Below are 288,358 nucleotides of genomic sequence, written 5' to 3'. Positions count from 1 at the left end.
AACAATCTAGCTTTTTTTGTAAGCTTTTTAACATATTTTTTGCATTCCTATGCAGCTAACATTTCGTTTGAACGTCTCAATTTGCTAATCGGACTGTAAAGAATGACCGGCGTGAGGAAACCTCAGCCTCTGTATCAGTTATATGGATATCGACTGGGTACACTGGAAGTCCCAAAACAAAGGTTAGGGGTCTGGAATGAGTGGTGAAAATAACATTTAATCAGTTACTTAACAGTCTGCAGTATATCATTATAAAAAAAAATGCTGTAGTAAAATAACTGCAGAGATAGGCTAATAGTGGACCTGTTGTACAATAATTTGATACAATTTTCAAATTGAATTTTTAAAATCTGCCCGGGGGATATTGTTATTATTTAAGCAGCTAACTATTCAAGTGCTGTTGTGAAAGAACAAGAAAGTAGTGATGCATGTAGGCGCATGTGTATCAACAAAAGAAATAAGAAAAAAAAAAGCTTAAAACTTCCCCGTTTTAGACATCCTTCATGGCCATTCAGATATAGATTTCTGAGTGAGGTGTACTTGAATGCAGCATGAGGTCAGTCAGTCTCTGACAAGGACAGCAAAGGATCGATACGGAGAAAAGTCGCTCACATATCCGTATGTATATTCATTCTGACTATATTTACACCAGTTGTACAAATTGTACTCAGACACATTATGTATCTGAGTACATTATGTACAACAACACTCTGCAAGGGTTAACGTCGCAGTGACAACGACGTCAGTGACAGGGAAATAAGTCACAATGATTTCCAGCTACACTGTGAATTCAACCTCACTAACACTGTATTTATCAATGGAAAGTGTATTCATAACACAAGGTATTGACTTTGACTGGGTCCAGATTGATTTGCCCTAAATGCTAAATCATCATCAGGCGTTGGCCAATGGGTTCTGATATTGATTCTTCAATGACTAATAATAATCCATCTTACTTCAAAAATGAATAATTGCTGAGCTCCTTTGGTTTGAAAGGTATTGCAGATGTAGAGAGTTTGGTTGGATGGCCAGAAAACGGAGCACTTATTTGGGTTTTAGAAAAAATTTCTTTGTTTATTTTGTTGAGGAGGAGCAAATTTGTGTCTGAATGGCTGCGAGCAATTCATTCCATGTCCATTTTGAGGTCAGTTTTAAGACACCTACTGCCTCAACCTGGGTCTCTGATATCTAATCAATAAATAATCTGCAGCTGGATCTGCACTACCAATCCCCCATCCATCACTCACTGATCTCCCTTTGTATCACTCCGTAAATTTATAGGCCACCTCCTGCATGCTAACACAGACAGCAGTGGTGAAATTTCCCCTCAAATCCTCACACTAGATTCCTGGATTCATTATGTGCTGTCATTTCTGTGCTGCCTCACGTTTCTAACCCACAGAAAACACGCACTTGGTGAACTTTTTCCTTCATTGTCTTCCTTCAAAAAAGTCTCATTGTTCTGCATCATCAGCTTGTCTCTTGACCTTATCTCTGTTCTTGCCAAATGGACAAAGCAACAGTACAGTCATGCATGCTGTCACCAAGTGCCGCACATGATTGGATTGTTAGACTCACCGCCTGAAATTGAGCTCAGACATCTGATTCAGTTTGCCGTGCTCTTCCTCTCTCTGTCTCTCTCACTTTGTTATCACCTGTTCTCCCCTTCCTCTTTTTAAACCAATCTACCCTGTCCTCACTCATTGCCCTTACCCATCCGTCTAATCCCTCCCTTCCTCGTCCTCTCCCTGATCCACTCTCTGTATATAGACCTGTGTCGCTAGGCAGTAGGAGGTACAGACAGAGGCAGCATTCAGAGGTCATTTTACAAGTGTAGCTGCTAATTAACACAGAGATGGAATGAATCATTTCAATGGGCGATGGTGTGGACACACAACTCAGCTTTTCATTTCATCTTATGTTTTTTTTTCCCTCTTTGCCCGGTGTTGCATCCCTTTCAAAAGTACTCCAAAAACACTTGATCGCCTCTATTTCCATGGACACAGACACTGCTCCCGGCTTGGATTAGCATGTTTCGATGAGTGAACGCCACTTGGACAAATCCACCCGATTTTCTCATTCTAGTGATGACATTTCATTTCACATGTACAGCTTCTGCAATCGGTTTTCACCATTTATTAAACTTAGTGACCTTAATGTGTAAGGTCTCTGAGAATCAATATAATTCCCACAAGCCGAGTAGCAACTAGAGTAAGTATGGATCCGTATACGATCTCTTGTAGGGTACAAAACATACTGTGGGTCATATTTATAGGAGAATACAAGAATTCTACTTTGGTACAGCACCATTTTGTAAGACTATGATTTCCTCCTCTGAAGGCTTTAATCGTATGTGTTTAACAAGCTCCTAAAACGTCATGTACTGTGCAGGGTCCAAATCATCTGTCCAACCGTTTTCTGTCCTCATTTGTGAAGGCTTGACTACCAACTGGGGGAAAAAAAGAGCAACTGCCCTGAAGCCCCAGACCCTCAGGGCCCCCTGAGGCCCTATATTAATTGTTTGTCAGGTGGTTTGCTGTAACTTGAATAATTGCAGAGCCTTAAAGCAGATCTTTCATTACTTCCTCCCTTGTTTGCCTCTCTTGTCGAGAGATTCTGTGTCACAATTTGCATGATGCATATTCTTGAATAACATTATGTAAAAAAAAAAAAAGAGAGAGAGAGAGAGCTAGAGGAGGTACCCTGGCTCCATTCTCATTTCCTCCAGTCAGCCAATTACAGCATTAAGTGGTGTTAAAAAGGGGTTAAAAAATGACAATAATAAGACATAAAAAGTTATATTTCTAGAAAATATCTTAAAATTCTGATAATAATCAATAAATCACATGCTGACAAAAAAAGGGGGGAAAAATCCAGCAACTGTGGCTGTTTCAGGCCTCTAATAAGCCAATCAAATTGTCTCATTTGACCCATATTGAAAGATTGAACAGGCTACCTGTCGATCTACCCATCTGCCCATGCACTCATTGCATATGACCGGAGTCTTCCACAAGGCTAGATGGATATATTACTAAAACTATTGGCAAGCTAGTCGCACAAAAAATGCAGAGAAAGTGCAGCTAAAATACTAATATACTAGCTTGACAGCGGTGAGTATTTAGCAATAGCCAATGTTCGTTGTTTACGCTCATTATTTTGGAGGAGTGGAGGAAGGCCTGAAGGGATGAGGGTGGTATTTTTTGGGAGGAAACTTTAAAAATGGTTTAATGGTCATGGTTTACTGGAATGTATCCCAGCATGCCCTGGGTGTGAGGCAGGAGGCTAAATTATGAATCCTACTGTGGCAAAGGCTTGAGTTACCCTGCTCTGCCTCTGGTTGGCTGGTACTCGTTGCCTGAGCCCTTGAGTGCAGACAGTAAGTGATTTATTGATCGATTGATTTACAATACTGGGCTGCAAGTATTTGCAGCCAACTTCCGGTAACTATTAAGAGGCCCCACAATCTGCCATTGCTTTAAAAACAGTTGTCGATTGGAGTAACGAAGATGATGTATTTTGGCATGAGATGATAGGGATTGTCTCGGTTTAAGGTAAGAATATCAGGGTAGGCCAATCAGAGGCAGAGTAAGGCCGGTGCCTTAGCCATAGAAGGATTTGTAAACATGGACAAGTGACCAATCTGTCACCCTGCTAACAATACTATTTAGAAAGACAAACACATAGCTATTAGTGTCGATTGCTCACCTAACCCACCCTGTGTTTAGACTGAAGGAGGAAATCGGATCACCATGAAAGAGTATAAACTAGCCAAAGGTGTATGTTATAAATAAATCTCTCACAGCACTAGAATACCTCTGATAGGTTACAGCCATGATCACATTGGATGCAGTTTTGATCCGCTCAATTACAGGACGCAGGTTCGTGAGTTAACATCGATTGTGCGTGCAGAATATAAAATTAGTGGAACACTGTGAGAAAATTGGCAAGAAGGAAAAAGATTTTGCCGATAAAAAAAAACAAAAAACATTTAACTGAACAAGGCGGTGAAATATATTCCTTCTCCAGCTCCTACTATAAATTCACCCATAGAACTTTGCGGCTTATGTCATGAATAGGCTAACATAACCTGCAGCTAAAATGTTCAACTGAACTTCAAATCAATAATTCAAGCATGCACGCACCCATCCTCATCACATGCCTTTCTATTCACTTCTTCTTTGAATGACAGGCAAACTCAAGTATGTGTGTGTGTATGTGTGGCCGTGCATATGAAAATACTAAAAGCAGAGGTGTCTCGTTACAGGTGATGATATTGCAGCCTAGATTGATGCCATAGTTCTGCCTCTGCCAAGGAATCAATGACATGGCTGCCGGTACGAATCAAGCTCACAGCTGCTGGGAGAGTGAAGTGCAGCTCGGCTCAGATTGGAGACGGGTGGATGGATAGTTTTAAACAAAATTAAACAACAATGGGGTGGTAGATTTATTGGAAATGTTTATGTTTGTGTGAGAGGAAGGAGGTAGAGGAAAAGAAAAAAAGAGACGGAGAGTTAAGCTGTTATGAGTTTCTGTGAGGTGATAGAAAGGGATATAAGCAAGGAGTACTTTGGTGAGGGATGAGAAGGGTTGCCACCATAACAAACACAAAAGACATTCAGTCCAACTAAAATTAAATTGCTTTTTTTTTTTTCTCTCTACAGCATTCATTTCTGCTGTGTGAAGCACTTGTCCTGAGTTCTCCTTTGAGAAAAACCTGAAACCCAAAGGGAGAAATTAATATTCTTTATTTTTTGGTTTCATGATGGCACCGCCTAGATTAACATACATTTTTATGAAATGCTCTCCAGTATATATTATTGAGAATCTGGACACAGTGTCGGAGGTGGGGCCCTGCTCATTCCAATGAAAGCTGCTCAGTGGCTTGTGAAGCCAAAAATGTTTTGATGTCTAGGTATGAGATTACCTGGATCTTCTGCATAGCATCAGCATTTTGGGGCCCACAGACCGAGCGCACTAGAGACTTCCACTGGCCAAGTGGCTAACTTCTGGTTGAGCCCTCCACTAACTTCAATCAAGATTAAAGGATTAATGTTTTCCCTCTGTCCTTCAGTTTTTTATATATGTTCTAGTGCATGTAAACAATCTCGAAAGTTAAAAAGGTCAAAGTCTGCACCAACAGAAACTCCTCTCTCCCACAGAAAACACTGCTCCTAGAACACCTCGTCAGTAGTCTCGCCTTGAATTCTGTGACTATGTGAGATCACGCTAGTTAAACTTCTGCATAATTATGCCTAGCGGCTAGATTGGCATGTAATAATTGATCTAGCACAGCTGCTCTGTTGTTGTAAGTAGTGCTGGGTCAGGCATGTAAGAGCTGACCAATCAGAGCAGACTGGGAATTCAGGAGGGGCAACTACACAGCGCAAGAGAACTCAAGAAACACAACCCACTTTAGCTCTATGCTAAAGTCTCCTTCTTACATGATATCACGGCTTGTCCTGCACCTGTTGAACCAGATACCAAAACAAGCATTCACTGGGGAAAAGTGCTCTACTAACGTCAGATTACAGGCTAGATAGCTAATTTTCTGCTCAGCTGCAGCACATTAAACAGCCTGGAAACTTACCTGCAATTTTCACTTCAGTCTGGTTAGATGCTGGTGTGGTACTTCAACACTCTTCAACACCACTAACCACATGCTGTCTGCCCATGACATGCAGGGTGCAGTGCTAGTGAGTTTACTTTGTCTTTCATTCCCTGCGGTGTAAAAGGGGCACTCTCGCAGCCTGCCAGCTGCTGTCAATCAAATCTCAAAGATTTTTTTTCTCCTTATAATAATCCTGAAAAATATTAATAATACACTGACATTATTTTTGACGATAAAACATGTTGATCTCAGTTTTTCTTGCCATTAACCCAGTCTGCTAGTTTTCACTGGATTAATTCATTACATTGAGCTCCCTGCACTTTAATGTACGACCAGAGTGGATTTCATCAGCAACACACTTACACTTTCAGGAGGACTCTCAAGAAAAATATAGGATTTAAATGTGTGAAGAGTCCAAACGTAAGGTAAAAGACGGGAGACTAACCAGAACCTACAGCAGTCTTTTTTTCCTCTATTCACCGGTCACCTCAAATGGGTGGAGGTCATTGTAAATGGCATAAAAACTTTAAATGATGTCCGTTGTTATTCCGAGGAATCTTTCTCTCACTTCGCTGTAGGCCACATTTCATTAGTCCCACCAGCAAGGTAATTCAGAGTAAAATATGAAGGATAAATTACAGCACGTGGGAAGCCTGGTATATAATCACTATGCTGACACATCTAGCCTCGCTTGAGGAGTGCTTAATGAAGAAAATGAGACACTGTCAAATTTTCAAAAGTATGAATTAATATTTTGCAGTCCACTGTGAAATATAGTGAAATTTCAAAGGCATTGTTATCTGAGCAAATACTATAACCAAAAAGGCTTTTACATTAACATTTCAATCAAATGTAACGACGCTTAAAAGTTTGTCTGAGCTGCAGATACAGTAGATGTTCATGGGTGTAAGCTCTCCTGTGACACTTGACTGTCGTTTCTCAGATCAGAAAAGGTATTAGTTATCTTTCAGTGGCATCTACTTCCTCACATCTGAGATCTTAGTGTGGGTTCAAAGAAACAAAGCCACTGTTACGTGCATCCAAAAGCTAAGCACTTGAATTGAAATCACCACCTTACCTCTTGTACAAAACATACCCTTAAGCTTCAGCTTGTACCTCTATCTGAGTGGGTGTACAGCAAATGTCTGTAAGTGCAAAAGTACACGGGAAGCCAAACAGTATATACTGCAGTTGGAGCAACTGTTTTCAAATACACCACTGCAAAGGTTCCAGCCTGCATTTCACTCTGATTCACTGAGATGATGGATAACATGTGTTCCCCTGCATCTCCCAGGGTGAGGCAAATTGAATACACTCAATGGAATAAAGCAGGAGGATTCACTGGTTTGTGACTGTCAAATAATGTGCCAAATGTCTCTGTGTACCTATGTCACAGAGGAGGGGGGCTACAGGAGGCAGATGCTGAGGGAAAGCTGCTAAATCATCAGATATTACAAATGTAAATATAATGAGGAAACTGTGAGGGGCGAGATTGAAAGCAGGTGCAGTCAATTAGAGAGAATACAGCATTTTTTTCTGAGTTTAATTAAAAGGTAGTTAAAGAAAATCCTATATAAAAAAAGATGCTTGTGCCCACCTCTGTTCCTTCCAGTCATCCATTATCCCTTATGGTCTTAGTAGATTATCTCTTGTACTACTATACTGTGGTTAACTTTGTTTGTTGAATGTTATTTAATCCAGTTACTGTATTTTACCCACAATCCAAGCAGTGATTAAAAAATGCAGCTTACTGTGTATCTTACCTCAAGCAAAAGCTGCTGAGACTGCGGTGCATGTCTGTGCCAGCAGAGTTTTAAGTTCAGAGTTCTGCAAACGGTTATCAGGTGAACAATAGGCAAAGCCGCAGAGGGAAGGCAGCCATGGGAGCGAGTCCTGCAAAAGTCATTTTGGCAGGTAGTGAACACTTTATGCTGAGTAAGGCCAAAAAAGTTCTGGATGAGGAAGAGACGAGCAGACATGCATCATAATGTTGTACAATTCTACGGGGAGAAAGACTAATAGTTCATTCAACCTGTGGTCCAGCTCCATCTGAGGTGTGCAGTGTATTATAATGTATGATACGAGAAGTGTGTATTAGTCTAGACACTCTGGCAGAACTGGCAAAATGTGATACTTCCTTTGCATGAATGTGTGTTATTTAGAAAAAAATCATATATTTAGATGGCTGACCAAAATATGAGGCCAATGAAAGAGAAAATTCATTCTGTTAAAGGGGTATAGCCCCAGCGATTTAGTAATTCACATCCATAAAACTGGAGGACTCACAAGAGACAGATTAGAAAAAGAATCGATGCAACAGAAGGACGTCCTGACTTTCTCTATTATTGGTCAAGTTCCTGAAACACTGGATCCTACTTTCTTTACTTTAACAATACATCCTGTGGATGCACTGGGATGCATTATCAGTAATGTAACATGGGGTCATCGAATGTTTCGGGTCTTTCAACATCAGACACTCTCTCCCAGGCGACCCAGCTGGGGTGATCAGTACCCGGCTTGCATCCCAGCACCATGGAGCTTACCTCTTCAGCCAAAGCTTTCTCTGAGCCATCTGTGATCGACTTGCTGGCCCTCTTCTTTGTCAATGCCAGTAGCCCAAGTTTGGTAAAGGCTTTGCAAAGTGACCGGCCTGCAAAGCCCAGACAAAACACCTTGATAGTTTCACTAGAGGTTTTTCCAGCCCTGCCTCCTATGAGCTCTGCTCTGGTGCTTGGCGCGCTTACACTCATGCACTTCATCCATGCACTCCCAGGGTACAGTGAGATCTAACATGCTATTACCTGCTTGGTCTCCTTAGAGAAGACAATCACGTCTGGATGGAGTGTTGTTGGGGTGATGTGCTCTGGAAACCTTAAACCTGCCTGCCCAGATCAGCTTTTAATTGCCAGTGAGCAGCTGAAGCGAGGAGGCCTGTTAAAGATTTTGGCTGAGAGTTGTGTCTCTCCGGCCCTGGACAAAGTTGATGGTCTTCCTTGGGCGGTGGTGTCTGCTGGCCGTGATGGCTGAGGCTACTGTCTCTGCAACTACTTTCAGGACCTGATCGTGCCAGCGATGGTGGCCTTCTGCAAGGGCCTTTGGGCAGCTGCTCAGGATGTTTTTGATTGTTCCTCTTCCAGAGCAAAGGGAACAAGATGGTGCTTCAGTCTTGCCCTAGACATGGAAGTTTGCCAGACGTGGTAGGCCATCGTACACAGCCTGGATCAGGAAACGGACTCTGTAGTAGTCTTTTTGCAGGATATTATCCCAGGTGACCCTTCGCTGCTTGACAGATTATGACTTTGTCCATGCTTACTCTTTCTTCCTCCACTCCTGCTTGAACTTTGTCCCAGACGAGTTGGTGTCTCTTTTTGCCCAGGGCTTTACAGATTTGGGTCCTGGGGAAGTAACCAATACTGTATCAGCCTGTGGCCACATTCCCCACCAGCTCTCTCTGCCTCCTGTATTGCCTCTGCTGCTACATGCCCCATTGTCATAATCATTGCCCTCTAAATGCCCACTTCTTTCAAACCCCACACCTCAGTTTATTGCGTATGTTTCCTGTTAAAGAGTTAATATTGCCTGACGACATTATCAGGTTTATTTTTTTTTTCAGACTACACAACTCCACTAGAATGGCACAATATCATACTGTGCATTTGTTTAGTAATACTCACTGAAGTGAACTATATAACCACATACAAAATAAAAGAAAGAAATTGGAGGAATTCTGTTTAAAAATGAGTCAAGAAGAGGAGATGATATTGGATTAAGAAATCAGGTGCTCTTCAAGGATAGGGCTGGTTTTACTTATGATTGTCCAGCTTACTTATAATTGGAAGTCCATGATATTGGTTGGTAGTCTGACAGGAATTTGAGGCACTCTGAAAATAATTATTAGAAATCCTTTATTAGCTCATGGATAAACCAACAGGTCTTTCATTCGTTGCCCTGGTGAAGACTCTTTGAGTTGAAATACGTTGGGTTTATCCATGATTTAATAAAGGATTTTTAATTACTATTATCAGAGTGCCTCAGATTTTTTACAGATCTTTACAATTCCATGGACTTCCATTATAAGTTTGTCAGTAATATCATACTCAGTACTTAGTACAGGGGGCACTGTCCTTGTCAGATCGAGGTGCTTTAAAGTCTTGTACCCAGATACAGCACATTACTTTCATAAAATAGTGAACATTACAATAATGCTCATAGAACACACCACATGTTATCATGAAAATGTTCCGCTGCAAACAATTACAGCTGGAAATCTTTGGTGTAATTGCCTCCAATCCTCGAATGGTTTCTCAGTTTCCATCGAGGGGGATTTCGACATCAAACAGTATATGTAAAAGAGCAACTACTCGATTATAACCTTTGCATTTAGACAATATTTGTTATTGTTTTAAGGTTCCTCAACTGGAGCAGGTTGTGACAGAATAGTGTTTTCCTCAGTCAAATGCTGATCTTGAGCTCAGAGGGTAGGAAGCAATGCACAAACATGCAATCTGGTAATAGAAACTGAAGCCTTTGATATCGGTCCCCATGGGTGGCATCAGCTTGAATGCTGCTATGGGGTTGTGTGAATCCTAACAGAAGGCTCCTACTGCAGGGTCAGAGCTACATTGGGAGACAACACGTGCTGAATACATTTGAAAAAGACTGTGCTTTGATATTCAGATCAGCCAGCTCTCTGTTGGGAAGAGTGTTAGTATTATCATCCAAGGGAGTAGGTCTATGAAAATGCATGTTGACTTTTTGCACTGACTAAAAGCATACAAGGATGTTGCATACCAACAGCTCCAATTTCACTTAATAACTATGTGTAGCTGTATCGTTCATTCCAAATTGAAATTAAGTTGGTGATATGGAAGCAAAGAGTTGCACAATTTATTCATGTATTTAAAACAAATTCGTCAATTTGTTGCCATATCCAGTGCTGAAACCAGTCAACCGTTGTTGGTGCGGTATCTTTTTGGCATCATTTCCATGATTAAGGAAATAATGAGCCGGTGTCACTTCTGTGTTCCACATCAATCAGAGCTCATGCATAAAAAAAAAACACATCTTTTCATCGACCCTGAAAAGAAAACCTTGCTTAGCAATCAATAGAATAAACTAGATAAAACATTCTGGACTCAACCTTTAATTATATTACTTCCCGTCCCATATCGAGATTTAATCATTGCACAAATTAATTTTCACTCGAGCAAGAATAGCGTAACCCGAAGGTTATATGGCTTCTGTCCTGTTATCTAATCACCAGATAAAACATCAGTGGTTTTAATTATTGATAATTAACCTTATGAAATGTCATTTATGCACCTATAATTCTTTTTCTGTCTTCTCACTATCACATCTCCTTTTAATATTTATATGAAGTAGGCAGCCCTCCTCATTTGTCCTGTGGTTTTAAATGCAGTTGTTATTGTTTTTTTGCTGCCTTTAACAAGAGTAAACCAGCTGACCCGTGTTCTTATCAAGAGCACTTAATCTAATCACCAAATACACACTCTGGACATGATCTCATACAGTCCAACACAGCTGCATATATTGAGCTGAGAGCTATCCTTGTTTGGTGATGCTTATGCTTCTGCATGCTGTCCAGTAATGTCAACTCATATCAGTCATATCATGCTCTGCCTCTCATGTTCCCAGTCTAATTTCCATTGTCTGACCCAACCGCCCTCCACTTGAAAGGCTGATCATGGAGACGTAGCTCCCTTCTTCTTCCTGGGATCTCATTAGAATCCCCTCTTGCCACTCCATCACTACACCATCATCGGTGACGTGTGTGTGTCGTCTGCACACCAGCAAAGAGAAGGATTAGACTGACAGTTCTCTTTTTAACGTTTGTCGACTTATAGGTGTACATATGCATACATAGGGACATAGATAGTAGACACAGTCATTAAACAAACATTAGTGCAATCCCTTGACAACCTACACACACTTTCTTAAACCCACGCGCTCACATTCATGCACACATGTATGTTCTTGCTCTCAGCATCATCTCTCTCCACATGCCTGATATCATACGTGCCGAATTTATAAGCGATCAGGCCCCCAGGGCTCATCAACTGGCTTAGTGCCTCTTCATATACCCTCAGCCGCTGTGGCCGGCACAGGTTGGTGATTGGCTTGACAGCTCCATTAAAAAAGAGAAGGTGATTGCGTTCAGTTCCATTCCCATAGCATGCATGACTAACCAGGCTCAGCAGCAAGTGTGTGTGGGGGGGGACCCACTTGAGCTCCGTTCCATTGGGTTTATGTCAGTTTTAATACAAAGCCCACATGTAAGGATGGCTTTACCTTTCACCACTGTCCTGTGAGCCTGTTGACAAAGGGATTCACTGTGTTTATATGCACAGAGAGGAACCATGTTACTTGAAAGCATTTTCAAAAATCTGTACTCAATGTGGAGGGTCAGTAATGAGAAGTTCCCCTCGTAATTTCTACGCTTTTTCTGTAACCAAGGCAGCTTTTTATCTTTTCTCAGCGTAGCTTATGTGCATGAAGATGTTTTTTTTTTTCTGCGAGAGGACAAGCTTTGTAGTGATGAAACACACTCATAATTGACCATTTGGTAAATCCCTCCCTCGTATAGCGATTGCCCTTAGCAACCATAATTAGGCAGGCCTGTGAAGTGCTTCATTTATCCACATGTTGTAGCAGTGCCCATGCAGCCCTCATGAAAAAGAAAATATATAGGGTATACTGTAGAGTGGAGGGGGAAATACTTTTTATTAAAAATTATTGTAAAACTAAAAACCCAACAGCAAAAATGAAAGGAATGCATTTAAAGAGATAGTCCGTGTCTTTTGATGTGGGGTTGTGTGTGGTACCTATCCCTAGTCAGTGTAATACCTGCAGCTCTCCCCCTGTGTGGAGAAGCAGCGAGTAGCGCCGGCAGGAAGCAGGGCATTGTTAGCCACCTAAAAAAAGTCCCACCTAAAAATGTATTTATCAGTTTAACTGTACACTATGTTTTGAACATTTTTGGTGCTTTACATTGCCGTCAAACTGCCTTTTCCTTTGACACTACATTTCCTCAACCGTACAACGTCCGTATTCCTACGCACTACACTGACTAGTACCTCATACAACCCCACATCAAAAAACCTGAGCTATCCCTTTAAAGGTACACTGTATAGGATTTAAGAGCATCTAGTGATGAGGTTGCAGACTGTAACCAACTAACCACCCCTCGTCTCACCCTCCCCTACAGTGGCTGATAAAAGCACGAAGAAAGTGAAAGACCGTCTCTAGAGCCAGTGTTTGGTTTATCTGCTCTGAACTACTATAGAAACATGGACTCTGTGGAAGAAGACCCGCTCACTCCGTAGTTATAAAAGGCTCATTCTACGGAATCGAAAATGCAACGGTTCTTAGTTTCAGTGGGTTATTCATGGATGAGAACATAAATATGAATATTATATTACATTTATGCCCCTAATTCCCACACACTGGGCCTTTAAACAGTTTGTTTATCTGCTCTAAAGAAAGCTCCAAATGGTAGCATGACCGGCTACCTCGCTCACTGCCAATAGTGGCAACACTGATGTGGTTTTATTTCCCATTCCAAAGAAATAACATTTTTGGGGGGTTACACATTTGGTTAGAGATTAGGTAGTGACTTGGACTGTCACTGTGTGACATGTTGTGTCTTCTCTTTTATTGACCATCAACCATGGTGAGAATGCTGACTTTAGTTTCAGTCTTTCCGCATGATATCATGATGACTTTTGTAGACAGCAATTTTGGCCAACTCATGTAAGCTATCATTAATTAGCTAGCTAGTTACAGCTGGTTAAACGTGCTAGCAACAACACAATGAAGGTATGTCTAGATGCAACTTTTAGGGTTGTGCTGATGGACGAAGCCATCTTCCATTGCTGATGGCTGACAATCATCGACTTTTGAGGACCTCTAATATTGTAACATTGTGATTCAAAAAGCACAAAAAGAGAGAAGGACAAAAAGTAGTGTGTCCCTTCCGAGTTCCTGGACATCAGGAGTTGTTGGCGTTTGTGAAATGTGAGAGAGAACATGCTAAGAGGTTTGTTGCTGCTCAGTGCACTTACATTACGTCTCCATTTCCTGTTTATTATTTTCTTATAAACCTGACCAGTTAGGTGAACCCATGTGTGCCGTTGTCATTTGTACTTTCTTAGCTTAACTTCTTCTGTAAAGCTAGCCAGCTACCTTCATTTTAAGCTTCTGAGGCTGAAAACAGCTACGGGCATGTGGTTTGGCACCGAGATGTGTGTCGGAGCCTCGCCAGGCAGGGATTTGTGAGTCGATCTGATCTGAATGAGCAACGCCTGCCTTGCAGACTCTGAGGGGACATACAACTGCGATGTTTCACTGTGGACATCATCACATGCCAATTAAGTAGACATCGTCCAGCTCTAGTACAGATAAAGTATAACCTCATTTATTATTTTGTTACAAAAAGATAGCATCTTTGCACTTCAACAAGACGCTTACCCATGCAAGCTTTACGTGCCTGCAGGAGTGACAATGCTATACATGTATCCAGCTGTATAATATACTGTAATTCTGTACTATCATCTTACAGCATTTTCCAGTCCTTAAGGAAGCATCTGAATTAGGAGAATGTGTGTTTATGAGTGCGAATGTGTTTGCGAATGAGTGAGAGAGAAAATAAAATGCACTTGCTGTGATAATATCAGGGGTAGGGGAAAGGGAGTTATTATGTAAACAGAAATATTTAACAAATTCCTTTCTCTAATTATAGCTGCCAACAGAGCCAGCAACAACATCCAGTACAACACTGCTGTTCGAATGACAAGAGCTTCTATGTTTGAGCATGGATAGCCTTTGTAACCTCACCTAGAGCTGCTCATTTTAACTACCCCAATTTTTCCACCTGCGTAGGTCGTTTAGTACTAAGAGTTTTTCACAAGTGTTTTTTTTTCCTCAGCTGCTATTATGTTCAGATATAAAATAACCTGCTGTTCACCTTTGGAAATCAACTTTTTCAGACTTTCTTTAGTTTCAGTTTCAGTGCTGCTAGCCTGGCTTTGAATGTGATTTGAATATAAGGAAGAAGCACCATGAAAAACCTCTCTTTTCATTTCACAACACTGCAGTGAAAACGGCTTTGTTTGAAGTCTTTATCATACACATGCACTCTTGTAAAAAAAAAAAGAAAGCAAAGCATTCAAAGCCTGGTTAAGCATATATACATGGCCAACAAGTGTTTCCACCCATTAAAATAGAGCTCATTAACTTGGCTTCGATCCCTTACTCTGATTAAAGAAACTAGGTTTCTTGTTTACATGTTTGAGAAATCAGGTTACTGCAGAAGGATGAAAATGCCTCCCAACAGTAACCATAGTTATTTTATGGAGCAGCAGCCTGTGTGGAAAATGTGAAAATACTTAGCACGTCAAACTGAAGTCAATTAAAAAAAAATATGAAATATGGTACAGAATCTAACATGGGGCAGTAACTCTGGCTAAAATTAACTCCGGATAAAACAAAACTTCTATTAAGTTTGGAGTGTAAATGCCTCCATTGGTGTAGTTGCAGAGAACACTGCACACACGGGGAAACATTAACATACCATTAAAATTGATCCACCCGACCCAGTTCACCACTGCTATATTTGAAGCAAATTTGTTCGGAGGGCTATTTATTCTAATCTGGGCGCTGAACGTATTGTGTCAACATTAGAATTAAACCCAAACAAGACAGATGGAAATCTCTTTAGCATCCCCAAACAAAAAGGGCTCAGAGTATGCACAGCCACTGTATGACATCTACATTTAAATACAATCTCTTTGATCTGACTGTGTCACGTGGCTGTTCATTAACCTTCCACAAATGTCATCAGTGCTATCAGAGTGACGGGTTCCCTTCTAATAACCTGTGAAAAACATACAATACGCTTTTCATCAATAAATGACGCGCTTTTTTGATCTTTTCAAAGAATGTCTTGCTTTATGTGCATGAATGGCAGGTGGGAGTTTTTTTCTGCCCCTTTAATGATTCCTGTTATGTGAGGTATTCCACGTGAATAGATACAGTATCTTTGCACACAATGGCATGGTGAACGTGGTGAGGGCGGCAGTCACGTACCATTATGCAGGATGTCAAAGCAGCTAAGAGTTGTCTTTCCATCACCAAGGTCAAAAACGCTTAGTGTTCACAAAGTGCAGCGAGAACAAAGTGACTGTGTACAGTATGTGTGTGTGTGCGTGCGTGTGTGTGTGCGTGTGTGTGGAGGGGAATATGAACATACTTTACAGAATAAAACAAAACAAAGAATGAAGAAAAACCTTCAAGAATATTTGTACAGGATAATACATCATGGACAGTATGTTTGAAGGCCACTGTAGTCTGCAGATTAGAGCCTTTTGAAAACCGTTCACACAGTCTGTAAAGATCAATCAAAAACTTTTCTCTCCGCTAATAATTCCCTCAGGACCATCTGTGCCTGCCAGTCCTCCCGTGTCTCCATCCAAAAACACCATTGTCATCTCCTTTTTATCAACTCTGGCCAAAGTGCTGCCTGGAGCTTTGCATTTTTAATCACAATACAGGTAGAGGTGAGGCTGTGATGAGCAGCACAATGTCACAAAGATCATTTGTGTTGCAATATCAAGATTAAAGTGGCGACTGTGTCCTTCACAGATCCCAGCAATAGTATAGTGTTGCATGTAAAATGATCACATCTAACTGAACAAAAATACAAAAAACAAACAGCAATTAAAAGATTTAAAAGGATACGTATGGATCAAAGACAAATACATTTGAAATAAGACAAAGACAAATAGAATAAATAAATGGCTCAATAAAAAGGTAAATATGCCATTAAATGCACCAGAAATATAATCAAAAATAAATACATTAATGTATAGAATGCAACATAACTTGATATTTGTGTTTTTGATTTGCTTCTGTATTTAATTGCCTTTGTGTTTACAGAAGTAAAAATGTAAATAAATAAACTTATAAATGACTAAATACAATGAAAAATTAAATGGCAAAGTAAATAAATGTGGGGATTAATACAAAGGTTATCAGTTTATGTTTCTAATATCATGTTTGGTGCATTAAATGGCATATTCATTTATTTATTAAGTCATTTATTTATTTCCTTATTTGTTTTGGATTTGTCAGTTTCAGTCCTCCATACATTGGATCTTCAACATATCAAGAAAAGTGAATTCTATTTGAAAAGACACATTATCTTCTCACGGCAGCATATCTGATGCTTAATCCAAATCATTAACTCTGCATGTCTCTATGACCAAGTTTCTGCTGAGGAAAACCCTCCACTGGATTCCCAAACTGTCTTTAGAGGGGACGAAAGTAAAAAAATGTGATTGACCATGATTGTCACAGCCACTGAGTAATTTCTGTTCTCTCTGGTCGCAACCGTGTCCAAGCAAGGCGTGGTTACAACAAGCGTGTTCAGCTCGTCCAGTGACGCTGTGGGCAGGTCTGTGCTGCTGGGTTCACAAAAATAGAAACCTAGGTCCCACTTCACTTAAATGACATGCAGAGCAGCTTTCAAACCAACAGGTGGCAACACTAAGCTTATAAAAGCAAGTGAATAGTTTATAATATTATGTGCTGAAAATGGCAAAACCTGTGAATAGGCTTTACTTATAATAGTGCTTTTCTAGTCTACTGACTGCTCTTCAACACTGTCATTTAAGGTGCCGCCCAGCTCAACAGGAGTGATACAGTACTTTCTATACGTAGCGCCCCCCGACAACAGCCATTGGATGCAATTTGGGGATCAGTATCTGTCATAGTTTTGGGTTTTAGTTTGATGGTTTTCCGTTTCTTTTGAAGATTTCTCTCTTGTGTGTCTTGTTCCATTTTACACTTCCTGTTTTTGTCTTTTTGCCACCTTTCTCCTGCCTGAGTTCTCCTGTGTTTTACATGTTATTAAGTCCTTGTGTATTAAGTCCATGCGTGTTCCCTCACTTGTTGTCAGTTCATCTGCGTTGGTTCCCTAGTCCCTAGTCGTTTGGATTACTCTTTGTTGGACTTGATGATAACTTGCCCAGGGACTCTAAATCCTGAGCCACAGCCACCCCATAAATATATCGAAATATGTGAAGTTGCCTAAGCTATAAATAAGATCCTCGAATTGCTGATACTCTGTAAGTAGAAACACAAATTAGGTTTTATAATTCGAGAAAATTGGAATTTTTGTTGTATACACAAATATGAAATTAAAAAACTAAACCATTACTCCGGATAATTAAATATAGATATCAGTTTTTGGTGCCTTTTTGACTTGTCCTCACACTGCCCATAGAATAACACCATTTAATAATTCCCACCTTTTGGAGGCAATTACACGGGTGCCCTAATCTCATCAGTCAGGGAGACAGTCAGAGAGACAGCCGTTGGAGTGTTTCATTCTTATCTCTTGTGCTCGCTCCCTTTTCCTCTCCGTCTTTCTCTCCTCCCCTCTCCTCCATCTTCCTCAGGCTGGGTGGCTGGCACGTCCGGTGACAGCAAGTCCTTGGCTCCATCTCGCGCTGGCTCTCCCTTTCATAGCGCAGAGCACGTGCCGACAATTATCAGAGCCGTGTCTGCACCGACTTCTCGTTTTTGACATTATTCTGCCATTCCTCCTGTCCTCCCTCCTTTTCCTTTATACTTACACTAAGAGCACTTGGTCAATTTAAGTCATCTGCTCAGTGACCGCAACAGGACAAGCAGCAAACAAGTGAGCTGGATGTAAATCCGCATCCCCAGTGATCAGACCATCAAAATCAATACCGGCTCATCTCCATATCAAAAGCTCTGGCTGCTGTGGTGAAAGTGTTTGTCCTTTCTCAATTCTCCAGTGGAGTAAACGATGAAACATCTTAACAAAGGAGCTGTAAACATTAGAAAAACACATGTTGACCAAAATATTCATGTGACACCTGCAAATTGCAAATAATTCCCACAAAATCTCACTCTTCAAGTATAAAACAACCACTCCAGTAGAATCCGCTTTCGGCATCACCCCCGTGTACTGAGCAAAATGTATTTCTGGGCCTGTTTTCTCCGTCCGAATGACAGGTCCTTGGCAGTGTACTGTCCAGCCTATGAGAGGCGTGTCAGCCATGTTTATTTTGGATGACAGATGCAATCTGCCCCAGTATCAGCTGACGGTTCAATCTATATCTCATTACTCTTTCCAAACAATATCATCCTGGCTGAGATTCACAAGGCATCATAATAGATTCGGTCCCAGTGATATCATGTGTGGCTACTTTAGTAAAGCACCCCTCGACTGGAATGCAGCGGCAAAAATAGCAAATCTGCTTTTTTTGCCTCTAACGCGACGACTTTAAAAAGACGTTTAATTCTATTTCACACCCTTATATGTTTACTCTTCATTTTCATCTCATCCTCTCCCCCCAAATCTCTCTCCCCTCTCTCCCTTTCTTTGCTATTATTCACTTTTTTCCAGGGCAGCGCTAAAGCAGGCTTTGCTCGTGTGATTTACTTTCTATTAGGGGATTAAAAATCAATTATGCAGGAAGCCATGCGTAGGCGTGATTATAGCTGCGCATGACGGCACCATTCATCACAGGACCACTCATCTCTACAGCCGTTAGTTACACAACACACACCAGGACAGCCATCTTTTACCATGAACTCTGCCCTCATCTTTTACACATTGTAAATAGAGTAGGGCCACTATATAACATAAGATAAATGACTAAGCTGCTCTTTTTTTTAGCACAGCAAAGTGAAATAGGTGGGGGGTATGAATTGTCCAAAATCACTGCACGTAATATCCGCTGTACAAACAATAAAAAAAGAATAATTTATGAACGGAATTCATTAACATCCATCGCAGTTGAATGTAGCCAATTATAACAATTACAGACCATTTACTGAGAATGAAATAACACAGTGACACAAGCTTGACGTGGCCCTGAAAGAGTACTGAAATAGCATCAATGACGATCTTTGCAGCCTTCCCTCCAAAGGTCAGACCCACCTATTGAGAACATGGTCAAGGATATAATTCCTGTGACATGAGGAGAACAAAAGCTGCTCATGAAGAGACAGGTTCAGCTCTGGTAACTCAGGTGTATCATTCAGTTGTCACAGAAATACAATACAGCACACACTCAAAAGATGAATGTGCATTCAGTCATTTCAAGAATCTCAGGCACACATTGAGAGCTATCACCCCGGCTATATACCGTACATATAAAATGAAATGGGCATGGAGATTCATTCTTGACCTTGGGGTATGTGATAAAATGTGCTTAACTTGTGAGCTTTACTCACTCAAATATATTCCGCTTTCTTGAAACATTATGAAATGTGTCAGAGATGGGCAGCATCCATCATTGCCATTTCATAGTCTATTTTACAGATGAGTCAGTAATTCCTTGACAGGTGTAGTAGTCGTATAGTAGTTTCATATGAATAGACACTGTGCAGTGATCATAATGCGTGTTGAAACGTACATTTCTTTGTCTTGATTAGTGTTTTCTCTCCTGTCTGCTAATCACACTTGACCTTAGCAGATAATCCTTAAACCCAATGTTTCATTTTCAGTATTAGTCAGATCAGACTTAACTATAACTCCTGCTAAATCCCAGTGATCCATATTCTGCACAGCCGCAATACAAAGTGCTGGAAGTCTTGGAACATTTTTTCCAGTTATTTCAGCACAGTTCTGGACCGCGCAGATAACATGGAGGCACTGTGAACTGTGCACGCTGTATCTTCTCGAAGAGGCTCAGCTTTTTCAGACTACTCATCTGTGTTGGCTCGCACACTGTTGTGTGCAGTGGTGTGCTGGGGAGAGAACATCAATGCTTGGGATGCAGGCAGGACAAACAAGCTGGTGATAAAGGCTGTCTTTGTTGCAGGGCTGAGTCTGAACACCCTGGAGGCCTCAGTGTAGGAGAGGAGGAGGACTAAACTGAACTCCATCTTAGAGAACCCCTTTCGTCCTGCCCCCTCTATCATGCGCTGACACAGCTTCAGAGCATCTCCTGCTTCGTCCCTCCAAGGTGCAACACAGAAACACAGATTTGTTTTGTGCCATAGCCAACATCAGACTTCTTCCTGTTCAAATGGATCTTGCCTCAGCCACCTAGGAGAGAGCCAAAGCAGGAAGCACACTGCACTGTGCTGGCCTAATAATCCGACATGTCCTGCTCTCTGGGTTCTCTGCGGCACTGCATAAATATAGTTATTTGCTTTACTGTTTTCTCTGGACATATTTCAGCACATGTGAGCAAAAATCACAGCATGTTACCTCTTTTAACTCCGTCTCACTGTCTCGTTCTTCTCTTTATGAAACAAGCGTCTGCTGTGCCGTCTGTAGGCTTAAAGTGAAATCGATGCAAGCGTGGATGATATGTACAAATTCAGCTTAGCTCATATACTTGCCTTATAGTTCTTTAACTACTTTTATGCATTGCTACTGAACAACTTCTTTATAGATGTTCTAAATTATCAAAATTATATGTGCCATATCCATATATGGTGTAGGAGATACACTAATGATAAATGTAATTTAAACACTCGTTAATGGGGCACCACCTCCGTTACTTTGTCTATTTGAATAATCCGGAGGTAATTAATCAAATTCGACTGGACAAGTTTAACTTGTATCAATTCTAATCAATTTCAGATCAATTTATTCATCTCATATATGAAGCAGTGAGATTCTACACATATCCATCGGTTCTCCACATTAAAAACAAACCTGCACAGACAACGACATACGGTTAATATGTTTATTGACTAAATAATTCAGGTTAAATAAATGAAATGGCAATTTAAATGAATAACAACAGGTAACAGAAAATATGGAATAACTAAGTAATGGGTTACTAGTGGAATATGGGCTGATGGTGAGATTATGAGTTAGGTTGAAGCATTTAAAGATTACGAGAGTAATTTTTAATACTAACGAGACCCTAACCGAATTTCTTTTAAGCTAAAAGATATGAACCAGAGCCATATACACCATCTCATGTATCATGTGTGGATCCAGCTGTTGTGAGTGATGGAGAGCCTACTTTCTTAGCAGAGTTGGGGGGGTCCGCGACAGCGGATTTCCTCAGGTGTTTTGCAGCTCTAGCAGTCAGTCAGTCCCGGTCCGATGGCCGGGGTCAGCTCGTCCGGTATCAGTCGGTTGGGCACCTCGGTCCGTTGTCTTAGGAAGAGGGCCGCTGGTCCCGTACCGATCCGGTGCAGATCTTGGCTCAGTGCCCAGCGGGATGGTACCGCTAGCGAGCGCTGGGGGCTTGTCAAAGAGTCTGTCTTTCGTTGGAAACCGTTTGCACGGTCTCGGACACAGCAAGTTGCTGTAGTGTCTTGATGATGATTGTGATAAAGATGTTCTTCTTCGTTTCTTCGAGTGGTTCTCAGGCTCTGACTTAGTAAACTAGATTTAACTTCTTGAATAAAATAACTGAGGATGATACGTTGATCAGGCGTGTTATCCGTTGTTAGTTAATGCAAGGTAATCTAAATTAAGTTCACTTCTTCAAAAGCGGGTTACGATACTTAACGGTATAAAACAAATTAAAACAGAACTTTGTTCTGGTACAAACTTAATAAAAGAAGCTAATCAATACTGCGAAAAATATAAAATGAGAAAAATCAACGCGTGAGCACTTCTGTTGAGATCGCTGTCTTGGAGCGTGTTTCAAAGTAAAGTGAAGAGCTTCAAAATAAGTTACAAAAGAAAAACTTAAACAAAACTTTTAAAAACAAAACAAAAACTAAACTAAACCTAAACCTGTAAACAAAACTAAACAAAACTCTGAACCGAGAGACGTGATCTCTCCGTTTTATTACTTGCAAATCGAGGCGTGTCTAGGCGGGGCTTACCGGCTTTTATCTCCAAGATTTAGTGGAGGTGTGAAGATTCACAGAAACTCACTGAACTAAACCGTGCTTCACCTTCTCAGTTTCTCACCATGGCTCAATAGATGTACTTTGTCTATCATGACAAGGATTATGACGTGATTAAACATTAATTATACATATTCAGCTTAATACTTGTTAAAACAAAGACATATCAGAGTCATTTACTGGTTATAAACATGAACATATTAAACAGAATATTTCTCGTCCAACTGCATCAGGGCTCACCACTGGAGGGCACTGTGGTTCCACCAAACACAAGACACATTTAAACATTAAACTTGATTTCAGTCAATCTTAATCGTAGAGAAACGGGGAAAAGATCAGTTTTATGAGCTTCTCTTACTGTTTCTTAATGTGTTAGAATTAAGATTGTGAGATACTGACTTAATGGTTAATTAGAAATGGTCTGAAATCTGGAAGAATACAGAGACCATTTGGTTTGGAATGCGAGCAGATAGCATCCAGATGTAAGTCGTAAATTAAAAGAAGACAGAGTAACAGCATAGAAAAACACATCAGAAGGTGTCCGATGTCCACTCTGTGAATGTTTGTGGATCAGAAGTCATAGAGACAGAGAGAGAAATAGGTAGAAAGTGATCAGGCGTGTTACTTAATCTGCAAATGTAAAGACATTGTATTAACACATTCTGAAGACATTCGTTCGTCCTTCCTGGTGAACTGACACAGGTAACTTCATGACCTGTGTGAGGAGGTTCTGGTCAAAGGGAAAAGAGAGTTCAGAAATGGGAGTTTAGTTGTAAATTAATTAAAACTGTCCTCATTTGAAGTCTTTATGGTCCAGGAAACACTATCCTCTCTGCCAGGAGATAAGATGGTCAGCCTGGAAGGCGCCTCCTTCCTGTAAATAATCTTCATCCAGATGAGAAGAATTAACAAGAACAACAGGCCTCAATTTAATGCAGAGGCGATGGACAGAGGTTCCTACATATCCCCCACTTCGATCTGAATGACCGTAGTAGCGGGAACTTTGGATCGATGAAGTCATGATGTCCATCGTCGAGGAGCACAGGTGGCACACTTTATGATCAGAGATGGTGTCTGACTTTGGCATGTGCTAAGGTCTAATCATATAGTAAGGAAAAAATAAGGGAAAACAGTACTGATAATACTAACTTGGTTAGTGGAAAGTTCTACTCTTAATCTTATAGAATTAAGGAGCCTGTTATAGAACTGTCAATAGTAACTGTTATCAACTAACTGTGAGAGTCGCTATCAATAACTGATCACTGCACTTGAGTAAGAGTGTTTTGCTCTAACTCAAGTGTGTGTTTGTCGAAAAATTTAGATTTCTTGATTTCATATTGGTTTGTGTCCAAATGATAGAGCTAAATTTTCAATGTATAGGATAACGTTCTCTGGTAATGGTGGATAAATTTACTTCACCAGAAACAGTGGGATAAGATGCAGAAGAATCTTATTTATGGCTGAGCTGTTCACTGAGGATCCAATGTCTCTCAGCGTGTCTGCCATAACGAACTGACAGGTTGTGTGTGAGCATAATCAACCGACATGACTGAAAGGAGAATGATTACTCACGTAAATATTTATTACACTGTTCATATAGATGTACATTCCTGCTTATTTTCTAAGACTGACTGGGAGCAGCTGTAACACAAGCAATATCCCTTCAGGGATCACTAAAGTATTTCTGATTCTAATTCTGATTATAGCAAGGAGAGTTTTATTCAGAGCTTCACTGTGGGTTTCGACCACCAAAATGATGCTCTACAATGATTGGCTTATGTTTGTAGCACCTGCTGTTGTTGGTTGATCTGCGCTCTGATGTCTGGGATTTCAGCTTGAAATTCACATTCATGGCGATTTTACTGTGAATAAACTTACAGCATGAGCTGCAGAGAGTCCAAGATTTAAACAAACAAAATATTCTTACAAGCTTTATAGCTGATAGCTTTATCAAGGATTTCACCAATTAATTGTTTAGGTCTGCAACTAAATTACTCAGTTCTGATTGAGTGACAGTGAGCTTCTGCAACTGCTGCAACCTGTAGGTTGAGTCTGTCAGCCTGATAAACACTTTCTTTGTGTGTAGACGACAGCTGGTGATCAACAGTCTGGATTGTTCCTTTGTGAACAATCTCAGAGTTTGGTTTTATACTACTTTTCAATTTATTATACACTTTGGACCAAAGGGTAAACGTGTTAGATTAACCCCCACTTTGAATCAAAGGACTGTATTTAGTTAAGCAGGTTAAGTTAGCAGGTTAATTTACAAAGCCTATTTCTCAATTCAACTTTGTAAATGACGCGAACAACAGTGACCTTTGTTGACAAAAAAAATTCTACTCGCGATTGGCACTTTTAGGTGCTTTAAAGGTTTTATCCTTATTTATGACCTATCAGAGAAGTTTGCATCCCTGTCAAGTCCCATGGGGTTTTTGTGTGGTTTCATCTGGTTGCGATGGATCCACTTAAGTGTCTGCTCTTTCTGGCCTTTGTTTACTCTGATCTTTTGGGGCAGAAGCTTGCGGTCAAGCCTTCTGGTGTTTTGGTTGGCCTTTCTAGTCAGGGGAGCAGAGGTGTAGTACCAAATCTTGTCCCCCACTTTGACTTTGTCATGGGACACTTTTTGGTCATAGTAGGCTCTGTGGCCCCTTCGTGGGAAGGGAGCCCTGTGAAGCAGGTTTGACAGTTGGGCCTGACAGCAAATTGAGCAGTCTTTGATGTAGTTTGCTACATCTTCCTGCATGTGTGGCCAATAGGCTACTTGTTGGAGTGCCTGGTATGTTGCTTTGGCTTTTCTATGTCCTGCGCGTGGAGAGTTATGGGCCTGCATTAGCATCACCCCCCTGTGGCTCTGAGGCACCACGAATGCAGGTGAAGTGAGAGCGTCGGAGACATGTACAAGGAGGCCCTCGACAATGCGCAAGGCAGTGCGTGTGTCATGCAAGTGTTTCAAGTCAGGACCGGAACGTCTCGGTTCTGAAGAGTCGGCAGGAGCATTGGCTGCTGCCTGAGCTTGAGCGGCAATGCCGATCATTTGGGTGGGAGGGTTGGGAAAAAATTCAGGGTCGAATTGCCTGTGAGTTTCATTAAAGGCACCAGGTTTGGGTTCGAAATGCATTATGTTTCGAGCTATTTTATCTAGGTCCCTGTCGGAGGGGTTTCGCGAATATTGCGCGCTTGGAGGAAAGAGAGGCTGAGAGGAGGGAGACCTTTTATCTCGGTCACGCAGGTCCCTGTCAGTCCGAGACTGGACAACAGGATCTATGGGTGACATAGATCGTGGCGGGGACATGCCTAATTGAGCGTTCCTGTGGAATCTGCTCTCTTTGTTTTCCTCATGAGAGTTTACACCTGCAGGCGCTTTTGGGAATGAACTATACTCAAAGGAGTGCTTTAATTCCCTTTTAACCTCTTTGAGCTCTGCCTCTTGTTCCATCTGTTCAAGATGGGATTCGTTAACTTGGTCCCTGGCTTCTTTTAGTGCCTGTTGCATGTCACGTAGACATTTCCTTTCTCTTTCTCTGGCCCTGTCCCAAACTTTGAGCTTACTTTTTAGCTCCTTATTTTCCTTGGTTGCTTTTCCAAGGTCTTTGTTAGCATCTTCAAGATGTTTAGTTACTTTTTCAAGTTCATATTCTGTTTTATCTAGCTCTGGCCCTTGGGCATGAAGGACTTGTTTGAGCTCTGAGTTTTCTTCCTGCATTTCAGCCTGTTCCTCTTTTTGTGCTTTAACCTGAGACTCAAGTCGGTTAATGCAGTCTTCTGCTTTAGTTAAGGACTCTTTAGTTTTCTCATGTTGCTTTTTAGGGGTTATTTCAGCTAAAGCGTTCTCTAGCAGTTGGTCTCTGCGTTTTTGTTGTGCAGACATCACAATAATTATCTTCCCTAACATTTTCTCTCTGTCTTTTCCTTTCATTTCTTCAGTCAGGGACTGGCATACTAACGCGGACATTATTTCGTGTAGCTCACTAGGGTCGGTCTTCTGGATTTTGTCTGCATAATCTGGTAGCAACTCTGTGGTGAGATCCAATATTACTGAATCTAGATTGTCTAAGGGATTCACTAGGCTCACGGTGTCAGAATCACCGGGCCCTGCCATTGTTTTTTAGAAAAATTCAAAATTCAATTTATTTTGTTTTATTTATTTATTTTATTTGAGCTTTTTAGATTCTAATTGTTTTCAATTAGAGGTGGGGTTTGCTTGGTTAATTAACTCAATTTGTGAAGCTCAAAAACAAGTAAGCGTTTGGATTTTAAAGGGTGTAACAGCTAATGTGTTAACAACAAAGGCTAAAGCATTTGATCTAAATGTGGCTTTCGATTAAAACTACTTGGATGTGTAGTTAACAGCTTAATTCTTTGACTTGCATGCGCGTAGCATATATCAAGATCAAATTCCAAGTAATACAACAAAAATTTCAATTGAATTTGGAATAAAGTTATCAAATCTGGTTAAAGTTGTCAAATTCGTAATTTTACAACTTAATTATTCGATTTACCTGAATAATGAGACACATTAATTCACTATAGTAGGTATTGCAGTATCACAGTTTTCCAATAATACAATTTAGCAAGTACCTGTGTGGGATTTCAGCCTATTAAAGCTGAAAGACAAAATTCAATTAATCAAGTTAGCCAGCAGAATATGCTATTCAAATGTATTTGTTGTTAACTGAATCAGCCACCAGTGGTGTTGTCACAAATTTAATATTCACAGAGTTGGTCATTAGAGGAAGCTATCACAAAATAGAAATCTTTTTACCGAATCGTCCTACAGAGGGCGCTATCGCAACTTCGGAGGTTTTACAGAGTCGGCCACCAGGGGCGCTATCGCAGAATTTAATTTTAACAAGGCTACACGAAGAAGAGTCTAGAGGAGGGACTTTTTAACTCCGCCCACTGATATACCCCCCTTGTTTTTCAAGGTTTGGTTCAGTGACGGTTTGGCCTCTGGAGGGTTAACTTCTCAGCAAACAAAGTTAACAGCAGTTGAGTTCACTGGTCACACGCAGTGAATCCTGCCACTTTAATTTTAGCACCAACAAGTTTTTCAGCACTTCAGAAAACATTCAACCAGCAACTAGCATTGCATTCATTTACTTGTGTTTTCACAATTTCAACTGATAGAGGTTTTCTGTCCTCCTTTACACAGTCAAATATACTGTCTTCTGAACGAGATTGTTGCCATAGCAACCAATCTTGATACTACACGGGGTAGATCAAATAAAACCTCTCACTGTTTGCACAGCTGTTTTCTGTTTAGGTAGCTAATCTAAATCAGAACACACGAGGGTCTGAGCAAGTTACAAATATCTCCGGAACATCGCGCAAATATTGACTTGATCTCAGGATGAATTTCTAAGCTTTGGCACAGCGCAACAGCTTAAGATTCATCAAACCGGTTAATTTAAGAAGTGTGCAGCGACACTTCTGCATGCAAATAAGTCACAGACCTGGTACAACGCAGAATCTGTTCACGAAACATTAACGCACGGCGGCGCTTAAACTCTTTAAATCATAGGTCTGGTACAACGCAGCATCTACACATTAATTTCCAACATGCGGCGATGTTGAACGCTCTTTATCACACACAGATCTGGTTACAACGCAGCATCCATACACATTAATTTCATATTAAGCAGCGAAATCAAATCTCAGCGAAGTTTTATGCTCACACACAATTCAAGGTATATGCAGTAGAGAATATAAGGTTAAAGTATCGCGTTAATCACTCGGTGGACAGCCAAACAACATTAAGACAGCTTTGGGTTTTTTGATTATTAAAACCGATGTTTGTCTGTAGGCTTCAATTTAATGCAGAGAACTGTGGTTTTAGGTGGCCTCGCACGGACGGCACCATAATAATATGTAGGAGATACACTAATGATAAATGTAATTTAAACACTCGTTAATGGGGCACCACCTCCGTTACTTTGTCTATTTGAATAATCCGGAGGTAATTAATCAAATTCGACTGGACAAGTTTAACTTGTATCAATTCTAATCAATTTCAGATCAATTTATTCATCTCATATATGAAGCAGTGAGATTCTACACATATCCATCGGTTCTCCACATTAAAAACAAACCTGCACAGACAACGACATACGGTTAATATGTTTATTGACTAAATAATTCAGGTTAAATAAATGAAATGGCAATTTAAATGAATAACAACAGGTAACAGAAAATATGGAATAACTAAGTAATGGGTTACTAGTGGAATATGGGCTGATGGTGAGATTATGAGTTAGGTTGAAGCATTTAAAGATTACGAGAGTAATTTTTAATACTAACGAGACCCTAACCGAATTTCTTTTAAGCTAAAAGATATGAACCAGAGCCATATACACCATCTCATGTATCATGTGTGGATCCAGCTGTTGTGAGTGATGGAGAGCCTACTTTCTTAGCAGAGTTGGGGGGGTCCGCGACAGCGGATTTCCTCAGGTGTTTTGCAGCTCTAGCAGTCAGTCAGTCCCGGTCCGATGGCCGGGGTCAGCTCGTCCGGTATCAGTCGGTTGGGCACCTCGGTCCGTTGTCTTAGGAAGAGGGCCGCTGGTCCCGTACCGATCCGGTGCAGATCTTGGCTCAGTGCCCAGCGGGATGGTACCGCTAGCGAGCGCTGGGGGCTTGTCAAAGAGTCTGTCTTTCGTTGGAAACCGTTTGCACGGTCTCGGACACAGCAAGTTGCTGTAGTGTCTTGATGATGATTGTGATAAAGATGTTCTTCTTCGTTTCTTCGAGTGGTTCTCAGGCTCTGACTTAGTAAACTAGATTTAACTTCTTGAATAAAATAACTGAGGATGATACGTTGATCAGGCGTGTTATCCGTTGTTAGTTAATGCAAGGTAATCTAAATTAAGTTCACTTCTTCAAAAGCGGGTTACGATACTTAACGGTATAAAACAAATTAAAACAGAACTTTGTTCTGGTACAAACTTAATAAAAGAAGCTAATCAATACTGCGAAAAATATAAAATGAGAAAAATCAACGCGTGAGCACTTCTGTTGAGATCGCTGTCTTGGAGCGTGTTTCAAAGTAAAGTGAAGAGCTTCAAAATAAGTTACAAAAGAAAAACTTAAACAAAACTTTTAAAAACAAAACAAAAACTAAACTAAACCTAAACCTGTAAACAAAACTAAACAAAACTCTGAACCGAGAGACGTGATCTCTCCGTTTTATTACTTGCAAATCGAGGCGTGTCTAGGCGGGGCTTACCGGCTTTTATCTCCAAGATTTAGTGGAGGTGTGAAGATTCACAGAAACTCACTGAACTAAACCGTGCTTCACCTTCTCAGTTTCTCACCATGGCTCAATAGATGTACTTTGTCTATCATGACAAGGATTATGACGTGATTAAACATTAATTATACATATTCAGCTTAATACTTGTTAAAACAAAGACATATCAGAGTCATTTACTGGTTATAAACATGAACATATTAAACAGAATATTTCTCGTCCAACTGCATCAGGGCTCACCACTGGAGGGCACTGTGGTTCCACCAAACACAAGACACATTTAAACATTAAACTTGATTTCAGTCAATCTTAATCGTAGAGAAACGGGGAAAAGATCAGTTTTATGAGCTTCTCTTACTGTTTCTTAATGTGTTAGAATTAAGATTGTGAGATACTGACTTAATGGTTAATTAGAAATGGTCTGAAATCTGGAAGAATACAGAGACCATTTGGTTTGGAATGCGAGCAGATAGCATCCAGATGTAAGTCGTAAATTAAAAGAAGACAGAGTAACAGCATAGAAAAACACATCAGAAGGTGTCCGATGTCCACTCTGTGAATGTTTGTGGATCAGAAGTCATAGAGACAGAGAGAGAAATAGGTAGAAAGTGATCAGGCGTGTTACTTAATCTGCAAATGTAAAGACATTGTATTAACACATTCTGAAGACATTCGTTCGTCCTTCCTGGTGAACTGACACAGGTAACTTCATGACCTGTGTGAGGAGGTTCTGGTCAAAGGGAAAAGAGAGTTCAGAAATGGGAGTTTAGTTGTAAATTAATTAAAACTGTCCTCATTTGAAGTCTTTATGGTCCAGGAAACACTATCCTCTCTGCCAGGAGATAAGATGGTCAGCCTGGAAGGCGCCTCCTTCCTGTAAATAATCTTCATCCAGATGAGAAGAATTAACAAGAACAACAGGCCTCAATTTAATGCAGAGGCGATGGACAGAGGTTCCTACAATGGTGAGTCATATTAGCAAATTATTCAAAAAACTGACATCTTTTTGCTATTTCATTCTATTTTTTTAATGCACTTCTGTTTATATTTTGCATCTTAACACAGATCCAAATAAAGATTGTATAGAAATAAAAATAAAATATTAGTTGAACACATTAAAAAGAACTTTTAACTATATGAGTCTATATGACCTAAAAAAGTAGACCACCAGCGGGAAGATTGGTTATTTCTAGTTATATTCTTAGTTATTTTTAATGCCTGCCACTGTGTCAGATTCAGAAAATTAAAACTGTTTTTTTTATCGGGGGTTGCTGAGGATGAATTAAGGGATCTCACAGCCTGAGGAAAGAAGCTGCTCTGTAGTCTGGTGGTAAGGCAGCGAATGCTTCTGCATTGCCATACGGCAGCAGGACAACTGGCTTATTTTTAACATTTAACATTTATTTTGACCTTACTTATGAGTTATATCTTGCTATTATATTATTATGAAGACATAACACAACATACATACGTTGACAATTTAAACTGTGAGCTGTAGGAGTACATGTAACCTAGGTGTATGAACAGTAACATAACTGAAACAAGGTCTACTTTAGTTCACTATTGTTATATTACAGTTATTAATCTTACAGAGCCTCATTTAGATACATGAAATCATTGCTACGCACCCTGTAAACAGCTGTGATTAAAGAAGAAATATAGCATTAAAAATATGTTGCGTCCGTCTTTCACTCACTTTCAAAACAAGCTAGAATGGCACTCAGTAGAGCGCATAGCTCTGCCAAGGCCCAGCAGTCCCCTTAAATTCAATCAAGTCTAATCCAATATCAAATAAAGCATATTTAAATCAGCTACATCCAGATCTTTATTTGGAGCCGCATCGATTTGTTCTCACTCATACGCAGATACCAGCCGCCTAAATGCTGCGGAACATCCATGCATTGTTCCCTGAGAAATTAGCAAAAATGTCCAAAAACTTGCAATGTTCAAGAAAGTGAGAAAGAATCCTGAAAAAAGTACCTTTTTTAGTCCCAAATGGACCCAGACCTAACCTCCATCCAAGTTTCATGGAAATCCGTTGGATAGTTTTTGTGAAATCCTGATGAAAAACAATGAACCACCAACAAACAAACGGGTCAAAACATTACGTACTAGCCAGATCAATATCTTCACGGCCGGAGCCAGTTGGGGCTCATACCCTTTTTCACCCACAATGTCTTCCAGAGTCATCAAAAGCTGAAAGTTCCTTGTAGCTGCTTTACAACGGCAGTAGCAAAAACTACAGGTTATATGGAGGAGGTCAGGTGATGTGGGGAAACTCTGGCAGCAAACACGTCTGCAAGTGGTTATAGTGAATATCAGGTTATAATTGCTTCACTGCACCCCCACATCGATATGACTGGATCACTGGCCAGTCAGTAACCAAACAGCTGATGAATGAGCCTGTGATTATGAAAAGAGCAGAAGATCAGTCAGCTAATAGAGCCGCCATTTATTCGACAGTTCAGTGAATGGATACAGGCGGGTGCTTTGTTTTACACATATACTAAACCCCAGACTTTACAAACATGATTTGCTAGATTATTCATCTGAAACTGAAGGAGTTTTAGCTGTAAGCCACGACCAGACCTTTAAAATTTCCCTCTTATCCTTTGTGGAGTTGAGCGTTTGCCAGCAGCGGATGGAGGATGCTCAGATTTTTTCCTCAGAAGTGCTGGCCAAACTTTTCCACATTAATAACACACAGTCATATTCCGACAAAGCCACGGTCAATGTTTGTATCGCTACAGTTTCTTACGTGATGCACATGTACACGCACATACACATACCCGCGTTCGCCACCCTTTTCTTGCCGATAAGAGCCCAGCCTTCAGGAGAATGGCACGTCTGTTTACTCTGAAAGGTTCAAAGATAATTTACCTGGATTAGAGGAGCCATCTGTGCCTGCCATCCCAGATTGCTTTGGAGGTGTCTCAATAAATACTGAGCAGGCTGCGTGGCATGCAGTGCGATGGAAAGGCAGTGAGGGGTTTGCTCTGAAGCAGGGCTTAACGCCCCTTTTTACATCAGTTATTACTGGGTGCACACTGGTGACACTCTGTGACCCCTGTTCATCACCTGCCATTGGAAACCAGGTCTTTGTCTCACCCATGGCACAAACCAAACCGTAGAATACATACATCGAGGCCTGCATTGTGTTTGAAGAGATTTGTTGCTCTTCCCAACCCAAACATGCTGTCAAAGTATTACAGCAGTAATATGTTTTTGGTTGTTCTGGTTGCTTCCATCGCATTGAATTTCAAATGAAACAATGACAAGGAGGTGAAACTGCTGATTTTCAGCTGTGGCTGTGGTTGTTCACATCCATATTATACAAACAGCAGGGCGGGCTGTGCGGAAAAAAAAAAAAAGGGATACAATTTCTAGACAGTTTATCGAATTTCAATGTAAACAGCCTGAAATTACAGCTAAAGGTCAGCACTTTAACATTGCAGTTTCAGTTTCATTTCAAACTTGAGCACAGAGCCAAAACAAGAGGAAACGTCTCGATCTCCTAATACAATCTGACTGCACTGATGATGTGTTTATAGAGATTCATCAAGTCTGTGACAAAAATCTTTACCTTTCTGGACAGCTCTGTCACACAGACGGATGTAATGAGGCTGCCACGCAGACAGGAGCCGGAACAGCAAACTGAAATTGGCCCCATTTCGGCATCAAGGTTATTTTGACCTGTTGTTTGTTCAAATTAGCGCTCCTCGTCACCACTGTGGAGTACATAAATTTTCCGCTTCACATTTTGTGCTCATCTGCAGCCGTTTGAGCGAGAGCCGAACTGTTTGTTGATGTTGAAAAACCAACATCGCAACTCCCTTATGTAAACCTTTGTGTGAGGGTTTATTTGATTTAAACTTAGACGGTCTTAGATGGTTGTAGCCACTGGGAGAGTGCCAGTCTTGTAAAAAAGAAAAAAGGCCAAAAACCTGCCTAAGGTGAGGGTATTGATTTTTAAAAAGGCTGCATCTAGTGGTTTCTCGAAAACATGCTGAGATACAGAAATACCCCCCTTCTTATCTCTCGAACTCACAGCCCCTAGCACATTACCCTCTTGCAGCCGCCCCACTAATACACACACATGCACACATTTAATAGAGACACCTAGTTTGTTGCACAGTCATTAGATTCTATGTAGCAATTGGAGGAAGTTTTCACTAAGTAAGTCAGGAAGCTGTATGCGCCTGGGGACACACCTGCAGCTAGTCGATCGAGATCTCACCAAAACATCACCCGCAAGTGGTCAAACTGAGTGGACTGCACTCTTGGCACAGTTCAGCTTTAAATACTCGTTCATATTCAACTTTGTCTTATTCAATCGCCTTTTCCCCGAGGTGAAATATCAGGAGAGCAGAGGTGGCAGCAGAGTAAAGCCTTACATTCAGGAAATAAATTGTTGCTGCCATCCTGGGCTATGATTAGAGTGGGGGAAGTTTTGGACCCGAGCAGCCATATCCGGATTATTTCCCAACTGCTGCGAACAAGGAAATGAAACAGCTGCATTCGTCTTGAGAGATGTGGAAAAAAACTGCAATCTTGGATGTCAGCTGCAGCGTCTCGCAAATGCATACATGCACATTCACGTGTTTGCCCACACGCTCCCTTGCTTGCCTACAAATGTTGTGGCACCGAGTGTGTGTGGTGAGATTGTAAAAGAGTGCGGCTCATGCATCTGTGCCACTGATAAAGCCGCCTTTACAGGGGAGCTAGGGGATCTATATTCTGCTGATGCTGCGCACAGCCAGGGACGCACACATCCTTCTCTTACAAACACAAACACACACGCAGGTATATTCATGTGCGCAGACACAGCACATGAGGCACACACACTGGCAAAAAAAGCAAGGGATGCTCATTCTCTCTGTGCAAAGGCTATTGCTCACATGAGGTACGATTTGTATTGTTGAGGGGCTGAACACCAGAATAAATAGAAGACTTCCTCCCTGGTTTCATCAATGAGAGAAGAACACAATGTTATTTAAAGTGTGTGAGCGCTTAACAGACTAATATGCTGTTGTGAGATTACACTCCACCACTACAGGATATCATTTCCACTCAGCAGTCCTTTGAAGACAGCCATTATTCTGTCTCCATGTTTTGCAAATTGTCGACTTTTGGTATGAATCCAAAAAGTTCGCCGTACCGCTCCCGCTCGAGCGCGATGATGAAATACACTTTATTCTACATCAAAAGCATCGTACCCTTTTAACGGCACAGTTGATCTTAAAGAAGGCTATTTTCAGACCTCGCTGTCAGGTAGGTGCTGAAAGATTTGAATGATTCATGAATCAATTTGCCGTGTGTGAATGTAGCGCTTATAGAAATGGAGCGTTTTACTCCATGGCGATGCTACGGCTGCATGCTGCTATTGTGGTTTTACCTCTCACGCTACACTGCTGCCTTTACCTGAAAACATTTAGAGAGAGGGGGATATGAGGTCATACACAGCCTGGCTTCAGTGGGGTCATCTGAAGCCAGGCTGCTGCAAGGCCTTCACATCAGCTAAGGTTGTGTTTTCTGTCGCAGGGGTCCTCTGTCATGTTTTGGTCATTTCAGCGCTCGTCCTATCTCACACTAGAAACCCAGACGCCTTTAGAGTCGTGTTACTGAAATCACAAACTGAAAACACACATATGGAAGCTTTTTTTCCCCCTCTTTCTTTCTTTCTTTCTGTCTCACAAAACATTTTCCCTGTTTTCTCTCTCACACACACATTCTGACACATGCATATAGTGAGAGGGAAGAGGATAGATGAGACATTTCCTGAGGAGAGGCGGCCAACGTTATTTGTTATAATTCAGCTCTAATTTCAATATTTTCAAACCTTCCCAGAGATTTATAGGTGCTGCCTGAGGGAGCATCCATCTTGACCGAGCTGTGGCCCTGGTCATCTTCCTCAACATGATCGATGTTTTCCCCCGGCCCCCTGAAATCTTCTCGGGGGTCACATGGGCCTCCGTCAAGCTTGGTTAATTTTGCACTCTCAGCTCCACAGCTATTAGCATATGAATATCCTCATAGCCATACATATTCTACAGCCATGCATGGGGATCTCTAAAAGTGGTCCTTTTTAAGGGGGAATCTGAAAAGACCGGAGGGGACGAAGAGGAGGAAGGAGTGGATGGGGGCTTGGCAGGATGTTTTCACAGCTGTCATGGTGATGAATTAGGCTCTTATGATTAATCTGTATTTAAATGTAACATTACCATCTCCAGACAGTTAGGCCCAGCCCATTTTCAGCAGACCGTGGCCGTCCAAGAGCAAAACATGTTGATTATATTGAACACCACCGAAAAGGAGCAAATCAAACACCGACTTCATTATTAGCCCTATTATACTGAAAGTCATTATTTATAGCCTGTATACAGGCACTTTCCAGAGTTTCCAAATTAGTAAAGCTATCAAGATGTGCACGACTCACATTGAACAGTGAAGTCAGGTGAACTTCAGCTTCATAATCCCAGAGTTGTAGTGAAATGGAGAGGCGCTGAATGGGGTGGCTATAAAAGCTTCCTCATCCATTGACTCTGTGAGGACAAACACTCCTCCCATCTCCATTGTGTGTGTCTACATACCAGCTTTTTAGAGCCAAGTTAGCTTTAAAGTGAGAGCCGGGCTCCCACCCCTACCATTTAGTTCCCACACGACCTTGCGGAGACACAAAAAGCGGTCGCCACGAACAGCTGCCCACTGGGGCGACAGATTTATGTGGGCCAAATCAAACCCCTAAAACTCCAACAGCTGACCTGAGCGGCAAAGAGAAATAAAAATCACAATGTGCATATTATTGCTCTTCTGAGGCCCTCGTCCTCTCCAGTTCAAGAGCTTCAGCTGTCATTAGTGTTCATAATAAGAGCTTTCCCATATGCTTCTGTCCACAGATGTTATGATTGGGACGTAACATGTTATGACTGCACATTCCAAAACAGCGTCGCGGGTCAAGCGAGGGACAGCCTTAGTAGGAGCGCTGAAGGGAACGAGTCGCCAGCAAGCAGAATTTGTGGTTACCGACGCTGACAGAAATCAAACATGATCTGATGTTAACTGTGCTTGGCAGGCTGAAGTGACAGAGTGTAAACCGACTCTGCTATTCTAATCTGTTGCAGGTCTGCAGAGAGACTAAAACAAAGCGCTTTGGGGCCGGTCACAGTGGTATGTATCTTTGACATTTTGGAAAATATACGTATTCATTTTCTTGCTGAGAGATGGATGGGAGGATTTATTCCACTTTCGTGTTTGTGCAGTAAATATGAAGCGTCGGCCAGCCAGCTTTGCTTAAACTGATTAAACAGGTAGCTTGGCTCCGTCCAAAGGTAACAACACCGGCCTATCAGCACTTCTTAAGCTAAGTAACGCAGAAACAGAGAACAAAGAAACAGACTTTAACTCGGCCCACCGCTCTCACTTCCCAGAGTCTTGTTGTCACTGTGAGGTTCCCAGCAGAAAGAGACTGCACCTGGTCAAATAGTCAGGTACAAGCAGCACAATGTGTTGTTTGTTTTTTGGATGGATTAAACCAATGTGATAAAATGTGTTCATTAGTGAGCTGTAGAGATACAGCCAATCTAGTCTGACTCACCGGATGTTGACTGTGGGTATCAGCATTCTCTTCCCTTTCGCTATCTGCGTGCTAGCGTTCCCAAACTCCCTGTCTCTACAGTGAACAAGAATAACAAAAACAACCTCCTAGCCTGCAACCTGCACGCGGAAAATGGAAAGTTACCCCAACCCTAACCTAGTTGCTAACAGTGCAACATAAACAAGCTAGTATTTTCTTTTGCAAGGATTTTTTGTTAGCATTTTAATGCCAAGACTCACTTTTCCAAATGCAAATGTTCCACCAAAACAACCTCCCCGTAACACTGTTTTTCAGGGGCACTGTCACATTTACACTGGCCAGCAAACCCACAGCTTTCACATCTCCCAGCTGAAAGTACAGGACCTTTTGCAGTACAAAGTCAAATTATTAGACAGGACGGGTCACTGTTGTTTCTTCACATTCTGATGATAATGGTACATTTTTTGAATGTTATAAAAAAAAAAAAAAGATATGGCCATATGTTACAAATTGCTCCTTTAAGTAATAAAAATGAAGATGAATATCAGAATACAAATGTGTGCAGCCAGACCGTCCTCCAGCACTGGCACAGCGCTACGACGCCTGGTCTGGCTATGCAAGGCCAGAACCAGGTTGTCTTTTCCCCTCCAGTTTCCATTGTTTATTCTAAGCTAACCTTAAAGGCTGCTGTTGGTCGCTTCACATTTACCATATAGACATGAGCAGTATCGTTCTTTTTGCCTGTAACTTGTGGCAAGCAAAACTATGTGTGATGTCGACCTGTTTTTCTCATTACACAATATTGTACCAAATATAATAAAGAGTCATCCAATTCCCTCAAGGCAGTGCTCATAACTGCTAGTGCCATAAACATGTCCCTTCAACACAAACGTATGCAGTCTTTAATCTGATGCCAAATTAAGGCCAATTTTATTGGCATTATTTATTTGAGCCCCGCTGGATCTTCTTCTGACAATTCCTTTTTTGCCAAACACCATGAAAACCATCTGCTTTGAAGCGATCCAGAAGCACTGTTGCATTGTTTATCACCTCGGGGGTATTTTCATGTTGAAGAAGTCTCTGCTGTTTACTGTAGCCCTGAAATGAGATGGTCAGACTCTGAATTTATGTCTGTGAGTTTACTCTAAAGATTTAATTCAAAGAGCCATCTAAAGGTGGCTGATTGAAAGGTCTGTGGAGATGGTCTTAGTTCCTCTTGGCTGAGCTGATAGGAGAAGGGGAGATAAGAATGCCAGACCTGACTATGATTAATGGGTTGGTATTGCTCCCCGTCTCATGCAAACCAGCAGACACTGTGTAAATTATGCTTAAAATATGTCTGAAAGCACTTTGTAGGTTTCAGCTTGAGACCCCTGTGTTTTATTGCGTATTCATGACATCAGAACAGAGGGAGTAGAAATAATTTGACAAGTATTTGGCAGGTGGAGGGGTTTTAAAGGACAGGAGCAGGGGATGGGATGGGACACATTTTGATAGTGAAGCCACAGAGCTCGTATAATGTGTCATGAAAAAACAGCATCTGATTTAAATTTCTTATATACCAACACCATCTCACCACCTTGAATTTCCGTTCACCCAAAGCGAATGCCAACATTTTTTGACCTTGCCTTTTATGCTGCATGCTAATTTATACAAATGTAAGCATTTCTTTCCCCTTCATGCTCTATTGCTGGAGTTTGTTAGCTTTTTCTGGGTGGGCGAGGTCCTGCCTTGAAACACCTAAATCTCTTTCTCTCTCTGTCTATCCCTCGGGGGAAAAAAAGAGTGAAGATAGAAGAGGGAAGAGGGCGGGGGGGCTCATGAGAAACTGAAATTAAAGCTTTGCAGCGGTTCACTGCCTCTTCACTTAAATTAAAGACATTCATGCATTTTGAAAAGGGAAAGAGCATTTTAATGAAAATGTATACAGTGTGGCAAATGTCTTTGTAATGCTCTGGTGATAAAGAATTGGAGATGGAAAAAAAAAAAACATGTTAATGTATTTTGGAGGATAAACAGAAAGGGTAAACATTACAGAGGTAAATAGTTTCGATATGTGGCTCCCTCATCAAAGCTAATGCCCTGCTGTGTAAATTTGCCAAAGTCTTTGTGCGTAATTGATTCGCGTAGAGGATGATAAGCTGTGTTTTGCGATAAGAGGATGGTTCGAGGACAATGTTGTTTGAGGAAAAATTGGAATTCCAATCCAAGTATTTCACACGAGGGACAAAAGTAAAATGAATTATCACAAAGAATGGGGTTGAACATCAAAATAATCAGACTCCATTTTCACCAGTAATGCGGAATCCAATTATTCTATTCATTTTCCCTCCGCACGGTAATAAAGTGCTGCTGAAATCCCCTGTAGAATATGAATTAGCTGCGTTTTTAACATCTTGAGGTTAATGATATGAAGAGCTGCATGTGTACTGTATACTTGATGACTAAGTGCTCTCGCAATCAACCCCTGCAGGCATATGGTGCAATTCCTGGCAAGTCCGATGAGAAACTCCACGCGACTTCCTATACAATAATGAACAGTCGCAGTCGGTGACAGTTTGAATTTTCAGCAGCATCTCCTTATCTGAGGAGTAAATATGTTAAAAAGGAAATATCTTCCACTCCTCCTCTCTCCTCATTCCACCCCGCTGCTGGAGAAAATTCTTCTCGGCTCTGTTCTCTGATGGAAACTTTATTGAAGCATACAACAAAGAGAAAGACAAAAACCTAACCAGGCAGACACTGAGGCGAATGAAAAACATCACAGGATCTCCTTTACTGAGGCTCTTGTGCTCACCGTAATACGCACCCTCGTGTACACAAGCACACGCTGCACCTGTTGAAACACAGCCATAAAATACCCGTTTCATCCGGCCACCCCTTACGACCTGCCCCTGATTTCACTACTCCATTCATCTGTTCATCTTGCTTATGTTTGATAGTGATTCTGTCCATTATTTATCTTTGCCTCCACATCCTCTCCCTCTGTTTATTTCCTCTCTACCATTCCCCTCTCAGTGTGTGGTGTATAGACGGCATGAAGGCTGAATCATCTTGTGATGTTTAATGGGGACGGTCCCAGAAATAACTCAACAAAAGAAGTAAGGAGAGCAATTGAAGCACAATATATACATAACATGATAATAATAGGAAACTGAGAAAGATCAGAGGCTACACATCCCAGCACAAACCCATCAATGTACTATACAGGGCATTATACACCATTACATTACATTTATGTAGCTGACGGACTTGCAATTGGTGCATTCAACCATGTGAATACAACCCAAAAATTCAAAAGTTCATCAACTTCACCAAATATGTTGAACTGCTTCAAGTGATACATTTAGAAACAATAAGAAATAGAGCGAGTGTTTATTTATGGGGCCAAGGTGTTGTCTGAACAGAGGGGGGTTTCAGTCTGTGATGGAAGATGTACAGAGTTCCTGCTGTCCTGTTGTCAGTCGCCCCAAGCATTCCTTCATTGTTGATAGCAAAGTCATCATTTCATTGATTGGTAGCTGCAGCCTTTCATAATAAAGGAGTAGAGTAGCAAGCCGATTGGCAGTTGCAGAACATGAGTTGGTGTAGTCCAGGCACTAGGGATGCCAAAGTGAGGAAATGGGTGATGAACTCGCGACAATGATTATGGTTTTGATTACACCGGACATTGCATTCTAACAATTGATCTTTATTTCCCAGGAAATTCAAAGTGTTTGTCACCAAGTTTAGCACAAATAAAAATCATTCATCATCATCTTGATAAGCGAAATGTGATTCCTTCAAACTGTGCTGCTGCTGTACAGAGCAGACACTCTCGGTTTGTATTCATAGTGTCCGTCGTATAAGCATTCGGTGCAGTTGGGAAGTAATTGAATCGTGTAACACTGGTAACAATGACTACTGAGCCTCCTAGCGAGATGTGAAGAACCTGGTCTAGAACCTGCGCTCCCTTTTGGGTGAGGAGCGATTGTCGGCAGCTGGTCGTCCTTAAAGTCCAAACCATTGACACCATGGAGATCTCAGTGGTAGTGAAACCAAACCAACAAATACCCAAATGAAAGTCCGTCTCCCCTCCCTAGTTTGTCTTCTCCTGTTCGTCATCTTGTACTAGGGCAAAGGTCTGCTGGTATAATTACGAAGACAAATAAGCCGGTGGTGTCTACCTCTTTTTAAATCAACCTCTGCTCCTCACAAATTGCAAAATGATCAAATAACTAACATAAATTATAGCCTTCAAGCTTTTTGCCACCAAAGGACCAACAAATTTGAATGCAGGGATACAGTACCTTGTTTGGTGCTGCTTATGAAGTGCCTCACAATTCACTATCCAATTAAATGAAAAATGTGTGTATTACTTTTTGAAATACTTATAAATTAAAAACAGATAACATACTGCTGATCTGCTTCAGTTTCAGACTTTCAGGCTTGATAACTGTGACACTGTGGACCAGGCAGCAACAGATGGCGGTGACATGTCTGCCGTGGTCTGCGGTGGCAGAAAAAAATAACTAAACACACGGCTGTTCAGTTACGGGAGACAGGAGAGACTGCGGAGAAAGCTTCCTAATGACCGGCAGTGATGGTACTCACCCAGGAGGAAGTCAGAATAAAGAGACAGATAGTGGTGGGAATTGAGGCCACAAACAAGTAGTTTACAGACAGTATGAGCAGGCTGACCTCTAAATGTTAAGTGCTGGTAACTATGCACACTTACCCAGCAACGACAACCTAAGCCACATCAAGTCTAGTCCGCACAGAGAAATGATGTATTCTCTCATTCAAACCCTAATCACAATTGAAACGTACGTTTTTATCTAAAGAGATGTGCATAGTGGCTGTTGACCCTGCACGCAAAGAAAATAATCAGCCATTAATCAGTGAGATAACAAACACAAGGATTTTGTTTGCGTTACCTTTGTGAAGAGTGTCAGACTTAATGATTCATATTACCTTGGCTGAACAAAAAGATTTTTTTTTGCCATTTGCTAAATCTACAGTAAGCTATTTACCAAAATAATAAACCAGATATTACAAAAAACATGTTGGCAGCCTGAAATTTTTCCAAAATAAATGACACCATTGAAAATGTATTTCATGGTCACATCTACAGTATATCTTATGTAACTGTTGAGCAAAACCTGTTTCAGAGGTACATTTTCACATACATGTAGTGTTGTCCTTTAGTTAAAATCACAATTTTGACTCACTTCATTAGTGACCAATTGAGATTCAAAAAGTTGTGTGAGTACATTTCTCTCTCTTCTCACCTCTGTTTTTTTGCACTCTGTTCTGAAGTTGTTAGGTTGAGTGGGCTGCTGGAGCTCCCTGTCATATTGCACAGCGGCTGTAACATTTTGTTTTGTCTGGTAACAGGTTTTTTTTTCTTTTTCTTTTTGCCTCCCACAATTTGTGCAGCACAAAAATTTGAAAAAAAAAGAAAATAATTTTGAGCATTGCTTCGATGAAACAACAGCAGCCGGTCCAATATAAATATTCATTCAGGAAATTACAGATTAGCAAATCAAAGCACGGGCATAAATAAGGTCTCTCTTTTCAATGAAAAACTGAAATTATCCTGCACGAATACAGTCCAACATTACCTCCACAAATACCTGTGTGTTCAACCTCAATGTCCTCCTCCTATCTTGTGATGTAGTAGTTCTAGTGAAACTGGATTACTCAGTATGTAGGTGCTTTACTTTTATCACATTAGCATTATTAACTGAAGGCAGATCACTTTCAGGTCTAGTGATTTTGGCTCAATCTCAAATCCAATTTTTTACTCCCCCACTACCCCACATTTTCAAGTGCCCACTTGCTCCTCAAAACTTGCGTTGATTGCGTTACTGTGGCAATTCTGGTATTATCACAATGCCCTTTGCCATTTTCCTGATGGAGATAGAAACGCATGGATGCTCGCACCACTGCCGATGTGCTGCTTTAGAGGCTTACATTAGCAACCTGTGCTAATACCCTGCCAGTCTGCAATGATATTACAGGAGCAGTACCAAATGCAGCAACTTCACCGCTGAAGTTTAGTTAAATTTCGGCCATCATACGCCATCAAAGGGAGGAAATGTATCAAAATGTGGGGCTGTCATGCACAAATTATCAATAACATTGTAACTTTAGATAGCTAGCTGGACAGTTGGGTACCGTGACATCAACTAGTAGTGGTTGTTAAATGCTTGTTATAAAAAACCATAATAGACCATGTAAGGACCATAATACAGTGAAACGACAGAGTCCTCGTAACCCTTGGTTTGAAGTGTGCTTCTGAAAACCTCATGCAGCCCTAATACTTCGCCCTGTATCCCATCGAGAAAGCACAACACAGTAGCAGGGATAAGTGGTAGGGGTATATTGGGATTGGGCCTTGGTCTTCATTTAAACCTCTTGACCTCTGTTAAGAGTTGGCTTTAATGGTGAAATTAGTCATAAATTACTGTAGGAACATTCGCTAAGAGTTATTCAGTTGGAACTGTCACAGCAAGTATTTTTCCTAATTTGGCCACTTAAGAGCTGCTCCAAGCCTGGAACAGGACTTTATTGTTCCTGACAGCACATGTTTCTTATGCTAATAAATTAGCTCGAAGACAACAATTCAAACCAGTATGATTCCATACACATTTATACTGCACTGTGCAGGGAGATGTTAATATTAAAACACTGTAACTATGTTGAAAAGACAGAGTAGAGAAAACGATGAGGATGCTGCAGGTGTCATGGACTAAATGGCTATGTTTAGAGTCTGGTCAGACTCTGCTGTGTAATTTCAATCAACCAAACTTCCCCCACATACAACGCGCAGCTCATTACCACTCACCTCTGTGGACACACTGTTTTGTTCCCTTGATTGGAGGGCCTCAGCTCCAATTAATATCTTAGAAGGCTGACATTTCATACGAGGCTCCGTCCTCTCCTGTTTGGAGCACCTCGCCTCCTTTAATGAAGGTGCACAAATAGGAATATCTGATGTGGGAGACAAGAGGTGTTTTCTTTTGATCTTTTTCAGTGTTGGCGTAGTCTTTGTGTATGTGTGTGTATTCTGTGTATTTCCTTTGGGAAAAATACCATCACCTTATTTCTTTTTTGTTTAAATGTGCTGTTTTATTTTTGCACAAGAGTCAGGTTATTCATTAATGAGATTCATAGGACAGAGTTAATGACAATACGTTTAGGGAAAATTGCATGTGTGTGTGAAGCCGGTTCAGCCTCGGTATCTAAGGACTTGCGTGAAAATGGGACACGCCTCGGGCTCTATTACTTTCATTCCTGAAACCTCATCTTTTCCTTCAATCACATATATTGATCGCAATATTCATTTTTTCCCGAGCCAGAAATTATAACCTAAAAAGGCAGCACTAATAGATTTTCTTCGTTGCTAATAAAATTTTAATTCAAACAGTTGATTTTGTATAATAGAAAACATGATAGCGTTTTCTCCTGAACTGAACTGATTCATTTAAAGATTCTCAGGGAGAGAGGGAAAGACGGGAGGGAATGTGAAAAAAGAAAAAAAATATCAGACCCTTTTTTATATGCAGAGCTTCATCCTCTGAGCCATCAGTCCGCATAACCTTTCTCTTTTTGAGGTACGATGGATTTCAAGCCAGCCACTATCTCTTTCTCTCACTCCCACATAATGTAGCTCCAGCTGGCCGCGCTGCTTCGGGGATGTCACGCCGGGTCACGCGCGTGACGCTATTCCCCCTCTCCCCTCCCCCCCTCGCTCGGCCCTACAGGTTGTTTAGCATTTCAGACAGGACTCTTGTGCTGCCTCGTGGCCGAGCACAAGGGCGCTTAGGGATGTCATCTCCTCAAAGCTAATTGCTGTGCCCTTCTCTTAACGAAACAAGCTCAGGAAATAAATAACTAATGTGCCCCTTGGTACGCTCATTAGCTTACTGCAAATTTTCCATTCCACAACTTTTCTTGCTCTCACCATCTCACTTCATCTCACTCAGCTCTCACGCCACACTCCCAACCCACCTACCACACGCACGCGCGCACACACACACACACACACACACACACACACACACACTTTTGCTCTTCTTTACTTCTCCATTTCTCCTCTGTCACATTCTGTTTCCATCTGCCAGGAGAGATCAACGTAATGAGGATGTTAAAGAGGCTCTCTGCAATCGCTTTGAAGAATTTTGAGACCAGTTTAAAACAAACAGCTCTATTCAGTGGGAAATAAGAGATCTTGTTATCATTCCTGGCATGAAAGCCACCGGAGTCGGTGATATTTGATACGTTCTTGTGTGCGGTGGAGGTGCTGTGAATTGTAAGACCGATCTTGCAATTAATGAAGCAGCCAACATTCACTGCAGTTGTATTGTTTTAAGTTACTGAGGACACCAGCATGTTCAAAACAGTTTTACATTTTGTTATTGGAGTAGTAGTTCTTACACATTAACAGCAAGGCAGGGAGTAACACTATGTCATCACGGTCAGGCGATTAGATTGGCATTATCCTTACCTAGAAGAATAACTTCCTCAAACCACCAAGAGAGCACCTGTGCCGTTGACTTTCCCACCCAGAAAAAGGCCAATTGTGTTTGGAAGACACAATCCTGAAGTATCACCATAGCCAATCAAATCCAGGGTTGGGTTACCCCCAGAGTCCACTGGGCAGTTCTGCATCGCATTACGGCCAGGACAAGGCCGCCAGAGGTGATTGTGGCCATTCTACACTATGCTCGTGGTTCTACAAGACTGGTAGAGAATGTGTGCTGGATCCATTGTTTACGGAATAAATAATAAAAGGTCCATTTTGTAAGAAAGTTGATTTTTGAGTCTCATTCCCAACTTGTCAAATACTGACAGTTTGGGGCCAGCCTGACCTACAATCCCATTGCGTCAGTATTTGACAGGGTGGGAATGAGACTCAAAGATAAACTTTTCTTACAAATAGGACCTTTAACAATAAACACACTGAGACAAACAACAAAACCATTTAACTATGTTGCCCACTCACCCATGATAGAAGCACAAAAATCAAGGAAAAATTGCAAAAATAAACACAATCTGAGTCAAGCAATTAAGGCAGGCATGACGCTCATACCCTGAAACGCTCCTGGTTGGATATGAAGCCGCTTGGAGGACGGAACAAGGCAGTGTTGCAAGTATGTGCCCACTGGAATCAAGGTATTAGACTTTACACTCTAGGACATAGGAAATTCAAAATCGTCCACAGAGAACTGGTACATGTAGTTCCCATTAACCAGAACAAACTGGATCACAGTTGTTACCCCCATGTGTGTAAATCTACCAGGAAACAAACTTTTTTGCAGTACAGATATGTAGTTTTGGAACTGAAGTCAGAAGTACTTTATAATCAAGATTGAAAAAGGTCTCTGACTTTTCTTGCTGACTTCACCTTGTAAAGATGTGTCAGTACCTTGTCTGAAATATTAATTGCTTGATAAATTATTGCTTCTGGCAGGGCAATGTATTCTGCTAAAATGGAACTAGGGAACCCCTCTGCTATCTAGATATTTAATACATTTCCATATGAAAGGATTAGTTCTGTACTTAATGGTAATGATCTGTCATTTCTGAACGTCAGGCGGCCACATCTGGACTATCTTCCAGTGGAGATTTATAACATATCGCTGAATGGACATTACTCTTAGATGGAATCCTTCAGGGCATAATACTGGGGCTGATTTGAGACAGTGCAAGGACTATGATGATATGGCCTATGGGACATAGTGGTGTAAGCTGTCAGGGGGAGATGGGTGTTTTGCTCATGTTTGTAAAAAAGAAAAAAGCAGTCCTGGGATTGGCCGAGTATCCCCTTGAATCACATCCATGGCTGTCTCTCATCCATCCATAACTAGATTTTATACTCCTGGGATAAGTTGAACAGATTGATTTTGAAAATCATGAATCTTCAGAGTAAAGGCTGGCTTATTGGGCTTAATTTTAAGGCTAGGGGATATGTGGACACAGCTGAAAACTAATGTCTGCCTAAGCCCACAAATAATCAAAGGGTATATCATGAATAAACCTCGGTAGAAGGTAAGTTTCTCAGCATTTTTATACAAAGAAAATATTTGATTTCTTCTATAATATCAACACAAGCTTATCCAAGACATTCCACTCCAAAGGCAAACTGTCCTTGGCCTAAGGTTGTTGAGCCATTAGATTTTAGTTCTCCATTAGTGAACTATGACTGAGGCGTAGCTATCATTAAATGGAGGCACTCACGAGTGTAACTTGATCAAATAAATAATACAATGTCACCTTTTCCACGGTTATCTCTAACCCTTTTTATGGATCTGTCCTGTTGTAAAACACTTCAGCTGCATCCTTGTACTACTTGGGCAAGTTTAGCAAATGAAAATGTCACCCAGCGTGCCATCACAAAGGGTAAAAGAAGATAAGAGAGAATTGAGAAAGGAACAAGTCCCATCGGGGCTTGTGTAGTACGAAGGAGCATGTCTCCCTGAAACCCATTTTCTGTGGAGAAACGGGATAATGTAAATATGTCACTGCATGCCAAAGCGTAGTGCGTACCAGTATGTGAACGCATGCGGACACACACAGCCTTTAGATGGCTTTACCTTTGGCTAATGAATGACTGGCAGAACGACATGTATACCCATTTAGCCCTAATGACTAACTTTTAAACAGATAACCTCAGACTACAATCAAGCAAATTATTGATTTCTTAAGAGAGAAAATGACGATAGCATAAATTCTCCTCTTTGGGCCTTGTCACCAAAGCCAGAGTGATGCTCTATTTAGCCACACAAGCATGTAACCTGCATTCAGAGACCATGACGATGAGGAATGTTCCTCACCATACAGCTAATTACCTCACATACCAGAACCCGACATCAGTGGCGCAGTAGTGACCAATAGCTGCCTGTATCAGCTTAGTTTAGATTTACCGTGCACGTGGTGGGGCTGAGCAGCTATTTCTTAACTTAATGGCTCTGCCTCAGGTAATGGTAGAGAGCCGGAGCATCTCCCAAATTAATTTTGATTTCTGAGCTCAACTCGAACCTAATCAGGTTTCTCCAGAGTGCCATGCTTTGCTTTTATAGATTTCCCATAAATACACACAAACATTTTTACCACACACACACACACACACACACACACACAAGCCGGAGATACAATATGTGTGATGGTTTTACTCCCAAACTGTAATCCTAATCCCCTCCAGAGTACGCCCTGACTAAATCCAGGAACAGCGCTGGGCTGTGGCGTGAACTTGGCAAAGTGGCCACCTTTGTGAATGCAGTATCATGAGACACATCCCAAAAGCGACCTTTTCACTTTGTCACAAAAAAACAAGGCTGTAAAAAGATGAGTAGATTTTCTGAGCATCACAAAAGAAAAGACTCAAAAAGCCACATCATTAATTTTACTTAAAGGTCCCATATTATACTGTTTTTCATCAATTTCACACAGCTGTCAGAGGTCCAACAACACTGTATTTGAAATGTACTGCCCCAAACCCATCCTGGTCCTGAACTTCAGCTGTCTAAAAGTCGCTCAGGTGAGCTCAGGTGAGAGCAGGCTGTTTCTGTGCCTGCGCCTTTAATGCTAATGAGCTCCGTCCTGCTACACGCCCCTCTCAGGGAGAGGATGCCGCTGACGCTAGCGGTAGCATGTGCTAATGTTTATGGTGGATGTATCACTATGGCTCGCCGAGATGCTGTCGTTCAACCACACCAGTTTGACCCAGAATCGGACCCAGAAGGAGAGGCTCAGAAAAATACAGACTCTGCGGCTGCAGCAGGACTCCCCAACACAACCACCCGGCTCCCATCCCCCACTGACCTGCAACAGGTAACATCTAAAAACAGCTAGCGAAAGCTGTGTTTGTCTCCAACACAGTCTCCAAACTCTTGGACACTGTTCGCATAGTCTCTGTCTCCAGTCTGCACACGTTTCCAGACTTTTTACTGTGACAACCAAGCTCCCCCGTAATATGATTAACATTAAACTCGCTTCAAACGCCGTTGCATAGCGGACCGAAGCGGAGCTAACTAGTTAGCCAATTTCAAGCTGACGTCACCATACTCGTAGGCAACTGTGAACACTATCAACACGTGGCGACACTTACCTGTGGCTCGGGTGCAGCTGCTGGGTCCCGTATGGTTGGGACTGATCCTTTTACGAGGGTCAGTGTCGAGGCAAAGCCAGCTTTGTACTGACCCTGGTTACTGAAGCAGTCCGATGTGAAGTGGTTAGCACACACAAACAGACTTACAGGAACCGTAGCCGGCACGTTGTCGTTAAAAATGAAACGCAGCCACTGTCTCTTCTGCTCTTCTGTAGCTGGGACAGAATATAGGCACTTATGTTGACTTTTACAACCAACAACAGAGCAATTTGCGTGTCTAGCTCTGAGCGACGACATTGCGAAACACTGCTATCTTACCGCCGGACACACCGACCTTCACCTCGGGGATGAACGCCCCCTGCTCGGATGTCTCCGGGGAGAGGGGGTGTAGTGCCGAGAAGAGACTGCTTGCCGAAAAACGACGGGAACGCGCATCAGTTCAGAGGAAGTGGGCGTAGGTCTACTACGGGTCAGCTGGCAGACGCAGCACCGAGAGAAATGTTTTTTTTACTGTGCAGTCCTGTAGCCCAAGTGAAGAGGCTACGGAAAAAGAACGGCCCTGCCGAAAAGTGACTGCACCCTGACTGCTCCCAGAGAATGTAACCCCTCCCAATCCAGAGTTACAGGGTGTAGTCACTTTTCGGCAGGGTCTGCCGAAAAGTGACTGCACCCTGTAAGTCCTTATTGCAAGGAGTGATATTGACCAAATTCACTGTACATGCACCTGGTTTCCTCTACTATTAATGCTGAAAAGACAGAGAATGTAACCCCTCCCAATCCAGAGTTACAGGGTGTAGTCACTTTTCGGCAGGGTCTGCCGAAAAGTGACTGCACCCTGTAAGTCCTTATTGCAAGGAGTGATATTGACCAAATTCATTGTACATGCACCTGGTTTCCTCTACTATTAATGCTGAAAAGACAGAGAATGTAACCCCTCCCAATCCAGAGTTACAGGGTGCAGTCACTTTTCGGCAGACCCTGCCGAAAAGTGACTGCACCCTGTAAGTCCTTATTGCAAGGAGTGATATTGACCAAATTCACTGTACATGCACCTGGTTTCCTCTACTATTAATGCTGAAAAGACAGAGAATGTAACCCCTCCCAATCCAGAGTTACAGGGTGCAGTCACTTTTCGGCAGGGTCTGCCGAAAAGTGACTGCACCCTGTAACTCTGGATTGCAAGGAGTGATATTGACCAAATTCACTGTACATGCACCTGGTTTCCTCTACTATTAATGCTGAAAAGACAGAGAATGTAACCCCTCCCAATCCAGAGTTACAGGGTGCAGTCACTTTTCGGCAGGGTCTGCCGAAAAGTGACTGCACCCTGTAACTCTGGATTGCAAGGAGTGATATTGACCAAATTCACTGTACATGCACCTGGTTTCCTCTACTATTAATGCTGAAAAGACAGAGAATGTAACCCCTCCCAATCCAGAGTTACAGGGTGCAGTCACTTTTCGGCAGACCCTGCCGAAAAGTGACTGCACCCTGTAAGTCCTTATTGCAAGGAGTGATATTGACCAAATTCACTGTACATGCACCTGGTTTCCTCTACTATTAATGCTGAAAAGACAGAGAATGTAACCCCTCCCAATCCAGAGTTACAGGGTGCAGTCACTTTTCGGCAGACCCTGCCGAAAAGTGACTGCACCCTGTAAGTCCTTATTGCAAGGAGTGATATTGACCAAATTCACTGTACATGCACCTGGTTTCCTCTACTATTAATGCTGAAAGACAGAGAATGTAACCCCTCCCAATCCAGAGTTACAGGGTACAGTCACTTTTCGGCAGGGCCAGCCCTGAAAAGTTCACGTGCACAAACCGTAACGGAACCGTTTCCATGTTGGTGGAAAAGGGTTTTCATGGGTCTTCTTTATACATCCACAGCTTTAGTACACCAAGCCACACTCAGTCATTGGTGCCACTTTTTTACTTTTTGCAGGGTGTCCTGAACTGTTGACGATGTTAAATGATTTTTAAAGGCAGTTGGTGAGAGAAAGCTGTTCAGTATACTAAATCAGGGATTTCATTTAATGCAGTTTCTTCTCATTTGTCGCCTTTATCTTTTTATTCCCTCACTCACAGGTAGAACAGTTTGGGCTGACATTTTAAAGCAAATCAAGGCAAAATTGTACTTTTAAATGTTTTATTTCACTGCTACATTACATTTACCACATTACGAAGATGGTTGGCAAGTTTCCTTTTGGTTCTTTGTACAAATAGAGGCTGCTCTTTACTTTTTTAACCATTTGTCATTGTTGTTATTTCCTCTAAAGCAGGGACAGACTGCACATGTTGTCATTTGCATGTCAGCCAGCTGTTAACTGTCTTTGCGTTATGTTCAACACTGCTTAGTGTGTCATGACATGTCATTTACACCTGATAGTGAGGAGTATATGTGTATTTAAATAGATGTCATGGAAATGTGAGGATGATAACAAGCACAGATGTTGATACACCCTGGTTGGATAATTTACAGATTGGTAGTAATCACTCAAGACAGTCGTGGTTCAAACTGCGGAAAACGATCAGTTTGCTCGATACAGCGGATCAGCTGTAATCATGGGTGGACAACTTCAAGAAAAATCCCTGTTTAACCACATTTCCATGTGACTAAGCAGCTTTAAGGCAGCTCTACATTGTCAGCTGACGAACAGCATCTTGCATTGTGTAGTTTACCTTTAGGGCATTCTGAGAACTCAACCTCAACCTCTACAGTACCTCTAGTAGTGCATGGCTCCTCTCTTTATCTTTAATTGATCCATCCTTCCATCCCTGCTAAGTGAAAAATCAAGTCTCACCAAAAATTGACCACAGTTGGATATCAGATTGAAGTTTAGTAAAAGAGAGAAAAGGAAGAAAATAGAAGTAAGGAAATGAAAATCTCTTCTCATTTTATATGAAAATGTTTTTCAGCAGACGGACCTACTACTGCGTCAAATTCACTCGCAGATTATCTCTGTGATATGAAGACACAGGGGGAGCTTGTGTCTGTTCAAGAAAAGATGTATTTCTTTATTTTAAAGTTAATTACACCTAGGCAAGCACAGAACGATGCCGGAAGGAATTCTCAGTGTAACAATTTGGATGCGGCTAATATTGGCTTGCACGTTAAAAGAGGTAAAGACACTGTGCCTTTTTCTTTTCTGTTACACAATCTTGGCAGACCAAACTCCCGTATAAGTAGATACACCCACGCACAAAAAGTACGAGACCTCAGAAATTCCCCATGCCTTTTAATAATTGAAAACTGTGAGTTTGCTCCCATTGGTCTTTAAGTGATGTACAACAATGTCTGGGCCTCATTTACAGTCAGGGCTGCTGAGACCACTCCATGCATTCAGATGTGTTTTTTGCTGCCAGGCTCGGTGCATGGAAACGAACAGCGGATTGAATTGTCAGGCTGGAGCCATACTTCTGTAAGAATAGCCACTCTGCAGTGAAAAACGGAGTTGCAGACTAATGTCTCCCCCTGGAATAGCTTCTGTGCCTCAGATGAGACAGCAACAGTCTGCGTCTTGTATCTAAAGGCTTTGATGACAACAACTGTACTCTATCTGGGTCTGTTTCGGGTGTTTGACAGAAAAAAACTCTGGAGAAGCAGTCCCTCAACAATCGTTCTGCGAACTAATCAAATCAATTCTCTGAAGAAAAATGATTAAATGCTTTTAGCTTGAATTCTGCTATTATTGCACTCTGGGTATCTGGGAATTACGAGCTATTGGTGAATGATTGGACTGTAGCTGAAATAGAATGATTATTTTCTTCTCATAAATAAAACACCGGGAGTCTTGGAGGATGGAGGTGGGTTAATTTTTGCCTGAGAGGAAGAAAAAGTTACTTCAAAATACCTTCTCGCATTGTTTTTCAGAAATTTAAAACACATGTCCAGCAGGTAGGAAAAAATGAGGGTTGATGTCACGACCTTGGCTTTGAGTCTGTTTTTCGAGAATCAGCGAGGACAATGGCAACCTGTGCACACACTGATATTTATGCACATAATCATACACTCAGGCCACCAGAGCTACCTGTCAAAACCAGGAACCAATCTGCAAGAGTGATTAGTTATGCTTGACTGAGTTTGCTGAACACTCTCCATCTGCGTGCACTAGTAATGTATGGAATAAGCCGAGTTGGTAATAAGGCTGAAGACTGACAAGGTTAAGTTGATGCAGATGCAGGATAAACAGTTTGGCATGGACAGAGGTCAGTAAGGTCTGACAGTTTGAAAGGTTGTTGAATATTTTTTTAATCTTTTCAGGAGGATAATAAAAGGGGCAAAGGCAGAAAAATCAAGCCAAATGTGTTATACCGTCATGACTGAGCTGAAGCATATTCTATAATCACAGTGAAGTGTCCAGTATTAAGAACAGTAGCAGCAAACGTAGCATAATTATGAGAAGATACTGTCTATCTGTTTTTAGACAGGGCTCCACACTAACTTTTTTCACCATCGCCCTGGAGCCGCTCCAAAATCAAATTGTTGTTTCTTTACTTTCTTCTATCATCTGTTGCATTTTAATTTCAAAGTCGGCTACATTTACCTTCAAACTGTACCACATTTATTTAATGCAAACGTATTGTGTCGTCCCATTAAACTGCATAGTTACTGTTATTTCAATTCATATTCCTGTGAAGGAAACTTTCAGTCCTGCTGTGTGTTTAGCTATGTTAGCCATTAGCTCTATTAGCTCCATTGACCTGTAAATTATTATTTTTATTAGCTGGTAACTCCCTTCGGCAAACACACCGCAGGACTCCGCTGCCCACCGACTGCAGATAACAGCTAACTAGCTCTCCTACTGGTGTCCTGAAAACCTATTTTACCTGTCCGTAAACTAATCAAAGTAGGCTACTTTTAATTTTTTTCCACACATTTCTGTAAACTTGGTCAGCTAAGCGGCTAACTCGTGGTTTAGCCCTCTGCCAACTTGAATAATGTGGCTCTTTTTGACCCTATAAAGGCTATCGGACAAAATGGCTCCAATTCTGATAGTGAAAAGAGTCATTTTAGAGAGGTTGTGACGCTCAACAAATGTTTTCAGGGTTTTCCAGACATTTATTTCATGTTAGCTTATGGGAGAAAGTCTTGTTTGGCCAGTGTGTGTCATGTGATGCAATCAGCCATTATGTAAAATTGGCTTCAAAGCACAATGCTTGTCCTGGAGGTTTCGTTTAGCTACGTTAGCTGTTACCTCATTAGCTCCATTAGCTGTAAGCTGTTAGCTCTGTTAGCTCCATTAGCTCTGTATGTGTTTCTATCGTCTTGAATTCTGTCTAGTTATCTGTACAGGCCGGTTTTGAGGGGGAACACTGACAGCAAACGCCAACTATTAAAGCTGAGGAGCAGTAGAAAGGACAATGTTACTTTTCACTCAGTCCTATTGACAATAAACTTGTGGTTAGCAAGGACAAGTTATCTTGCCAGAGAGCCTTAAAAGTTACCACAAAAGACTCAAGATTCCCGAGACTTGTAAAAAATATTTCACATATGTTATCTGCCTTAGCTATTTAAAGTTCAGGGACGATAAACCACAGTAAAGCTCTCAGCTTTTATAACTGGCTTTATGTTCCTTCGCCGGTGCTGCCTGACAATGAAACCACATTGACTAGTTGAAATCAGGCTGGTAGTGAATTCCCCCGCTACAGCAAATAAATGTCTCTGGATTCATAGACTACTCTTGGCCATGAAGTAGAGAGTGGCAAAGTAAGAGAAAACAACATTGAAAGTTGAAGGTTCTCATTTCTTCTGCTAGCTGTGTTGGTGGTGAGGAAAATAAAGTCACAGAAAGAGAACTTATGTGCTTACTTTTGTATTGTATCTCTACCGATTTGACAAATAGCAGACTGAACCACAAACGTGCAATTTAAGATATCATCCGAGGACAATGACTGAATTTTGTCAGCGCTCTGCAATCGTAGGTGTTAAATGTTACACATTAAAACCTACAGTCACTGTGTTAAGCAGACGGTGAGTCTGTCATGAGCTGCAGCTTTGTTTACCAGCTAACATAACAGCACACTGTGTTTCTTTTCTGACCACACACATTAAACTTTCAAGGAAAACTGAAAGGACTCCTCTCAACAGAAGCCATACATCAGCGGGAAAGCTATTTGTTAGCCTTTTCTTCTTTTAGAGGGATGGTGTCACGATGTAGGAAATAGCTGTTTCCATCAATTGTTTGTGGCCTCTTTTCCGTTTTTTATTTTGCTCTTGCCACAGCAAAGCAGCTGCAAAGGTCAATGTAAGGGTCTTTGTATTGTACTTAAAAATATTGCATGTACATGTTCAGAAAACACTGTTTAACTTCAGAGACTGGAGAGGTCATCACAGTATTTGCATTAAACCACAGCGTATAGGCTACAATACAGTGACTCTAGACACTTCCCACACTCAAGAATAAGGTAACCCTTCCTTCGCTCAGATGGCTGACTGCTGTAGGGATAAAGACTCTCTTACAGGGTATACTTTTGGATGAAATGACAGCTGTCACTCACTACCTGACTCTTATTGTATACGGTTACATTGTATAATTCCGACAGCCGCCTTGTGTGTTTGTTTAATATTTCCCCAGCAGTCCTGAGGATTCTGGCTATAACTGGTTCCTGTCACTTGTGTGCTAAGGTTGCTAAACCTTGGACAAATATTGAGAATCAATATTTGAATGCTGGCTGCCAGACTAACATAGACACTTTGTAGTACAGCCATACCGACACCAAACCAACTGGGATTTAGGACTGAAATATTAATTGGCTTGCCTTTGCACAGTGTTAATTGAAATACTCAACCTGTAATGAATACATGCAGAAAAAATCAAAGCAGTTTGGTGTCAACAGATATACAATCCAATCTGTTTAACCAACCCGCTGAGATTGCTGTCTTCTTTTCCAGAGAAACATTAATTCATCCCAGGTACTGAGTCAGTACCTGGGGGGGAAAAAAACCCTCTAATCAGCCAAACTTTGTTTAATGTTATACACTATCTTTGTGATTGATTGAATGTTCTACTACAAGGAGTTTTTAACTGATTATGAGATTAATATTGATGCCTCTCCATGACTGACATAAGCAAACAAGACCATCAGCCAGAAAATTGGCTATTTCTAATAGTTTGTAAAAAGTTGTATCATTAAAACTATTTTTTTTATGGTGGAATCTCACAGCCTGAGGGAAGAAACTGCTCTGAAGAAAAAGTTTACTTATGATTTGATAATATGGATGGCTTCTATTTAAACTGAGGTCTGTTATTGTCTGGAGTGGATGAGGTCAAATCAATGAATTAATAGCTATGCCTATAAGTTTTATGATCCCTTCTCAGCTGGTTGGCACACACTTTAGGAACCACTCCACTCCACTCAGAGTTCACTGTGGCCAGCAGCCTTTCAGGGCTAATCAGAGAAAGGCAATAACCTGCTTCTCTCTCTGGATAGTATACAGTAATAAAGATTTCAGTATTGGTTTAATATAGGAGGAGGACAATGATCATTCAGTGTCTCATTTGGAAATTAAAGTTCTTCCTTTTGCATGCTTTTTTTAAACTAGCGTTCAAACAGAAAACGTTCTCCCCTAGTGTTTCCAAGTGGTATTGTTGGTGCTGCTGTTGCAAAGACAACTGGATCACTTTTCTGTTTTCCAACACAACACAGGACAAAATGTGAGTTTAATAATTCATCTTGTCTATAATGAAGACATTAAGGCAGATAGAAAATGGTGCCAGACAGCCTTCATTTCCCCAAGAGATTTTGATCGCAGTTCATGGCCAATTTGAGGTTTTTAGGGAACCAATCTAAACACAGATGGTGCCATTACACTGTAGAATCAACGTTTTCTTCATAATGAGATGGTAAAGCAAAAAACTTGACTATAGCCAGTTTAAACTACTCTACCGACAGTCATATTTATCAGTGATGTCATACTTGTCTATGGCGCTTTGGAAATAACACCGTACATGGTTTCATCAGTGGGGTTAACTTTAAAAATAACAAAACCTTTCATTTTACATCGTGATTGAACTTTTACTCGCTAATGGTTGTGTAGGAAACAAGGTCTGAGCATAAAATTAATTTTAAACTCCACTGAAGTACATTATATTTATCCTGCTGCTTGACCTTCTCATTTAGTCCCTTATTAGCTGTGGTCTTTAAACATTTTCTAACTAATACATTTCCTGTCCTACGCCACAGCTGCTGCTACAAGCACATCCATGGTGGCAGAACAGAACCATGGCACCGCAGCTCTGTTTCTTACTGGGAACTACAGCTCCGTTTCTTATTGCTCTCAGCTGGAAAGACAGCAGCGTGAGGGAACTACCAGCTCCCTGTGTGTCAGTCAGATTGCCGTCTATAGGAAATGACACATGAGCTGGCCACATACTGTGCTGCTTGGCGGGATAAAGGCACATGTCTAAAACCCCTTGCACCTTAATGTGATTTGCTTTAGAGTGCAACAGGCTTTTGCAGAGCTCAGATTATTATATTAGGATTATGGTGTCCAGGGATGTGGTCTTCTTAGACCCTCGACTGTGAGGAAAGCCCTTGTCAGCTGTCAGTCATAGTAACTGAGACATTGTATCTATGGTGTCCAAGACTCTGACGGTGCTGTTTCAATCATTCATAAGAGGGGATCCTTTCACAAAAGCTGCACTGTCTTAAGTGCTCTGACTGACAGAATACATCTTATCAAGAAGTAAAAGGATTGCGCACATTTGAAAGTTTGGGGCTTGATGTTTGCTAAGCACTCATATTTTTCTGAATAATTCAGGCACTATAAATTTGGCTCCTGTAAATGTCAGCCTGTCACTATCATGTGGTACAAAAATATATGCATTTATTCCGTTTGGTTTATTCATAGTTTCAAAGTAAATGTAAATACAATGTTGGTATCTTTCATCCAGCAGCACTGGAGTTGTACTTTATTTACAGCTAGCTCATCATACCGCAGTTCAGACAAGCCCCGGTCTGATGAAACTAATTGCGTTAAAGCAAAATGTAAGTGCATTTTCTCTTGCTGAGTTTACAAAACTGACTTGCAGCGTTGGAAATGTCAATAATTAAACACTGGCACGGCAAAAGCTCCTTGGTTCACAGCTTGCATCTTCGTTCTATTTGATCTTCAAGGCCGGTGCGGTCTGGCATCTTCAGTCTTTAATGTGGGTTCAGGGTGGATTCCCAGGACTGAACCCCACACTCTAAAGTCTTTCCGTCTTCCCAGCTTACTGGAGTTGGGCCTGGCAGGAGGCTGAGATCTGCCTTTTGCGTCAACCTCTCTGAAGGTGCCCCCGCACTGAACGTATTTCTCCTGCTGTGCTGAGAAACCTTGGAGCTTTATAGACCCACACACACATACACATACACACATACACTGTGCAAACACACCCATTGAAAAAAATGTGCATTGTGTGTGTACACATATGTAAGCTCTCACACACACTGTCACATTTCAAACAGGTTTTTAAAAAGAAAAACTGTCAGTAATGCTAAATACCCGTTAAAGAATACAATGTGCACCCATTGTTCGCACTGATCATCTCTCATCAGACGCACAAATTCTGTTTCGAGGTCACTACCAGGGTTCTTTCACAGATCCGCCTCCTCACGATGACTCACAGAGGAAAGAACTGACAAATTACCAATGAGCATTTTTGCTAAACTAGCGGCATGGTTCTCAGGACTGTCTGTCAGACAGTCATCCACTTCAGTCCAGATTAAAATATCTTTACAACTTTTGGATTGAAGCACTTTGATTGCCTGATGTCTGAATGGTGCTATATAAACTTGCCTCGCCTTGCCTATTAGCGCTGGCTGTACTTCTTCATAATCATTAAATGTTAAAGGGGAATTCCGGTAATTTTAAAACCTGGGCCCTGTATTTGTTGTTACAGTTGTTGCCTCATCTCGGTTGTCAAAATCAGTCAAATAGTCAACCTTGACTTTGTAGATAAATTCTCGCTGACAGTTCCCCTAAGTAAACTCCAGACGTCTCTCTCCAACTCTTTCCACATTTGTCTTTTTGCAGCAGCTCAGAGAGATTTCAGAGCGAGACCTTGAGTGAGACAAAAGGGATCTCATTATTTAACAAAAAGGTCTGTGTCTTTTGGAACTGCTTAACTGTCGTCAGACACGCAGAGTAACAAAAACAAGCAACTTAAGTGGACATAACTTTGATAGACGGAGTTGCTACAAGGGATTACATTGCATCCACCGCAGCCAGCTCAGGCAATCTACTTGAATCACTTACGCAAAAACATGTAAATATAGAGTTCAGGTTTAAAAATAACAGAATTTCCCTTTAACATGCTAACACACAGAAATAAAATGGCAACATAACATGGTAAACATGATTTTTTCAGAATATCCTCTTTGTCATTGTGAGCATGTGAGAATGTTTACTGAGACTGAGGCTGTTTACTTCAAAGCACCACTGCCTCACAGAGATGCAGGCATGAAGGCATGATGTGAAGGTTGCACTATTCCATGAACAAAGGGAATCTTTTTGTTTTTCCACCAAATTAACACAACAAAATGTTATGTTGGCTTGCATTCACTGACTTTATGTAAAATAAAACGCAAACATAAATCGAGACGATGCGTGGGAGGCAAATGAGCAAAGTGGGAGAGAAGAAAGAGTGAGTGAAGCAGGTGGATGCATGAGTCTCTGTGGTGCTCTGTCTGGCCCTGATTGGTGAGTTAGAAAAGGAATGGTGCTCCTCCATCCATCCATCCACAGGCTGTGCTTCTCCCCCGACCTAACGAAACCTTAATAGAAGATGACAGGAAGCAGGGTGGGGATGCAGCCTTCATTGATACACTGACTGGACCTGTACTATAGATCACTGCCTGTATATGTGCGTGTGCTTGTGTGTGCTGTTTGGGGAAGAGATTTAGTAACCAGGAAGGGCAGACGCATACAACTAGAAATGGTTAAACATCTCGTAACTGTGCCAACTGTGTAATCATGTGGAAAGTCATTACAAATGTGGCGTCATTTAAACATTGCGCCACAGTGGCAGGCTGTTACATAAAATCAAAACTAATCAATAATTCTACTGTGTCGGACCCGGCCAGATGTCTCATATGAAGATAATGCCTTTTGCCTTTAAATGATGGCTCATTTCTGCGAAGGGGAGGAGGAGGGCGGCGGGATTCGGATGAGGGATATGCTCCGTGCCTTTTCTCTGTTTCCCCGGTTTGCTGTTCTGAGTCTGTTAATCCCCTGGCAAACTCTGATGAGACTGCAACTCCCTGGGAGTGCTAACAGCACATCAATAATACATCCAGTCCAGCTGCATCCACTAAACACTCCACACACATACGCACACACACACACACATCACATACACAAACATGCATGCTCTGTATCTCTCTCAAGCACACATACATACACCCTTACCATTCTCCCCTCAACCATGGCTTGACTCCTTGCTGTCACTGTCATAAAAGCCTTGCATTATTTATTCATGGCAGACCCAAAATATGAGCTAAAACCGTCCGGAAAAGAGGTGACACCTGAGGCATTTTCTAAAGGCTGCTGTATCATTCAAGAACAGACTGATTGCTTAGTCTGAAAGGAGGGTGACAAGTGTTGTTTAGGCTTCAGCGTTGGTACAAAGTGCCTCTGTGTTTACACTTAAATTGCATATTCAAGGTGGTGGCTGTCTGAAGTGCCACTAAGTGCACATCAGGTAAAGTGTTAACCTGAAGCAAGAGTGTCATACTGCAACACAGCAGCAAAGATTAATTTGCTTCAATTGCAGTCCTTATTTATGCACCACAGCCTGTTGATTCTTTTGGTAGATGTGTCAGGGAAGTACATGAAGAGACAAAACATTTAGTGTATCAACAATGCAATGACAACTGAATTTATGACAGATGAGACTGTATTACTTGTGAATTACAGGCAAAATTTGTAGCTTAAGACACTGGATCCTTATAAACAATGGCCAGCGCGCTTTACATGCTGTATGTGGTTCATGCATTAACCTGTCCTTTGCCTTATTAAAATGTGCATTTGTGGCTATTATATGACAGGGAGCAAAGCTGTGAATGCAAAATTGTCTATTTGTTATTCCACTCTGCCAGGAGGTCAGAAAAAATTAAAAAACAGTCACAGAAGTCCAGTGGCAACCATCCAGAATAACTATCTAATTAATTTCACTGCATACCGTGAGTGCATCTTTTTTGTCTATTTCTGAAGGTTTATAATCTTCAGAGACCTTAGTCAAGGCCAAAGTGGAAATTGCTCATTTTACTCACATACATAAATGAAACCTAATCCTGTCAGTCCCCATCTGGCCCGCGTCTGTGTTTGCAACTGAGACCAAGGTTGAAAATAAAATACAAGGACATAACTGGAGAGATAGAAAAATATATACAGCCAAATACAGTACAGCCGATATCACGGAAGAAAAACCGTCGGTAGTCAGTTGTGCTTTTCTTAGAAGAGAAATTTACATCAAGCCCCAAAGCGACAATAACATTTAGACGAGGCAGTAAAACTAAAGAACATAACATCTCTTTTAGCAAAGAATAATATTGGATGAAAAGGTTTCATTTATCATGATTACACACTATATCTTTGTGTAACTTTCAAGAAGGGGATATTCACCTTCTGCCAATTACCAAAGTTATTGTCTAAAAGAAAACAGGAGCCTATTCTCTATAAAACGCGTAGCGGAAATAATGAAATAATGTGTTATGCCTCTGATTGATGACTTCCATCAGATGGGCGTCGTGATTGATGGAGCTGTTCCAAGTTTTTGCACTTAATGGAACGCTTTAAGCCGCATAGACAGTCTTCTGTGTGGTTTAGTTGTTGCACAATACCATTTAAGAAACCAATATCAAACTCACCCCAACAACCATACATTGACATGTTCACCTGTCATTGAATGTCCTTTTACTTAAATTGACTTTGAGCTGTTGGGGTTAGCATGAAATGTACAGAGCACGTTTGCTCGTTTACATACAATTGGACTTCTTTTTGAAACCAGTGAAGTCGTCACCTGCTAGCAATTAGAAACAATGCAGGTTTTAGGTGTTTCTGCACTGGCTTCACTTTTCAGACCTGGAAGCTCTACAACATAGTCATTTCATACAACATGTTTAGAAAATACTGCGTTAATAATAGTTCAGTTCAGTTTATGTGTTCATATATAGTATAATTATGTCCATTACCTGCCTAAGATACTATAGTAGATATGTTTTAGCAAAAAGGATCAGCCAGCCAGCCAGCTGGTTATTCCCCTAAAAGATCAGAAATGTCCAGTGTCAAAATACTGATACTTAACAATTAGTGCACAAGCAAAATAAACTAAACATGATCACTGTGTGGCAGCACATGTAAGAGGAATGATCCTCTGGTCAATAGTCCACTGCTTATCAACACCTCCTTCTGGTTCGCTCCGTCTCGCTTTCTACCCTTATTTTCTTCAGATAACAATTGAAAACAGATTGCTTTTTGGTGCTGGCCTAATTGGGATGACATGGCTCATCAACACCTAGGCTGAACCGACCATGCCTCTTTGGTCGGAGTGGGAATGAGACTCTGAACAAATGAGAGAGAAAATCTTTACTAATTCTCTGGGCTTAGTGCTTGTTAAGAGGGACCACCGAGCTTTATTGGTTCTTCTGTCTTTGATAGTTCCCTTCAAACAAACAAAATCCCTTAATGGTGGATGTTTGTAAACACAAATATGTCGCTCTAACACTATAGAAAGACAAAGAAATACACTGATGTCTGATATACAATAATTTGGTGTTTTTGGGATACGGGTGTATATTTTCTCTGCCACTTATCCTGTCCAGGGTCACAGGGGGCTAGAGCCTATCCCAGCATGTGTTGGGTGAAAGGCAGATGTCAGATGACCTCCACCCTGGACACCACTCTGTCACAGACTAACCAATATATACAGACAAACAACAGCTATGGGTCATTTTAGACCGTCATCCCCGAAAAATGGCCTCAGAGTTTGTCTGTGGAAGAAGCTTATGAACTGTATTTTTGTGTATTTTTAAGCGACGACATCTAAGGAAGTTAAGTTGACTCAGTATAAAGTGCGACATTGCATTGTTAATGGAACACAAAGTTGAATATTTTTGACAAGAGGTGACAATTTACAGCTGAAAACTAGATATTTTTTACAAGGCATTGGGAAACATTTCTAATTGTGTTTGAGATAACAGAAATAGCTCAACATGATCATGGTTTTTTATGCCTAAACCTAACCAGACCATACAGTAAGCACGGCATTGTCACAACATAAAATGTAATGCTCAAGTTGGCTGGGACCTTCTCACTGTAAGATGGATATGTGAATCTCTGAATCAGCATGACTCACTTGCAGTCAGCTTCATCCAAAGTCCTCAAATTCCACAAACAACTTTGCCCTTTAATTTTTATCAGATTGTAGGTTAAACATTGGGACTAAGCGCACATACTTATTGGTTGATTCGGGCTTGTTGGATGTTTGATGTCAATTTCATTTAACATCAAACATGTATTCACTGTCATATTGATACTGGGTAGTATCATAAAATCACTTGTTGTATTGCTGTTCTGTGTTTTGTTACATTTGTAGACGCTGCCCCTCGAAAAAGTTTCACTACAAATGCAACAATCATTTCCCAAATAAATTACCAGGACTTAAGGGCATAAAAAAATCTTTGAGGTTGATTTGACGGTGTCTCACCTAACATTAGACTAGCAGTTATGTGTATTAGTGATATAACGCCGCAAGAACTCCCTTAACAAGAAGAAAACCTCTCTGCATGTATTGCCTTGTGGGATACTGATAAATAAAACGGGGATATGTGGAAACTCAGAGAGAGGATGGTAAGATGCAGATGACTCCTAGGTATAGCACACAGTCAGAGGTAATCAATATCTGCCCTATTGCTTTGACAGAGAGTGTAAGGAAGGTAGAGAGGAAGGAGGAGAAAGGTGGAGTTGGAACCGGTGCCAAAGACAAAGAAAGAAGCCCGCTGGGATTTGGTGTATGGAGGCACCTCAGCTATTTTCCAGCTTCAAACAGAACCCCTAAACACTCTGACAGAGCAACAGCAAAGGTTATTCAAAACCCAGCGGTACCTGGGTGCCGGATCTGTTTTTAGTGTTTGGCCCAAAGGTTAGACTAGACAGATTTTTTCTGTTTGGTGTCAGGAAAATAAAGGCACCACCAACACAATACATCTCTAAAACAGACTGACAAAACCCACATTACAAAACAGCAGGTAAAAACAACACATGAAAATGACACCTCAGATCTTAGACCCCCAAATAAGAACCCTCACAATCTCTCTCATTAGAAACACAGCCAGAACGCACAGGTGAATTAGGCGAGTATGATTACCCCTCCTCCCCTCTCCCCTGCCAGTCAGCTTTCACATTAGTAATGTTGTTCTGTACCCGCGTACACTTACAGTAGATAGTGGTATACACCTAGTTGGTTTGCGATCTGCCAATATGCACAAAGAAAAAGATGCAAGCTTGCGTCATCAACTATGTGACATCTGTTTATGGTCCCTTGTTTTGGTACAGTTACTTTCACACCTGCTGCGAACTGCACCCGAGACCACTTTTTTAACCAGACCCACACTTGTGTACACACCAGTCAAACCAACTGGACTTTGGGGTCAGGTGCCCGGGTCCATGATGTGAAAGCACCCTTATATAGATCTAGCAGAGCATCAGCAGCAGCTGAATAGCCACCATCATTGTCAATTCAATTCAGTTTGAATTAAATTTGAAGGGCTTTATATTTGGACAGTAGACAATAACAGTAAAATGCACATTAACATCATCGTCAGGGTCATTATGAGAGCAATACCTTAGTGCCTCATAAAAAACAAGGCTACTATGTTTGAATTAATGTTGGAAGGGAGACATTATGAGGTGAAGAGGGAGACCACACCTGTCACCATGGAAGAAAGAGTAGGCTATTTTTTTTTAACTTGCTGATGTTTAGCAGGTACAGTGTCAACCATGTTCATCTTAGTTTAGCGTCTTTAGCATACTAACATTTCCCTGCTGGCTGCTGAGGAAACTCATCAGGTCAACATGTATTTGGTCATAAACCAAACTGTTTGGACAAGTTAAAATGTTTAACCTGACGATTGGGCAAGTAAGGGATCACCAAAGTTATGACAGCTCATGTTTTATGGTAACATTTGTTGAGATAGTTCACTCAAAACACCAAACAAGAACAAGTCAGGGGATCTTGATCTTGACCATGAATATCCACATGAAATTTCACAGCAAACCATCCAACATTTCAGTCTGGACCAATGTGGTAGCCCAACCAAACAACAGACGTATGTTGCATGTGGCTAACAAGTGACGTGAGTGCATACCTTCCACTGACAGCGAAGTATGCAGATGAGATTGGCTCCCAAATTCCATCAGTTCTTTGGCAAAAAAAGAAAAAAGTAATATAAAGAATTGAAGGATGGGAAAGTCTAGGAAAAATAGTGTGCATGAGTCTGACTCCTTTGTAAGATCCTTTAAGCCTTTCTTCACTCTTTGTTTGAATGATAGTATATTCTTTGACCTTGGCATATTTCGAGATGCGTGCTGAAATTCAAAGACAGCTCTGTGTAGAAATTCAAGTTCTCCTAAAAGAAACCATCAGCCTGCAGAAAACAGGAGTCACACCTCGTTCAATAACTAAGAGGACTGAACGGCAGTCAAGAGTTAATGACACAGCATAGTAGGACAGTGGAGCAGCTCCTCTCTTCTGTGGATGCTGCTGTCTCCTGCCCAACTTCAAAGCCTGCTTTGAAGTCCCTAGGTGGAGATCTCTCCGTTCTCAGGGAGATATCTATCCTCTCTTCGCTCTCTTTTGTTAGCTAATGCACACCGATGAAAACGGGGTTGAGGCTGAGAGAATGCCATGGGAAGATCAAAGCACGAGGGGCAGAGGAGCCATGCAGTTAACCGCTTTGCCAGTCTTTGACTGAATGGATAATAGAGAGTTGCTCTCTCATTCTGTTGGCATCTAAGATAAGAATAAAAAAAACAGCATGTGGAATTAAAGCTCACTCGAACCTGCAATCCACGGCATCACACATCAAAATAAAAATAGATAAATAGGACTTGCATCCCCATGTGTTCGCTTTCTACTAAACCACCTGGAACCATCAGGATGTGCAGCATTTTAAACACAGTGGCAACAGTTGAAGGTCATATGACGCGCTCAGTGAATAAATGCTAAAGAAAGTATCAGAGCCAGAGGAGGTTTTTCATGCACATGGCCAAAAATGTAAAAGCCTGAAGGACTTTTTTTTAGGTAAAGAACCTGTTGAACAACTTTTTTTTTAAATGAACAGGCCGAAGTTAGCAGTTCTTTTATCGTTATACACCCATGATTTTTCACAGATGGTGAAATATTGGAATATTTTTTATTTCCTTTGAGTGACTATGAATATGATGATGTTGGTATCATTGACAGGTCAGATATTACAACATTAATCTCTGATCTTGGTTTGATGTGAGTCTTCCTCACCTTTAAGACCTTTGAATGTTTCATTACTCAAGGTTTTTTTTGTTGTTAAAAAATGGATAAATACAGTACGAGTATAACATTTAAAGTACATGTTTTCAAAACTAGTACATTCTGGATGTCCACTTTGTGATGCTGCGCATCTCAGGATTGCACTCCAGCCAGACCCAACATCATAATTCCAAGGTCTCAAATGTTAGAAAGCAATAAGAAAAAGCAGAAAGTGTCTCAGACAATGCTTTTTTCGAAAGCGTTGGCGAGCACTGGTATTTTTTTTTATACTGCAATTGCTCGTACTGTCGGTGTGCTTTGTCAGGGCCTGTGGTGGCTGTAGATACAGCAGTTACTTCACCCTCAGGCTAGAGACTATTTCAAAGTAGACAGCAGGATGATTGGCAAGTGTTGGAGGGTGAACCTGACCAACTGAGGAGGAGTAGCAGGAGGGCAGGACTGATAATACACATTGCAGCAGCATGTTAAACACTTGGATATTGTAGGAGCTGTTTGATTATAGAAAAGATGCAGCAGTTTCCAAACATATAGCTGTCCCTGTATCAGTTTATATTAATGTGGAAGCATGTTTTCAGATGAACAATGTGTTTCTTTTTACTCTCCAAGCAGTCTTGATGCAGCTGCACCTTTGTTTAACCCTTTTTGTATTAGAAAGTGGATTCCGCTAATGAACTCCATTATCAGTGGGATGCTAATAAGTTAGCAATTTAGCATCATGCATCAGGTTTATTAAAGTGTCCCGGTGATGAACGCACACATTCATATGTGCGGAGCAAATAAAGTCGAGTTTATGCAACAAATAAACGAGTCGTGCCAAGCCAATATGAATACACCCTACATGAGCTCCCGAAGCATCAAAAGAAAATATTGCTCAATTTAAATTTAATGACTGCTTCCGCTCAACCCGGCACAGGCAACTGGGCACAGCGCCCATGCTCTAATAACAATAATGCACTGCTTTATGAAACGCCCTTCACACAAAAGTGTACGTGTGTGTGCGTGTGACAAGCTGAGCGCAGCACATTAATAACTTGGGTCTTAACTAAGAGGTTGAGTGCCTGTGAAATGTAGGAGCAAAGTGCAAAATTTAACCATAAAGCACCAATTCAATCTCCTTTTGGAGTGTGATGGATACATGTGTGAAAAGGCACACGAGGACTCACAGATATGGGAAAATTCAGGATTTGGGCTATATGTTCAACAAAAGTATGACTACTTGGGTATTGTTAGTGTGTTATAGCCATCAGTGGACATTTTAACATGACAGGAGTATGAGTAAATTTGAGGAATTCGGCATGCAGAAATGGCTGTATATGCAATTTTAGTTGTTACTGGCACCATAAAATAGCCCAAATGCAAAGTGAAGCACTGATAAAGGCATTTGCGGTCCATGCAAATTGCTGAAATCTACAAGTTAAGAGTCTTGGGTATCTCTGAACTGAATTTCAAGTGCAAGTCTTTTTTGTGCGCTCGTCTGCGTCGGGGGGCTGTTTTGTCATCTCCACACTGTGGGATAACAGTGCGGAAGTGTATTTCAGAGAGTATAGCAGAGGCAGGAAGGGAAAAAAAAAGGGCCAGCCACTTGAATGACATATCAAAACACTCCAAAGGATGATTTCACATGAGTAGCGTTTTTAAAGGTAGAGGTCTCCTCCAGCATCAAATTATTCTCTTTTTGTCTCATCTTTTATTCCGCCCTTAAGTGTATGATAATGAGTAGCAATCAAGGACAGATACTTGTGTTTTGCTCAATGAGGAGTTAGGGCAAGAAATGGGCACCGTACACCTACATACTACAAAAAGATTTTCAGCCCTTCATATGTATAAAAAAAATAATAGTATATCAGCTTGATGCAGAGGAGATGTAAATTATATTGTGTTGAGCAGCAGTTAACTGGCCATCTAGCATTTTGTATTACTTTGCTGCACTTACACAGTAATCCAGCTGTATGAGCTACTATAACCACAGGGGGTGCTACTGCATAATTTAAGTGTATAGCCAGTGGAAAGTCATTTTACAATAAAAGCCCCTGATCTCTGCTGCTATAATCCTTAAACAGACGCTTTTGTGAGATATTGTGTGTGGATATTATGGCATGTATGCGGCGGTAAATCACCCTGGGAATATTTAGTAGTGGAGGAGCAAATACTGATCCCCAGAGACATGTTACATCAGTGCATCATGGGAGGGAGTCGTCGCTGCCGTCAGTAATATTTCCCCTCTACATGCACGGTTATTCACGGGCTGTTTGTCTCAGTTGTTGATTTCCAAAGTAAGTTTAAGATTTGGAATTGGAGAGCAGCCCCCCCTCCGCCATCCTTGCCTCTTCTGATGGCGCAGAGGGGTAAATGGATTTGACCCGCTCACCATGGTTCTGTCCCACACACTCACCTCGTTCCTGTGTAACCTGGCTTCTCAGAGGCCCACCTCATCTGTGAGCCCTCCATCTGAATTCGTCTCCACCCTCCTCCCTCTGATTTCTCATCTTATTTTTTTTCTTTAGTCCTTACTCCCTCCCCACTCCCTCCCCCCTTTTCACACACTCATGAATTTCTCCCGTGCTAAATCCTCTCTCCGCCAGCCGAGCTGCTCTTGATTCTGTATCTGACGCCTCGGCCTGCATTCTCCACTGGCTCCTCTCTTCATCTGAGCCGCACAATTCATTGTCCGCCTTTTAAGAACCGATGCTGACAAAGAGGCAAATGTAGATGAGATGATGCTGAGGATGTGTTTTCGTATTGAAGGAAGGGTACGGGAGGTGGGCGGTGTGAACGGAGATCTAGAGGGGCCAGCTGCCAACACATTAATCCCTTTTCTGTGCTTGAGCAATGGAGCGTTTGGCAAATCGGTCACCGATCGAGATGTGTGTGTGTGCGCTCGTGCCCTTGCGTGTGCGCGTAAGAGTGTAAGAAGACACAGTGCTGAGCCCAGCTCGACACTGGTCTCTGTGATTCTGGTGGTGGTTGGTGGCTTACCTCCTTTCAGATGGATAGAGGGAGTGTAGTGAAAGCAGAAAATTAATCCAGCATAGCAAAGCAGCAGAGGCACAGGAAACAAATTGTATTAGCTCAACACCACAGCAGACCCTCTCAACATCGTTTAACGCTCTGTAGAGCATCCAGACCACACCGGTCCCTGCTCTTCAGCCAGTTACTTACATTCTACAAGTGTACATTTGATCTTAAATTGCGCAACATCAGGTGAATATATATATATACATGTATATGTATATATTTGAGTTGAGTGGACGTGACTATAAACCCCACAAGCACAGCATCAATCAAAAAAGCAACATTCCAGTAATTCCCTCTGTTTTAACACCCTTCGCTGTAAAAGTGAGCATGTTCTCTGTAAATGATGAAAAATAAATGTTTGATGAACCGGACGCGCTCTGACCACCTTTTTGTTGACAGTTTGAGCCACAGGGTTTTGTCCAAAGTATCCATCAAAATACTGTTCGGCTATTCACTCCTCACAGCGGTGGGGCATCAAATAACACTTGCAAGCTCTTCAAATTTCTCATCAAGTTATTTTTCTCAAAGCCCTCCGAGCTCAGCGTGACGTTGAAAAAATAAAAATGTCTTTTTTGGACATACCCATTAGAAGCTCCGCTCTGTTTTCACACCGAGGTGAAAGAGATGAAATGCATTAAGAGGCACACCGGTTGCTGATTATGGAGATTTTTTAAACAGGTGCTGTTACAGCGACTCCGATATTGTGTGATCAAACAAAGAATTCCACATTCATTTGGGGTCATTAATCATTAAAAGCGAGCAAATGGCAATTAGTTAATGTTACTAAATGTTTAATGAATGTATCAATAAATGATCATTAGGGTAGAGCACTCCTTGGAGGAAAAAAAATAATGGGATCTCGGAAATGCCGATCCAGTGTATTTGTGTGGGTGTGTATCAGTGCGAATATACATACTATACCTGCCTTGAGTGCATATGCTTGTGTTGTGTTTTTGCAAGTTTAGTGTGTTTCTCAAGTATAGATAGATAGATAGATAGATAGATAGATAGATAGATAGATAGATAGATAGATAAGTCTAGTCTGGTTTTTACTAGAGTGCTAAAGTTTGTACTGCTGTAGATGAAACATCATTTTCAACTGTTGTAGCTGCCTGATTGTCCCTGCACTGCCAAGTCAGTGAAAATTGCATTTGGTACATTGTGGATGGGATAGATGGGTGCTGGGGCGCACACACACGCTTGTTTAACAGAGAGCGTGTTCGTATTTCTTTTTTATTGCCAGCTTTGCTTGTTACAACATGTACAATATGATATTTTTAGTCACAAACTGCCACAGATGGTAGAAAATGCACACTCTCAGGTGCCATTACGTGTTGTCACAAGGCCACAGTTAAAGTACCAAATTGCAATGACTCACATGGCTGCTTTCCATGTGAGGGCTCAGGCCATTTATTCGAGGCTTTTGGGCCTCTGCCACTAAAGGATAGATGTGCATATTGCATTGTTTAAGGAATGGGGAATTTACATATAAATTGGGAAGCGGAGGTAAGTGAGAAGGGGTAAAAATGTGGACGTGGAGGGATGCACTGACAACACGAGGTTGCCGTGCTATGAGCGAGGCTGGCATCTGTGGTCTCAACGCATGTTTGTTGAAATGTTTTGGTGGCTCAAATCTCCATAATACAGCTGCTGGGCCTCCTGGATCCCACTCTTTATGCTTCTCCAGGGAGAGAAAGAGAATAAATCACATGGAGACAATAGTTATCAACAGGCCTGCCGATATGTCTTCACCACAGACCCTTGGAGATTAACCAGGATGCCTTGAAACCAAATCATTGTCCTATCAAACTGGCTTTGATGTATGCATGACCGGCAAATTGTGCATTATGGATCAACTTGATTGTTCTGTCAGAGAAATTTAGTCTCAAGCTGCCTTTTAGCAGCCCCATCGACCCAAACTGTTGATCACAGCATCGTCGTATCTGTGCATATTCAACCGTCTCCCCCGGTATTTCCCAAGTCCTGTTGATTCCAATCAGCGTACCAGCACAGGTTTCCTGAGCAACCGCAGTCCAGGGGAAGTTTGACCAAATGTTAGCTGTGATCTGATTTGCTATCTGATTGACTTTTGAATGTGACTCGCCCACTGTTTACACATTTGGAGGTGTGGAAATAGACTGAAATAGGGATAAATGCCATGTTGACAAACGCAAATGAATTATTCTGTGACTGAGTCGCCTCTTTTTTATTACAGGGTTGATTCTGAGGTGTAGTCAAATACAGTTTTGAGCCGGGGAATGAAACCATAATCAGAGACATTATTTAAATATGAACAGATAATACACACTGAACAGATACGAAGGCACTGAAATACCCACTGGGTCATGCTGTAACTGACTTTCTGTTCCTCTAGACAGTAAACAGCGGCGGCACACTTCTCGCACTGGACAAAAAGGCATTTCTATCTACTAACATCTGGCTTTTGCCTTGGGTGGACACGCTATTTTTCATCCTTTTGTGGTGCAGTGCTAGTTGAAGGTAGTTGGTGCGTAAATACTCAAGCCGTGCTCGAGAGAGACTAAAGTAAAAGATACAAAAATGACCTCTGTAACACTGACCTCCATGTCAGTGCCTAACCGTTGCCACCTGCCCAGTCTTTACTGTGTATGTGCAACTCTCAGATGAGAAAGAAACAATGGCACACTCCTTAGCTACTCCTATCATCAGCTCTGGAAAAGGCAATGTGTCTAGTCTGTGTATGGAAGGACTTTTTTCAGGGCAAAGCTCCACAACTGTGCAAGATACAGAAACTTTATAGGTGTATATAGCTGAGATCAAAATGAAGGCTAAATTTGAAGATGGGTGTCATATGAGCAAGAGTGCTGGAACTAGCGATGTAGGAAGTAGGAAAGGGGCCACTGGCCGCCCACTTTATGCCACAGCCCGCATTTATTTCAAGCTGCAGATCTCTGTAACCCAGTTCCAATCATTCCCATCCTCCCTAATGCAGCTGGTATTGATTTCACCTTGTCTGCCTGTCTGTGTGCTTGTGGACAGAGTTTGAATATGGGCTGGGAGTGTGGGGGCTTCACTTTACGCCCCTTGCCCACATTCATTTTGATGCTGTCATGAAAAATTACAGGTGTGTAGCAGAGATCAAAATGAAGGCTGAGTTTTAAGTATGATCCAAGCCATGAGTACTGAGCGCTAAGTACTCATGGGTCGGAGTGTCAACATGTTGAGCAGCGTCGTGGCTGGTGTGATCCCATCATAAAATGTTCTCTAGTTCAGAATGTTATTTAGACTTCCTGACAACCCAATTTTAACGTTTTCTGAATGAAGTCTGATTAAATGTATGACCTGCTGCTCTCTACCTTTCCCTGTTTTCTGGCTTGTTTGTGACATGGAAGGTAACACACCAGGAAAAAAAATACTGAAAGGAAAACACTGGCAAAACAAAAAGGAATAAATCACCTGTTTTATTATATAACCCCGAATCACATCCATCTGTTAGAAGAAGCGAACATGTCAACAGCTTTTGAAACTGACAAAGGAGAAGACAGAAACAGAGTGCAGATGTTCTACAGGTGTGCTAAATGTAGCTTTTCAGTAGACATAATGAGGCGACCTATTGTACAAATATAACAGATTAGGTGGCCGTGCAAACCCCATGCAGTGCTGCGTTCCATGTAAAACAGACTGAGCCCTTCTGTCTGCTGTGAATTTCTCTGCTCTTGTTCCCTCGTGTTTGTACTCCTGTGCCGTACAACAGTTTCATTGCGGCTGTCACATTAACATTCACCTTTATTGCTTTCAGTGAACCACTTCAAAGTGGCTGATTTCAGTCAACAAATCAAAAAAAGCAATGGCGGGACGTCTGGTCGCAGCCTCGCTTAAAAGCATCTATGCGGTTCGAGAGCCAAACAAATAAAAGGTGTCTCCTTATTAGTGGCATATTAACAGAAAATTGATTTTGCCTGAAATAAAAGGTCAGGAGAAATGACTTGTGAGTCGCTAGCTCAGCTATTTATTAGCCCTCTATCTACAATCTAACAAATTACTGCAGCTGTGCGTCTCAGAGGGCAGAACAAATAGGAAAGCAGGGAAGCCACTTCTGAAATGTCATTCCATAATGTCAAACCATGGATTATATGTCAGAGTTTTAAAAATACCTCGTGTTCTTAGTGTTGCTTTGCTATCGTCTGATAAATCTAGTTCTTTGGCGATTAAAATTTGGCTGTGTTTGTTGCCTCCCATTCACAATCATCCTCTCCCAGTGGGAAGTTGGCGCTTACCCAGCAGGAGGTGGGAGAGTTGGCACGCTGTCATCATTAACCCTGCTTTAGCTGTAGTTAATGATAAAGTGTGGGGGGTGATTAGTAAAGGCCGGGCCGTTTGCTCAGGGCAGATGCCAACACTATCGAAAAAGACAAAATGTCTCTACTAGTATCCTCACTTTTACAGAGACTGGATGTGTTTGATTGGCAGGGGCAAAGGTATTAAGATGTTGCCCAGTGGCATTGAAATGAGAGGATATTGCTTAATTACTGAGCTATCTTTAGCATAATTCAAAATGAAGGGTGTGCATGAGTGTCAAGTCCCTTAAGCCATGGAGGCTAAAATCCACCATTGTATTTCATGCTATGCACCCTGCCCCTGCCTCTCTTTGGTAAGCAACATAGTGATATGTGGTAATGAGTATGGCGGGGGGGGGGGGGGAGGTGGAGAGACAGAGAAAGGGAGAGAGAGAGAGAGAGAGAGAGTTGTGTACGGGAGTGTTTTGCATGCTTTCACCTTTGATTTACCTATAATTACCATTGGATTTACCTTCAATGACTCAGTCGCTAAGCCAATCTCTTAAATTGGATTTCTGCATAAAGTAGCTTTCCCTGCAGATTGGTGTCCCTCACAGCTGCCTCATTACAGTTTTACTCCCCCCCCCCCCCCTTATCATAACGGTCACGGAGGGAAAAAATACATACACACACACACACACACACACACACAAAAAACCAACTCAAAGTTTTTGGATTGACTGGTCTCCCTTTGACCAATTTGATGAGGTTGTCATGGTAACAAAGCACCCCACCCCCTCCCCTCCACACTACCTCCTTCCAATGGTGGTGGGGGCCGCAGCGATGGGACTTGGCTGATGATGACTCCATCTCTCATCCAAATGATGGTGATGAGACTGCTGCTCTCTGCCTCAGTACATAAACACAGGCTACAGGAAGGAAGACAGAGGACAGAAGAGCGAGGAAGGCTGGAAGAAGAGGTGTGTATCACCCCGCCGGGACAAGCTCTGAGATATTGTACCAAAGCCCAGCAACACTTCTGTAGCAAACAAGCAATTAATAGGGCAATTATGCATCATGTACCGGAGCATTTACATTCACATTTGCTCGCTTTATTATCTCTTACTGCTGTAGACGGAAATTGGATAATGCAGTTAGTCGGTATTGGGAATATATTTCATTCTGAGCGGTATGTTGTGGGTGAGCGTTGGCCGTAAGCTTTCCTCAGCTCTCACCCTGTGCCTGCCATGCCTCTGCAATCAGACACAAAACAGCTCAAATCAGGATTTTTGGGTCCCATTCTGCCTGGTGGTACTTATGTCAGCAATGCTACATCTTTCATGCTGCACACACAAACCATATGCATCAATATTTGTTTGCATATATATCTCAAATTCCCCACTTTTTGCTGCTAGGGCTTTGAAGCAGGCACACTCAGCGTGTGTTAGCAGATACAGATGCCCTCCCTGTGTAATTGAAGATGATGAAGAGGCTGCCCATGTGAGGGGATATTGCTCATGGACCACTTATAAATCAAAGAGACAGAGTTTTGTAATTGATGATGTGTTTTGTAGGAGTGGACCGTATTTAAACTGGGGTTTTTCCCATTTTATTCTACACAATAGCATAAATTAACTGCAGCGAGAGAGATATAGAACGGAGCAGCCTTCCAAAACTTTTGACTGACAATAATAATAACAGCCTAGGCAAATCATTTGTCAGGAGCAATTGTTGAAGTGGTGGGGTGTGAATGTAACATACACCCCACAAATAGCTGAGACGCCACAACATATTGGAGAAAAATACAGAATTCATGTATCCGTGAACAGATTGCCTAACCATTCTCGTTGGTCTAATGTGCAGCTGTCCACAGCCTGTTCTGCACGACTGGCAGGTACGATGGAAAATAGAGTTAGATGTGAGGGAACAGAAAGCCACATCTGGACATGCCCTTCCCAGGAGGATCCTTCTCTCCTCGCGCTCCGTAACCTTTGACCCGGGGAGTCTGATTAGCCAGCTCCCATGCTTTTATGTAGAAAAGCGGGAGAAATGCAGACCCACGAATATGCAGATAAGGAGTGCACCCTGGGCAGCTTTCACCACCCTGGAGTCCCCGTCAAGGTCTTCCACACTGTCAGCAATGTTTCAGAGCACACACTGTGACTTGAATGCTCTCTTAAATCACTGTAGGAGAAAAGTATTTAAGTTTTAGGTTTAAGTAGTAATGTGTATTTTTGAAAACCACTCCTCCTGGATGCCATTTTAATACATTCTCATATCAAACAACAGAATAGGTTGCTGATGACTGTTATGCCAAAACAGCATATAGTGATATGACTGTTGTCTGTCATAGTAACATAAATAAAGTTTGGTTAGGTTTAGACAACAAAACTACCTGGTTAGGTTTAGGAAAAGATCAGTTTAAAAAAAGTACTTAAGTAACGTTAGTTCAGTCCTGTACGTTTACTTTCGTACGTAACTGCGACCTCCATGATCTATATAACTGCACATGGCTACTTTTTCATTTTTCATTCTTCATTCAGCAGTTTACAAAATAAAAGCCTCATCTTTTCAACACATAAACAAAATAATCCATCTTTGTCGATCTGTAGACTACGTCACGTGACTTCCTCCTTTGCTCCTGTCATGAATACTACAGCCACTAGAGGTCGCTGCTTAACAATAAACTTAAATACGGGTTGTAACAAGCTGCTTGCACAGACGACTAAAACAGCGCTTTTTTCGGATGCTCTGTTTCATTTTGTCTTGTGGACAACAGGATGGTTAAACCAAAGACTGCAAAGATCTGCCTGGTGGACCTGAAAAAATATTTTTTCAGTCATCCTCTTTTTTGTGAACTTTATGGTCGATTTTCTTCTCATAGACATGAAAAAAAATCTGTCAAAAACATTTTTTGGTAATTTTCCATGAGAAATGTATGATTTGTGTTTTTTGTAATGCTCTTATTGCTGCTCACTGGTATGGAGTGGGTGCGGTTTTGTTAGAGAAGGTGATGGCACCGATCAGAATTAAGCAGTACAATACATCTGTTAATCAGATGTATTCAAGTCACACCCCCATAGTCCGCTGAAGCTGATTCGTTTAATAGTGACAAACTCTTAAAAAATTATAAGAATGTTTTTTCCTAACAATAGCTTAAATTGTTGCTTATGTAGTTAATGAAGACTCTTCATTTTAACCTCTATAAAGACAAAGAAGATGATGTTCCTATGTAAAAATAACACAATGTAATGATCTATAATTTCCATTGACCAGTCACGTACTGTGCTATCTGAAGATTTATGTCTCCTTGTATTGAATTTCTTTCTCGTGCCCTCACAAGCATCATGCCTTTTCTAGTGCGGTTGATAAACGACTGCTTCATTTCACACATCATTCTCATCTCGAGCAATTCCAGGAGTATAAGTTTAAGAAAACACTTTGCCCAGGTTTCCAGGATTCCACGCAATAACATGCCCCCCACTGTGATGGTAATAGGATCATAATAGAAAATGGACAGAAAAATGAAACCGGAGCATGTGGGTATCTCCAGAGACAGCATATGAGGCAATAATGGCATGGCATTGATTGACATTTCGCTGTTGTTTTTAATCATAATAATGTGCTTTCAAGTTAGGCATGGAAATGACTTCATGATCGTATAATGACAGCTCAATAGCTGTCAGGGTACCGTGAAGAGGATAACATCTTTATTGTTTTCAATCATCGTATGCTGACAGAGCCTTGACTTACAATGAAAAAAGTTTCTTTCTGGGTGTGTTTGATGTGCGATTAATGGTCGTGGTTATTCAAATTCGTGGTTGCTTTTTGTGTCACCCAGCAACTTAATAGTTTCTGATACCACGCATATTTTTAATGTGATTTCTTTGAAGCTCAGCAGCTTTTGATTTTCTTTTTTTTTTTTTGGTAGCAGAATTAAACTTCACTTGTGACTTTTCGACAAAGGGCATTATCATGCAGACCATTGGTGCGAGAACAAAACTTTTGTTTTTGACAACTGACAAAAAAAGAAAGAAAGAAAAGAAATAACACATTGAAACTGTAAAGCAGTGTTGTTGGTCTGCCAGTGCAATAATCCAAGTGACTGCTGTCTGATCAAGGCCTATTCACACATATCAAAAAGCAGCTCGCCATTCAATACAATAGCACAAGTAGAAAGGCGAGAACTTTGCATATTACCTTTGCTGCTGGCCAATTACAGAGAGACACTATTTCTGGTCCTTTTCATTCTGTGGTCTAGTTTCATCAGCCAAGGTGAGAATGCATATTCATGACTGGGCTATGTGCAGCCCATTAGTGGTGTGTGTGTAGGTGGACTCAGGCTTATAAACAAGTGGTGCCATTAAAGAGCGTATGAATGGCCCTGACTCCGTTGCCAGTACCTGGACTCTTCTCAGTCAGTAATTACTGGGAGAGTTTTGATTAGCATGCTGCAGGGAAATGAAAGACTTCTTTTCCACGTTGGAGAGAGAGCAGGAACCCATATGGATGTTGACCATATTCACATGAAAGTAAAAGAGAGATTGAGCCGGCTTCGACTTAAAAGTGTTTATTTTTAAAAACTGCGTGGTGCCACATCAGGGGATAACGTTCCTACTTATATCTCCTCAGCAAAAAAAGATGCTGCACACTGCAGCAAAGGTGATATCAAAGTTTGAAAAGTGTTTCACAGCGAGAGCCGCCCAATTACAAACTTTTACAGACATCATCTTTTAAACATTTTCATCCTCAACTCAGTTATTCTTATGGCTGAAAACAGCTTTCCATTACCTCCCTGACCCTCATATTCAGGGTCATTAACCTCAACGCTTGAAGTCCCATCTCCATCGACAAACGTACATAAGGATAAAATATTGACAATACTAAGGAGTATTGGCTCATTAAGGACCCAGCCTTGCTAATAAGCCTGAAAGAGTTCAATGCAATATTAATGGTATAGGATTTCTCGCAGCCACCATTTCCAGAGACCATTCAGCTAGGTCTCCTAATTATTGATGGGCCAAATTACAAGAAAGACTTCATTACATCTCCGAGTGAATGAAGAATTCATGAAAGCTTGCCGAGCGCGCTGCATGCTAATGAAAAACTGTAATAAAGACTATTTAATATGTGTATCATCTATTTGTGTTTCATCGACTCCCACTACCAGCTAAAGTATTTAGTGTGACTGTTTAACACTCTCAAAGTGAAATGTTCAGACTCAGAAGTTACAATTAGTGTTGCATTTCTGAAAAAGTTAATTGAATTGGGTGGGTAGGGGTTTTGTTCCATTTAAGAATTACAAAGCTGATTTCTGTTGATGTAGGAATAGGAGTCCTTGGTGTTGGTAATGTTGTCTTTTTTATGCTCAGAAACACACTTTTATCAGTGACATTTCTTGTTTTTGTAGCTGCACTACATGACTAAGATTGTACGTACACTCACCTGCATATATGAAATGAGCCCTACAGGAATAGATCCTATTATGCCTGTTTGTCTTTGATGTGAACCATTCATGTCTAGGCTGTCCAATGTGAACTGCTGGCAATACAGTACAGCCATTATCAACGGTTCACAGCGAGACACTCTGAAAGGACCTGCATTGTTTTGTTCTGCATGGAAAACATGTTTGTTAAGCCACCTTAATTAAAAAGCTCGACAGAGCCGCGCAAACACTCTCAGGGTGCTCTCAGCGTTCAATTTAAAACAAATTTCCCACCGCACTTAATGACGACGTGTCGCAAAAAATATGGCAGGTGTTGACAGGACACTGCTAATCATAGAAGAAAAGGAAATTCGAGAAATGAGGAGTTCAAACGAAGAGGGGAAATGAAGAGGGGAGGGGAGGAGTGATTAGAGTTCTCCTATGTATAGTTGCCTTTAACTTGTGTCTGTCTGCCTGAGCAAAAGAGAAACAGAACTCCCCTCCTGCTCTTTTTTCCCTCTTCCGCCTCTTTTGTGTGATATCTGAGGGATGATCACACCGGAGGCACTGTCTACAGTAGTGACACCCACATCTTTCTCTCATTAAAATCTGGAGTGCGAGTGTGAATATGCTGACCCTCACATGTGTGGTTGTTTTTAGCATCTTTGTCTGAAGCGCACCCTGTTATATAGCTAATTTACAATCGCCTGTCCCTCCCTCCCTTTACGTTTGGCTTTTGTTCTTCCTCGCTGCTCCCACCTTGACTCCCGAATCTCAGATATAATGCAGAATAAACTTCTTCTCATCTCTGTGTCCTTTCATCCAGGGTCGATGAATGGTAACAAAAATGCTGTGAGACAATTAGACAAGGCCACATGAAGCTGTAATGGTTGAGCTCACTCCCCCACAGCGACACGGACATTGATGTTTCTCTCAAAGGATCGATACGCATGGAATAGTAAAGGAGCAGACTGACGCACACGCTCACACATGCATGTGTGCGTTTGATGGACACACCATCGCTCGTGAATGATAAAATCTCAAGAGAGCATTTTGTTGACTGAGCAACTTCAGCTTCCAAACATCACCAGTTACCTCAACGGGATGCCTCGTTATGGTGGCCCAGATAAAAGCTGCGATTAGCCAAGTTATCTTTGGCAAAACTGTTTTTTGAGTCAAGGACTAGGGGTGAGGGTGACCTCACATGCTGAGGTTGCATGCAGGGAGCGGCAGGTGTCACAACAGCTCAGCTGGGTGGTTCCCTTGGAGAGATGGGGACATCTTGTTGCCTTGAGGCAATACTCCTGTTTTTTTTTTATTATTACTTGAACATGCTATTCTATTGTGTTGCCTGTTGCTAACTTGTGCTTTCCTTTTTCCTCCATTTCTTTCTTTCTTTCCCTCCTTTGCATTCTGTGTTGGATGTGTCACGTGTAACAAAAGATGACCCAGATGCAGAAGAGTCAGCAGTCAGACAGGCAGGTTGAAAACAATGATGTCCAGTGAAATCCAATGAAGTCCAAAAACCAAACTCCAAAAAGCAAGTAACAGAAGACAGGCAAAGGAAAGTCCTTGGAAAAAAAAAACTAAAGATAAATACAAAACTGAGGATAAACCAGAAAACTATCAGGAACAAATCAGGAACACACAAGATCTAGGGAACAGGCACAGGAGCAAAGGAGACGTGCTGTTGAAAAACAGACAAACCAAAAGTGAGGGAACAACACGGGCTTCAATACAAACTAAACTAACAAGGGGACGAGTTGCAGGTAGAGAAACACTGGGAACAGGACAGTGCTAATGAGATGATGTGCGACAGTTGTGGGGGGGAATCACGCTGGGGAGGAGCACAGGAACACAGGAGGGAAACAGAAGACTAGCAACACAGGTGAGCAGGGAGTAAAAAGTGACAACAAGTCATAGGAGGACTACAAAGAACTACAAAATAAAAGAGGAAATAACTAACCAAAACTCAAGGCCATGACAGGATGCCAGGCTGAAGAATAAGTTTTCTTCATTCAAATATAGAAGACTATCTTTCTCTCCCCGACATGCAGTGGGCATCCATGTATAGTGTACACTTTCTCTGCCTGCAGTATCAAGCGACTCTCCTGTGAATTGTGCATTATTAGCCGTCCATGTCTAGTGCAAGATATTTGATCAGTCGGCTGTTTTCCATCTTTGTCAAACCAAACCCTGCAAGGTGTTTTGTAAGACGTTTACATGGATTTCTTTATAGGACAGTCAGATTAATATTCCTCTTTCAACGCTGCGGAGCTATAGTCTGATTAATGACTGAAGACAGCCCCTCCACACATGCTGTATGTGTAAATATGATCAGCCTCGCAGTACGCTGTGCGGTCCAAGAGAGGAAGGACGGGAGGGATGCTAGTCGCCTCTGGCTTATTGCACATGCAGTGTTTTGATCAACATGTGTTTTCATTACATATGTTGATCCTCTGTGCAGGGAGAGCACCGGAAAAAAGCGCATTATCCATTTGGAGTGCTCTCTTTACAAAACTTCCAATAAAACTCAGAGTGCTCAGAGCTGTGCTTTAAGCTGTAGCTTTCACAATGTAGAACATGGACTGTTGCAATACATTTTCTGACTGAAAGTGTACTTAAAACACAGAAAGTTGTTGTTTATCAATGATAAAATAGAAAGAAAAACAGATTATGCATACTAGGATTGATAACCATGTAAATGCATGCCCATAAATCCTACATGTATGTTCATTCTTTTATCCAACTGTAAGCATAGCACTATTGCATAAGAGTTCACATTTACATAAGTGCTGCTGGCTGTGTTTCTCTCTGCTTTTCATTTAAAGACAAAAACGTGATTGTAACTGATCTAAAAAAGCAGCTAACACCAACACACAGATCTATAGCCTAAAGAAAATTGATGCCTGTTCTGCATCACAAGGCACAATCACCAGACTTTGATGAATTTCTGTCTGTTCAAATGCTCTTGGACTGGTGTCTGTGTGAAAATAACTGCCTTTAACCAAGTTGCTGCCTCAGAGAATTTCCTTCTTTGACAAATATCCTCAACAGTGAGACCATTATCAGTTTGTCTCTACAGTAGAAGGAGGTAGCAGGTGGTCAAAGCACAAGTGTGTATGTTAAGAGAACACTCAGAGCTGTCAAAAATCGCAATGCCATCCTCTTCTCGCTTCTCAGAGAGAATTACACCTAGTCCTTAGCACTCCATGCTGAATCTCTGTGTCTTCTCTTGTAAGGCGAGATTTACATGACAGTAAGTGGGATTAAAATGCACAGAACTGTCATCACGACAGTCAGTTTATAGCCGTGACTGCAGGCAGGGTATATATGAGCGGTCAGAGTTTCTGTAAAGTAGCACAGAATCCCAGAAACTATATTTTTTTATGTTTTATGCTTGCACTCATAAAGAGAGCCTAGTCAAAGCCCTGTTCCTGAGCCTTCTTTGTTCATTTCCTTGACATGTAATGGGATTTTCTCGATGGAAATAGATGCATTTTCCTGTAATTCCTTGTTGTGATGCCTCAGATTGCACTAGGGTTTATGGTGTAATGTTCTTGTGCATAACAAATTAAAACGTTGATGTTGTTTGTGCCTCTTAATGATGGCATACAATAGGCCAAATAACCATGCAAATGGTTGATTATGATACCACTTTTTCTTTTCATCCGGGCAATTTAAAAACAAATGGCACTTCTCATTTGTAGAAGTGCCAGAAGTATTAAAAATGGGTATTTGGTAGCTTGTCAGGATGACGGGCATTGAAACTGGGACTTAACAACAGTGCCTGACAATGGGACCATTTCAGAGTTTTTCAATTATACATTTTTTAGGCTCTGTGGTGGATGCAAGCTTCGCTTGAACGACATATTGAGAACTCCACCTGGCAGCAAAATGAGAAAGCCAACATGATTTGCATTCTGTGGCAGGGCTGTTAACTTGTCATCAGCAGGGCTTGACAATTGAATGAAAATAAACATCTACAACCTGCACTCAGTGGAGTTAGAATCCAATTTAAGTTAGGACTCTGAAGAGGTTTTCGAAACATCCATTATTGCCTTGTTCTCTTGTTATTTTCGCTTTTCTTTTTCACATTCAGAGTATGATTCACAGTTAATTTATTATTCACTTTCACCCTGCACTCTTGTTTACAAACACCAGCTAGAGATACTCCCGTCGTGACGTCTACGTGTTGGGCAATAGGATGAAGCTGAATTCAGCCGAGTCAAAATTGTGTAGCCGGGGGGGTGATGTTAAGAACACATTAAAAATGTTTGTCCAAACAAAACTGTTCTAACATGCAAATGTTGAAATCCATAGCCCAGAGCACTGGTTGACTGTTGTTCTATGTGCACTTTATGAGGGAGGGAAAATTATGTATATGTATACTGAATATGACTAGTGTTTGTTTTGACCCGTCACAGTTGTAATAACCTAAAAGAAGTAACGGTGAACATAAGTGTTCTGCAGGGGGAGCATTGTCATCGTTTTAGCTAACTTACTGTCCGTCTTGCAGTTACATGTAGCAATCCTCTCCCTCCTCTCCACATCATCACACTTGCACGGCTCCTTTCTGTTTTCGAGGCAGCTCTCTTTGCCTCTTTCTTTTCTTCAAGGGTTTCAAGGAGGATCCTGCTCTCTGTGTGTTTCCCGGAGCAGAAAGGACAACCTCTTCAGGGAGTTCTCTGTCCTGATTGGATAAAGTGGGCGGGGATACCAGACAATTTCTTTTCTCTTGTAAGGCATGAGCAGGGGGAGGAGAGACATTTTAACACATTTACCGGTTTCTCTTTTATAATGGTGGTCCAATGGAGAAAATGCATTTTGGGATGCAGTGGACTTTTTCATTGCAGTACCACAAGTGAAATCCATGAGGGGGAATCAGTGGTGATGTTTGCCAGCTAGAAGCAGAGTAGGGGTTTCTGGCTCAGCTTCCAAGGTGAATAGAGAAGAGGAAAGTCTTAAGAGTACACTTGTAGTAAAGAACAGTTTGTCTAATGTCTCTCTTTTGTCTAATAAAGTTGTTCTTGCTGGAGTGATGCTGGAGCTTTTTGACCTCTTTAGATGTCTCCTAGATTGTCTAAGCTCTCTTTACAAGCAAAAGCTAGTTAGCAATGCGTGCTAGCTTCCACTTTCGGAGTGGAATACAAACTTAATTGATCATTGGGTCATCTCAAATGTTTAATTTAGTCAAAGGACAGACATGTTAAATTTTTCACGTTAAAAACATCAATGTCTGTTACTTTGACGTCTTGCAGTCAGTAGCTCACCACAGAAGTTGACAGCACATCTCTTAGCATCACATGTCAGTCGACAGCTGCCATGGGAAATAGCCACCCAGAGGATCTTAGATGTTGTTTCCATGTCCAACAATGTTTTGTCCTCTTCTGAAAAATGAAATGTGTACACAACAGCTGTAGTACCAGCATAGTTTCTTTCTCTTTTCTTTTCTTTTTTTTTTTTTTTTTTATAAAAATTTTCTACATCTAAAGTTTTCAGGACAGACATCTGCAAACCACAAAAGGAACAAAATAACATCTGTTGACTTCTTTTCATCAAGCCTTCTTGCTTACTAAAAGAGGTGAGCCAGTAACAAATAAAGTGAGTGTGAACAGTTTTTCGTCCCTTGTAGTCTAAACATCAAAAGGGTGGATGTGTGTAGATAGCGGAGGTGCTGGGGAGAGATTCAAGGAGACTGGCATCTGGCTGGACAACTCGGTGTTCCACACTCCAGGCTGACTCCTGCAGCTTTTGATGTCGGTCTCTTTTAAGTCGCTTGGGGATACATTCTCGAAAGAGATAGAGTCGTCGATAAGCAGTTTTTTCTTTACTCCACATCTACAGAGCTCCACAACACGTGGTGGGATAAGAACGATAATAATCTCTCCACTCCTGACCATTCAGACAGATAGGTAGCATGTAATGGGCAGGATTTAACAGCTGTATCAGCTTGTTGAATGGATGTATGGATTGAAAAGAACAGAATGCTTTTGTCTAAATTTAAGTAAGCTTCAGAGCTCTTCAGGAAGTCCGGATTTCAAACCCTAAAGCAATGAAATATGACTTTTTCATTCAGAGTTTAGGTGCACAGCTGATTTACTCCAGGGTGCGACTGATATAGAAATAAACAACACATTTTTATTCACAAACACCGCTGTTGAGACGCGCAGACATGAGTCTCTGCCCCCCCGCTGCGTACCTGCGTAGCTCAGATGTAGGCTACAAACAGTCTCAGAAGCTGCCTGTGATCTATACATAGACGTGAGACAAACAGCAAGGGCTAACTTTGATGGAGCATTTTTTTTTTTTTTCCCAAGCAAGCCAGCACATACCTGCATAAAATAAAGAAACAGCAACTTGTTGAAAAAGTTAGATTGAAGATAAATGTCACTGAGCCTGGAAAATCAGCATTTACAGACCCAGGGGGGGTTGTGCATTTTGCCTCTGTGTGTTACGAGTATGACGCTTAAAGGCTGTGTGCGCAAAATATACATGAGAGTAAAAAATAACCGTGGATACATATTCAGATTTATGCACCACAGCAGATACCGGATAACGTGCGTATGTGTTGCGTGGCAGCACATTTGATGATATGAATCTCAAACCGCCCTGTGGAAGCACCTCTCAGTTTGCACTTCTGCTCTCCAGAAATCCAGCGAGGCCCAATGAACACTTAAACGTCCTCAAACTTGACCGACCTCGCTGCAGTTTATAGTTTAATAAGTTCACAGCTAAAAAGTTCATGTTTTATTGAAAAGTCCGACGTTACCTGGTTTAATAATTCCTTTGTAGGACTGACCACATCCCGATTCATTTATATACATGTATGAATTTGAAATCAGCACGTCTAGTTTTTGTTTTCGTCGTCGTTGTTTTTTTTTCCCAGTGTGGATGATATTAGATTGTACTAGTGTCACTTACATATCCCAGTTCCTTGGACAGCAGACACTCTCAACACAATCCAATACAATTAATTCTGAAAAACATAATGTACTTACTACCTCTGAGTTTTATCCATCTATTAGCTGAAACCGCTTATCCTTTTCAGGGTCAGGGTCCGCACCAGAAGTCAGCGGGGTCTATTCTGGGCCAAGAACCAATCGTCATCCAAGTTTCGTGGAAATCCGTTCTGTAGTTTTTCTGTAATCCTGCCGACAAACCAACCAACAATCATACCGACAGACATGAGTGAAAACATAACCTCCTTAGCTGAGATAACAGAGACTTTCCAGTGGAACCAAAATAAAAGAATCAAAATGAGCATCAAATATGACAGAGGTCATTCTTTTGAACAGTAGTGTAAACAAACTACAAACACCTAAACCCTATGCACAGGCAGATGCACACAGATAAAGAAGAACACACACATACACACAAACACACACACAGATGATAACATGCCTGCTGTTATCATCAGAATGTCCACGATGGTTATAGGATGAGCACGAGCATATTTACCCATCTCATTCATCTTGTGCTGTCCTATCTATCTGGCAGCGCTGTGCAGACACACATATCTCCCTATCCAGGGTATAGATGCAAGAGATCTATTTAGCTTTGCTCTGCTTTTATCTCTTGCTCCTTCCCTTTCCCCTCTTGCATTCATGCTAGATTTATTTTCTTCCCCTATTCTGTTTGTTTTCTCTCTGTTTTGCCAACCTTACCTTGCTGTTATATATGCCTAACTCCACTGTTCTCTCCATCCATTTTAGACAGGTCATTACATTAACTCTTCCCTCCTCTCCTCTCCTACAAAAAAAATCTTTGACTCACTGATCTCATTCTTCTGCTCTGTTCTGCTTCACTCCTATCTTGGCCTGTCATCTCCTTCAGCCCTGCTCTTCCCCCTGGTCCTGACCCTCCTCATATTTTTATATTCTCCTCTCCTCTCCTCTCCTCTCCTGTTAAAGTCTTATTTTGTTCTAGGAAGTCCAGTCAGCCTGGCCCATCTGCATGATTATACACAGCACCACTGATTGGTTCCAGGGAAATCATTCCAGTGGAACATGATGTCCTGGATTGAAATAGCCCACAGAGCAACAAAATAACTCACACTTCCTCCTCAATTTCAAAGTTGCAAACTTTATATCCACTCATTTCAAGTCTGATCATACACCCAAGTCAGTCCTTAAGTGATTAGATTAATGTTTTCCCCCATATTATGGATTACAGTAATTGACAACTCTATCCTTTTATTTTAAGGCGCGGTGCTTCAGGGATCAAATTCTTCATTAAATCAGAGCAGATCTGACAAGGTAATCTGATGCATCTGCTGTGAGGTGACAGTTTCATTAACTGGATTCCTTTTCCCTGACACCTGGATTATCACAATATATAGTCTGGCACACTACCTGTTAACACCGATTCCTGCATTTATCCTATAAAATTGATTGAGCTATTATATTTTCTGTTTTACTTTTTTTTCCCCCCCAACTAATTCATTTACTTTTTTTCTCTCAGAAAAATGTTTTATGCTGGTGAAGGTGGTCAGGGTGACAACAGATTTAGAAATGCCTTCAAGGTTAAAGGGGAACTGCAAAAACCTTTTGTATGATAAATTGCGTCAAGTGATGTCGGTGTTGTTCAGGACTAAAAGCGATCTTACCAGACACATTGTCATGGTTTGGGTTTTTCAGTTTTTTTATTACCTGTTTAATTTGGTAGGTTCTCACCTTTTGAGTCGTGTTTACTTTCCACTTCCTGTCTTTGTCTGTTTTCCCACACTTTTTCCTGCTCACCTGTGTTCTCAGTGTTCTGTTTCCCTCTTGTGTTCCTGTACTTTACTTCAGCCTGATTCCCCTCTCATACCTGTCTCATACCTGTCTCATGTCAGGCTCATTAGCCCTGCCCTGTTCCAAGTGTTTTTTTCATTTTAACTTTTTTTTTGTAACTGAGTCTGACAATGTCAGAGAAGTGCTTTACTAATTTGGTAAAACACTATTCAGGCATCTCAGTTTTTCTGGCAGAGAGCAAAGAGAGGGGAGTTTGAAAAGGAAATATTAATGTTCGGTAAATGTAAGAGATTGACTTATCAGGTTCAAAGTGATCATTACTTCAAAAAGAAGCTGGGCAAATTTTATGAATCAATATAACCACTTTGTGATAGATGTACGGGATTATTCACATGAAGATACTGGCGGATTACCAAACGGGGTCTTGACGATGCTCTGCTGAATCTCAATGTGTGTTTGGGTCGAATCCAAAAGACTTGAATTGGTATCCACTTGTCTGACTGCTTTTTAAACAGTGGCTGACCTCACTGTGTCTGGAGTAAAGCCATTAAAGAACTGACTTCTCTGAAAGTTTAAAAGATTTTGGGACCATTTTAAGTTGTCTGGATAAAGATATCGACTCTAAAGTCCTTGTAGGCGCATTCGTTTATTTGCTTCAAGAGAATCCGGAGAAATCAGTTTCTTTAGTTCAAAAATGTATTTAAGCGTTAGAGAATCAAAAAGCGTGTACACGGATCTCTTCTGTTCTGAAAACCGCAGTCTGAAGGCAGCTGTCTGCCAACAGTTGCTGCAGCCAACGTCCCAAAAGAGAATAATCTTAGCATTACACAGAGTCATATAGAAAATTGTGCATCTATCTGATTGGTCCAAAACTGTTGGGGAGGGGCCATGGTTTTAGACTTAGCTCTCCCTTCGTTGGTGCACAGGCTTAGTCCCAGCCTCTCGGCACACGAATCCACCAGTCACAGGAGACATCGCCCTGAAGAGGAGGAAGATCCTACTCTATCACGTTTTCTACATGCATCGGCTGCACTCCCTCATATTTGTCATGACCTTTAAGAGTGCTGTGGAAATTACCTACTTAGGGGTCAATTCCTCCCTGTACTTCTGTAGAGCTATGAATTTAGGGATTGGTTCCTATATGTACTTCTGTTTTATCTCACAAAAACATGTTTTTGTGATCTGTGGACAACCCCTATGTGTGGGTGTTATTAATTGTCAGCAAGTAGACATCCTGTTATTGCATACAGAACAGCTTGTTCTGGAGGACAGTACCTTTAATAGTTTAAGCACACTTCTCTTATTCATTGACAGTGAGCAATACTGATTAATGACACATAGCATGTTTAATGGCTGTTTCTTTAAAATATAAAAACCCAACATACTGCAAAACAACACAGACTTTCCTGCATCGTACTTTTGATGTAAGCATCGTGAATGTCAATTTGTTGTATATTTTCTTGGGCAGGGCTAGGAGAGTTGATCTGATGTTTGTTGCAATGAATATAAAAACTTGGAAATACATTAAATAGAGCTGTCAAAAACCACTGTATTATCTACTGTAATGGCATCTCATCCCATAAAGTTGCATTGTAAGTAAGTATTGATGGCTCACTGGCACAGAAAAACGAGAGACACTTAAATTGCAGGTGTGAGTTCCTTTGTTTTTTTATTCTTTTTGTCTTTATGTGGAGTCGCTTATGAGCCCACTGAACACAAACACACACACTGCAATTATTGATGCTCCTCTTCTGTATCTCCAAACTCAACTGCCAGAGTCCAATATAAGAAAGACACAAACAAGGAGAGCCACACTGGCCCAGGTGCTGACTGGACTAGCCAGGTCCATATCAAAAGGAGCCAGGATCAGCTGGAATACTTTCACAAAAACACAGCAACCCAAGAAGGGGCTGATACATGGAATATAAGGAATGCCCAATAGACCAGCACCCGCACTCACTGATAAACATCTGCAGTGGATCTACCCAGTGGTAAACTGAGGTGAAGACAAGGCCGTTATCGCAACTGGGAAACTGATGAATGTTCAGTACCACAGAGTGCAGCTTAAAGGCCCCAACCATCGAAGACAGAGCAGTCAAGACCAGACAGACCTGAGCTCAGCAGGGACTGAATACAGAGAAATAGTTTTTTCTAGTGGAGGCTACAACAGCAAGTTTCTGAACATGCCTAAGGCTTAAACAGAATGTTCAGCTAACAAGCTTACTGAAGACATCCATACAGTCTCTCCATGTGCTAACCCTCACCATCACATACAAGGTTGGTGAAAGGTGGACTCAACGGCCATCTTTTTTCTCTTTAAAAAGTCATCAAACATACTATATACACATTCCTCCAACCCAATCTCATGTCTGCTACGTGAAGAAATTGGCCTGACTCAGGGGGAAATGTCCTATCTGAGCAGCGGTCCTGGGTTGCAGATTGCCAAAGGTTGCCCTCTCAGAGGACCTGACCCAGCAAGGCTGCAGCTTATCTAATGCCTGATAGAAGGTTCTGCAGCTTACACACATAATTGGACTGGCCTCACACACACACACACACACACACACACACACACAAGCACTCTCACAAGTAAAAAAAAAAAGAAAACGTAGCTATACACATACATTTTTTAAGCATTTTCATTTTAGCACACTGTCTTAAGAGTCTGCAGGTTCTCTTATCCTCCACTTCACCCAGTCAGGGGTAGCCTTGAATAGTCCGTTTGATGTCCAACTCTGCAAGATTAAAAACAATCAACAACAATAATGGCAGCAGCCACAACAACGGCTCCAGCATATGGCTATTAGATCTAAAAGGCGTTCATGCATCAAAAGGAAAACTAGATTTCTATCATTATTATCAACACGATGTGGCTGCTGCAGGGGCTCGTTTTTGCAAATATCTTTTCCCATAGACAACAGATTGGGCGTCACGATGGGTTGAGAGTGGAATGAGCAAATATGCTAATGGGATGACAGAATGTAATGCATAGAGAATACATACAGTTCCATGCACAGATAAACAAACATAGAAAGAAGAGAATCAGCACCGCTAATGTTCTCCAATGTTGCAGAACAAAACAAAGATAAGGTTGAGTTCATGCCCGAGAAAACTGTCAAGTTAGTCGACACCCACCGTGTCGTGTTTGGCAAATTATCCTGGTAATATAGAGATCCACGAACGCGTGAGATTATAGCTTCCCATTCTGACTGTATCTGAGAGCACGTCTCTACCCGGCTGAACAATGCAGTCTATTATCGTTTATGAGACTGGGACCTGCTGCTTGCCTCTCAGTTCCTGGGCTGTGGGCTACACTGAAATCTGACCTTAATCCTGGTACCAGTTCTACAGGTCAAAATAAGAAATTCTACACTGGTCAATATGTAAGGCAAGTTAATCCCACTGAAAGGGTGAGTGAGGAATGCTTTGAGTTCACTTTGAGGGTGGTGTATTGAGGAGAAGATGTGCTTTTCCATAAACATCACTGTTGTTCCCAACCAAAAATAAAAATACATGGGGTCTCACATCAGTAGACTCCTATCTAATGAAAACGAGTTTAATACTCCAGCAAGTAGGTCGACCCTTAGTAACAACCTGGCAACAGAGATGATTTCTAGTCCCCAAACTGATTTAACTGGCAATAGACAACTTCTTTGCTTTATTATTCTGAAGTAATTACCGATTGTCCTGTGTAATGGCTGTTAAAAAAAGACACCATCTGTATATTGATCGGCTCCCTATAAGCCTCACTTTCATTGTTCCATTTCTTGTCCTTGTTCCTTTTCTTTCACCAGGCTCCTTTTTCTTGTAAAAAATGAAAGATGAGTTAAGGCACAAATGAAGCATATCTGCCATTGTGCAACCAAAAACAGGAAGAGGCATTGTTTTCCCTGGTCGCGGTCCCCAGGTGACAGTAACAACTGGAATAACTGTGGAAACTCTACAGTGGAGGAGGCAAAGAAGGTGAAGGGGGAGAGTGATAGAAACTGAGGTAAAACAAGACTGAACAGACGGGCATTCACTAAATGGAGAGCACCGGTGTTGATGTCAAAGTCTGGTCCACCGCTGATGTGTCTCCACAAACTTCACATGTAGTGTGTTGACCAGTCAGATTGCTTGGTTGGAACTGTTTGTTGTATAATCTACAATATGTACTCTCTGGCCAGAAAATATAACAAAATGGCTGCTTCACACACGAAAAGACCTCAGCACTGTTTCTTGCTGGATATAGTATCCAAGAATGTGCCCTTTATATCGGCCTGCATCTCCCCGGTGTATTAGGTACGTGTCAGAGATCAGCCCTTGAGTTATGATTATTGCGACCACAGGGGAGTTTGGAGTGTTGGATTTAGGGTGCTAGGCATGTCCCATTCACCCTTCAGCTGTCACAAATCCCCTCCAGAGGCCAGGCTTCCACTGACTGACAGGTGTAAGTAATGACTCAAGTTCAGAGGTCATGAGTCAACATAAGCACACTGGCCAGCACAGCTGCATGCAGACATTAGCCCCCTGATGATTCCTTCAGTGAGAGTTTCCATCATTTAGTAAAACTGCAGATGTAGCGCCTGGGAACAAAAGATGTTAATTAATAATAACAGATTTTCACTCCTAAAAAGCAATTAATATCTTTTATATGATTTTGCTGCGCTTTTACTCATTATAATTGGTTCATTTGAGGAGTGCAAAATAATTTGGGACTCCTCTAATTTTAAAAATAGGTAATTAATATATCAAATGAATTCACTTCCAGGCTGCATTTCATGAATGTGGAAAAATAATACTTTCCATTAGCTTCTTTCTTTCGCCATTCAACCTGATGAATGTGTGTGCTGTTCACCTACAGGAGGAGAGCGGGGCTCTTGGAAACAAGATGGAGGTAGAAGCTGGTGGATGGAGAAAAGGGGGGCAGTGCTCATTATGGCACCGCACATTCCAGAAAGTGAGAGATCAGCCTGGAGGCCCTCGGCAGCTGACAGCAGCTGCATTTCCTGGCCTAGTGAGGATGGCGGCAGTGGTGGTGGAGACGGTAAGTGGAGAGGACAGTGGAGAAGAAGGCAGGGTTGGGAATGGGATGGAGACGTCCGGGGGGACTTAGTTATCATTTGGCATTCCTCTTCTCCTTTCATCACGTTGGATAATGCCTTGCATGTGGGTGCAGGGGGAATAGGGAGGTATCTTGGGGGATGCGGAGAGGAGGGCTCTTGTTCTAGGTACACGCAATTTTTGAATTGTATTGAAGTTTTGAAAGCAACACGCCTCCAACCCCCTCCCTACGTTTGTTCCCCCAGGCTTTTTGAGCTTTGACTTGTGACACTCGCACCACAGGAATCTGATTTGGTGAAAATTAAAGCTCCCGCTGACGGATCACAGAAGCACCAAATACACGCCAGGGTTGAGAAGAATAAAAAACCTGTGGTAAAAGATAAAGAGAGGAATGGATTCATTTGAAACAACATTAAATTTTCAGGGGCTGTCTGGTTAACTATTATAGTACATCTGCCAGAGTGTCATGCTAAGAAGGCAGGAGGTCTACCAGCTAAAAAAACGTCCAGTATCAGAACCGGTGGATAACTTACTGACTGAGACAGGAGCACAGACTCAATGGCAATACATTTTAACGATGATTTCCTTTCCTGTTCCTTTGGCACAAGAGGCTGGAGTAAGGTGAAAGGCCTGTGAGGATTGCCAGAGAGAGAAAGAGAGAGAGAGCAACCAGGAGAAGACATTCAGATGGCTGCCTGTCTATAGCAATTACACCAACCAAGACTGTGTGTCTGTTTTGGCTGTAAGCGTGTGCTGAGGCAGTTGTGTCCCTCTCCACTGTCTTTAACAACCGATCGACTCTCCCCTGAGAGCCACTTAGTCTGTCCTCCATCCAGCCTCTTGAGTTACAGCTCACCAACACACATGCTTCCCTCAGAGGAGCCGCCATCTGGGCGCGCATACGTACAGAAAACACGCACACGCGCGAGCTCTAACACACAAACACGTGGGAACGCGTGTGCGTCCGTGACCGCTCTATTGAGAGGTCAGAGACGGCTTCTCAAAGTTCTGCAGCCCTGAGATGTGAATAATTTCTTTTCATGATAACTCTTCACAATAATCACAGCAATCGGCAGACTCTAGTGGCATTCGTGCGAACGTGAAGTGAAAAATGACGGGGATGTTTTCCAACTTCACCTGTTGTCTCTTTTCTCTCCAAGGGGCTTTTGTTGGACAATATGAGAATTCAGATTGCGATATCTGCCTGTGTGAGTCATTATCAAATTGTCATGGCATAATTTCTCTTGCAAAAATATATTAACATTGGGACTTTTTTGTGGGAAGACATGTTGCTTTTGAGTGTTATTTTCAATGCTTTGATCACCACAAAAGAAGTTCCGCTCACATCCATTATCTTTGTTCCGGCAGCAGCAATCTCAGAAAAGAGATATCTTTGAGCCTGAAAAAGAAGAAACAAATCTATCCATGCGACTGGATAGTGGTAAGTGAGAATTATGCTCATCTCTTGTTGTTTTTTGTTTGATTTTATGTCAGCTTAGCTTTTAAATCAACCCTGTAATAGTAATTGCACTGTACTTATACGTGTCCTTGGGTTGGCAGTGAGCGGGGAATACTTCCTGGCATGCTGTTGGGCAACAGACGCATGGACATAAGTCTCATTGTATCTGTCTTCCTACTTTGTTGCTGGTGTTATTGTCTTCCACATTGTTTTTACACTGTTCCCACATGAGTTCGGGTTGACCTTGAGTTTTGTTTTTGTTTTGTGCACTTCCTCTTTTTTTCTTGTTGTTTGCCTGTTTTTCTTTTCTACATTTGAATGTCTCTATTTGGTAGTTGAAAGTAGAGCGAGGACACAAAATGAGAACATAGAGATGTGTACGTATACCAGGATATTGCAATATTTTTGGTCTGTATCTTAACCCTTTAGTCACCAGGGTCTGTGGTGCTGATCAGCCCAGTCGCCAGAATAAAATGTGGCATCGTGTGTGTCTGCAAACTGCATACCTGTTAAAAGTTTTTACATTTCATACGTATCATAATAACATTTATATTCATGTCACACTCAGATTACAGACAATGAATTGACTTTCATGTCAGGCAGAGGAGGGGATGGAGCTGTGGTGCCAGCTAGACTGCCAAGCCAAAGACCAGTGTTCAAGATGGCGTTTCAACATCGGTAAGTGTGAAACCACTGGGTATTTTTAATGAAATGTCGGGGCATTTTGCGAGCCGAGTAAGTGGCCACAGAACGAGGTAAGCCAAAACGTGATCTTTTCCTAGCCACACATTCTCTCCCTCCCAACTCTTCAAAAATGTCAGCTTGGTCAGTGGCTTCTAAGTTTGGCCCACATACCGCATGGAAGGTTGGCACACCATGGGCACATGTCAGCCAAAGCAAACCGAATCAACCAGAACTGGCCCAAGTCTTGGCCAAATCCAGCCCACCAGATTAAACATTGCTATAAATTGTATTTACAGCAATTTATTCCAATAGTAATCAATGTTTGGTCAGTAACCCATGTCTCTCCTCCCCCTGCTCATGGAGTAAAAGAGAAAGGAACATTTTTCGACATCCCTGCCCACTTTATCCAATCAGGACAGAGAACTGAGGCGGTCCTGTCTGCTAGGGGAACAGGCAGACTGCACGATCCTCCTCTTCTGGTACTAACACCGGCAATGGCGGCACAGGGAAAGCTACCAGTTCCAGCACTCCCAGTGACGGTTTATACTACCAAACAGGCCAAGCGATGAAAAACACCTGAAGAAAAGAAAGAGAGCTGACTCGAAAAAAAGAAAGGAGTTGTGCAAGTGCGACGACAAAGAGAGGAGGGAGGGGTTTGCTAACTGCAAAACAGACAGAAAGTTAGCTAAAACAGCAACAACACTTACTGATCTCACTTGGGACACAAACCTCAGTCTCTGGGGGGAAAGTCTAGTGAATGACCCATCCAACCACCCTGACCACCACCCAACTTGGACTTTGTCACTCTGATGACTACAGCATCAAACTTAGAAGTGTAGATCCACTAACCGGGCTGCTGTATTTGACGTGTTAGGAATGAGAACGGGTTGTCCTAACCCTAACCAACTAGTTTTTGTGCCTAAACCTAACCAGACCAAAGTTTCAACATAACCCTGATTTCGCAGGAACCGCACATTGCCAACATATATTCTGGCAATTGTGTTGTGTTGATAGTAATCCTGATTAAACAATAAAACCACACTGTTTGATGTATTTTCTCTGGCATTCCTACCTGAGAACCTGAGCTAGCTAACATCTTTTATACTGCTATGAGGCACTTTTTGTTTCACTGACATCGGTCTGTTTTATTGGGTATCCAATCAGAACTGAGGCCTGGAAGTATACACTTTATAGTCGGTTTGCCCACACTGGTGAGTCATAAGGCTGAAAGTGTTGTATATTCCCTATGGAGCTCTGCAACAGTTAACAGAGTCACATAAAGTATGACTGTGCAGTGTATCTCTCTTCGCTCAGTATGAATACCATTATACCTGAAGTGCTTCCATTGAATGTAGCTCTCAATGCTATGAGCATCTGTTAAGATGGCAGGTGCCGGTTAAGAGCAGTAATGACTGCCATTAACAAATGTTTCCCTGCTCCACATAATTCTACTTCCAATGCATTACTACTGTGCAGTGCCCGGCCAGAAGAACACACTTTGAGAAGTTGCTGTACGTGTGGAGAGAAAGACATGAGGAACTGATTGATGTATTATGCAGCCGAAGGAGGTTTTAATTATCAGCCGGAGTCATGATTGCAGGTATGTACTGTATAGAAGAAGTAAAGGTGTATATCCTCCTTGACACAAAAGGCCAAAGGCAAACTGAGTGGGAGATTTACATATCTTTATCTCAACGCCCTCATTAGAAGGAGGTCAGCATTGTCTGCATCACCCTGTGAGGGCAGTCAAATAAAGGGCGTCATTGACTTTCTACACGAGAAACCACACGGTTTACCTTCTGCACTTAGGGCCTTTCAATAATACAGCATTATAGCAGGGTTTCCACTTCCATTTTGAGGGTTAGATATGATAAAACACAGTGACATGTCTCTTTACACATCAGGGAAGGAGACAAAGAGAGGAAAAGCTTGTAGCTTCTGGCGTGGCGTGCTGTGCGCACAGCTATGGCCTGAAACATGGAGGGGATGTCAGACGATCATATGTGCTTTGGCAGCCGGGGTTATGAGTTACGAAGTTGATGTTAGAGAGAAGGGAGCAACGAGTGGGAAGTGTGTGACCTTCATCACTCACCATCCATTATTTCCCCACTTCCAGCCTCTCTCACTCTGTTCTGCAAGGCGTGAAGCGAAAAGGAGGCCTTTTGTGTGAACTCTCTAATTAGGAAGACCTTGACGTCCATTGTTCCTCTTCATTTTGGTGGGAAAATATTTCATTGATTTTTGCAGCAATCGAAGGCGGGCGGAGCTGAGAGGGGCTCTGTGTGGGATTAGACTCTGCGGGGGGTTTTCAGGGATGGGTGGGGAGCTCGTGAGGTGTGAGTATGTGTGTGAGCGTGTGGATGGTGAGGTAATGTCCCTCCTCATAACCCCTACCCCTTCTCACCCTCTGAAAGAACCAATTACAGCTGTGATCCTCGAGCCATCATAACTCACCTCTTCCTGCGGCTCCCATTGTTCACTCCGTACCTGCTGTACTACCGCAGACTGTCTTTTTCCTCACATATGCTTATGATAAATCCAGCTCATTTACAAACATCTGGATTTGGCAAGGCTTTTGTTTGTGTTCTCCCAAGCGCAAGAATGATGAAGGATGGCTGTTCAAAATCAGCCAAAATCAAGTACTTGTCAAATGTTCTTTTTGTAATCCCACAGTCGAATGGCACAAACATTTACATTTTTGGTCTTTTTCTGAGCTTTTACAGCAAGAAAGAAAAGACCGTAACATGCCAACTGTCATTTTCCCAGCGGAGCATACGGCAATCACTAGTTTCAGTCTCTTTCTCCCTCACTCTCTTCCTCCTGTCACTCTAGACTGTCTCTAAATTACGCCTTTACCCCTGCAGGTGCCAGCGTCTCTCTGAAATGATTATTCCTACCACACAGAAGATTGCTTTTGGTAATTATATGTATCATAATTAAATTTGATGAACTCCTCCGAGACATAAAATCTCATTTGACCCAGGTGCTGGATTTACACCTCCTATACACAAAAGGAGAAATGTCCTCTACTATTAAGAGAGATACACTTTGGATCTTGCAACTGACGTCTTGATTAAGCAAAAGCAGCATTTCTACCGAATTCACTGAGGTCCATCAATAACTTAATTACTGAACGACTGAAATGCAAATTCTCCATCATTACAGCGGGATGAATTGAGCAGGATTAGCTATGTTGTTCCAGCCAAAATTTGGCTTCTGAAGCAAGAAAAATAAGCTGAAGGTCAATACCTGTTCAGCCAGACCACACGTGGCTGCATGAGTCAGACGGCTCCACATGTGCTCTCACACTGTTTATAGAGGCTGACACGGAGTTGCTTTGCTTTCTTTAGTAGTTGTGAAGCGGTCTTCATGAAAAAGCGACTTAAAGTCAAATGTCCAGGCAGTGCTGTATGCTATAAACACTTTCTACATGTCTCATCTTCCTCCTTCAGGAGACTCAGTCTTACCTTTTGTCTCTTGTAAACCAGTCTCTTCCAGTTTTGGCAGCACTAGTATTTGCTTGACATCTTCCCGCATCCATATTCTTCATTCATGTCTGCAATCTGTTTACCTGATGTTGTCATTCTCTTTCTACACAGTGCGACTTTACGAGCTTTATTCCTGTGTACTGTGTACTTAAGTCTTTTGAATATCAATCCATCCTGAAAGAAGGGTCCCTCTTCTTTGCTCCCTCTGAGGTTTCTTCATTTCCCTGAGGTTTTTTTTTTGGGGGGGGGGGTTGTTTTTCCCTAAGCAATAGAAAGTGTCATATAAATATAAATAGACTTGATTTGACTATAAATGTCTGACCAATTCAAGAAAAACCTTAAAGGAGGTATATTGTGCTCATTTTCAGGTTCATAATTTTATTTTGGGTTACTACTAGAATAGTTTTACGTGCTTTTCCCCTCTGTCTGAAACTCTGTTTTTTGCTCCTGGCTCTTTATGAAAAAAAAAGTGACACTACTGATGAGGTGTTTCAGGAGCAGTGTTTTCTGTGGGAAAGAAGGGCTTCTGTTGGAGCGGACTTTGACTTTTTTAACTTTCAAGATCTTGTAGATGCATATACCTCACACTGAAGGAAAATAAAAGAATAAACAAAAAAGCGTAATACAGTAGGTCTCCTTTAATAATTGGAGGTCGCAGATGTTTCCATAAATTGTTTAAAAATGACCCGAGTCACCAGATCTCAACCTGACTGAAGAACCTATGTGAGATTTTGGACTGATGTGTAATGCAGCACTCTGCCATGATCAAAGACACCAAATGAAGGAATATCTTCTAAAAGAATTGTGCTTCATCCATCCAACGAAGTTCCACAGACGTTTATGCATTGAAGCTCCTCTAGTGGTTTTCCTTTCATTTGGCACCCAACTTTATGCTATATTTCATTATTTGTGAAATTATGCATAAAACAACACAGTCCTCCACAGAGCGTAAGAACCAATGTCAGACTCGGGTCTCTTAGAGCAGTTTGTGCTGCAAGCTTTTCCCGGAGCCCCGAGATCACTGTAAATATGCAGAGAGCTTACTGAGGCCCTGCAGCCAGCAAGTGTGAGATTAGTTTAAGGCCTCGGACAATCTCACGAGGCCAACAACCAGTCACTGGGGATCGGCGCAACTCTAGTCATGTTATGCTCTCTGTGTTTTTTGCTAAGTAATCGTGTTTAAAAAATGCACACACAAGGACGAGGATTTGAGAATGCCTACTCTCAGTTTTATTTATCCCTCTCTGCCAGTGCCAGGACTCTCTCTCCCTCCATCTCTGTGCCATCATCTTTGTCCCGTGGTTGTAAGTTCACGATGTTCTGCACACTGTCCTTCACTCAGTATTCACTCCAAGTTTTCCACTCCCACACTCTGATCTGCACTGCTGGATGGATTGCTTTTTCTCCAACCCTCTCCTCTTCTCTCTGCAGGAGTTCCCCGCTGTGCACCGATCCCTTTCTCGCAGGTGATTGCTCAGGGAATATTGATTAAGGCAAAGATTTGATGCTGAGAAGTCACTTTTCAAACTTCCTGTGACTTTAATGTGAAATAAAGTGAGCTGACACTCTTGTCATTGATAAACACCCTGTTACAGTTGAGGCATGCTTTTAAGAGAACACTCTCCATACTCATCTCTGTCTTCCTCTCTTTGGCTTTCTGTCAGCCTCAATCTGTCTGTCTCATCCTATTTCTCTTACACACAAACACACACACACACACACGTCAGCTTTCACACCAAATGTGATGTAGCGCTGCTTGTCAAGAGGGCGCATATCTTCCACTATCTCTCTAATTGCTCTGATTAAAGTGACAAACAGGTCCAATTAAGCTAAAGGCGTGCTGGAGGGACACCATAAAGAACATCAGCGTATCAACGGTCATCAGATTTGTTTAACTATTAGTTGAGCTCTACAAGTGCGATGAAAGCATCCACGTGATCTTGAATTTTTTCCAGAGCAATATGACATCTCATGAGAAATTTGTGGTATTAAGTGGTCTTAAAGCATTTGAAGACTATATGAGAAATTCCACTTTGCCACATGTTGGGCCTTACATTTGTAAGTTTGGCCATCGTTTCTAAAAGGTCGTGATAAGGTTGTACTCACCGGAGTAATTACAAGAAGCAAGCATTCAGACAATTAGCTTTTAGTCTTTTTTTTGGCTCACCTTGGCTTTTGATTCAAAGGTTTTCTCATTTTCATCAACACAGTGTCAAAAGGTTTGTAGACAAGCAGCGGACGCTTTTACCACTTCGTCAGTGACATCATTGCATACATACACCCTCGTAAACGGACAACGTGACGAGTGAAGCACTTTATTTAATAACGGCATCTTGAAAAAAACAGAATATTAACTGTTTTATGAATCTTGTTGGCTTCCTCTCAGTTTGGCACCGCCTCCTTCACCGCAGTCTCTCTGCTAATATGTAGCCGGATATTACTGTATTAATCAATTAGAGTCAATAGACAGTTATGGAGGAATGCTGAGACTTGGATACATCCCCATATCTTTGGACTCACCTCATTAACCATATCATTACTGTGAGACACGCTTTCCAGTGTGTGAAGTACTCTAAAAGTCTCTGGCAACTGGAATTTACGAGACTACTGCAGCCTGCCTGTGTATTTGTACGTGTGTGCGTGTGTGTGTGTGTGTGTGTGCTGCAGTCGAGATGGGAGGATAATTTCCACTAGTTTGTCAAAATATTGTCACTTTTCCCGGAGAGCCATTTTTTGGGGCTTTGCGTGTAATCCGAGTGACGGCTCGTTTATTAGTGGCTGATGGCTTTTAACACGTGCTGCCAGCCAGACCGGCGGTGACAAAAAGCTGTTTATTTCCTTAGCCATTATGAAACCAAGCATTAGACGTCACACTGGCGCACAGTGCTGACAGCAGTGTTAGTGGATAATAACCCTTCCTCTCTTGCTTTCTTGACTCATCATTAATGAAAACAGAATTGTCGCCCATTGAGTCAGAGACCATACAGTGATTGACTTGTTTTCCAAGGCGTTTATTGAGTGCATTTTTAGTACAATAGTTCTCAGAAAGTTACAGCTTACAAACTCTTGACACGTACTCGTCACAATTTACAAGTGGTAGCTATACAGAAACGAACAGAAAAGGAAACCGTCCACGCTCTGAAACAATGTACCTGTGCACATATAAATGTCTGTACACACAAATGTGCCCGCTATGCATACACACATACATACATACATAAATTCACCCTCTCTCACAAACACACAAATAAACAAACTATGACGTGTGCACATTCATATTCAGCTCCGCCATCCGTTGTGTACCATTAGAGGGAGGTTGAGGAAAGGTCTCATTTCATCTGGTCGTCCTCCTCGTCGGCTGCCCACAGCGTTCGCCGTGTGTGTGCATGTGAATGTGTGGATGTGTGTATGCCGTTTTTATATGTGTGTAAATCTTTTGAGTCCACAGTCTGAAACAGGAGAGAAAAAAAAAAGAGAGAACGAGTAGTTTAACAAGTTTAGTTTAGTAGGGTGTCGTGTCAGGTCATTCTCAGGTTGAACACGGCTTCCACTGTTCTAACCTATAAATGACGGGCATGAAATCGGCTACTAAAAGGGCCGCTGGTCACTTCTCCGACAGTTACAGCGCCATGAAACATTTAACAAGCTCTGTTCTTGTGTTTTGTATCAGTGTGTGATGAATGGCTTCCATATGAAACGGCTTTTCAGAGAGGGATGGCGAGCCGCCTCTCCATTCATCACGCTCGAGTGTCATTACAGTCAGATATTTAGAAAGACAAACAGAGCATAATGGAAGGGAAAAAAAAGAATTATGCTGTTGCATAATGAATATATTCTATCATCTCATTCACAGGCTGTTGGGTTGAAAAGCAAATACATGAGACTGAGTGGAATAGAGGTCTAATGCATTCAAATTGAATCAATGGCTTCAGCGAAAGGGTTTTATGCCAATCTCAAGGAGCATGTGATTATACTTAGGAATACTTGGTAAATCAATGACTTGAATAACTGAAAAGAAAAAAAAAATACAATTGATTTTGCCAGTGAGGCAAACCAATTGCTTGATTACAATATTTTTCATTACCGAACCGAACCAAACCAACGAAATCAAGATTTAGTTAATGGCAGAGATGTTGCCTGAGAACCACACTGCCAGTTGATAGAGGCTGATTTACTTTGATGGACTAACTTTTTCTGACTTTCATCTAACCATAGACCAAGTTGACATGGCGGCCATTTTCCTCTGACATCACTCTCAGGGTGGTACTGCTGTGTTCCAGGTTGCAAGTCCTATTAACTTAGGGAAACTGACAAAATGTTATCAGCAACTGAAAAGGCCATATTTCAGGGTAAAACAATATATTTGATTACACATTTGCTCCTGTAAGACATCAGCTAAAGTTAGCATTCAACTGCTTCCTAGCTCACATTACTGTTGGATGGTGTTGAACAGTACAATAGGAAAAGTGTGAATAAATTCTAAAGTATTAGTGTACATCTTGCACACATTTATTTAAGCGTGGAAGTGAAACACACTGACGGTAATGCTAACTAGGAAGTGGTTGAATGCTTATGTTAGCTAATGGGTTACCGAATATGTTGTTTAACCTTGAAATATGGCCCGATCTCCCTCCAGATTTTCACTATCCATCACCTTTTCAGTTGCTGATCAATTGGGAATTGGTGAAATGGTAACAATTTGTCAGATTTCCTACATTTATATGACTTGCAACCTGGAACACAGCTGCATGACATTATCCCAGCATTCACGCTTCCCCACCCTGAGGAAAATGGCCGCCGTGTGGATATTCCTTCTTTATGCCACGTCTGTCCTGCATCTCCGCCCTCCTGTAAACTGACTCATCCCCCTCTGTCTGACACGTATGCACGGACCCTGACAGGCCTTTGCCCGCTTTCTCTTCATTAAGCATCAGGCTGGAAACCAGACGCAAGGATAACATAATTGAGGGTTCCTCAGAGTGTGTGTGTGTGTTTGTTTTTTGACACTCCCATCAGTCTCCCTCCCTGTGGCTGATCAGATGCCTGTCAGACGGGGGTCCCAGCAGGTGTTTGAACCCCTGCCTGGGCCCACTGGAGCATGAAGCCAGCCATTTCTCAGGCCGGCGCGGCCCCGGCCCCGGCCCAGGACAGCTTGGTTACACCCAGGATAAACGAGCTGGAGTTGTGCCAGCTAGCTGGAGTAGCCGGGGAGAGAGGGCAGGACAGACAGAGGAGGGGGAGGAGGAGGAGGATGACTTGAGGGGGGTGAGTATACTTAATAATCTGCTAATGGGCCTGCCATCAATTTCTAATTTTGGACGCAAGGTGGTTAGAGCCGTCGTCACTCATGTCTTTTCAAAAGGGGCCAAAAGGGATTTCAGCAGGGTCACAGCGACTGCACAGGATTGATACTACAATAGCTCAAGATAATTGTCTGTGAGCTAAGAGACATCGCCGTCATGGCTGTATGTTAAAGGAGTACTGCCACAGGAATACCCAGCTCCGTTTGCCTTCAGTGTGAAAGGCCAGTGTAACATTATTTCATCAGAACTTAATCTGACCAGCAAGAAGAACAGAAGAACACTCTACAATCATAAAGTGCCATCTCCAGACTACAAAAGAGAGCTCATCCTTGCGCACTTCCCAGAACTACTCTCAAAACATATTCCTGAAAACTTCAGTGTGATTTCCTAGATAAGTCATCCATAGCATCCGCAGGGATTCATATATGCGTGAAACTCTCTGTGGCACTTGGTGCTCAACCTGCCTACCCATATGGCGGCAGCAGCATATAGTGAGAAAGCATAGATTTACCCGGCAGCTTAGCTACAGCTGTCTATAGACGGCTGAGGAGTGTGCCAGTGTGGGCTGTTTAAGTTTGTATGTTCATCGCAATGGCATCAGGCGTCTGCTGGCAAACCTCAGCCCAGATGTTCGAATACACCGTGTAGAGAAGTGATGCTGATTCACTCCGATTTAAAACGCCTTAATTAGCTCCTCTCCTATGCATTTCTAACTCGCAGCAAATTTTGAGATATTTGCGGCACCCATGAGAAAGGCTAAATGGATTTGCCTGAAATAAAACCTACCAGATATAGAGCAATTTGATGTTAAGTAGTGTTTTTCCTGTGGGATCGGCGGGTACTTACCATGGCTGTGGGCCGGCCGAGGCGCAGAGTTTTCCTTCCCTTCCTCCCGGATGGCGCTGAGAACTCCCGACACGAACAACAACGGAACACAAAAGAAATAAAAAACATAAAACATATCTGTACAAGTAAGTGCTCACCAGCAAGAGACAGCATGTGTACACCCACATTAAACATGTTCTCCGATAAATGGATATTTAGTCAATTATTTTAACTCCTACAGCAATTTGTCATATAGATCTACAATGCCAGTTCTTTGCCCACAATTCCTTTGACGTATTCCTCAGGTTTAGAGTCAGTCAGGGTCGTCCTTGTGCCCCCGGATGAGGGGTACGTCCGACCCAGTGTCTGTTGTTCAGTTGTTCGAAAGGGAACCAGGGGCGCCGTAGAAATCTACACATTGTGTCAGTCACAATCTAGTCAACAAACATGTCTTTGCCAAAAATGCAAGCAGAGAGTTCTGTACATACATAATCATACATTATCACCTTCAATATGAAGGTTAATTATGAAAGATATAATCATATTTAGCAAGAGATAAACATATTTATATTCTCTGAATCTGGGTGGGGCTGGTTGAGAAGTCCTTTGGCAAGGCCTTCCACCCAGGACTCCACAGGTAGTGTTAAAGTTAAAATACGAGTGGGCGGCATCTTGCTATAGTGATACAAACAAACAAACAAACAGATGGTAAAAGACAAAAATATAAACTAGCTCTGAATTTTTCACCAGTCCAATACATATTTCAAATTCTTCAAACGAGCAAATGATGGCGTGAAAAGTTGAAAATGGTGCTCCACTGTACATCCCTGTATGCGTCCTCCCTCTAATTATCTCTACCGGTTAATTGCTTTTTTTCTTCTCGGACTTATTTCTGGCCAGGTCAAGGCATCTTCATTGCACACATTGACGACGGTAAAATCACAGGTCACACGTTTTTTCTAAATGTCTCACACTTCTGTTTACAACTTGAACATCTTCTAGTCCAGATAATATAGAAGTACAATATCACTCGTTTTACCACACAGTCTGAACATGTGAGAGATCCCCCGTGTCGATGTGTGATCGTTGGAGTAGTTTTGGTTTACAGTGACATGAATGGCAGTCTATAATCACGGCAACTGATGTCCGTCTTCCTCGCGAGGATAGATGGAGAAACAGTATCAAGTCTGGACCCTGAACTCCTGGTGTGGATTGCATGAAGTGTGGAAGCTGATAGCCATGTTGTAGTGTGGACCCTGGTCTCCTGTTGTCATGGTAGTGGATTAGATTAAGACAATAGTCTCGACTCTGGCGCGTTCCGATGGATCGGGGGTCATTCGGGGGCTCCCATTGTTGTTGGTCCTGCGAATGCTGCCCGTTCCGTGGCACAGCGCCCCCTGTAGTCATGCCATCGGCGTGGGTGACTGGCTCATCTGCACCCTCATGGACTGGATATTACTGAGGATCTTCTTCTGGTGGCCTGCCAGGGTCACTCCTATTCTCAGCAAGTCCCTAGGGAGAAACGAGGCAGGGAGAAAGAAGATTGAAAAGCAAGAACACATTTGGAGGCAATAGATGAAAGGATTTCCATCACATCGGAGATGGAATGGATCATTTGAGTATGAGGCGATTATACTGGAAAAAAATGTGTCATTTCATCATCATATCATCATTTTCTGGTGCATTTACAGTCCTAACATCACTATATATGAAAGTACAATTTCAGACTGCAGAGCTAGTGGCAATGAACAGAAAAAAAAATATATATATATTTACAAAATTAATTCTATCACTTGAGAGAGGACTCAGTAATGCATGTTGCTTTGCATTGCAAAGAGACTGCATAAATGCCACCCAGCCCCGAGCATACATTTTTAATAAAAAATGTTAGAAGGATTTTACATTTTCACATAAATTTGTAGACCAAGCAACATTGTTAATTAAAATAAATGAAGTGCAATATTTGTGCACAAGTGCTGTAAGAGATGCCGTCATGACCCACGCTTTGAAATATTCCACATAAACAGCAGCGGGTAAATGTGCCTCTTAACAAAGTATATTTAAAGGAATTACATCATTATCCATTTTGGAAAAATGGTTTGTAAAAGATCTTTAATTATTAGATAGCAGTCATAATACTTGAAGAGCACAGATGGAAATGTTTGTACCACAACGACTCTGTTATTTTCCGTAATAATGAGTTATATTTTTATGCATCACCCACGCAGCCTTCACTTTGATGCAATCAGTCAAAGACTTGAGTCACTGGGCGCATTCAGGCTTCAAATATGCACACTTGACGTTGAGTCATTTCGCACAAGTGTGGCCATCAAGTGCCATGTGGGGTTGGAAGTTGTCATTTGCACACGAGCAGGTGAACTCACTCTGAGGTCATTTGAGCCACCAGCTGCAGGGAGGTAAAGCCTGAGTTGAGGAAGTTGTCCCTGTACTGGCTCATCTTGATGGCAGCGAGCCAGTCCTCTACAGAGCTGAAGGTGTTGAAGTCAGGTATGGATCTGTCCAACAGTGGCTGAGAAGGCCTGGAGGAGGGAGAGGAGAGGAGAGGTGGGGGTGAGAGGACGTAAAGAGCAAAGCAGGGATTTGATGCAATATTAAGAAAGAAGGATTTGAAGAGACGGAGAGATAATCAAGCGTAGCGTTAGTTCTGGCAGGCCACGACGTCAAGCGCTAAATCAGCTTCAACAGCGTAGCTGTCAACACGGAGCAGATCAGCTGATGGCTCAGCTGACTCCCCGTGCCAGCTTCCTATTGGGAAATTGCATTCAGAGCACACTATTTAAACTGCTCTAGCCCGACCTCACTTGCTGCTTCCTCTGCTGGCTCTTTGCAACCCACCTCCACCCCAGCGCCTCCTGTCATCTGTTATGAATATTACCATTGTATCTTGTCGGTTGCTTTGCTCTGTCTGGGTTTTTCTTTGCTGCTGCGCTCCCTGCTTATGCCGTTCATGATGGCTCATGAAGGGCAGGAAGGTGTGCTCTTCCTGCCTCAGGCTTTCCACGCAAGCGCGTGGAAGAGCAGGGGGTCCCAGAACAGTACCATACCGCCAAATGAAACTTGTGCAAGTAAATAAAGATTATTTTGACAAAGTGGTCCTGACTGAACTGTGGTAATGGTGTTTGTGAGAGGATGCGAGATGGAGAAGGAGTGTGTGCTGTATGAATACAAGCTTTGGAAAGTACTCTGACCCAGCCCCATTTTTACCACAATTTGGGGTTATTCACTCTACATACTTTCCTACCTAATTAAAGAACAGAAACTGTAAAAAGGTTCTCTTGTATCGGGTCAAGATTATTGATATTAATCGATATGGATTCTGTACATTTGAAACGGTTTCAATACTCATTTTCTGCCGGTACCAGCTGCGATTTCTTGCTCTATCTTTTCGCTGGCAGCAAGATGACACACTCACCGCTGCAGTGCCCATATAGGCCATTCTCCTCTCCCTCTTCTGACTCTGGTCAGAAGTAAATCAGAAGTAAATTAACTGAGAAGCTCTAGTGCTTAACACACAGTACACAAGCCCGTTATATTTATCTTTAATGAAAAAATTGAGCTTTTTTCAATTGAAAATACATTTACTAAACGTTGAAGGTCGCTGCTGAAAAGACATTCAATACTGGTTCAAAAACCAAAGCCTTGTCACAGTCTTTTTAACTCTGTGTGAGGGTTAGGTTGGCTTTTCAATGAGAAGTTAGGATGTGGTTTCTTAGTCAGGCTCCAGAATTACAATAAGCTCTTATTTGCACACTATGGTTTATAAAAGCTGTTTTTCTAAAGCAATTACGAATATAATTGTGAGGTCGGAGATCAAACCGGCAACTATGTCTCTGATGGGTGAAGCCTTGTATATATTTCTTTAGTTTTCTCCACAAGTCATGGTTTGTAGTAGTCAAAGCTGCACTTCATGCTTGTGCCTGTGCTTTCCAGCAGTGGGCAAAATGTCTTATTATACATTAATGTGTAAAACTGCTTCCATTACGATGTCCTGGAAGCTTGTTGTTGGCAGCTCACAGCCTATACAGTTCCATATTTATGACGTTTTATATGGAACGATAAATGCGTTGAAATGACGTCTTCATGTAGACCTAATTTCGCCTCATCAGTGCAGTATGACTTTGGAGAAGTACCTTCACATTAATCTATATCGTATCTCTTTTAACATACAAACGAACAAAATGATGACACAACTTTTTGTTTTGTACACTTTGATGTAACCTCATTTTAGTTGGTTGAAAAGAGGGTGAAACAAAATGTCCTAGATGTTCGGACAGAATATCGTTCGGACCCTGTTTTCAACTAGGAAATGTTGAAATCCAGGTTGGTGCTCACTGGGTTGTGTCAATTTCTCCATGTGGTATCAAACAAGGTATTGAATATTTTTCAAGGTATTTGTAACAAAGTTAGAAATTCCATCATAGTGACAACACTCCACTGGATTCATGAGAGAGTTCCTTTGCCTGAAGGTCAAATACCACTTATCACCTGTCTGATACTATCCCTACGACGAAGCATCCTATGGTGACAAAACATTTGGAAACTGGCCGCGATTAAGAAAAACGTGAACTGAGCTCAATACAGGATGGACCGAAAAGAAAAAGAGGCTCCATTGCACAAAATCAAACTTGCACACAGCCAAAAGTTCACCTTTCAACATGGCAGCAACCCAAAGCACTCAGCCAAAACGAGTGGCTTCGGGACAAGACTCTGACTGACCCTCAGTGGCCCAGCCAAAGCCTGGAAATTGGAATGGAAAATCTGCAGAGAAACCTGAAGCTCGCAGTTCACAGACAGTCCACATCCAATCTGGCCGAGCTTGAGAGGATCTTCGAGGAACGGTGGATGAAATTGTCCAAAACAAAATGTGCAGAACTGGCAACCCAACAAAATGTAAAAACTAACCAAGGCCAACTGCGAAGTCACGTATAAACATTTCGAAAAAGCATGAAAATTAGATGTTTCTGCATGGTTTCATCTTTCTAACAGCATGTTTTTGCCTTATCATTATGGGGTAAAAAATTTATAACACCACAAACTGTGGAAAGCGTGAACTCTGAAGCCAATATGGGGGTCAGGATGTGTGGGAGAATCATAAGCAGCAGGATAAAAAGATCCAGAGTAGGAGAAGTTCAGGTTTGATGCAATCAACAGTAATAAATGCATGTTTATTTTATGAGAGGATAATAAGTGAGCTTGTGCACGCTGGGCTAGTTTGTGCAGACAGCTTGTGTATATACTGTGCATATGAGCAGATGAAAAACATATTTATTTCTCTTTAATGTCCACTTCAGGGTGAATGTGTGTGTCATGCGCTGCTGAAACAGTGTTTTTACTCACACTGCGGGAATGTTGGCTACAGCTTTGAGGCTGGTGGGGTTACGGATCATCTTGTCCAGGGTGCTGACGATGTCGGTGAAGCGGGGTCGTACGTTGCGGTCCTTCTGCCAGCAGTCGAGCATCAACTGGTGTAGGGCGCTGGGGCAGTCCATAGGCGGGGGTAGACGGTAGTCCTGCTCGATGGCATTGATCACCTGGGGGAGAAAAGGTGGGAAGTTCGGGTTGTTGATTTTTCCAAAATTCAGATGGTTGATATTCCTAATCTTATATGCAACATTCAAGTCGTACAGTAATTGCATTTAATTTCTCTCGGTTGCATTTTTTTCTTCAGACTGACTGGCTGTCAATAACACACTTCATTAAAACCAGAATTCTAATTTGACTGAGTTTTCAGCGACTGATGACATTGAGCACATCCACTCTGCAATCCTGACACGCTCATCCCTGCCTCGACAACAGCCACCACCAGCCCCCCTCATCCCCACCCACCCACACCCCACACAGACACACTCCCTCTGGTCACTCAAGAGACAGTGAGCATTCAGGCTGATGTGCCCTTCCTCTCCGTTCTAGCCAATCACATGTCAATCCTGGAGGACGGAGCGAGGAAAGAGACGGAAGGGAGAGCAGAGGCAGTGTCACTGTTGAAAGAAGTCACTGGGGAACGGGCAGATTGCATATAATTAACACTGTGAAGTGCAGCCACTTGACACATGCCTCTTAAAGGCTGCACAGGCTATATCCTGGCCTTGTTAGAGAGAAGTTACGACAAAGAGTTTCAGGGTAGAAAGAGTTAGAGTCGAGTGTTTTGTAACAGTTGACTGAAGTTCACTGAGAACTTGAGGCAGATTTGGAGACTTAGGCAGAAGTGGAGTACCTATTATTATACGATCATCCTTCACACTCCTCTGGCTATATGGCTGCACTGAGTGCTCTTTTAAACATTTGAAGTTTTTGAACGAAGCTTCAAATGTCTGCCGTCATATTTTATGATGTCATCACCCTAAAAAAAAATATCCTCAAACAAAATCAAGTGATTCAGCCGATTAAACGGAGAGCTGAGTGCCAAGCAAATGCAGATATGATCACGATTTAAAGGGTAACTCCACCAATTTTACACATTAAAGTGTGTTTACAGGTCTTGGGGAGTACTACCCGCCGAGAACCTGGCGCCGACATTACCCATGATGCAACTTAGCCACTGAGTGACATCACTGGAGGCAATTTATCAGATTACATGCAGGTTTATTATTTACTATAAAAGTGTCAAAGTTGAAAACTACTGTTATTGTGGTTTCGTAAATCTAATTTATGGTGCTGTTAGATTGCTGCCAGATCAGGCCATTAATACAGGTTTGTGCCTCCCTTTGTGTGCTGCAAGCTAGACAACAAAACATTTTTTATAAAACAATAAAAATGCTCTTTTTGAAAGGCTGAACACCAACAAATGTGAATTTAAGCAGGATGTTTCATTAGACAATAACATGTTGTGAATTTTAGAAAATGATAACATCCATTTAGTCAACAAATTTTGACTTTTGGACAGTCTCTGGAGTTATTGGAGATGTTTGTGTTACACAAGTCAGTAACAATCCTACACAGCCGCCACTGGAATCTAATTCTACAAATATAATAATACTTATGACATTAATGTAGCCTAATCTTTCTGCAGCTGCGCAGAAATACCAGGTTTAACAGAATGAAAAGACATGGGGGGAAAAAATTTCAACGTTACGAATGAAGCTTCAAACTATTTTGTATGTATAAATATGCAAACAACAAAGTCAGATAAGTGTATTATAAATAAAAGTTAAAAATTCTGAATCTGCAGCTATGAACTTCGTAGAGAGTACAAAGACTAAAGATTACCCAGATTGCTGCATTGCACCTTGATGGACCTAAAGCTCTCACCCATAACCATATATCAATACTGTCTGTAGATGTAATCTTTTCCTAAAAATGCATAGTTGCGAGATAAAGGTCTGGTGTGAAATCAAGTGTAAAAGATACTATCATTAAAAATTACAGGCTGCTCTGTTGGTTGCCAACTCCACCTCGGAGTCGAGTGCAACTCAGCAAAATCTTGACAAATGGTGCATATGGAGAAGTGGTTGTGTGTGTGTGTGTGTGTTTTAAGTGTGTATCTGTGTGAGGACCGAGCAGCCGGACATGCTGAGCGGTGCCAGTCCTCTTCTCTGCATTAGTCCCACCAGGCAGTGTTTGCTGCTGGCCCACTGAGGCAACATCTGCTGGGTTGGACGGTCCTTGTGGAGCGGGGTCCATAGAGGCCTGATCGTTGGCTAGTTGTCTCACTAAAGGAGCTTAGGGAGAGAGACCTCATAGTGTGGGACTATATCCAATGGCTGTGTGTGTTTGTGTTGGTGCTTGTGTGTTTATGCGTGCGTGGACCTTATCCAAACGGACATGGGGAACAAAGCAGAGCTCTCAGCAATCATTCATTGCTATCAAAAGCAGGCCAGGAAGGAAAGGGGATAGTGTGAGACTGTTTCCATAATAAGTCTGCTTTCAAAGTCAGAGTCAAGGACATCTTCAGTGATGGTGCTATGAGATGGGAACTGATAAAAAATGTGATTTATTACAGCTTCCAGCTCTTATGAGTTATCCTTGATTGTGTATCTACAGGGTGAAAAGACAGTATAAGCACATCTGTACGGAAATAGCCGTCGTGTTAATGAGGCAGTTTACTCAGATTCAAACTTGTTTTTTTACCGCAGAGAAGTTGAGAAAAGTGTTAACACTCAACGTAAATGTTCCTTTTTAAGATCCTTCTTAAAGTTCCCATGAAGGGGGCACTTGAACTCCTGCCGCCGAAAACCACTGCTTCCTGGGAGAAAGTGCATCTTCAGTCGCGGATGTAATTAAAAAGAAACACATTTTTTGACAATTTGAACCTTTCTGCCTGCACCTCAATAACTGTAGAAACTTTGAGCCGGCACAAAAAATGGCAATTACAAATATAAACCAGGGATTTCTGAACATACAGATAACAACCACTAACAAAAAGTAACATAACACAGCAAAGCTAACAAGCTACTAAGGACAATGCGTGATGGGAAAAGTGGGCTGTCTTTTGCTCCGACAGTCTCAGCGCTGTCTGAGCAGGCCATCGTTAAGTAGTTTGTGAAATACAATGCTAGAAAGTTAATTAAAAACATGTTTATTCAACATTTTTGTTGTGAAAATGTCCATAATTGAGCCCTCTACAAGATATCTGTCCATTAACAGACACATCTATGTAAAACTATAGAACCAATACTTCTTTTAGTGTTAACAGTCTAAAACTTCTCTTCTCTCCATATAGGGAAGTCCATTAATGGCTCAATGTCTCATGTCAACATCCTGTTTCAAAAGGAAATACATAACAATCACATAGTAATGATATAATTTCACAGGTCTTTTGATGTTTATAGAAATACTTACATCCTGGTTGGACATGTCCCAGTAAGGCCTCTCTCCGAATGACATCACTTCCCACATGACGATGCCGTAGCTCCACACATCACTCGCCGAGGTGAACTTCCTGTAAGCGATGGCCTCTGGTGCTGTCCACCTCACTGGGATCTTCCCACCCTGAGGGAAGGAGAAGGGGCACAGCGTGAGACATCTGAGCTCCAAAACATGGTTTGCTAGATTTTATTCCAGTTGCAACACCAACGCCACCGCGCTTGCCACAACTGTCCCTCTAACTCCTCATCCCCTCCTCATCCGCCCGCCACATCAATCCTCCAGCAGCCAAAACATACACATGATTCTGACACTGTCTCAGCAGTGGCTCCCAACAGTGTTCGCCCTTCACACATCGACCGACATCACATTTAGCGTCTCCTCTCCCACAGCCCTGTTTGGATAAAGGAAGATAGGCCCGGGCTTCTGCTCGTACGCCGAGCGTGTCTGCCTGTAATTGGGCTACCTGGGCCTCAGGCATGCCACGCGCCCTGTTGACTGAAATTGACAGCTGCTTGTTTAAGATTCCACACACACACCCTCGCATACACACACACATACAGACAGACACAGCTTGGAACACATGCACAGGCACAGGCATAGATGATTTGGCGTGCACACCCACGCACACAAACAGACAGACGCACATAAATCCCTGTTTGTGCCCCGCTTCCACAACACCTCCCCTTATATCTGAGTGGAGCTCGCCACCGGTTTAATAATGCCAATTAGCTGAACCTGAGCGTTTGCAGATAAGCTGCCGCTGGAAACAAACCCAAACCTGGAGCAACCTACACAGACCACCCTGTTTCCCTGCTCGCTTTCTGAGAGCAAGAGGGAGAGAGGAGTCAGAGAGAGGAGGAGGAGGAGGGAAAGATGGAAGAGCCAGAGAGAGAGAGAGAGAGAGATGAGTGATAAGTAATGATACAGAAAATGGTTCTTCTGGGGAGTTTTAATGCTGCAGGGCTGAAGTTTGAAAATGCTGGACAAGAATCATCATAAACAGGTTATGAATTCTCCTGTAATGTGTGCATCGGTTCAAACTAATGTAGGTGTTACAGGTCAGCGCTGTGTGGCATTGCAGAGGTGGAGAGACTGAGTTCATTAATGAGCACCTCTTTAGGGTTTGACCTCTAAGTGGTTGCTGACCCTGAAAGGAGATTTTTAACATCTGATGCAGAGGCTCAGCTCTCACTGAAGCACACCAGCCAGACATGAAGAGCCGAAGGAATTAGGCGGTGGTGCAGTGTGTGGTTGTGTGAGAGTGTGACGGACAGAGAAAATGAGAGAACAAGAAAGAAGTAGGAAGAGGAAGAGATCAATAGACGAATAAAGGCTATCTAAGCCCCCGCGACTTCAATGCTTCTCTCATATCTCTGACTAGTTCATATCTGAATCGTTTCATCTAAACCTAGACCCCAGGACACTTCCTCCTGCCCTTTCCTTTGTCTGAAGGCAAATGAAGCTACGCAGATACAAGCCAAATAACTTCGCCAGGAAAAAGCAAAAAGGCCAATCCTCTTCTTCCTCATCCGTCACTGTCTGGGGTGATGCTTCAAGTCAATTATTTTGTTCGGACGAACATACATAAGTTGAAAAACGGAGAAATAAACTCAGAATAACAGGAAGAAAATAGCTGCTCCAAGCACAACGCCATCTATTACCGCCTCTCTTTATCATTACCCGCTTACTCACTCCCTCCCTCGCTCTGTACATCTGGTCTCATGCCCTGGGACCCTGTTGGGATATGAGCCGAGTGTCGCTGGAATGGCCTGAGCAAAGACACGGGCTTCACAAGAAGCTCCCTCTGCGCCTCCAATGAGACAGACTTTAGTAATAACATTTCCAAGGCGGGTGAGTCAGAGGCAGCTATGCAAACCCTTAGTAATTACTGCTGTGGGCCAGTGATAGCTCTGCCAAAATCCCGCTTTAATAACATGAAGTGCTGAACAGCTCATGCATACACAGAAGAAGGCAAAAACATAATAAAAAGCATCAGATTTTTTTTTCAGTAAAAAGAGTGTTAATACTACTGGGGGATGTGTTGGGGGTAGTGGAAGTTATGATGGGAATTAAGACGGACCTAATGTCAACACAAAAGCATGAGTGCTTTGTGAAGCCTTGGAGCATGGGGAGGACTCTCTGGATATGCTACATTGTGCTGGCTAGTGAAAAAGGAACAAGCTGTTTTTCTGTTTGCCTTGAAGTGAAGTATCGCCCTTGACACTGAATTCACACACTCCGCTATTATCCCGGACGTTTAACTCAGAATTTGTGTAGATGAGCCAGGCTCTGAGCACAGTGACTGCGGCTTCAGAACTTCCGGGCCTTGAGAGGAGTAATCTGTAATGATATCAAGTGATACTTCGCAAAAAACTTCCCCGATAATAAATGAAGCGGGTGACATAAGCTACGGTGCCTGATTTTGCAGAGATATTGGAAGGGCCTATTTTCTGGTTGATAAATGTTGGCACTATGAAGAAAAACCAAGCGGTCATGAGGGTGTGAAAACCTGAAATAAACAAGGAGATACCTTACAATATGCTGTCAGAAACTTTTCTCCTTTTCCAACACTCCGTGACAGTAACAGTATGTGATTTCTTTTTCTATGTTTGAGGTCACGCATCATGCACGTGGACAACAGTGTTGGAAAAGGTTACTTTTGAAATAGGTTTTAAATGACTAGTTACCTTATTAAAATGTAATAAGTAGTGTTACTACTTTAAAGGTATAGTGTGTAAGATTTATAGGCAGACATGGAATATGATGATTCATAATAAAATGTTAATTAACTGAAACTAAGTTGTGTTTTCATTAGCGTAGAATCAACCTGTTATATCTACAGGGGGAGCAGGTCCTCTTCCACGGAGTCCGCCATGTTGCACCTCCATGTTTATTACAGTGGCCCATGACGGGCGACTTTCATGAACGTATAGAGACCATATGGGGAAAAGAAGAGACTGCAAGATAAGAAGTTATGGAGTATCTGGTGAGTGCTGACTCTGGTCAGAGACAAAACTGAACACAAACACTGACACACACCCTAACTGCTTGTTTTTGACTATTTTGCGGCTAAAATACAGTCAGGTATTCTTTCTGTTTGGGGCAAATACCCTGAAGTGAGGCTGACTTAGTCCAATATTGTTACAGTCCAACACGCTGGACCTTTAGTTACTTTATCAAAGTGATTTAACTTGATTACTTTTTGATTACTTTCTTTAAAAAATGTTTTGTTAGGTGAAAAAGCTTTATAAAATTTCCTACTGAATCTACATATATATTAGTAAAATCAACCAATCAATGGTGAGTAGTTTGGGCACCACAGTGGCTCAGTGGGTTGAACGTGTGCTGCAGGATTCTGCTCAAACCCATCGTCCTTTGCTGCATATCATCCCCTTTCTCTCTCTCTCCCTGTTTTCTGTCACTCTTCGCACGTCCTACCCAATTAAGCCATAGAAAGGCAAATGTAAAAAATGTATTATAATATCAAATATTAAGTGTTACTCCCCACCACTGACATCCAGCCATCTTTGTGCGCAGAATTCCCGACCAGAACACCTTCGGCAGACACTGGAGTACACTGCCACCCTTTTCCCACCAGAACGAGATTACAGGACGTGACTGGTTACACCTGGTTATGACAGGCTGTGACAGGCTGTGACCAGTTGTGACAGCTAACAATTGGTCTGGAGTACAATTACAACAGAGATGTGCTGGGACTGTCAGGGTATCACGGTGAGACAAGTGTGTTCCTGTGACAGCCAGGTCTGAAAGATGAGGGATAAACATGTGGTGGCCATGTAATGTGTGTTCTTACTGGTGTCTGTTATGGTCTCTTGACCCAGTAATATGTGTATGTGTGTGTGTAGACACTGATACACATAGTGAAGATATGAAACACCTGTCATGTCTTTGCAGTGGCTTGAGTTATGCGCCACCAATGTGCCAGATATCTTCATGTGGACTGTCACTGACATGCTGCTGCAGAATAAAGTAATATGTGGAGCAAATATAGCTGTCAGAGTGCAATAACATGCAGCAATGTCCCAGATAAACTAACTGTAATTGAAAAAAAGAAGAGTCCAGGGTTTGGTCTTGTTTTTACTCGACAGAAGCTATTAAGAGATTCCAAATAAACTTTCTCCTTCATCTGGAAGACAAATATGTAGATCCCCCCCCTTCCATCTTCTTCATTCCTTTACTCCTCCAACTTCAGTAATCCATTTCCAAACAATGCACACTCAAATGGACTTGAGCACATTTACTTAGGCTGGGAAGAGTGCTCCATCAACATCCTTTTAATGAAATCTTGAGAGCAACGATCTGCCCTGGATGCCTGCCCAAACAGAATGAGAGAGAGAGTGAGAGTGACGGAGAGAGAGAGGAAGAGTGACATGGAGGGATGGGAAAAAAAATAGAACAAGGAAAAGGAAAAGATAAAGGACGGGAGGGAGGGAGGGGTCGGTGACAGAGATGTTGGTTTCTCAGACACCCATGGGAATGTCTGGTGGAGAGAAAGACGCAGGTCTTTCGCCGTTTATACAATGCAGTCATGAAAAACTCGAGGAAAGCATTCGTCAAAGTTTTATTTTGTGTTCCAACGATCCCAAACAGTCTCACATTAGGCTGGGAACCATTTAAGATTTTTTTTTCTAGGTTTGATTAACAAATGAATTCTAAATATTTCTCTATACTGCGTGGGAAGATAACACAGAGGAATGAAAAATACCCTGTACACCCAGAATAGCCCGCCATAATTACTTTGACATGTGATCAAGATAAAAAATACCTATCCTTAATGTTGCCGGGAACGTTCAGACTGCTGCATTTTGATCATGTTTCAAAAATAATTGCTGCCAGGAACTGAAAAATCAGTCAGGTTTCAGCATAAATTACAGCACAATACTTCAAAAAGAAACTGATATTGTATTATTTTAGTGATATGTTTCATTCATCTCTTAGTTTTTACAGAGTGCTCAGAACTCAGAACCAACTGCAGCCCAATAATCTAATAATCCATAAGGTAAAAAAGCTAGAGGAGACAGTACTTACTGTTTCAATACTCTTCATTGTTAACTTTAATTATTGCTTAATCTTTACATCAATCAGAGGTCACTTTAGTTTAATTAGCTCGCTAGCATCAACCGATAAATTCTGCTAGCGACGGATGTAGTTCCAGCAAAATCGATGGTCGACATCTAGAAATGAGCCGTCTGCATTTGTCTGTCTCTGTCTGAATCCGAGGGTGAATTGTTTAAAAAATGACTAGGCTACTGTAAGTATTTGTAGTCGTAAATCTGTCACTGTTTACCACACAATATGTGCTACTCGAGAATGGAAAGACTGGCAGGCAAAGCAACAGTGACAAAGGCGGCTGGGCTTAGCAAACAGTCATTTGTCACAGAACGGTGACTTTTCCAAGTATGGAATATTACTGCTACTCTTAGGCATATTCATCATATATATAAGAATTTCTTCTTGGTTAATAAAAAGGTAATAAATGAATAAACATCTTTGATTTATAATTCAGAGGTGGATGTCCCCCCCCCCAATTACACTTGAGAGAATGGGACTCTTTAAAGTGTGGTATTTTGCCTCGGGGCGAATGTGTGCCTGATGCCCGTTCTCGTCGGCTCGCATCGGGTGTCTTGTCACTTGTAACTTCAAGCGGAGATGACTTTTTTCTTTTGTGATCATCACTGTCCATTTCCCATGTCAAACCAAACGTAAAGGTAGACTTATTATTTTAATCCAAACCATGATCTTTTCCTAAACCTCACCAAGTAGTTATGTTGCCTGAACCTAACTGAACTGCAACTGAAAACTGAATAAAAAAATACCTTGTTCACACTTAAATATTTTGTATTTTTTATGGTGAAATGCGGCAAATGGACGCCCATGTTTTTTGTGCAGAGGATAAAGGTAAAAACCTTTGACCGCATGCAGGACACAAACACTAGACGCCCACATAACAGCCGTGTGCAAGATCCATTTATCCAGGAAGATTTCCTCTGCAAAGTCTTTCTTTATACAGTATCCCCTGACTTCCTAAAGGCTTTCCGGCAGAACATTTCTCATTCAACCACAAAGCAGACTATCACTTTCATTGCACATTACTGAAAAGCAACGTGCACTCAAAAGCACGGGCTGAGATGGTAAGAAAGGGCTTGCCAAAATGTGCACTGTCGCATCCTGTAAAACCATTCCCATCTGGGTAAATAACATGTTTTTTAGTGAGACCCTTGAGAGAATGGCGATTTACTGACCTCGATGACAGTGAATACAGCGCTCCATTTGCCACATTTCACCATAAAAAATACAGCATTTATTTTGTAGTGATTAAGTACCGCATTTGTATGGATCACGCATTTCAGACACAAATACAAAACCAGTTTGGCTTGATGAAGAAGATTTAGTGCAGGACACAACAGCTCCATTGTTGTCAGTGACGGGTGAGAAACATAATCGTGCAGAGGCAATTCTGTTTCCACCGAATCAATTAGACAACCAGCACACCACACATATTTTACTGTTATATCTATAGCTTTGGGCAAACATTAACGTTTAACAGCTTGTTGGCATTGCTGACTGAATGACTTTATTGCCATCTTGATGCTTAAAATACACACAGGCATCACAGTAATCACACGGGCCTTGTTACGCCATTCAGTGGATTATTTGAATCAATCTGGTGCGGCTCCTTCAGACTTTTTAGGTCGTTAAACTTTCTCCAGCTTACACGTAGTTAAAGGCTCTTTATGTCTTCACAGCCGGTGGCCCACAATGCCACACTTCGCCGTGTGGATTTGTTTTTGTATGACAGGCAATATTTTTGTATCTTTCTTTCTTTAATTTGGATAATAAACAGCCAGACCCAGCTATGATGATTTTACTTATGATTCTTCACTGTGTTTCGTAAGTGTAAAGCATTCTCTATGTCTTTTTTATTATTTACCCCAGTAATTATCCGCCTTCCCCAGCAGCATACCTAACCGTGTTCCCTTACACAACTCCCTCTGGGAAACATCACCGAGACACCTCAACAAATTAAACAAAGCAAGTAGTATCTCATCGTACTTGTACTATTTCATGTTAATTTTAGATAGCGACCTTGGCTCATGATTCTTTCAGGGGGATGCGGAAAGGAGGCAATTACATCGACAGGAAGTCGTATCAAACTGGAGCCAAACCTAAATAGGTCTGATATTTCCTTTAATGCTGAGTCTGGTATTGTTCCTCATGTTGTTAAAGCTACTGGGAGTGCAGTTATGAAGGCCCCCCTTTAATGAGAAAAAACAATGCTCACGTCAGCGCTTTTATTTTGACGATTTTAAAAAGCAGAAGTTTCTTATCTGGAAGTTCCTGCTCTGGTTAACCAAGAAATTAAATGTCCTTTTTGTGACACTGCAGTCTGCGGTATTGTGTTTTATTGGGACGCAGCCTCACAACAGAGACGGTACCCTCTTTCACTGATTTAGCTGTACACAAACCGCTTCATTGTGAATCCTGCTCAGATGCAAATGCAGTCCAACAGCCACAGATGGCGAATCAATGCCCACCTTACACTGACTCTGGCAAACTTGACAGAAGGTATAAATCAAGGTGGAGTGCTCTGGATGGTTGCTTCCTCTTTGATGCAGGGACCAGGTATGGATTAAGTTACCTCCTTTCTTGTTTTCAGAACCTATACCTCTTCCATATTCATGTTCATTTCCATTCCTGGATATTTTCTGCTGCTACATTTACCCCGAGACTGAGCAAATTAAACTCTACAATCTGAATAAAATTAGCCTGGAAACATCTTAATTAGTTTCAAATACAAAACCAGGAGATAAAAAATAAACCAGGGGACGGGTAGGATGTTTAGGATTTCACTGCAATTACGAGTGAGCGTGACTGGGGTTCAATCCGCAGAAGCGCAGCAGGACACCCAGGTGGGAAGCCAGATGGGGATCATGTTTGGTCAGTGCAGTGGTGACTCACACTTGGGGGTGGGTGGGGGGGGGTGAAGTGGAAGGAACTGTGCAGGAGTGTGTGAACCTCTCTACAGTCTCTGAAAGTAAGTACCCTGCAGGTGTACATGCTGTCCTAAGCTAAAAAAAGGGAGTTGGAAAGGCTGGGGTATTGTGAGAAATGCCAACACTACACTGGGGAATAAAGAGGAAACGGGTTCTGAGGTTCCTACCACGACATGATGTGATCCAGATCCAATTGTCAGCCCATGCATTAGAATATATCAGCCCTAGACTTCTTCCACGATATCAAGTTACAGCTGCAAACGGCTGTACTGTATAACCGTCGAGAGTTGGAGAAAAAACACAAATCTGAATTTGTGTTTTTTCCAACTACAAAACACAAGAGCAGAATGTTTGGAATATTTTGTGCCTTCAGTGATATATGTGCATACACAGGTTGCTTTTGAACATCAAAACTAGCCTCCATCAAACCTCAGCTTGTGACTGACTGCTGTGTATCATCACAGAGAATAAGTGCATCACATCTTCCCGTTACCTATGCCAAGGAATAAAGAGAAAGAGCTCTTTCTTTTAAAATGTTTCAGTATTACAAAGAGTGAAGCACATGTCCGTTATTGACAATACTGTAGTGGGAAATTGCCATGTGGTGTAGTGTGAACTAGACAGCGAATGTGCGATCCGTATTTACAGTTGGTCTTTTTTAAAATGCAAGCACTGTTAGCAGCTTGGTGGAAACAACTGTTGTATTGTTTCAACGCTTTTTAACCCACATTTAGTCAAATGTATCTCCTCCTTACGAAATATCAACAAATAACCCATTCTGTTAATTTTCAGTCTGTGCCTTTTGTGACTTTGTGCAGATTCAGATTGCCTAAAATGTAGATTTTTGGGTGTGGTCTGAGATGAATTTGTCATCGTAGTAACCGTGGTTTATACACAGTAACGTTACAGGTTCAAAGGTGCAATATGTACGAATTCTATTATCAACAGAGTGTAAAGAAATAACAATTATTACCTGATGTCAAAGACGTATATGTATATGTGTCGAAGAGATATCTGCTGAAGCCAACATGCTAACTCACTAGCCCCAGGCCTGACAACCTTTTTCTCCCATTGGGCCAAAGCTCCTGTGCTAGTGGTGTAAACACCAACACTCCGCTGGTAGTGTGGCTAGCTGCAAGGCTAATTGGGCTACAAGATAGGTGACATGTTGCCCCTCTATGTCGGGAGTTTGAATTCAAGGTGGACAATTCTTACGTGGTGCACCTTTAATGTCTGGTTAATACTGTATTTTACTTCATGCATACAACTGTGATGCTTCAGAAAAGGAATCTACAAGTCAGCCCTCTCGCTTGCTTTTGGCCTGCTCCATATGGACACGTTCCCATTTCACTTCTTGTTTACTCAGAGACTCTGTCCCTTTAACTTTCGGCAGAGCATAAATATTTCACCACAAGTTGAATAGACAAGCCAAAAAAAGTGCATGGGCCTGAAGCCAGAGAGAGGGGGGAAAGGATGCAAATAGAAAACAGACAAATGACAGAAACAGCAGCGAGGTCCACATAGTGTGAGCACTGGAGCGGAGCTGAGAGAATGTCACTCAGGTCACAGGGATTTGACGGATGAGCTTTGTTACCGGCTCTGTGTGACCTCGCCTTTCAACCCCTCTCAGCCTCAATGACACAGACAAACACACACACACATAGACAAACATACACACAGAGGAAAGCACCTGGGGGACATATATGTGTATACCCAGAAACACTGCACAAACACACGCATCTAACCACGTACAAAAGTGCATGCCCGCTCAGTCACGGTATACAGTACACATCGCATGACATGCGAGGCAATGACAGCCTTTCCACATCATCAGCTTTGCCACAAGCAGAAATTTCTGAACCATACCTGCCCTCCTAACAATGGCCCCCGTGGGCATGAACCCTCGATGGAAAGGGTAACACCCCTTGTCTAAGCTGTTATAGACTTGACACGCCAGATTTTGGAAACATATCCACGCCCGATCAACCACTTGTTCTCTTATTTTAGCTAGAAACTGTGCATTAAAACCCCAGTGACCATGGGCGAGGTCTCTGACTTTTACTCACCCGTGAAGACAAAACACAGTAAAACATCACATGACACATCGCCGCTGAAAACATCATCATTCCTCACCACCCCTACACCGCTGTTCTGATGCACCTTTGCGTTGCTCTGGGAAAAGCCTTGAGATAAAAAAAGGAGTGGACAGCAGAAGAAAAAAGAATGGCTGCGTGGATGGATGGATGCTCAGATGGGTGGAGTGGTGAATGAAGACTAATTTGAAAATCTTCCGGGTTCCCTGGGTGTACAAAAATCAATCCTCCTCTCTGTCAGGTAAGCGGAGTCACTGACATCTCACCTGGACTTGTGCACATGTGCCTAATTACTTCTTAAACCACGCAACCGTGTATGTAATCATACAAATAAATTGATACAAACGCAAGAAACGGCACCGATGCGGTGAAACACACAGCCTTTACAGTATTTGAATGTAATTAGCACACATCACCTGAGCAAAACCAGCAGAGTCCCAGCATTGTCCTGTGAGCCTAATTAATCACGACTTTGGTGAGCAGCCAACAGAGAGGGAGGACAGCCCCCTTCTGTCTGAAACCTCCACAACATTGCTCTGGAGTGAACCCACATCCAGGGTTAACGCAATTACCAGCATGTCCTCCCAACCATACATCCAGCATCACACCACAGGCACTGTAATTGGTGTGCCTAGAATTGCGGGGAAAAATTAGAAAAGCAGTAGAGGGAAAGAGGTGATTAATTTGCTGGAGGAGGAGGTCGATGCCGATGTAAATCACCGCACGTCAGCGCAATTTAATTTCCCTGATTCCCTCGGCCTTGTCTGCCACGCCAGCCTTGCTCGCTGATTGGTTAGCGTCAGGTCACAGCTGAGGAAGTCATGGAGTGAAGGACACCATAGCATAGCTTAATTACAGTATAGGACCCTTTGTGGGACCTGCAGACCTCCACTTCTCCCCACGCTTGTTTGCATGCTCCCCTGAATACAGGGGACGAGGGATCAGGAGGACAGGTGACACGCAAGTCTGGCAACATCAGCGAAGTCTTAATGAACATGTGTTGGCCGGTCACATTTAGTTCCATGTAACAGGAATACTGATGGACTCAGCCTCTCTGTACCTGCTGGGATGTGAATAAAAACCCCTGTCTCGCTTTGGAAGGAACAAAAATAGTTATGGAACTAAAGATTTCATCTGGATGCTTATGATAAAAAGGTAGCAGTCAGTATGAAAGTGAAGCGCAGCCAGAGCTTTGATGTGCTCGGTATTAAATCTCTATCAGCAGCAAACACACCATCAAAAAAAGTGTGCTGCCATCAAAACAGCTCCCCAGGTTCAAACTTCAAACCTCACCTGCTCTATTGACTCTCCAGTTAATGCCCTCAAGGAGACTTTGTTTGCATTAAACAACATCAAAATGCCGACCGCAATCTATAATCCAATCCCCACCTTTTACACCCTGTTTTATTAGCAAGCTCAGCGGCGCACACAACAGAGGTGCTGCTCCTCTTTGTTGCTACATAAGACCCATTCAGCAAGGTTTAGCCACGAGGGTCAAGCATACAAAGCGAGCTATTCCTGGGGAGCAATTAGTTCTCGGCCACACCAATGTGAGGTCATAGCTCCTCTGGCCTGATTGACACTTCCTGTCCACACCTGGGCTTCCTGTTAGCCTCTCCCCTGGGCTTACAATGCATGTTGTGCATGTGTATCCTTGCATATAAGATAAAAGAATGATTCTGACAAAGAGCACTTCTTCAGGATGGAATAAAATAGAAATAAAGTACATTGTGTGTTTTGTATTATTGTTTTGTTCCTTCGCCTATATTTAGATGAAAACAAATTATTTTGAGAGCTTTCTTTTCATACCTGCGCAGCACTGACTCACAGGCCTATTTGACTGCATGCTTTTGATCTCAAGTTCTGCATGTGTTGAAACACCTCTGAAACTAGTCCTAAAATAGCCCCTTTTATAGCATAATATATTCATATTTATTCAAAATATATACAGTGCTACCACAATGCTGTATATTCACAGTGTATACAATGAATCATTTGCAGGAAGAGCCCCAAGGCGGTTTTATGAAACAAGTGAATAACTCTACACCCAGGTAAGACTGGCAGAATAGGTGGTGCAGGGTCACTGGAAGCTTGTGACCCAAAACAAGAAGAGGACAGGTAAAATGCAGGACATGGCTCACTGGCTTTCAAAATAAAAGGCTACGGCAAAAAGAAATGTGTGGATATTCTTAGTATATTTATATTGTGAGTGAAGAATAAAAAAATCTGCCTTTAGGTTAAATAGTACAGAGCAATTCTCTTTTTGACGGGTTCTGCTTGCAGAAGACCTCACACTCTACAAAATGCAAGCAGCGACACTCATGATACATTGGCAGTAAACAAGCTAATTTACACCAAAGTCTCAAAGCAGAGTCAATGAGGTGATACTAGGCACATGCACATGAGCCTGCACAAACACACACCAACCCACACAAACACACACATGCATGCCCGTGCACATCAATGCTCATGTGCTCATGCACGCAGACACTCACAAACTCAGGCATGACGGGAGTCTTAATGACCTGCGCGTGTGTTTGCGAGGGTGTAAGAGTGTGTTTTGAATTAGGAAGAGGAGAGGCAAAAGATGAACTAACGATGGCTGCTAATAATTACAGATCTGTAGTGTGGAGGAGTTAATGAGGAGCCAAAGCCTCCCATGATGCCCCAGTAATAATGAATGAGGAGTGAGAGAGGCGAGGGAGGGGGAGAGAGAGGGGGTGGAAGCTGTCAGTTTGAGAGGCCGCAATGCCCTTTGGTTTCTCTGCACTCTGGGCATGTCAACGAGAGAGGAGCCTTCCCAGAGGAGGCTTGTCTCCACACTAATGAAGATGTGACAGACCTCCGGTCCGTGACTTGCAGAGTATAGGGAAGAGGACAGAGGAGGAGGATGAGGAAGACGAGGGAGGCAGCTCATACAAAATGAAAGGCACTGGAAAGGTGAAACGTTTGCAAGGCCTTCAAAGAGAATGAGGCGTTGTCAGATAGAAGCAAAACTGATTAGACTGATAGGGTGTGAGGATGCTTGGATTGCTTTATATGTGGATAAAAAGTTGACCAAACAAGATACATCACATAGGGTTAAAAATAAAAATGTCACTCTTTGCAACAGCATAAAAAATTAACTTCACAAGTACTCACTAGGGAGCTGGTGTAGCTGGGATCAGAGGTGTCATCCTGGAGGTAGCGTGACAGGCCAAAGTCAGACACTTTACACACCAAGTTGCTGTTGACCAGAATGTTTCGTGCAGCCAGGTCCCGATGGACGTAGTTCATTTCAGAGAGATATTTCATCCCAGCTGAGATCCCACGCATCATCCCCACCAACTGGATCACTGTGAACTGACCATCATTTTGCTGGAGGACAGAGAGAAAACATAGCAAAAGGGTTATAGAGTTATCATCTTTGCCTTGATTGATAAAAATGAGAATTGCTGGAGGGTAAAGATTTCAGAAAGTGCTGAAAGATTTGTTGACTAAAAATTCTAGGGTTGACAGTTGGAATTTTTATTACCTCCTTTGAATCTCTCTATCAGTAGATGTCTAAATAAATTACATGTTGTGCTATTTTCTGATATATTACACAGACAACACGTAGTCTGGTCGAGAAAGCTCAGACATTAGTGACCTGAATGCTTGAAGTTTATAATACAGATGCAGATAAAGCTTAATTCATAGAGAGGATGTCAATGTGCCATGGTCCTACGTTGTTATTATTTTCTGTTTTATGTTGAAAGTTTATCCTCAGGTGTCATGTTTTTCTTTCCAACTTCCTTGTTTATTTAAGTCTGTGTTTTTTTCTTTACTCTTCGTTGGTTTGTCTGTTTTCATCCTATGTTTCTTGTGTTCCTGTGCCTGTTCCTTGAGTGTTCCTGTGCCTGTTCCTTGAGTGTTCCTGTGCCTGTTCCTTGTGTGTTCCTGTGCTTGTTCCTTGAGTGTTCCTGTGCCTGTTCCTTGAGTGTTCCTGTGCCTGTTCCTTGAGTGTTCCTGTTCCTGTTCCTTGTGTATTCCTGTGCCTGTTCCTTGTGTGTTCCTGTGCTTGTTCCTTGAGTGTTCCTGTTCCTGTTCCTTGTGAATTCCTGTGCCTGTTCCTTGAGTGTTCATGTGCCTGTTCCTCATGTACTCCTGTGCCTGTTCCTCGTGTGTTCCTGTACCTGTTCCTTGAGTGTTCCTGTGCCTGTTCCTTGTGTGTTCCTGTGCTTGTTCCTTGAGTGTTCCTGTGCCTGTTCCTTGTTCCTCAAGTGTTCTCCGTTCTCCATGGCTTCTGGTTTGTCTTCAGTTTTGTATTTCTCTTTAGTTTTTTTTCCATGGGCTTTCTTTTCCCTGCTTTTAGTTGTGCAACCTGCCTTCTGTGTCTGCAATTTGGGTCCTCACCATTTTGCAAACTTTGACACAATGTGGTTTTGATTTTAGTTGTTGGTTATTTTTAAGGCTTTAACTTGTGACATTGATGCACTCCCTTGTATTTGATGCTTGATTTCGATTAGAAAGAAAGAGAGAGAATGGCAAGTTACTCCTTTCTGGATGCCAATATACCACATCCACCACGGGAGCACCTCTACTCTGTGTTCTTTCTTGCTGAGAAGGTTCAGCTGCCTCCACCTGCTGAAGGAACTCTTGTGAGAGGAAATACTCTGATTGAAATGCATAGGGTTTCCTTCTCTGGTTGACCATCTACCCTGATCCTATCTCTAAAGCCTCCCACCTGGCTGCATCAGTAGGTTCCATTGTCTCCACCCCTCCACCTGCTGAGGCTTTGTCTCACATGGGAGACACCAATAAGAAAAAGTACCAAGATTTTAAAAAAAGGTTTGCTTCTCTGGATGACAACAATTAAACATAGCATTCCCAATCTGTTAGCTCAGGAGGTTCCACTGCTTCCAAGCCTCTCTCCTGCCAAGGCTGTGCTTCATAAGGAAGATACCGATGAGAAGAAGTTCCCAGATTTGAAAAAAAACACAGGGTATCCTTTTCTGGATTATGAAGTTGCATGTTTGATGTCCCTGATCCAGCTGGCAGAAGAAATACCTCAATTTATCTATTATCACTTTTCCTTGCTTTTCTTTTCCTTCCTTCCATCCTTCCTTTTTCCCCCTCTTCTTTATTGTAAATATAAAAATGCGAGCAAATTAAATGTTTGTCACATATTTACAGCATCATTTTAATGATGAGAGGTAAATAAAAATCCATAGATGGTGTAAAAAAACAAACAAAAAGAAATTGTAGACATGTATCAGCCAACCACTAAAATATCTACTCAAGATGATACGCTGAGGCTAGGTTGAACTATAAATGAACAGGTCAAGGAATACAGTCATTCTCGTCATGGTGGAGAGTTCACTCTCTGGTGGCAATGCGATGGAACTACATAGATTTTACCATTAAAAAGGGCTCAGCATTTTCAGGTCCCCACGCAACAGATGACATTCTCCTGCAATATGTCCAGGCTTCTAACTCTAACAAGGTGGATTAAGAATCAGAATTAATGACCTACAGAGAGCAGAACACCAGAGACCGGTCTTTGAGATCAGGCCGGTGGTTTCCTACTGAAGTAGTCTTCTCAGTCAGCAAAAATTCCCCTGATTTTTAAACCTTTTGCTCATGTTAACAGGTAGCAATAGTTTCACATACAGCATATCAGAGAGAATCAACTGTTTTAGCCAATCAACAGTTTTCACCCTTTGTGATCAACAGTCAAACAAGGTCTGCTTGTCTCTTCTGTCTAGCAAATTTCAAGTATTGTTGGCAGGGCTTTTCAATAGATATTATCATAATCCTACCTCAGTAGTTATTTTGATGTCTACTTTTACTTCTGCAGAAACTGAAATTGTCTTCTTTGAGGAACCAATTGCAACTTTATCCCAAAGCATAATCAAAGACAACACCCACCACAGTAACAGCCTGTTCACCCTTCTGCCATCTGGCAAGTGATACAGAAGTATCTGCAGCCGTACCATCAAACCACGGAGCAGCTTCTTTCCTCAAGCTGTGAGACTCCTAAATTCATCCTCGGCACTCACCATAAAAATGTTATTTTTGTTTATGTGCAGCATAAATGAACCACAGCCTGCATTTTGATGTACAATCCTGTTTTGGAGATAATTAATGAACCTTGAACCTTGATGCCTTAAGAAATTCAGTTAGCATTCAAGTCTGCCCAGTGGGACTCTCCTCCATAATTAGAAAAGCCTTGTAGTATATCGTTATTAGTACAGCCAGAGGGTACATTCACATACAGTGACAATAGGACGGCATGAACATGAACAGTCTAATCTACCTGCTTTTCCCATCTATTTTAGGTTTGACCTACCTTTTTTTTCAAAGCAGTATTTCCTCTCTTCCTTTGTTTTAATCATTTGTTGTTTACACGTCGCTATTGCAATATTGACAGAGAGCTGTGCTCTTTTACTACCTTTTTAATCCTCTTAATGTCCAGAGGAAAAGTATAATCGTATTAAATCAGCAAAATAGATTCCTGAAGCCAATCTTGCTCATTTTAGGTGTTAAAGCTTTGTTCCATTCGGGCATGCAGGCATCCATCTCTTAAACATCCAAGCATGGTGCCACTAACCCTGTGTGAATGCTCTGAAGAGCAAGCTTTGAACCCCCGAAACACAGTAACAAATAAGAGGGTAAGGGAGATCGATGGAAACACAAGTCGGATGTGGCGGTTAGCAAAGCCAGCTTCAAAGAGCCCCTTTAAACCCACCCTAGATCAAAGTGGAATAGAACACCAATCCATGAGATTGAAGGAGGAAAAAAGCGAGTTGAATATTGATTAAGCTGTATGTCCGCTCAATCCTGACTATAAAAGAAAGAGTGAAGAGTCCATTATAAGCTCCAGGCATTAATAGAGAAATTAAAGGCCGATACGGCCAGCTAATGGAAATTTTCAAATTAAGAGTGATTGGAATCGTGTTCATTGTCATGAAACATATTCTCTGTTGGCACTAGATAGGTTTAGAAGGCTCATTCTAATTTGTATTAGGAGGAATTCTTTGCCTCAACTCCTTTTCTGGGAATGTTTAACGATTCATTTCCAATTAGCCTCTCAGCTCCATAGTATAACGTTTCTATTCAACTCCTGAATGTGCCTTTGATCAAACCATTTAACAGCGCAACAAATGTAAGACATAGACGTATGTGTTCAGCGAAAGTACTCACCCTGAGGAATGAGTCAAGGGCACCGTTCTCCATGAACTCGGTAACGATCATGACCGGACGGCTCTTTGTGACGACGCCCTCCAGACGGATGATGTTTGGGTGGTCGAACTGGCCCATGATTGACGCCTCAGACAGGAAGTCCCGCCTTTGCTTCTCCACGTAGCCCGCCTTCAGGGTCTTGATGGCTACGTAGATCTCCCTCTTGCCAGGCAGCTTCAAACGGCCCTTGTACACCTCGCCGAATTCACCTTGAGCGGAAACAGAGAGAGTTGCTCAGGAGTCAGAAACAAGAAATAATCTACTTCTGTGTGATTAAACAACCATCACACAAAAGATTAGTAGAGGTGATGGCATCTAAATCTATTCATTTATCAAGCGTATTGGCATCTCATGTCCCTAGACTGAAATATTTCTGTAAGTGCTATTATAGATCTTGATTTGGTCTATAACAAGCATGCTGAGTGTTGTCCAATACTGCTCCAGTGTTGCTCCTTAGCGATATGCCTAACAGTGTGGCTTCTTTGACTCACAGTAGTCATCTATCCTAAAAGCCTGCCAAGTGTCTTCATATTCCCCAATCAAAGAATAACAGCCAAGCACTATCTGGTAAATATCTGGAACCTGTTTGATTAATTATCACCACCTTGGTGCCCTGCAGAGACACCACACAGTGAAATCAACAAAAAATGGAAATCTTTAATTAGACAGTGTCCTTGCATCCTTACCCCCGATCCTATCTCTGTCACTTCCTCACACCTAGCTTGCTGAGTGGGCCGTGCCGAAGGAGCTATTCCAGGCCCAGTCTCATTACTAGTATTTTAGCCTCTGTATGAACCAACACATATGGTAACAGCATGCCCTGCCAGCTGCACAAAAAGGTGTGTCCTGCCCCAAGGAAAAGACATGTTGGACACATGTGGACATATGAAGCTGAAGCTCTTTTAGCCTCCAGTTGCTCAGAATTTTCTTCAAAGCAATCAGCCCCTACTTACCTGTTCATCTGTATTAACAACACAAAAAAAGATGCATCTGAAACAGACAATACATGTAACTGGAAAGGGATGACGCAAGGTAGAACATGTCAGAGAGCAACACTAATAGGATACAAAAGCAGAGAAGCACAGGGAATAGGCCGCAAGGCTCGAGTTATTTCTAATGCCATTAGGTCCCAGGGTAGCTGGCCTATATGCTGCTAGTGCACTTGACGTGGGTGCCTCGACATATTCACATCTGATGTGGCTGCCAAAGGGGCTGAGCTTTACGACCTTGAACAGATTCAGGTTAGACTTGTTTGCACCCAAGCACACAGACATAAACATAGACATACTGTATAACATAAGGAAATACTTGAAAATATAACCTTACATACATGTGTCACACATTCTCCATACCTGCACCGATGACCTCCTCAATCTTGACAGTGGAGACGTCAATCTCCTTGGCGAACTCTCGTACAGCCTCGTTGGGGTCTTCGTAGGTGAAGGGATCTATGTAGATCTTCATCCCCGGGGAGCCTGAGAAGTGGGTCGGGCAGCCCAGTGGGGAGGGGCAGTTAGACATGTCGGCTCGCAAAGAGAGCTCTAGAACAACCAAAGTGCTAAATGAGCTTTCCAGAAGAAGAAACTGTTTTTTTTTTTTCTTTGGCTAATGTCTAGTGTTAACGATTGATGAATGCAATTGCCTTTCAAGTCGTGGCCTAAATCACAGTGTGACACAGCATTACTTACAATCACTACAAGCCCTTAACTGTGCTAAATGACGATAACTCCATTTGCTCTGCGGTCCTCCTCAGAGACGGAAAGAGCACTACTGTATGTAAATGAACATTAGCTCATAGTGCACACATGAAATAGTAGAGGTGGATGATTGCAGTTACAAGTGAAGCAGACAACAAAATGGTGGTTTGATGATTCAGTGCTTGGAAGGGGGAAACAGAGTAGAAAAAACAGAGAGGGAGAAAGATGAAGGGACAGAGGAAGAGATGATGGTATACAGAAAGAGTAAATGTAGACAGATTTTTTTTTTTTTTTACACTTTTATCCCTTACCCTAGCAGTCTCTGCTCTTTGATAGTGGTAGAACCAATTTCCCTGCAGCCTTTCCCTATAGGAGCTCATAAAGAGATAAAACCACCGTGCTATCAACTAACTCTTTACGCTGCTCTGCAATAGGTGAGCTCAGCTCAAAGACAGTAGATGTCTGCAAAACCGAGGACAGATTTTCCGTGTCGGCAGGCCATGCTGGGAGGAATGCCGACAAACACTTGTAAACAAATTCAATACACGCCGCCACAAGACGGACACTACAGCGAGCAAGCGAACGTCAAATCATCACTTCTACAGTGACACCCAAGGGCAGCCCTCTTCCTCAGAGCTGTTTAGTCAAAACCTTGGCAACCATGATTGGAATAAACTCATCTCCATCAAGTCAATTTGTGCCTGCTCATTTGCATAAGCCACATAAAGATGGGGAGGGGTCTCAGGAGACAGGAGCGGGATAAAGTCTGGTCTTGGAGGGATCAAGGTGCCTCACCTCGCTCTTGACTAGAAGCTGATTCTAGTTACCGCACTAATTGCCTTGAACCCTGGCTGTGTGAATGTAATTGCTCATTAGAGATTCCATACAGATTGTATTCAAGTTAATCCATCAGAGGGTTTACAGCTTTGCATTCCATAAAGTCGTTCTATTTACAAGTGTCGCCAAGCTGCTCACTCGGCAGCGCAGCTGTGTGGGACTCCAAATCTCAGCAGGGAGCACATACAACAACAAATATATGAGAGCACATCGCCTCAAAATCTGAAGCACACATGTGCACGTACACATACACGTACACATACAGTATGTACGGCCATTACTTTCTAATTCACAGTCCAGGGCCCACTTTCATGTATAATTTAAAATGCAAACAGTTTATCTCTCCCTCTCCCTCTGGTACAGCCCTGGTTAACTGGACTCATCTTTTTATGGCCATCAGATAAAAAATAGATTCCAGCTTTAATATTTCATAGATCCTTCATCTAAGTGTATGTAGCAAATGTATCCAAACGTCAGGTCTATTTTTACCAGACATATGAAACAACAAGCCTGTCGGGAGGGAATGCATGGCTGCTGCAATGACTCACGGGGCACTCAACACAGCACAATCATTTCATACCATTTTCAATTATACTGCCGCATATGATATAAATGGGGAAAATGGATAAACTCATTAATTTGTTGAATGTGGATTATACATCTAAACAAAACCCATAGGCTAAAATGTTTAGGAGTATTTAGTTGACCAGCATTATAAATTACAGTTTACCGCACTGCACTTAACCATGTTATTTTCACCAATGTCCAGCATTTAGCCTGCTATTAGTCTGCCCCTGCTCATTTACTGAATGGCCCTAATGTATCCACAAATCAACCGCAAGGCAGTAATGCTTACATTAATCTATTACTGGCCACTGGTGCAATCAAGTTACTGGTACTACCACACAGAATTTACATACACATAAAGACAAACGGCAATGTCAGTAAGTGGAACAGTAGCTTCCCCAACGCTCATCTTTTTAAGTTAAAGGAATCCGTTCATACGTTAGAAACATAATTTCTTCTAATTCCTTTCGCCCTGACAATATTTGTGATTTAGCAGTTCCTGTATGATTGCGTGTTTTATGTGATTATCCTCTTTGAGAAATTAGCATCGACAATCGCAGGACACCGTCCGCCTATGGTGAATACATTCCCATTTCATGTCGGCCCACGATGCACACTAATCTATTCCGTCTCTGTGAATATAATGAGTTGAGTTTACTTCCTAAACACAGACTAATTATCCATTTTTTGATGTCAGAAAATCATTTGTCAGACTCACACGCTGCAGCTTATTAGAATGGAAATCACAAAGCGGATCTTAAAAGAATTGTATGAGATCAACAGTCACATTTGTATAGATGTGAGTTTGGGTTTGTCAGGCATGTGGTGCCTTCTACAATCTACAGATGCTGCTTACCAATTCTGTTTATGCTTTGGCTAACTCACTGAATTGACAGTTGCAAGACAAGTATAAACATATTTGGCATTTCACAACAACTAGATCTGTTCAATGGGCTTTTGAATCTCATCCTCATTCAGTGTGAGCACCAGATGCTGAAGCACAAACAACAGTTGAAGCCGCAAAGCGACAATCGGGGTTTGAACACTCGTGATTTTTTAGTGATTTTAAGATGTGTTTGGGTGTCGTATGCAGGGGAGCATTAGGGGATAAAGTAAACACGCAGCGCTTAGAAATGTCTGTTAATTAACTGATGCTGACAGGTTGTTGATGTGTAGGAAAGAGCAAAAGGGAATGAGAAAAACTGATAAATGCAAAATGACACAGTGCAGTCAGTGTTTGTAGTATGTTGGCATGAAAGCTGCTGTTGCTGGTGATGTGGGCAATTAAAACAAACACAAAAATCACTGAGCAACAACCAATCTGTGGGCCCGATGTGTGTTCACGTGCGTGCTCCTCCAGTGTTTGGTGTAATGTTAGAGGTCTGATTTTCATAACCACGGACCACGTAGCTGCAATACTGCATTTACAGCATGAGCAGCATCCCTCTTAGCGCCTGTCACATTAGGTGGGCTGGAAATGAGGCGACATCACCTGACGTGTGTGGCAACAGCTGGAACAGTAGGCAGCTGGGTGAATGCCCGCAACACATTTTCGGAGACTCACCCAAAACAATTGGCTGACTGGCGCTATTTAATTGTCGCGTTGAATACTGTAATTACAAAACTGTCAGTCAAATCTTGAGAGAATACAAGAAAACAATGAATTGTGGGGTGGGGGGATTGCTTCATGAGTGTTGGCGGCTTGAAGGTTGAAGGAATGAACCTATGAATGGGATCCCTTATCAGCGTTTTATTTCCTCTCCACTTCAAATTGCTTATTTGATGATTAGGGCTGCGAGCGTCTCTGATCTTTTGTTTGTTTCCACCACTTGTGTTAATTGCATTTGGTTTTCCCAAAGATAGCCTGTGTGACAAAACTGACTCCTCTGCCCACAGCGGTTTTAATGAGCCCTCCGGCTGCCACTGCTGTGGCTGTGACACAAAATAAGCGCGTTGAAGCGCTTTGCTGTGTCAGGCTCAACAAAACTCTATCCCCTCGGGTGAGCCCCTTTTCAGACTGCTAGGTCGGCAGTACGTCGGGCTTTCATTTGAGGTACGAACCTCACACACACCCTTTTGTGCACATGTGTGTGGGGAAGGGGATATGTGTGTCCCTCCAGGCTCATTCCCCTCATCAGTCAGCGCCGAGGGGGCGGTCATAACACGACTCAATCACGCATGTCGTAAAAACCCTGAGAGATGACTGTCAGTCAGTGTCAATGTGTAAAGAAGGGAATATGACATTTACATCCACAAACGCCTGCTACCTCAGGTTATTTCTCTTTTACCTTACCTCTTTCCATAATGCATTATTTAAGAGTACATGCTTTATGTATATGTCCTATATCGTACATGATATGACAGTGACAGAGGGCTGGACAAAGGAGAAAATGGATGTGTAGCAAATATCAATAAAATATATGAGAACACTCCTTAAAAGACATATCTCTACCTTAGCAGCGCATTTCTATAAATTTCTTATTTAAAGGTCATATTTATAACAGTTTTTATGTGGACAAATCATTTTTTAAAAATAATTTCCTTACAAACATTATCATGACTGTGAAACAATCATTTTACAGTGTTTGTCTGGTCCAAAATGATTGTTTTGTTTATGTCTGTGTAAGAATTCTGATGCTTGGTTCCAGCTTCTACCGAGGTTTGTCAGCCAATAGTTGAACGCCCTTGGTGTCACGCGTGGGGCCCGTGGGCCAAAGTTTGCCTGCTATAAAGTGCGATTTGGCCCTGCCAGATGTTTCTGCTGAAAATAAAATATATATCTAAATTGCTATTTATGTTATTTTATTTTTTGTTTGGTCACAATTATCTTTAAATATGCAGGATCCCTAATTTTTAATTATTTTTCATAATCTGCATGGGGCAGACAGAGTCCCACAGAAAGTCAGTTAATTAAGGGAAATTGGGATCCTAGTACCAATTTGCATCTTAACAAAACAATACAATCAGTGTTTGCTTTTGACACGTTGCCCTCCATTAAGTTTCAGATTTGGCCCTCCAAGGGAAAAGGTTTATGGCACCCCTGTTTTAGACAATGATAGGAGTTGTTGTTGTTCTGCTTAGCAAGACATTTATGGACTGATCTGATACGTTCAGCTTGAACCATGAGCAGATTGGTCGACCATCTGCTAAGCAGTTTTTGACATTTCCGGGAAATTAACAGACAAAAAAAAGTAGAAAGAAACAAGAAACTAAAAACTAACTGCTAGGAGCTGTGAGTATCAGGCTGGACTCACCTCTTCCTGTGCTGTAGTGTTGCAACTTGTCACTGTACACCGCCTCCTTGGTGTATGCCCTTTTCCTGAGGGAGCAATGAATATTGAGAGAAGAGAGAGAGATGGCAGGATGAAAGGAAGTGTAAACGAGGCCTTATTACTGTTCATGTTTCTCTGTATAGCCTGAAAATGACGTGGCTGAAATTGAATCAGTTGCAGAGGGTTAGCAATGGCAAATGAAGTTTATGAAAATGAGCTGATTTTTAATTAGACCTTGATAGGATCTCTCTGCTTTTCATCTGTCTCCTCTGCCTCGGCATCAAAAGAGCCCGGCCCGTTTGATGAACACTTTACTTGCTCAAAGTTGCACACAGCACTGCAGAAAATTCGACTTTCATATATCTGAAGCCGAGCGAGATAGGAATGTGACAATGTGACAAACTGCTGCAAAAATTAAATTGGCTTGACTTAAGTAAGTTAACAGGGCAAAGTAGGAGTTGGAACTGAATATTGTATTTCAAATATCTCAGCTTTCCTTTCCATCAAGTTGATTGCTACTAAATGCTCCATGAGAGTACATGCAAGGAGCGCACGTAGTGGAAGTATAACCTGGGGATGTGGCTCTGTCTCTCAGACAGCTCGTCTCAAAAACATACCGGAACAGATGAGTTTCAGAATCTTGGGAATTTTGACATACATTCTCCGGTTATATCATTGTTGTTGTACTTTGACATAATGTATTACATGCAAAGTAGCCATATGTTGTGAGATTCTGATTAAAGAACTATGCGATCAATCACACTGTGACAAAAATCAATCTTCTTGCAGCGTTGCTATCCGTCTCTCAAAGGTTATTAGCAAATGGGTGAGCGTGCTGGGCTACTCTACTGGATAGAATTGGTGTTTGTGCTATTTTCTCCACTCCTTATATTGGTTACAGTCCTTAGGAAGCTACGATATAAACTGCCATTACATTACAAAAGATGGTTAATTTGTTTAGAAACGGTTGGGAGCCTAAAAAGAAGCCACATGTAAGTAACAGTATGTGGAAATTGGCATTTGTGCGATATCCCAGGTCGGTAACAGTTTGTCAGATGTAATGTAGGTGCTGACTACAAACAAAACTCATTACGCCATAACAATGTCATGTGTTGAAAACTTGTATGTTGAAGTGAACATGTATGTAACGCTGTGATCCTACCCTTTCACTGAAGTTACATAGTGTACCATCAACATGAATTTGACCGTGTTATTTTAAGGTAAAAAAAAAGTTACAAAATGTTGCTTTAAGTGTATTTGTCATGCAGGACAGGAAAAAGGAAGACGTGGTTACCTGCTGCACACGATGGAGATAGCAACAAGGGAAACAATGAAGACCACTCCCGCTGCTGCTGACCCCGCAATCAGAGGAAGCTGCTCCCTGAGCTCAGACTTGAAGTCATCTGGAGGAAGACAGACGGACAGATATTATGAATGGCTTAGGTGGAGCTTAAGGAGCGTGGGTGTTGTTTATTTGGAGGTGTGCACGTGTGTGTTTGGGAGGTAAAAGGGAGAGATAGAGACTTGTGTGTACTGATGGATAAAGAAAACATATAGATCCCTCTCTCTGTCGAGCGGTGCTGAATGAAATCCGGCGAGCTTTCGCAAGACTGACTGACAGGTTGGGTTTGATAAACCGGGAGAGAGACAGAGAGAAGCATAAAACTGATGGCGAAGGAGAGCGAGAGCGAGAGCGACCTCTCCTTCTCTCTGATGCACCTGTCAGAAACGAGCGGACAAGAAAATGCACCTTGGAATGTTGTTTCTCAGGTGTTGAAAAGGAAGCCATCCACTGCCAATCACACATTCAGCCCAAACGTGTTTATGTACGTGTCGGGGGCAGGCTGGTGGTAGTTCAGAAGACGGCTTAAAATGCCTGCCTAAAAAAAAAACGCTACGCAGCAGAATCCATGGTTATCTTTTTGTGCGCCTGTCTCCCCGCGACTTTGGCGCCAGCAAACACTGTAGTTAAAGCAATGCACGATTTAGCATGCTGCAGGCAAATCAGCAGCTTCTAAATCCAATCCCCCGTGTAGAATGGGCCTATTGGATTAAAGTGATAAAGGGAGAACTAATGCATCTTTCGGAGCAGTGCGAGAGCCGGGATATATGAGGAAACTCGATGTGACAGGAATTGCTCACTCTTTTAACTTAGCACATTTATCAAGTACGTTTCAAGCAAACAGTGTGAATGATGTTCCAGCTACTAAAGCTTCCAGGCAGTCTTTCCTGTTCTCTTTTGATGCATATTAGGCGTGAGAGGTCCAGATAAATCTCCCCTTCACCCATATGAGAACGTGATTTTTTCCCCAACAGCCAGAAATCACACTGCTACCTGTTCCAGTAGTAAATAGGCTTCTATTACAATCAGTTAGTTCTCAGGGCTTCGCCTGATTAGAGACCTGGAGGACTGTGGCATCTGTTACCTTACCAATGGGCCAGTCACCTCTTTTTTTGTCATGTGTGTTTGTGCGCAGAGGTGGCGAAGGGACACCTTGTGGAGGTGTACGAAAATGTGCTGACAGGAAGACAAAAGGTTTTTAAGAACAGACACGGAGGGGGAACAGTGGTCGGGTGGAGAGGTGGTGTCTTGACAGGGGGAACGGAGACCTGTGGAGAGGCAGGAGGTGGAGCCGTGGGTGTGATTGTCAGCAGTTCTCTGGCGTCTGCTGCTAATTGCCTTGACGAATGTCGTGCGGTGGCAGCGAGCCAACAGATGAACGGCGTTGGTGTGCGCGCATGCGTGCGTGCGTGCTTGAGGGAAGGAACACTTGCGACCGCGAGGGAGAGCGAAGGTGCCTGGAACAGGTAAATAGCCGCAATGATCACCTTCATCATCATTATTATCCTTCCCATCTTCCCCTCCCTCCCTCCCTCAAGATCATCACCGTCTCTTTCATCGTTATCATCCTCATTAACACGATACAATGTGGAAATGTCACTCCCGTCTATGACACATTATGAACTACGGCCACACGTGCGTTGTAGTCCAGTGAAGCACAATGAGGCGGCACTTTGGCAAATCTTGTGAATGTAACACAAATTCAGTCAAATGTTTAATCCATCCAGAGTGAATCATGCTGTGTTAATTTTAGCATCGATTTCACTGCCTGCCAAGGCTATGAAAAAGTACTACACGAGGACGTGATACACAACGCCGCCGCCGCCAGCCCCGCACACGTACCTCCTTGCACTTACACTAATAAACATAGTTCCACAACCTTGCCAGAGTAGCAGGTGTTGCATCTCCTCTTCAGCCCCCTTCCCTCTCCCAACGATCCAGCCTCCCTCCCCATGGCAAAAAATTAATCTCATCAACTACTAATCACAGCTATGCATTCTGGGATGGCTCTCCAGCAACAGAAGGGCCGGGTGAAAAACCAATTAGCTAAGCATTTTGGATCAAGCACAGTTAGTTGCACAACAAAAGACGCTCATATTCAAAGCACCCGCACACACACACACACACGCACACACACGCACACACACACACTCAAACCTGACCGTGAAGGAAATTAATTTAACTGTAGGAATACAAGTGCAATCAAACATTACGGTTCCCCTCTATCTCACCTACTAATAATAATGCAAAAACAAATGCAAAGAGCAACAAGAGTGTTAGAAAGACTGAGTGTGTATGTGTGTGTGTGAGAGAGAGTGAGAGACAAAGTGAGACAGAGAAGGATAGAGAGAGACGAGAGAGAGAGCTGTTTCTCCTGGCTCGGCGATCCTTACCATCTGTGAGGGTTTGGAAGCACATCTTGCTGCTGTATTTGCCAAAGCCTGCCACAGTCCGCGCCCGCACCTGTACCACGTAGACTGTACCCGGCCTCAGGCCCTCCACGCGAGCTGTGTTAGTTTGGCTTCGCAGGATGGTGGAGTTAATCTCGGCGTGGTCCTGAAAGGAGCAGGGAACACAGAGGGCAGGTTAGAGATGACTTACAGAGAAGATGTCAGTGGAAAAGTGTTAAACCCCACAGTTAAAGAGAAAAAGTCTGGCAGTGCAAGATCAAGTTGTCGGACTTTGACAGTAAGACAAAAAACAGACTTTTTAAAGATTGTATATTCAGGAAACAATACAGGGAAAGTGGTCCAAATTAGGTGGAAATCAGTTTAGGGTGTATATTGTATTTGTTTTGAACCAGAGATACAGGAAATGTAGTTTGCTTTTGATAAAAAACATTGGTAGAAGACAGATGAAAACAGTAGATAGATAGAAGAGTGGATAAATGGAAGAAACGGAACAGAGCATTTAATCTCGCAATACTAAAAAAAGTGAGGAAAAATTCCAGGATGTGATGTTTTATCTGCATCCGCACCGATGGACACGGGTGAAAACATAACCTCCTTGGCGGAGGTAAATGGAGGCAAATACTTTATTTGATCAAGAAGTTAAGTCCTGAGCACCGAGTGAAAAAATACAATAGAATATAATACAGAGAATTAAGATAATGGTAATGACATACACTCGTTTGCCACCCAGCCTTGCAGGTCAAGGACGATAGATGGCACACAAATCAATGGTAAACAGGCTTCAACAAAACAATAGGTCGGATCAATGAAGAATGTTTTAGCATTTCTGATTTAAAAGTAAATACTTAAGTATAAATATTTTACTGTAATTTAAAACTTTCATCTATTTATTGTGAATGACATCTTGCAGCCCACCCGCAGTACCTTTCACAGCCCACCAATGGGCTGCGGCCCACACTTTGGGAATTGCTGATATCGACAACAGCCTGACATTATAAATAAATACCCTTGGCATGGGTATAAAAAAAGAATAAAAATACAACCATGTTATGTAAAACAGTGAATATCTGAAGGCTCTCTCCAAGAAAACAGTTTGCTGCAGGCACATGCAGCGAAAGTCATTCCTCAGACCGGGTGTTTAATGCGTTTAATGTCTCTGGAACCTTTTAAAGTAGTCCTTGAGTAGATAAAAGTGCTGATCTGGCTTGCAGAGGGGGACGATCAGCCCGCCTTCTGATACAAGACACGGTGATGGCTGCCATATGTCATGTTAAATGGCTGGAGGTAATAATATGTAAAACCTTTGGTCAGTTTAAGCATCAGAGACGTAACGCTGCAGCACACAAAGACACACACTCAAACAACCGCACAACCTCTCCCATCCCCGCAGTAAGGCATATTCACAATGTGGTAATTAAAGGCAATCATTTCTTGCAAATTACAAAGAGCAATAGCTACTTCTGAACAGTAATAGAATAGCATTGCATATTTGTCTCTTCAGATGTGCTTTATGAGGCAGTTTAATTACTGCAAGAAGTTTGAACATTACATCCTCTTGTTGTCTGCAGTGCGTTGCTTTTTAAATATGACGGCGGTTCCACCTGCGGAAAGCATTTTATATTTTTCATTAAAGGGAAAGCTATAAGAATTATTTGACATTCTATTTCCAACACTCAGTTTATATCTTTTCAGATCCTCTCCAAAGATTCATTTTCACCCACTGTTTGCATGGACGTACATTATGAATAAATGCATTTGTCCATGCCTGCATGGATGCATAAATATAGCCATCCATTATGTAAATGCATTGTCCTGACCATGGGACCTGCCCTCCAGATCCTGTATCTCTCTCTCTCCCTCTTTCTCTCTCCAGGCTCAAGAGAGCAGCCTGCTGCAGTGTAGTTTGGGGCGTTGCTGGAGGTATCTGCTATGGGGGATCAGTAATTACTTAGGCCTGTCACCTTCCCATAACCCAGAGTGAATATGACAGCCAGAAAATAAGACTGCACCTACACTACACCCACCACTGCAGGCTGCTGATAGCTAGATGCAGACATACTGTAGAGAGGGAGGGGGGGCAGTTGAAAGTGAAATTTCACTGTGTCAGTAAAACAGTGTAAATACACAGGCATACTGTTTCTTTAACCTTGGCAAACACACTGTTGTTTAATGCTGGACTGCATCTCATATGACATGTATGACTGCTCCGAGAAAGTATGAATAGAAAATTCCTGACAACAACAGTGTTGAGTGGAAAAAAGTAGATACGCAAGGAGGAAGCAGGGGAGGGAGGGGGGGATGAGGAGGAAGACGATGGCAGGAAGCGATAAGAAACTCGCAGCAGAAGCAACCCACATCGAAATCATTATCCAATCTGATTGGTGTAATTGAATCATTCCGGTTGCTCCGTCATTGAGCAGACGAGGTAAACACAGCTATGAAATCTGCCTTCACCCACCAAACCAACCGCCCCCCCTCACATAATGATGTGTGCAATCACATTAGCTCTTATTGGACACTCTGGGCTTGATGAAGACAAATGTTTGGGCTTGGGCTGGGAGAGCGTTGCACCAACAGGCTTTCATTCTATCTCGGAGAGGCAGGAGATGTTTATAAATGGAACCGCGGATGTAACTGGTTTAGAGAGTTTAATCATTTCTCAGACCTTTTGTCAGTTAGATCAAGAAATATGCCGTCCCTCCAACGTGCTGCATACAAAAAAGAAAAAGTTCTGAAACTTTAAAATTGTAGCTCGTGCATTTGAAAGACTCCCATGAGAGACTGGAACCATATTTATCCATTCATTGGGTATAAGACACGGTCGAGTGCACATGGACCACTTGGGGTCAGAAATCGCTGACTTCTGGTTCCAGTCATCCTGCATTTCTCAGGGCCACAGCCCCCCATCTGTTAAGTTTGAGTGGCGGACAGGTGAGCAGACAGATGGCAAACCGCCAATGGGGGAGCATCCCTTGAGGGAGCACCAGCTAGGAATGGCCCTTTCACGCTGCCAGTCAAATGGGGATTATATGCAACGCACACAGACACACACGCATTCACGCGCACATCTGCCACTTAAAAATGAGCTGGCATTTGGCACTCCAGCAGGTTAGTGGATAGCCAATAAAAGGCCATGCCAGGAGGGACTTCCAGCCACGAGAGGTCCTCTCCTGCTGCCAGTCAAATGGGGATTAGGAGGACCACACCCTAACGCGCTAAATAAAGACAGAGTTGCAGGTGGGAAGGCAGATGGCGGAGCAGCCAATCAAATAGCATTGCCAGGGGTGACAGGCAGGAAGCGCTGCAGGGGGGTTTGGTCTCTGCAGCATTCGATAAAATCACGGCGACAAAGAATGGTCTTCCTCATTCACATTGTTTATCGGATACTGCCTCAAGATGCTCACCATGTGCTCACTGACAGTCAGGCCTTTTACATCTACCCCAGGAGGGAGCTTTAAAGGAGCTATATGTAAGAATTTCAGTTTAAAACATTCTTTAAAAAAATTGCTAAAATAATCAAAAGGATTGAAGAAAACAGTGTTGACGTCTTCTCAAAGACGTCTATGTATTGTGGTGCAGATACGTCAACCCATGTCAGCATAGTAACCAGCTAGCCTCTGTCCATCCTGTCTCATAATACCACTTACGAGCCAGGAGACAGAAGTACTGTAGCGCCTAGTCTGCCCTTGGTCCAGCATGACAGGATGAAGAAGTAGGACGAAACCACGTTCGTCAGAAAAGAAGAAAGTGACAGAAATAGAAGCGAAACGATAGTTGGCCTTACATTGGCATTTCCACTGCTGGAGACAGCTCTTGGCGAGCAAACTCACTCATACAGCACCTTTAATAAATGTAATAACAAATGAGCTGTGATATCCTATACAAGGCCTACATGCATGGACTTGAGAGCTGATAGAGAACTGTAACACATTTAGTTCCAATCATTTTATGTGATTGTCTACATTTACTAAATGTACTGTACTACATTTTCCCTGGATCTGTTATAGTCATATTGCTGGATTGTTACAAGTCCAACACTTGTATTTTTTCTACAACTTTCAGTTCATTCTTTGTAATTGCCAATTTCCAACCAATTGCTATTGCGCTGCCAGCAGACTGCGAGAGGGGAGATCTCTCTTTGAATTTCCTCTCTGACACTTTCTGCCATTTCCCTTCTTATTCTAGGAGTTTCTTGGAGGGGATGAGTTTTCCAGTCAAAAACCATTACAGCTGTGGGCCCCGTAAAGGCCACCGAGATATTATGTGTGATATTGGACTACAAATAATACTGACTTGACTTGACGTTTCAATGCGTGTGTGTGTGTGTGTGTGGGTTGGTGTTTGTGTGTCTGTTTTTCAAAAAATGCCAACCCACCAAAATGGACAGCATGGCCACCTGGCACCAAGACAGAGATGGTGGATTACCATGTGTCCTCTTCACAGGCTCACACACACTCGCACAAAGGGAGAGGTGGTGGGGGAGAACATTCTAATATTATGTTTTTAAAGTGGGAATGAAAGAAAGAAACCTCTCCCATTAATGTAAAATTAAAATGTATTGCCTACGGTAAAAAAAGGAAAATAACAGAGAGGGGGGAAATACGGGCTTACAATTTGAATCTCAGAGACTAGATGGGGTTTTATTATCGAGTGCAAATAATTACCATTACCTCGTGAATTTTAATCTAAAAAAATTGGCAATTATTAAGTATGGAAACACAATGGTGATACAATCTGATATTAAAGCCCCTTAATCGTTTCGGGAATTAAAGAAACTAAAATAATATGGTGTTAAAATAAATTATATCACCGTAAAGCAACAGTGGGGAAAAAAGGATTTTCTCTCATTCTGATTCTGCAAAGCCACCCGCTAAACACTGGTGAGCCTGCCGAGAGAAAGGTGAGAAGAATCGTCTTATCTCCAGTTACTTGGAAGGAAAAATGTATTTGCTTTCAGCCGCTTTCAGTTTGTTTTTTCTTGTTCGTCGCGGCCAACCTCCTTTTAGAGATGACTCTTTGTATGCATTCCATCCACCTGGAGACTTACTAGGGGGGCCTGAGCGAGCGGGGTGGGGGGACAAACAAAGAGGAAGAAGAAGAGAGTCTGAGGGAGGGGATGTGAATACCCTCGCTGGGGGACCGAGGGGAGCGCTCCACAAGTCCTGCTTTTCACAGGTTCCATTAAAAATCTAAACTTGTCTGTACAACATCTGTGTGTGTGTGTCTACAAAAAAGTGTTGTGGTCGACTCTGAAGGCTGGCAGCGGGAGAAGAAAAGAATAATAAATTCTTTCTCCTGGCTTCTCTTCTGAGGAATTGCTAATTGTATGTAAAGTAAGAGAGGGATTTCGGAGTGCCAAAAATGCAGATGGTGCTACGGTCAGTGTGCTGCAGATCCCGGTGACATGCTGTAAACTTGGATTTCTTGAAATTTCCTCGCACTGCAGTGTGACAGTACTGCTGTCATCCGGAGTGGATACACCTGAACGACTGAGACGCTCACCCACAAACACCGACACAAGCTCACACGCATGCACACACACAGAGCCATCACAAACCCAGAGCCAGTGGCTGCCCTGCTCCAGCCTTAATGGAAGGCCTGACCTCCGCTATGCTGAGTTATTTCCACCCTCCCCGAAATTTCAGGCATCCAGAGGAAAAAGGGGAGCAGAAAAATGGAGACACCAGGAGCATGAGATTCGACTTTTTTCTCGGCAAACTTTTAATTCATTTCATCTCGCCTCCCGATTTTACAGGGTCCCGGGACCACTTACTCTGTAATGAGAAAGTGGGTTGAGGAAGGGAGTGAAGCCTGTTGAGAGAACAGCCTTTAGCACTCACTACAGCTTTCAGGTGAAACTGTCAAAATGCAGTCTTCCTGAGTCATTACCACCCCTCTCCTTCACACAGCTCTAAACTGCCACTCACACTCACTCACAGGCAGTCTTATTTTTGTAGTCTGGGGAAGTATTACTGTTGGTAACGATTGAGCATAATCGCAGATATTATGGACTTCAAACAAACGCATCTTTAAAATGATGTCTGTTAAGGCTGCGGAACAAAAGCAGACAGGTTTTAGCAATTGCGACGTTACCATTTCTCTGAACTACCGACTTCAAAGTGAATAAGAAAATGTTATTACCCTGAATGTCAAAGGACATAAACATATTTATGTTGACATTGTGAGTTCTAACTTTTGATGTTTATATTCATATGCGTTTCAGTTTTGATTGATTAGCCTCAAGGAGCACTATGTAGTTTTGGGAAAAGATGAATATTTATTGATTGGTTTTCATGACTCAATAGACTGAATCAACAAAGGATAACACAATTTCATATTGTTTAACTTTGTTTATATTTGCAGGACCCTTCTTAGTAGCCACCTTTTAGCTTCAAACACCATTCTGGGGACCTGATTTCCCTCTGAGGACAACCTATTTTTTTCAGTTATGGAAAGATTCCTTATTAAAACAGTAGATATAACATCTCTGAGTTTGAATTTATTTTCCAAAACTACATAGTGCACCTTTAAAGGTTCCATATTATGGTAATGTTTCAGAGATCACCACCTTACGGAAGACCGGGTCTCGGTTGAAGGCACAGTTTCTATTTACAGGCTGTGTGCAGTTCACCTTAGATTAAGCATCTGATTCTTTCCCGGTATTTATATAGCATCTAGAAAAGATCTATGATAAAAAAAAAAGACACGTGACGTGTAAATTTGAGTTGTGTAGTGTTTTGGCATCTATAAAATCTTTTAATGCATTAAACTGTTTTCAAACTGGACTTCCTGGATTGTTTTTCACAGTCTCACTTTTACCTAAAACAGCACGCTCCTACCCACACAGCAACTAGCACTGTTTTGAAGACAATTACATTTTTTATATAGCTAAAAAAATTAAGTGTGCGACATCCTCTATCTTCGACCCTCGATTCGAGGGACAGACATGCAACAGATGTCGTGTGTACATAATAGATCAATAAAGAATATATATTAAATAGAGATTACAGTGACAAAACCTCTGATACATGTAGATTAAAAGATATGTGTGAAGGATGTGGATTCAGGAGGGCAACTGATTGTCTTAACACCGAGACTCTCTTGAGAATGAAACACTTTGTTGCAATGAGATTACTGTTTAAATAAAGTTCAAATTAAAAATAGAGTAAACACAGGGCTGTTTTGGGTCACAGCTTCACGCTAATACCCTGTGAAGCTAAGTCAAGGAACAGCATTAAGCTATGAGGTGATTTCAGGGTGGCGTGCACACTTGGAATTGCAGGTCACGTGACGCACTCAGGTCAAAGAAGATTTTCCCCCATGTGCATTTTGTTAAAAACAAACAACTGTAAAATGCTGACCCACAGAAACATTTCAAAATGTGATATGCCATTCATACGTATGTCATGAACGCGCCTGGTGTATAACCTTCACTGAAGTGAATAAAGCACCGTCTTGGAAAATGCTATCCAGCTCTTCTTAATGCATTCATGCTCGCGTCCCCAGGGCATTCTGGAGGCCTAACAGTCAAGGTCACAATGTCCACAGTTCAAAACCATCTAGGGACCTTTTATCCCTCGTCACCCCTGACTCTCTCTCCATACTCTATTTGTCACCGTCTACCGTGAACCGTCAAATCAAGACAAAAAAATCGTCTTAATAAAAACACTCAGTAACATCTTAAAGCTGCTTTGTGGAACCAGCAGACTCCTTTTCTAAACTAATGTTAGCTACTATTGCTCTCTGTTTGCGAATGTACATAAACACAAAATGCAACCTGTGTCCTCCACAAAGAAATCCACAGTCCAGCAGCATTAAAAAAACAAATCGTCCACAGGCTTGTATAGGCAACCGAGAGAAACGGCCAAAGTCTCATTTTTCATGTCACATTACAATCCGCTCACATAAGGCCAATAAAAAGGTGATTAATACATGTAAATAGCTTTAAATTGCTACATACAGCCCATTTAAAATATCTCCCTGTGTCTAGAACAATTAAAGTTGTGACAAATAGGTTATAAGGCTAAAGGATAAAACTGCAACATTAAACAAGGGCTGGAAAAAGAGTGGAATTTTCTCTCATGATTATCCTGAGATATTACTCAGCACAGAGTGTGACACTGCCGTGCTGCTGAAGAAGCTGCTGTTGTAAATGGGTGTAGGGCGCTTCCTGTGAGATGGAGTGTACAGAGAGACAGCTCTCTGCTGTGCTAAGGACTAGCTGGCTGTGTTAGGCACGCTGAGACAATCAACTCCAGAACCATAACAGTGTGACTACTCTGAGATTAATGCAGGCATAGGTGAGATGCATAAATAAGAAGGCAAGTGTAGCAAGGCCATGTTATATAAAAAAGGCTCATTTTTTATGATTGTATTATTCAGGCTACAGTGTGAGTTACCCATGGCGCTGGTTAAAGCTGGGAGTGTGCAGGGGAGTGTGTGATAGACGTGGCAAGAGACCTCCGCCCATAATTGCCTCTTATGACTAAAAGGCCACATCTTCGGCTGCATGGAGCTCTCTGATATCCTGGACCTCTCAAGGATTCAGCAAGACTGACCTCGTTGCAATGCAATTTAATTCCCTGCTTCTCCATATGCAGCGAGCAGGCTGAACAACGCATGCAGGTAACCCAAGCCGATGTCTGTGACAGAATTTGTGTGGACTTTCCCTCGTGCATGTAATAAATTTTAACCGGTATGGAAATTACACACATGGCGTGTACTCGTATTTGATTTCTTTTGCCCACCACCTGCTGTTTCTTCCTCCGAGGGTTGGTCCTTAATCTGGCACAAAAAAAAAACACGCATCTGCAGCGACACTTTGGACAGAAGAAGCTGGCGGAAGAAAAGTCTGTTTAGAGCCTATAAAAAGCCTTGTCAGGTCCAAAATAGTGTGAGTGAGTGTCGAAAGGAGGACCACCAATGTGGAAATCTCATCTCCACAGCACAGTGTGTCACAAAGCAATCACTCTGACTCACCTTCTGTGTCTTACTCACACTCAGATGATGGTACATTTTGGAGATAAACCCACATACTGTACAGGGGGGGATATGAAGCTACATTAAAGCAGAGATAGACAATGTAGAGAGAGTGCCACCTCTCTGTCACCTGAATCATCCCGGTGCAATTAGCAATCTTGTCCTCCTTAATTCACTAATTTGTGATTACGCCGTGCTCATCTATTTGTGTGAGGACACGCTACATAAACATCAATAGGATTAGGTTTCATTGATATTCATGAGCTAATGGGAGGCTGTATGAGTGTTATTTACACGACACTAAGCTGTCTGGCAGATAAGGTTTCTCAGGGCCATGGCAATCGGATTCAATTTTATGACCTGAGCGATGCCAGTGGGGAAAACAGCAAGCAAGGCAGCTATTATTGGATAACTGAGTTTCCAACTGCAAACATCATTTAAAAACATGATTGTTGTTTCTCTCTGATAGAAAATGTTAAATGCGACAAACAGTATTCTAAGGTGGAGTTGTGAATATTGATCCATGAACCTTAGCCAAAATGAGTTTGAGTGAAATAAATAACTCAACAGAAGAAGAAAAACATTTATGAAACTCTATCGATTTTTTTCTTTTATTTAGAAAGTGGAACATGGGTGACGGTGCATCAAGTCTGGCAAAAAAGTCTTAGCTTAAGATGACAAAGGCCGGGGGGAAAGAACATGCATGACCAACCTTGCTATACCTATCGATCAGCTTTAGGAGGACAAACAAGGGGCCCGGACAAAAAGCTAGAGTCTCCGATCTCTAGGTATCATTATGTCTCAGGCCTTGGGAAAAGCCTACAGGTCAATACTAGAGCAGCACAGGCGCTGTGGGGTAAGGGCTGGCGACTTAATAAAGCAGACGTATTGTGTGTGAGCAGACGGGTCGATGTGACTCCCCCCAGATGCAATGCATTTTCACAGCGGGGCAGGTTGCTGCACTGTGCGGAGTGGGCCCGGAGCAGAGGTCAACCTATTCACTTCATCAGCAGCAGAAACCAAAGAACAGTGGGAGAGAAGGAGTGAGCACAGGGAAAGAACATATTATCAACCCAGGGGGACTCTGCTCACAGATACAAGGGAAAGCTTAGATTTTTTTGGGGAGGGGGTTTAGTTTAGGGTGTAGTTTCCTATGCATGTGCAAAGTATGAGACAACACCTATTAACTCAAAGGGCTGGTACTGTTGCAGATAGACGTCAAGTCAGACATGAACATTTCCACACAAACACACACACACACACACTTATCTCACCTTCTCATAGTAGCGCAGCTCATAGTCCAGGATGATGCCGTTGGGCTGTTCAGGTTGCGGCCATGACAGTGTGAAGCTATTCATGGTGGAGCTGATCTGGTGCATGATGGGAACTATGGAGGGAGCTGTAGGCACAGAGAGAGTGACACAGAATCAGTACATTTCGAGAAAAAAAAAAATATTACAGATATGTCTGAAGAATGACCAGTGTTCCCCACACGTACAGTTTACTTGTGCGGGACACCAAGGTGTCTTAACAGCCGCCGGAGTATATTTGGCGATCCATTTAAGCATTTTATAGCCTACTTTTATCTTTTAATTAAGTATTATATCTTTTTTTACTCGTGCTTGCTGCCTGGTACAGTGAGGTGAAGACACTAGAGCCCTTGGGTTCCTTGAAAGGCGCAATATGAATGCAACTTATTATTATTATTTATTACTAGTATGAGAAATTTCCTTCAATTGTTCACAATTCTCTCAGTTACTAAGTGAGAGTTAAATCATCCATGCCAAACACGAACTGTGTAGCCTTCTGCAGCCATATTGATTAAAAATATAGATTAAAAATCAGTTTATCAAGCCATATATGGGACGAGCACATAATTATCTCCAAGTTAATCATAGTTATCCATGCTAAAAATAGAGCACAATCCCAATACTATCATCCAAAGTGTGAATCTAGTATAAACCACCATCAGGTACCAGCACTCTGCACAGAATCCAAGTTCAAAAGGTACAACTGCCACTCTCATCAGTAACCAGGTAGCCAGCAGAGTCGGGCACGATTAGAGCCGCACTCAGCCATATTCTGGCACTGCAGGACTAAACGTGTGCCAGCTTTGGCCAAAACAAGGCCGCTGAATTGGCAAAGATTTGAGGGTGTGGACTTCAACTGAGTGTCAGCTCCAGTTAGCAGGACTGAGGACACCTTTGCGCCAGTTTCGTCAGTTATCACGAGTCTGGCTCAAGTCCGGCAACCAGTCGCGTTGGATTTAGTCCGCAGTTGGACGGAGTCATTTTGGATACTTGGGCAGAATATAGGAGCACTGCGTGTGCCACACACAGGATGCAGCGGAAGCGGTAATTAACCCAGCTCTAAAGCTTCTGTGGCAGTCAGTTCATATTTTGAATTTGGTCTACAATTAGTCAACAACGTGATGCAATGTTGTTTAGAAATGGCTGTAGCTGTCTTTGTAAAATGTGAATATGCCAGGTAAGAAAACAAGTTATGTGATTGAATTAATGACGGCATGTAACTGGCTCACTTGGGCCTTTGTGTTGACAGTAATGTGATGATTGTGCATGATTGAATGCCGTTAATAAGCATGTCCATATGCGGCTAAATTTACAATATAATGCTCAGTGCAATAGAAATGTATTGTTCAGAAGAGAAAGGTAGTAGGTCTCACTGAGGAGCCGTACAGTCAGTTTGGGAATTTATGTAATACATGTTAAAATGAAAAGTATGTTAAAAAAAGGACAAAAATAACATGAACAGAAAAAGAAGAATTGATTGTGTTACTATATGCAGGGAAGAATTTATGAAAATTTGTGTCACCTGATTTATTGCTACACCCCCCGTGGAACACTCCACCGCTGATTTCAGTGCAAATGATGTCATGGTGAGCCATGAAATTGCTAAACAGTGCAGGCAGGAAAAATATATGCTTGCCTCCAATAAAACTGCCACTCTGCGGGCAAAAGCAGACTGCACCAGATCTGCAGCAAAACAAGCATCCCAAATGTCTATATACCCTGTATGGAAACCATATTCATAGACAATAGCTAATAAAAACATTAGTTAAAGGCCCCATTTGTTTATGAACCACATTATTCATTAAATTAAACCCCTTGGAAACAAATTAGTGTCTTATTCTGATCGTTTAGGACAAGCCGCGCAGTCTTTTCCATCCTGCTGCCCCAGTACACCTGAATGCACACACGAGCTGTCAATTAACCCAGAATTAACCCTGTGCCTTGTCGCTCTTCACATGCCGCTTAGGGATTTTGTTATTGGATAGAAGGAACACATCATCCGTAATAAAAGTCTGTATACATGTGTGTGCTTGTGTCTGTTTGTGGTTTAAAAATTCAGTTAGAAGTGCACAACTGCCTGTCTCTACTGTCGTACCTGCGTCTTAGCCAATGAAGCTTCTGATCAGCTGACAGTGTTTTTTTTTTAATCTTTCATCTATATGGACTACAAAAAATAAATTGAATTGAACTGAAATTGACCCTAATTTTTAGCATCAGAACAGGTGTCATGTCTTTTCCACTATCATACCCTCGCAGGTTTTTCCCCACTGTTGACATTTAACAAATCCGTGGATATCTTGTCACTGCTGACAGTGGCGTCTGGGGGGTTCAATTCCCCGGACTGTCTCCTCTGCAAGGAAAAAGTACATTTTTCTGGTGCTGGGATTCGCTTTTTCCTCACCTATTTGTTGTGCTAATATGTGTAATCTAGGGCAAGCTGACAAGCTCCTAAATGTCACAGACAGCGCTGGCTTGGCCAGTAGCAGCAGGTGAGTTCTAAAATCTGCACAGTTCAAATCATTATGCACTGCCCAGGGATCATTTGGATCAAGTTAACGGTTCTGGGGGTATTTTGTCTTTTTACTCATGCTAACTGCCATGATCTTTATCTCTGTTTATTCCAAACAAACCCCTGTTGCTGGAGATTGGAAATTGCATCAGTTCCCGCATAGCAGAGGATTTTTCACAGAAAAGCCTACCCAAAAACAGATTAATGTGACAGCCTTTCTGGAAATGGGTTTAATTAAAAGGCGCTGAGAATTTTGTAATTGTTTTTTACTATAAATGATCAGATCATACATGAACACACTATTTTCTGTTTAAAGGTGCAATATGTAAGAATTTTAGTAGAAAGAATTTAAAAAATGAACCAAAATTGTCAACAGAATGAGAAGAAAATGAACAGTTTTGACATTATGACGTCTATGTGTTGTGTAGCAGAGATATCTACTGAAGTTAGCATGCTAACCACTTAACCCATTTTGGTCCAAATCTCCTCGGCTAGCGGTGTAAACACCAACACACCCCTGTAACCCCCAGCCTGGACCGCTAGCTGCACAGCTAACTGACTAACTAGCTTATGACAGCTACAGTTAGCAGCAATTTGTGGTTATTCTGGTGATATCACTCTGGTGAATTTGAAATCAACACGATGCTAACTCATTACATAATGCAGCATGAAGTCAAAACTGTTTAAGTTATTTCACTTCAGAGATTTCTGTGTTTGTGTTTTTCTCTCTGCTCTTCTTAAAGGTTTGAAGAGTGGAAACACGCGACAGGGGCAGCTAAAGAAACACTACTGTGTATATTTAGTGGGTTGCATAACCAGGAAGTAAACCCGGAAGATCGAAACTTTCTTGGCATGTGTGCCAGGCAAGCAATTTTCATTAAAGTCCCAATCTGCAAGAAAGTTAATTTTTGAGTCTCATTCCCAACTCGTCAAATTCTGACGCTTTGGGATTGTTGGTTCACCAATCCCAAAGCGTCAGTTTTTGACGAGTTTGGAATTCTTACAAATTGGACCTTGAAACTGAACCAGCGCCATCTTTGGATCTAGTATCTACGTCTACATTTCTATGAGTTGTTTGCTCATGTTGCCTGCACTTTCAATCAAATCTAATCATACCACACAAACAGTCCTGATGACGCAGAGTGTCTGAGTTTTTGAGTTTTAAGTTCTATAAATATAAATACTATAAATATATTTAAAGGATGTTTCTCCTTTAAGTGCAATCCGTTGCTTATTTAGGCATGGCTTGTTAATGTTCTGAAGGATTTGAGACCAAGTTTTCCGGGACTACAAGCTGAATCCTTCATATAAATGCATCATGATAGACATTTATTTATAAAAATGTCACAAAATATCAAATAAAAATGCAAATTGCTCGGCTTTTATGTACAAATGAAACACTTTAATGGCTTGTGAATATGCCCCAGAATCTACCGTATGATCACAAACTCCTCCAAGGTGCCAAGATGAACTCTAATTGAAAGTTCAAAGATGAATCCAACCAAACTTACTCATCAAAACCAATTTGTGAACACACAAGTAAGTTTGATTAAAAACTGATTCTGCGACGGCTCGTATTAAGCTTAAAGCCTCTGTGTTTGTATACAGAGCTGGAAAGGATTCTCCACGCCCATGTCTGCAGGCATAAATACAGCCCCACACAAGCCCATGCTCTACATTTTGTGCCTATCAGCCTCTTGGCTCTCAGCCGGCTTGCTGCTGAGGCCTAGTCATTGCTCCACCTGGTCTCCACTCACCATCTTTTCTGAATAACTCATCTTTTCAAAAGGCTGCAAATGGCACCCTCTCTAAACTGAATGACCCTTTTTTTTGTATCAGACTCCTTAATGGTTATTCTATTCCTTTTCCTTCTCTTTGTACTTCACCCCTTGCCTAACCACTCCATGGTCACAGGAGTTCTGTATGAAGAAAAGCCTCTGACCTTTTCTACTCAGCGTGGTTGCTTATAAATCAGGTATTATAAGACGGCTTTCTCTACAATTTTAGGGTAAGTATTTCTTGATTTGATTGTCAGATAATTAACTAAAATGTTAACAATCCTGTCAGCGTGAATGGATTCTGTGGCGTCTGCCTCACTTGGCTCTCGCCTCCTACCCTCCCTCCCTCCCTCCCTCCCTCATACCCTAGACAGAGAGTGCGAGGGCTAAGCTTCACCTCGGTGCACTTCAGCCTCTCTGCCTCTCAGGCTGGTTCACGCTCCACTGACCAGGGCTAGGGCTGCCTGTGCCGCATTATCAATTACCGGCCACAGGCACACACTGTTCCTGACAGACCCAAGGGAGGGGCACTCCACACAGAAATTCCAGCAGAGGAAAAAAGGGGTTGAGGAGAAGAGGTATTTCCACAGCCCCAGCCCCGAGTCCAGGTCCCAACTCAGTACACGCATTCAGGCACAAAGACAGAAGAACATCCATTTTTATCAGGGAGAAATTTTTTTATGCCAGTTCTCAAGTGTCCAATATCTAAAAGTGTGCAAGTGTGTGTAGCCTTGTTTGAGATTACTTTAAGTGATTCAAATCAGTCAGTTTTTGTGCTTATTGGTAGCTGCTTACCCTATCTGGAGAAACAGCCGAGCAGTTAGAGCTTTCTAGGTGGGATTGTCTATGAGACTGAGATGACATCTCCCTGTGTTACATCGTGGAGCTGCTCATGCAATAGTTTTTTTTTTTTTTTTCTTTTTAAAGCTTGACTTTTATCAGGTTTTAAAAGTAGACATATTATGCTTTTTTGTTCTTTTTCTTTCCTTCAGTGTTTTATATAGTTTCTTGTGCACGTAAAAGATCTCGAAAGTTAAAAAGGCCAAAGTCCACACCAAAGGGAGCTCCTCTCTCCGAAAGAGAACACTGCTCCTGAAATGTCTGAAAACGCCTCGTCAATAGTCCCGCCTTCAATTCTGTGACTTCTTGACATCACACTATGTCACCATGTTACACATTTTCATAATTTATGCCTACATTAACGATAGAAAGGAAGCTAACTGGAAGCTGAGAATATGACAAAGCTGACCCTGAGACACGGGGAGCAGTGCTGGCTCAGGCGAGTGTGAGCTGACCAATCAGAGCAGGAGACGGGCCTTAAAGAGACAGGAGCTAAAACAGGGCATTTTGTACAGTGCCGCTGTATGAGAAAACTGGTGTGTTTTTTGAGCATTATAGCATGTATACTATAAGTAATCCAAAATAAAATTATGAACCCGAAAAATGAGCATAATACATCTCCTTTAATTATCAGGATTGAAGGTGTGAGCTGTAAACATTTGATCTTAAACTTCTATCTTAACAAAACACAAATTCTCACTACATTCCCCGAAGCAAAAAACTTTTCTCACTGGCGAGTCCCACTGGACAGACAGTGACCGTGTTTTGTGTGTGTCCTAGAAGCCCATGTGTGAAGAGCCTGTCAGAGACACTGTGTTGTGCCTGTATGAGGGTGAGGTTCAGCCCAATGAAGCACCGCTGTCCCCTCCAACTGCCTCCCCCACTGTCACCCTGGGACGATGATGCTGACAGTGATTGGTGACTGTGTCCTGTACTCCTTCTCTTCCCTCCATCCCTCCCATCCCTTGCCCCCCTGCTCCACTTTTATCTGGCCCCACTTGCTGCCCCTGGCTTTTAATGCAGAGCTTGGCTCACCATTAATCAAAGTCAAAGCCTCCCAGTGTCTGGCTGAGAAAGAGAAAAAGTCAGAGACAGAGAGGAAGGGGAGACAGAGAGGGAAAAGGTGGGAGAGGGTTTGAAAGAAACTGCTGAAAGAATGAAAGGCTTCTTTACCCATGCACGATTAATCTACTGCAGAATACAGATGAGCTGGAGCATCATTTTACATGTCTGGCACAGACCTGAACCTCTGTTTTCATTATTGTTACTTCACTGTGCAGCCACCATAATTCATATGGTCAGCTGCTCTACATCTTTAGAGTACTCCAGTAATTCACAAGTGCACTTCCATAAAGTTGTGTCCCCATCGGGGACTAATTATAAAGAATGGTCGAAAGTGATGCAGAGATATCATTACTTTTAATCCCCAAAAACACAGGAACCTATGTTTTCCATGAAGCAACTCAATAGTGTGACTTGGTTAGAAAAAGTTCATGGAAAAATGGCCACATCTTCCAAACTTCACACCCCTAGTTCGTGATGCATATTGTTCAAATTCAGTTCTCTCAAGGCCAAATTAATCATGATGACATCACCAGGGTTATAGAGGCTATGAGCGTGATGCCACAGTTGGCAGAAATGAAAATGGTTACAACCACCAAGTAGTTATCTTGTTATTTCCCTTCCTGCCTCTGTGTGTCTTGCGTTTGAGTGTCTTTTTGCAATAACATGACACGACTATTGAGTGGCAACAATGTTCATTTTCATCAAGCGGTGCAACGTTTGTGTTCAGTTCGAATGCTGTGAAAACATAAAAAACATATCTAAATGGGAAATAGCTGTTGTGCGATTAATTGTAAAAATAGTTTCAACAGGAAATCGGAGCGATCGGGGACATTTTAATCTCAGGAAACCCAATTCCTGGCAAAATGTCAATGTCCACAGGCCAGTGGTTCTTTGTTTAGTTAGAAGGATCCCTGTCGAGTCCAACTACATTTAATTTAAGCACATAATTGTTTGTTTAACCCCCAACCATAACCCTAGCTTCCCCTGCCCTAGATTTCCTCTGATATTCTTACCCTAACCAATAATAACTCCTCATACCTGAACCTAACCAACAAAGGCATCAGGTACTAGCCGATCAGGGGCACAGTAGGTAGGGTCATTCCATCATCATCCTTGGAAAACTTGATCATGAGTAACAATTCTCCTGTAAGTTTTCAACTTTATCTCTCTCCTTTCATCGTGTCCACCCTCTCCTTATGAGATTCCTGGGATAAAACTGATTGCAGATGGTCATCCGTGTTCCTCAGGCAGAACAGCTTCCACATCTGAGTTTCCAGCTGCAAGTTCCTGCTCTGCCTCAGTCACTCTCAGTGCAGTTATTGGACAGAAAGTTGCGCCGCAATTGGTCGATCTATCTTGTACCATTCAACTCCACATGCAGTAATAAAAGAAAAAAACGCAAAGACATACAGTATGGCCCCAATCACAACTGCATAGCACAAGCAGAGTTGTTCTTTCTCTGTAGTGCCCTTGTGGTTTGTGCTTTAAGATGCTGGCACACCATTGAACCATACAGCCTCCTAATAGGGGCTCAGTGTCTCAGATGAGGGGAGCAGCCTATAGTCATGTGCTGTGCCTCTGTCAAAGGCATAGGTTTAACTACTTCCCTCCCTATTAGCAAGGGCTCAGAGGGCCAAGCCAGCCATGACTATATGGTAATGGGCCTCTCTCAAACATCATAAAGAGGGATCAGTTCAGCACTGTGGATTCCTGTCAAGGAACCATGGTTGGAATTATTTTCAAAATCACATTATACGTGGAGGATTCTGAACATAGCTCTGAGTGATGAAAAAAAAGAAGCCGTAGAGAGCACGAGCATGCTTTCACACAGACACAAACACACACAAGCTTCCCGCCGTCAGTTAATACACTACATAAAGACATCAGAATTGACGAGGGGACTCACTAGCATTCAAGCCCACACTTTTATTTTTGCCTGCAGCTAATACCTCAGTTTCTGGGTGCAGGGACAGGATCCAACATTTATGAGAACAGGCATCAAATGAAATAAAAATGGCACCCGGAGAGAGCCCGAAGAGCCGTCTAAGATGATGAAACTATTGGACACCCTCGCTCTGATACATAGCGGCAGCAGTGAGAGGGAAGAAAGAAGGAAAAAGGCAACCCCTAAAAAACAAATGGAATGATTCTGCAGCCTGTAAACTGTGAAGACATAATGAGTAGTGTCTTGAATACCCGCCACTGACATGTTTGCCTAACATCTCATCTGATTTCAGAACCCCACAGAGCGCAGATCTCTTTAATTCATCCGGTTGTTTGGGTTTCAGTCGAGCACATTGCATCTTAGTATCTTGAATGCAACCCACCCGGTCTGACTTGCCCATAGAAGGCCGAGGATAGTGATGTTTGCATTTCTGTGGGAATAGCTCTCCAAACAGAGCAGCTAAGTGGAGGAGGATTGTTTGTAGATATACTTGGCATTCTGTGGTCTGAGGGATTGTTGGCACACAATCTAGGTCAAGAGGGCCTGTGCCAGTAAGATCAGAGAACTGTTGAGCATCAGGCATTAGCTGAGAAAGATAGCACCAGTCACATTTACGGACTTTTTCCTCATGCATTGTCCACCGAACCACCCCCGCATAACCAGTCAGAATGGAAAGAGTTGCAAAAAAAAGGTGTAAAGGATGAAAAATGCCCTCCTCGTTTGAAGCAGTAGCAGATGTAGGTTAAGTGCCCAGGATGGATTACATAAGAAAACATGGCTGCCATGTCTGTTCTTTTATCGCCCACAGCTACAATATATATTTATCTCGGTGGTCATTCAGGAATTTAATAAATTCACTAGAAGCCAAGAGTGTCGTCTGCTGTTAAAATTAAACCTCACTATTTCACAAAGAGACATAAAATGGCTATTTTTCAGCAGCTAACATAGATAAATATGACTAAATTCAGGCCAGGCGTGAATGATAGCCAAAGAGAGGGCAGTATATAACCTTTATGTGTCTGTATCTGTATGTGTGTGTGTGTGTGTGCGCGTATCTCCCGGAGAGCACAGGCCGTGAATGAACTCCTAAATCACACTATTGATCAGTCCTTCCTCCCAGACACACGCTGGGATCGAGGGCAGTTAAATGGCCTCTTCGGTGATTCACACTAAATCCCCCCCCCAGCTCCTTCCCTGCCTCTGTTATTCCCTCCTCTCCTCTTCCTCATCCACGCTCTCCTTTTCCCTCCACTAACCTTTGTCTCCTCATGGCCAATTTACTCCTTAAACCTTCTAACTACAGCTGCCTTAACGTTTTTCTAGGTGGTCTCTTGGTTTTCCTTAATCTCACAAGAGTCCACTCCTACAGCCATGTCAAGTTGGAAAAAGATTCCATTGAGACAAGCGCAAACTTTTTTTCTTTCCCAGGTAATCTGACTTTAAGGACCCCTTCACCTATGTGTTCTCTCATAGGCTGACAGTCGTACAGTACCTAGAAGGGTGATAATATAGCATTACCCTTGTCAACAGTTTATAGCTCATGGGAAGTCTCTATTTATCCCCTAAATCTCATACCCGATGATGTTGTTTTGAACAGAGCAGAAGCAAGAAAGAGTTTTGGTGAAGGCCTTTTGTTCTTACTTACCAGAAACAGCATAATCAGCTGTAAGTTTAGGGGGGCGTAGTGTGTAGAGTGTCTATAAATATGCTGTATATATGTCAATATTAACTGGACAATATAAGATAAGGTTGAAAACTGGTGAACTAGTCCTTTAAACATAAATGTTCTTGCAGTGTTGGACATCACTAGCCCGCATGTTCTATATTCTACGAATGCATGTATAAATGCACTCGCAATTTACTTTCTTATTAACTGGAGGCACATCCAAGCATGTTATTTGCAAAAGGGATGGATGAAATGGAAAATAAACAGGGGGGCATTTTGATTAATTATTATCTGCTAAGCAATCATACTGCTCATCTCCTCCATCATCCCTTTTCACAGCTGTGCCGAGCGAAACAGCACATGACAAAAATGGCTCACCTTGAAAGGCAGAGCCAAGAGGGATTTAGAGGACACTGTGAAAAAGGGCACTCTTAACCTTAAACTGTGCCACATCGTTCCTCAATAATGAACTCAACTTCTAAAGGAAAATAAAAATGGTCAAAATCACTTTGAAATGGTGCGTGTATACACTTCCAAACACTACTATACACTACCAAACAGAACTGCAATGTAAAATATCTAATTGAACAAATTTCAACTTTCACATCCTGGATATCTGTGCACCTGTGCGCTCCCTGATGTGCATAAACAATGCGATGTCAGATAAACAAAGAAATCTGTCTATTGTACTGGCAGTCTTGGCTCTGGCATAGAGAGGACATTATGTGAAATTAGGGTTGTGCATTGTTCGTCTGTTTAGTCCAAACAGTGCCATCCTTGCTTTTGTCTCACACTGCTAAATTTGTCATTCTGACGCTGAAGCCATCAAGCGTGTTGCAACAGGGTTTTCATTGTGCTGTTGTCATTTCATTGATTTCATACTGAGATTAAGGAAATATTGGCCTATATACTGTATATGCAGTATGGGCACCAACACCCTCCATACCAGCTGACTAGAGGAGTGCTTATGTATTTATTTGGATTGTTCAAATTTGCATTACTTCCCATTTGCAAAAATTACAACATACTGGGTATGATTGGCACAATGGCCCCTTTGTATGTTTAATGACTTGCATTGCATTGGGAATTTACATGGTCCTCATTGTATCACTGATCGTAGTTTATTCATTCACGTTTCTAATAACAACTTGTTCTATAAATAGTTCTCTAAATTCTGTGGTGAGAAACATTGATCTGAAGCTCAATCCTGAGGCTGTTCTGTAAATAGTTTTCGAATGAATAATAAATACAGCAAGTTCTGGACCACCCATATCAATTTCAGACTTAAACGAGAATGGCACTCAGTAAAGTGCATACCTCCGCCACAGCCCAACAGTCCCATTTTGTACTCACCCATAAATACCAGCCAGCCTAATATCCCAGATGAATTTTTTATTTTTTTTTTAAATCAAGATCCATGCATTATTGTAACAAAAATGTTGAAAAATGCAACACAATGTTAGTGAGGAAACATTCCGGGATGTGTCCCCTTTATACAGACCTCACCAAAAGTTAAGTTAAGGGTGTATTCTGGACCAAGGCCTATCCTGCATCCAAGTTCTGTGGAAATCTGTACTGTTGCCTTTGTATAATCTTGCTGACAAACCAACCAACCAAGAGACAAATGGACACCAGTGAAAACAAAACCTCCTTGGTGGATTTAAACAAGCATCTTCCCGTCAGTCCCGTCCATTTCCAGTTTAAGCACCACCCACTTCCAATTTAAGCCAAGCGCATTCCGTGTACGGCTGCAGATAATTTAGTTTGTTGAACATATACACATACCGACAATGTTTCACTCACTCAACACTATTAAATTACATTGCATTTTGCTACCTAACCAAAACCCTAACCTTACTTTCAAAAACATCACATGGTTGGACATGAGGATTGCAAGGTTCCATGTTATAGCTCTTAATGCAACAATCTTTATGGACACACAATAATTTGAGCTCAGCTTTAGTTTTTGACATACATTATCAACATTAATCCCATCTGGATACTTCTGCCTTGTTACAGGCCTGTCAATGAAACCCCCTGTCGAAACCAGGAACACTGCAATTACCTGGCTACAAAAGGGCCACACAGGGCTGGACATAGGCCTGGCAGATTACTGGCAGACACCTCATTACTGCAGCAGACTTCAACAATAGGCCCCGGCATTGCTTCTTCTACATCTATCTGTCAAGTGTGCTATTAGCCTGTCAAATGGGGACAGTCAGCACCATTAGGCCACCCTGATAATCAGACCTATTTACTCCCTCACTTTCCTCTCCTTCACTGTCACAGTCTCAGTCTGGTCAAAAAGAAGAAAAAAAAAAGCTTTCCCTTTCTCCATCCCACCCTGTCTTCCCTCCCACTCCTCCTCTGACTCATTCTCAGACAAAGACAAGTTCAGTTGGTCATTACATTCTTCTGAGAGTCGTCGTAATCAAATACAGCATGCCCTCCACCAACTGGACCGGATTTCATTTCAAAATGTTTTGCTGTAGAAAAAAGAAATCTGGATAAAGCGCTTTCTATTTCACCGGTCATTGAGATAAATGTGAAGTAGGTTCATTCTACAATTAAGTACATCAGTTATTCATTTTGATATGAGGTATTTCATCATTGGACTGTGTATTTGCAAGTGCACAAAAAAATCACAGTGCACTGCCAGCAGGGACACAAGCTGACAAAACTCTTTCCTTATGGGAACCTTGCCAGTATGAACTCAACCAACTCTTTCACCACACTGGAACTCCACTTCATGTCTGTTATTAGGTCCCACAAGCTCCGGTTGTGATTTTCACGGTCTGCCTCATCCACAGAAACACGGAGAAAAATGAAAAAGAGAGCCTCATTTAAATTGTTCACTTGGTCAACACTTGTCCCTTGATAGGTGTTACTGTGTACGACTCAAAGATCTACAAGAGCATGAAAAACGCTGTAACGGAAAGGACGAGGAAAAGACAGTATCCTCGAGCTGTCATTTCCATTGGCTGGGCTCAGGTCCCATCACAGGCACAGTTAGAGGATAAGCCCACACACGAGCACACAGAGAGACTGATAGGGGGAAAGAGAGAGGAAGGTAACAGGATGAAGGTCATTTTGATTGGCTGGCGAAGTCAGAGAAATGCACGCAAACATACAGAGAGGTGGGCAGAGAGAGAATAATATTTCAGCCTGGTCTAAAAACAGCAGCTGTCCACGCATCTATCTTGGGTCAAGCTCCTTCAGTCTGACATTTAGGATTGAACAGCAAGCACAGTTGAACCTGGATATACAACACTAAAGGTGAGAGTGCGAGTTCAACATGCAAAGAAATTATGGCTTTGTGGCTCATGCCTAATATTCAACACAACTCAGAAAGCAGAAACAGAAAGAAGTACAGTTAATTCTCTTGTGTTTTTTTCTAAACAGAGCAGGACGGTGTGAGCGTATAAATCTGAGGATTTACAGACATGTTTCGACTGGGGTCTAGCCTTCCGTGAAGAGAGAAGTACTGACTTGATGTGTGGCATTGCCATCAAAACACAGTCTCATTAAACAAAGACCAGAGAAAAAACAACAAAGGAGATGTGTCAGTCTGTGAAGCAACAAGCCTTCAACATCCAGATGTGAACCTCAAAAAGGAGGCCTCATAAATGAGTCATGTCTTGTTTTTCTAAGGATGATTACCTTCACCGATGTTAAAAAGCAAGAATTCCTGGAATGCCCAAAGAGAAATGCTAACTGGGGCTATTTCTGTCATCGGATTTGATTTGTAAATAAAGAACAAAGGATTGAGGCATGGTGCGGTGAATTGTGCTTGCCCTGCCACCAAATGGAACATGCTGTGTCTTGGGTCTGGGTTTGAACCTCTCCATCATGTTTTCAAAAGAGAAAGCTATTACCCTGATTCAGGGAAGGGAGGCTTAGAAGGGGAGCACGTACAGTATGTCTAACTTTCACTAAACCAGCTGGCCTCACGCTTCAAGCCTTAAAGTCATTATTCACGGTGGAGCGTACGTGAAATCTTAGTCTCCCTGAGGTCAGCTACGCTGTGAAATGAGACTCTGAAATGCACATTGTGCAAGACGTCGTCTGTTGAGGTGAAATGATTCACATGTAAGTATGCAATAATAGGAGAATTAGCTGTTTTACAAATAAAAACGGAACTAAAACTACTACGGGAGGGCGGAAACCGGATAGCTTACAAAAAGGATCAGTTTATACAAGCTCAGTCGCCAGAATAGAATGATGGCACTTTGGTTTTCTGCAAACCAGGGATACGATCAAATGTGCATGTGTCATATTGACATTTCTACAACTCATGTCATAGCACATTCACATTACATATTTAGGAGCAGAATTTCCTGTTGGGAGGTGGAGGGGATGGTGGTTGTGTTGCAGATTGGTGAGACGGCTGCCAAGCCAGAGACTACCGTTTTGAGATGGCGTTTCAACATTTGTAAGAGCCAAACCACTGGACCTAACCCTAACCCCAACCCCAAACCTAATCCCAGCTCCTGTTTGTGGGGACCAAATCAGGTATTTTAAGCCGAAAAAATAATCTTTTCCTGACCCTAACCAAGTGGTTTTTGTGCCTAAACCTGACCAGATCATAAGCACAGAGTTGCCACAACAGGAAACTGAAACTAAAGAAATGTAAAGTTTCAACATAGCCATAGTTTGCAGAGAAACCTGGGGTGATTTAACAATAACAAACAAAAGGTTACACAATCATGACGCAGATGGATAAGAATAACCGTCTCTATCACTGCCACCACTACATGATGATTATCATCATCATACATAGCCATAACAGCCTCTTACCAGCCTGGTTGGTGGTAATGTCTATAGAGACGTGCTGGGCAGGGTACGGGCTCTTATTGCTGACGCCGTTGACAGCCTGTATCTCGAAGCTGTAGAGCGTGTGAGCCCATAGGTTGCTGATTAACACCCTGGTCTCCGTCAGTCCCAGCTGTCGAGGGACGAAGTCCACATTGTCGTCGCAGTGGGAGCAGGAGCGCCGGTCAGCCCGGCACTTCTTGCACACTATGTTGTAGACGACATCATCGCGGCCGCCTGTCTCCCTGGGAGAGTGCCACTCCAGGATCACAGAGGTTTCGTTCACAATGGAGATCACATTCCTCGGGCTGGATGGGACACCTATGGACACGCAGAGAAAAGATGTATGCCAAATGATCAGAGCCACAGCCAGAGCCATTTTAAACCAAAGAAGGTTTTTATTTTAAGACAAGCTGTCATGATTTTTAAAGCCAAAAAATGCTTTATACATTGAGAATAATAGGAAACTGTTTCACAAATCTGCCTGCTGTTAGGTCAATTTAGTCAATTTCCAACCCTGTAATAAATATAAGTGTTGTTCAAGAGCAACTTGTCTTTTTCTTCTTTTTCTCCGTCTTCAGCACAATTGGAATGCTAATTTATTCCATTCACACCCAGAGAGATCATACAGCGAAACGTTTGTGTCTATCAAACATTGGTTATTTAGCAAAATGCAGTGTTGCATGGAGTATTCTTATCCAAGTGGCTCTGGAGATTCACGCTCCCATTCACTCCCTCATCGCCCGCAGCTGGGGCAGAACCTCAAAGAACGATATTCAGAGAGAAATCGAGAAATAATAAAACTATTGTCTTGCTTGAGTGCTGGCTTAATATTAGGGTGCAGAAAAGTGGCTTGTTCAGCCTCCCGCGATTTGAGTGCAATTCTTTAAGAGTTAAAATCTGTTCAAATGGCAGTGGAGAATTTTGCTTAGCCGAGGCTCTGTGTCCCTCCGGCTGCTCAGAGGCAGCTCTTTCTTTTCAGATAGCAGGCAGACACTGCCGATAAAGCAGAAGCTTTCCAAAGCCCTTAGTCAGTGCCGCTTAGGTTAAGTGAGGCTGCCCCGCAGAGCTGATCTGGTACCAATTCATCCTCCATAAAGCCTGACCTTTATCATTAAAAGAGAAGTTTAACTGACCCACTATTAGATCCATGACTACTGTGAAACTAAAAATCTACTTAATTCTGGAGCCGCTTCAAGGAATTACTCAGCTCTCTTACATACTGTGCCCACTTTCCTCTTCTCCTTTCTTTTTACCCATGAGAAAAATATGGCAATAAGATGAATACATATAGATTTTTTAAAGCACATTACCATACAGCACTTGAGTTTCCTTTTTCTGTGGGCATAGGGCAGAAAGCTACTTCAGTCAACGCAGACACAATTAGTCATTGTTGCTGAAAAGCCACGTGGGATAGCCCTGGGGAGCTAGGACAAAGCGGCAGAACACACGAGGGCGAGGGAACGGCACTATTACAGCCGTGACCTCGGCTCAGCACCTCAACAACAGGGAGGACAGTGACAGGAAAGGGCGTGACCTCCATAGTGTGATTATTATGGTCTGGCTGAGAGGACAGTTAGTGCTCCAGATACATGGTCAAAATAGAAGGTAATTTGGTCCTGGGATGCTGCCGGATGTATGTGGAGGGGAAAAAGGTGGCGAAAATAGTGTTTGTTGGTAGGAACACGCTATCTGAGGGAACTGGCAGCACTTTAGCTTTTCCCCTAGGGGACTGCACAGTAGGCACTTCATATGTTACTCACACCAGCTTGCATCCTCTGTATCATCCATCACATGCATGCACTTGCCCCCAAACTTGCATTGCTGGGAAAAGCAATGCACATCTGCTCATCTGTAAAAAAAAGCATGTGGCGCAAACACACATGCCTGAGCTATCTGTTTCTATGTAGTTCTGACTGCACTGTCTGTATCGATGTATTCAAGCAACGGTGGAAGAAATAATTATTTCCTGGGTTGAGGTGTGAACGAGGCGTCACACTCCTTCGTCCCAATTACAACCGAGCTCCACATTTGCAGGGATGGCACAAGAAATCAGATGTGACTGCCACTTAACCAGTGATTTGCAGACTATTACTGCAGCCTGTGGCTGCTTTAATTTGCCATAGGATTTAATTTGTTGAGAACGTTACTTACAGGCTCTCAGCTGGCGTTCATTTAGCTATGCCAGTCAAATTTGGTTGTGCTCACATACATGTTGCTTTCATTAGATTTATAGGGGCAAAACATCATCTCCAAGCAGCTCATGTGCTCTTTGTGACATGAACTGTATCACAGCACAGTAAGGGCTCTATTTTAATGGCGCAATTACGACAACCAGTGCAAAGTGTTAGGTCATTTGCACAAGGTGAATGAGGACACATCAATGCACATGTGTTATTTTGTTCAGTATGGGCAATTGGATTATGCATAAAAGGGTCTGGTGAAGGGGAATGTTAATAGGACACATGCAGTGATGAACCATATCTCCTCAGCCAGTCACATTATTCGTTTCATACCCTTTAGACAGCTGTGGCGATCATAGGGGCACACTCAGTGTGGTTGTCCAGAAAGCACAGAACAGTACGGCACACATACATGGCAAAGCAAATATGACGTTCCTTTATAAGGTAAATTTGTGAAGATGGTAAAAGTCTGGTCATAATGCACATCTAAGGACAGTAAAACAGCATTGTAACTATGTTGTGCAGTTACTGAAGACAAACAATTTAGACCCAAAATAAAATGTTATATTGTTTTGCTGGTTGCTTTTGGTTTGTTTTGCTAATGTGATTATCGAGGATGTACTTAATTAGTTATGCTTGTGTTTACATGCAACAACAACAATGCCATTACTGCCAAAACTGTGAGTCAAGGAATAGTCTGCATAAGCTTTTTACATGGTGACAATACCCCATAATAATCCTATTAACATGGCTATCTAGAGAGAGTTTGTGATTTTTCTTTTTCCTTATGAAGAAGGAGGCGTTTCTTGAGCCCCCTCTTAAATTGAACCAAAATGTAATGATAATGATTCTGCTGAACATGTTGTGATAAAAAAAGAAAAAAATGTGTTAACCTGATGATCTGCAACAACCTGATGATCTACAAGTTACACATCATATCTGTCTAATTCAGGAATAACAGGGAACCAAATTATTGATTGTCACTGAGCTGAAAACAGACTATACTTGATGAACTTAGGTCTGTTTGGAAACACATTTTGTTTTTTTAAGAAAGACCAACATCTAGCCTTGTGCTCTTCGTATGCTTATGGCCATCTTGTTACACTCAAAAATAGATGCTACTTTTGCCTGTAGCGGACTGTGTGGGACATGAAAAAAACAAGCAAATAGACAAAGGTAAACTCAAGGTCAGGGAAATACCAATATGTAGTAGAAATGCTTGCAGCAGACTTGGCCAAAGCGAAAGATCAAAATGAGCCACAAGATTGGCTTCGGGTATGTGCATGTTTTAGCAAATAAGTATTTGTGTGCTTGGTAATGCTGGGAAATAAAAGGAGAAGTAGATGACTTCTAAATTAAAACATATTGCAAAAGATCTTAAATAAGCACATGTCCCCATGATGAACTGCAACGTACTGTTTTGTACTACTTGACCGGAGCTGACAACAATCCAAGCGTCTCTGCAGCTTCCAAGCCCCCACATTGAAAGTGAGGGGAAGGGGCACAAAGCAGCAGAGCAGCTGTGCTGAATCAATTCTTACCAGCCAAACTGGCCGATAGGTATACATTATGCAAATGTGTGACTGAGTGTGATGTCACAAAGTCACAGAATTAATGACAGGATTACTGATGAGGCATTTTAGGAGCAGTGCTTTCTGTGGGAAAGAGGAGCTTCTGTTGGTGTGGACTTTGACCTTTGTAACTTTCAAGATCTTTTACATGCACAAGGAATATAAATATAAACAGAAAAAGGTGAAAAAGGGCATAATAGTTCCCCTTTAAATCATGTGGTCTGGCTACAGTCACAAAACTCTGCATTATCATGATGTACAGTATCTCCAGTTATGTCTTCCATGCACATACATGGAACTCAATGGGGCTGTCTGGCTACTCCCCAGACTGAAAGGTATGCATAGCTGCCCTGTTAGTGAGCGGGCTTTAAGATACCACCTGGACTGTAAAAGCACTCTGCCCAGTTTCCTCCCTCAGCTGCTCATATACAAAGTACCCCAGTGCCAAAAATAAACAGCTCCGCACACTGTTTACTCATCCACCCTTTGAATGGTCTGAGGCCGACGCTTCTCCTCTTTCAAACTGTTTGTTTTTATGATGTGAAACAGGCCTTGAGGGACCAACAGAAGGTCCCTGTGTGGAGATACAGATCACAGCCAGAGGAGCTGGGAGAAAGAAAGAAGGGTTGTGTGTGGGTTGGTGAGACATGAAATAAAACATGTTATAAGGACTCATACTGTCTGGCTGAGAGACTGAGGGAGTCGTAGATAGACTGTGTGTGCTGGTTGGGAGCGGTGGGTGCATCCACAATGACTTGTCAGAGGAGACACAGAAGCTTTTTCTCTAAAAAGGATCCTCTATACACACACACGACTCTCTACAGTAACTCCAAAAGCAGAATTACCATGACTCCATAAAGCTTTAGATGTGACGGAGAGACTGGTGTCATTTTTGAACATGTGTGCATGCATGTGCACATCACTCTGCAGCATTATGTCTTCCTAGCCAGTGCAGGGATTAGAGTAGGCCAGACAATTACCTTGACTCGGCTCCATTTACCACTGCATTACTGAGAGGAAACTGGCCGGCTGACTGCCGTGGGAAGCACCCTCAACTGACTCCAGAACTGACAACAGAGTTGATGTGGAGAAAAAAAAAAAAAAAAAAAACTTGGAGAAAAGAACAGAATATTTATGCACTTTGATGGCTCACTCCTCTTTCTCTTTGAAAACAGAACAAGGAGAGGAGAGGCGGTGAATGGGAGAGCAAAGAAGAAAAAAAAAACTAAATGGGGGATGATGAGGAGAATGGAAAAGCAGATAAGCCTGTCCTTTCAGTCGGGAATTTTGATGGGTTTTGTTTGTGTTACAAGGCGTAGAGGGTGTTTGACAGGGCTCAAGGAGATTTTCAGGGGACAAGCCACAGATATGAGTATTGAGCGAGAGCCACAGGACTCAGGGCCAATGTGGTGTGGATCAGGAATGCATAAAACCCATCAGAACCGTCTTATTTTCCTCCTCTCACCCTATATTTATGTTCATTCAATTACATTCCAAAGATTGTCCTCATGAATTGCTCGGTGGCTGGCACTATTGGTTTCCAAGATGTAAACATGCATATACAGCATGTTTTTTACATAACATGGTATTGTGTGTCTCGCTGGGACTCTGTGTTACTGTGGGCCATGTCTAGAACCTCCCCAGACAGACAGCTCTTTTTAATCCATCATTTCTAAATTCAGACTAAACCTTCAAATGTACAGATTTAAATCTTAGTTTGTCACATCCCTCCTGCTGTGTTAATGGATTTTTGCTCTATCTATCTTTGCCATTAGTACTTCCCTCCCATCAGCCCCTTCCCTTATTCACTATTCCTCACCCCAGGATGCTCCATCACTGCATCCATTCTCCCCTACAGACCAATCAGCACTGGTTTCACCATCTGACTCCCCTCAGTTACAACTCAGCTTGTCATTCTCCTCCTCTGACTCACACATTGAGAGAAACCCACTGGCCCTGCATGCTGGAGCTGGCTGACCTCCCCCCCACCACACCATTCTCACACATGAATTCTTTTTCACACATGCATATCCACGGGGAGGCAGAGGTACGTCAGAGTGGGACCTGGAGCCCTGAAGAAGGGACCAGGAGGGGGTGCAGTGCAATGCACACCACTGTCCCAAAGCGCACTGTGCTGGATAGCCAAGCTGGGAGGAGTTGGCTTCACGCTGTGAGACAGAACGCTTGGTGTTCCTCCCCTCAGGCAAGGCTAGAGTCGGCACAAGACAGAAGATTGGGATAAAGGAGGGTCCGGAGGTGGAGAGGTAGTTTGAAGTGCATCCCAGGCTTGGCATATCCCTGAGGGAAAAGAACAGGGTGTATAGCGCGAAGCTCCCCCTCCCCGCTGACAGAGGCAGGCGCTGGACAATCCATCAGCAAGCTAATCAGACTGATCTGGAGCACACAGGGACCGGCGGCTCTGACGACGGCACGGAGCACTGTAGCTGCAGCTTCAGCTGCTACAGACTGGCCTGATTTAAGCTACTCTAGTAGTGCTCTTATCAGGACCCGAAGTATTAAAGAGATTCTTAGTAGGATGATCTCACTGCCCCTGCTGAGATCTAGGGCACCCCAAGCATCAAGCCCAGCTGCTACAGTATGGTTCAACCTTCAGAGAAGGCTTTGAATGTGCTGTTCTAAAAAGATTTTGTTAACACAAATTGAAGAGGAACAGAAGAAGGTTTAAGATGTTAATGTTGAAAGGGGCTGTTGAAAACAAAATTCTCAGCAGGATATTTAAAATGCATGTGCGGGGAATAAAAACATTTTTCAAAGAATTTGGACAAAGTCCCTTGTAATGAATTAATTTTACTACGTGGTGCACTGGGTAACTGTGGCTCACATTGTGGGTAAATTTTCCTTTTTTGACTTAGGAATCTTGTAACTGGTTGCCTAGTATATGTTCTCTAAAACTAAAACTATTCTAGCCTTAATGTTTAAGGAGATCCATTATGCTTTTTCGTCTTTTTCCTTTCCTTCAGTGTGTTGTATAGGTTCGTGCGCATGTAAAAGATCCACACACAAAGTCCACACCAACGGGAGCTCCTCTCTCCCACAGAAAACACTGCTCCTGAAGTGCCTGAAGAAGCTCGTCAGTAATCCCGCCTTTGATTCCGTGACTTCATGACATCACGCCATGTCACCATGTCACAAATTTGCAGAATTTGTGCCTGGAGGCTAGTTTTGCACGTAACAATTAATTCGACACAGCTGCTCTGTTGTTGTTAGCAGTGCTGGCTCAGGCGTGTGTGAACTGACCAGTCAGAGCATATTGGGTATTTAGGAGGGACGGCCTTAAAGAGACAGGAGCTAAAACAGAGCGCTTCAGACAAGGGGGGAATACAGTGCTGCTGCAGTAGGCCGTATGAGAAAACCAATGTGTTTTTTGAGCATTAAAGCATGTAAAGCTATTCTCGTAGTAACCCAAAATAAAATTATGAGCCTGAAAATGAGCATGGTATGTCTCCTTTAAGATACTGAAAGAACTGAAGGTGTACTAAGCATAGCAGAAAAATAGAGTGAAGCAGTGGATACAAAGAACAAAACTGACAGGAAGATAAGACTAGAAAGGAAGTGGCGTGATTGAAAACAGAAAAAAAAAAGTAACACAGGCTGCATTTGGAAACACCGACCGGAGGGATCTGTTCAAGAGGCTCCACTGGGGAGCTGTTGTGGAGATTGCTTGGGGAAAATTCGAGGCCTCAAGGTAGAGGAAGATGCCATACTTGATGAAGCGTTCACTAATTCACCAGAGAGCTGTGTAGTATACCATGGGAGGGCGGAAAAAAACTCAAGGTGAAAGTGGGGTGTCATCCGTTGAGAACATCCGAAGCCTAAAGGTGTGGATGGCTGCACTTGGGGAAGCGTTGAAACAGTCAGACAGACAGCATCGGCAGCTTTAAGGCACTAATTCAGAGTTTTTAAAAGGAAACATTGCAAAAGAGGTACATTCAGAACACGTTTTAGCTGTGAAGGCTACCCTGTGCAGCTGCTATCCGACTAGAAAAGGAGTTTGGTCTTGAGCCCATTGCTGAGGCTAATTAGCCAGGTCTATGTGAATAAATCCAGACTAAATGAATACATAACCACACCGATAATGCTCCAGCGTCTGCTTTTGTGAGGAGAACAAACCATTAAGACCCTCCCATGCGGCAGCCTAGGGAAGAGAGGTAAACAAACTTTTTGGGGTCCAACAGTTTTCTCCTCCTGTGTAACTGTGTGTCAGCGGGGACGGCAGGAAGGCTTAGCATATTGCTTTTACATCATATTAAGATAACTTTGATGCTGTGAGGGGCCTTATTGGATCTCCAGCGGATAACGGCAGGACAGTGTCGAAGCTTCGCAGCATCTGTCTGAGTAATTAGGACTTCAGGGGATGATAGGAGACAGTAAGAAATAACAACAGCAAGAATGAGAGACAGAGAAAGGGAGATCGCTGAGAGGGAAACTGAGAGGAAGCTCATCAGCGCGGCGATGGAGACGTCAGAGATGGAAACGCTGCAATGTGACTATCATGACCAGACTGAGAAGACAACCAGGGCTGTAATTACATGCTCATGTAAATGCTACGACATGCATGTGCTGGTTTAAGGACATGGAAGGAGCTAGATAGAAAAAAATCTCCGCAATGTCAAGGAAAACATAATGCCTTATATGCATGACCAGTGTGTTCAGTATTGATGTCACACATACATTTACACTCAAATGGATAAAGCATACAAGGATATGCTCATTACAGGCGCTTGTCCGACCAAAATGTAAGTGTGTGACTGTGTAGCAGTGTGTATGTCATGTACGATATACTCACTGGTGCAGGGTTCATCAGGCTGATCAGCGTCGCCGCGGTAGTAGCCGTTGCGGCACACGCAGATGGTGGCAGCCTCAGCTGTGGAGCGGCTGTTCGGAGGGCACTGTAGACACAGACCCGGACCCTGGGTCGACTTAAAGGTACCCGGCGGGCATGCTGTGAGGACAGGAAAACAACGTCAGACAATGATGGTGCATGAAACAGGCATTTGGTTCTAATATATCATCTGGAATGGTGGGCAGAGATGCAGTCTGAGACAGAGAAGAGTCCAAGTACAAATATTCCTACACACAACCTCAGTATCTGCTTCTATTCTCCTTCCGCAAGCAAAAGACCATGAGCTGACAACACCAGAAATGAAAAGTAAAAAAATACTTGCCATTTGCAAAAGTTAATCCGATTTGTTTAATTTGAACCCTAACGCTACCCCTAACCCAACTACACTTCCTCTCTCAGAGGCACAGAACACACACAAACACAGTAATTAGCTGACAATCATCTGTAGCAGTTGCAGTATGTGCAAAGCGCAAATCTCAGCAAAAGACATGTGGCACCGTGAGGCGATGTCAGCGGTAGTTTGTGGAGGCCGGCTTGATGTGTGTGAGCCCTTAACTCTAAAGGCCGCGGTGAAGGACAAAGATTATTGTGGCTGATATCACTGCGCCTAACTCCAGGCAATAACCTAATCCATTTACCCCTGTATCCCAAAAGAATACAAAGCTGAAGAGTTTCTGCACCGTGTGGAAGGATTTACTGACTATAATAACTGTGATAAATGTGTAATATTTTAGCAGGCTCACTGATGGGGGAGGAAACTGTGGTGGTTGCCGCTGCACTCCAGAGGGGGAGGGGACATAAATTTAATGGGACAAGCATCTTACAGATTCTCCAGCTGCGTCTATTTGCCAGAGTAAAAGGTTGTAAAGACTTGACTGTGGCTGAAAAATGGGATCCAGCTATATTACTAGACTAAAATGCGACAGTATGTAAAAAGAGAAAACAAAGTATATGAGCCGTCCAGATATAGATCAAGAACAATTGTAAATTGTCGGGTAAACAAAATGACGAGCCGTTGGTTAAGTGGTTCAGGTGTTAAGAGCAAAAGAAATCAGTTGGACCAGCACACCGACACATAATGGGCGTATTGTATTGGACTAAGAGCCCTTTATTGCAATATTTATGAAGAGCTTGGTAAAATGGGGAGTTATTTAAAGCAATAATGACCGAGAAGTTGGTTCCATTCCCCTTCACTGCCAGGTCAAACAGTAGAGAACAGTAAGAGCACAGTAGCTACAGTATGTGAGAACAATCTTTAGACCTTTGTGTCAACAGGCTTTTAAGATTTAATTAAAAACTTTTATGCCTCATTAAAAAAATGCAAAGGGAGGCTGGGTTTGGAAGCTGGACTCCTCTTCAGTCCGCCGTAAAAAAAAAGGGCAGGTTCCCGTTTTTACGACTCTTCCATTCATACAATTCAGCTGGCCTCTCTGATGGGCAGTTAATGAAGGATAGAGAGATAAAGAATGAAAGTGGGTGAAGGAGAAAGAGAAGCGCACACACATGCACACAACTGGAGCTGATGCCCCCCAGCAGAGGCTGCTGACGGACACATCAGAGACTAACTTACTGACCTCATGTCTGGTCACACTACACTGTCCACACACAGCCAGACTGTCATCCAAACACACACACATGAGCAGACCACAACAACCACCAACAGCTTATCAGACAACCCTAGGAGCTGTGAGGCGGATCACAGCTGCAGTGCACAAGGATATCCCCGTGAGCAAAACGCATTGCTATGCTGTGGACGCTCCGGAGACGCCTTGAGACTAAAGATGCATGCATGGAGGAATATAAAGAGTTGCAGAGTATGAAGGTAATAATCTTTCTATAGGGGAGTGTGGGCCTCGTTTTTTTTTAGTGTGTGGGAGTGGAAGTCTGCGCCCTCTCCTGACTTGTTATATACAGATTTCATGTGTGCGAAGATCAACCTCCTTGTAATACAAGAACATTGAGGCCCTTAAAAAACCCTCCCTGGCCATATGGGGAGGCACAAACCAGCTGCAGAGGCATTTTATAACGCAATAACTTCCAAAGATATCAGAGATTACAAGATGATAAAACAGGGATCAAAAATTCATTTTCAGTAGGAGAGGGCGAGAGAATTACGTGTCATCATCTTTGCTGGATAAAATTCATACATCAGGGTGAGCAGAGAACCACGGGCATCGCAGGCACACACACACACACACACACACACACATCTACTGCTCTGACTCTTATGGAAAGGGATCACAATAAGTTGTTCAGTGTGTGTTTAATGGGGTGTGAGCAGGAGTATGTGCGCTGGCTTCTGCCCTCGGGTTGTGTGTTTACAGACAGACAGTAGCGAGCGTGGACGCTCATAAACGGGGCAAAAGTGAAGAGAAAAAGCAGGGGAGGCTGTGCTGAATCAGCCGTCTGAGATGCAGCAAAAGCGCCTCGAGGCAAACTTGCGAGCAGAAGAATGCATACACACACACTCTTATACTCACACTCACTCAAATAAACACACACACACTGAAAAACACTCCCATATTGGTATTAATGCTACCCTCAACTCCCGAGTACATTAACTGGACTGATTCACACAGCGGCACATGTAACCGCCGCTGACCCCATTATATGAAACGGCGCACCCACATTTTCCGCCACTTGACTAGCATATGTTCTACAGAACCTGGGATAATTTAATGTCTCTCTTCGGACAACTGAAGATGCTGCGGTCAGCATTACGGGAGGGGAGATAAGTGACAGCCAGGCAAAAACAAACAGGCAGCGACACACGCAGACACCCAGCACAGGATGCATGTCCGTCTAGATTATAACTCCTACCTTGGCACTGAGGCTCTTTCGCTAATTGACATTTAATGCGTGCATGAATCCTAGCATTAAACTTAAAATTAATTAGCTGCTCGCTGATCTACCTCACAGAGCGAGAGGGAGGGAGAAGCAGATACGGGCCAAGACAGACAGAGAGAGAGAGGATGAGAAAGCGATGTGAACAATGTTAGCAAACCCTCAGAGGTCTCGTTCTAATGGCGGGCAGCAGTGGGCTGCATAGCGTTATGCTTCATGAATTTTGGAGCCGAGCCCAAAGTCTTTTCCCCCTGATTTGTGAATATTTAGATTGGAGGAGACCAAAAGTTCCTGTCCTGAAGAAAAAAAGTCACACAGACCCATCACTCATCAAATGTGTTGGTTTTCGGAGACAGAAGGGGATAGAACATTAGATCAACAAGCAATTAGTCTCCCCAGTGGGAGAATAACCCACAAGTGAACTGACTGCATGCAAAAAAAACAAAACATTCCTCCCTTTCAAGTGGTCTCTACAGGCTTCTCTCTGCATTGTTCTCTCCTCCTCTCCTTCTCACTTCTCCTCTGACCTCACATCTTTTTTGTCTGTCCCACCGGTAATGAATTGCTCTCCGTCTTCCACCTTTTCCTCCCCTTGTTTCTTTCTCTCCCTGATTGACAGGTTCGAATCCTTGTTAAGGTTGGCTGTCTTTCTCACTTTCTTCCTCTCCTTCTTTTTTCTAGCTCGCTCCGCGGTTGAGTCGACAGAGTTATGGCAGCTGTGGATCACTGCGCACCACTCATCACAGTCTCGCTGTGACGACCTCTTGTCACGGCAAAGCCTGACCGGGAGAGACGAGATGATGATGTCTTCCCTGTCAGTCATCTTCCCAACAGGGACTCCTCCTCTTTAGATCGCTGGTAATGACAACAGTCTCAATCTCGCAAAGTAGCTCTTAAACTGGCAACAACCTTGTTTGCTACTACTTTTCATTCTGAAGTAAATTCTGATTGCACAGTGTAATGGTTGTAGAAGAATGACAGCATCCACGTACTGATTGGTACCCCTATAAGTCTTGCTTTCATTATGCCTGCCCACCACGACTGATTTTTCCCCGCAAAAATAAAGGCAACATTACGGCACAAAGGAAAGGCATTTGCCATTGGCAACCAAAACAGGAAGAGGCATTGTTTTTTCTGGTCGCTATCCCCAGGTAACGATGGAAGAACTGGAATAACTTGAAACTTCTGAGAAGAACGCAGCTCAAAACTAGCCGACTTTTTACAAGATCAGTAAGAAACAAAACCTGCCCACTTACTAATGCAACGGGTGTTTAACTCTGCCTTTTTCATAGCACTGAGATTGGGGTTTCTTGGGGAAAAATGGGATTCTTACAGATGTGTTTTGATTTGGACAGTAGCCAGGCAGCTCGTGGTAGCTACTCAGCCACGTCAGCTAAGATAAGATAATGTTAATGTTTCTCTATGTTTGTTTAGGTTACATTTTCTATTTGTCTCTTGTCACAACGCTGTGCTTATGCTCTGGTTCAGTACGGCACAAAATCCACTTGGTTAGGGTTCGGACAAAATCATGGTTTGGCTTAAAACACCTGTTTTGGTCATCACAACCACGGATGGAGATGGTCGGACTTCCTGTGAAGAAACGCTGGTTTTGGTGTCCACAAAAACCCCAGGTGTCCTTAAAACGTCCAGTGGTGTGACTCAAACTGTGGCTGGCTGTTTGGCAGCCTTGTTGGCTTCTATTTCTGCTTCAAACAAGCATGTATATCACGTATATCCAAATCCACAATTCATTTGGAAGAAACTTTGATCCTCTTTCTACAGAACAGTGATGTATTGATTGACCTTAGACTATTGGCAATATGAGCCAAGAGTCAGCGCTCAGGGGTTCCTACGACTAAGCAATGCACTTGCCGAGCGAATAATATAGTGCACACCGCAGGCAATACATCATACGTGGAAGCACCCTGGCGCTGTGTCACATAAGGTGCATGCTTTCAGAATGTGCAGTTACAGACTGCATGTAGCCCATCAGAATCCAAGGTAATTGGAGACATGGGATTTGTGGAGGCAGCGGAATAAGAATTACATTAGCTTGTCATGCAAGCATCACAAGGTGTCTGTGAGATAAAAATGGTAATGTACAGTTAGGAGTTATAGCAAAGCCAATGCAAAGGATTATGACCAAGATTGGTTTTGGAAATGGCTTTCCCACTAAAAACCCAATCAAAGTTACAGTACACTAGGTCCTCCCTTGGCTTTTTTCCCGTGGCATCACTCTGAAGTATGTGTGAGTTTTTTTTTTTTTTTTTAAACCACCGGGAATGGCTCGGCAGCAAATTGTGGGAAAAGCAGAGAAACGTATGCGGTGTTTGATGTGGAAAGGTACTCAAGCTTATGTGATAAATCTGATATTAAAGGAAAGAGTTTCATTCTGTAATATGAGATATTTATCGGTTAAGATAAATTTTCCAGCACTCCAATATTGACTGTTCACACCAACGTTAAGCACATTAAAGTAATGACTTGTGTTAAGCCATTTTCTTTTTGCCTAATGTAATCCACATATATTTTGCCATAAAACATACAGTCTTCTGGAAGTAAAAACTTCAAATATACATTTTTTAAAGCCAGTTTCAGCTTTTAAACTGGAACTCTGCTCGTCTTAGGTTTTTTGAGACATTGTGCAGGGCGGGTGTGTGACCCACAGAAGGGCACAAGTTGTGAGTTAACATCAATGACCCTTAAGTACAACTCTTTGCCCCCCAATACACCCTTAACCCTAGCCCTCATCCATCAAATGGGATGGATCACAGTCTTAACATACTTTGGAGTCATGCATACACCCCCCTCGCTCACAAACACTCATACAGACAGGCTTATGATCGGGTCAAGACCCCAGTTGACCCCTATTTCACTATTTTGTTGCTCAGTCACTCAGAAAAGACAGCTCTCTCCCACTCAAACCACAGGAAACCGCGTGCATGCCAAGTGCACGCCTGTATGGATTTGGCCGCGCGATGAATCAGAGAATATCAATCGAGTGGCGAAATGAACATGTTTATCTGACAGAGGGGACACAAAACGTGGCAGGACAGCCAACATCTTAAAACAAAAAGGCAATCAGCGCTGCAGCCCATTGGTATTCAGCCTCACTCTTCTGTCATTGTTCATTTTCCAGCCACAATCCACGTAATGAGCTGCTTTTCCAACCCAGGTGTTCCATTTCTCCGCAAGGTCATTGAAAAACACAATACAATTATTCGAGACAGAGGCATGGCTCGAAACAAAGGCTTGTCAGAATCATCAGGAAATGCCCGCAGGATATTAAAAATCGGGGTAAACTGCCTTTTAGGGTTATGATTTATTCATTCATAGAAACTGATTCAAGAACAATTTTGCATATTTCTCATAAACTGCCAACACTTGTCGACAGGGACTCGTGAAAACCCATTTCAGCCCGAGACCTTAAAAATGCGTGGAACATCTCACAAGTGCGGCCATTTCTTCTTGACTTCTCGAAGGCGTCCACGGTTCACAGTGGTGACATCACTTGGCAGCTCTGGTCAGTGTAAGTCTCCACTACTCCCTGTCATCACCTTCTAATCTCACAGAAAGGGAGCGAGAGAATGCGATGGGGGAATAAAAGAGGAGGCCAGAGAGGTTTTTCTCAGGAATAAAGGGGATGGTTGAAAGAGTGCAGCGCTCGGAGCATACCTCGTCTGCTTTTGTTAAGAGCTGTGGTGCTGAAGAGTTCCTCCCACAGAACACTCCCCCTGATCATTAATCATCTGTCCATTCTGGCCCTGTCAGAGACTCTCTTCCAAGCTAAAACACTGCACCTACACCCACACACCCGCCCACGTACACACAAGCTCACCCCCGCGCGCATAAATCCGCACACATACAACTCTTCTAAACTTTCTGCTGCCTTAGTGTGGCTGCCTCTTCACCAAAAAACCACTCATCTTGACATACTGTGCCTGTCCTCTCAACTAGCTAATACAGCAATGTCTGACGCTGCAGAAAGCCCAGTGAACAATACTTAAACCCCCTCGAGAAAGCTCAGATATACTCCAATTAGGGCTACCTTTGGAAGTCTACACAGTGCTGTGCTGCTGGGTAGTCCAGTATCAGAGAAGAGAGGCATTATGGAACACAGACGGGGGAGAAGAAATTTACAAATCTACATTACTTTGTGTCTGAATATTCCTTAAATAATAGCAGCTCAGGACTCCTCTGTGTGAGCATGTCTGCAGCATGAAAATCATGTCTGACTGGATTCAATAGAGGGCAGTGCAGCAGTGAAATAGCCAGAAGATGAGAAAGTGTTCAGCGAAAGAAAATAAATAGGCCTGTGTGTGATGTCTCCAAAATAATCGGTTTGCCTCAGATGAACAGTCTGACTGCTAATGCTAAGGAACAGAGCAGGTGGACGCCAGACAATGAACGTAGGAAGACACACTCCGTTTAAATTAAGGTGTGTGCATGCATGTGTGTGTGAGTGTGTGTGTGAGAGAGAGCCTTAACAAACCAGCGCACAATTTAGCAGACAGCCGACGCCCCTGGGCAGGCTGTTACCATGGTAACCTCACAGCCAGTATTTTTTTGGCCCACACTTTCCCTTTGAACAGCCGGCCAATGACAGACCAGCCGACTGGGAAATCTGGCTATCTGAAGGCGCACGCGTGTCTGCGTGCGCACGTATGTCCGTGCGCACGTGCATTATATGAGCGAGATAAAGATCAAGAGAGCCTAATAATCTCTCAGCTCCACACAGACTCGTCATAACTGAGTGTCGCGCTGGCAGTTGGCCGCTCGGTATCGCGAATGGGCACACCGGCTCAGGTCAATTTTATTTCCAGGAAGATGCAGCTATGTGCCAAGGCACCGAGCATATCTCTCAGATAGAGGAGTGGTCTGAGAGGAGCAGGGGGAAAGAGATAGAGAAGACAGAAGACGAGGAGGAGGAGGAGGAGGAGGAGGAGGCATTGGTATTCCAGGAAACTCAGCTGTGCCAATCCATCCCTGGTTGGCAAGGTAGTAGAGAAAACCGCCCTCCGAAACATATCGCCGCTCAGCAGGCAGTAACATGTGCTTGCACTACAATCTACACTGTAATCAGAACCTAACAGGGGACTGACCAGGCTCATTGCCCGCTGCCAACTTGCAGAGACAAAAGGATGGAGTGGCAAGACAGGCAGAGATGGAGAGTTACTCGATGAGGGGTGAAATCAGGCGAGGGAAGTTCTGTGAGCAAGGAGCATTTCATTCTCAGTGTTTGATTGCAATATGATTGCAGTGCTGATTTGATCAGTCTAACTTGAAAGTGAAATCACAAAAAGCCTCGTCTGTTACCAAAGTAGACACACTGATGTGATGGATCTTGCATATTCACAAACTTTATTGTCAAATTAAATCCTATTTGTCAAGTCTCTCGCAGAAAATGGCCCCTTCAGCTATCTGGAGTTTATAATCTGGAAACGGTTGTTGTGTCCCGTTGTTGAGTCATCTGCGGATCACGACTCGCAAAGAAGGATGATCAGAATGAGGCAATAAAATCAGCAGTTACAGGCCCCGTCAATTACCTTGCGATTCTGTCGCACGGTGAATAAAGTATATGTTCCAAGATAAATAGCTCTCTCTTTCTTACCACTCCAAGTTGTGAGAGACCATTAGCTTCCTCTGTCTCAGCACTTGTCTCTTTTAAAAAGGATCTAGCTCATTAACTTCATGGCTAGATCAATTAATCTATAGCAGTTAGCCAAAGATGCCCACTCTTGCTCTTTTTTGCTCTCTTTGCTGTGTCTCCGCTCGACACCGTCTATCACATTTACGGCCTTCAAACCTTTTTTTTTTTCCTTTTTCACCGCTCATAGTCGTGAAGTGAGGGGAGCCTAACCTGATGAGAAGCTAACGATAAATCATGATGCTGGGAGCGAATTAGGGACGGAGAGAAAAAAGCTTGCTCATCCGGAAATTTGCCTTTGCCTTCTGTATAGAATTAGAAACTAAAAAACACAAAGGAGCGATCAAATCAAGTTCAGCAACAGTTGGACTTTTATCAGACAATCCAATCATTTGGCAGCACAGAGGCCCTTTACCTGTGTAGCTTTGCCTGATGCATAATGCATACGCTCCGGAGCCAAATTAGACTTCTTTGTGTTTTTTTGTTATTTCTTCACACGGTGTGTAATTGCAAATGAAAGTGGACGCGAACAAAGATTGAGGTGGCGGCTTCAAGCTATGGACGTACCTTGTAGTGAGACTGCTTGTAGTGCTGCTGATTATATGAAGATGTACAGCACATACGGTTCAGAGACGCCGCGGTAATCTACGTCAGTCATTACAGGAAGCAACAAAGAAGGAGGATCGACCGTGCAGGTGAGAGCTGTGAGAAGAATTCTCTTCACGTCAATGAGAATTTTGTTTTTGCCGTTTAGGATCAAAGAGAGCCGTCAGCTTCCCGATAGGCTTTGTTGTTTTCACTTTCTTTACCGTTTTATTTGATTTGAAAAGTCCTTGTTCTGCTAATATCATGAACAAAGAGCTGGTGGATATAATTAAGCAGCTATGAGTAGCAGCTAACTGCAAAACAAATGATATATCTCGCTGTTAATGAACAGAAAGAAAACAATCAGCATTAGTCAATGTTAATTTTGGATCCCATTTGCATTTGTATGTATATTTCTGTGGGGCTCAGGCTTCCAGCTTACCTGCTTGGCATTAAAGCATTGTGTAATATTGATTGAATATAAAATGCACTCTTATCATAGGAGTCATTCGTAGGTGTAGTGTTAGAGTAACAAGGATTTTGACAGATTCACTCCCTGAGCCAAAAAAGATCTGTCAGGTGGATTGATTTTCTTTGTTTTTTGTTTACTGGCTGTTTTTTTTCATTCCTTTTAACTATAATCAAGTGAAAAACAAAATAATGAATTCATTTTGTTATGTCTAAAATCTATCTTCAAAATGTATATTTATCTGTCCTATTTTGCATTCCAAAAGCAGTGAACTCTCAACAGTCAAGTGATTGCTACACAGTACCTGCTGTCGCCATAATATCACCCAAACAGTGAGTCAACAGAGTTGGTATGAAGCCTGAGTCTCTCGTGCTGCAGCAAGACTGCAGTGAGACTGTTTTTCTGTGATAAAAGGATAAGATTCTCAGGAGAACAAAACTATTTACACAACACCCAAATGATGAAATCTTCCTTATTGGAAAATACCAAAAGCTGTCAGGACAATTTGCTCTGCCGTGATTAATTGTCACAAGCACAATGGTCTATGTTTTCATGGCAACATGGGCAAAGGGCCATAAAACAGCTGTGAGACTCATTTTTCATCTCCCTGCTCAGCTTTAAAGGTCCAGTGTTGATTTAGGGGAATCTATTGGCAGAAATGGAATATAATACTCATAATTATAATTGATATTGATCGCAGTTATGTTTTCATTAGCACTGAAAGCAACATTATGTTTTATAACATAACAGCTTCTAAATCATGTTGATGGTACAGTGTCTTGTAACAGGGTGAATGGTGTCTCTGTCTCTGCCACTCCGCCCCCCCATCACTCGTTTATGTAACTTCAGTGAGAGGGTAGGATCACAGTGTTACATACATGTTTTCATACATGAGTTTTGTTTGTAGTCAGCACCTACATTATGTCTTACAAATTGCTACAGACCGGGGATTTGTATTCACGACGGTGGTGCTGCACTGTGGGGGGCACCAAATTGCACAAAATGACAATTTTATCATACTGTTCCTTTAATTACCTTAAACTAAGAGCTATTATGTGTTTTTTTTACCTGAGAATGAACCTTTTACCTACAGAGGGAGCAGGTTTTCTTCCAGGGAGTCTGCCTTGTTGCAACACAATGGGTAACGCTTTATATTAAGGTCCTCGTAATAAGTATTCGTTAATAGGCAATAAGGCCTTAATTAGTCCTTATCATATGCCATATGCCTTAACAATGACATAATAGGTAAGTTTATCCCATTTTATTTTAGCAGCCACTGTAGGGCAGGGTGAGGCGAGAGGTATTCAGTTAGTTGCAATCTGCAGCCTCACCGCTGGATGCCACTAAATCCTACACACTGGACCTTTAATGCAAAATGATTTAACCCACTTTACAAGTAGAACATATATATGTTACATACATACATATGTTTATACATGTATTTACCTCTGTAATGAATTTAACTAGATGAGATGGCAATGCCAAACACAAAGCACTTTGAAAACTTCAAAACTAGAAGCTATTTTAGCTTTTTTTATTTGAATGCAAACACCCCCCCCCAAAAAAAAAAAACAAAAAAACAAACATCTGAGGCCAACACTGGCAACTAGTTGAAAAGCCCTGATCTCCAAAACACATAATTCCTTGCCAGCCCATTTAATGTTAAAATGCTTTGAGAATTATTCTTGCAAGGCTTAACAATAGCTTCAAATACCCATGTATCCTAAAATACCCAGCCCCTTGGCTCAGGGTTGGGGCCCCGCTAATGAGTGTAGAGGCCTGTGAAGAGGGATGAGTAATTATGCACATTTGAAGGTAGCAGAGGAGTAGAATGATAAAACAACTGCAAAACGAAGGTCCCTTCACTGTTTACCATTCCCTAATTTGATTCCTAATTGAGCGTACATAACACGATGTTTACACCAAAATATCCTGGCACAGACACGCACCCACGGTAGATTCACACAGCTGAACACGGCCCGCCTTTCCCTCCTGATGATGTCAGAGAGTGCAATCACGGGAGGATTCATCAGCCCCGACGCCATCGCCACATAGAAGTGCGGCAAAATGTCTCCAACCTTTAACCTGCTAGTAAGCGTCCTCGCCCTGTCATGCTGATGCTGACATTTTTACACGTGGCAAAGAGGCTGTCAGACACAGCAGGAGGCCAGAGGTTAGCAGTAGAGTGGATTCGGAGGCGGATGACAAGAAAGGAAAGGGGAGGAAAAACACGAGTCTGGCTTTCTGAAATCCAATGGTGAGCTTAGAGCCGACCCCTCGGGCTGGAGACCGCCTCACTGATTACAAGACAAGAGGTGAGCAGGTGAGGTTGGAGAACAGATGAGGGGATGGGTGGCGTGAGCAACACAATGATGGAGAGGTCATCCAGAGCAGCGCTGCACCCCGGTATGGTAATGACATCACACACAAAAAAACAGCTACATCAATACAATTATGCATTCACCAGCGAGATGTTCCTCCAGCTGTACTAGCATATCCGCTGTTCATCGCCCCTGCTGCTATTATGCCTAATGGGAAATAATGATAAAATGCTCTGCATCAAAAGAGAAGACACAAATTATGTGCGAAGCGTGGGAGAGGGAAAGTGACCGGGATCAGGGAAATAGAGTGTGAGAAAGGGAGATACAGAGAATTGGGAAAGTGAGAGCAAAACAAAGTGAGAAAGCACTCAGGAGTGCATCTTGTCACTCAAATTATCCCACAATATGTGTGTGTTGTGCAAAGCAGCCTTTTCTCGTTGCATACTAAGTGACGGCCGAGCCATTATTTCTAAAGCTGACAATGGGAATAAAAAAAGGCAGGAGAATAAATTCTGTTTAGACAGACTATGCATCTGCCCTGCCCGACTCAGGCGGCTCCATTCATGCTTCAGGATGGGTGTGCTTTTATACATACAAAAAAACCCGACAATTCTGTTGACACCAGGCCCAGGCATGACCAGAAAACCTCAATGGATGAATGACGTGCATGGTAATGTATTCTTTTCAAACTGTACTAACAGATGTGTTCATCAAACATTCTGTTACATAGCGTGAATGAACACAGGTTGAACCCATCCGCTGGCACGCAATGCACCTGCATCTGTGAAATCCTCCAAAGGTAGCCATGCAGGCCCACAGCGCATCAATATTCATGTCATATTTACATCTGCATGACCTCTATGCAACCTTATCAGAAAGCTGTATTCCCCTGCAGACAAACAGACACGCACGATCACACCGACATGGTTGTGTGTGAACCGCAGCCCCCCGCCCCACCTGTCCAAAACCGGACAGCACTGACCTTTATCAGGCAGCCTTAGTCAATACGCCCTGAGGTATGAAACTGGCAAACATATGTGACCACAGGGTGCAGGGTGCAGCCGCGTGGGACGTCCTTATGCCACACGAGCATCTTCACGCATTGATTTCATTCATCCGGATGAAGAGTGAATGATTGATGGACAGGTGCTGACGGATAACGGATATCTAGGACACTCAAAAATGAAGTATAAGAACAACCGAAGGTGGAAGAAACAAAAAAATCTACTTTGTGTGGATGAAAAAAGCAACTGTAAGCTTTGACGGTTTGTGATAATTATACCCCTTCAGATGATGTATCATTCTATCAATCAAGATTAAAATCCATCGCTGAGGACTGACAACTAAAAAAGGGATGGAAACATAAAACACAAGTACTTGTATGTATTCATTTGATTATTTTGCAAGGCAAATCACACATACATAAATAAAAAAAGTTTTAAAGGAAACATGGGTGATGTACTGAAGTCATTAATTACATAGTTTTTAAATTTACTTCAATTTCAGATGTGTTTGTTGACATATTCAGCGTTAATTTGGCCAAGATGAAGGCCAATTAAGGATGGAAGGTCCGTCAGTGAAGGTCTGGTGCCTCGGACATAACTGACAAGAGTGATCTGATAAAATGAAGAGCGTATAGTGTGTGTATAGTTAAAGCTACGGTATGTGCGTGTGGCTAACTTAAAAGTGTGTGTCTCCGTGACATTGTGGACTTTGGGAAAGACATCAACAACCTTGTCCATCTGAGAATTGAGGGTAAAACACAACACGACCAACCGGGAAACCGGATTAACTGTATAAATGGCAGAAAGCCATTAACATGAGGGTAAGGACTAACAAGTACGCACAAGTGTGTGTGTAAAAAAAAAGAAAGTGTGTGTTGGTATATGCATAAAGGGCATGAAGGAGAGTGGTTTTATTTCAGATGTTTGCAATTCATTATTAAGTGAATGTAGGCAGCCTATACACATACAGCTAATAATCATTTTTAAGGACAAAATTGTACAAATGTGACAAGTTTATCCCATTTAGAGTAAGATTTTAGGTTTAACTTCTTCAGAACTCCTCTACAGTCGCCACATTAACACATCAAGGCATGCAAAAAAGTGTAAGCTGAGACTGCACATCGTATACAGTACACACATACTCAAGACAGATGTCGAATGCTTCATTTCCCGATGTAGTGCTACTGTAGGTGATGACCCGGGGACACTTATGATCTTGCGTGTTCGCATTCTGCACGGCTAGAACTTCATTGCGACAAATTGCTCAAATGAACACACTCACAGATGTACACGCACGGCAGTTCATAACTGCATAAACAGGGTCAAATAAATCAATGTGCAGGGATATCATACATGCATGAATGCGCACGTACTCATGCGAAGAATGGCAAGGACAAGTCAGACACGTCTCTGCGGATGTCACGCGTGTTCTCACGTCAACATTCTTGTTGTCACAGTGTATTCATACATTTTGCATGCAAATATTATGCAAGGGCCATTTTTAAACTGCACGAGCATCACCGCACGGGGTATAACACACCTAGCCTGACATGGGGTAAGTGGGAAACCCTTGGGTGCACACAGATGCACAGGCAAACTTAACACACATACACACACACACACCTTTGAAAACACACATTCCCTGGGCAGGACATATTGGATTAGGAGTGATTTTTTTTTTACTTGGCTCCGTCTCAGAGGTGCTAGATTAAATGCCATTCCCACTTTACTACAGATGGCTCGAAAATAAATCATACTATCCATATACACACCCATCAAGAAATCTGTACACACACACACACACACAAACACACCAACATACACACACACACACACAGGCAGTACATGCACACACACAAACAAAACCCACATAAATACAGAGAAACACTCACACAGGGAGATATATAACATGTTGGCACACCCAAACACTAAAGCACCTGTACGGTCCAGCGCGCCTGCTCTTTGTATTTCAATCACTGAATCAATGGTTCTAAATTGATTGTAGCTGAGCAGGGGCCAGAGATGTTCCCCCTGGCTCGCTGCCCTGGCCCTCTATTGATTAGATCTGAGAGAGCCAATTGCTTTCACACTGGATTAAGGTGTTCCGGAGCAGTGAGCAGGGAGAGAGAGAACCGGAGGGAGAGAGAGGTAGAGGAGAAAAAGAGAGGAAGAGAGAGAGAGAATGGGCTATTGCAGCTTGCGAGACACCAACAGAGCACTAAGATCAGGCCGGCAACAATACTAATTAGTTAACAACCACTTTCTATGAGGGGAAGAGCATGTAGGCATGGTAACATATGGGTGCTTCATACACACACACACTAAATAAAGACACATGGACAAATCGTAAGAGCTTTTTCGGTAAGACACACATGCCAACCAAGCTGAGCATGCAAACTCTTTCTATAACAATGACATACACACATTTTGCAAATACACACATACACACACACACACACACCTCTACGTTGCAATCCTTCAGATCAGACGGCGCTAACGCAGATCAAGGGTGTAATCTCATTTGACCCTGGAGCTAAGTAGCCCAGGGCAACAGCATTACACTTCAAAGCTTCACTCCGAGTTTGTTACACATTCCAGCTCCAAAGTCTTAGGCACGTAAACCTGGAGGAATCAAACCAAACTTTACTATCAGCCGGCATCACAGGATCTGTTCTGACCTGGATCAAATGATAAATAAACTGTGAGAGGCGAATAAATCTTTTTTTTTTTTTTACTTTTTTTTTACAAGCTAGCTCTTCGTGTCTTCTCCTATATCTGTCTCTCAAGTCTCCATTCGTCTTCCTCTTTGGCACATCCGTATTCCACTGGGGGCAGTGTTATGCAGGACATCCACTCGCTCAACACCCCATCACTCTTCCTCTCCATACAACAATTAGCAGCTACTGCTAGGGGTTCTCTGTACTGCAGAATGGGAAGGGAGGGACTGGGCTGAGGAGGCCCCAGCCTCAGCCAAAGACGGGCCCTTTTGTCCGACCAGAGGTTCCCCCCTCTCAAATCATTTCCACAATGGGGGGTCTTCCAATCCAGATTAAGCGCTTATGAAAATGAAGAACTGTGCACTCGGAGATGGGGCCGGTGCAGGCGGCGTGGACCGGGGTCACGAGAGCCAATAAATGGGCCCCTTACTCCGACACTCCGAGTGCTCGCAGAGGCGTTTCTCAGGGAGCAGCAGCCCTATTCACATGGCATTAGGGGTGTAAAAGCAGCACATTGACTGCGCGAGTCAGGCAGGCTCAATATACATTTGGTTAATACCTCTTTTGTCGCACTCCCTCTATGACTGCTCTCCTCGCCAAGCACGAGAGAAGGAGGACAGTGGTGGAGAGGGAATTAAAGAGGCAGAAAAGATGAGATAGAGAGGGGAAACAAGGGAGGGAGGGAACAGGATTTGCTGGCCCATTCATGCCGGGATGGGTGTGAAGCACACGCACAGACGGCTGCATACGTGCATGTACGCACCTACACACAATGATATCCTTCTAAAAAGGCTGCCGTGAGTCATGTTTGTGGGAGTCTGACATGACACTTGGCTGACACCATAAACTTGGCAAAAGTCAAGAAAATCAGCAGACCTCCGAAGCCAAAATACATAATGATAGGCCAAGCATGGTAGCCAGCAATATGAAGGTCAGTTTATAGAGAGAAGGATAGGTGGGTTGAAAAAGAGAGAGGGAGAGCGAGGCAGAGATATTGTGAAATTGACTGAGTGTATGAGCATGTGTGCCTTTGTGTCCCTATCACTCTGCGTTTGGTTCATTCCCCAAAGGGTCTTATTATGCTTCGCACTGGCTCCAACACAAAGGCAGCGTCTCTGTATCTCAGCCCATCCAGCTCCCCCAGAGAACATTCTAGACACAGCAAATCCATTTGTTTGTCAGCTTCTGCCTCTATTCGGCTTGGACTAATCAGATATCATTCTCTTTGAGAAGCATACCAGTGTGCAGTCTGGCCTAGCACTACAGTTACACCTCCCAGCACTAAGATAACATCTCTGCTCTTTCACAGAGGAGTTTTTTGTATTTGTAAGCACGTCTACATCATAAAACGGGGTTAGAGGGTTGGTTATGAAGGTATCTCGGTCGATCAAATAATTATCTGTCTACAAATGAGGTCATTATCTCTCCTTCCTGAGTGTCCAATCACAGACGAGCCTTGTGGTGGATGAGCACAAACTTCCTGTTGAAGGGTGTAGTCCGGGTTGTTTGCCCTTGAATTGGTTGAGGATTATTGGGATGTTATTGTTAACTGCAAAATGTGCCTTGGGGATAACTGTCAATTGACTACAGAGAACATAACATCCTGTTTTTTAAAAACAGACTAATCCTTACAGCCTAACACATTTAGAAACCCAGGGCGGATTGCATCTTGGCAGCTCATGAAATCAATTGCTTTAACAACAGTACTCCACTGCACTTTTATAACATTGTCAGACTCTTTATAAAAAACGGATCCAAATTGATACCTGAGATTTTGTCTTGCTTATTTCACTCATTCATCGTCCCTGTCAAAACCTAATGCCGACATTACTCACAATGCAACTTCACCGCCCGAGTCAAATCTCCCACAGTTTTGTCAGAGATGTCTCACGCTAGCAGTGCCTCGTGTAGCCTTGACATCTTCAAGCAGAAGTGAGAAGCTCATTTCTAACTCCACACCTCCAGATTTGTTTTTTTTTTTCATTTTCAAACTTGTAGTCTTCAGTCTCCACCGATCCCCAATATATCACATTTTTGCACAACTCCCTCTGGAGCCCCAAAAAAAGGCTTTTTCACATAGAGAGTAGAACTCCAGTGCAGTTTTTCCCACACGTAGACTTTACTTGGGCGGGCTGCCCAGGTAAATTGGTCCCATTTTAGAAGTTTATACTTTTATTTTTATCCGTCCTTTTTAATTTCATATGCTTTGCAGAGAAAGACACTGGTATTACATTACTTCTGTAAATGTACTGATTGTGATGCGACATCTCCTGTTTACTGTAGTCCTACATATGTCATTGTTTTGTTAAACTTCTAAGTGCACCTGGTTGTTGCTAGATTATCACATTGTTTACATTTGCTTATTTATTGTATTGAATTCTACCATACATGTATTATTTTAAAAAATGTCATTTTAAGTTTATATTAAGTTTCACGTCAGTAAGGACATATTCTTTTGTGAATTTATAATAAAGTTTGTGTCCACATAAAAAATCCCTTCTGTTTTTATTCTCTTAAGGGTAACTGTAACTAATAATAATATTAATAAGTGTGTAATACCATATACAGTAATACAGTGATACCGTAAAACCTTGATATATTCTGAGATGGTTACAGTGCTGTGAAAATCTCATATCGTTGTAACCCTACACTCCACAACACTTAGAAGATATGATACACTTGATATGTAAAATCTGTGGAGGCACCCTTTAAGAATATGAGAGACATTACTGAATGTTGAGAATACTGCACTGTTGACTGACAGCATACCTATATACCTATGGGATAGCGATATTAATTGCTTAGTGTGAGTCACTAAGTAGTCTAATTTCCATCGTTAGTAAAAACCAGAGGAGCACATGTAGTGAACCAAGATAAGGGTCATCATCTCTCAGCAAGATGTTGTAGCTGGTTGTAGTCAGTCATCAAATTTCATGTATTGTCTGAATTGGGTTTCATGTCATTCAAGCTACGACAACAATGTGCAAAGGTTACCTCTGTTTCCACCACAGATTTAATTAGTGAGGCCTGAAATGTCAGGATTGCTCAAAATGCAGATTTGAAATAAATGAGCAAAATAACACTGTTTTGACCTCATCTTCCTGTTTTCATATTACGTATTACTGAAGCTCCATAAAACTACAGTGCACGGTATTTGCAATCAATCCAGCCTCCTAACAAGACATACCGTCCACCGCAACACGTAGGCAGCACTCAACCTGTTGACACAGACTCTGTTCCCACTCATCACACAGTGAAACATGATGGGTTTTCATTACAGAATGGAGCCAAAGAGACAGAAAAAAGTTAGCCGGCTTGATTGGACTATATAAAACCAACCACACTTTGAAGATTTCATTAAAGTCGAGTTGCTCCAGCCGATGAGGATACGCTAAGCTCTCACCTCATCTAAACTACACACTCTTACACACACACACACACACACATAGAAATAAACAGGGACACACACATGCAAATGCACAAACGTCACACAGATCCGACTACAAGTCTGGCTATGCTAATTCCGGTCTGGGAGAAAAGCTGCAGCACCCCAGCCAGTGTGGGAACTCAGTAAACAAATGGAGCACAAAGCACAAAGTGCTCAAAGAGAGGATTACCAAGTCGCTCTCTTTCTCTTTTTTCTCTTTCTCCTTTTTTCAAACTGCCTCCCCAACACTCACACACACATATATAGATAGGCGCACACTCCTCCTCTCCCCTATCTTGCATTCAAGATTCAATATTCACACAATGTCTTCTCTAGTGGGCGTTTTCGGAAGACAGCCATAGCAGGGGGCCCTTGGCATGAGGAGTGACAACAAAGCCAAGATCAATAATTTGTCACAGAGTTGCGTCTGCCAGATTGAGCTTCATAGGCTCTTCCTGTCTGACAGTCTGAACGGAGACGTTTCCTCTGTTTTTTTTTTTGCAGAACCTCAAGTCCTGACCCCGAAAAGCACACACTGTGTTTACTGTCAACGAAAACATGCAATTAAACCCGCACAATGACATAGCGCCATGCAGATTATGGGAGTTGTCTAATTGCCGGATAATTGCATATTGTGCAGGTTTTGGGGTTGTGTTTGATATGACCTGCCCAGTTATCAGGAGCTAAGTTGGTTTAGGATAATGCGTGGTGTCATAACATAGATTACACAGGCATAATTCTTCACGTATGTTCAATCAAGGAGCACTTAACGTGGAACTGCATTGCCGTTTGCTTCAAGTGTGTGGGAATTATGGCAAACATGATTAGGTTATGAAATTGGACACGCAAAGTTCAGCTCGAGGTGATGGGAATTGGTGTGTGTGTGTGTACTGTTGCATTTGTGTGCAGGCAACATCCTACAAGCTTTGACCCAAAGTCCAGAGATTTTGAGCCTTGAATTGTTTTCTAACACTCGCGGGGATTGACAGAATAAACACCAAGCATGGAAGAAATGTAGTTTTGGCTTACAGGATTTGCTTATTACAAACACCAGTCTCACCATGCTGGTCGTATGTCGACCAAGTTCAGATCAGTCCATCTACAGGAAGTGTAATCTATGATCTCTCAAGTACCAATAATAGCAGAGGCTTTTAACTTGGAGATCCCCGGAAGCAGCCTATGAGACAACAAATACACACTCTTGCTCGGTCATATTTTTGTGACATTAAATGGTCCATTTACCCAAATTACAAATAAGATGTTTTTTCTTGTTACACTTAGATAGTTTTTGTTTCACTTGTTTTGAGATATCTGTCCGAAACTTCTGGTGCTTTTTGTTTGCCGTTCTGACATCATTAAAAATTGTTTAAAAATCGACAGCAACATTTCTTTTCAAAATCAATTTCTCCAGCACTCTTGACTTTGACTCAGGTACAGTTTAAATTTTAACTACACCTCAAATTTTAAAAGTTGACTTTACTTTGATTTACTTTGAGTACGGTCAATTCAAAACCAGAAACCCTTCAAAAAATAAACTATAAGGCACTGGATGGGGAAAACATTCCAAAGCCTGATATCTCAAAAACTGTCAGATCAGACCAAAATTATTTGCAATTCTTCTTTACTACACCGTAAAATACGACAAAGTGACTTTACCTCAAACTTACCAAGTTGTTAAAACCTTTCAGCTCACAACACTTAAATGCAATAGTCTACTTTCCTGGCTTTTTAAAAAAAAATAAAGTCAACTTTTACAATTTACAGTGTAGATACCACTGATGGCATGAGGAATGTTCATTTTTATAATTAGAGTGATCTGACCCTGTAATCTGCTGCAGTAACAGAAAACTTGGACCTTGTTCCTCGTACGCCGCCGCATTCTTCTCGGTTGCTTTGTCGACTACGTCTCGCTGCATGTGGAATGAGCAGAGGTATACTGGCCTTACAATAATTGCAATTCAATTCTAATTAGATCCTCACTCCGCAAGTTCCACAACATAACCTTGACTAATCCACATCTATCATCCTGCTGCTGCTGATAACCTCCAGGAAGGGATGAGACAATTTCCTCGAATTGAAATGTGTCCCTCTGCCGTCAAACCAAACAGGCCTGGCGAGTGTTTTATTAGCGGAACAGTGAATATTGATGGACAGTGATGAGAGAAAGAGAGGGAGAATCAACAAATGAGAAGCGATGGAGAGAGGGGTCGTGTTTGTACTTTCTCAACCGGGGGGGTGGGGGGCGACTGTGGAGAGGCTCACCACGTCTCCTCATTAGTGCCTGCTGGAGCATACTCCAGAGGGGGAAGAGGAGAGAAAAAGGAAGGGGTGAGAAGCGGGGGCAGAAAAGTACAACAAGATTGAAGATAGTTTTTCTACACTGTCAAATTGAGTTTCCTTTAGCTTTTGGTCCCTTGCAAGACAGAAAGGGACACTTTTCCGCAGCATTATTGATGATGTCTTTGTTGTCCTCCTAAACGTGCAATCATAACTTAAAAGCATGAGGTGAGGGATTTGATTGATTGGGGTCACAGTTGGGGTGAGGGGGTGAAGTGGAGGCCCTCGCTGTGCCGGGCTTTTATGTTTTGCCAGTGAGGGTGACATAGGCAAATTAAGCGGAGCCCCAGCCATCTGCTGAATGTTAGGGGTCCTTTGTCTCGCTGTGTCCCTGTGACTCTCGCTGGCCTCAACACCCAGTGTCCGTCACTGACTGAGGGGAAGGCAGGAGTAGACATACGGGGACTAGAAACATGAAATAGAGGAACTAAAAAGGATTTGACGAGTAAGATTGGATGATTTTGGGTCAAAGTTGCTGCAAAGTTTCTGTGCAGCAACTCCGGGAAAGACCGAGTGAGAGATGACAATGAAAGGCTCAGGGGGAAAAAAAGGCCTAGTGACCACATACATGGCCTGAAAGGGACTGAAGGTTAGAGGACCAGACAGAAAAAAAGCAGCAGCTGAAAGGATGGACAGAGAGAGTGAAAAATAATAGGTGTAAGAGTATGTGTCCTTCCATGGGGGATAAGGACAGCTCTGTGTGTGGTGGGTATTTCCATTATGTGCGAACAAAATCCCTGAAATCCCCTCGCGTTATTAGGGACTGACTCTCGTCATTGCAGTGAGAGCAGCGCATCTGTGTTTGGGGTCATTACAAACACTCTGTTTGGGCCTTAAATTCAAAGAGTCTTTGTTTGGGTCACACTCTTTCACCACTGCACTCCGCCATCCCTCTATTCAGCCCATTGAGAGCCATGGAAAAAAGACGTCTTTCACTCTCTGCTCTTTCTTACAGCGTCTTTTCTCTGTCTCTTCCTACCTACCACTGCATTTTTGTCTTCACCACACTGGTCCTCACTGCCATAGGACTAATAAGAACAGGAAGAGTCAGACGCTTACTTAATTGGACTTCAAGGTGACTTAGTAGGTCTTGGTGTGTGTGTGTGCTACACATGGATGCTTCTCTGCAAATGAAGTAAACTCTGTGGAACGCAAGTAGACAAGGCCAAATGGGCTGGAATTGGCTCTAATGGCTTACCAGGCCTTTGCGGGTTGTGTCTGCCAGATCCTTAACGCTCAAATACGACATATAAAGAAGTAATCAAAGCCTCGGTCAAGGCGAAAACTGTAAAACCTGAAGTTACAATGAATAGCCTCAAAACTTTTGAGTATGCAGAGATCCAGTTATTGTGTGTGCTTTGAAAGAATGATGTTATTTCAGTTAGATTCTCGAATCAATCCAGAGGAATAAACCAGCTGATTGGTGTCAATGACAATGAAATCTAAAGGGGCATATATTGGGGTTTATAATGTTATAGGCTAGGGTTAATAATGTGATAGATGTGCTTTAAACACTACATTTTTAAAAAAGCATGCAAGGCAGAGCTCATACTTTTTCCAAGCGTATGCCCAAGATGTGTGTTTATGCGCGGGCGCTCGTGCCCCATGATGGCAGCCATTAGACAGGAGTAAGGCAGCCATGATGAATCGGCACTTAGCCCAGGGAAGCGCACTTGCTCAATGGGCTGTGAATCTCCCGCTGCCACTGTCAGCCTGCAGAATGTTAAATAAAGTTATTTGAATATTTGTAATATTAATGTGCCAGTGTGTCAAAAGCCCGCTGGAGCTTAACGGTGAGAGAAAATATGAGAAGATTCATACTGCCATGTGAGCCTATAGGACTGCTCTGGCGAGGGGATTTCCCGTAAATGGCCGACTAAATAAATACATAATCATGGATGGTGCATTAGATCATATTAAGAAAGGGGATGAAATAGAGTTCCATTAATAAGTAACCAGAATATATGATAGATTATACCGTAAGTAATAATGTTTCTTATCATCCCGTTTTACTAGAATTCAATGCACATCTTTCCAACAATCAATATCTGGAACAATGCTCCCTCCATGCCAATGCTTTTACCATCCTCTGCCCCCTGCACAGTCTGCAAGTCCACGCGGGTGAGGAGACTCTGAGCAGCTGTGTGCTTTGCATAGGAATGGCCCGCTGAGGTTAAAAAAAAGAGAAGCAATAAGCTTTGAGCATGGTTAACCAATTACAAAAGAAGACAAAATATAGTAGAGGGCCTCATAAAATAAGACTGCCAGCTTTATAGACTCCAGGCAGGCATTTATCAGCTGTAGAGGAATTTTGCTCCAAAAAAGGAAAAAACAGCAAAATGAAGAACAAGCAGTCCAAAAGTTTTCAATTGCTCTTCGTAGTGTTTCATTTGGCCCCGTTTTCTCCAAAGCAATGTTTGTCACATCGTTCACTTTCAAGGGTTCAAACGTCATAATAATGAGCTCGCCAGGGAGTTTAATCACTTCACATATGATAATACAAGGAACATTAAAATGATCAATGATTGTATCAGATTATAAAAAAAAATACACAGAGATGGATGAGAAGCAAGCCTAATCAAGGTGATTCTATTAATCACTCAGCTGGAGACCACTGCATCGACCATGAGAGAAGTCCAGCACAACCATCAAGTGAGTCTATCTTGGACGCTCGAGTCGAGCAGGACACACGCACAAGACAAGCTTTGCATTGGTAGGAGGTAGTGGTGTGCTCTTTGGAGTGTCTCCGCTCGATTTAACAGGGAGGTGATAAAATATTTAGCAGATTGCTTACATAGCCAAGGGGGAGAGGGGGGGAGGGAGAGAGAGAGAGAGAGAGTGTGTGAGAGAGAGAGAGAGAGAGAGAGGGGGGGGGGGGATACCCAAATGGCTTGTGTGGGAGCTGGGGAGCTGGTAATGAGGATGGCATGCTGGCATCATCGTTACAGAGCACAACAACTCTACATGGTCTCTCTGCCCAACTGACAGCAGGCCGCACGCGCACACACATACACACACAAACACAAGCACACACACACACACACACACACACACACACACACACACACACACACACACACACACACACACACACACACACACACAACAGGCTACCTGTCACTAATTAAAACATATCGATTAGAGGAAAGTGCAATCAGGTACAGGGAGGCACACACACACACACACACTCCGACACAAGGCACAAGCAAACACGTAGCAATTAGGGTTATTTTCTCTTTCACAACAAATGACTTCCATATTCATTTGTCACTTAAAGAAAAATCTTTGTAGTTTTTCACAGATTTTGACTTTCACATTGCAGAAATAAACATCAAAAACTATGGATTTGTACAAGATAAACACATTTCTGTGACTAACACAGCAACGGTGCTTTGGGTTTTGATACTATACACAACTCTGATTCCAAATAAGTGCTGACACTAATACATAAATAAAACAGAAATTAGCTATACCTTTTTTTCTGGTATTTACTCAGTTGAAAACAGTACAAAGACAATATATTTAAAGCAACATTATGTAACTTTTTCACCTTAAAATAACAGCTTCAAAATCATGTTGATGGCACAGTGTCTTGTAATAGGGTGAATGGTGTCTGTCTCAGCCTATCACTTGTTCCTGCATTATGTAACTTCAGTGAGAGGGTAGGATCACAGCGTTACAACCATGTTTACCTCAACATACAAGTTTTCAACACATAACACTGTTATGATGTCATGAGTTTCGTTTGTAGTTAGCACCTACGTTACGTCTGACAAACTGTTACAGACCTGGGATTTGTATTTACGACAGCGGTGTTGCACTCAGAAACTTTGGGGGCCTCAAATCACACAAAATGCCAATTTCTACATCATGTTGCTCTAATGTTTTGCCTCATCAACTTTTTTTGTAAAAATATGCTATCGACATGGTTCAAAAAGTCGGGGCAGGGGCAACAAAAGACTAGGAACTTTGTGGAATATTCAAAAACACACCTGCTTGGAACATTGCAAAGGTAAACCGGTGATAGTATGACTGGGTATTATAAAGGGGCATCTTGAAAAGCTCAGTTGGTCCCAAGCAAGGATGGGGCGAGGTTCACTTTTTTGAAAAACTACACAGATTCGGGAAACGATTGGAATCATTTGAAAACAAACTGTGTTTACCAATCTGTTTTCATTTGATTTTTTTTGGAATCAGGGTTGTAAAGAAGTGTACGGGAGAATTAATTTATGTTTTGTCACTTGATGTTAATGTACATTACACACAAATCTGTCCTTAACCAGCATGATATCAAATGAGAATGATTACCACTACAATTAATTTTCATGCATAATGTTTAGTCCCACACCAGCACTTTAGGAATACACTAAAAGGGTTTTCACATATTGAACAAAGCGGTTGTTGAATAGGCAAACACTGATGTATACACTTCATATTCCCCCATAATAAATAGTTGGACAAGACCACACTATCAAACTGTTTTGCATAGCTCAAAACAGATGCAATCTCTTTTCATTTTTCGTTTCCCCGCTGTTCTTTGAAGCACCATAGCGACTTCCCTCTCCTATGTAATACCTTCGCTTCTCATGTCGCTCTCAACAAGGGGCATTATTTCAGCATGAAAACTGTGCGCTCCCGTATTCTTTTTGTTCCTGTTCCTGTTACTTCATCTCTAATGGGCAATTACTTCAGACTCAATGCTGAGGCCATGTTATTGCACCAACCCCCAATTGATTGGTTGCCCATAGTACTCAGCTTCCACAAGCACTTTAAGGTTAGATTTCCTTGTTTAAATAATGGATTGCAATCCCATGAAAAGAGGCTGCGTGGAAAATAAAAGGTTGAGACGGCTCTTATTGGAGGGGCCTTTCAGTGGAGATGAGAGGGGGAACGGACTCCATGCTAGTCTCCAGAGAGTCCGCTGGTTATGAGATGCACAAATGGCAACATATTCTGTTTTTCTTTCAACTCTGTTAACTTTTTCTTCATGCACGCGTGCCTGCACAGAAGTTTGCGTTCGTATCCTGAAGCTTAAGGTCAAACTGCGCAACGTTTCACAGGTTTAAACCTCCTTCTGCAGCTACGCACTAACAACTCCCTCCCTCCGCAGGCTGTTTTTCATACCTCCCATAATGCTTCATTGCCATCAAAGAGAGAGACATGTCAAACTTGACACAGCAGGAAGTCTACTTGCTGTGGGTACTTACAGGAGGAAGTCAGGGGGATTGTGGGAATTAGTGGAAATATACTTCTCCTCTACTGTTCAAAGAGTCTTTGTAGTGCAGTGCCTACTGGGTAGCTGTGTACGTGCACGCGCCCGTGTGTGTTTGCGGTGTTTACAGCGGTGCCAATGCCCCCCACTAACACAAGCCACGACAAGCTTCCCACCAACACTTGGGGATACCTTAGACTCCAATTACTGTGCTGCAAGTGTGTATAAGGTTGAGGTAAATAATGGAGGAAATCTTTGGAGAAAAGTTGGACAAAAAAGGATGGATCAGCATCAAGTAAAATAAAAAATATTCACACATTAATGCCTGGAGGTTTGTTTGCATTAGAGGACAGGCAAGGTTGTTTGGCTCCTTTGCTATGAAATGCCTGCGCTGAACTTTACCTTACATGTTAAAGCTTCAAACAAAATGTCTCATATACACTAATGACTGACTCTAGTGAGATATGGGCTCAAAGTTAAACTAATCTGAAAGGAACCACACATTGTAATGCCACTTCAAAAATGTTTCTTATTATGCATCTTTAAAAGGTGCAATATGTGAGAATTAGCCACCAGAGTAACTGCTAACTGCTGCTAACAGTAGTCACCCTTAGTAAGCTCAGATTGAAGTGCAGCTAGTGGTCCGGACTGGGAGCTCGAAGAACTAGGTGATTGTTGGTGCACCAATAGCACAGGAGCTTTGGACCGGGATGGGCCGGGGCTATACTTTCAGTATATCACACATAGATGTCATAACGTTTAAACTGTTATTTAATCACATGAAGTATTATTTTAGCTGATTGTTGTTCAGTAAAATTCTTACATACTGCACCTTTAATCATAAAATAAATAATAAATATCATGGACAACAATTGAGGGTGGTCTTATTTAGTACATTTAATAAGGTTTAAAATAGAAAAGCATCCAAGTTTTAGTCATATTTTAAAGTGACCTCGCTGACAGAACATACTGCCAAAAAGATATATCATTAGCTACCGTAATGTATAAATGACAACTGGGCATAGATTTCTTTAAAGCAGGAAAAAAAATGAAAAAAATGGTCACAATGGTCAGATGATCTTTCAAATTATGTTTTGATAAACCTAAGGAGTAACTATTTAATATTGCAACAAGCACATAAAATTGTTCCATTTGCCTCGTGATAGGATCTTGTTTAGCTCGAAATCCTGTCAAATTATCAGCCCATTTTTTTTCAACTTTCTATTAGACATAATGATGCTGCGGTTGTTTAGAATATCACAACGCTCATGTTCCCTTGAAGAAGGAGTTGGAATGAAGACTCACAGCAGGCGAACAAAAGCCTTCTATCTGTAAATTGTTAGTTTGCACATAATGCACTGAAATACTTTTTTTCCCCGAGAGCGTGATTTAGCCAACAAAGCTCCTTTTGCGCTGACAAAATATAATAACCATAGAAACAAAGACATGCAAAGTGAAATTGAACGGCCTGTGAATAATGTAAATCACAGGTATGATGAATGAAGATGAAAAAATTTGATGTGAAAAGAAAACTTCCTGTAATGAGTGAACTGACGGCCGAGAACTTCGCCTCGTCATTTCCATTTGAAAGTCATTCCACCTTAGCCAAGGACTGTGTGTGTGTGTGTGTGTGTGCGTGTTTGTTTTGCGTAGGACACAAAGCAATGCGAGAGGTATACAGTAGACACAGTCCCACACTGAGCTTTGTAGATATGTGGCACTCTCATATCTGTTTATTGATCAGAGCAGATGTGCGTCAATCAATCTTATCTGGGCTCCACACACTCTCCAGCTAACCTCCAGAGGCAGGCCAAACCAATACCGCGCCATACTGAGAGCCCAGAGCTACTCATATTATCATCAGACACCTTGAGCAAATTTTCTCCTTGTACGTGTATGCGAGTGTGGGAGAATATCAGGGTGCAGACCGAAAAAGGTGCATTAGAGGACAGGCGGAAAAGACAGAAAGCGATAGCTCGCTCTGAAAACCAAGATTAACCTCGCCTTTATGTAGGCGGTATTATCTATTCCTCAGAACTCCGTCTCCTGCACATCACACTGAGACAGAATCAAACCTCTCGCCATCTGTAAAGTAGGCTGCACAGAAGGCTGGCATTCGCTACAGATTAAGAATCAATGCTAATGCGCCTTTCTAGTACACCGGAGGTGGATGTGATCAAGGAAGAAGTACGACACACCGTGCTCAGCAAAACGCATGAAACACAATCAATTCAGCCGTTCCAATGATGTGGAAAATCTGTGATCCAGGCTACGCTGATGCCTTGTTATATGTGAGCTTAAAATAGAACAAATACATGTCGCCTGTCTTCACTGAAGTGATTTGTTCATGTGAGTAGTCCATCATTTTAAAAGCGAGTGAATGATGAAAAGCAAAGGATTTGAAAGCAGGGTGCTTGAAACTAGCAGAGGTAACGCTCTCAAATAGAAAGTGTAGGATGTTTGTGATAAATGTCTCTATTGTTATCCATTACTTACCTCGACATACGTTGCCATTGTCTGGCTCAAACCCAGCCTTGCATGTGCAGCTACCGATAGGAACCATCCACTCTCCGTCTCCATTGCAGTAGAGCTTTATGGGGACATCTACTTCCTCTGAGTTGGGAATGCAGATTCCTCTGGCGATCACCAGGGAGGTGCTCTCAGCCCCCGTCATGGTCTCTGGAAAGATTGCAAAGTTCTGCACCACACTCGGGCACTTCTTATAAAAGACCCTGACTGACAGCAGAGACATGCAGGCGCCATAGTCCTGAAAGGCCAGGTAGAAGCCGTTTTTAGACAACGGGCCGAAGCTCCGCACTTCTGTGTTGACTTTCATTAGGCGACCGCCAAAGTCCACCTGCGAGAAGCTCTCATCTGCAGCGATGGTGTCCACCTTGAGGTAAGGCGCCTCCATCCAGAAGGCGGTTCCTTTAGTTGCAATGACAGCGTCAGTTTCATAGTAGTAGAGGTTAAACGTCTCCTTGCACGAGCCAGGGACGTTGGGGATGGAGCTGCAGTCGCGCACGGTGAATCGAATCTCCACATAGATGCGCTGTGCTCCACGCCGATCAATGAACGTGGTGAGGAGCCAGTTGTTTTGACTGGGCTCGAAGACGTTGCACACCTGGTAGGTCCTGATGGTGTTGAGGTTTTCGTCGTAGCCGCTCACCTCCTCCCACTGCAGAAAGAGAAAGAGAGAGAAGAGTGCACATGGTTAATTAGTTAATCATCAGTAAGAAATCTGTGCTGCGTATTTGTCATTTTTTTGAAAGAGAATGCTAATATTGGCTGAGCCACAGAGAATTTGTACACATATCAGTAATCTCCCTGAGGCACTGAATTTGAGTCGACTTCCTGGATTAACAGAAAAAAAAAAATCAGCCAGTTGAGCTGTGGGGCTTATTTATCCATCGAGGATACACAAATGTCCTTCTTTTTCTGAATCACAAATAACTTCTTAAGTGCAGCGACAGCAAAAACACCACTTTGCCGTCTTGTTCTCTAAATACGCTCAACAGCTGTAGTATGTGTACTGCCACTGTATAAGCACAAACCCAGTAATTACTTTGGATGCGCTGCTATTTGCCATCTATGCTGAGCGTGGCTGGGCACTGAGTTGACGCATTATAAAATATGGTGTGTAACAAATTCGAAATTATGCACTATTGAATTTCAATTAGACAGTCGAGGGCTACTACATGGCAGCCAGGAGCCTGATGAATGGGTGGGTCTGATGGAAAGGCATTTGCTTGCAGAGTGAAATACACCGCAGGCCATTTCTCGCAGGTGTGACCCAGAAAGTATGTTGGATGAGCTTTAAAAGCCCCTTTGGGTTATTAATCCTGTGCACCAAATAATAATGAAAATGCGGCATTAAAATTTCACTGGAATCACTGAGATCTGGGAAGAGAAATAAGCTCAAATAAATAGAAGCTTGCGTAGAAGCTTTCAGATAAAAAATATATCAGAGTAACTGCCCAGCTGCACAAAAAATTCTAGTCTGAATCACAGGAAATAGGCTGCGGGTATTAGGGTTAGGGGTTGGGGTCTGCCATTTACCGACGATTTCAGTAAGAATTCTGCCCTTTTACTATCTGTGTGTTGACGTTCAAAGTCCTCATCACTACATGAAACAACAAAAACCTCTAAAATAGCAACCTTAACGGTGAAAATGGTAAGTTTAATGAAGAACTTGGATCACAGGCCTGCTTGGTTCCTTTGTGGGGATTAAGCCATTTTAATGCCAGGGCTCGTCTTCCATGTGCAAACATTCCACCAAAACAAGTTTATTTATTTATATTAATCCATTAATCCATGCATCCTGGTATCAGCACCGTTTCAGACGATTGTAACTGGTGTCAAGAAATCCGAGCAAGTCAGACCGACCTCTATACCAGAATATAAATGGGTTCAGTCAGTAGTGTTGAAGTACCCGAGATTGGTCTCAAGCATTGGTCTGGATAACAATAGAGACATTTTGAAGGTCTCGTCTCGGAATAAGGCACATTTTTATCTCATCTCATCTCAATTTCAATTTTGTGTTCTGTGAGTGTTTTGTGATCGTGTCATGCAGTGTAGGAATCGCACTGGGTCTGGTCCTGCTTTGGTCTTGGCCTAGACTTGGTGTTGGTTTAGGTGGTCTTGACCACAACACCGACCTTCCTCCAGTGCTAAAACATGTGAGACTGGGTCAAAACCAGACAGTCTACTTATAATCTAAATGTACTATTTCAATTTGTGAAGCTATTATCATAACAATAGGTTAAACTTTGGCATACAGCAGCAGAGCAGACAGAAAAAAAAACATAAGGCTGCATGCATTGCGACAGCCGCATAAAAGCTCCACTGACTCGAAATGAATAATCTGCAGAGCACAAAGAGTAATTTGAAACCGTTTTGAATTTCTTTTCTCCTCTCAGATCACTTCCACTGTCTGTTTCGATACCATTCTTTTTACTCCTATTTGAAGCAACAGCTCGGCTCGCAGATTTATTTCTCCAAATTCCCACCCCACCAATGATCCAAACAGCTGTAGGCGAGGAGAAGTTAATGAGGTCTATAGTGGAGTGAGTGGGCCTCCAGTCAGTTCATGTTTCTTGTGTGCATATATCTCCTGGTGCTTCCTCCTTCTCCTGACCTTTAAAGCCCCAGCTGCTCAATCAGGCCTAATGGAGAGGAGAAGACATCAACTCTCCACGCACAGCCCCAACAAATGGAAACGATTCAGAAAAATCTTGAACTTATGCATGGCGAGATATACAGGATGCATGTGAGCTGTCAAATTTGGGGCCGGAAAATATACAAAAACTGTGAGGATGAGTAAGTGTTTGGCCCGAGGAGTACATGGCAGTATTTGTAAAAAAACAAGAAGGTTTGGGCCAGGTGGGGGCAAGGAGAGGGAAGGGGGGAGAAGACGCATGGTGAACAGTGACACCGCTGACATGATAAACGAGTTTACAGAAATCTGAGGTGCAAATTAAAGCCTTTTCTCACCGCTGCTCCCTCTGTGCCCACTTCGCTGTACTCCTCTCCCCCCTCCTCTCTTCCCCCTTCTGCTCTCTTCTCTCGTCTCTGCTCTGTAATGACCATTCATCAGCATTACAGGAACCTGTCCCTTTCAGCACTGCCTGTTCATTAATACAGCCCGCCCTAGGCTCCTCTGCACCCGTCTGCTCCGGTCTAGGAGGGGGTCCTCACTGCCCCTCGTCTAGCCAAATGACCACCATCTTTCACGCCAGAGAGAGGCCTGGGGCGTCTCCAATAATGCCCGTCTGAAATCTGTCCAGAAATTCATTGGCTCATATAATAATGAACTGCAATTTTTCTATTTCCTTCTCGGCTGATATTCGCTGCCACCATTGTGTCAAAGACAAACAAAACTATTACAGGTGCGTCGGTTACTTAGCAAAAATCACACACAGCGACACGATTTCCTTCTATCCTTTCAGCGCTTAGTATTCATCTGCTGTCCACGTCTGTGTGTTTTGTGTGAGTGCGCACAGAGATCGTGCTGTTTATAATTTGATGGTTTACGGACCACATATTGATTTGCTGGCTGTTGTTTTGAAAAGCTCGAGGCTACATGCCACATTTCTGCTTCTGTAGGTCCAAAACATTTGATTACCCTGAGTATTAACATTGGTATCCATTATCTCACATCTTTTATCATTTTCTCTCTTTCAACGCCACTGAAATGCAAGTGACACGTGCATGTAAGACTCAAGGACGCCATCTACATAGGCAGCACATGCCTCGCAGTCACATCAACTCTCTACCTGCGTTTTCCTATTTCTATTTCTTTCCTCTTTCGCAGACCTTTTACATCATTTAAATCAGATCTATCTCCCGCACCACTCTGTGACACTTCTCTGACCTTGCTGGAGAAGAGAGAAAAGAAAAGGAAAAGGCATCATCACCTGTCACCTTACTGATAATGGAATTCCCTGGTCCTTCCATCCATTTCCTCCTCAAGGATTTGTATATAAAATAACACTGTTAGTGCCATGCTGTGTAGCCTATATTTAGTCCAACGGTTATGGACCTAAGCGCAGATGAATGTTCCATGCATGTATCATTCATATCGGCTCAAGGTGAACAAGGTGGAAGCTTGAGTGTGATTGTCGTCATGTCGCCAAGTGCATCTTCTCTTTCGTACTTCCCCCACCAAATGTTTCCCATACGTTCAGGTGATAAGAGATAATGTTCTCTCTGTAGCAGTCGGGCAGGAAAGCACAGTGTTGCAGAGGATATGAATGTGGAAAAAAAACAAAAGAATACAGTGGGTGGAAGCTGACCAGCATCGCTTTGAAGAGTATTTTATGTGACTCAATAAAGCCAGCTCTCTCTCAATTAGTTTTAATGTACACATTTCTGCGTCGCACTATTTTATCATTACCAATCTCACTGGGCACAAACTTTCTTGCTGATGAAACACCAGACAAATATTGAGAGCATCTTTACACAACACTCATTTTTACGCCAACCAAATGTACCCATTGGCTCCACTCTAATAGCTTTGCTTTTGCCACTAATATAGGAGACACTCTTCCCCTGCCCCTGATTGTCAAGTGTGCCCATTGTGTGTGTCATTATAGCTGCTCTGTTTTATGGGCAGTAGCGAGGAGATGGAGGAGCTATGGATTCACAGAGCGCTTAATGTTTGTGTTAATGACCAGTCACAGCTAGCTGAGCTGGAGAAGAGAGGGCAGAGGAAAGAAAAGAGAGACAGAGTGAGGGATAAAAGAAAAACACAGGAGTGGAGAGGAATCGAGGGGAAGGGAGGGCGGTAATATATTCATGCTGATGTTCCCCTTCCCACAGCCTCAGCTCGCTGCCATCAAGCCATCGATACTCTGCCCTCATAAAGGCCATTCATCACATTGATCGCCATTACCTTCAAAGGCTAAAATAACACAGAGCAGCTCGGATGGCCACAGTCTTGCTCCAGAGGGCCGCAGCATCCAGCAGTGAGCTGGGTACAAGCAGAGCCCCAATCACAGAGCTGAGAGTAACCTATCAGAACATGGATGTAACACCTGCGGGCAATAATAGGAGAAATGGGCTGGACTAATGAGTCATTTAGAGCAGGCATGGTGGGAACATGACAGGCGCTATCGTACACATGCTGCACGATTCCAGTCAAGCTGCAACTGAAATAACAAAAGCGACTAACAGTATTACAAAAGGTCATAGCCCCTTTCTACCACAGAGACTTTTTCAGTAGGAAAATGGTTACCCAGAATCCTTTTAAGGAACTTATCTTTGTTTTCAACTTCAGGAACCTGGATGTTAAATGTATCCCTGGGCCGTCACATAGCCCTTTCCTACTATAAGAACTTTTTCAGCACAAATATGGGGACTTTTTCAGGAAGCTTGGGAAATTTTTAAGAACATAACCTGCTTTTCAGCTTAATAAACATATATCTTAATGTAGTGACAAAGCTGTCATATAGCCCCTTTACACCACAGGAACTTTTTCGATACGAACATGTGGACTTTTTCGGGCACCCAGGAACCTTTTCAGGAAGTTTTCAACTGAAGGAGCCTGGATCTTAATGTAGTCCCTGGGTTATCATATAGCCCCTTTCCTTGACAAGAACTTTTCTGCACAAAAATGGAGACTTTTTCAGTAACCCAGGAACCTTTTAAGGAACTTTGAAGGTACCTAGATCTTACTGTTGTCCCTGGGCTGAACTCATATTTTCCTGAGCTGGCCTTTGAAACTTAAGAACCAAATCAAGAAGTGGCCTAAGGGTGGCCATGGCCACCTTTAGGCCATTTCTAATGGCCATTGCTAATGGCCTGATTAGTTACACACAAACCTGGTACAGCTTGTGTACAGAAATCATTCACACAGTCCTCAGCAGTGGGTGTCACTAGTATTTTCAAGGTTACTTAGTAGACTTTTTGAGTGTTGTAAGACGGAGCGAGATGAAGAGAGAGTGGGTGAATGTTGATCGAGTGAACCTGAATTGTGAATTTTATTTTATTTTCAAACTATCTAAAAAGTAACCAGAAAACACCAAGCTGATCATCCCTGTTTTGGAGACTGGTGTTTTAGCTTTTTGGCATTTGCAGTATCTTTAAAGAGTTGCGCAGCAGCAGATACCAAAGAACATTAGTGACTGTGTGTAGCTGTTTTTTGCCAGGGAGGAAAACTGATATGTCTCCAGAAATCTTCTAATTTTCGGAGTTCTTCAAAATGCTTTGGAGTGATCAAACACTACCTTTAGGCTGTTTCCTAATTTGGATCTTAAGTTTCATTTTTACAGGGACTAGTCAGTGGAAGGGTGCCAATGGTTGCCACAAAATTAAATTCAGAAATAAAGTATGAGCAATATGACTTCTGTCCTGATGCACTGTAACTCTACCCTCAATCGTACAAACCAGCCAAAACACTTGGCAGTAGTGGGTCTGGCTGTGGCTCGGGCTTAACTACACACACATGAAGACGGGTCTTGACTACTTTTAGCTCATTATTCAACTTCGGTCAATTCACGAGAGACTGACTTGAATAAAGAAGCATCCACTGGGATGATCTTTGACCTCACGTCTGCCGTCTGATTCTCAGTGGAGTCACACACACAAAATGCTTTTCAAATCCATCAGCACCACTTAATACAGCTACATGCTCAGACATATTGAACACAGATGGATGATGAGCAGCTCAGAGCATTTCCACATTCCTCATCTGAGAAAGGTCTACAAAATGCCATCGCAAATGGTAGATGAGCGTCTGGCAAGTGTTTCTTGAACGGCCGTCAAAACTCCCATTATTCAGTCTGACAATGGGGTTTTCCAGCAAGACCCAAGGCAACAGATGTATTAAACAGTAGACAGCGCTGGCCAAATGGTGCCGCTCCACCGCCACCACGTTCCCCTCGACTTTGTACCCCGAATCCACTCTGCTGATGCAGCTTCCACCTGAATTTTGTGTGCCTTTTTCAGTTAAGGCACTCGAGTTTGAGCTTGCCCTCCAAAGCAACACCGTCAGTACAAGAGGTCACTTTATTTTTTCATGTTCCCCAAAGGGCCCTGGGACTAGAACGTGTTTATATAGTGTTTTGGCCAACAGTATGGCGAGGGTGTTGTGCTTACATCTGTAACCCCAAGAGGAATGGCTGGCACATTTGTGAGCACTTTCTACCCAAGAGTTGTCTGCTCATCTATCACTGCAGGTCTAAAACATGTAGGCGGAGGAGAGCAGGAGATTGGTTTTCATACTACAGGCCTAGGATGGACATTTCAATAATAAGCCTATTTGTTATTCATGACACCGCATCATTGTACTGAGGCTGGGAAAGTATACCTTTACAGAATCCATTATTTTAATAATTAGGCAGGAATAAATCAGCATTTAAAGAGCTGGCTTTTGATAAAAACGAGAGAAGAAAAGAAAAAGGAATAGCACACATGCGAGTGAAATTCACATTGACAGATTTGAAAAGGCCAAGGTCTCAGAAGGACAGTGGATTATAGGTGGACATGAAAAGCTGAGATAGGGATTGAACTCTTTATGCCCTTGCTGAAAGATGCTCTTCTCATTTTGCAAAGCTCACCGCCAACGGTAATCACAAGCCAGATAGCTTTTTCTTTCCAAAGGCTGTTTCGAATCCCTCTGACTTAATGAGGATATTTGCATTTCAACCTTTGGGTCTGTTCCTTGAAGTCGATAGAATGGACATGTCATCCGAAGCAACAGTTGGTTTTGCTTTTACCAACAACCGCAGCTGGATTTACTCACAACCCCTCACAAGCTTCAAGACACATGCTCACAGCCTCTTGTAAATTCACATATTCTGAAAGCTACGCCTCATCTCCCACCTCACACACACACACACACAACCAGGCTGCAGCCTCTAAAATATGCAGTGGCATGATTGCTATTATCATTTCTGATCAGCTGTGTTATTGAATGAGGGCTGCTGTCAGGCCAGTTGCATGGGAATGATTATTTTGCGGGGCATCTGTGGCCTAGTTCCGCCTGGCTGAATGTGATGGATGGGGAGGAAATGGTGATGTCTGAAACACTCCCAAGTCCTGCCAGATCCCAGCCACTCTATAATTACAGTCACACAGTTTGACTGAGCCCAGATAAAACTCCGTCCGCATGAGACTCATTGAAGAGCTGCTCCCTGGCCACGCCCTTGCCCCCGATCAATGCGTTTATTGAACCGATGTGTTAAGCAACTAAGATTGATTTGACGTTGCTGAGTATAAAAGTATCCGAGACTTTTTGGTTTTGCTGGTACTGGTGGCTGTCATACCAAACTCTATCTGAATGTGTGTTTGTGAGAAATTGTTTGCAATTTGGTCTCATTAGAAGCTCGCAAATGTCTTTTATATGCCTTTCTTCTTAGGTCCTGAAAGTGATTCAGATCATGTGGCATCAAGCAAACAGCCCACCCAGGCGCCCCGCTCTCCATCTCCTCCATCCAACTTTTGTAATATCATTACTAACACTCGCATTTTCAATTATGCTGGTTGCTTTGAAGCCGGCAGCCGATCTGCTGGCCTGAAGATGTTTTTAGATTGAGTCGCTAGTAAACACAAACCTCCTTGATATTGTGGGAGTTACTAAATGTAGCTTTCTACTGTTCACACTGAAGACGACAGGCTTGAAATGAGCACACACGCCGTTTCTTCTTTCCAACCATGAAGAATTAAATTTAAATTTTTAACTGCAGGCCTTTTTTCGCCTCATCATTCCTACGGAAGATTTAAAAATAAAATCGAATTATTAAGACAAACATAAAACACAAGATTGGTGGGCGGAGGAGCTTTTGCAAGGTTGCTTGATGTTGTAGGTGGGGAAACAGAAACGCAGACGATTTGTAAAATAGAAAGAAATGTACTACATTTCTTCTTGAGATGATTGTTGATCTGCAGTCTTGATGATTTTAGGAACATATTTATTCTACTGCATTGCATTTTGGGTCCTATTGTGTTTAAACTGTGGCAATAAATGCCAGTGCTATCCAATTATTTATCTTAACAGCTGAAAACAAAAGGATAGTGATAATTTGCCCTTGTCGATCAGATCCGCCCACACCGTCGACTTACTTAAGTCTTGGCTCAACACATTCTTTTACTCACTAGCATCTGAGCCCTTCTGATCCTTAAAGCCTGCTTGTTCAATGCATTTGTGTTTTTCTATGCTTTGTATATTTCTTGTGTTGATCTTTGATTCTCTGTGATGTGTTATACTCATATCCGCTGTTTTTGAATGTGGTGTATGAATGAAACAAACTAAAGTGCAGTACGTATTTGTATACTCAAAACAAATACGGAGAAGCATTAGAACCAGTGTAACCGCGTACTGCTAACTTTAGCTGCTGTTAGCTAGTTGGCTCAGTTAGCTGTGCAGCTAGCAGTTTGGACTGGAAGTGAAGGGACCAGAGGAGTTTTTGTATTTACACCACTAGTATGGGAGCTGTCAAACAGTATGGGCCGGGGCAAGCAATACATAGATATCAAGTCAGAACTGCTGTTTCTTTACATTCTGTTCATAATTAGTTGATTTTTGAAGGTTTTCAACGAAAACTCTTACAGATTGTCCCTTTAAACTTAGTTTGAGCAGGTCTGTGAGGAACAGGATTTGTTTTCTTGATTCAGGTATTTTCAGAATTACCATTTAAGGAAGGAAAATAAATCAACGAGAGGTTTGAAAATCTCCATGAAGTCAACAAGGCATTTAAAATTACAAAAACAAGGTTAATGTAATTGTGTTGAGAGAGAGAGAGAGAGCTGTTCCTTGAAGGCTTTTATCTCACGATGCACCTGGCGACACCCACTCAGGTACCTTTTAGAGAAACCATGCCGCTGACATCGCCTCGGAAGCAGTTCAGTAACCAGTAGCAACATTACCCTGAATCACCCTGTGTTAAAGGCTCAGGCGGTGTGTTGTGTAGAAATCTGAGACCCTCTCCAACCTTATGGATCTATTGTGGAGGATGATAAGAAGGAAGGCTAAATGAGTCACCATCGCGGTATGTTAAAATTGGAGATGTGCGATGTACCAGCAGGTGTGCCGAGAGAAGAAAATTCTAAAAGCAGAAAACGAGCAAGAGGGAGAGAGAGAAATCTGCGGAAGAACAGAATTTAAAGAGTACGAAGTTAAATAATTCAGAGCGGACGAGAGGAATGATAACGAACAGGAATGGGACGTTCTAACAAGCGATAAAAGAGAGTGAGAGAAATGCCAAAAGAGGGAGGCTAAGAGTGAAAGCTGTCACCCTGCAGACTCCCTGGTCCCCTATGGCTCCCGGCGAGGCCATTTAGGGGCAAGCCACAAAGAGCGTGACAGCAGGGGACAGGAGAGTGGCAAGGTATCAAGGCTTTCGGGTACAAAGGGGACCCTGCCTGTCTACATGTATGTGTAGGTGTGGGTGTGTGTGTGTATAAAAAGCCCGCAAAGCATGACACTTGACAGCCCTATCCTCCATACACAAGGTAGGGGGGGGAGGCTTGGGCGAAAGGGAGTCTGAGCTCCGAGACAGACAAGCTAGAGTGAAGAAAAGCAGGGAAAAAAAGCAGGCAAACAGTCAGTGTGAGTATGTAAGAATGGGAGGATTTAAAAGCCATTTCTGCCGGCTCTGTAGGACTGCTGATATAGCAGGTAGGAGGTGCTGGGGTAGACTCACAATACCTCCCCACACATATAAGTCAGCCTCCAGCCACTCCTCCGAATTCACACCAAATTAAAGATAGACTCATTTCTCCTTCTCCTTCGTTTTTGCCCCGGTTCTATCACTTTGTTCTTTTATTTATTCTCTGATGAAAAAAAAGAAATGTCCTTGGTTTCCTAATACATCCAAGAGAATTCTTACATGTGAAATATGGAGGGGGAAATCCACAGGAAAGGAATCAATAATTGAGGTAGCCACATTTCAAGGAGGGAAGTAGAAAATGGAGAAAAGGTAAAAGTGAAGAAATAGTGGCACAATTTCCAATTTAGCCTGTCTTAGCCTATAAACATGTTCTATTGTGATGTTCTGCTCCGTCTAAACTATACACAACGTCTGCCTGGCAAATGAGATTGGGAACGTAAATGAAATCTTACCTTACGAATAAACAAATGCTGAGAGCTAAAATGTGATATGAGAGCGGTTCCACAGAAAGCAGACTAACAAAATTACACGGACACAAACACACACACACACACACACACACACACAATCACTGCATTGTGATCCAAGCCATTCGCTGTTTTACCATTCCGGCCTTCATGCTGAGCAGAGATGTCTGCGTCTGAGCCCAGAGCAAATTCAGCTGTCTGGCTGCACACCTAGATCACACTCAATAACCGTGGAGGTAAAATGAAACAGGTCTCCCACTGCTATGACAATGTCAGCTGTGTGTGTGTGTGTACGTAGAAGAACAAACCTGCAAACACATTCATTTTTCTTTTTTTTAACCACAACTCATTTCGAAAGAGTTTCTAAGGAGTCATAATGTGTGAATGTGTGAATGTGTGAATTTTCTCATACACGTGTGCAGCTTCCACCTGTTTGTGTACGGGCGTGTGTGTGTGTGTGTGTGCGCGCATGCATGCATGTAATGAAGGCACTCTTCTCACCTGGCCGCTGAAGCGCAGCAACATGACTCACTGTCGTTTTTCTCTTCTCATTCTATTTCAGCTCCGGCTCTGCCGGTTCAGAGTTCACCTCCATCCCTCTCTCTTTCCTTCAAGCTCATCCTCCGTCTTTTTTTCCCCTCTCCATCTCTCTCCTACTCTTCTCATCTACATTCAATCAACCCCCCCTCTCCTTCCTCTCTACCTTTCGCTCTTTCATTTCACTTTACTTTTCCCGCCTGTGTTCCCTTCTGCCCGTTGAGCCACTGCCTGTCTGTCTGTCTGTCAGGCTATGAATAATTGAGGTGTATTGAGTCTGGTCAGCAGATGGTGAGATGGCTGTTATGGATCTATCTGTGCTCTTTAGGAATTGCTGAGTGGAGGCTGACACCTGTCCAGTTAAGGCCCGCAGAAGCTTTGCTGAAGCACAGGGCGCAGCGGGGGAGCAGGTACGCCCAGAAGACGGCTCTCCTCTACCAGCACCTGCACTTGTGCACGCTCCCATATGCAGGTGCAAATATGCAACAGCACATGTAGGCACTTATGAATATGCCCGAGCACAAACAAGCCCACATGTGGAAAATACAAAGGAGGATGAATACAAACAAACATGTCAGGGTGAGATCCGCTCAGTCTCCATCCCTTCTTATGCACCTGCTGCACCAAAGGACAGAGGGATTTCTGCAAAATCTCCTCCTGATGTTTTTGCTTCCGCATCCCTCCCCCTGTGCCATTTACTGTCTGTCGTCTCCCTCAGGCAGTTATCCTCCACGCCCCTCTCTCTGCTTACGTGGCCCACTCTTTATCCCTCTCCTCCCAAAGCCCCTTACAACCACACCAACCTGCCCTGTTTCTCCACGCTTGACAGCACCCACAGCCTCTGTCAGCTCAGCCACCACTGCCCTGCCGAGCCCATAACGCCCCCCTCCCAACTCCCCTCCCCCCGCAAGGCTCTCACCTCAAAGCCTGGAGTCCGTCTGTGACCTCCCGGAGTCACATGAGTTAACCCAAAGCTCTCTTCCACACGCAACACCCACAGCTGAATATTGCTCATCTACACAGCTAGTATTTTTTTGTTTCTTTTGCCCTGTTGACTCTTACCCTCCATCACTCTGGTGCCTCCTTATCACTCCCTCCCCACCCCCCATCCTGACCCCGTGACCCCTTTCAGCTCCTCCACCATCACAACCACATTTCTCTTCCTGGCTTTTTCTTACTCCCTCACTCCACACTCCCCCCAATCCCATCTCACCCGTCCATATGAAAGCAATTTCTTCCAGGTGCCCCTTTTTATCTAAATAATTCAAGAATGATGCAGAAACAAATTAAGATAAAGAAACGTTGGTTTCTTTTCTCTAAGGGTCTGGAATTCCCCGGTGTGTTACATCTTTTTCAGGCTGCCAAGCTGTTTGACCCTTTTTTCTTTTTCTGTTGTTTTACAGCTGATTCAGTCACTCACATTTTTGGTTTTACTTCAGAGAACTCTGCCTGTTTTTGTCACATAAATACATATATCTCCAGTTAAAAGGGGTTTTTGAGTTGTTATCACTGCTTTTAATGGCAAAGATGAGAGAATAGATCATAGACATTATAACAAGAGATAAAGGATAATACATAGGGGCACATAAGGGCTCATTTTGTCTATTTGACTTTACCTTCCTTAACTCATAACATGTCTGGAACACAACCCAGCTTGTCACCTTCCTTATCTCCTTCTCTGCACAGTGTCTGTGCTTACATTATGCACTCAGACAACCGGATTACTGTCAGATAACACAGTTATATCCAAAACAAAAGTGGGGTAGCTCTTAAATCCTAGCCTCAGTTTAGTTGGTGAGTAATCCGACTCATGTCTGTCCCCTGCCATGTTCTGAATCTGTACTCTTGAATATGATTCAAGTTAACATGTTATGAAGGGAATCAGCATGTGGACTGTCAGCACAGTGATAGGGTCTGCTGTGGCTGCACTTACTGTGCACTTGTGGTTTGTGTTGTTTTTTTTGTTTTTTTCACATGTAAAATTATGCAATGGTTGAAGTTTTTAATTGCTTTAAGGTTCACTTTAAGTCATTTAATCGTTTTAGTTAAAAGGATGAGATGCAGCTTTGCTACAGGTGCAGACCATAGGCTACTCTACATGAGTTATGTATGTGATGTAAATTTAGTATTTTACACAGTATTGTTAGGTTTTGCACCAACATTGCTAGTTAGGCATGTTGCATTACATTATTTTACATTATGTGGGATTATAAGACACCAATATTATCTATCTTGTTTATTAAAGACACATCATCTGAAAATACATATGCCAAAAAAAACTTGCAAAACAGAAAAAACATTACATTGTGAATAGTATTACAATAACACATATTTAGTACTTTGACGATATTTCAAATAACTCATTTTAAATGAACTGTACACTGAAAAGAACTGCTACTGTTTACCTACAGTGATAAAGACGTTTTTCTCTCATCCCCAAGGCTTTCTCCAAATAGCTGCTCAGCTAAATATGTGAAAAGCCAACTCAATCTTTGTACATTATTCATATTTTCAGAATCAATATCTGTTTTTATCTTACTAAATAAACAGTATGATGCTCAACAATTGCTCTGTTCCCAGTAAAAAGGGCAAAAGAAAACACAATGGACCTAATTTACTGTATCAGTAAAACTGATTCTGGTTGTGTTCTTTTACCGACCTATTATTTTATAATTCGTGCCTCTGAGAGACTTTCCTTATTTAGGTTTGTCTTTCATGCACATATAAAGACTCTTAAGAAACCTGGTGAAGTCTGCACATGAACATGAAATCATGTTGGCCTCAGGATAAACTCATTTTGTTAACTCATTGTGTCATCACTTAGGCTGATAAAGAAAAGCGGGTTTATTCATAAGATCACGTTTAGAAGCCAGGTTACAGTTTAAAGCTCAGAACGATCACATTCATAATCAGCGCACGTACATTAGTGAGGCCGGTGTCTGTGTGTGTGTGTGTGTGTGTGTGTGTGTGTGTGTGTGTGTGCACGTCATCTTTCATGTCTGCTATGTCACATTGCCACCTGGCAAGTTCAGGGTTCATTTGCCTTTCTCGACTCCATATTTTATTTGTCACAGGGTAACTGTCTAGGTGAGAGGAAGGAAGGAAGAAAGAAAGAACGAAAGAAGGAACGAAAGAAGGAATGAAGCAATGAAAGAAGGAAGTAACAAGGGAAGGAAAGGAGGAAGGAAAGAAGGAAGAAAGAAAGAACTCATAATTATGAAGGTGAGACAGAAAGGGAGAAATAAGACATGCGAGGGGAATATTGTAATATTGTTTGCTGTACACATCTGCCTTTCCTTCTGAGCTCTCCTTCTCTCTGGCAGATGCTATCATACGAGTGTGCGTTCGCATACCGCCGCGGCATTATACAGTATATTCACATGGCCGGCCCTGATACGTCCTCATGTTTACGCCACTGGAACTAATGACACCGCTCCTGCAATCCTTCAAAATTAACCCTTCAGGTCAGCCGAACGCAAACACACACACACCAGACACACACGTATACACTCGGTATGAACTCCTGAAGGAGAAGTCACTAAAGGAAATTAATGAGATGTATCGAACAGTACAGGGACAACAGAAGTGTGCGTGTGTGTTTTCTATGGTTGTGTTTGTTAGAGAGGCAGTTTTCAGGTTCACAAACAGACAACAACTGACCATTTAGCCCTTGGCCATAGACACATATATACATTATTAAAACCAGTATATGTCAGACTTGTCAAAGCGAAGTGTTTATTCTGTATCTTTAAATTGACACATCCGTTCACACCCCCTGCAGGCTACAGTCAACACTTTCTTTCAGATATACCTTCAGCGATGACTTGACACTCATATAAGAGATATGGTACGCTCAATTAAATATCGGGCCTCTCTTACTATTAATTATCTCATATTAACCGTGTTTGACGCAATCATCTTTAGCTCTCCCAGAACTCCACTTAAAACCTGCTGAATATAGTGTGTGTACTGAGAGTGTGAGAAATCGTGTGTGAGAACTGTACATTTACACATGCTGCATCTCCATCATCCAGCAAGGTCAAGGCAGCTGCGGAGTGGGGCTAAGTTCTTCTAGTGAGCGGTATGAGTGTATTTTCCCTTCAGCAGGTCTCTCCTCGCCTGAACTTTTACACCAGCACAAGCTTAAAAAAACTATTCTCAACACAGACAAGAGGCTCTGTGCGCCTGGAGGCTTTCTGAACTGAGCAGGCTTCGATGGAAATCGCAGTGTAGATGTCTCTGCTCGGTACGTCTTGCTGGATATTTCCTCTTTGCAGCGGGAAACAATGTGACAGCAGTGCGAGGCTGCATGAAAAAAAAATCATGTTTGTTCCATTGCATATTATGTAAGTGTGATGAAACGTGTGTTGACCCAGCTGATCCTTTAAAATGAAAAGAGACAGACCCAGCCTTCCGGGTGAGCAGCACCAAGCAGAAGATCAACGTGAGGGCTGTCACTGGGAGGGAATTCTCCCTGCAGTAATTTGACCGTGGGACACTATTGTGCCTGTGATTCAGTGAATTTGGGGATATTGAGTGGCCAAGAGAGAATCCTCAGGCATTGACGTGCTTCTGCTGTGTTGACTGTTGACACAGATTTAGCTTATTTCCTTGTCTAATTTAGGCTGGCTCTCCCCTTTTTCAGTGCATTTAAAGCCAAAATCGTTGCAAACTGTCAAAGTGACATTTAACTTTGTGACTGGAGAAGCTGCTATTTGTTTTGCCTCTTAAAAACAGCCTGAACTGGACATTAGTGACGCTGTGTGCACTTGTTTGCTTGTCATCCTTTGTTTTTCGTGTGGTATTTCATATCTGTCAGTGATCATGTCGGCCTCCAGACGTGGCGCAGCGACTGAAGCTGTGCAGAAAAGTGTCTAATTCTGAAAATGGAAAAGAAATGAAGCAGTTTTTGTTCTGAGTCAAGCTGACGATTGTCAGGCCACTAAGCGATTACTTAGCTGTGAGGCACTGAGTTATGCATCCTCACCAACGCATAATAAAACGTTTGAAATCAGAACAGAAATACACAGTGCAGCATTTGTAACAGAAACCAGTTATGTTGTTTTAATTACGATGGCTGATCTGCAACATAATCAGTTGCTCAATTTAAGAAAATGTAGACAAAATGACAAATATTAATTCTGGTCTCTGCTGCATTATTTTGCCCATATCAATATAACTTTTAAGGACGCACTGTGATGCATACGAGGAACACAGGCAGACATGAGCATGATCTCAGCTATGAGATCTAGTTAAAAGTGGATCGTGCACATGTACACACACGTACTGGTATTCACATAAAATGAGGACACAAAGTTATTCCAGGTTCCAGGTTGTTTTAGTTAGTACTCCTTCAGGGAGACAAAAAGGTGGGCCGCTACACTCTCCAATACTTAAACAGAGCCAAAGCCCTGTTCAAGAGCATTAAGGGCTCCCTTTATACGTGTGTAAAATGCCTCATAAAGACCCAAAGACCCAGAAAATGCGGGGAAACAGCCATTGTCTGTCCTGGATAGCTCCTGCAAGACTCAAGCTATCAGTGTTGGTCTATGGAGCTTTTCATTGAATTATTGAATTACAGCACAGAGAACAAGGCCTTAAAATTCGCTTTTGCTCCATTAGTGTAATAGGGCAATCATACCTTTGATACTGTGATTCTTTAATAAAAACAAAAAAAAGAAGCAGAAAAGAAATTCTGATGACTTGGCACTTTCTTCAATTTCCCACTCCTTTCATGTGCATGAAACTACCTGAAAGTTGAAAATAGTTTCGCTAAAATCTGAAAAAAGCCCTGAGCGTTTCCATCCTCTTAGCTCCTCCTCCCCCGTTTCATCCTAATATCTCCACTTCCCTGCATAAATGTATCATTACAGTATCATTATGTCTATGGTATCCCCCCAGCCTCCATTTACAGGGACTTAGGTTCTGTGTTCTGGGGCTTACGTGGACCCATTATATCATTAAGTCATTATGAGCTGGGACAGAGAGAAAATAATACCCATAATAGGAGCTACATTGGGCTCTACTTAAGTCTATGCTCCCATCCTGCCTGCCTTCCTGCCTATTTGTCTGTCTGGCTTATCTCTATGTGTTTCATGTTACGCATCATCCCATAAAGCTACAGAGAGAGTAACTTCTGAAACTGTTTTGTTTTTTCTTTACTCAGCATGCGTATGTGTTGGCAATGAGTAACTCACCCCAGAATTAGGATACGCCGTCCAGCCCAGTTCAGCTGTGGCCACCCGAGTGTCCATCACGGTCTCTGCACCACAGAAAGAAAAAAGGGGAAGAGGGAGAAGAAGACAGCGGTTAGCCTAAAAAAAAAGCTATTTTGAGTATCATTCCACAGAGTTGAACCGCATTCAAGCCCCAGTGATCACTTGACACTATCATCAATGAACAGAGAGGAGACGAATCCTTCACGGTGTTTCATCCATCTCTGCTAGACTTCTGTTAAGACAAGAGACATGGGAAACAAAGCCTTGGCGCTTTTGCTGGAAGGAATGTCTGAGAGCCTCTGTCATGCTGTTAAACGCTGAGCTTTGTATTGTGTTCTCACTGTGCGAGCGTGAAACTACAGTATGTGCATCCCGCCTCTGTTGCGTGCGTGTGCCGGCATGCGTTTGCACAAAACGCAGTCGCTCGTGTAAAAATAAGTGGATATTTTTTGTATGTTTCTTGTGTAAGCGTGCACATGTCAAACACAGCATGGGTTTGCATGCGTGAGCGCTGAACTTTTGTCACATTGTTTACCCGGAGAAAGCGGATTTCACGAATGCAGAGACAGCCCCTCCGAGGCGAGGCCATTGCAGTTTGTTTACTCCTAGCGGGGACATTCCCTGAAATCTAGTACAGCAGAGGGCATTAATGAGAAGGGGGAAAGATGCCTTGTGTTTCTCTGTGATTTTCTGAACATTCGAAAAAATCTCAAGATGCGCCTCGGATAGCTATATGGCACACTGGTTGCACACAAAATGAGACGATAAATAGTTACAACCTGGCACAGAGAGGAGCAGTTTTGGAGAGGATTTGAATTTATTTATCTCACTTTGGACTTCTATTACATAAAGTGTCATATCTATGAAATATAAGAACATAACCCATTCTTGTTCCCCCCCTCTCTTGCTAATCCTCAGTGACACACCATAGACAAATATGTCTGGCGGCTCACCCAAGAAGTTTGTCAGCCCTGGTTTGATTAATATCTGCCTTGTTGGCACACAGAAAATCTGGAAACCTCATATAGCTCCGGGAAAGAAGAAAGAAGTGAGGGCAGGTATCACAAACCACAGGTCTCTCCAGCCTCTGCCTCTCAGACACGGATTTATGGAGTGACATGTTGGCCTTAGAAGTGTAATGATAGATTCATAATTCCCCCTGCATCAGACAGTTTATCCTCTGGACTAAACCTTCCATCTTATTGAGAGCAAACCAGGGCATATTTCACGTTTACTTGATGTCCCCTGCCACAACATGCCCTCGGCCGCATTTGTTGTGGCCAAACAGATAAAAAACTGGGAGACATAAGAGTGAACGGTATGCCTGGGTTATGATCTAGAGCAGATAAGCAGGGTGTGTGGGAATTTTTTCAGAAGAGCTACGGTTGCTGTGTCTTTCGCTTTGGACATCATCCACCATCACAGAAAAATGGTCGGCTAGCGACGCCCACACGTGTTGTTGATAAGGGAGAAATCTCGCTCTGATTGCGCGCAAAGGCAGAACCGGCAGACGCTGCCCTCGTTCGAGAAGAGGTTCCAGGCCTCAGCAACCCCTCCCTTCGACGGGAAAGAAGCATGCACACCCGCAGCTGTTGCTTGTTTGAGATCCCGCTGAACTCGCAGTGATTTAGAAATCATTCCAAATGATGGAGCACTTGAAGCCCGTCATCTGCAGTTCAAGTGGTCTTGGTTAAAAAACAAGTACACTGAGGATGAGTGACAAGCCACCGGTAGGCAGGAAAGAGGCCTTTCATTCTCAATCTCCACTTACTGGGAGAAACTGTCCTCAGACATGAAACCAATTAGCCTAGGTAATTCAGCCGCACACACAAGCGCTCGCACACGAACACACTCCGGGACGCGCACGTGCTGCACACTCACGCCGCACACTCGCATTCACCAGCCAACTCGGAGAGCAATTTTCTGTGTACACCTACAGTGACAGCCTTGTTCACACCCGTCTTCTATCAGAGTATTTCAATTTCCCTAAGATCAGCCTCGCCTTGTCTACTTTCCACAGCCAGCCAGCCAGCTCCAGCCTGCCTGCCTGTACGACTTGCTGTCAGCTGGGGAGATAGGAGCATGAAACAGCCCTCAGCACCAGCCAGCGTTCTGGGGACTGCCAACGCTTTCTCTGGGGAAATCACAGAAGCTTTAGTCAAATCACACAGGCAGTTGGTAGGCCATTTTCCATTTCCTTTTAAAAGCAAGGAACTGGGCGGGGGTGGGGGGCAAGATGGTGGAGGTAGGGAAACAAAAAAAAGGTCAAAGGCCCATGGGAGAGGCGGCTGAGTCGTATCATGTGACCCAGCCATTAGCCGAATATCAGAGCTGCAGATGAGTAAATGGAGTATGCTAAGTGGTTATTAGCAGTGAGGTGGGGCTCACAGAGGCGTCACGCCATAGCTCGCACACCTGTCCACCGGCACAGGGGATTTAAAGAATGTCCCTTGTGTACGTGAGTTTTTAAGTGAGCCGTTATGTGAACCATTCATCCATTTAATCATAAGTGAATTTCGAGTGCTTTATTTCAAAATGAGCTACCCACATTAATTAGAACAGCCATTGCTTTCAAAATTACAAGAGGCACATTTTGATTTATTGCTGAAATTATGAGACATTTTTTGACCTGAGCTTACAAAACAATTAGGTTTCAGAGGAACTAATTATCTATTTGTTATTTTTAATTCATTTTTTATTTTGTTAATCTAAATCGCTGCTGGTCCATTACATATAAAAACATCTTTCAGATAAATACACAAATTAAAGGTGCGTATGTAGTTCTGGGGAAGGACTTCCCTAATCAGAAGAGAAAGATCTTTGTTGACTGACTCTGTCTTCGTTTTCATGACTGAATAAATGGAATAAATAAACTGACAACAGCTCAATTGCATCCTGTTTTACTTTGTTTATATTTGGCGGACCCTGCCACCTTTCTAGCTTCAAACAGTGTTCTGGGACCTTATTTTCCTCTGAGAACAGCCTGTTTATTCAGATATGAATACATATATATATATATATATATATATTCTGAGTTTGTGTTATTACCTCTTTAATATTGTGAATATTAAAAAGAGTTTAAATTTCTTCCCCAAACTCCATTGTGCCCCTTTAATATCCATACATTTTGGGATAATGTTTTGGTAATGGATGTTTTTTTTCTCCAGACCTGGAGTAATTTCCTCAAACTAAAAAAATTATGCTGTAAAACCTGTGACAATGACTCATCTCCTCTCTTGTCTGTGGGTTCCAGTAGCTTAACTCAGGGTCACTCCCCAGCTTAGACCGTAAAACCCTCGTAAAAACAATTAGTCCTCCTTTTTCCCAGCCTGCGCCTTGTTTCTGATCTCAGTTATATCTGACCACATATCCCATTACTCGCCCTCTCGTTCCTTTGGAAGACAAGAAAAAACACCAGCGCGCTACCGTTGCTCATGTTTGGAGGGTAGCCCAGAGTGTTTTCTCCTGCATTCATATTCTGCTTTGTCAGCTCCACCTGTGAGCTCCAATAAATTAAACACCGCCAGGTTCACTAGCAGTTCAGTCTGTGGGAAAATTATTAACATAGAGAGCTTGATGTTGACTATGTCACCGGGGCTCATAAATCCACTGGAAAACAATAGCTTGTAGGTGTCAGCATAGCCAGTCTTAAATGGATTTAAAGAGCTGCGACGCCCAGGGATGTATTGTGACTACATCGCAGTATATTAGCGACTTTAAAACATACAACGGACGTGGGCTGGCTCATTGTGCGAGGCTCACTCAAGTCGATACAGTGCCAGCGTGCAAGTTAAAAAAAAAATAAAATAAAAAAATAAACAATCCCAGAAGTCGCAAGCCGATCCAAAACTGAAACTCGACCGTGGGGGCCCACAGCGCCCAATCCCAGAAAGCACAGCTCCTTCTCATTAGCAGCAAGTGGCAGATCAATACCAAATGGTGGGCTGTTTCCACAGAAAGAGAGAGAGGGGTAGAGGGAGGGAGAGAAATGAGGGAGCGAGAGAGGCTGCATTAAACATTGATGGGGCCATGCATCGCGGATCGATAAGGCAGCCCTCTTCACACAATTACACGTCAGCAAGCAGTCACATGATACATCACATGGACACGCATGATTACATATTGCTAGCACTTGGACCGAAGAGCATCTACAAAAAAAAGGTAGTTCAGAGAGGAAAGGATAGCGGTGATGGGTTGTCCAATCTCCCCAACCTCTTTGAGCCTTTATGTATGACTTTAATTCCACAGTTTGCAAGTCAGAATGGATACACGTCTGTGTGATTCCCCCCCTTTGTTGCCGCGTCTGTACGACTGTACAGCTGCCGGTCGATAGAACACGTGCTGAAGCGCCTCTCTCTAGCTCCTTTAGTCAATATGGCAGACACTTCTCCGCGGATTTCCCTTCCCATCCCAGAACACATCATTTCCATCCGTCTATCCTTTAACCCCCCTTTCCTCCCCTCCGTTCCCACCCACCCACCTTCACTATGTCCTCCTGTTCAAGGATGCTGGTACACTTTGTAATTCAATGAGACAATCATGTCCAGATGCTGGATGCTGGGCCGAGAGGGCCTTCTCTTTGTGATTGCAGCAACAAACCGAAATAAGATCCGAGGGGCCTTGAATGACATTATTTAAGAGGGTCTTATCTTTTTCTCAGAAATGGAATCAAGATGGGAGGACAAAGAGAGAGGGGGTGGTGGGGGGGAGATCGAAGGGAGAAGGCAGACAGAGGGAAAGGCAGAGATGAAAAAGCGAGAGGAGAAATCAGCGGGATTGAAATGAGCACTTAACAATGATGAAGCCCCATGGAAGCCTGCTGAGCCTGGCATCTTAATACGGGGCTGAAAACAAAGTGACAAACAAACAAGAGCAAAAGCTGCAGCGTCGCCCAAACTAATCAGCCGTCCACTCGGGGGATTTATGAATAAAAAAAACAAAAAAAAGGAACATTTTTGACAGAGTGGAGCATTTTCTGAACAAATCGTGTGGATGTTTGTCACACAGACAGACACTCTTCACTCACTGAGCCCTGGGAAATCACACACACAAAAAAAGATTGTTTATTGGACTGGAAGGTAGGAACAGCTCAAGTCCAGCACGGTCGAGAGCGTTGAGCTGATTTGAAAGCTGTGACTGGGTTTACGGCACAGCATCGCTTCGGGGTAAAAAGGATATGAAAGAGGTGATATCTTTGATTGAGTCACCATGTTCAACAGAGGAGACAATCCTTGCAAACAGATGTGAGACTTTTTCTAATCTGCGCCACACCAAAGCTGTGTCACTCACAGTGAAGGGCTTTCGCTTTAAATAGAAGATACAGAGCAGTCAACAGAAATACATCAAAAGAAATATGTTACTCCCATGTCTCCCTCAAGACAGAAATGACAATGTGGCTGATTTGAAAATTGAACAGAAAATAATCTGCCATCCTCTGAGAGTTTGGCGCGGAGTGATGGGACCCACGAGTCCCTCATCGCCGAGCCAGAGACAGAATCAAATGAGCGGGCCCACAAATCGCGGATCGAGCACACACACACACGCACAAATGTATTAACAGTCTTCCGGGCGCACAGTCGCTCTCTCTGGCTGAGTGAAAATAAAATTCTCAGCGTGAAAGAAGACCAGGTCAGTATCAGAGACGGGAGAGAAAGCCAAGAAAGATGAGAGGAGATACAGAGGAGGGGAGTTACGGAAGCCAAATGAGATCAGCAGCAGATGTTAGGAAGAATGCCTCGCAAGATAGAAGAAGAAAATTAATATACATGCAGTATCGGCAGAACCTGATGAAATTATCCCATCATCACAGCAAGGTGACATTCTCGTGGCCTTACACATCTGGGCCGCCACGTCACATAAATCTTAAGATTCAACCTTGCGGCAGCTACACTCGCTCTTTTCCCCCCAACTATTACCGGTCTGTAATAGAGTTGCTGTGAAGGGGAAGCAGGAAAACACAACAGCCCCTCCTGAGGCGGGGACGGCCAACGCAGAAAGGTACAGAGTCAAACCCCGAGGTTGGTGACAACAAACCTCATGCATCTCAGTGGTCAGTCGCTCACGAAGCTACAGGCTTAACACAGAAATAGCACGCTTAAACACATCACTTCACACCTTCCTCTCTCTCTCCTTCTCCCTCCTTTTCTTCCCTTCTCCTGGTCAGGGGAGAGAGGTTAGGCACATCATTTGCATTCATTAACATTACATTAGCAGACAGAGTGATCTTTAGAAACCAGGCTGCCGGAGAGTGTCATCTTTAATTCATCATAACCCCACCAACCACCCACCTACCCAACCCCTCTTGCTCCCTCTTCTTTACCTCCACCTTCTTCTCCTCCCCCTCTTCCCCTCTCCCACTCATCCATCCCTCCTCTCCCCTCTTCCCTTAATCCCAGCGCATCCTTTCTCCTCCTCTTCTCAGCGCGTTTCTTCACTCTCCATTTACCACTGTCTTTCATCTTTTTTCTTTTTTTTTTTTTTTGCCTTCTCGCTTCCATTCCTTCCCCTTATCTCTCTTTCTCTCTGCCTCCTGTTAATGACAGGCTACAGGGGGAAGATGAATCTCTCTTTCCCTGCGTGAGCTCTATGCAAGATAGGAAGGAGAGGGGACACACCCAAAAAACACACACACACACACACACACACACACACACACACACACACACACACACAAGTCACCTTATAAGCATCGGTCTGGGAGGTAAGCATACCTGCCAACCTTTAGATCTCAAAAATATGGAGGATTTCGAAACAAAAGTCTGACCCCCAAAAAAGATATTCAAGGATTGTGCTTCCTGCATTCTGATGAAATTTATGAAAATAAAAAAGTAAGTTGGATGCAAAAGCGATTTTATGTCAAATAATTTAAATTTTACTTCTCAGAAAACAACTCAGAATAGTAAGCCCTCTGGTGTAAACTTGTAGAAATCTGTGGCATAAACTAATATCGCCACTGCCCTCAGTTTGTCAGCCTCTTAATGGGGATTGACGCAGTGCGATCCCCGTGACTGACAGCAACTTTCCTTTAAAACTTTACGTAAGAAACAGGAATCTTCCACTTCAGGGCATTGGGAATTTCTTCAAATGTTCTTTCTCCCCTCCATTTCTCTGTGTGTCTCGCACTCACAGAGGAGGGCGGGGCACTACGGTACAGAAGACTACACGGTGATGACGACTAAAAGGGGGAAAAGTGTGGAAAAAATGTCATAAATCGGGAGAAAATGTGGGAGAATGGTGACCCCAAGGAGAGAGCAATGAAAAACAAGGATCTCCTGGGATAATAGGGAGGGTGGGCAGGTATGGAGGCAAGGCTGAGATAAGGATCCACAGGCTTTACACAGGGCGCTCCGATGTGACCCTTTGACCTGTGATTATTACAAAAGAAATGGAGCTATCAATCCAAGGACTCGTCCTCAACAGACAAACAACTCTGATCTCCAGTGCGGAAATGTTTGCTTCCCATCTCTTCATCTGAAGCTTGCAAATTTAAAGTCATTTTCTAGCTGTAGGCATTTGTGCATACGCATTCGTAGTGTGAAGGCATGTTTATGTTAATGTGTGTATTGATCCGGCACAAAGAGTAGGAATGCGCTTGTTATGCCGATACATTAAACGAGCATTGACTGGCTGTAAAGGTGAGGAAACCCACCTGCTCCTCTACATTCAAACCATTACCAGAGACGGATAGGAAGGATCTGACCGAGAATTAGTCCCATCTTATGGGTCAATTAAAACAAACAACCCAGTTCCTTAGAGCGTAAGTGCAAAAGACTTCCAATAAATCCTCCTCCAGTTCTACACAAAATAAGAAAGGCAACAAGGAGCAAACACGGGTAATAGCTCAACCACATAATGGAGAGGCTGAGTCTAATCGCTAAACACAGACCAAAGTCGGATTTTTCATAATATATGTATCAGTTTCAGGCCAAATTGCGGGGATATTAACATTTCCACGAAAAGGTTAAATTATATCAACATAATCTGGTGAAACACAGTGTTCAGCATTCTGACGGAGGAGATGCCATTTCAAACGTCTCCCTTTCTCCCCGCTCCTGACGCACACAGCAGAAATACGATCACCCTTCATGTAGATATTTGGAGTGAGTCTGGCAGTGATGACACCGCTTAGGGAATTCTGCAGTTACTTTAGCACGCCGTTGTTTAATGGGATCTCACAGGGACCAATCAAAAGACGGCGTTTTTGTTGTTGTCCCCCCCAGCTCCCATACCGTGAAGATAATGCTCGCTTGTAAGGAAAAATACACAACATGGCATTGTGTATGCACATACTATCCACACAATCACTGCTCCTGGACAGCTGTTCAAGATCTTTGCCTCGGCGCTATTTTTAGAACATAATAACACGAAATATCATAAATTGGTTTTGTGTACAATCTTCTTTATAAACACAAGGAAAAAACTGGTGTTTCTCATATGCAAGGTTAATGCTTACATACACACTTATCAGGCTGCCGAACACACACTGCAGAGAAACTCGATATTAAACCAATTTATACCACACAGTAATGAGCCCAGGATCTGCTAAGGTTTGCTGTAACAGCGGACCAGCAGCAGTGACCAAGCAATAATCCAGATGGAAGCAGCGCTAGCCTCCCACAACCATCACAATACTCATTACTGCCGATATTACCTCAGCCAGCCTGTCTGCTTTTAAGAAACCTGGCAATTTGCTGCAGTAAAATGAGGTAATTACAACTCTTATCAGGCTCCTCACCTCACAAAACAGCATTTAGAGAGAGGGAGACTACTCCCCGATGGTTCGCAGGCTGAGGAACAAGTCTTTGGCTGGCTTCCCAATCGCTCAGCCACACCCACCCACTGTCATTTATCCTCGTTGCAAAGTCCTGCTCCTCCCACTCTCCTTTTGGTTCCAATAAAAACATTTAACGCAGAAATGTGATCGCCTTAATGACACGACTAGAAGAATTCCCTCGATCGATGCCCCAAATTAAAAGCGCAGAGTAGCTGATGTGAACCGTGAGGGCCGGAGGAATATCGCCTTACAGTACAACAACTGCACTACCAAACTCTGTGTGTTTATGTTGGAGAGCTAGCACTGAGAAAATGGCAATGTAATTGAACCTTTTCCCATAAGGAGAACGGCTTTACAATGAAAGTCTATCCGCTATAGCTCTGACATTTTCTAAAACTTCACATATGAAAGTTAGAAGTTGGGGCCCCAAAATCTCTCAAGTAGACTGACGGAGAAGAGCCGTGTCTATGTCGCAGTGGGATTGTGCAAGGCTGACATTTAGCACTGTAAGCTATGGCTAATAGGCTATCCGGGGTTGAGTTAAAGCATCTTTGTTTTTCAAGCAGACCAGGAAATAGTGCTGAATGAACAAAAAGATGTCACTTGATTAGCTCCCTCTGCAGTCCTTCACTCTAATTAAGACAGTAAGGATTGTCATTAGCACAGTCCTATGTGTGTGTGTCTGTCTGTGTGTGTGTGTGTGAGCATGTGCATACTGTTGGGAGTGGTGGTGGTGGTGGTGGTGGTGTGGGGGGAGGATCACACAAGTACAAAAATAGAGAGGAATCAAGGAATCAATAAAACTAATGTCAAATACGTGCACAGTGTGTCTCAGATTGACTCGCCTGGTCGCATTTTACAGCAACTGGGGGTTATGAGGGCAAAGAAATAGATAGAACCGACTGTCCTTTTCTGTCACACACTCGAACTGAGATAACCATCCTGTAATATGTGGGACCAGTATGGAGGGAAACCGAGAGAGATAGAGAAAGCGATAAAGAAAAACAGAGTGGTGGTGGTGGTGGGGGACAGTACTGAGATAGAGGGAGGGTGTAGTTCATAAAAAGAGAGATACTGAACAAGATATGGAAGGAGTAATCGGAGAGGCACTAACGATGGAGAGGGCATCATGTGGCAGCGCCCTGTGTTATCTTATCCAGAAATGGATCTAACCTTAGCTGAACACAGAAGTCACATCATTTCTTCGAAACCACCTGACCCCGTTTCTCGCGTTTCTCGTCCTGCGGCCTGGATATACAAAGACACGCTCCTGCTCCTGTGTGGCACTTGCAATATTTATGAACAGTAAAACACAAGAACAAAGCGGCCTCGCCTCAACACGGACATGAACGTCACGCTAACTGCAGGAAAAGGAAATGCATAAAGGGATGAAGGAAGAGAAGACACAATATATGCATGCTCACAGCGCCCGTTAACACAGCGGAGCCCAGCTGCTCCTCGAATCACCTCCCTCAGAGACAAAACTTTAGTCGGCTCTCGTCAGAGAAAAGCGAGAAACTACCTCTTAAAAGGAAAACACCAGTGAAGAAAACGAATGCCCTTTGATCCCCAAAAGATAATACTTCTTAACCTCTGTCGCTGCTACTTTCTCCCCGAGAATAAGGCAGTGTACCACTGAAAAGTAATAAAGAAGGCTGCGTTCAAGGGAGAGAGGCAAACAGCAGCTAGCTATATCCAATCTCATTAAACGCTGTTGTTAACCATGTTTGGATGCACCACAAAATTGACTCCTGAAAAAAATTCTCCCCAATTGGCGGAGATGGAAGCAGACGAGATAGAATCGAGAGAGAGATGGAGCCTTGAGGGTTCTGATGCCGCGCTCTCCCTCCGTCTCATCTGTGGCAGTAAAAGGACGACCTTCAACCACCTTGAACCCACTGGAGCTGAATTTCAATAAAAGTCAAATTATCAGCCGCGCCCATGGGGCTCGGGGGAAGGCACTAAGCCTGAATTGACTGTGCATATAAGACGATTTAACAGTCATATGGAGGTGTGAGTGAGTCAATCATATGACGCAGTTGCGATTCTCACCGTGAGCGAGTCTCGGCGCTGAGCAGCGGTTAGTGTACCCTGTCGGGAGAGGGTGCCACTGGGACGGATCGCTGATTGTTTTCCACAAGTGTGAGCGTGTGTGTGTGTGTGTGTGTGTGTGTGTGTGTGCGTGTGTTTGAGAAAGCACATTATGCCAACATGCGATTGGGAAAGTGTTATTCAATTTAGCCGTGTTCTCCCTTGACCAATGTAGTGAGATCCAGGTAATTGATGCCTCAGTTTGGTATTCCCCAGCCCTGTGCTCTTCACCGCGGGGACGGCGCGGGCTAAGCCGGTGTGAATGAGAGGAAACGCAGCGTGATCTCGCTCCCTTAAACGCGAGTGAGGTGTTCTTTGGGGATCTCGTTAGTGCAGCTCCACCACACACACAACACAACACACTTACATAAGCAGAGAATACATCCCAAGGGTCTAACCAAACTATTGGCGACTGCAGACATTCTCAGGTGGAGATCACCTCTCGTTCTCCCCTTCATTCCTCACTATTTATCTCCATAGAAAGTGCTAGTGGCCCCTCCAGTGCCTCCAAGCAAACACAATGCTTTCCATTAAAAGCAAATACTAAATCTACCTTCTCGCAGCATATGCTCACATGCCCGGGGAAGTCTATATATTTTTGGAGATGGGCTTTGCTTTTTCTCTGGGGGGTTTTGCTGGAGTCTGCGTTCGGCAGTGGGGGAATAAGAGATAGAAAATAGTCCTGAGGCTAAAAAGAAAAAGTTTCAGCAGAGGATCTTGACCTTATAGCACGAGGCTTGACAGAGGCGAGGGAGATTCTCCAATGCGAATCTATAACAGGAGAGAAGGAGGGAAGAAGAGATAATTTTTACCTCTGGGGAGTAAGAGTGAGACAGACCTTTTTTTTTAGTGTATTTGTCTGATAAGTCTCTCATCCTGCAGTGGAAAAAACAGTGCATGCCCTCTCTATGCTTTTCAGTACTTCTTTAAAGTTGAGGAAAGGAGACCAATAAAAAAGTAGGAAAGCTGATTCTTTTAGTTTCCAAGAGGAGTTTGTGCTTGATGTCCCTCCATTTGATGCCACAGTTTTTATTTCCACCATCAACGTGCCCACTCCTTTCTTTTGTTTCCCTATTTAATGACTTGTTCGGTCTCCTTCGCTCTCGCTCTCTCCTCGCTCTCTTTTCTCTGCTCTCCTACTCTGAATGCGAAGCCGCAGCTCAGTGAAACACTGAACTCTTCAGGGAGAGCAAATGTCATTTCACACACATTACATCCAGTCTGTTTTGCCACGGGGACGGTGTTGGTAATTTTGATCTCGTGCCACTCGCCCACACAAGTGCGTAGACAAATACATACACACACGTTGTTTTTTGACCTCATCTGATTTGGCCTCCAGGATGCCCTGGTGCTTGAGCTCTGGCCCAGAACTCAGCCCTAAAATGTCACAGCTATCCAGTGACACCAGTGGGGAGCGCAAACATCAGCCACCCCTCTGGCTCTGTCTGCTCTCTCAACAGTAGCTATGCCAGAATTAGCTGTCATCTTTTAGGCAACACTGCTCATATTTTTTTTATTTTTTTTATTTTCAAGGCATGCAACTGTCACCTACAGTAGTAGCAGAGAGTGAACGGTAGAGGGGCTGTTGGGTTGAATATGTCAGTCTAGTCTGCTGGAACTCATCGATATTTTATCTGACTGAGGTTTGAGCAAGTTTGAATCTATGGCCACGACCATGGCTCCAAAATATCAGTAGCTTAATTGTGTATTGATAAATCCATGCTGCTGTCCGTGGGGTTGAAGTAGCAGAAAGATTTGTAATTATGCCTTTTTCTCTCAGTCTTGCCCTTCTGTCAGTTTTGTCATTCTCTATAATATTATCCAAAGTATACCCTATAAATACTCAATTCTACACTGTTGTAGCCCATAAACTCCATCACCTTCGTGATCGAAGTCACAATGAGCAACTTGGAGTCGCAGTCGTGTCTCTTTAAGGTCCCCGTCCCCAACACTTAGTCTCCTCTGATTGGTCAGCTCACGCACACCCGAGCCAGCACCGCTAACAACAACAGAGCAGCAATGCTAAATCAATTCTTACATGCCAAACCAACCGATAGGCATACATTATGCACATGGTGAAGTAGTGTGATGTCACAATGTCACTGAATTAAAGGCGGGGCTGCTGACGAGGCGTTTCAGGAGCAGTGTTTTCTGTGGGAGAGGGGAGCTTCTGTTAGTGCAAACTCTGGGCTTTTTAACCATCAAGACCTTTAACATGCACAGAACCTTTATAACACACTGAAGGAAAGGACAAAAGACCACCAGACCAAGCTTGGGAGGTGTAAATGGGTGTGTGTGTGTTGGTTGGTGGTTGAGGGGCAGGGGGTTGTTCCCACTGAGTCATCCCCCTGTTAAAAATTAACAAATCACAGACTACTTCCGAGCCGTTCGGTTGAGTGCTAATGAGTGAGCCAGCATGGGTGGATCAGAGGGTGAACTCGTGTATGCAGTAAGACAGCCTGTGGTTACCCTCTCAGTTAAAGATCTGCCTGCCAGAGGAAAGCAGAGACTTTCCAGGCAGAGCTGTACTTGGCAGCCCCGCCAGATGAGGCTGTTTGCTGGTGTGATGCGAGGTGTGCTCCAGGAGTCAAAGTGCGACACTCTGCATGCTGCACTACAACGGTGCAGCTAAAGAGCCGAGACGCCTCGTTAAATATGTAGTGCCACCGACCCACTTCAAGCTGTTCCTTTACTTCACACGTAAGAAGCGGTGGCAGCAAACACTCGCTCGCGGCTCTGCACGCTCAGAAACACACACACACACACCCATAAATACAGGAAACACAAGCAGCTTACACAGCTGTAAAAGCTGTTCCTAGCCGTTAAATTATTTCTCCATTTGTATGTCACTGGGTTAGAATGGATGCAGGTGTCTGTCCAGTGTGGTTGTGAGTATCTGCCGGGAGTGTAAACAGCTCTGATGGGAGACACAAGTGGTTTGCAGGTGGAGAGCAACCCGTCAGGACCCACTGTATTTTAGATGAAATGGCAACAGTGTTTGTGTTGGAGGGACTAAGTGCACCTTTGGGTGTGTTGCGCTTGTAGGAGAAAGTGTATAAAATGCAGAGCATGTGTTTAAAGATGCTTGGAGGGCAAGACTGGAATTTACTGTACTCCTGTGAGCCAACATGTTTAGACAATTGTAGGAATATCAAAAAAAACAAACAGTGTTTATCTGATTTGTGATTTGTGATATCGGGCTACATAAATAAAATTGACTTGACTTGGGAAAAAAAGTACATTGATCCAGAGAAGCCACGACGACTGCAGGTGTTCCAGTGATCTCCGCCATCGACCTGCATTGTGTTGGAAGAAGGCAAACCAGAGACAGACAGAGAGAGCCTCGGGAGGTTTCATTACCAATGTTAAGTAGAGCAGAAAGGCTCAGTCTCATCCCCCGAAAAAATTAACACTCTGCCCATGGGGCTCAACAGTTCCATGGTACAAGATTTGCGCCGCTTCAGTCAGTCAAACACAAAGGAGATTTTCTGATTTTATGTAAATATTAATATCTTTGACCATTTTTTGCTCTTTTACAAACATTCATTTTAGATAAATGTGACCGCCGTTGTGCCAGCAATGATAATGATTTAGTTATTTCCCATGTGGATCGTGAGTAGGTTGGAAAAGCTCCTGAAGCAGTCGACACTAAAACCTTCCATTGACACACAAATGAGTGGGCTATTATTTCAAGCAGGCAAGCTGACTTCAGCTTTTTACTCGACGGCAAATATCAATACTTAACAAAGTTATTTAAAGGTGCAATATGTATGAATTGGCCACCTGCTGAATTTCTGCTCCGAATAAATAGGGGGCAGCATCCCACCAGAGTAACCGCTAACCGCTGTTAGCACCGTTAGCACAGTTAGCTGTGTGGCAAGCAGTCTGGACTGGGAGCTTAGAGCACCAATCGAGTGTTGGTGTTTACACCGCTAGCACAGGAGCTTTACACCAGGACAGGCTCGGGCTGGCTGGTTAGCATGCTAACCGCAGTAGATATCTCTGCAACACAGTACACAGTTGTCATAATGTAAAAATAATCGTTATTTCTTCACATCCTGTTGATCTTTTTTGTTAATTTTTGACTGTTTTTGACTTTAACTGCTAAATTAATAAATGCTACAGCAGGCCTGCCACTTTTCCAGAAAAATCAAGTGTGAAGGAATGAAAGCTATCACGTACTCAGTCGAAATGAATTCAAATGCAACACACACGGCCTAGTCTGCTGTAGAATTACATCATTGCTTTCATTAAAACCTTGACCATTTTCAGGATTTATCCACAATTTGTGCTTGTGTTTCATTGAGGCTTGTTAGTTTCTCCATATAAGTGAAGAGGACATTTGCATTTCAGGAATGACATTTTTCAAGTTCAAGGCATGGCCTGTTGCACCTTTACAAAGTGATTCTTGAATTTCAAACGCTTCGTTACAGATCGAATGATTTCTTTCCCACGGTGAGTCAAGTTTCAGGCAGCAATTATCAGCCCTAATGGCGTCGAGGCGATATCAGACTGTTTTAATAGATGTCGTTAGGCAGGAAACAAACTCCACATATCTACAGTACATGTACGCCAAACAAACCTCAATGTACCATTAGTCATAGGCTCGGCTCATACAGCAGGTGTTTAAATAAGACAAAGCACAAAAAAAGCGACGATAGCAAGAACAAAGATTTCACCCGCTATCATAAAAGGACATTTTCCAAATGTTTGCCGGTATGCCTCTGCTCAGGCTTAAGTGCACGCTGAGCAAATATGACTACTATTCCGTGAAGTGTTTGTTATGTGCGCTTGTGCGGTTATTAATGTAGATGGGTGTTGGAATGACTCCCAGAGTTTTCACACACTACTACTCCTCTTTTCTCCTCCCCAGGGGTGTTGTTAGCCCGCGTGTCCCCTGACAGCTCGCTCCACATAATGAGGCTGACAGACCAAAACAAACACAGGTACAGAACACAGGTAGATAAAAAAAAAATAGAGAGACAGCGAGTGGAGCCAGAGGAGCTGAGGGAACGAGGCGAGCAACTCGCTATCTTTGGCAAGACCTATGGCTACTGCTGTGGTGGCTGTGGCAGGCTGTGGTGGAGTATGAGTCATAACGCTGCTTGCTTTTTTCCCCCTTGCCTTTTGCATCCCCCATTTTTAATTCATTTATTTTCTATCTCTTTTTCTCTTTTTTCCTGCTCTGCTGTACACAGATGCAGTTGGTCATGGCCTCTGTACAGGCACAGGGCGATAATTGATGGCGGGATAATGCACTGTGCTATCTCCTCTTTCTTTCTCTCTCTTGCCTCTGTCCCTGTCTCTCTCCCCAGGTGTGCTGGTGGCTGGGGCTAAATGATGAACAGAGCCACAGTGTCTGCTGTCTCTAATGGGGACATTATGCAGGAGGATGGGAGAAGTGCTCACACCAGGCTCGTAAATCACACACTCCTGTAGAGAGACTCGCTGCAAGGCCTCACTGCTCCACTAACCCTGCAATAGATACACACATATAAAAAGGAAGAAAAAAAAAAAAAACTACTCCAACACACACACACACACACACAAACACATATGCAAACACATATCGAGTATTTGCATACGTAGACGTAGACAAAAGGTAAAGACGCTTCTGCTTCACAGCCCATTTACCTGACCTCCGGTGCGTAGTCGCCATTCACCATGTAACTACCGGGACACAATTCACTTGCGTCTGTCCGGTGACAGCACCTCCGCCAGCAGGACAGTGTGCCACACCAGAGCTTGTGTCAATGTGATTGAAGTTTGACAGAGCAGTTAAAAGCATTATTAGTGCTCCCTGTCACAGCCCAGCACACACAGAGGCCTGCCGGTGGCACAGGTGAGGTAAACACAGGCCCCATTTAGCATATTACCCATCAGTCAACACGACAGCCAAAGGAGATAAAGAAATGCACACCCACTGCGAGTGGGAAAACAAGCACTCCAGTCTGCCCCGTCTCACAAGGAGGGCTATATGAAGGTATTTTGGCAGGTGTGTGCACAGGCAACCCACACAGACATACCTACAGAACACCACGCAGAGACACGTGCTTCACTGCGCGTGCACACACACACAGGCTGATGACAGCAAAGGCATTATCCGAAGTGAAATATCTCCAGGAGATGCCTCACATAGCTAATTGACTGTGATGAGCCGGCGCCAGCGTGCCTTGATGCTCTCTGTTTTTTTTTCTTCTTTTCTTATTTATCCCTCAATTTCCACTTTATCTGCACAAATATAATCTGGAGAAATCCACTGAATTGGGTATTTTCCTCTGTGTGGTCTATAAGCCCCAAATCCTCGAAAAATATCCCTTATGCTTGGCTTATTGCAGCTACAAATATGCTAATCTCAAAAATCCGAGGTGAGCAATTTGATTTATTATCTGACGCTTCACAACAACACACTCCATTTGACACCTGTGATGATGGAAGCGAAAGAAAATGTCAACTCCCACTTCCAAGACCATTTAGAGGGAGAAAGAAAAAAAAAAACCTTGCCGGCTAAGGCACGAGTGATACTCATGGGAGTTAGCACACACTAACAATGGTAAGCTTTTAACAGTTAGCGTGTTGCCAAAAGGCAGGGGGCCATGATGTGGCAACAGGGGCTTAGCCAGCAGAGCTGTTTGGACTAGAAACAGACAGCTGGCACAGTGGCAGGGAGACCCGTTTAAACGCTCTCCTGTCAGGAGGCCACGAACTAAGTTGACCTTCTCTGACTCAGTAAAAAAATAGACATGCATAACATACAGACACATGCACTAACAGGGGTATTCCTCAGGCTGCAGGGGTCTTTGCTTTGGTTGCATTGCAGCTATCAAAAAAAAAAAAGTTAGAGGTAGGTTAAAAAAACAATAGAGTGAGACAGGCTGATACAGCGGACAGAAGGGAGACAGCGCACACACTCTCGTCGCAATGTTTACACGGTCTGCTGGTATTTGTCTTACATCTCCGAAATGGCATGAAGCAACCTTTATCCAACGTGATTCCTCCCTGAAGATAATGGATTGTGAACACAAAACCTCCTCCTCAAGCCACCGTCGCCTGCCCCTTCCTCACTTCCCTTCATCAGCGACAGACACACAAACAGAAGCGCAGACAGACGCAGACACACACACACACCTCTGTCAACACTCCCCGAGGCAGTAGTGTTAATTCCTCCCAGCCTATTCTCAGTCACACATGGCCGTGGAGGCAGTCGCCAGTGGAGCCTCACTGCTAGATTAACCTTTGCTCTCGCCACAGATCTGTTTTTCAGTGAGACCGGCAGTCGGACAGGGGCCACGGCTGGCAGATAGTAACTCATTGTCAGAACACTGTCAGCGCTCGGCCCCGCATTAGTGGCTTTTGAAGAGGGGGACTGTTGACGTTGGCAGGGTGCCAGCCGAGAGGAAAAACAGGCCTACTGCCCCACGCAGCACTTAACCTGACCTCTTGCCCTCAGGATGTGGGGAAAGGGCGGAGGAGTGAGTGTCGCCGAGTGTACGTGTGCACACGCGTGTGGAGCTAAAGTGTTTTCTCTGTGCTTGAGCAAGTGCGTATTTTGGCTGCTGATAAATCCCAAAGCTGGGGAAAGAAAAACAAAAACTGGCACTTTCTTCTCATTTCTCAGAGTTTCTCACTGGTGCACAATGTGCGATGCTGTTTTTGCCGGTCCCCCCCCCCGTGGTCTGTGTTACATTCACCAGAGGAAAAGGTCACATGTCATCGTAAATGTAATGAGCATGCTCTGGAGAAATGCAGCCACCGGCGCTCGGGCTGCACGGTTAAAAACACAAGAAACAACGTTGAAATCGTGGAAACGCTGAACTTGTTTTTCATTAATTAATTTGTATTCTTTGTAAATGCTTGCGGGCATGTGCACACACTTCAGCAGAATCACACGAGACTTTAGCGCAAGTTTTATAGGATCTGCGGTTGAGCTGATGGATTGACCCACATGTGCGGCGGCGGAGGCACGCAGTGAGTAAAACCATAAAGAATCAATTGGCTGTGAAGTATTTGTTTTACTGTAAAAATCAATACTAAATGCCTTCACCATTATCAACGGCGCACACAACACTCACTGACTGGTTCTCACTTACAGCACTCACTTAGATCAAGCGTTGTGTTGCAGTCGAGAAATAAATAGCTCGGACTTCCACGTCTTTTAACCTCTTTGAGCAAGACCAGACTTCACAGGGCACAGGGAGGGAGCGAGAGTAGAGACATGACAGAGCTCTCTACTGCAGTTTTGATAAGACACCGGCCTTTACCTGGCACCGAGCTCAGCCAAGCTGCCGCAGCAAAAGGCACAATCGACAAGTAACTTCCTGCGAGCGAAGAATGGTCAGGGGCCTGTGAACATTCCACTTCCACCTGCCTCGGCTCCACTCTGCCAAAATCCGGTTAAAATGACTTATAGTAAGGAGGAGGAGGAGGAGGAGGAGGATGAAGGAGGGGGAGGAGGGACCGAGCAGGAGCAGCCGCCGGCAGCTTTGTACCTCATTGTGTGGTTTGAATAACACGGAACGGCAAGATAGCGCCGAACAAAAGCGGAACAGGAAAAGGCCAATGGAGAGTTCCTTTCAGCAGCCCTGGTTCTCCCCCGCCCCCATGTCACCCAGGTGAGCCTTCCTCGCTCGGCTGCTAACCAAGTGAAAAGCCATTCCTGCCAACGAGGTTCCCAGGTGGGTAATGTACTCTTTTAGAGCACCTTATTCTCGACTAAGAGTGGGCAGGGACTGCAAAGTCACGGTGCTGAAGTGCTTCTTAACATCATGGACCAGGCCAGAAATTGGGCAGGCAGGATGTGGGACTTGTCAGGCTGGGAGAGAGACGGCTGTGAGTGAAAAAGCGATTTGGGTTTTAATGAAGCGCTGATGAATGGGTCTCAGGCCCCGGCAGCAATAACTCAAAGCCCAGGCGGAGACACAAGCCTGGCAGGGCTAAGAGCTGCACATTGCTGGTTCACGGCAGGGCCACAGTCCCCTCGCGCGTCTTAGCCGTGGAGATGGACACGACGCATATTGTCGAAAGTCTAGTTTGCAAAGCGGTTTCTTTTGCTCGGAATATATATTTTGTTTTGTAGGACAGGCCACTGTGCAGGCATGAGCGGATATGTGGGGGAGTATATTGTATGTGCGTGTAAAAGCCAGTCATGCAGCCAAAAAGCACATTAAATGTTCAGATTGATATGTCAAACCCAGTGGACAGGATCATATAAAATCCCGGGCCAAGTCTAAGCAAGACCTCAGGCCTGTGCCACATTACCGAGTATATAGAAAAATCAAAGCACATTATGTTTATTGCACTTCTTGAGTTACGGCATCTTTCATAGTCTTTCCAATAAAAGCGTCACAATATTGCTCTTAGTCTTATACAGCTGCAGATGATGTATTTTCCATGTTTGCCGTGAGCAGCTGTGCAGACTGTAAATATGTAACAGTAGAGGAAAAGGCTCTTGAGAATCTGACAATGAAAGATTTCAGATTTTGTAACTGGGTATGCAACGTTAAGAAGTGTGAAATAGCGATAGCAGGATATGGATAACGGGATTAAATTCATCACTGGGTGGTGGCTTTTGTCAGATGCATCATGTGAAAAACTGTACACTCATCAGCTGAAACAGCTCCTGTAATGAAGTAACATAAAACACGGATTTTTGACGAGTGGATTAATGCACGCTGTCCCAGTTTTTGTTGCGCCTAAATTAAATGTCACACTGAGGAACTTGATTGTTGCCCTGCTGTCGACAGGCTTTCTGTATTATTGCCCATTGGTTTGATGAAACAACTTTAGTGTCTGCGATTATAGTATTGCCACTTATAAGGCATAATTGCGCTCAACTGCCTTACTGCCCCCTCGGTATCAACTTTGTTCCATGCAGATTAACCAGTGCCTGTGAGAGGCACACTGTACACAATACAGGCAACCGGGGAGCCCTGCGGAAAGAAGTGGCATGAATTGATCTCAACAGCAATCGGCTCAAAAAGCTGCACTGTAGCTCCCACGGCTCAGAGATCTCACAGTATTAATTAGAGGCCACGGTTTAGAGAAAAATGGGGAAGTAGGAGAAAAGAAGAAAACTAGAAGTCACGGAATGTTTTTATTCCGTTATGCAACATGTTTTACTTGTAAAATGAACAAGTGGGTAGCCCCAAGAGACTCTCAGCAAGCAAACAAGTTTGCCACTTGGCTGTGTTACTTATAAAAAGAAGAAAAATATTGGCAAGCACACAACAAGACAGTTGTAGATACAGTATTAAATGATATGTCCATATTAAAGCCTTAAAGCAACATTATAAGCGACATTATGTAGAAATTGGCGTTTTGGACGATTTAGCGCCACCCACAGTTTCCGGGTGCAACACCGCTGTGGTAAATACAAATCCCAGGTCTGTAACAGTTTGTCAGATGTAACGTAGGTGCTAACTACAAACAATACTCACTACATCGTAACAATGTTATGTGTCGAAAACTTGTATGTTGAAGTAAACATGTGTGTAACGCTGTGATCCTACCCTCGCGCTGAAGTTACATAGTGACGGGGGGTGGAGTGGCTGAGACAGAGACACCATTCACCCTGTTACAAGACACTGTACCACCAAAATGATTTTGAAGCTGTCATTTTAAGGCAGAAAAAATGTAATAATGCTGCTTTAACTGTGATGAAAATGTGTTAAAGGGTGATGGAAGACACACGTAAACTGTAAGCCATGAGCCTCCTTTTACACTTCCCTTTCACTTTCATCCAAGATTATAAGCAGCATGTTTTCTACAATTTATATAATATTTCATGAAGTGCTGAGTCTCCTCCCCCCCCCCCCCCCCCCGCAGCTGCAGGTAAATTAATTTGCTTTAATTTGTCAGTCAAATTGACAGACAAGCCTGCATTTCTGCACAGGTTTCCGCTTTTTCATGGCTGGATAAATGATGATATAACTAATACATTCATAACTGTGGTTAGTGCATATGCATGAGCTCACACACGCACAGCTAGACACTCATACACTCACTCGCGTGAAACTTTCCACTTTTAATCATAAGCTACCATATGTCTCCTTCCTGTAGATCCCCTGCGGTCTCTCTCCCAGCCAGGCAGGCAGGCAGCAGAGCTTTCGGGGAGTCCACCTGTGATGGTTCCAAATCCAGCAATGCAACTCGGCTGTCGAAAAACTCTCCACTTGCTTGTGAGGTGGCCTAAAGCCAGTGCTGAGAGTCATACTTGGTTCAGAAAAGAGCTAGTGGGGGGAAAGAAAAAAAAAACGCCTAGGACAGGCTCATGAATACTTATGCCGTAGTAATTAAACCCGTTTGGCTGCACTCTGCTCTCCTTTTTCCTCCTACTGTTTCTCTTTTCTTTTTAGCCCACAGAAACACGCATGCCTTCCTCTGTCTAAAGGACAGAACAGACTGGAAAGCAGAGGGATGGATAGATCGCACCGGGGCTATCAGGGATTCCAAGACAAACCTTGGACACCTTTACTGTGCAGCACCTGTGCCAGCAGCAATGCACATCTGCCTTGCATCTGCTCATTACAGGTGATTAGCGAGATGATATGGTGTATTCTCCATCGTCTAAATGTTACCCTGCAGTAAATGTACCCGGTGTCTCTCGACAGTATAAACAGCACTTACCTAAAACATACCATTTAGAAATAAGGGGAGTTTGAAAGCCAGAATATGTGTTAAAAATTATGTTCCCCATCTGTCCGCTTAGGTTTAAGAACAATAAAAGCAAACACATCTTCTTCTGGTTGCTTTTTTCTTTACGCCTGATCTTGGTAGCCAAACTCCTGGGTGGGCTTAAAAATAACCTGTCAGACATTACACCTACATCACAGCGAAGATGACCCAACAGGCAAACAAACACACGCAAGACTGACTCAATGATCAGCCCACATACCTGCTGAAGATGGGAAATCAGAAAACAGCTCCTAGCTTCAGCAACCAAGTAAAAATGTGAGAAGCTCCTAAATTTGTATCTTATATGGCATTCAAAATGTGGGTGGGACAATCTAACAAGGTTCATGAGGTTCTCCCCTCGAACTTTTTTAACAGAGTAGAAGTCATTTCATGTATTCTGCTTCCTTTGAACAGGTGGATTGATGCTTTAATTTAACATGCAGTACACTTTCATCTAGACACATATTTGAAGATATCAAAAAGCTAAAAGCAAGGACATTTTTAAAAGCTTTGTGGTGCAGGCCCCAGAAATATTCTGTTTTTTGACTAAAAGTATAATTTTTAACATTTCAAATAGCAAATGATGTAAAATCCAACAAATAGGACCAAAAAATCTAATGATATATCTAAATACATGTCACACAACTACTGACCAACAATGACTTAAGAGGGTTGGTTTTCGTTGCTGGTCTTTATTGAAAAAATTTCATAATTTTTTTTCATTTCATCCCTTATCTTCTCTCCCTTTTAGTCCCGTCTGCCATCTTACTTTCCTGTCATGTTTCCCTTCTTACTACCTAATACACTCTTTAATCAAAGCTTTTTGTGGCGTCAGTGTTTGACCCACCTTAACTCAGCTGCCTGACATTCAGACATAAAGGACTAGTTAACATGAGCGGCGCGCTCGTGTGTATGTGTCGATCTGCCTGGGTGCAAGGTGGCAGTGAAAACACGGTATGGAAATTCATTGATTCGGGGAATTTTCCAACTGAGAAAGCAGAATTGATTTAATAAGCACTGACAGAGCGCTCCGAAAAGGGTGCTGAGTAAATAGCCGGATGCATTTTCTACATGTGGGGGAGACGAAACTGATCATTTGAAAAAGAGTCCCACCCTCGTATAATGGCTCCGATGCCCGTGTTATACGGTAAAATATAGGCTAAATTACAGGCCTGGGCAAGACAATGACATTTTATAGAAGCTAAAAGAGGAAACTGCAAAGCATCCATCCTTTGGACTGCTTGCTTAAGTGATACAGAGGTAAAACAAACAGTGAGAGTGGAAAATTTCAATCAAATGTCAAATTAAGTGCAATTAAATACATCCAAGGCAAAGCGTGGAGTAAGGAGACCAAAGCACAAACTCTGTCAGCATTCCTAAGGACAGTGAGAAGAAACTCTATTAACACACGCATTTACAACAACAAAATAGCGGGCAGAGTTGAGATATGAACCCACAGGACTCCAAATTGAGAGTCACAGACAACCAATGGTGGGTAATTTGCAAATAATATCAGTAATTGAAGCAATTAACTTTGTTTTGTTGTGGAAAGGAAACCATTTAGACACTCATGCGTGCAAACACACACACACACACACAAACACAAACATGCACACGATCCCTCTGTCTCTTACTCATAACACAAACATCTCTTCACTGGGGTGCAGCTACAGCTCGCAGTGTGTATTTAATGCTTCCAGAGCAGGTCTGAAATTTAGAGCTGGGATGCTAAAATCAGCATCATATATATAAAGCTACTGACAAGACACTTATTATTCAGATTAATAATAAAATAAAAAAAAAAACTGTGTTAAAAGGCATCCCACAATCAGTGTTATTGTTCCTTATTTCCACAGAGCAGCAGATGGTGGTCCTCTCACTCTTTTGTTAACACATTTTTTCTTTAGTGTTATTTTTGTGCGCGCTATACCTCAGTCTACCAACAGACAGACAGACAGGCAAGGCCCCGGACACAACAAAGCAGGCTAAAAGCATCCGGCCTCCTTCTATTTTTCCACAATGGCTGCTCAGATAACTAGCTAGCAGTCTTTCATGCAGTCAGTGATGCAAAAATCTCTGCCCAGTCTTCGGGGGGGAGATTTTTCAGCACACCTGCTGAGATGGGACGGCCCTCCATCAAAAAAAACAATGCCACGCCAGGCAGTCTGAGTGAAATCTGACAGAGAGACTGAGAGGAAGACGAGTTCTTTAAAAAGGCGCGAGCTATGCATATATTTGTCATGGAGGAGTAGCTAGCTTTTCCAAAAATAGCTGGAAGTGACAGCGGCGTTTTTTGTGCTGCCGTTTTCATGTTGTCTTTGAAAATGTGAGATGCATAGAAAAAGACAGACAGTATGATGCTCTGCACGAGTCATTTATATCTTTTGTGTACCCGGCTTTTATTCTTGTTTTGAACCATGTATTATTTACAGGTTGTGTAAACCTTTTTGGTATATCACACCATTTTTAGGCTGTCAAATTTATTTTATTCATACTTTAGATAGATAGATAGATAGATAGATAGATAGATAGATAGATAGATAGATAGATAGATTTTGCAGCAGCTATAAGCTGACAAACAACACTTGCTGCTATCATAATTACCTTGATAGTATCATCCTGTAATGATGCAAAACCCTGCTTTTATCTCAAAGCGAGGGAGATCCTCTCCCGTGGGCGTTAAGTAGAAATTCTCATCGCAGGATACATCCTTAGATGTGAGCAGCTTGTGTAGTGTTACATTACAGACAGGAGGGCAGTTTTATAAATCTCATCAAGCTTGCTAAACGGCCAATGAAAGAAAATCAGGAACCAGGTCGCAAACGGGGGACTGTTTCATGCAGCTTCTTTACCTTCACGTCCACCATTTGATGCTGAATGCCTTCAGTTAAAGGGGCATTATGTAGTTTAAGAGAAGGAATTCAAACTCAGAATTGTAATAATGAGGTAATAATACGAACTCAGAAATATTTGTTTTTTCTATCACTGAATGAAGAAACTGTTCTCAGAGGACAATAAGGTCCCTAGAATACTGTTTGAAGCTAGAAAGGTGGCAGGGTCCGCCACATATAAACAAAGTGAAACAGTATGAAATTGTGTTGTTTGTTTATTCAGTTGTGAAAAGTTTGTTTAGTTAGTTTGTTTTGGCTTAAAAAGAGCTGTCTCTTCTCTCTTCGTCCCCAAAAACTACATAATGCACCTTTAAATGTCTATTATGTTTCATGACAGTATTTTGGCCGTTCGCTGAGCTATCCAAATCCAGAGCAGGCTGATGAGAGACATTGTCTTTCCATACTTTTTTGGAAGTTAAAGAAAGCAAGAGGACAGCACCTAATCTGCTGATCAATAAGAAGATTTAACTTCATACAAAAGACTGCTCATCTGCATTCACCACAGCAGCGGTGCAAGAATCCTGCGGAGGTTTTCCCGGAATACTATCTCTCTTTCCCTGTGTTCTTTTCCGGCCCTGCCTTTTCTCCATGTTCACCTTTCGTCTGTTAATCCCTGTCTTTCATGCCAACAGGAATGGGCGGATTAGAGCTGGGAAAGTATTCGCACAGCACACAAACCCTTTGCACTCTGGCGATATATCCCCCTCTCCAAAAACACGCTCTTCAGCAATAGTCTGCGCGTATGTGCGTGTGTGTGTGTTTGTGTGTGTATGTATGTGTGCAGTGCATGCTAACCACTGTGGGGCTTCCATGTAGGTGTGGGATGCGTGTGGGTGGTACAGTGCTTTACAACACAGTATAATTTACTGGGAACAGTCCATCACTACTTCCTCTAATCCTGTTTAAATTAGCCAGTCTTCTGTAGAGACACCCAATACACACACTCACACACACACATACTGTATACACAGACATATCCTTTGTCTTATTCTCCCTCTCTCTCTCTCTCTCTCACACACACACACACACACACACACACACGCTCCACCAAAGAGTCTTTTTAGCAACTTTGGAGAAGGATAAACACACCTGTTCAGAGCAGACCTGTCTGTCTTAGCCACAGTCTAAATGGAGTTAGCTTTTAATCCTTTTCACTCTCCCCTGTCATTCTTGGGCTTCCTTCTTCTGTGAGCACAGCTAAACCCGACCAGCAACACACACGCACACACACGAACACAGACACAGGCGTACACAAGCTGCAGCCTCTCTCGAACTGAGCCTTTGTGGGACTGAAACAGCAAAGCAAGCAGTCTTTCACAGATGATGGGCAAAGACTGGCAGCATCTAATAAAATGGTATTAGATGGTCCAATCTGTCCGATCCATTTAGGGCCGGTGCCTCTGCATTCCTTTTCATTGCCGACGGTTTGAGATATGGATTCATTTTCGGGCCTCTTGCAGAGGCAAGCACTACAAAAGAGCAGGGTGACCCTCTCTCTCAGGTCACTTTCACATGCTTGATCAAGCGCAGATGCACACAAACGCGAATTTATTCCGGGGTTGGAGTGGGCGCTATTTCTATCAGCCATTAGCAGTCGTATTAACACTCCAAAATGGCCACCTAACATTTTGAGACCTCAGAGCTTTCAGTGGTCTAGTGAATGATGGGTGCTCTCAAGGCACTTAAATCTACAGACCCTGACACAAACAACAAACAAGTGCACATGTTCATACACCCGGAAGCCATTCGGTGTGCAGTGTGTCAGCCACGCAGCAATAAAAATAGATAAACAAGGCTCTAACACTAAAAAAACATCCAGAATGAAAATATCTAATAAGAGCACAAGAGCAATATGGTCACCATAACAAAACAAGCCCCAGCACATTTGTAGAGAGAGTTTCTGTAGCAGGGTTAGGCTCATGCCTCGGCAAGCATGAGAGGTTTCCAATCCAACCAATGGTTATTCATGATCTATAGTACTTGTGTGACAGATCCTCAGTGACCGAGAAGAGGGAAAACTCACACTCCTCAGCCCCGAATGATGGTTTTGCATTATGTGTCAAGCCAATGCAAGACGGAGCAACATTTTAATTAACATTTCTAATTGTGCCTTGAAGGCTGCCTCGATTTAGTGGCGGCTTCATCCGCGGCTGATTATGTTGCAATGATGAGGTTAATGGTGCTGGATATCTGGCTGCTTGGCAAACAGTAAGCATGGGGAGGATGCTGTAGGGTCTGTGTTGCCCCTGGCAACCCCATACTCAGATGTGAATGAACAGGGGCTGGGTATAAGTGTGTGTATATTCACATTACAACCTCTGCATGTGACCTTGTCAAAGCCACATACTTTATGTGGTGAATCCATGCTTGACTTAATCAGTTTATTCAACGCACGGCATTTATTTCTTTCTTTAAAGACACTGATTCACTTTGAGAGTTGCTGTCCACGACAGCACTTATTATTCACAGTATTCAGAGCACGAGTACATCCTGCAGTTACACTGCCGGTATTTAAAAAAGGCACTTCTACCACACTGCCATGGTAGATTGAGTCATATTGTAAATCCCAGGTCAGTGAGTGGCTCTGTGCATTAGATAAAGACTGACACAAAGTTGTTGAGCCACTCATTTGGAGCAAATTCAAGTAAAGCCTTCCGCATAGAGAATCACGGGTTGTGCACCAGTCAAAAGCAAACACACACTTGGAATGGCACATTTCAGCCTGCCACGATCGGGCCATATTATTCTGCCTCACTGAGCTCACTTGACTCTCTGCCAGTATAACTGTAAAAGTCACCCCCCCGCAGCACCTACTTCTGTCTACACTCGTGTCCTGACTTTCCCTTCCTCTCTGCATCCTTCTCTCCTTCCTTCTTCAATTCCAGCTTTTCCTTCCACCTCCAAATAAGCACTAATCCTGAAAGGAATGAGGGCCACAAATGGGCCCTTGTTTTATTGTGAACAAATAGGCTACGACATAGCAAAGCATTCATTAGGACGCAGCGCCGAGCGGGCGTTTACAATGGCCGTCGAGCGGAGGAGATGGAATTGGTGGAGCAAAGATAACAGCTGTAAGATAACAAAGACAAACCTGCTAACACAGAGAGAGTCAGAGAGGCACCCAGAGATCTGAAAGCCATTAACTCTGGTGCTAGCTAGGAGGAATGGGGTCTGTGATGGCCTATTTCTGTGGGCTCTATATCTCATCAGGGGCTCGCACCCCAGACTCCATGTTGTGTGATTTATTTGGCCTCAAAACCCTTCTCTCTCTCTTCTTTTTTTTAAAATCAAATGTGTGCATGTGTGAGCCCGGCTGTGCAAACCTGCCCCAATCTATGTGTTCCATCACCCAATGGCCGGGAGCTCACTTGTCATGGAGATGGGACACAGGTGCTCCAATGGCTCCCTAGACACTTGTGATGTCATGAAGGAACAAGATGAGGAAATAGTTTTGCTCTAAATTTCCCCTCGCATCCAGAGCTACTTAATCTTGGCCGAAACATTGTTGTGTTTCAAAAACTGAACTTCAGCAAATTTCTGGGTCACCAATTCATGTCATGCTATTGAGTCAGTTTCACAATAGTCCATTCACTGTGTGCACTGCAGGCCAGCTGGTAGGGGTATAGCATCTGCACGCGCTGTAATGAGTCTATAATGAGACCTGGAGCAGTGACCTTTTTTTCTGGCAGGTAAATGCAATGATGACAGATGACCACTGAGGACTTTGCACCAAAAGGGCCACTCCGGAGCATCCGCGTTTGTGCGAAAACGTTGATGGGAGTCGAGGAGGAAGACAGACCTTGAGTCAGTACTCTGAAATGGGCTTTTCAATAAAAAAAATCTCTGGTGCCATAGCATCATGTGCTTTGTCATACATTATATTTCAAGGGCTGTACTGAATATCTTTTTACATTTAACTCTTCTATTGAGGATTTTGAATAAAGCTTTGAATGTCCGTCGTCACATTTTATGATGTCGTCACCCTTAAGAGAAAAGAAACCTTCGAACAAAGCTCTCAATTTGAAGAAAGTACTCATCGGATTAAATGGAACTCTGAGCGCACGCGATTACATAATATGATCTTATATCTCTGTAGCCACTTCAGACGTTTACTGTAATAGTGTTAGAGGGAAATAGATATTGTGTCATCGTGGTTACATTAATGTAATTTATGGTGCCGTTGCATTGATGCTCAATAATGTACATAGATACCCAAAGTCAAATGAGGAGAGTGCTGATGCAAATGCGGATGCAAAAAAATCAGGCGCTCTTCAAGGATGAGGACAAAGGTCGAGTACAAAAAAAATGAAAAACCATTGACTGCACTTACGATTTACGATTTACTTTAATAAAGGATTTCTCCTAATGTCCTAAACATTTTCATGTGAGAGAATTTCCTTGTGTCTATGCAACTCATTCTCTTTGGATGACCCCTCTTTCTACACATGCAGTAACACAAATGAACTAGTATGAACTAGGCAGGGCAGGAAACATGGGGCTAATGCCAGCCTGTCCTCAGGTCTCAACTCTGAGGCAGGAAATGAGCTGCTGTGTCCACCAATCACTTTAGATAATGGAGAGATTTATTAGAACGGGGCTGCTGCTGCTGTGCCAACCCTAATTAATTTTCCTGTGTGTGTGTGTGTGTGTGAGAGGGAGGCAGAGAGGAGAGGGAGAAAAAGAGTGGATGAATGAATGAATATTTCCATGTTAGGTTTGTGGGTAACATTTGTTTTGTTAAAAGCAGCAGGTTCCAGCCTCACTCGTACTCCCTTCGTTGTGAGACAATGTAAAACATGTGGGTTTGGCAAACCGGAGACCTATAGATCAGACGGCCGGGCCCGGCCAGATGGCCCTGGCCAAGCGGCCCTCCTCTCCCTCAACCTCATCGCTAATTAGGATATTTACATTGGGCCACATTTGTGTCTGTGTGCAAGTTTAAGAGGTTCCTAAATGAGCGGGGAGATTAGTGAGGTGCCAGTTAAAACTGCTGCAGCTTTTTGCTGAACCCTCACAACTACGGCGAGTGTATTAAGTTTGACGCGGGGGTAGTTTTAGGCAAATTAGAGGGTTAGTCTATTAGCTTGCGAGTCGACTTCAAAGAGTTACTGTATTTTAACTTCTAGCGACGGCAACATGAATCAAGCACTTTCAGAGCTACAGTCAGAGATTCTTTGGTCTATGTTTTGTCCCCTGCTGTGATTCATCACTTTGTCTGTATATTTTTATACACACGGAAAGAAGAGGTATATCAAGATAGTGCTGAAGAACTCTGCCTACCAGTTCCACATCTTTCCTGTTACCTTTATAATAGCTATCCAATGAGAATGACATTGCCTCATCTCCTCTCTGCTAAATCACTGCCCTCAATTTCTCCACGGGTGACCAGCTCTTTTCTCCTATCAATCTTAACTTCTAACACCACCCATTTCTCACCCCTCTGTTTCATATCAAAATGTTCTAGATCTCTCTTGGTTTCTCGATTATTTAAATCCCCCCCGCCCCTTTCTTTTTCAATCTCCTCCACGCTCTCCGCCGTGTTGCTGCATGAGCCTGCAACCGCGGCTGTGTGATGGCTTACAGCGGGGGAACATGTTGAGGGTCTGCTAAATGTTTAACATGCCATCAGAACCGGCCCAGACGGGCGGCGGGCCAACAAGCTTGTTTTATTTGCAATAATGGCTTCCTCTTAACAAAATATCTGTCGGCGGAGGCTGTTGATGTCTGTGTCTGTGTGTGAGGGGAATTTATATATGTCAAACATGAGCGGTCATAACTTCTGACTAGAGATACTTTAACCTGCTCATCATAGATCTTTTTATTATGTGTTTGTGCGTGTGTGTACGTGTCTCTGTGAGTGATTGTTTTTTGATACTGCGCTACTCCTCACAATACATCTTCTGTAACGGCTGGGTGACTGGGCAGGCCCCTTCCTAGATGGTGGGGTGGCGTAAATCAGAGTTGATTTGGCTTCTTGCCACAGATGTGTCAGCTCGCGCTGTCCAATGAGGATCCAACAAATAGCATTCCACATCACTCACATCACACTTCATAGATCTTACAGACGGCTACAGTATCCGATCCCCTGCCTGTTTTAAGGACAGACTCCCCCAGACTTCTAGTAGTTCCCCCACCGCATGTCACTCCTATGGATTTGCTGCAATACAATGTCATCTCTCTTCCCCCGGCCCCTCAAATAGGCCTGTCAGAGAGTTTCCACTGGATCAAAAGCCCAGATGGCTACAGTCAGCGGGAGTGAGAGGGAAAGCCTCCAGTATAAAGGCTGGAATGGGATCAGATGACATGGAATATACTGGGTTCAAAATCTCATTGTGCTGCAAGAACATAGGGATAGAGCTGCCTTCACTCATGTGCAGCTCAAATAAATGAAGCAGGATGTGGGGAGGACAACATGATTTCAACAGAGAAATGTTGAGCCACCGAGAGAATCCCTTTTTTCCCCCAGCCATACCTACTGTTCTCATGTCGCAGTTGTTTTGGAGAGGGAAGCTGAGCGCCGGCCCCATTTTCTGTGCTCTCGCTGCCATGTCTGCTCGCTGTGTGTAATTTCTCCAGTGACCATGACAGAGGAGCAACTGTACGAAGTGTGCAATGACAAAGCGGTGTGTGTTCGCGCAGCTGTCCCCTTCCTGCCTCTGCAGTAGGACAAGCAGACTGATGTTCCAGCAGTGGAGCGCTATTTCGCTAGCATGTCAGGTCACTAGCTGCACTCGGTGCCTCAGGAGAGAGCAAAACAAGAGCATGGTTCCATCTTTGTCTGTGTCCTCCTCACCTCCCTTGTTCTCTGCCTATTCTGCTTTTCTAACCACAGGCTCTTCAAGGTAACAAGTTTCACAACGTGCTACCCGTCATCCTCAGCGGTTCCACTTGGCTGCAGACACAGCGAGCTTCTAACATAGATTGGCCGAGCGGCCGGAGTCAACAGGGTACAGTTCAGCTCGGTGACACATGAGAGACTGCAGGGGCGCTTTTGTATCCGGCCTCAAGGTAAACACTGGAGACCGAGTCACTGTGTTAAATTATTAGCATCAATGATATCACCACTGCAACAGTCATTTGGTTTAGAAAGATCTCATTTTCAAAAGCGGGGGAATCTGCACTTTGTTGTCAGAGGATCTTTGAACATCAAACGAATCAAACGGCGTGTGATATGAGCGACGCAAATGAACTAACATGCACACACGCACGCCAGCACTGGGGACGGTGCAGAACATCTGTGATCAGCATTAGTCGGATGGATCTGCTTGAATTAGCATGAAAATTCAACTAGCAGACAGCGATATATTCTTTTGGCACATAGGGAAAGAGGAGAGCGACAGACAGACAAAAGGGGCGGCAACCAAAGAGTCTGATATTTTCACTCCCAAATACTGCACAGGCTCCGTTTAGTAATTTACTTACAAGAGCGATGCAGCGCGCCTGAGAACATGAATGTGGTTGGAGCACCAGCCTGAGTGAGAGGGATATTAGGGAGATAGGAAGGAGAAGAGATGGAGTTTAGAATAAATGGGGAGGGGAGGAAAAATGAGAGAGGCAGATAGGGGAACTCATTAACTTCTCTTTAATAAAGCCCAAGTCACATGGGGACCCTTTCATTCCTTCATCTACCCAGTCACACACACACACACACACAATGGCAGACAATACACTTTAGTGCCACACTGATCACCTCCTGATTACCACACAGATAGTGATCGTAACCGCATCTCTAAAATCATTTGACTCGCATTAAGAATCACTAGAACTTCATTAGTGACGGATGTCCCTGACGAACCTCTGCGACTCTCAAGTCGCTGCACCGCTGACAATAACCTCTCTGCTTTACCCTGCGAATAAATTACTGGAGTGCTGACGGTGGAGACGAGGAATGTAAATATATTTGTAGGCTCAATGCAACTCGATACCATAAGAAACTCAATATCTTAAAGCGACAGCACACTTTGAGAAAATCCGCAAATAGGAAAAAAAAGAGGCAAAACATTTTTATCCCTTTTTCTATTTGCAAGCCATCTTCAAAGACTTAAAAGGGAAAGGCATTTCTATGATAAACATTGAAACTGGCGCTGGGCCCACTTCCAGATTTCCCTTTTGTCGTAATCGTTTGTGGGATAAGTTGGCTCTGACCGGGAGGCACAGGAGTGGGACGAGGATGATTGGATACTATAGGGAAGGAAAGCAGGGATTGTTGCATTAAAGCTTCTTCTATATCTGAACATCCATGCCTTCCCCAGGGGCCAGACAGCCAGGCTAATTTAAGAAGCGTGGGCCCTGTCAGCTGTCATTAGCATGCGCACACACGGACAAACACACAGAAGTGGGCACATTTTATCCAAAAACACACACAATGCACCCGCATGCTGGCTACACAAAGCTAATTCCAGAAATGTGGGCAACTGTCAGAAGCCATCATCCGAGCGTACAAAGCCAACCAACATGTTACACAACCTGGCGCTCTAATGGGTGGAGGAAGGGAGATGGAGGGAGACAGACAGCGGGGGAGAGAGAGGAGGAATCATTGATTAACTCTGAATAACAACACAACAAACGAAAACAGAAAATAAATTGCGAGCGTCTACTTAACATGGACGCCATCAACCCGGGCAGTGTGTGGAGCAGATGACCTCTTCGCCATGCGAAGGTGTGTTAATTAGGCCTGGCCTGAATACCATTCAGGGGCTCCAAAGCTTCAGTGAGGATAACATGTAATATTGAAAGCTTCGACATTGCTATTATTGGAATTGTGAGTCTAATGAGGGATGTGGACAAGAGGGGAGATGCGGCCACTGTCCCCGGCTCAAAAGTCAACTTGACCGATGCTACGTGTCCTTGCTTCGACTACTGATTTGGATAGCAATTTTTACAGAGGAGCAACAGAAAGCATCCTGCCTGAAAACATAACAAACTGGCATTGTTCATGCACGGGAAGGCTCTACAGAGGGTGACTGACACTGCCAAGAACATCACTGGTACCCATCTACCGAGAATCAGTGGCATCAGTGAAGTGAGATGACAGAGGCCAAACACCCACCCCAGCCACAGTCTGGTTACCCTGCTGCCATCTGGCAAAAGAAACAGAAGTATCCGCTGCCGTACCACCAGAGTACAGAACAGCTTCTTCCTCAAGCTGTGAGACTTTTTTTTTCTCATGTAGAACAAACGGACTTCAGCTTACATTTCAATCTACAACCCAGGTGTTGTAAAATTACTATTAAATGAACCTTTGAACCTTTGAATTATCATGGCAAGGGTAGAAGCGGTAAAGCTTCAAAGCATTTGGGTCAGCCCAAGTGTTAATCACATCAGTGAGCGTTTGAGTTCCCAAGGACTAAGAAACATAAAGAAAGCAAAGGGAAAGAGCCCCTACGCACTACGTGATAACCGCAATTGTGCAAGTTCATTGCATGTATCACTTCACAAGATGGGTCAAGTTATGGGCATTTTATGCTTTTATTTGAGGGTTCACAGCACAGACATGACAGAAAATGACGGGAGAGAGAGAGATGGGGAATGAAGTAAAACACAGACCCCCAGCCAGACTAAAACCGAGGTCTATGCAGTTAATGGTTGCCAACATAAACCCCTAGGCCTGCAGTTCACCCAACAGTACAGGACTGCAACTATTATTCCCATTTTATATTAATCTGCAGATTATTTTCAAGATTAATTGTTTAGTAGAAAAAGGCTCAACCTCCCAGCATCCAAAGTGACATCTTCTTTTGCCCACCGAGCAGTCCAACTGAGAGACTGCTGTTTTACTGTCATAAATGACAAATAAAAAGCAGCAAACCCTTAAATTTAGGTAGCTGGAACCAGCAAATGTTTAACATCTTTGCTTGAAATGAAATGACATAAACGGTTTATGGTTTATCCAAATAGTTGCCAACTAATATTCTTTTGATCCACTAAATGTTCTTTCAGGCTCTACCACAGCATCAATCTGGATCATTTCTGAGGCATGTCAGATTGTGTGATGAATGCTTTAATGAATTGGAATGCTTCAATGCGAATAGAAAAAAAAAAAAGTGTCATTTCATGTCAGTCTGAAGCAGCAGGGAAATTGTGAGGATTCGGTCCCTCATTTCTGAGACTGTCTGAACTTTGGCCGCCTGTCACCAATGCTCCAAATCAGCCATCTGCAAACGAGTCTCACTGAGCGACGCACCGCCACTAGACAGCGTGGTGGTGGGCAAACATAAACCAAGACCACACACGCAGTCTCGTCACTCTTGATCACGTCAGTCTACTTAAAATCAAGCGAATAAGCGAATACACGAGGGGTGTTTTCCCTTGCTGGTCTCCTTCTCAAATTATCACATCCAGGTGTTCTGTGATCAAGAGAGATTTCAAAGCATGGACATGCAGCTGGCAGTCTCTAGGGGCGACTGCGGCCTGTCCTATCAGAGACACAGATTCCCCCATCCGCCTCAATGGGCTGCCGACCATTTTGTGTCACATCAGCCCTACGCTACAGAGATCAAAGCGACTTTTAAACTGCCATCAAATGATTCTAACAAACGTGATGCAGTGGCTGCCACCTAAGGATTCCATATGCCAGCAGGCCCGCAGCACCGTTTCTCGGTCACCGCGTGCAGGAATTTGTTTTCCCATGACGCCGTATGACATTCCTCAAGCAGATTTCCATCTCGTTGTCACAGTGTGCACGATCGCTCATTCACTCATATGATACAACTTAGGGGTTTGGCACTGAAATACATTAGCATTTTAGAATATATTAGCATACCCAAAGGGAACTGCGGTAACATTGATTACAAGTAACCGCATGCATTTAGATGCTGCTCTGCCTCTGATCACACACAATATGCCATCGCTACACCCTTCCCCCCCTTTCACACACGCACAAACACACACACACCTTGTCTCAGTGAAGCAGTTCCACCCCCTGCTGCGAACCAGGTGCCGTGATATGATTCTCCCTCCCTCCACGCATGCTGACACACATGCATGCACACAGACACAGACACACACACACACGCATGAGTTCATGCACACACATACAAATGCATGTCTTCAAAGGCAGAGCTGTGAAGCAGAGGTGACAGGTCTCTGGTTCCATGCCATCCTCAGCAAATGTAGCGCTAATTGCCATTCCCCCACTGTTAGGGAGCAGCGTGGCTCCAACATGGGGGCCATATGGACCCCAAGATGGAGTCATCTCCTGCCCACCATGGGGAGGATCATGGGAAGAGATCAACCAAGCGGCGTTCACTGTTGTAAGACACCTGAACTAAATTCACAGGGAAACTAGCGGAGTTGTCGTTGCCTTTGTGCATTCAGCTTTCGGCATGAACTCATATTTGGCAGCTGGGCACAGGCGCACATGGAAGCTGGTGTTGTTAGTATGACAGCTGATTAGAGAGATGAGAGATTTGAGTGTGACACCTCTAATGATCTCCTCATCTGATTGACGGGCTAGGCAAGGCTCCAATTCACACATCTCGCACATCACAGAATCTGGTCCACATACAGCAGAGAGGGTCAGCGGGTCGGACACACACATACACAGACACACAAATGCGCCACACACACCGCTCCACTGAATGTTAGAAAAAGACTATTTGCTTCCATAAATCCCTCCTGTGACTTCCAGAATATTCCGCTATTATGTTGGCCCTAGCAGGGCTATTTCCTCCCACAGTTAGCCTGTCATCAGGGTATTGTACTGTATTGTCTGGGAGTGAGCCTAAATGGGGCCCTTTCAGGGGTATTTTCAGGTACTTTCATGGAAGAATGGAGAGGATATTCATATCACATTTCAGTTTTTCTATCGCTGAGCAAACACAGTTTTGGACAACACACAGACACGCCTGCGTTGACACACACACGAAAAACACACACCGGCACTTCCTTGCTGACCCAAACGAGCGAGTCAAGTACATTCCAGCTCCCAGCGATTTCCTCCATCTTCTCCCAACAGACAGGATCCCATTACAAGCGCCTGGCTGTTATCTCTCACACAGGCAGCAGCAAACATTGTAGTACACGCTGCAAAGGGAACGTCCTACACATTTCCAGAAGACATCTGCATTTCTGGAACAAAAACATGACTAACATTTGAATGAACTTCCAACACTGGACTTCGCTTCCAAAGTTGTTCTTGCAAAAACCGATTTGATTAACCTGCCCCACTAAACGAGGGCAAACAGATCAGCCCAGATTTCTTAAAGGTGCTGGCACGCAGCAGCAGCCTCCTTTAATTGCACCCTCACCGATCCATCTCGTGATTATTGGCAATTATCTGTCAATTAGCAATGTGCTGATGTCACCACGATGTGAAAGGCAAAGCAATCAAGAGCTGTTAGTGTAGAAATGGCCGTCCATACTAATGACCCCATCTACTGACCGGCTCGCACAGAGGACCCTGTGTGTTAGTGTGTGTGTGTGTGTGTGTGTGTGTTCGGTCCAGTAATCTCCAGTGTGACTGTTTTGTTCTCAGTGAAGCAGGCCTGTCAACACTGCTTCATGTCTACACTGCTCAGATTTTGGGGCTCTCAAATAGGATACGTATGCCACTCAAAATGACCTTGACTGAAACGCACTTAACCCCCTCCTTATAGCCCCCTTTCCGCCCATCGCCCCAGTGAGGTGCCCCATTTCTCTGAGTCATATTAAATCAGTAAAGAAAGTTCATGCAATATAACTGCATTTTGATAATTGCTCTATTAAAATGATCTGTGCTTAGGGAGCCGGTAGACGTAGGTCCTCAAAGAAAACCACAAAAAGGGGGAAGAAAAGTTAAGATGATATTTGAAATACAGTCGAAAAGCAATCAAAAGTCCTTGAAGCGATGCACTTTCTAACTTTAGGACATTGTTCCACAAACAAAGGGTCTGTCCCTTTGTTTGCCCTGTTAAGTACTTAGAAAAACACACAGAGACATAAGAGATGACAAATCATCCTTGTATCCACCGAACGCAGCCGATCCATCAGACGCAGACTTGCCTCCTCAAATAAACAGAGGACGCTTACGACATCTGTCATTCCCTTCCTAGGCTGTGATCCATGATATGATCGCAACGCTCATACGTCCTGAGCGATTCACAATCAATCTTCAGAGCCATGGCAACAGACAGACAGAGTCAGACAGAAAAGGAAAGAAAGAGAGAGAGAGAGGCTTCTTGTTTGATTTTTGTCTTTTCCGCTTTTTCAGATGCACTGTGACCATCCATCATGCTTTTTTTTTTTTTTTCTTACCTCTTTTGGAAGCTGCTGCATGATGTTTATCAAAGGAAGCAGATTTTCGATGCATTACCTGAGCCTCAAATTGATTGAGAACATGTGCGGAAATGCAAGTCACTGCACAGTTTCTCAACATCTTCAACTGTCAATAATGGCTGAAAGAAAGTGTCCTCTTTCAGCCAATCATTGCCAGGTGTCTGAAAGCCCTTTTAGAGCAAGCGATTGAGTGATGTTTTTTTTATTTTTTTAAAAGCTGGTTGAATCTGCCAGCACACACAGACTCACACAGCGACCTTGTCAGGAGTTATTACCATCACATGAAGAGAGCTTTACACATATGTGTCTCTCTGTTTCACCTTGGGTTAGTAAGTCCACGTATCAAGTGGTCTTCATAAATGCGAAAAATGGATGCCGGTTGGGGGATTTTTTCAAAACAGCGAAAGCAAATTTTCGGACCTTGAAAAATAGCGTAAACTGGCACCAGGTGGGCTGTTAAGATTTTAAAAGAGCCCCTTTATTCGTTCACAAAGAGGGAAGTCATCAACACACACACTACTTTGCACACAGGATAAAAGAAAGCTGACAGTGTCAATGCACGGTCAGATACACGTGCAAGAACACACGCAGGGACAAAAAGTCTCATGATTTCATAACATGGTAACAAGAAGTAAAATAAAAGAACTGTAAATCACAGTGGCCTAACACACTCACGCAGAGCTTTGAGAATTTTTTAAATACAGAGACGTTGTACCATTATGGCCTGAACCTGTTCAGTGTTGAATGAGGACGGAAAGGCTAAAGCTTTGGCATGGAGAATAAAAGCCTGGGAGACGGTCACACTACAACAAATCCCTGCATGACTCTGCTTGGCCAGCTGCTTTTGTCAGGATAGCCGTTTTGTGACTGCTATTACACAATCAGCGTGAACACCACTGCAGGTTGGAACATGATGTATCCACCTGGAAATTGTTTTTTGGTAGGGACAGAGTAATGTGCTTTATTCAAACTTAACTGTGTTAATGCTGAAATGATGCCCTTTCATGGGGGGTAAACATGGCACACTCTCTGGAATAAGAGTGACAGAAAGATATCCAAGCCCCAAGTTTTGGAAATCAGACCCAGGAAATGACCTACAGCTCCCATTAACCAAAGTCTGAATGTGTTCACAACGTGGGACAGTCCAATGGACATCATGAATCACTGGAATGGACAAAAAAGGCAGATTAAATGGTGATTCAATTCCAGTTTAGCCACACCTTACTGGGAACATGCAGTGTTTTTGATGAAATCATGATAAGACACAGTGTTGGTGTCAGAGTTACCAGTCAGACACTTTCAACAAAAATCATTTTGTCATGTTTAATGCAATTATTACAGTACAGGAAGTCATTTTTGAAATATTTATAATGTGAAACTTGACCCCAGATTCCCTAAAAGTTGGGTCGCACTGTAAAATGTAGCTAACAACAGGTTGCAGTGATTTGCAGAACCTGTTTCGGCCTATATTCAGTAGTATACAGTACAATGACAATAAATGTGACATTCAGACTGATAAGCTCTACTGTTTTATGTTAATATATGGTGTCAAAGTCCTCTGACACTGGCCTTTTAGTCCCTGAGTGAGGACAAAGAACTATGGGGTTTAGATTGGTATTTTTGTAATTCAGTTTATTTCAATCCAGCCTCTCCAAGTTCCACTACTGATGTTGTATCTCTTATTTCCTATGTCATCATTTTCTTATTTACTGTTCATTTTTACTGTATTATTTCACTACATTGTGTCTGTATTGTTTTATTTTCATTGTATTGTTAAGCACCTCGTATTGCCATTTGCACAAACGTCCCTATATGAATAAAGTTTGATTGAGCTATATTGAATATACACTCACTCTACGCTATGCACTCTGAATTTCATATAGAGTGCTGCTGGCATCAAACTCAGAATGAGGGTCTATTCATAAAAAATTAAGTTTATCAGTTTGAAGATGAAATATCTTGTCTTTCTGATCAATTGAAAAAAGGTTTGCAAATCAATCACATTTTGGTTTTATTTATGTTTCACACGGCATCCCTTCATAAAGATAATGGATGGTATACTGCTAATGACCAGAAGCATGTGCACACACATACACAAACACACACACACTCTCTCTATGTGATCACTTGTAAACATTTATTTAAAGTATTATACACACTCGCATACGAACACACATCACATACTTCCTTTCCAGTCAGGCCTTTAAAACACATTTATCATTCCCTGCAGCCTGCAGTACAGACCCTGGGGCTGTGCTGGTGTGCACCTAGATGGAGAACGTATGATAAAAGAAGCCAGCATTGGATATTATACATTAATAATCTCACAACACTTAAATGTCAAGTATGTGTCTTTTGATATTGTCAAAAATTTCCTCTTAAACTGATGCGGCACGCTTGTAAAACACAGGCAGGAAAACCGCCGCGCAATTACATTCAGCTCGCCTTAGCGGGAACGTTTGTCATCCTGACATATCATCAGCTGAGTGCAGCGCGGCCACGCTGGAAAATGTGTGCATCTGAACAAGCACATCTGTTCATTCACGTCCACATTCCACTTTACTTTATTTAAAACTACCTGACTGCATGCCATATGTGCATACAGTATACTCCATCAGTTCATTTCCTCGGCTCCCAGAAACGGGCTGACTCCGCCCAGACATCAGTGTCAATCTGATGAGTGGGTGTCTAACAGTGTGTGAAGCTCACATCAAAGGCATGCCGCTTTAAATGCCCAGCCTTGGGAGGAAGCAGGGAGGGGAGAAGATGGGATGAGGTGGGAGGGGACAATTGGAAAGGGGCATGGATTTTTTACTGTTCAGTGAGCCCCATTAGAGAACAGGTTGGGTTCGGAGGAGTGTATGACTAGGACTGCCATGCAAACTAGTCCAATCAATGCATCCTTCACAGACAGACTGGCAGTAAACTCAACAAACAAGCTCACACCAGTAGCAAACACACACACACATACACACACACACACTACCCTGACTCACTGCGCCAAACAATCTTCTCCACATCATTCATTATAGCTCAGATTTTCATACAAACGGCAAATCACACTCCCCACAGACATCCAAGGAGATGTACACACACACACACGGGCAGGCAGGCAGGCACACACACACACTCAAAAGGGGGCTGGATGTGCTTAGAGGTTAGCAGCCAGAACCACCAGCCTCCTCATTAGCACAAATAAGATCGTAGGCAGATACAGGCCTATCCCTCTCTCCCTTCGTCCCTCTTCGCCTCTGTTCTCTTGCACAAATGAGCCCTAATCCTTGTCCTCTAGCTCGCCTCTAACCAAAAGAAAAGCACATATGACTGCATGGGGACGACACAGAGGAATACCACGCCGTTTTCTATATGTAGGAGGCTCTCTGCATCTTCTAAAAGCACACGTTCGGTAATATTGAGAGATTTATGACCATAGGATGTTTGCTTTTGATGGGACCTCAGGTTGCATTAAATTAAACCGAGTCCCCTTGGCCCTGAGCGTCATAACTATTCATGAAGGGGAGGGGAGGTCAACGGGCCGACATGGGTCGGGATCAGTTTGTTCGGTCTGTTATTAATATGAATACAATATACGCAAACTAGGAGAATATATTCAATCAAACTGAATATTAGATAAGAGAATAAGCTTGAATTTTTAACCATACGGCTTGATTCCTCTCTTCTTCTTTTTTTTTCTTCACAGAACAGAACTTAAAAGCCAGACAGACCACCTTTGACCTTGGCTCTTTTAGGGAAATGCCTCTTTCACCTCGTCCGTCTTCTAGTTGTACTGCAGCCAGCCAGGCGACTGCTGCTAGATCGAGATGCTGTCCACTCATTTCCCATTACCCTCTGTGCTTCAAATCAATAGTTAATTACCTCCAAAAAGCTCTCTTCTTATCCAGCTAGAGAAGTGGACAGCGCAGGGCAGGCAGAAATTTGCCTGGCAGAGGGATTTTAGTGTTATGCAGGGTGAAAACTGTCCTCCCACCACTGCTACTTATTGGCCCATCAGTGTTCCTCTCAGAAGCTGCCGTTCCATTTTGCACCGCACTGGCACTTCATTTCTCTCCACCACACGATTTTCATTTCTCATGCTAACGCAGAGACACACAGCGAGACACAAATATTCATGCGCAGTTTCTCTCTATCTGCCCCTCACTTGCCAAGAACCCGATGCTTAATAAGAGATTACATTTATGGTGAGGAGCAAGGGCAGGCGAATGGTGAAATATGTCCACATGTCCTGAACCTGGGAGAGGCACTGACTCTAACTCATTAATAATGGGACAGGCCCCAGGCCCCGGCCCTTAGCTCTCCGTCTCTCCTCATTTCCGTTCCACACATCAAAGCTCTGTGTGTGTACGGCAGTGTACGTGTGTGTGTGTTGGGCCTCTCGCACATTCACATCTGCGCATGTGTGTGTGTGCTTGTCAGTCCCTATGAGAAACAGCCTGTGGAGGAGCCGGCTTTTATTTAATCAGAAGTGGAGCAGCTTCCACCACCATCCGTAATTTCAGCCCTATTAACGTTCTGCCTTTAATTCCTCTGAGCACTGGAGACGCAGCATCCTCTGGGCTGCTGATTCACTTAAAATGCAAAAAGTACTACAAAGTTTTTTTTTTCCCCCGTACAGTAGCCAGTTAATATATTGTACATTTAGACTTAAGAAGCAAGGGATTTGCTGAGTAAACACACTGATACGCAGAGAGTTTGTGCAGTTACCTGAACTGATATTCTTATCAGTTTGATTGTGTGTTTTAAAAAGTTTCCCACGATTTGAAAGTCACAATCAGAACAACGCTGCGCCAATGCGCCTGCCTCCCTCCTCCCTCCTCCCTCTCCTCAGTCAGCCTTTGCCCCACAGCCTTGCAGCTTGCAGCCCTTAAGCCTGCAGCCTTAGGGCTTAAAAGTCAAATCAAATCATTCTGGGTCCGACTCCAAAACAGATCTCATTAGAACAATCATAAATGAAGCTCTTTGTTCCTACAAGCCTACAAGCCCAACAGTCTCTTTACCCTCTTCCTGTTCCTGCCAATGCTACGTCTATTACGTCTTCAGAAGGACAGGCTTATGTTTCACTTTTTCTCCCTTGTTTTAAACCCTATAATGTTTCATAAATGCATCTGTTTTTAACTAACAAAAAAGTGCAGGGGGAAAAGGCAGGTGAGGGAGGAAGGAGGGAGAGGGAGGCCGGTAGAAACAACCAATTATTCCCTGGAAGGAAGGTTTGAGAGGTGGGAAAGAAGGGGCGGTAGCTTGCAGCTACTCTCAGGTTTAATTAAAAATTTATTGAAAAAAAAGAAAGAACCATCTAGCCGACAAGAAGAAACAGCCAGGAAGTGGAGGCAACAACAGGCCTTTGTGGAAGTGGACAGGCCGGAGCTGCTGTAGGGAGGGAGGGGCTAGAGGGGCCGAGAGAAACGCTGGATATGGGGCTGTAAGCATAGAGGCCCCAGTGGAAAATAAGACCCGATAATCAATGCTTTCTCTTCTCGCCTCTCAACTCAACAAATATCAAAGAGGCGCCCCTTTCCCATTGACTGAGCAACTGTCACCCAATCTCTAGGACAGGTGATAATGGAGGGCAAAAAAAAGCCTGAAAGACAGAGAAATAATGAGAAAAAGCACATTTTTCACAGCCCCGTCTCTGAGTGGTGGGAAAGCTGGGTCACTGCGCCCAATCAATTACTGGCATTGCCACTATCCTCGAGGTGTGGCGTGGAGACTTATCTCCAAGTTTGTGCACATCAAGCATCAGCGAGTTTGTCCGTGGGCGTGTGCGTCTGTGCCCATGTTGTGTGTTTGCCATTTAAAGGGAACTGGCTTTACCGGGAAACAGATGACTCACACAGTTTGAGGTTGAACCGTGTCACAAGCGTCACCCGTTCTCACTCCTGCGCTCTAATGTGTTTCGTATGTTGCTGATGCAGTGGGTCTGCTTATCCCCGAGATTGGACAGATAAGGCCTCGGCCCTCGTCCCACAGTCAGCCACCTGCTCTGATAAGGGCCGAGCACGAAGTGAGATGGGCGGGAACCTAACACTGCTGATAGCATCTCCGTGGCAAATCTGCGGCGACAAGAATGTGTGGAAGACACTGGGAGACAACACGGTAAAGAATGCAAAACACCAGCGAGGCGAGAAAACAAGAAGTCAGGACACGCAAGGACACACAGGGACACACAAATACGCACAAACACACATACAGTAGGTACAGTGCGTATCGCTTTCTCCCCACTCTCCCTTGATTCTACTCACTCTCACGCCGAGACGTACACAAAAATGCGCACATGCATACCAGCCCCCAACCTGCATCCACCATCTGGCCTTCCCAAAGGCTCAGATGTCTCTGGGGTAAGGTGAGCTGTGAGGGGGACTCTGTGTTCATATGTGTGTGAGAGAGAGCGAAACAGAGCCAGTGATCATAATATCCAAGAGAATATACGCACCACACAGCATACTGCAATCTGTGAGGAACCATATCGTGAAGATGAAAATCCTGCACAGATCACAGATTCTGGCCACATTGCCCGCATGCGAGCACAATGCTTTGACAGAAAAAGGCAGCACAACACATTTACAGCACTGCAGGTACATGAGCTGCAGGCAGGGCTTTACACTGGGGGTCGTCATAGCTGACTAGGCCGCCAAAGCGTACCTTAACACCGAGTAGTCTTTTCACTGTGGGCAAAATAAAGCCTCCATTATGGGATGAGGCCATGTCTGCTGCCCCTGCCAGCTATAATGGCTTTAGCACTCTACGGACGACACAGGCACCCAAACGTACAATACACACAACGCAGTACAAAACGAGTGGAAAATTGAATTCTACTTCAGGTGGTCCCCGGTCAGCAGTAGTGCTCGTGGCCAAAATACACTCGTACACTTATTTGAGCACTCACGATTCACCTCAGCCCACGGGCCTTACGCTGCGTTTATATTTCCATTCTTCTCTTTTCTAACCATTTGTAATGAGAGAGCAGAGGAAAGGAGCAATCTTGCATTCACATCCATTAGAGACTCAACAGGACTCTTTTCACAGGCTGTCTCCTCTGCACAGCTGGTGAGCTCACACACATGCACAACTTACATCACCGAGTAGTAGAGAGTTCTTAACTCAATACTACACAAGCCTCGCAAAGCCGGTCTGTATCACTACAAGCTCTTTTTTTCACTTTTAGATTTAAAGGAGACGTATTGTGCTGTTTTAGTTTCTTTCCTTTCACTCAGTATGTTATATACGGCGGGTTCTTGTGCATGAAAAAGATCTTTGAAAGTCAAAAAGTCCGCACAAACAGAAGCTCCTCTCTCCCACAGGAAACACTGGTCCTGAAACGCCTCGTCGGTAGCCCCGCCTTTAATTCTGTGACTTCTTGACATCACGCTACGTCACCATGTCACACATTCGCATAATTTATAATTTATGCCTTGGCACAGAATAATTGATTTACCACAGCTGCTCTGTTGTTGTTAGCGTTGCTGGCTCAGGCGTGTGTGAGCTGACCAATCAGAGGACACTGGGTATTCAGGAGGAGGTGGGCCTTAAAGAGACAGGAGCTAAAACAGAGGGGGGAATACAGAGCTGCTGCACTGGACAGTATGAGAAAACTGATGTGTTTTTCGAGCATTAAAACATGTAAACCTATTCTAGTAGTAACCCAAAATAAAATTATGAACATTAAAAAGAACATAATATGTCTCCTTTAAGTCCCAGACAAACAATAGAGAATCATTTGAGCCTGCTGGGCCGACCTGCGGTGTGTTTCAAATGAAAAAAAGATGTGACTTGCCTTACGCTGCCAACATGCTTTTCTAGTTTAAAATTGACCAATAACAGCACGGAGAGGGGTCCATTTGTCCAATCAGGTGCATGAAGGGTTCATGTTGATGTCTGGTTAAAGCTGTCGAACATCTACTGCGCACCCTACTTGAACTGACATGCGTCTCACATCGCATGCAAATGCCTCTTAAACGTTGCATAAAACCACAATACATTGCAGCAAGATAGAAGCTGCGTTTTGGCCCTGCAGGCTGCGACTACATTCAAAGTCAGTTTTAACAGACTCCAGTAGCCTTGCTGCTCCGATTGCAAAAAAAAAAATACTCACCAAGGGAATAACAATAATGTAATACTTTGTGAATCCTTGGAGGCAGATTCGGACTTTGCTTCACAGTGAGGTCAGAGCAGTGGGTCAGCAAGGACACAACGTCTCTGGAGCCGAGTCCTGGTCTTGCTCGAGGGCACTACAGCAGGGCAGTTCAACTCTCTGTCCTCTAACCTCGCCAATCAATATGCCACCCGATGAATGTTTTTATATAACAGTGTGTGGTTCTGACCACCTTAACTATTATCAGATGCTTAAGCTATCGGTGTTAATGTTTACTCAGGAAGCTACAATAATCTCCATTCCATCCACTTGGCCTCCGAGGATGAGGCATTACCGTAGTACAGGTACTTAACACAGCGTCCGTAGGGACTGGTTACAGCACATTACTAATGTTCTCTTATCATACTCGTACTGGATGCGGCGGCTGTTTTACCACAGTGCAGCATGACACAGTCTGTGTCAGATAACTGAGACGGCACAGTGCTCGTTTACTTCCACAGCCCTTGTTAGATTGCAGGCTACTCATTTGTAAAACATGCGTACGGCATCTTTTCTCAAACTCGCTGACCTCCCTCCTTCTGTCTCTCTCATCTTTTCATCTCCCTCGGTCCCCGTCTACCTTTCAACCGCTGTTTCATCCCCCCCCCTCCCAGTTCCAGGCCGTTAAATGAGCGGGCTTATCTAAGCCTAATTGGTTTAAGGGCAAACAGAAATAAGCAATGGCTCTGTAAGTAGGGGAGAATTACTGCTGCTGTTGGCGAGAACCATCCGCACACCGCGGAGAGAGCGAGCATGAGAGGAGGGAAAGGGAGACAGGAGGAGGGGGAAACGGGGGAGATTAGTGAGGAGAATTATAAACGACAGGGTGAGATAGAGAGATGAGGAAGGGGAGAGGAAAGTAGACGGAGACAAGGTGGAGATGATGGGGGAGAAATGGAGAGGGGAGACAGATGAGGGAGGAATAGAGCTCTGCACATGCTTCTTTTTCTAATGGCATGCAAATCCCCCCCTCTTCACTCTCCTCTCTGGTAGCCCTGTGCTTTAGGTCCGACTGACCCTTCACTAACTTTTGGATCCAACAGCTTCAAAGTTCTGTAATCGACTTCACACTGCTTCGGCTCTTCATTGAGACACACAAACACACGCCTTCACACTGTGACACACCGCTGCATGCTCAAGCTTCAACCCTCCATCTCATTTTTCTGCAATGATCATGATATTTATCACGGAGTGCTTCCTCCATCCCACAGTTCATCGGTTCATCAATGATGGGATTGTGAGCAGTGTTTACTATGAGTGTGTGTGTAGGAAGATCAAAAAATTCATTCATTCAATTTATCGCAAGTGTGTGTGTGTGTGTGTGTGTGTGTGTGTGTGTGTGTGTGTGTGTGTGTGTGTGTGTATGTGTGCCCATATGCTCAGAGCCGCTCCTAAAGTTACAAAACACACACCCGGACACACACGGATCTCTGCTGACACAGTGTGATTATCGGCTGATTTGGGCTGGTAATCAGATTAAGGGTGACAGGAGAGGCAGGGATAATGTGGCCAATGGCTCCAAACACACCCAAGCGTGCACACATACAAAAAATCAAAGAGCAACAGATTGGAGTTCAGATCAGTGAGGATTTTAACCTGCCCATGGGACAACCTCTTTCAATTAGCGGCCCAAAACAAGGAAATCGCTTTCATCCTTAGGTACCGAGGTAACTCGGGGGCCGTCTCCCTGCCCATCTGCTTCTTTCTCATCCCATCTTTTTAGAGGAGAAACCCCACACCCCTTTCCTTTCTGGGAAATCTCACCCCTCCCTCCCCTCCCGTCCTCCGCTCATCTATCTGAATTGACATTTCTGCTGTCATTTCACGTTGAGCAAACATTTGAACCTCAAAATATCCATCCTCGCAGAGGTAGCAATTTGGGCCCTGGGCTTGGTATCCATAGCTGTGTTGAAATCTGATGAGCACAAACAAGAAAGCCACCGCCGAATTACAGAGCACAGCCTGGGCTGGGAGCAGTCCGGGAGCAGGGCTTGTAAATGATTAAAGAGAAAAGCTGCATGTGAGAAAACTCATTTTAATTGTGCTCCTATGCTGTTTGGGGAGCGGAGACAGACAGGCATGAGAAGCTGGCGTGTCCCTGTGTGTGTTTTATTGGAGAGGATGAGCTACTGGACAATAAAAATGAGAGAGGTCACTATATATCCATGATGCTACTGGGACATCCATCCGGCAGCCAATGTGCGAGGCTACAGCCCAGCGTTCGGTCCCCAGGGTCCCAGGGCGGAAATGAAAGACATGTTTAACTGAGGATATATTTGCTACTAGTAGTGGCACTACTGGTGATGAGTGTGTGTGTGAGAGAGAGAGAGAAAGAAAGAAGGAAATAGGAGGAGATGCAGGAGGACAAAGCCAGGGAGAAGGGAATGGAGATGGATGAGGAGAGAAAACACAGGGACAGACTGGGAAAAAGAGGAGAGGCAGACGATTGCTTTCTCTTTCTTTAAAAAAAAAAACAAATGTGAATTTTCCAAAAGTCAGGAAGAGAAATTTAGCACAGATTAAAATCCAGGTTACTGGGAGACTTCCAATCAGTGCGATCCACAATCTAAGAGAGTTGTCTCAGCTACTCGAAATGCCACAGAATGACGCTCAGGGGCTCGTGGTAATAGTCTTATAAATGTGTGATTTAATGGGAAAACGTGACGGGAATCCTCCTCCAATGTAGCCCTCGTTTCTCAGTGAGAAACTAATTTCTCCGGGGGATAATGAGAATCTAAAATAACACAATTATTTCGGAGGAGTCTCCGGCTGGAGGGAACGAGGAAGGGAGTGCGAAAACGCAGATTTGAGCGCAGAAACAGCCACTCATGAGCCACCGTGTGGGTTTAAACACATTTTAAAACAGAGAGTATGATTCTTCACATGGACCGGTGACATCAGTGACAAGCAGCGGGAGCGGGAGCCCCGCCGCTCCGGGTACAACCACGGCGATCTGCTGCGATCCACGTGTATGTCATCCCTGTATCCCGATGCCAGAGGCGCAGCGCTGCCCAAAGCATCCCCACACACAGGGCGCAATTTTCCACACCTACAAGAAAAGTATAATCCCAATCAGTTTATTATTTACCTTCCATCGCAGAGGACGAGACGACCAGCAGCACGCATAAAAGCGCAAACAAATCCACTGTCATGGCAGAAGGGTAGTCTCCACAGCCTGTCCCCAAATAAACCAAGACGCACGGCGCGCGTCAAAAAGAATCCCTCAGTTGTCAGAGCGGTACTCCAGCAAGATAGCCTGTGTTGTGAGTCACATCTCAAGCCGTAGTAAACAATGTGTGACAATCAGCACAGAGGAGCGGAGTGTGAGGGGCTGAGGGGTGCGAGGAGCAGGGGGGGAGGAGGTGGCGGTGGAGGTGGTGGTGTTGAGGAGGGAGGGTGGGGGACCACCAGACACATCCTGCCCACAGCCCCATTAGAGCGCCGGGGCCAATCACCGACCGGGAGCTGCAACTCGCTAACCAATCACCGGACCGCCGCTCCGCCCACCTCGCATTGTCAAAACACAAAACTTTTTCCTTGACCTATTTGAAGCAGGCGTCCGCTGCACTGAAGGGAAATAGCGCCACCCGTCGGCTGAGCGCGGCTCCTGCAAGCCCGAGCACACATTAAAGTCATACCTGCCCCCATGGGAGACGATCTAAACGGCTGTGTAGTCGCTCAGTGCTCTGGTTCAAAATACTGCTTTATCAGGCTCTGTGAGGTCCCATATGCCTGACTCACTCCCCCCCTAGTTGAAGCTGTGTGCCTGACATGACATTGAGGATTACAATTGTATTTAAAGATAATTATTTTTTAAATTTATTATAACCACAAGGATGTCTTGCACAGATAAGACAAAGAGCAAAAGTCAGTGGAGCTGGTATTTTACTCCATTTTCACTACTGAACATCATCCTGACAGTCTGTTTGCCAACACTCCCACCCTCAGCCTGCCACGTTAGTCGCTCACCATTCATTTGTTAAAACGTCTGAAGGTCTGGCACCCTCATTCTCACATTGTACTCACACACGTCCAAAACCCATTTGCAACAAGAATGTTCTTTAATAGCTTTAGCAAATTCAACTGCACCTCCTAATGACATTAAACAGGCATCGCACATCAGCTCCCCCCCTCACCCCCTGTCACCCCTTTTGTGTGAGCGTGTGCTGCAACAGATGGTACACACAATGGGCCTGTCCCCGTGGGGACACACAGAGGACCGAGGTCTGCCTCGGCAGAGGAAGGGGGCAGTTGCTGCCCCATAGCCCAGAACCATACACCTGTCTTGGGCTAGATAAGTCCCCGGAGCTGAAGAACTGGGATGGAGCTGTTAATCTACAGCCTGAGTAGGCCGGGTTATACCCGGGGCCACTGGATGGCCTAATACTTCAGCGCTGTCCCTTCACAGCACACTGGCCCAGATACTTTTTACCTGCTTTACTTTTTATGGACTTAATGAATGGGTTGAACAGTAGGGTTTTCAAGAATGTTATGTAGCGCAGGAATGAGTCGTAAAACACAGAAATAAGTTTGCATTTTTGCAGCTCCGGTTCCCTTGTTTTGGGGTCAACTGTTTTTTTAATGGGTTCAAACAAAAGAATTCAGTTAGATGCCTGATATAAGGTGTGTGGTTAACACAAAGTTAAGAGGTTTTATAAAATATGTCAGTGAATAGACCACATCTGTCATATGTCTTTAAAAAGGCGGTTGCTAACAAGTGGCTGGAAACTACAGAGGTCGTCTGGGGCATTAATAATAATAATGTGGTCATGGATATGGGAGTAGGTGAGCAGGCGTGCGGCAGAGTTCTGGATATATTGGAGTTTCTTCAGGATTTTGGAGGATGGACCTTAAAAGTCATCAACTCAGCTAGCTGCAATCTATTCTAGATCTAACTTAACAACCTGTAATTATATCATTTCAATACTGAAGTGTGTAAAGTATAGTGTAGTAGGAAGCTTAGTGTTGGTGATGATGAAGTTATGCAACCACCATGTAGTTTGTTTGTAGCCTAACTTTAATGCCTTTTACTTCTGGTGATTGCATTTACGCTTACAAATGATTAAAGGTGCAATATGTAAGAAAAGCCACCTGTCCAATTCATACAAATACAAAGCAATTAGGAGGCCGCAATTCACTACGGTAATCTCTAACTGCTGCTAACTGTAGCTGGTGTTAGCTAGTTAGCTCAGTTGGCAACTTAACTTGGAGCTCAGGATGGGCTGGGGCTAGTTGGTCAGCATGCTAACTTCAGTAGATATCTCTGGAACACAGTACATCAGTGTCATAATGTTACAACTGTTATTTTTTCACATTCTGTAAATAATTTTAGTACATTTTTTTATTGTTTTCAACTAAATCTTACAACTTGCAGCTTTAAAGTTATCGTCATCTGTGAAGATTATCTTGCTGAACAAAACATGTAAGTATCATAAACTTGCCACTTTGTCCAGGGAACTAGGGCGATGCTAACTTCCAGGCCTACAAAAACATATCATATATCTCACTGAACACTTACTATGTGTCGCTCTTAAAGAGGCCACTCTTCCCTCTTAAGTATGTGCAGCTTTTCCCCTTCAACAAGCCTGAACTGTTTGCAGTGCATCTATCCTTTCCGCCCCTGTGCGATTCAACTCCTAACCTTTAACAATGACAAAAATCAAACGCACTGCTAATGAAAAGTGACTCACACTTAATAAATGGTTGTTCCGACGGTGGCAAAGGCCAGCAGGTGAACTGGGGCAGACACAGTGCTTCAGGAGCATCAGGCAGCGGTTGCTAACTTGGGAAAGCAGTTGATGAGAGCATTTGTCATTTTTAATGGTGTGGTGAGGAGTGGCGCTATAGTGTGACATGGCACAGCACAGCGTGGCCCCCAGTGCTGGCTGCAATGCAGGCCCGCGATAGCCACCTGGCCTTATTTTTCACCGGGCCAGTCATCATCACCTATGACTCCACAGGTCATCTCCAAATACAGGAGCAGCACAGAGCAATCTGTCCCTGTTTGCTGTCCACACCCTGGGGGAGGAAGGAAGGAAGAGTATGAGGGGAGGTAGGAACAATAGTGTTGCTGCTGTAGCACATCCTCCCTCACAATGCAGACAAAAAACGCTCGCATACAATAACACAAATGTGCGTGCAGTCGCTCACCCACACAGCACTCTGATAATGATCCACACAAAACCACACAAGCACTTGCCTACTTCAGCTCAAGAGCCTCAGCCCAATACCAATACTGAGCCCAAACACATCGTGGAGAGCCTCTTGTTCTCTCTGTGGCCTGATTTCTTCTGTGTAGTTAAGCCTGCAAGTGCAGCATCCCTGCTCTATTTTGTTTTCTTCATTCCCCCTTTTCACCACTCAAGAACAGATTCAAGAGGAAATAAAAACCTCTGCAGCGAGGGGGTATTCTCTGACTTGTGTTTGATTAAATGTTTTTCCATTTCTCTGCATTCTGTGATCTGACCCCGAAGTTATTGCGCTTTTGACCTGTAAACATCCAACCAGCGTCTACCTCTCCATGACCAATGTGCCATGACCTTTACGTTTCTCCCCTCTGTCTCCTGTTTCCTGACTCCTGTAAAAAAAAAAAAAGCACACAGTTGTTGTGTTTGGAGACAGGCAGGAAATATAAAATGATGTGTGGTTTGTTCTGAGAACAGAGAGGACCTGCCATAAACAAGGAAGACCTTTAAGGAAGAAAAGGCGAGATGCATTTTATGGAGAGAGCAGTGTTTACTCACGCTCATCATTTAGATATGTGATGCCAGAGTTGGTGATAAGAAGACACACACACCAGACGGAGCTGGATGATTGTAATGGAACAGAATGAGAAAGGCAGCGACAGAGAAAGAGAAAGATGTTTCCCAGAGACCACGGAAGCTGGAAAGGTTTGTCTGGTGATGAATATGAATGCATGAAAATGAAATGCCTAAGTCAATATGGAGACAGTGCAGGGACCCAGGTGACAGAGGAGTGCAGTGCTACACCCACCCTGGGGGGATAGACTGGTTATTAGGCTGGGCTTTAGCTTCATCCATCTTCAGGAGTCTGGGCGCCGGCCATTGACAATATGAGCACAGAGCCAGGGCTGAATACAGATGTGCTCTGGACCAGCGTTCCCCAAATAGAGGGTCAGGACTCACTAGTGAGTCCCAGCCACGGTCGTACTTTCTGGGTCACGGCTCGAGAGAGATGCTGGAAAATAGGTTCATTGTGGGGGGATACATGAGGTTGGTTAGGTTTGCCTCGAAATGTATTTTGTAAAGGCTGCACAGGCAAAGGCCACCACAAAGTCATGCCGCAAAGTGCAGCTCAAAAGACAATCCTCTTTTGTGGACTTAAAACGTAGATGCGAGGAATTCTTGCCGCGTACTAGCCGGTCGCATCTGTAAGAAGTGTGAAGGTTAGTGTTGTGCTTTTGGTGAAAAAACTTACATAAGATAATAAGAGGTTTATGTGAGTCTCAAGAGTAGAACAACTCTCTGCCAGTAGGTCAGACAGAGAGGCAGGAAATGAGCTAAATACAGCACTCATTAATCTGCCAATGATGCCAAGACTGATGGTACCTGTCCCCTGCTATCTGCACACAGACGCTTCAGAGACATTCATTGCACTTCTCTGACACGGAGCGACACACGGAGAGACACAGCTGTGGAAGAGCGAAAGAAACAGCCACACAGACCTATAATATATGAAAAATACAGCACCTGAACACGCCTATATGCACACAGGGTACACATTTATTTCAGTTTTCGCACAAGAAAGTGAGCGAATGAGAAGTGGCATTAGGCTCCATTTCTCCTCGCTGAGATGCACTAAAAGCATTATTTGTTTTAAGTATCGCAGTTTGATTAATAAGTCGTTAGCTCACATCGGTTCTATTGAAGATTCGAGCTCTTTAGTTACCATTAATCACAACAGGCACAATGAGGAGATTCTGCTCGGCGTTGACTGAGTAAGAGCATCATTATAGCTTGCTCTTTGTCGAGTGTGCGCGTGCGCGTGCATGTGCGCGTGCGCATGCGTGCAGGAGAGAGACAGAGCTCGACTGTGAGTGTCATGTTCCGGCTTGTGTTTACTCTTTTGCATGTGTGTGCATGCACTCAAATGTGTGCAAATGTGGTGACTCAAACACAGAATGATGGATAGTAGATTGGCGCAGCCCTCCTCCTCAGTCACTCCATAGTCTGTCAGCCACCATAAGGGTTTTCTGTTGCAGACAGTGTTCTAGCAGCTAGCACCCGATCCATCTCTCACTAGTCGAAAAACACACAAATCATGCAAAACCCAACATCATCCAAAATCATCCATGAACACTTCAACAATTCACTGATTAATTATTTGTCTTGATGGCGATGGTGATTAGGACGCATTCATTTCCTTGTGATTAGGGATCTCTAATCACTGATGAGGTTAACAGGGTTTTCGTTCATTCACCTATAGCAGCATTTAAGAGGGTTTCCTATTAACCGCGTGGCCTCAGCCCCCCTCTGCTGTGATACACCTTCCAAATTATGCACCACCTCCTTCAGAAGACGTGCCTTGACAACAACAACATTTGACACATGGTAAATTGTTTTTTTTTTTGCACCCCTGAACATGTTATCATGGGCTGGTCGGCTGGAGAGGCTCATAAAGTAGTTTTCTGGCTACAAAAACAACATTCAGGAGGTGGACTTGTTAATGAGGAAAAACAAAACTAGCCTGACAGCTCATCACTTTATGTCAGCTTCCACTGACAGCCCATCCCACTCGCTCCCCGCGCCTAGTTGTTTGTTTCACAGGGACACCATCAAAATGCATCCCCCCGTCTCCCCCGACCTGTCTTTTTCTCCCCTCCCTGGCCTGTGACAGATAGTTCAGTACAATCTATCAACCTCAGCCAGCCTCAGTCAGGGCCGGCGCTTTGTCGAGCCACGTATGGACAGAACGCACACACAACAGCTCACATCCCCGTCACGCTAAATGGGATAAACATCTGGCGGTGGAGAGGGAGAGAAAAACGGAGGTCAAATCAATCTGCCCTCTGTCTGCCATACACTGATCCCCTGTCATAGGGTGACCTCTGCAAAACCCAGCAAATGAAACTGCAGTGCTGCATTTGAATACAAAGACTGCAACACTTCAGTCGGGCTACAGCACAGTGGATGAGAGTACACACTGATGGATTAACTCACTGATGGACTGTAGTGTTTATGTAGATCATCATTTTAAGGGGATGTTGGACTGAGAAAATAATGTAATTTTTAAAGTGACATCCAGTAAAGCATCAAAATGTGACTTCCTGGAGAGAGATAGTTGACTGTTCAGTCTCATCCCCGTGACATTAAATACTAATGCTTTGGGTCGGTGTCAGACCCGAGCTTCCGACCTAAAGCGTCAGTATTGATAATGTGGTTGCTTTAAAAACAATTAAAAATAAAATAGAGCTTTACAGCTAATAGTGTAATGTTCCTTGAAATACATGCATCTAGTCATTATTGGAAAGAGTTTTACCTTCTGTAAATGAAGAAAAGTAATTATATCTTATTAGCATACTACTACTACTACAAAACAAAATCCAATATATAACATATGTTCATATATATGACATACTTATAATGTGTTATAATGCACATATAGTGCTGAATAATAATAGTTATAAGCACTTGTTAATATTCATAATGATTTATAACAACGTTAATAACTTATTATGACGTCAATGTTTGTAATGCATTAAAAACACTTATAATGCATCATAATCCGCTGATAGTTATCAGTAATTATAACTATTCTGAATGCTTTATAAGAATAATCACACACTATGAAGCATTTTATGATTTACAAGGTCAAGCACCAATACTACATCATTGTGTGGTAGTGTATTCAAATGACCATAGTTATAATACATTATAATCATTGTATAACACATTATAGACACTATTACAATCTATTATGATGCAGTTGTAAGTTGTACTAATGTTGATAATGTGTTAAAGACATCGGTGTAATAATGAGTTATGATGATGTCATAAAGCGTTATGAATAATCATGAGTTCTTATAACTATGGTTATACGGTGCTTTAGGCGCATTATAACACATTATACAGTAAGTCTGTTCATAACTGACACACATTTAGATATGTGGTTTTGTAGTTATTACTGAGGGAACAACATGTATGGTAGTGGGGATATTTTGCAATCCATTGTCAAGTGTTACCTAAAGGGTTGGTTTGTCTAAATAAAATAATAATAATAATAATAATAATAATAATAATAATAATAATAATAATAATAATAATTCTCCCTTGCATCTGTTGGTATATGGAATTTTGGTTTGTATGACCAGATTTGGAGATAAATGCAGTATCTCTACAGAAGATGAATGATGAATGGAGGTGAATGGAATTTTGTTTATCTCGCAGCGATGAGGAATTACATTGACAAAACTCAACAGCAACAAATCTATCCTGAAACAATCCACAAACCTCAATGTGAACAGCTCTCAGCCACCAAATAAATGGCAAATGAATTCATTTTTGACAGTCATTTGCTTCACTTTGAATGCTCATATTATTTAATTGGCAGTAATGCAGATATAAACACACAGGGAACCGGATAAGTAACAGTATTGTGAAGATGGAATCCCATTACTCAAAGCCTCAGTGTGCCTATCCCTTTAAGTCTGATTCATTTCATTATCTGAGACTGATTCAATGTAATTAAAGTTGTGTTTGTTTTGCTTTGCGATCCTGGATAGTCTTTTCTTATTACATGCTTTGCCATCTGAGTGTCATAGGTTGTGATTCTGTTTTGGTTTTTGAATTCACTGTTGTTCAGTTTTCCAATTTGTGGTTTTACTCTGCACCCCAGGGTCACCGATTTAAAATTAAAAGGATGCACCATACAGTGGTTCCTATCATACTACGCTAGTGTGACAAATATAGTCACACGCAAATACTTGTGCAAATACAGTCTGCAAATACAGTCTGCATACAAGCACACACACGCAGACACATAAATGGCGTCCGTGGTACTGGACTTGATGTTGGCTGTGACAGCAAAAAAAGGACAAAAGGATTCATAAAAAGATGCACAAGCCATCAATAAATGTCATATCAGTGGTGCTCAAAGCTTTTTGCTTGGAGGACCAAGAGTGTAAAATGATACTTGGCTGTGGGACAACAATGCACTTGGACATTTATTATTTAGATAATGACCTCATTTAACACATACACACATCTGCACAACAGTTATCCGGTCGTGCACACGTGCGAACAAACAATAGCGGCGAGTTAACACGTCGACCTTCTGATATTAACGCTGACCTTTGAAAGCAATCTTTCCTCCCAGCATGCATCATCAGATCAATAAACATTGCTGCCAGGTGATGCTCGGAGCATTATCGGCCTGTTGCAGGCTCAAAGATAGGGCACACGTGCACGCACGCACATTCAGACGCACACAGAAATGCAACAAAGCCCATGTCAAATCCTAAATGTCAAAACCCTGTGCCGCACACAGAATGTGTGTTCTATCAGTAATTACCACTGTAATACACAGTCTCAAAACACTATCACTCAGCATTGACTTGTTGACCATAACTAATTGTTAATCAGTGTTTTGTGTTCTGTGGTTAGAAGCAATGGAAACAAGTGAGAAAAAAGCAATTAACAGTTCCAATCCCCCCCCTCACTGTTTTATCCCTTCTCTACATTTCTCCATGTCGGTTTTTTTCTCCCAGTTTGCCCTCTCATTTTGAGTCCACACCCCAACACATAAATGCAGGTGGCCCAGCCATCTCTCTGTTTTCTTGGTTCAATCTCCTTATCCAATCAGAAGCAGACCCCATTACCACACAGTTTCCTAGTCAATGATTTCTCATTTAGACCGCACTCCCCAGATCCTCAGCTCATTGAGGGCTTGATGGATGGCCTGTCGAACATGCATATGTGTGTGTGCGTGCCTGTGTGTGTGTGTGTGTGTGTGTGTGTGTGAAATGGGGTTTTACCCCTACCGTGGGAGGACACAAGGCAGGCTCAATCCTATTTCCAATTTTTCCCTCATACTGCTAGTTTTTGAGAGCCCAATTGCCCCTCAGAACAGAGTTATAAGGGGTAGGGGTTGAAATCTCGACCTATGAACTGGGAAAACCCTTCAGCTGTATATATATATACGTCATCAGCTGTTGTCGATGGCGTTCATGTAAAAAGACGATTTATTCAAAATGCCATTTTCCAGCTGTGGTAATTTCTCTTGCGTCACTGCAGCAATCGTGGCATTATCACAATGATTGATCTCTGTTAGTGCACATGTTTACTCATCACCTGTTGGCGGAAGATTGTACAGATAACTTGTATATTACCAGAAACCTCTGACTAGAATCTAGAGATTCCAAAATAAGCTCTGCCCTTGTAATTATCACTAAACTAAGCCATTCTGACATGTTGTTGAACAAAGTTTCAAAATCATGTTAATTTTAATGCCCCAGTGATCCAGATCTGCTGCGATATAACTAATGTTGGCAGGCATGAAGGCGGCAGGATGAATATCACATTCTCAAGTCGCAGTAATACAGTGTCAAATACTCTGTAAAGAGCACATTAACTCTGATCACACAACCATAATTTAGCCAAAGGAGGAGGTAACCCTGAAAGTGATGTGAAATTCACCGTGAATGCTCTGCATGCCACAGAGACCACAAGAAACATAATTAAGCCTTTACTGGGGTCTACTAATTTTCCAGGTTCTTTAATTACAGAAACTTTTGAATTATAAAATGTCACTGTTTACTTCTGCTTCACTGCTTCTCGTGAACGTCTCATAAGCATGACTGAGATGAAGAAGTTAATGTGACGTCTCATTTTAGTTCAGCGGTTCATCTCAAGGACTTAAAGGTGCAATGTAACGATTGGCCACTTGTTGAAGGTCACTCCAAACAAACAAGGGGCAGCACATCACCACAGTAACGACTCACTGCTGCTCACTATACCCTTTGCTTTAGCTATCTTTAGCTACTTGTTGCCGATAGCAAGCCTTACAGCTGTAGTTTCATCAGCCGACTGAATCTGCCAAGACCGAGAGTCGGGGAGTTCGAAAGTTCGGGGCACCGGGGAGTGTTGGTAATTACACACCGCAGGCAATGGAACCAGGCTCAGCAGCCTCCCACTGAACACAACTGGACCAGTACCGAAGACAACCAGAGGCCAGCCTGAAGAAAGGAAATACAATGCTGAGGTTATTTAGCGGCTCTGACTAGGACTCTATGGCATACGTCAATACATTAAGAGGGAACAGGAGAGAGCTGAAGTTGGAGAGGCCGCAAGAGGAAGGTTGGTCACCACCATTGTGCAAAAGCAGCCGCAATATTTTCACATCTAATAGATGAATTAGTTAATGCTGAATTAATCGATTATTTCAACCAAACCAAAGCTGTTGATGTTGGAACTGTAGGAAGGACAAACCGAGAAGTATTTGAAGAGGTTTTTGTTGTTTTAGGATGAGTTAGCAAGGCAATAAAAGTCATCTTTCACCGTCGTTCAATGAAAGAGAGAAGGATTAGATTGTACTTTCCTGTTTAATACGGAAAAAAGGTGGCATTTAGGGTGGACTTCCTTTCATTACATTCTGTGTTTTTATGTTGTTTATCGGCTAGACTCCATTTCTAAACTTAGCTACTGTTGCTCTCTGTTAGTGAAGTGGAGAGAGGCACTGAGACGAGGCACTGAGAACATGCATGAAGTCACATCCTTTGGACTGTCACGGAAAATCTGACCTAAGTCCAAATTGTTACATGGCGCCCCTTTAAAAAGCTACGAGAACTTGTGAAACATCTCCCAGCTGAATCTCCTGGACTATCTCGAGTTAGTTAGCATGCTAACTTCAGTCGACGTCTTCACGGCACAGTACATAGACGACATTGACATAATGTCAAAACTGGTATATCTTGACATTCTGTTGATAATGTGTCCATATCTTACACACTGTGCCTTTAATACAGTTGACAGTCTTTTTTTGTCCTCCCTCATGAACAGAGTGACAAGTTCGACAGATTGGCCTCCCCCCTGAGCTCGAGCCACTCCCAGCTGAACTACAGGAGCAACATGACAACTGAGAAGGTCGTGGGTCAGAGGTTATTATGGATTGTTACAGGTCACAGAAGATGGTTTAAGTCCCGTGGGTTGCTCAAATGTCAGCTGGATTCATGGAGTGTCATCAGGAATCCTTCCAAGCTGCTGGAAAACTGTGTTGACACCGTAGCATTTGTGGTAATTATGTATTTGTGGTGTTTTCCTCCTTCTGTGTGCAGCACAGGGAAGGCATGGCTGGTGGTAGAGCACTGCTGCTTCCCAGCACTGTGTGAAAACTCATCCTGTGAAGCCAAACAGCACTTGATTTATACTGCTGCTTCAGCCATGTGGTGATACCACAGCGCCACCTGGCTGTTAAGATACAACACTGCACTTAGACATGGTCACACAAGCTAAAAATCTTAGCCTCGTACAGTCAGACAGATCAAGAAATCAAGAGGATATCGCTCGGTAGCATTTCCATAAATCTTCATCGGGATACATGAGCTAAACCTGTGAAAGTAAACAGATAATGTAAACGTTTATTTGACACAATGTTTGCAGAAGAAGCTTTTCCTTCTTTATCTCTCTATCTGTTATTTTTTAAAATATTCTTTGTAATGTAAAACAGCGTTGAGACTGGAAGTCAGAGGGAGAATTTTATTGTGCGGGGAAACCATTAACAAAAACAAAACTGTGCATATAAGAATAAACACTTCATCTTGACCTGAAAATGCAGAGAATCTGAGGACATCATCTCGTGCCCTGGTGACATATTTTTCTGGCTCAAATTCAAAGTCAGTTCTGACCTTGTTCAAACTCGGTGTGTTAATATTAATGTAGTTTGCTAATGTGAATGACCTCATGGAAACTCTTGAACTGAGAAATCAATTGTAATGCATTTTTAATGCGGTAAGTAAACAGTCCTTTATTATTCTGTATCTTTTCCTCTCAATTTGTGCATTTTCTTATTGTTGAATTAAGTATTTAAGACACCGGACATTTCTCTAACCCTCTGCTGTTGTTTGTTTATGTATCCTAAAAGCTGCTCCCTCCCTCCCTTCCTCCCTTGCTCCCTTTTTTCCTCTCTCCCTCTTTCTCCTCTCTTGCACTCAGGCCTCTCTCTGCTCAACCATCCTGGGACCTCTCTCTTTCCCCTACTTTTGGTGCCTCATCCAGTCGCTGATCTGGATCTTCGGCCCCCAGGAGATTCATCCTCTCTCTCTCTGTTTATTGTTTCTCATCTCTTTGTGAATGATGTTGTCCTCTTCTGTGTTTATGTGGCCTGTCCTCTCTCCAGATCTCTATATAGTGAAGAGGTGGTGCAGTAGCTCAAATCCTATTTACTGGTCAACTCTGAAAGCTCAATTGTCCTCCTGGATCCCTGTTCTTCTTCTATGTTTTACAATCTACATTTGTCATCATAATTGTATATATCATCATTTTTCTGTTGTGAATCTGTTCCGTACACATGACCTCTATTGCGTGTCTGTCTGTCCTGGGATAGGGATCCCACCTCTGTTGCTCTTCCTGTAGTTTGTGTGTGTTATTCTGGGGTGGGAGTTTTTCCTCATTAAAAATGAAGTTCTAAGGACAGAGGTTGTTGTATGCTGTGTGGATTGTAGAGTCACTTATTTGTGATACTGGGCTCCATAAAACTTACAGAGAAGCAGTTGGCCAGGTCACATTTATTGTTTATTGAACTTTATGTATAAAAGGAACATTTTGTCAGTTAATGTTTTCCCCCATAGCCTCAAATAATAATACTACATTCACTACTTACATATCCAACACTACAGTATTACCCCTTACGTACACCAGAGATTATGTTTTAAAGGTAATGTCTAATTTGTGGCGCTGACTTTCTCCTGTTGTTTCACACTGACACAAACTCAGAACAGCTGTTTCTGCACACTGGCGTGTGTGTGCAGGCCTGGTTACGGAAAAAAAATTACTTCAGGTTCATCTGAAATTACCAGTGCACCAGTAGCTACAGTGCAGGCCAGCAACAGGTATGAAAAAAAATAGGGTTGTTGCAACTGGGTCCAAAGCGTGGTCTCCAATGAACAGATAATGCTGGAACACAGCTGGAAAAAGTTGTAAACAGTGGTTAGTGAAAACAGCATGTCGTTCCTTTCCAGCAGTACAATTACAGTCCTGGCAGTACATCCTCATATCTAAGTGTATCGATCAGGTCTATTGCCAGTGACTCCCAAAACGACATATCTGTGTTCCCACAACATGACCTTTGCAGCGCACAAATGGCCTTAGTCGTACGCACGCAGATTGGTTTGGTTAAGGCAAGAAAAACAACAGGTTTAGGAAAACATTGCGGTTTGGCTTAAAATATCTGTGTTACTAATGTAACTTCCGTTATGAATGTACCCACGTGACACACAAAACTTGTATGACACCTCACTTAACTGCATGAGAAAGTTTAAACAACTCACTGATGTCTGTCACTTTCACACTAGACACGAACAGAGGTCCTGTGCTTATTTGACCCAACTACCCATCCCCGACTGCTTTACACTACTTCACCTGACTTCCTCCTTTGCTGCAGCTACAAGAGGTCGGCGCCTAACAAGAACCATAAATATGGGTCATAACAAGCTGCGTGTACAGTGGACGTATGTGGTCACAGCCTGCCCTGGATATAGCTGCACTCTTTCTGTCACAGAAGTTCTATTTCAGTCTTTGGACCAGAATAAAATCTGTTTTTCTACTGTTCAGAGTCAATTTGGCCGGACATAGCTGTGAAGAATCCTAGATAGGTAGACATTTTGCATCGTCCATCTCAGATCACAGCGTCACTCACTATGACCACAGTTTGTATGACAGGGCTTGGCCTCAAACTGCACCAGCAGCATCTACAATTCTAAATAGACAGAGCTATTTTCAATACAAACCTGAATGCAGTTCTGTTTATGGCCAGCTCCATTTTTTTTCTTTTGATAGAGGCTGATTCTTTAAAGCTTGAAAGCAAGATGATGAGCTGAAAAGTTACCTGAACAAAGAAAGGATGATTACCCATCACTCTTCTGTCAGTACCAGTTATTGTTAGAAACGCTTTCCAAAGCCATTATGGAAATTGCCTCCTCCATATATCTTCTTGAACAATACTGTAATTAGGAAGATTAAGTTTGTTTGAAGCCTGTGAGTCAAGCAGACAAAACAACAGTCATCTGCTATGAGTCAACCTCAATAGGAGAAGGTAACATAGACCTCTACTGGTGACAAGTAGGAACTGAATCCATCCTGGAGTGCATAGATTTGGGTTAGCATAAATCAAGAGGTAAGAAGTTGTTTTTTTTTGCAATTGTTTTTATGACCAGGCCATATATTTCAGCTGTCTGAATATATGGAACACCACGTATTTCATAGTCAGTCTAACACACATTGTGGAGACATTGGCATAAATCAGGATTATTCTGATGGATTTGTGATGTAGAACTGCAATGATATAAAAAAAAAAAAAAAAACCTTGTTGGGACTGAAACTAAATTACTGCATAAAAATACCTCAAAACACCAAACTATTGAAATCAATAGCTCAACCTTTGGAAAGTTCTCTCAGCTCCCTTTTGACATGAATTCAACACCAAGCTAAAATACATTGTTTGACAAATGTTTGTATCAAGTATTGCTGCTGGATAGACCACCAGAGGTCGACAGACACAAGAGTTTTAGCTGGTATTGTCACACATGCAAAAACAGGACCCAAATGCAGACACAGGAGAAGGCAGATTCAACACAAAAAAAGCAATCACCAATGCAAATAATCCAAAATCCAAAAGATAAGTAAACAGACAGGTAACAAAAAGCTGGCAAATGAAGGGAATCCACACAACAGTAAAACAAAAACAGAGAACAAACCATAAATCTAAGGTGAAAACAGGGAGCACATAAGGACTGGGGGAAAGACACAGGAAAGCAGGATAACAGGAGTTACATGAGGAGTGATGAGAACTGAACTGACGGACCAACAAGGACTGAGGGGAACAACACAGGCTTAAATACAAACAAACCTAATGAGGGGAAGAGGTGCAGGTGGAGTGAGGCGGAGAAACATAGGAGAGGGAAATAAACAGAAAAACACAAGAAACAGAGCCGGAAAACACTGAAAGGCTAATGAGGGAGATGCAGTGCAGGTGTGGAGGGGAAGCAGACTGGGCCAGGCTAATAATCAGATTGAACACAGGGGTGGAGGGGAAATCAGGCTGGTGAGGAGCACAAGAAAACAGGAGGGAAGACAGAACACTGGAAAAGGGCAAAAGACAACACAGAACCAGAAAACACATATAAAACACACACACACACAATGAAACCAGAATGACAGGACCATGACAGGAATCAGCTATTGTTGTAGTGACACTCGGTTAGTAAAATAATGCATGTATAACTGAGAATGTACTTAAGGTAGTACACTACTCAATGCAGAAAAATGCCCCCTGTGATTGCTGTACTACCATATATTCTGCATGGTGATGGATGTCCCAGTTGGTGTGATCATATCCCAAGATGGTCTCTAGCTTGGTTGGTAGAAATTCCAAAAATAATGATGAAACTGTAAAAAACCTCTTCTGTATATGTGCAGTAATTCAGTGGAAGCAGCTTCATCTGCAAAATAATATTTTCTTGTTTTTACAGTTTACAGTTTTTAGAATTGAACCACTAGAAATAAATGTGCAGTGCATTACTGTATCCTTGTAAATGTACAATAACAATTTTGACAGTACAATACTGTATATTTATAGCATGCAAACCGTATTTGAATCTACAGTATGTTTCCCGTATTTGCCAATCACAAGTAAATTATAAGCAAAAGCAGTAAATCGTCACATTTGAGAAGCTGAACCCAATAAATGTTTTTGCATAAAAAAATAAGGGAAAGAAAAAAGTTGCCAACTAACTTTTCACCTAGCTGTTCTCTGAATGTGCTCTTAATTTGTAAAGCAACTGAAGCTGTCAAATGAACTGGATGGAGTTAGCAGTACACACTTAGACTACCTCTGAGTTGTGGTGGAGAAAGTAGGAATGGCATGAGATTAAAACACTCAAGTCAAGTACAAGTACCTCAAATCTGTCCTTAAGTACAGTGCTTATAGTAGAGCATACCATTTGTCTTTGTTAATACCACACTGTCAAATCGTCATGGGGAATGTAGCCCAGAAAGCTGACTTAATGCAGGTAATAACTGGGTCCCTTCTCTGACTCAGTTGCGCTCAGTTATGCCTGAGTCATGCCACATTTTTATATATGAGGCCTCTGTTCATTCACAGATGGTTGGACCTGTTGGTTAAGATGTTGGCAGACACGGCAAAAGTTTTCATTCATGCCTTCACAGCAGTTTTGTCTCATCAAGTTTGTCCCTATAATCATGATTTCTTTTTCCAGTAATGATGAACCCATCGTTCTCATCTCAACCTGCATTTTGAGCGTTCTTGTTTTTCCTCAAGATGTAATGAAAGCCTTCCCTCACTGGGTGGCAGTAGGTGCATTTATACTGAGAGCCGTATGTGTGAGTGCTTTTTTTGTAGTTCGACCCATCTCATATTCAGTCGTCTGACAGAGGCAATGATGTGAAGCCCTTGATCTCAAATATACGTACTGATGTAGAATTATATAAGAACTCAGACAGCTCGATACTAGAGGAGAG

The 288,358-nt window shown here is 42.9% G+C and overlaps 1 protein-coding gene across 2 annotated transcripts; it reads right to left on the bottom strand.

The window, feature by feature from the left end:
* Positions 1-102,004: 102,004 nt before the first annotated feature.
* On the bottom strand, positions 102,005-271,980 carry LOC141016439 (ephrin type-B receptor 1-B). Of its 2 annotated transcripts, none has more exons than XM_073490804.1 (17): positions 271,738-271,980; positions 221,801-221,865; positions 203,987-204,668; positions 174,871-175,026; positions 166,295-166,630; positions 151,659-151,783; positions 141,388-141,550; positions 138,947-139,055; positions 137,635-137,699; positions 132,632-132,820; positions 131,241-131,488; positions 127,218-127,433; positions 113,942-114,091; positions 110,501-110,694; positions 107,527-107,682; positions 105,164-106,654; positions 102,005-102,463 (listed from the first exon to the last, which is right to left on the bottom strand). In XM_073490804.1, the coding sequence occupies exons 1-16, from the start codon at positions 271,799-271,801 to the stop codon at positions 106,546-106,548; spliced, it is 3,027 nt and encodes a 1,008-aa protein (XP_073346905.1). In that variant the 5' UTR covers positions 271,802-271,980; the 3' UTR covers positions 102,005-102,463; positions 105,164-106,545. The 2 variants fall into 2 exon arrangements, with proteins under 2 accessions (XP_073346905.1, XP_073346906.1); XM_073490805.1 differs by having other exon boundaries at positions 132,632-132,754.
* Between the last annotated feature and the right edge of the window lie 16,378 nt (positions 271,981-288,358).

This window comes from Pagrus major, chromosome 21 (genome assembly GCF_040436345.1).
Source record: "Pagrus major chromosome 21, Pma_NU_1.0".
NCBI classification, from domain to species: domain Eukaryota; kingdom Metazoa; phylum Chordata; class Actinopteri; order Spariformes; family Sparidae; genus Pagrus; species Pagrus major.
Note: the sequence above shows the minus strand (reverse complement) of the source record. Positions and strands in the feature narration are given on the sequence as shown.

Bases quoted from the DNA above. Each gene is read 5' to 3' on its own strand.
- LOC141016439 (XM_073490804.1), bottom strand. From the start codon at position 271,801: ATGACAGTGGATTTGTTTGCGCTTTTATGCGTGCTGCTGGTCGTCTCG. The intron at 131,489-132,631 runs GTATGGAGAATG...TTTCCGCTCAAG, and splicing joins TGAGGAGGTCATCGGTGCAG to GTGAATTCGGCGAGGTGTAC. The intron at 114,092-127,217 runs GTGAGTACTTGT...TCCTTCCCTCAG, and splicing joins CCAGCTACACCAGCTCCCTA to GGTGGGAAGATCCCAGTGAG.